Genomic DNA, 238733 nt, shown 5'->3' on the forward strand with positions numbered 1-238733 from the left:
AAAAACACTGAACATACAATTCCGTCTTCTGTCCTGTTGTGGAATTTGTTTGAATGAATGATATATGCTTAGTCTATCAAATTTTTGTTTCTCCTTCAAAGACATTCTGTAGAAAAAAGAGGATAAAGTAAATAATCCACCTGGATCCTTTTATCACTTTAATCAGACCCTAGGTTGTATTTCATGTGCACCTTCTTAATCACGCTGAGGATGGTCTCAATCACACTGATGACAGCATGGCCTGAAAATATCAGGTCAAATCGGGATCAAATCTATTGGGCATTTCAATCTGTGTAAACACCTGACATGACTGTCACTGATAGGCTGCATGAATCTGCAGCCTGGGCTAGAAAGACCTCAGCCTCTTCCTTAAACTTTCATACTATTCTGTGTGGTATTTACTGTGTGGACCATTTGTGATGGTGTTGCACTTGGCTCCTCAAAGATCCAAAAAATAATGTGCTTGAACAGCAAATAATAAAAACAAAACCATATATTGATGTGTTTTTAATGTCTATTTTCACTGAACAGTACAATACTGCAACTATTTTATATACATTTTCAGAAATTGAATTTCTGAACAGCAAATTAAATAACTGTAGATTCATACTTGTCATGTACATGGTTAATTCATTAGCCCTATACATCCTGTATCTTTGCTGTTTCCCCCCCCCCATGAAATTTTTGAACCAGATGTAAATTTTGTAAAGATTTTTATACATTTTTTACCATCACATGGGTTTCCTCCAGATGCTCTAGTTTCATCCCACTGTCAAAAAACATGCAGGTTGGCTGATTGGCTATACTAAATTGCCCCAGGTGAAAATGATTGTGTGAAAATGTATAGCACATATAGGATAGGACCAGCGTTCCATCCAGGGTGAATTTTTCCCACCTTGCTCCCAGTGGACTCCAGATGCACCGCAACCCTGACCAGGATAAAGTGGTTATAACAATTTTTAGGGGGAAATCAAAATTCCATAAAATATTCTATATGAGAATCATTCATATATTAATACACACATAAATATACACAAACTGTACTTGTATATATGTTTTTTACTTATACCCCTAGACCTTTCCAAACAATGTTCTGCACTTGTTCCATTTCAATCACTTGACTGACCAGTTGTTGTAATGTGTGACTGAACCTTTGGAGAAAAACATGGTTCTATTCCATTTATGATCAATAAAGGGCAGGAAATCCCATCTCACATTCAGTGCAGCTATGGCAGAAATGGCTAAGGCAGAAATCCTCAAGAGTCATCAATATTTTTATAATGGGTCACTCTTATTTTTTCTCAGAGTTTACAACAGTTGTTTACAATCTGTCATAACATTTGGAAGATTTTACTTTAGCCCATATGACACATTCTGACAAAGTACTGGTCATGCAAATGTACACATTGCAAATAGACCCATTTATGAATTCATTTGTATAGTTTTTTCCCTATTGGATATAACTAACCAGGAATGTATGTATGTAGAGCCTCAGAATGCCAGCTATATAGATGCAGAGGGAAAAGGTAAAAATCAAGAGATTGGTGGAGGGTTAAGGAAAGGGAGACAGAAGGTAAATTTATGTCTGCAAGGTAAAAGCTGCTGCAATTCGTTCCTCCACTCCCCATTTTCCATCTTCCCTCTACTCTAAATTGGCTCATTAGCCTGTTTAAATGTTTGAACATTCCTGAGATGACAGGAAGAGAAAGAGACAACTTTCATTACACAGAGTAAAGGGGCAGCAAACCCTCTTGTGGTGCTGGCTTCGTTAACCTATATTTGCTTAACGAGCCACTGCTGTTTTCAGTCTGGCAATTAGTGAGCCCTCCCTGACCTGTTAGATCCTCGCCCAGCCTGGTCGAACCTGCCCTTGGTTAATATGCGTGAGACAGAACAGCCTTCTGCCACTCATTGTCTCCACAGGGGCATCAGTATCCTCAGCGTCCCCCTCTGCTCTGTGGCTTTGCAGCACTGACAGGTGGGCTCACCATCGCTTCAGGCTCGCCACAGGCAGTCTTTCCACAGTGACTGTGCAAGAAAATGAATTTCACACTGGCCCACATTCAAAGTCTTTAAAAATGCTACAGTGTAAGGATGGAACCCAAAGACAAATCTGACAAGCTTATTAGGTGACATGCACAGACATGAAGTGCTGAAGCATTTCTTTGGATATTGCACTATAGAAGGATCAGTGTCGCATTATTTTATTTTTGGTGGGGTCAGTGATTAAGCCAGAACTCTTTTTTTTTTTTTGGGGGGGGGGGGTAATATTTGGTAAAGCTCCCCTCACGTTAGAGCAGATGCCAATAAAATATCTGTTCATAGTAAACTTAAAAAAAATATATGTTAGCCATTTTCACTCTTAATCCTTTTTCTCTTAGACTAGCATTCAGGGGTTTTCGCCTAGAAAACATAACATGTGCATGTTTCAGAAACACTGAAGGAAGGTGCTGTATTTCATTGGACTTCACTTTCAAAACTGCTTAACTTCTACCAATTATGCCATTAACTGGTGCAGACTACAGTAAACAGATACAGTCGCAGTTAGAGTGGTGTTAAATACAAGGGATGTCTTCCAGTCTAGACTAGGAATAATTAACCAATGTGTTCAATGAAGACAAGAAAAAGACACACAACAAACTTTGTGTGTGTTATTAGTTTAGACAGAAGGTGTCCGTTGTTGTGATTTGGATGAACACCATATTTAAAGCTGGTAAAAGTTAACCATGTGTGTAGGATTTTTTTTTTTTTGTTAAAGAGACAATATTTTGTCAAGGGACACAAATCCTGTCATAGAAATTCAGTCAGTGCTGAGTTGAAGTGTTAAGTCAGATATTGGTGGGAAATCTGTATGAATACATCATATGAAAGCTTGTACAAGTCAAATGTCATCATGCCCCAGCTTTAGGCATGAAAGAAGTCAGACTACATGATGACTGGCAGGAAATAAGGTAAGAAAAAGAATACGAGAGTGATAGTGAAAACAAGTAAACAAAGCTGTGAGATTTATATATTTATTTTTAAATCTGATATTACAATATAAAAGTAAAAAAGATGCAAGACTGATGGAGGTTTAGCATTTTTCTTGCTGAAGTTTTCTCGAATTTGATGGGACGCTAGTGAATAATAGTCGAGAGGCAGATGATTTATCCTTACTATCCAACTGAGACGGGGGTTTGCTATATAACTAATTATTGCTGGTATAGGATAGCAGGAGGTGGTTTTCCACTTTATTTTTATAAACGTGATTATATAATTATGTTAACAATGAAATATTATTTTGATAACAGTGACTTGTGTGGATTGTCTACTTGCCCTCTGTGTGCAAGCTGTATTTTGTTCTGTGTATTGGCTAGTGTGCTAACACACGGGTTCATTCATTAATTCATTAACAATGTTAACATAAATTAATTAATGAATTTAAATTGATGTTCCCAATGAATTCAAATCCATTAATGTTTGACAATCAGGAGAACCAAATATACAGATTATATCAATAAGATACACTGAGTATCTTATTGATAGTTATTATTATTATCACAGTTTGGATAATAATAATACACAGGAAGTGACCAGAGGTGATAGCCTTGTTCTGTATACCGTACTTTAGCTAGCTATCTTAATAGTCTATTGGCCTTGTAAGTCTTTGCTCTTTTTCCTGGTCCTCATATCCACAACAATCACACCGATATGCACAATAAAGTTATTTATTCTTATAATGCTTCTGTCATACAGCAGCAGCATTTAATTATATCTTCTGAGGTGCAAACATTTGGGTCACACTTCAAACCGCATACTATGTTACCAAATAGTTTGTCACGAAACCTCTTAATGCATAGTGGGCAGTTTGAAACACAACCATGAATTCTCTCTGAATTACACGCAAACCCATGGGATCAATCTGTCCCATGGAAAACAACGCCGGATAACCCATATTTGTTCTTCTGCAAGAAGCTTGTAATAGCACTACTCTACCAGACAGACACCAACCCCCCCCCCCCACTAAAAACAACCTTACATTCCGATGAGTACTTAATACAGAAATCCAAATACTTCTAAATGGTTCATAAAGATTTTCCTAAATCAGAAGCCTCTTGAAGACCCAGAGTGAACATGATCTATTCCCTTATGTCCGAGCACCTGTACAGTATGAACTGATTGAAACATCACTGGCAGAGGCTTGAGACTGATCTTCCAAAAGGCCACTGTAATAAAGGTTTAGTCCAACACTCTTCCACAAGGGCCACAGGGACAGTCTGTCCACCTAGAGACTGACATTTACTTTGTGTAGTATGCTGTCTAGTATGCCTTACAGCCCTTCCATGCGCGCACACACACACACACACACACACACACACACACAGAGTTTTTTCTATTTCCTCTTCTTAAGTTGTTTTGTTGTTCCCTATCTCTGTCCCTCTCATTCCTCCCCTCTCCTCCCTTCCTTGACCTCACTTGAACAGTCCTTGAAAAGTTGCCTGCCTATAGCTCTCTAATTCCACTATCGTAGCACCTCAGCCTGCTTTTCGCTTTGAGGTCATTTCTTCAAGGCTGTGTGCATGTAATGGTTTCAAAATGTGGTAAAGAAAGAAACATATTGAACACTAATAAGTATTTAAAGATTCTAAGCTAACCAGCTTTTACAGTATAAAAGCTTCCTGAGCTAATCATGCTTTAAAAAAAATAATAAAAAAATGCTTCTGTCTTGCACGCTAAAGTGTTCATCCATTTGTCCCATTGAGGAACTCCAGCGGACCCTTCAAAAAAGTTCCATGAAAAAATTTCTACATTTTTAGAAATTTAAAATGATTACAATGAGAGCTAAAATAATTGACCTTTCAAAATCCCCCTGAGGAACTGTTTTGAATGAGGCTTGTGAAGACGAATCTGTCAAAAGACACATCTTGACTTTAATATTATAGTTCATTTAGTCAGTTCTTTGGCAGAACAAGCATCATTCCCATGAACTGTAGAACAGACAGATATTGCTGTGCTCTCTCAAAACCTGTCCTAAAACCAATCAAGAATCTCTCGTTCTGGCTACTGACCAAAGCACTCAGTTCATTGTGGCTGTTTGGTCCAACCTGGGATTCAGCTTCCTCAGCACACTGCAAGTGTCGATGTGTATTTCTCTTTGAAATGCTGGACTCCTTTCCACATCTTGCCACACATTCGTTATTTCAGGAACCATCTGATTCATTCAGCTTTGAATGATATTCTTCTGAGTATAACACTGGCAACACCACACACTAATTCACTTTATTAGGCACACAAAACTTCTGTCTGAACCTGGGGAATTTAAATGAATATGAATACATTATTCAGAATAAACAGATAATGTGTTAAAAACAGATCCAAATACAGACCTGAATAGGAGAGGCACTATTCTTCTCTTCTTTCCTCTTTTTTTCTATTCTGTTTTGTTGTTGTTGTTGTTGTTGTTGTTGTTGTTGTTGTTGTTGTTTTAGAAAGATTACCGGCGTGTTACTAGTGTTGTGCATCAGGACTGGGATCCTGCAGGATGCATCAAAAAAGTTACGTGAGTGGGAGGTTTTTACTTTTATGCCAGTGAGTGATATATGATATGATATGATATGAAGCTTGCAGGACAAAGAAAGACTGTGCTCATTAACATGAATGTACATCACTCATTCATCCTTAGAGCCTGCCTGGTCAGGGTTGACTATATTTTGGAAATAGAACTGTTTCTAACTAAATTTTTATTTAAAAAAAAAAAAGGTACAAACAAAAATAATAACTGCATGAGCGGGATTAAAAGAACAACAGTCAAGATTTGAGGCCAGTTATGAACTTGAGTGACGTAGTTAAGTCTGAGGAACTGTCCGAGCCAGATTTCACACACCATGCTAACAGTATTGCCATTTCTACATCTAGGATTTTTTTTCAGTCTTTTCCAGTGTTTTTGGATGGATAGCGATTGAGTTCAGATTGAATTTAAAAAATCCAGTTTAAGCCACACCCACTTTGGGTTTAAATCTAGATACAGCTATAGGTGCACTTTAAACAATTGTTCCTACAACGATCAGTATGCAAAATGATGCCATAAAAATGCTGATGTGACTTTTAATCAAAAACGTGTGGTAAATTACAATGCCACTGAGAGCAAGCTGAAACTTTCTTGACAAGCATAAAAGCATTGTAATTAAATTAAAGTTGTAAGAGCAGGTACATTCAAATAATCCAATAAAAAAAACAAAAAAACATTTCTTTCCATTACCATGTGTGTACCAGGATTCTCTTTACACTTTAAAATCACTATAGGAATCCTGGATTTAGCTTGATAGTTACTGAATCCCAGGTGGACAAGATGGTTTAAGGCTGATGAAAAGCAAAGAAGCTTGGCATATTTGCCTGTGTGACTCACATGTTGTCAGACCTCATCAGATGAAGCTGGTGTCTGCGGCCTCTGTGTGTGTGTGACTGTGTGTGTCAAATAGGAACAAGCCAATTGGACTGCTGAGTGGATTGGCGGATGAAGAGCCAAGACTGAAGGACAGTCTGCACCTAACCTAGCAGCAGCTGATTACTGTGGGAAGACACAGATGCCTCACTATGTGGAGGAGATCTCAGGGCAGCATGGCCTTCAGAGAGCATTTGTTGGTGCACAGATGACATGTTAAATAAATTGCATTATTTCAACTTTTTTGCACGTACTATTTTCTCTGGCAGGTGTGATAAATATTCATAATATAGTAAAAATTATAAAAAAAAAATTAAAAAAAAAGTGGGTGGTGGAGGAGAGCTATATTAAGAACGCATATAAACACCACTTAATGACATATAATTGCATGTACGATAATAGATGCAACTACATCAGATCAATTAAAAAAAAAGATTTTAAACGGATTCAGAAGTCTTTTGAAATGCATCGATCTTGTGCATGCATTTTCTTAATTCTCAAGTGCCTCTCATGATTGATGACGTGATAAATCAGAATACGGCAAGTGATAAATCAGAACGCGACCAAGAGTTTGTAAATAATCAATGCAGTCTAAAAGTAATAAAAAAAGAAAGAAAGAAAGAAAGAAAGAAAGAAATTCGAACAAATCGATACACCTATGGGTTCATCATGTGCCCTCCCCCCTGATTTGAGAAGCACGAGCTGAGATGATGTCGCTGGATGGCGCAGCTTTAGGAGCCGGTGGCTGCAGCAGCGCGGCGCACGGGAGAAGGAACGCTCAGCTTTCGGACTGCTCTCCGCGCCTTCTGTGCATTATTACCCATCACTACAACCACTCAGGTTTTTTATTGCTTGAAGAGGAGAATTAGGGTTCTTTATGAAATACTCCATGACAAAACCTTAAACACTTTTTCTCCCCCGTCTATTTAAAAACGCGCTTTGCGCATTTGCGGCTCCTCCGCGCCTGTTAGTGCGCACCGGCACGCGGGACAGATACGGAGAGACAACACCGGCATGGAGGAAGACTCTTATTCCTGAAAAGAGGACGAGGTGAGCGGCTGGACACTGGAAAAAAAAAACATTAAGGTGAGTCCTCTTAACTGAAATTATTAATAATAACTGCGCGCTCACGCACTGGCATTTTGGACTGCTTTGGGAAGGTGCGAAAAGTTTGAAAACTGACCAATAAGGACTCTTGGTAAATGTAGAGGTAAATATTCAACTACTCAGGTGCAGTGATGATGCTTCACTGAGCCATTTCAAATGTATCACCCATGACTGGACTAGAGCAGAGATCCCAATGTCCCAGCCCTCATCAGTGATTTAGTTTAAAGCCTAATATGTTATATCTGATCTAATTCCTAATCTCTGATTCTCTTTAGCTTGTAAAGCTTGATCGGTGTGTTAAATGGGGGTTAGTTTTTATGACTAGAGTCTGTGAGAAAGTGGGCTAGAGTGATCTAGATAGATATAGCCCAATGCCTAATTCTGCGCTTATTTGATTGCTCAGGCAATTTAACTTTTAGTTGAGTTTTAGTCAAATTCTAGACAGCATGTTAAATGAACATACATTGTTCAGGTATTTCCCAGTTTTGTCAATGGAAATAAACTTTATTCTGACCGGCTGATAAAATATACACTCTCTCTCTCTCTCTCTCTCTCTGTCTATCTTTCTCTCTATGCACTGAGGTTATATCCAATAAGACATGGTCAGCACTTTTTTTTTTCTCTAAAATTCATTGTTTGACCAAATTGATTTGTTATTGATTTTTGCTGAAGTGTGCTTGAATAATGCTTGTACTTCAGGGATCCTCTGCGAAAAGCGCTTAGAGTTGGTCCCAAGGGGGTAGCTTCTCCATTCCTTGAATGTAAATGTAATTTGACAGTTCTGGCCTGATCACTCTGCTAATGTAACTGCATTCATGAACTTCTTTTTGAACCATTGCGACTCTGTTTCTCATCATCTCAGGCTGATTTCCATGAGAACCCCTCATGCTGATATGCATAATTTTTAAACTATGTATTGGAGAATAGGGCTCACAGGGTCAACTCGCTACAGAGCTTAGCATTGCTTTAGTCGCAGTTCAACGAGTTATTAACTAGGTTATAATTTGGCATTTTGCGTCACAACATATTTGCATTAAAAGCAATTGGACTGTTTTCTGCCCAGTTGGTAAATTTATAATCACACTGGTCTGGGCAAGCCCAAGTCTATATACAAGCCCAATGGCCTTGGGCTTGTATATAGACTACGGTTTAATTTGTGCTGCCTTTGAGGAGTATTCTTTATTTCTATAGTTCTATCATAAATAAATGGTGTAATTTGGCAAAATTGCTATTTGAGGCCTGTCTATAGTTAACTAGAAGCCTTGACAGGGTGGGAAACAATTTACCCAATCTGGCAAACTGTCAAACTGCAGAACTGTCATTTAGCCAGAATACTTACTACTTACACAAAATAATAACACTCACCCATCATGATAACATACCACAATTTTCCAATCAGAATGAGGTTTTATGGCTGAATTAGTGCATGACAGAAGCAAGTGACTGGTTATCGAGAGGCAACATAAAGACTGTTGAGCTGCATCTCAAATCACATATTATGACCTAATATATATTTCCTTTTATATACTATGTACTAATATATATGTGGCCTCTGAATTTTGACTACATCACTCTGATAGCCATGGGCAGGATAAAAAATGTTTTTAAAAAGCAAATTATCAAAGACATGCCCACTTTTCATAAGTCAATCATATTCTGATGGAAAAAAAAAAAAATCCTGTTCACCCAAATATACTGTTTTACTCTGAAATAAGACAAATGCTGTAGCAAAATGTGTTAGTATTTCCATTTCAGTTTGTCTTCAATCTGAATTTGCACTGTTCAGACTGCATGAGTAAGCAAATCAGATTTGTTTGTTCAAACAGCCGCCGTGTTTGCTCATATATCCACGTTGGTTGTCATAGAAATGAAACAGGGATGTGCACACTGACTTATGCAGAGCAGGTGAAACTTCACTTGCTACCAACATGGAAGTTCTGCAGTGGATTTTGTTTTACAAAAGAGTAATATCTGGTTAGTGCTCACACCTGTGCCAGAACTGAAAATGGTATCGTACACCATGTTTCTTGCTTTTGTCACCATTCCAACTGTCTGACCGTAACGTTGGATTTAAATAGCATTAAACTTCCATAATGCCAGATTGTATTCGGTGCAACATTGACTTTAACCTAGGTAACTTAACCAACACTGTTTGCTGTAGGCCTGCTAGATGTGTTTTTCATTAAATGTACAGTTCTTTTAAAACAATGTAGTGGATCTACAGGGCAATGGCTTCTTTCTTTAAAAAATAACCTTCCAGTGTGAATCTTAATAGGCTCAACTTTTCTGTTGTTTTGTAGAAATTATATTTGTATCACTTTGTCCTGAGAGTAATAAGGTGAATTTAGTCCAAATATGACTTTATAAAGTGACCTTAGTCCCTGTCACATTTCCTTCATCTCTACTGGGCACACACTTTTGCATACACCTCCAAGCTGGACAATATTCCAGAATATAAAGGCGTATTTTCTGAAATATTGTTTATATTGTGATAGACTTTGCTTAGGAAAAAGGAACAATTCTTCTGTGAACACTAATACCAGTGCCATTAATACCATTTAATAATTACCAGCTATTAATTCAGAAGCCAAATTAAACTTATTATCACACTATTAGGATGTATTAAACCTGTCACATAATTCTATATTATACAGATTATACAAATGGCAGTCATTTATGTTACAGATGCATGTACTGCTTATTTTTTTTCTTTGCTTGGTCTTGTGTGACCAAATCTGCTGAATAAAACTCGGTAAAAGAAGCCATTGGTCACTATGGCAGGTACTTCATTAATATTCCTCAGAGCCCTTTACTTCCTCTAGACTTTAATTCTCTGTGATAAGAGGATGTGGTTTTTCCTTTCTCCACACTGTTAATTCTGTCTCTGTGCCCCTACAAGCCTTCACAGTTGGATATTGAGCAGCACTTCCTACATCCTCTTTTTATCACACCACAAAACCTCTTAGTGGCCTGATTTATCTAGTGACAAGTGAAATTGCTTTTCAGAGTAAACACGGCTATAGGTCTCACCCTTAAAGCTATATAAGTTATTTCCCAGTATGTCATTTCCTTTGTTTCCAAGCAGTTGTTTGATAAATGGAAAAACATATATTGAATGCATATACTCACTAGTCACTTTATTAGGAACACCTCTACACCTGCTCAGTCATGTAATTTATCCAAGTGACCAGGTGTTTTTACAATCTTCAATTGTCCTGATTTGGCAAGCTTGTGTCCATTATAGTCTCAGATTCTGCTCCCGGTTGATAAGAGTTGAACCCGATATGGTCTTCTGCTGTTGTAGCCCATCCACTTCAAGGTTTGAGGTGTCTAGCATTCTGAGATGCTTTTCTGCTCACCATGGTTTTAAAGTGTGCTTATTGGAGTTAGGAACAGTTTGACAATTCTCCTCTAACCTCGCACATTAACAACATGGCTGTTTCTGCACACAGAACTGCAGCTCAGTGACTTCTATATAAACTCTGGATACTGTTGTGAGTAAACATTCTGAATATCCCAGGAAATTCAGCCCAGCAGTTTCTAAAATACCAAACTAGCCTCTATGACACCAACAACCACTGTCACAACAAACAGCTGAAATCCCATTATTTCCCCCATTGTGATGTCTGATGTGAACTTTAACTAAAGCCAAGGACACTGCAACAGTCATCTGAACACGTAGATACACTAGAAACAATTTTCCTCAATGTGAATAGAGAATTGCATTGAATTTCAATAATGTGCGAGTATGCATTATTGATGGCACTATAATACAATTTGTTGTTGCTTGTAGAGGCGAGGCTATACTCTGTAATGATTGCAGGAGAAACCTTTGACAGGGTATGAAAGTGTTTCCTCAGACCGGTCATTTAATTACAGTATTGACTGACATGGGTTATAGTGATGTGTCACCTCTTTCATGCATATTTCACCACACATGTGCATCTTTGTTGCTTCTGATTATCTGTCTTAAATATGGGCTGTCATGTAAAATATCTAATGCCAGCACTTGTAAGAATATATTAATAGAAAGGATAGAATAGAAGGAAGGAAGTAACTAATTGCTAAGCGTGTTTGAAAATAATAATTCAATTCTTCCAATTGTATGCGTTACTTGAAATGCTGTTTGATATGTGTCTCATTTTCAGTTTGCGCAAGACAGAGCCGGCATTACTAGCTGGCCAATTAGAGCAGAGCTCAGAGAGAGTGGTGAAAGGGGTAAAGAAAGATATTTATAGACTATTAAATATTTTTTATTTAAAATACTTTATTTTTATTTATTGAAACCATATCAGTGAAAGCAACACAGTGTGGAAAAATATGTGTTTGAGTTAGCAAGTATATATGTGTGTTTTTGCTCCTTTGGTTCCTCTGCTATATTTTAAGCAGCTGTGAGATATTTCCCAAGAGAGACGCATCTGTTTCAGACCCTCTGTTCCCGTCTGTGAGATTTGCTTCATAGTGTTTCTCCTTCTTTATTGAATTTTGCACATTCTCACCAGCAAAATGATCCCATATGATGAAAGCACTACCTGTGTATTCCAACTGGAGTGGTCGGCTTTGGTGCTGAGGTAAATATGATATATAAATGTATGAAGGCCGTATATTATATTTAAAAACAAAAAAAAGGTCTTTTTTTCAGTCAAATTTAGTTTGAAAGATAAAGAGCTGTCAGAATCAGGGTAGAAATGCACAACATGTTTTGGACAGATTGCTGGGTTTAACACAAATACTGAAACACTGGCACAGGCTCCATTTTACTCATCTATTGTTACAAGATGACATTCTGTCTGTCTTTGTGCTTGCAGGCGGGTAGGACTAAAATGGATGTTGCTTGATCTCTGGAATTGTTCGTAATCAACATTGTGGTTTCCCAGTCAATATCACGCCTCTTCCAGGTGTTTGTCTCTTATAATTTATCACCGGGTTTGTACACATGTTCCAAGCGATGGATGTTCTGTGTAATGACCTGTATCCAATAGATGGACTCTGGTCACCTTTATGGCCGAAAGGAATAAGTTGCAATTCATGGCCCCAAAAATCTCAGTCCGTCTTTAGGCAATCGATGCCAGCAGACATCCATCGTGGAGATCCCACCTTATCACTGTCATAGCCATTCTTGTAATGTCAGCCACTTGGTGAGTCGTTTTGCCCTTAATGTCTTGTAATGACAGCTGCACTTTTTATCCCCCCCCTTGTTGATTGAGTGTCTTTTTATTGAATTTCCATTGAAGTGATCGTTTCTTCACACACTGACCCACCGTGTTTAATTTCACACCAGATAGACACTTTCTGCATTGCTGGTCATGGGTCCAGTGACGGATAAAATTTCACTTGGGCTGAGTTCAGACAGAGATGATCGCACCACAACCCAAATATGCAGATTACAGAGGACACCCTAGTCAGCATGTTAAATATATTTAAATTCATTTATTCATTTTCGGTAACCACTTTATCTTGATCAGGGTTGCAGTGGATCCCGAGTCTAACCCAGTAACACTGTCTGAAGTGGGAATACACCCTGGACGTGACGCCAGTCCTTCACTGTGTACCATGCACACACTTAGGGGCAATTTAGCATAGCCAATTCACCAAGCAGCCTGTTTTTGGGATGAGGGAGGAAACTGGAAAACCCAAAGGAAAGCCATATAGGAACCATACCTGGGAACCTGGAGCTGTGAGGTGGCAACTCTACTTGCTGTGCCACCATCTTTGGTCTAGACATCTTGTTATTGATAACTTAATGAAGTCTTGGATCATTTTCTGATTTTTTTAATTCCTGATTTGAAACTGCTGTGCTAAATTATTGCATGTAACATTAATTGTCACAGTGGACAGTATGCAGTTATACTGCACATATCTACACAAGGATTGAGTCCCCATAGTGAATTCTGATGTCACATGGTATTGTGCACATTTGGCCACAATAGAGTTGGAGGTCAAAGATCATCAGTGTGCACTATGAGCCAGACATCATTAGTTAGCCTAGCAAGCAGAGGCCAATTCTCCCTCAGCTCTCGACCTGTATATGGTTGTCCATCATGCTCTCCAGCAGGCTCCTGTGCTTCCTCCATCTCTCTGATAGTTCTCATAACTGCTGTCATGCTCTATCAGTTCCTCTAATATCGCTGGAGCGTCTGTGGTCCATGGCACCATCTATCTCCCCAACTGTCACAGGCGGTTAAATGCTATTATTCACTGGTGGAAGTTGCTGTACTGTCTGTAAGACTAAACAGAGTGTCTTTCACAGGTTTATGGTCTTACCAAGTAAGGTGATTTTTTTGCTGTTGTTTTATTTACCAATCCATCAAAGTTCCTAATATAAATAGATGAAAGTCTAATCACCATATATGTGAAAAATCTTCTCAAGCCATTTTTAAGTCGGTTCACTAACTGAAACTGCTCTCTTTGTTAGTTTATGGTGGGGCAGATTCCATTATGTTATTCCTGTGATTCTTCTTTAAAACAGACTTCTCTGGATAGCTAAACAGAGCAGAATGTCTTTGAAAGGCTTAGACTGGACCGTTAGTGTTTCTCATTATGGAACCCGAAATAGTGGATAATATTGAGGAGTACTTTAAAAATAAAAAAATAAAAATAAATTCTGTCTATTGTTCAGCTTTTAGTTTATTGAGTCAAATTATTTTTCAAGTGTTGGCCAGAGAGAAAAGTTAAAATGATATTTGAGTAGAACAGATTTAAAATCTCTTCTTAAAAAATAAATGTAAACACTCCATAAAATATATTCTTAACATTAGTATTAGTATAATGGTACTGGATTAAAACTTACTCGCAAACAATTTAATGTGAACACAAAAAAAAATTAACTGAGTATTTAGTAGTACTTTTATACTGTATAGACCATTAGGGAGCATGGTTTATTGTGGATGGTAGGTTATTGCAAATAGAGACCCTGGATTTACTGCAGGACTCAATATACTATATTGTAGTCAAATGGGAATGTGCCCTCCATATCGGCTAATACAGTGCCCTCCAATAATATTGGTAAATATGAGCAAAAAAAAAAAAATCAAGGTCCTACCATGGCCATCCCAGTCCCCTGCCTTGAACCCATAGAAAACCTGGGGGTGAACAGAAGAGGAGAGTCCACCAGCATGGACCTTGAAATTTGAATGATCTGGAGAGATTCTGTATGGAGGAATTGTCTCAGATCCCTTGCCATGTATTCTCAAACTTCATCAGGCATTATAGGAGAAAACTCAGAGCTGTTATCTTAGCAAAGGGAGATAGCAGAAAGTCTTGACTAAAAGGGTGCCAATAATTGTTGCACACCTATATTTAACAAATATATTTCTTTTTTGGATAAACCTGTGTTTTGTTTGCAATTGTTTGTTATCCATGGGAGCAGAGTATTTTTGTATTTTTATTGTATAACAAAAGATCAAAAGGTTGAACAATAAAGACAATATTTCACTGCCTTCTTTACTCATATTTACCAAGGATGCCAATATTAGTGGAGGGCACTGTGTGCATGTGTGTATGTATGTGTATATATATATATATATATATATATATATATATATATATATATATATATATATATATATATATATATATTTCTGAGAGAGATAGAGAGAGGGGGCGAGCAAGAGAGAGAGAGAGAGATGTGTGTTGGACTTTTTTTTTTATCCCACTTGTGCAGATATTATTTTTGTTTGTACCATGCTCATAAGTTGTAGAAAATATAGTTGGGTCTATTTCTGAAGTATCAGCTTAAACAAAGTAGTATTCTAATTTAAACCACCATGACAATGTCTCACTTTGTCCTGCAAACTTCATATAAGAATGCTTACTGGCACCCAAAGCTTCATGTTTGATAGCTCACCTGTATGAACGTAAAAGCTAATTTCATGTTGAGTTCAAGGCAAAGGTAAATATAGCTCTCTCTCCACCAGTGACCAAGCTGTTCTTTTCTCCATTTCTGTTTCTACCATGCTTTGCCTTGCTTGTACGGATGGATGACCTCTCTTGTTTGTCCTTCCACAAGCCCAGTGGTCTCTCCCATTATTATCCTACATGCTGGTCGAAGCTTATCGCGTTCATGTCTGGGGGGGTCAGTGGGTGGAGCACAGGGTCAGGTCATGTGACTGCATGTAGTAAACATGTGGCTCCTGGGGGACCACAGACTTGATTTCGGATGCAGCACAGCACTCATGCTCAAAATCAATGACGTGCCCTCTGCTTCTCATATCATTTTGATGCCAGGTTAAAGACACAACACATTTTTCAACAAGATTTTTTTAACAAGTTGTTTTACATGCAAACCAACTGCTTATTCCGACAGGAATTTGACTTCACCATGATGGTTTTTTTTTTTTTTTTTTCTCATTCTGCGTAGCACTGTCTATATGCTTCACTGTAAGTGAACCATCATGACTCATGACTGTTATGACCATTAAGACATACATCCACCAATGTGTGTCTGTCTCTCTTCAAAAGCCTTCCGTAATTCAGTATTTTTTGTGACCCCTTCTACTCCACCCGTCTTCTTTTGGAACCTGGATGTAGTGGTCGTGAGGAGCTTCAGTAATGTAGGCATGTATCCCTCAAGACATCACGCTATGCTTTCTGATTTATTTCCACATCTCAACATGGTATTAGCAGTGCACACATCTCATTTAAATACTCAGCTGTCCATAATAAGCCATTTCACACTGATTTAACTCTGAAGCACCAGGAGACAGTTAATGCTGTCAATCAGCAGACCATTATGGCAAATGTAAACATGATTGATTTTTGCCCTGATTACAGAGGTTAATGATTACTTTTTGCTGACAGGCCCCTTGTTAAGAAACTGAGCAAGTGTAATGTGTGCGTTTGAAGTGTTTTTTTTTTTTTTTTTTCGGGGGGGGTATGGGTTATTAGGTGCAAATGAGAGGCCGTTTTGTCCAGTGGGGTCGTTTAAGTAAGAATTTTGTATCTGTGCCGGAAATAAATAAAAAAAATATATATAATAAAATACTGTGTATCTTTGCCTAAATTGGAAAGTTAGCATATTGCTTGAGAGAAGATGAACTAATGGGTGATGAGAGGCAATTTATTTGAATAAATAATTCCAGTATTTGGCTGGTGCTCTTTCTTGTTTCTTAGCTGGCACATTTTCTTTTGCCAACATTTAAAAAAAAAAAACAATCATTACAATTTGCACAAAATTTTGATGGAAGCATGCCTACTATTGAGTCTGACTGGTTCTAGACACCACACAGAATCTTATTTGATTTAATTTATCTGCTACTACATTTTAACTAACTTGATTCTGCAGACACCTGCACACCGTTTGACACGCAAATGAAGAATATGGTATATCAAATATTTAAATATTGCCTGCCTATGTGTTTACCCAATGTAAGGAATGAGAACAGAATGTGAAATTCTTATGTCAATTTCAAATATTCATATGGAATATTGGTAGAAAATAGAAAAGTTTGTCAGTTTATTATAATGGCAATCTACCTAACCACAACTTAAGCATTATTATATTCTATGTCGAACCATACAATAGAGGCTTCCAAGAAGAACCTTTTTAGAAAGCTACGAACACTTAAGAGTTCTTGAAACTTTAAAAGTTTATAAGTAAAAAGTAAAAGTAATATACAAAATTATCTTTTGGACGAAGTGAGTCATATAAAGACTTTTTTTTGGAACTGGATATCTTACCTTCTTTTCATTTTACTGTTTTTTTTACCACAAGGATTAGGTGAATGTAGAGTGTATCTTTGGACCAAGCATGCCGGGGCATTTAGAGGCTAAACCAAAACGCCATGGACAATGAGTGACACTCCAGAGTCTGTGCCTCCTGTTTACCAAACAGCTCTTCATGCTGAGAGCCACTGATCACAGTCAGCATAATGACTGGGGATTGTTCAGAGGATAATGGCTGTCACTGTGGTGCTGCAGGGCCCAGTGATCATGCCAAACTCTCTTTCTATCACTTACTTTTCCTTCTCTTTTATACACTGCCAATACAGAAGTGTTGTTAAATCGCAGAGAGAAAAATTGGGGAGGAGAGAGGGAGAGAGAGAGAGAGAGAGAGAGAGAGTGAGAAAGGAAGTAAAGAAGAGAAAAGGTAATGAAGTGTGTTCTAAACATCTTCCATTGTACATATCTGCCCTCTCATATTGACATATCTGTTAAAGAGGGAAAAGAGTTGACAGGGTTTCTTCCTGTCAGAAGACGACCTGAGAGGCAATCAGCTACACTTTTTACTACCTATGTAGACTCTTCATTATTGAATGGCATGTCTTACATTTGTAAAAGAGAATAGGAGATCATTTGAGTGTGTGTGTCTTTGTGCATCATTCAACATCCTGTTTATTTCTTTCTTTTTACCCACACTTAAGGAGCATTTAACTAAGGCCGTTGCACTGTAATGCCAGTTGTTTCGGCAAATTTGGATAGCTACAGTGCCATCCACTAATATTGGCACCCTTGTTAAATATGAGCAAAGCAGGCTGTGAAAAATTGTTTTAAAAAAAGTCACAGAAATACTCTGCTTTCATGGAAATCAAACAATTGCTAGCATAATATTTATAATAATTAAAAAATTATATCTTTGTTAAATATAGGTGTGTAACAATTATTGGCACCCCAATGAATTCATATGAGAAAAATATATTATATTCCCAATTATAATATATTCCCACTGATATTTTCTCTTTTTTTATTACACTGTGACTAGGAACAGGAAATTGTTCAACTATGACTTCCCGTTTCATATGAGGTAACACACAGGCCAGATTCCCTTAGTTGTTCATAGCAAAGGGTTAGACCAAGGAATATACACTGTAAAATAAGTTCATTTAACTCAAAAATTTTTTGATCAATTTCTTTAAGCCAAATACACTTAAATATAACAAAATTCATTTTAAATTACAAAGTTTGAGTTAAATTTTTGTTATATTTAAGTGTATTCGGCTTAAAGAAATTGATTTATCAACTTAAAAATTTTGAGGTAATTAGTTTCCTCAAATTTTTTGAGTTAAATGAACTTATCCAGTTTTACAGTGTAGCTGTGATGTGCGGCAAAAGGTTGTTGAGCTTCACAAAATGGCTAGAAGTGGCTATAAAAAAATAGCACAAGCATTGAAAATACCCATTTCAGAACAATAATTAAGAAGTTCCAGTCAACTGGAAATGTTATGAATCAACCTGGAATTGGACGTATTTCTATGTTGTCTCAACGCACTGTGAAGAGGATGGTTCGAGTGGCAAAAAAATCTCCAAGGATCACAGCTAGAGAATTGCAGAAGTCAGTTGTATCTTGCGGTCAGAAAGTCTAAAACTACAATCCAAAGTCACCTACATCACCACAAGTTCTTTGGAAGCGTTTCAAGAAAAAAGCCTCTACTCTCATCCAAAAACAAACTCAAGCATCTTCAGTTTGCCAGACACTACCGCAACTTCAAATGGGGTCGGGTTCTGTGGTCAGATGAAACCAAAATAGAACTTTTTGATGATAAACATCAGAGGTGGTTTTGGCGTACAGAGAGGTAGCCATATGGAAAAGTACCTCATGCCTACGGTTAAATATGGTGGTGGCTCTTTAATGTTTTGGGGCTGTTTTTCTGCCAGAGGACCTGGACATTTTGTTAGGATACATGGCATCGTGGACTCTATCAAATATCAACAAATATTAAATGAAAACCTGACTGCCTCTGCCAGAAAGCTTAAAATGGGCCATGGTTGGATCTTCCAGCAGGACAATGATCCAAAACATACATCAAAATCAACACAAAAATGGTTTATTGACCACAAAATCAAGGTCCTGCCATGGCCATCCCAGGGCCCTGACTTGAAACCCACAGAAAACCTGTGGGGTGAACTGAAGAAGAGAGCACCAGTGAGGACCTCGAAATTTGAAAGATCCAGAGAGATTCTGTATGGAGGAACGGTCTCAGATCCCTTACAATGTATTCTCCAACCTCAGGCATTATAGGAGAAGACTCAGAGCTTGGCAAAGGGAGGCAGCACAAAGTATTGACTAAAAGGATGCCAACAATTGTTGCACACCTATATTTAACAAAGATATTTTTTGGATAAACCTATGTTTTCTTTGCAATTGTATGATATCCATGAGAGCAGAGTATTTGTGTGAATTTTTTTTAACAAATGATCAAAGATTAAACAATAAAGACACAATTTTTCAAAGTCTTCTTTGCTCATATTTAACAAGGGTGCCGATATTAGTGGAGGACACTATATGTATTGTGCCCTGTGATGGGTTGGCACACCATCCAGGGTGTCTCCCATCTTGTGCCCCAAGTTCCCTGGGATAGGCTCCAGCTCCCCATGAGTAGGATAAGCGGTATTGAAAATGTGTGGATGGATAAATGGTTAGCTATGTTTGTGGATTCTATATGAAATAAATGGCATCTCTAGTCAGGTGGCTCCTTTCATTCAAATGAATGAGACACTAAATGCAATATATTCAATATAAAATATTTAATGTAATTATGCCCTGTGATGGACTGGAGTTCCATCCGAGGTGTATTCCTGCTTTGGATAGACTCTGGGTCCACCTCGAACCTAACAAGTTGCTGAAGATGAATGAATCAATGCAAGTCAGTTGAAGTATGTCTGAATCAGTATTCACACATTATAGAAGCATGTCATGCCTCTGGCCAATTCTCTTTACATACGTCTCAGAGAAGTGTATTATTTTGCTGCCCTACCCTCTATTCCCTAGAAACTGCAGAATCCATCATAGGAACTCCCCTATGGGTAAATCATCGAAACACCATCTCACTTCAGTGTGGCATGCACTGATAATCTACATTTACATGATTCATAAAATGGAAACTAAAACTCCCTAACTAGTCCACTAAATAATGAATGGTTACTGGATATGCAGGTCTTCTTTAGGTCTCAGCATCTCCAGCCTACTAACTACTAGCTCCTTGCGTTTTCCTGCATTACTCACTTGACCTGTGTCTCATTATAGATTTGTTAAATGATAAATGGTCTGCACTTATATAGCGCTTTTTTAACATTAGCAGTTCTACAAAGCGTTTGACACTGGTTCTCATTCACCCATTCACACACATCAATGGTAGCAGTGCTGCCATACAAGGTGCTAGCTTGCCATCGGGAACAACCTGGGGTTCAGTGTCTTACCCAAGGACACTTCGGCTTGTGGAGTCATGTGGGCCGGGAATCGAACTGCCAACCCTACGATTATTGGACCCGCTCTACCACCTGAGCCACGACCACCCAAATGCAGCTTCCACTGGGCCTAGAACTCAGGGAAAAAGACAATCCCTGAGTAGGAAATGCGCACTGGAATGGTTACTTAAGTGGAATTCCCACTCAGAAGCTTTGTTGAGATCTGCCTTCAAGTTCACCTAGAAAGTGGGACTTTCAGAACTCATCCATTACATTTATACTTGGCATACCTATCATGATACATACTACATAGCAATTAAGTTTATTTATAAAGCACATTTTAAAATCAATGTGCTGTACATTCAGTTGCAAGAAGCATAAAACAAGAACATAAAACAAACACTATATACATAGGCATCCACTTTAAATAATAAAAAAAAAAAATCAATGCTCTTTTGAGACTTGATTTAAAAAACTGTAACAGTAGGGGCAAACCTCATGTTCCACAGCTTCCACAGCTGGAGGTGTTGTGATGTATAAACCTTGATTGAATTTTTTTTTTCATGAAGGCCAATCACAAGGCCAATCTTCATAGGACAGGCACTTCAAGGAATTTGAGACTGGACTGCTGATTATTTTAAGCACATTTTTGACCATATGATATGGTCATGGTTTCAGGCCATTAATTAAAGTCAGAATTTTTAACATTCACAGTGCTGCTAGAATGCTGTGTCCTCTATCTAATTTTTAAATTACTACAGCACTTCATCAGACTTCATCAGTCAAACTTGTGGCTTTTATAGCTATTGTCAGTTTAATGACTGGTTCATAAGAACTTGAAAATATTTTCTCTTAATCAGGCTCAACCCTGACTCTGTTCTCAGAACATTGTATTTCCTTACTGTCTCCATGACAATCTGCAGCACTATAACTGCTCACTCATTCTCACCATATGCTTTTATTCTCTCTACTGCCACGTTCTGGGTCAACAAACACACTGAGATAATATCGCTTATATATTTAGCATGCATATGTATGTGTTTGTGCGTCAGTGTGTCGGTGTAGCAGCTGCACGGAAAAGACTTCATTTATAGTCGTCAGTGGTGTGTGATGGAGGGTTAATCCCATTTTTTGTAAAGAGATAGTCTGGGTAATGTTGAGTGCGCCCTCTTCATTGGAGGTTGAAAAAAAGAGATACAACCATGCATTATTTATAAATAGCTTTTGTCATCTATTATGGTTTTACTATAAAAGGCTTCGTGATTAATTTGAACAGAGGCCCAAAATTTCCTCAACCCATCCATTTGTTCAATTTGTGTAAAGGAAAAGGAAATGGATGATACAAATTCAGTCCTTTTCAGTGTTTATGCTTGAGTGTCAGCTTAATCATGGGCTTTCATTCACTGCATTACATTATACACTTACCGGCCACTTTAACAAGGACACCTGTACACTGTTTATTCATGCAATTATTCAGTATCAGCCAATCATGTAGCAGTAGTACAATGCATAAAACCATGCAGCTACAGCACACCAAAACTGGACAATTGAAGAAAAATAAAAGAAAAAAAAGGTGAGTCATTATTCCGGTTTTTTGCTGACAGGAGTGGAACCTGATGTGGTCTTTTGCTGTTGTAGCTAATCCACATCAAGGTTCAGTGTGTTGTGTGTTTGGAGATGCTTTTCTTCTCACTGCAGTTGTAAACAGTGGTCATTTAAGTTACCATAGCCCTCCTGTCAGCTCGAACCAGTCTGACCATTCAGTTTGACCTCTCTCATCAATACAGCATTTTTGTCCACAAAACCGCCATTCATTACATTTTTTTTTACACCGTTTTGTGTAAACCCTAGAGACTATTGTGAATTCAGCAGTTTTTTTTTTTAAATACTCAAACCAGCCCAGTCTGGCACCAACAACCACAGCACAGACAAAGACACTGAGATCACGTTTATCCCCATTTTGATGTTTGATGTGAACATTAACTGCGATGGACTGGCACCCTGTCCAGGGTGTACCCTGCCTTGTGCCAGATGCTTCCAGGGAGAGGCTCGAGGTACCCCCGCGACCCTGAAAAGGAGTAAGCGGTTAAAGATGGATGGATGGATGTGAACATTAACTGAAGATCTTGACTTGTATCTGCATGCTTTTATGCACTGCGCTGTTGCGATGTGATTGGCTGATTGGATAATCTCATGAGTTCAATGCAGTAGTGTACACTGTGTTGTACTGTAGAAAAGTTGAGGGAAAAACTGATACTGTTTCATATTACATTGAGGCCAGAGCTTCTTCACAGGTTGTGTGGATCACAACACAAGTAGGTTACATGAATCTGCTGAGAGAGACTATTTCTGTTACAACTATATCCCTCAGGTTAGTAAACTATTGTAGCAAACTGTAAAGTGTTCCTTACCTTTCCTTCTATCTTTTTTGAGAACATGGGCCAGTCTTCTGAGATACTAAAGGAGTAAGGGACATAGAAACGGAATGTAGAAGAAAAAAAAAACAAAGCAGAGAAAACTAAGCTGAAAATAATGCACTTTTTTTAGAGAGAGAGAGAGAGAGAGAGAGAGAGAGAGAGAGAGAGAGAGAGAGAGAGAATGCTGAGTGATTTAGCTCAGCTCATCAAAGCGTGCTTGGGTCCAGGCAGGTGTTTACTCTGGTAGGAAATAAGCAAAAAAGGGTCCTACTGTTTCAACACAGAGGGAAACACTGGATAAATCAAAGTGAGGGAAGGATTAAGGGACGAAAGAGAGCTACACTTTGAGAATGTAGCTCTGAGTCCTAATCAAAGCCCTGCACCACAAGCAGGTGCTGCATAGTGCTAATTACGCTCAGTTACTGTGCATTCATAATGCTGACGAGAACACAAAGTTTCTTCCATATTTATGGGCTGAATTCCCAGACACAGAAGGATACTTGGTTCTCTCCAGTAAATAAATAAATAAATAAATAAATAAATAACTGAAAAACACTTTTGAATTTATATTCAACTCCAAGGCTTAGTTTAATCTGGTTCATAAAAGCTTTGCTTTTTATCCATGCTACATTCATATATCAGTTTTTCACCTTTATGATGACCAATTCATTTTTTTATTAACTATGCCGTACTTTTTTCTATCACACCATAAGTCTAGGACTAAAGTGTTGGCATAAATTACACTACAAGTGGGGATTTTCTACTGGAAACTGCTTTAATTAAGTGTGTATGTGTGTCCAGAAAATCATCTATAAATATTCTTTACCATACAGTATTTGAGGTGCTTGCATTTTAATACATGGCACCTATAAAGCAGAATGAAGACAGGCCTTAAAGCAATTGAAAGTCATTTATTCCTCTCAGTTATGTCTCTTTGGAGACATAAAATAAAATGAAGGCCAGAAGCATATTTTCTGTTTATAGACATTTTAAGCCTCCAGTTCACAAGAATTATATTTTCGATCATTGGACGTACATGGAACATAATTCCAAGTTGAAATCCACTCTGTTCTCATATTCATTGTGAATTATGTATCATTTACATGGGTTTCTGTGTTATATCATATTATATGATTCTATGTCCATGAGACATGGACAACTATTAAAGGTGTAGTGTGTGATTTTTAAAAGTGTTTTTATACTTGTAATAAGCATATGATTTGAAAGGTATCTTAAAACAAACAATGATTTGCAATATTGCTGTGTAATGGATCTGCCAACTTTATTCATTTTAGGTTTTCTTTTTACATTTTTCTGGCCTGGAAATTCATCCCACCTCTAGCCAGAAAAAAGCAGCATGTCTCTTTTACCTAAAAAGCAACCAACCAGGCAACCTTAGTTCAAACAAGGGGAGAAAAAGGAAATGTTTGTCACTGTTTCATTGCAATTGCAAGTTTCTTCACAGACAGCAGTAAAACCCCTTTAAAGAAAGCTCCTTTAAACACTAACAATAACTGACAATACAGAGATGCAATAGTACAAAAGATACAGTATGTGAAGTTATATATACTGAGATATACTGTTACATTAAAGCACTGAATAGTAAAAAGTTGAATGTTTCAGTATTAAGAAAAAAAAATAACGTGCATATTTGAAAAGTAAAACTTTATATTATTTTATCTGCCCATTTGACCAGGTAGTGTGACATGGCACAGCTGACACACACCACACCAAAAGTATGCTCTACAAATGCTAATGCAACCAATTTTATAACAGTACTTTCATGACAAAATATTCCTTCCATACTGGTGGTGTTTACACTGTTTTAAAAAGTTTTTTTTTTTCCATAATAATACTAACACTAATATACAGATAGCAAATGTCAGCTGAGCCACATTATGTGAGAAAAAACCATGTGTATTATTGTATATGTATTAAAACTACGATACCAATCCTAATGAACAAAACTTTGGGCAATTTGCAGTCAAAGTCAGGTGTTACTTAGCACTACATGTTTTGCTTGGAATAGTTTTTGTGCATAAGATTATATACATAGATATTTATGAGAAAAAGGTATTATAATATGGGACTATTTTAGAACCTGTGAAAGAATTATTCAGGCAAACCACTTGTCATTTGGGCTGCTTTTGTCCTGCAGATCTGTAAGCCTGCTTAAAGTCACTAATGATTACTGCCATCTATTACTGTGCCCTGTAATAATACATCTACAATGGTAATTTATCCATTGTCTACTATGTAGACTCTACTGTTCTGTGCTTAATGGTTGCATAGTCTATTGTCTGACTGTTTGCACTCTTGTCTGTTACTATTTCATGTTAAATGTAGCACTGTGTACTGGAGAAACTATATTTCGTCACTCAAGAAGAAATGACAATAAAGATGACTTTGATACAATATCAATGCCACCATAGTTAACAAATAAATTCAACACACTAAATCATACTTTATGCAGTTTTCACAGTTTACATGGTATGATGTGAGTAAGTTAAGTTAATGACTCAATGACCAGGTCAGTGTTACTGCAGTGAATACAAAGTGCTCCCCAGGAATGCACTTTGACAATCAGAGTCTTTTCACATTCGTGCTTTCAGATATCTCCAGAGGGAGTAGCTTTACCACCTCACAGCCCCAGCATCCCTGGTTCGATCCTGAGTTTGGGGTACTGTCTGTTTGGAGTATCACATGTTCTAACCCGTGTTTGTGTGTGTGAGTTTCCTGTAGGTTCTCTGGTTTCTTTCCACCTCCCAAAAACATATAACAAGTTGATAGTACAAGTAGATTGGCTATGCTAAATTTCCCTTAAGTGTAAATTTGTGTGTGCATGGTGCCCTGTGATTGACAAACATCCCATTCAAGATGTGTCCCTGAATGAAAAAACAACACTAAAGCGCCATGTTGTAGTTTCCCCTGTATCTTTTAGGTCAACATCACTATATTAGTTTGGACATAAGGCCAAAATGGAGAGAAAATCATGCATTTTTAAAGCATTTGCATTAATATTACTGAAGCAAGGACATAGTGACGTGTAGTTTTCTGTCTTGGTGAGCATCCTGGACTTTGTATGCTGTAAAGAACTTTCTTAAGCACATTCATTATGTGGAAAACTTTAAAGAAGTGCATATTTTTCAATAAGATCCTACCACTTTTGATGCCATCAAATAAGACAGTGGTAGAAACATAGTCTCTCAAATACTCATTACTGTATAGACAGTCAAAAGCTCTGAAAGCAAAGTGTTGCTATAAATTTATTAAGCAGTACAGGTTTGAAATATTTCTTTTCTTTCTCTGGATTAAATGCCACCTGCTGTTATGCTTCATATTTTATGACCTATTTACTATATTTTGTTTATTAACTGAAGAAAGATGAAAGAAAAGTTTTGCTTATAACAAAAAAAAAAAACTATTGTGAGGTTTTCATCCCAATTTAAGATGTAGAACTACTTCTTTATCACCCTTTAATGAACCCTTCACAGTTGAGTCTTGGGGAATTAGTGCCCATCTTGCTGCCCACCAAAGAAGCACGCAGAGGGTGGAAGCTCCTACAGTGTAATATTGGGATGGGGGAGATCTGGCTAGTGATAGTAAAGGCTGCTGAAATGAGCAGACAGTTTGCTTCACAGATGGCTGATCAGTAAAACCAACTGGAGATCCTCTAGTCTGCAGGGAGCATTCTGGGGGCTCGCTGAAACTGGGAAAGTGGTGTGACCACACATTTCAGCCAAATGATCCTCACTAATTAATTTACCAAACTGGGGAATGGGCTGTGACATAGAAAGGCTACATGCTGTGGGTGATATTTATGTGTGTAGGCGTCTGCTTATATGGAATTCACATTAGTTACAGTGTAGCAGAGTGAACCTCTTCTTTACGCTTACACTTACTCTTTCTCACACATACACGGTGAACACACACGCCTTTCTCTTCTTGTCCAGATCAAATCAGATAAGAGGTAAATTGTCAGGCTGAGGTTACACTGATGGGTGGGCTTCTCTTTTCATGCTTCATCCATCTTCTTGCCTCTGCTGTCTATTACAACTCAGATCTGCTCAGTGTCTGTTTCTCTGCCTGGGATCGCTGTGACTAACCACTTATTCACATCCACTCTCCGCACTAAAAATGCGTTCGGATCGTTTTAGCAGAATTAAGTTATCATTCATCTCCACAGGTTTTTTCAAAATACTGTGGAAAAAGCATTACGGAGCATAGCAGTAGGGGAATGATGAGTGGAATGAGATGCAGGCTATCATTACTTTGCAATATATCTCTGTCAGAAAGGATACGCTTATAGATAATTACTGACCAGAGCCTGGTTTGCCACAGGCATTTTAGTGAATTATTCATCATGACATGATGTAGACAGAGTGTTTGCACTGATTATTGCTCTCAAGATAACTGCTGTGTTGTAGCGGTCTTAGAAAACCAGGCCTTAATCTTCAAGATCTTTCTAATTTGTACAACTGTGGGTCGTGAGTACCGAGAGTCGGTCAAGGGTTTGCTCCACTTCTCAATCAAAAAGTCAAACTTTTTATTTGTTATAGGTCTACAAACCTTTTTAAATGTGTGATTTCCAACGTTAAAAAAATCTTTATTTTATGGTACTAGAATGGTAATATGTTCAAATTTGTTCAAATATGTTTAAAAAAAAAAACTACTCTTTACAACTGTGGTTAGCAGAAAAACCTCAGAATGCACACCAAGTTCAATCTTGAGGTATAGCAATATACCACATCAGTGGCCATTCTTATCAGCCAAAAACAGGAATCTGAGGCTACAGTGGGCACAGATTCACAAAAGGCTCATTGAAGATTAGAAAAAAAGGCCAGGGAATATTTTTCCAATGTTTAACTGTCCACTTTTGGTTTGAACAAGGTCTGCTGTTAAATATACTATATTATTGCAGTTTTACACCCCAATTACACCTGTTTGTTTCATGCATCTATAGGATAACAGTATATCTGCATAGGGATTATCCATATACAAATGCAGGTGGGAAGGATTCAAGATGCATTTAAATCAGAGACATATAGCCAACTGTTATATGCGTCAGTCTCTCCAAGCCATACTTGAGAAGAACATTTTCTTTCGTGTGTGGTACGTTACAATCCATGTGGTTGGTGCATAAAATGTTTCTTGCAGCAAGCTAGAGGCGACAGTGGCTAAAGGAAAACTCGCTGAAATGACTTGAACAAGAAATTTTGAGAGAAACCAGACACTAAAAAGGAAACCATTCTCTTCTGGGGGCATTCCGATACTGGATTATAAATGATTAGACATTCAAATAGAGAAACGTGTATGTAATGCAGTCCCTGTAGGTGACTTTGTGATTTTGCGATTGCAGAAATGATTGCAAAATCAAGGAAACTACACATTGTTCGGAGGAGCTTGCAATTTTTAAAAATTGCTGCAGATTTGGGGCGAGACATGCCATGTGACATCATCACAACATTCAGCCAAAGCCACCTTCGATTCACGTGCGTCAAACATGAGTACAGCTAAAAAGTCTCATTTACCAACAAACATCACTGCAAAAGACATTTTTGTGCAACTGCAATTTGACTTATTCAGGTAGTTCAGGTAGGATGTGTTTTTGATTCATTGTAATTTGTGGTGTCGGATAATAATATCAGAGGATGGTAAAAGCTACAATACTTCCGCCAATATTAGCATTAGCTGTAGAGAACTTAGCATGTATAATTAGTCGAGCCTGTTTCTTTCTTTCTGTAGGTGAAAGCAGGGAGGCTGTGTGAAGGGTGATGCTGTGACAGTGAGCAACATGCCAGTCGCAATGCCAGGTGCTGTTCTCCTCATCATTGCTGCTTTACTGGGATCGGCTGGCTCTGAGAAACCAGAAGACTCCAAAACAGGTAACATTACCCTTAAAAAAAAAATCATTAATGGGAGTGTTGATCATGGAAAGAGCTGGGGTGATTAATATGGAAGCTCTTGAAACAGTCTTGAAAAAGCTTAAGATCACTATCTGCAATGCCAAGCATCAGCTGGAGTGGTGTAGAGCACACCACCACTGGACTCTGGAGCAGTGGAAATCTGGCGGTCTGGTGGATGCCAGGAGAATGTTAAGTTTGGTAGAGGAGGGATAATGGTCTGCGGCTTGTCCCCTTAGGCTTGTCCCCTTAGTTCCAATGAAGGGTAATGTTAATGCCACAGAATTCAAAGACATTTTACACAATTGTATGCTTCCAACTTTGCAGCAACAGTTTGTGGAAGGCCCCTTTTCTGTTCAAGCATGCCACATGCTGGAACAAAGACATGGTTTGCTAAGGTTAATCCAATCCAACTTAACACCTTTGGGATGAATTGGGATGTTGATTGTGAGCCAGGCCTTCTATCCAACATATGTGTCTGACCTCACATATGCTGTTTTGAATGAATGGGCACAAATTCCCACAAAAGCACCCCAGGGGCAATTCCATATTAATGTCCATAGTTTTCAAATGGGATGTCCAACAAGCTTATATCTGTGTGACGGTCAGGTGTCTACATACTTTTGACCAAATAGGGTATGTATCTGTTTTATTTAAACCAAAAGAGGTTTTTGTTTTTTGTTATCCATTCACTGACAACATATACACAACATATTTACTGTCTACTTTATTAGGAACACCTATACAATTGCACTTTCATGCTGTTATCTAATCATCCAATCATGTGGCAGCAGCACAATGAAAAAAAAAGAAAAAAAAAATCATGCAGATACAGGTCAAGAGCTTGTACATGCACATCAAATTCCATTTAATGTCTATATTTGGGTTGCAGCCATATTTCTGAATATGAAGTTTATATGTGTACAGGCATCGGAATATTCCTGTATACATAAATGCATCATTTAGCCTGAGCCGCCATTCCTAAATACCTAGCTACCAGCTAAGCATCTGTTAGCACCCACAATTCCTTGTGGACTGACTATACACATATATCTCCTTACAGTGGATTTTCTGTATAAGCTGTTTACATGTCACAAACTTCCGATTAAGACAGGCATATTCTAATACTAATGAGAATATTGGCAAATTCTGATTAATATCAGAGTATTGATGTGCATGTAAACGTAGTCAGCGTTCTCATCAAACATCAGAATGAAGAAAAAGTGTGATCTCAGTGACTTGATTGTGGCATGCATGTTAATTGAAGCTCTTGACCTGTATCTGCATGATTTTTTGAATTGCAATGCTGCCAAATGATTGGCTGCTTACATAACAGCATGAACATGCGGTTGTACAGGTGTTCCCAATAAAATGGGCGGTAAATATAATATATAAATATAATATAATCACATCCCTTGTTTGTTATTGCACACATCGTCTTAACTCAATGCCCTGGGAACCTGTCTTTCTTAAAAAAAATAGTGCAGCTCTTGTTCATATATTCACACACACACACACACACACACACACACACACACACACACACACACACACACACACAAATATATATATATATATATATATATATATATATATATATATATATATATATATATATATATATATATATATACTGTGTTTATATATATTTGTATCCAAATAGAACCCATTATTTGTTCACTCTGAATAACGTATATGTAATTGGATACATAGTAATGATAACTGCAGACTCAGCTGAGTGTGAAGTTGTTCACATCATCACATATTCAGATATCATTCACATATAATCATTCACATATTCAGAAACCTACAGACACCATATACTGTACTGTATGTGAAAGGATAAACAGAAATGTACTGAGCCAGGACTCAGATGCTTGATTGAAGAAGCTTATTACATTCACACCTCACTCACATCACTGATACACAACAATATCTGCTTCCATCTGTTCTTGTTTCCTGAGCCATGGCTGCTAGAAAGTCTATAACTCCCAAGTCTCATGTTCTATCTGTTGCAATATCCACATCAATCTGGAAATATTATTCACTCCTCCGCTTTCTCCCACTCTCATCTTATATGTGTTGCAGTGAATTTGCTGGTAACATCTTGAGCTAGGATGAGTTGAAGTGATAGCAGATCTTTCTGATCTACTCAGACTGTTGGCACTCTGTGACTATTTGCCGTTCTGGCAGGTTCAGCGATGAGATTTGTTTCCCATGTGTGTGTGATTACTCTGTCTGAGGGAAGGACACACTGTAGCTAACTACTCCATTCAGCTCCGTGGACTGGCTAATGAAATCTGAAATTATGGCAAGCGGCTAATTAAAATCACACGCAGGTGTGAACACGCACACAAACATGCAATCCTTCCTTCCCTCGCTTCATCAGCCACTGGGCACTGATACAGAGAAACAGAGAAGTGGGCAGAATATCACATAGTAAACACACACACACGCATGCTCACTCATCTCTATGATGAAGGTAATTACCGCAGCCGCCACAGGGAGAGTGTGAACAGGCTTTTATCTCCGGCACACATGGAGGTCAGTCTTTGCTCAGAGACAGAAAGTAGTCTACATACTCCAAGCCTTTGAGGCTCAGGTCATTTCAGCCATACTAAAAAGCTCACCGCTGCGCTCATTAATTGTCATCGTGCTGCTTTAAGAGAGTCAGATTCCAATACGGTCTATTTAAAGAGTCCAACAATAGTTTCCTTATTCACTGGTGTGGTGAACAGATCATATCTACCTGATTTGGTCATTTCTCTTAACTTCTCTTAATGACATAATGGCCCATGAGGAAATTTGATGGATTCTGATTCAACCCCCCATGTGCAAATTAAATAGAATAGAAATCTAAGTGAAATAATTGGTATTCCTATGGTCCATCTGTAACAGAATTAGGGATTTGAATGGAGAACCTGCCTTTCAGGTTCTGTCAAGGGTGGAGAAAATCATCATTTACAATACATTTATCTAGGGAGTGTGCAAGTGCAAGATTGTGCTGTCAAGTTAGTTATGGCTGGTGCATAAAAAAAGGAGACAGTAGCCATGATTCAGCCATCCACATAATTAATGACTCCGTATCCACAATGAAGAAAAACTTCCTCATAATGAACTCTCGCACAAAATTGTCATTATTAATGCTCAACAGGGCTTTGCAGTATGTACAGACATTTGCCCTACCCGTGAATCACAAGCAATAATTAGCAATAATGAGTTGAGCTTCGAGTGATCGTCATAGAAGAGATTAAATAAAAGGCCAGCGTTTTGTATTACAAAGTCGCATTGAGTTGACATGTTGGCTTGTTACAGTGAAAGGGGAAAAAAACACATAAAGAGCATCCCGTCTTGTGCCTACTGCGGTGTGAATCAACACTCATTATATCAGTAGAGATTATGACATGAGGGCACAGAACTGCTCAAATAAATATGACCAAATTTGGAATGAACAGAATATACATTTGCCTTATTAACAGTACACACCCTCATGTTTCCACGTTTTTATTGCAGTATCGCTATGTATCTGTAACACTGCCTTTAATTCGTGTTATATTTGAGACATAATTACAAGCGTCACAAGTTTCATGTTTACTTTCCGAGAGATGTCTTTGAGATCAGAAATGCATAGTGGTCTGGGAAAACCCTTTGACACCTCTACTTGGGGTTTGTTCTGTTGTGCCACTCTAAAGGACTGTTCATACTGGGATGTTTTTCACAGCGTGATAAACGGTATGTTTAACGCCCCAATGGCTGTCAACGGGAGTGTTCACTCTCATGCGTAAAATGCGTGGCGTCAAAGTGTCCAATTTTTTAGCGTCAAGGGGTTAGTTTAGTTTTTTTTTTACACACCTGGCCGACCAATAAGATTCACAATTTTGTTCTCGTGCCTGGAGCCTCTGAAGTTACATAAAAGTATGACTTGATGGTGCTCAAGTACAAAACTGTCTTGCAGATGAAAAAGAAGCCAGAGAAGAAGATGAAAGCAAGTAGCAAGATGAATGTTGAGCTGCTGGTGTCTTTGGTGTCTGAACGCCAAGAGCTTTATGATAAACGCCACAGCGACTACAAGAATGCTGATAAGAAGGAGTTGTTGTGGCAAGGAATATTAAGGATCTGGTGATCCTACACTAGACTACATTTTCTACACTATGTAGCATTGTTTGTTTCTTTGTTTCTTCCTTGCAATATGCAAATGCTAATCTGCTGATTGATAGTCCATTGTATTGATTTTGCACCTGGCATATATATGCATATAAATATTCTTGACCACTTATTCAAATAGCTAGGTGCTCCGTTATTGAGCCGTTGTATTATCATCTTTACCATAAAAAAGACTATTCATAGTGAACACTTCATCAATTTGCAGGAACATTTTTGGGCACAACCATAGTTAGCCTAATACCCAACCCCTCCCCCCAAAAATCTGGTTCTTCCCATAAATAGGCTATGTGAATGCTATTGCGGTGTCCTTGAATTAATTCAAATCATTACTTATTTAAAAAGAGTATATTGGGAGCACATGGGGAGGACATGCAAGCTTCACACACACAGAGTGGAGGCAGGGTTCGAATCCCGAACCTTGGAGGTGCGAGGCAAACATGCTAACCATTAAGCCGGCGTACCCTCTTACAACAACAACAACACAAATATCCATTTTCAGTAACCACTTTATCCTGGTCAGGGTTACAGTGGATCTGGAGCCTGTCCCAGGAACACTGGGTGGGAATACACCCTGGAAGGGATGTCAATCCATCGCAGGGCACCATGTGCACAAGCACAAGCACACACACACACACACACACACACACACACACACACACACACACACACACACACACACACACACACACACACACACACACACACACACACACCTAGGGTCAATTTAGACTAGCTAATTTGCCTACCAGCAGGTTTTTCAGAGGTGTGAGGAAATAGGAAACCTACATGGCCATGGGCAGAACATGCACAGAAACTAAACACAGACAGTAACTCAAGCCCAGGATCAAAACCCTGGTACTGTGCTACCCACTGTGCTGCTGTCTGATAACATCAATACATTTTAATAACAATATGGAAATGTTTTACGTACGTTACTTTCTAACCTTGCTCTGCTGTCTGTCTACAGAAATCATGTCAGATTAACATACATGAAGGTAAATGCTGTCAGTTGGCCTAAAAATGTCTAAATCCTTGCTAGCTGAATGATTTTCTCATGCAATAAATGTCACATCTTGATTAGGTTTTTGGATAGTTAAATGTCATAGCAAAATGTAATCAATTCAGTTTATAGTCAGATCGCATCTGTCAAATATATCTGTGATGCTCCTGCACCATCACTTCATCATCATCAAAACACAGAAGAACGCTTACACACTCTGTGACAAAGTTTTAAAATGTTTATTAATCCAATGTAAATACATTTCGTCAACAGAACAGACTGAATTATTCAGTGATTGTTTCCACACCAATGTACCAAACAGTGATCGGTGAACATTGGAGTAAAGAGACGACGATACGGTTTGTGTTTAAATGTGTCATATATAAAAATATACCTTATTTAGATAATCATATATATGTTATATTGTCTGCTCTAATTTTGTCCCCAATGACAAAATAAATACTTATAGAAATACTTTTGCTTAATACTTTCGAACATGTTTAAAGCTTTAAAGTGATAGAGGATCCATGTTAGGTAACTAAAGAAGTATCAAAAGTAAACAAAACAAAGGAAAAGAAGAAAAAAACATCACTGCTTTGAGCTATAGGTCTAAGCACCTTCTGCTGTGAAGAAAGGCTCCTGCATGTCTTGGCAAGCTTCCCGGTGATGGAACAGGGATCGCTCAGGACTGACGAGAAGACTTGCGTTTTGAGATGAGGCCTCGGGCTGTAAGGGAAATGAATTGAAATTCTCTGTAGGTCCAAATGTCAGATTTGTTGCAATTGATTTCGCTGGGGTATATCATGGCATTTTCAACTAATTTAGTGTTTGCTGGAATCCTGAGCTCTCTTAACCTTCAGAGTTATACATGTATAATGAATGCGAACATCGCAATTGTGTTTATGCTAAATTATGCTAAACTACCATAATTAATTAGTGACCGCATACACTTCTGAATGAAGCCGAGAGGAAATTATGGACGGAGAACAAAGATGATATAATTACTAAACCTTGTGTGCATACTTAGAATCTTAATGCTATACACACCATCTATTTTTACTGAAGAAAATTTTTTGCTAGTTTTCCACATTCTAGAAAAAAAAATTGTATACAAGTACTTCTGGTTCTATTGTTTGCATAAGTATTTAATCGAATTATTGTAGTCTTTATTATAATTTTATACTACCACAGTGTGGAGGAATTCTCAAATCTAATTGGTTAGAAAGTGTGCATTATTTTTGAATAGCAGAATGGCTTGGACAGTTGTTCTGATTATAACATTAACAATAGCTTTATATTAACGCACTTGTTTAACATGTTATTGTTTCTATAGTATCAGGTCATGTACAGGGACTTATATGGCAGATGTACCACATAATCTAAGACGAAGGAAAAACAGGGGGAAAAACATGCAAAATTGTTAACATGGTGATATTTTTTATTTTTGAATTATTTCAGATTTAGGAAAGGAGTATCTGGTGTCAGCACTTTGTAACAGTAACAGTGCTTTTAAAGTTTCGCAGCACAGGAAAGTCTGAAGACGTTCTATTTTCTCTGTAATATATCAAGCTATTTTGAGAGTGAGGGAAAAACTGTTCATAGCAGCTATAGCATTAGTGGTAACTTGTCTTGCGGACATTTCGCAACTTTAAATGTACCTATAAACTGTTAAAAAGTGCAAAGCACTGTTCATTAATAAATGAAGTATTGTAATCATTAATGTATTAATATTGATGTGGTATAAGTGGCATAACACACTTTGGATCAAGACAGTGTATTGCTCAGAAAATAATACACTTGGAGTCACACGTTAAGACAATACTTAACAGCAAATACTCTGACATGGATACCTACTGTAAAATGAAAGCTTATACTGAAGTGTTTTTATCTAGGGGGTTTGCCCTTCCTAAAAAAAGAATAATAATAATAAAATAAAGATAAAAATCTAGGCCCCCTAGATGCTCATCATATTTCTATGCATATGAAACTAATAGAAAAGGGAGTTTAATTAGTTAAATTTCTGATTGTCCATATATAATGATACGTTCCATATACAGTAGGAGTATATAACACATTTGTTATAGTTTGCAGTACTATATATAGGCTGAAGCAGGTAAATCTGCAATGTGTTGGTCAAGTAAAGATTACTTTGTTCTAATTAGAGAGACTAATGAAGGGAGTGTGTGTCAGCACAGTTGTCTTAAATTAGCCACTTTAGCATCAATACAGTGTGTGTGTGTGTGTTTGTGTGTGTGTGTGTGTGTGTTGTGTAGGAGTTGCTGTCATGGTTACCTGCACACAGCATCGATTTACGTATATTGGTATATCACGACTCCCTTTCCCACATGCAGTAACTGCGTCTGTTAACTATTTTGCACTTGTGCATATATTTGCTTGTCTTTGTGTACTTTGTATCAGTGGCGTTCCCCCGAGAAAAAAAACAACAAAAAAACAACTCCATTTATTTGTCGCTAATTTTGAGTTCTAGTCTTGCATGGAGTTTTATTTTGAACTTCCTGCCTTCCGAGAGCTAAATTTGTTCAGCTGGTTTTCATAAACGGCTGCAGGAAATGCAAGTGCAGCCGGACTAGGAGCTACACTTCATGAAATCTTGCTGTGTGCCAGCGTTATGAATGAGTGTGAGAGTGATATGTCCCTTATCTGATCAAAGCCATGCACAGGACAGACTTCATTTCCCATGGTGCCTCCGGCTCTGGCTGTCTAATCTGGAACATCTTCATATTTACCCCAGGGTGAGGAGGTTCCTAGATAATATTGTTGTTGCAAATACATGACACTGCAAGTATGGTTGACTGCTATTACTTGAACTTCTGACTTCGGTCATGCCTCTTTCCTTCCTCTTACTGTGTTGAGGCAATGATGATCTTTGATAACCATGAAGAGCCAGAAGGCATTTATCACCAACAGAGCTTTGTCTGTGTGTGTGTGTGTGTGTGTGTGTGTGTGTGTGTGTGTGTGTGTGTGTGTGTGTGTGTGCATATGTAAAATGACGTTGAAACAAATATTTAGGATAAGCATTTTTTGGATTAATCTCTGTGATGAACAGGAAGGAGAAGCCAGGCTGTGAAGCTGCACACCTGGCACTGATTTGGCTAATAAGAGGGAGAGAGAGCGATAAAGGAGCGGCTAGAAGCGCCAGAAAGGAATAGAGAGACGCACATGCACTTTGCGTTCCGTTTGTATGTTTTATGTTCTGTTTCAATTCTGTTTATTATTAAACTTTATGTTCGTGTTCAGCCGGTTCCTGTCTCCTCCTTGTCCGACTTTTACGTTTGTTACAATCTCATATTATCTTACTAGTTAAATAATTCAGGCCACAAAGAACAGTTTATCTTATTATGTATCTGAATCATTCACCTGTTCCACTGTTTCAGTGCCACGATTACTGTCCCAGAAGACTGTGAATGTCTGTGTACGAGGTTAGAGGTTGAAATGAGCCTGGTCTTGTCCAAGATAAATTCCAGTGTCTTATTCTGTAGTTTGTAGTTTTTTAAACATATTATTCATTAACTACAGTGACGCTAACAGGAAAGAGATGCAGTTACAATAGTGAGATGCACAAGTCTGGACTTGCCAACGGATCGTGGGAAGGGTTAAATACCCTGATGGAATAATTGGGCCAACATCAGTTGCAGCTTTGCAAAGCAGTAGAATGCATTTCTAATAGTTATTGATTCTCAGGATTCCAGTATAGAAAAGATTCAAGCTACGTTGGGCAGTAAAGATCTGGGATTTTTTTTGTAACTGACTGGAGTACAGTAGCAGCAGCTCCCAACAGATGGATGCATGAGTGTAGGCGGAAGAGTGGGTTGATGGTGAAGCCTTCTGAATGTGTGTGTGTGTGTGTGTGTGTGTGTATGTGTAACTGTAAATGATTGATGACAAAGACAGTTGGAAATATCTTACTGTCTAATATAATTATTATCACTCATTATTCAATTTAGAAAATGCAAGATCTGTACTTTCTTTCACGGAGAGTGTTCTCCTGGAGTATTGTTAGTACACTATGAGGTTAACTACTATTGTACAAAGTTAGCACAAAATCAAGAAACAGTACAAGAAGCAAGACTGCAGTTTATGTTTGAATTTCATTTGTTTGTGTGACCAGAGGATCCTTAATGAAGGTCAATATCTCCCCCACTGCTAAATATTAACATTTCAACTAATTAGATTTCAGCTTGGCCACTCACAATATGGATCACACTTGTCTTACATGATCATGACTGATTTTCTTTGCTTTGCATAGAACTTCTCTCAATTTTCGGATAATTAACAACAGTAATACTATCAACCAAGATGTGTTCATCAATTGCGTCTTTAGTTTTTCACTACAGATGCAAGATTGGTTATATCTGTATTGATTGGTACATCATATCTAACTTCAGGCTTTCAGATTTCAATTCTAGCTTAAAACTCTGGCAATATAGTTCTCTTTAAATATAAACCACTCTATTAGTACAACTGAAATAAAATAAAAATGAAATAAAATAAAATGTGGATACAGAAGAGCAGAGTCAAAATGGTATGAGAGGTGCTTTCACTATTGATCACAGCTTCGATTAATGTCAGAAAGGCTCTTGGCAAGGATAAGTGTGTACGATGTAAGCCCTTAAATTGAAACAGACTATTACAGTCTAGCACAGATTGGGAAGGAGTATATCCTAGCACCTGTACCTCCTTTGGGAACTCCATACACCAATAAATCTCCCAGTCATCCTTAATTATAAAGGGGAGCTGGGACATTCATTTGATAAATTAGGGAATATATATGCAAAATCACTCCCAGACCAGAAGGTTTGATAGCCACAATGGAATCCACAAGTATGCATGATGCCTATAATGGAAATACATTAATGAGTATGACTCTGCACACAGTGCCTAAATTGAAGGCAGATATCTGATGTTTTTATCCAAATAGAATTCTTGTAGCTTGTTCAAATGACAGGAAAATATCACCTTGTATGCCTATACTCTTCTAAATGACACTTATATGAAGACTCATTGTACAAGGCTAGGAAGAATGGTTTGAAGAGACTTCTTTGACGATTGGGTTTTGGCATTGAGGTGGTTACATTGAAGACAGAGCTGTAGGACCAAATCTTTTGGATTAGTATAATCAGTTCCCCCGTTCAATTAACATTGTTTTTAACATTATCAATGTTTCATTCTTTCATTTTCAGTAGCTACTTTACTAAAAAGTGGCTGGTCAGGGTCATGGTGGATCCACAGCCTATCCCAGTAACACTGGAAAGGCGGGAATACACCCTGGATGGGATGCCAGAGCAACATTGCCAGATGTAAGCATGCATATATGTTAATGGTGTGGATTTTAAAACATACACACCTACAAATATAAAGCTGAAAGTCTGGCACTATACCACTGTCTATCTTGGACTAGTATTTAGTTGCCATCACAGGAACCGCACTTTCCAGACAGAACATCTGTATATTTTATTATGGGAACATTTGCTTACAACCACAACATGGCTGAGTGCTACTCTGAAAGTTTCCCACAGCTTTAACTCATAAATGTGGCTTCCTAGGAGCCTTTCTAACATTTTACCATCGTGCCAAGTCTGCACAGGCAATTTGTGAGACAACTGCATCAATTACGACCTTTTATAATCTCTCAAGGGTAGTTTCATGATCAAGATACAAATTCTACCCAATATCAGTGAGGTAAAGTAGCTGCAAGTAGAGATATCTGGGACACATGTGGTCAGCATCTGCCACTTATCTACAATCCAGACCCAGTGGTTACTTTGGGTCCCTTTTCAGACCCAGATATCAGTCAAGTCTGAGCCAAATATGGCTGAGCTTTGGCACATATGGAAAAATGTATTCTGTGACACAAATAATGGCACACATTTAAGGTTTTCATGGCATTTGGAAATTAATCCAAAATGGCCTAAATGCAGTCAACCATATCTGATGCCTGTATGGCATTTCAATTTTGGGCCAGCAATGTCCCTACTGTAAGTTCTGCTCCATATCATGGCTGAGATAGAGTCTTATGAAGGTTGAGTAGGGGCTGTGTTCTAGCAGCCTGATTCGGATGAGTTCATTGGTGTCATTCCATGCCAATATGTGGGCTAGATGAAAGTGGTAAGCGTGGGCCGGCACTGAGCCATCACACATTTGCAATCTGGGGAAATTGCTGTCTCGTCAAACAATACATGCCAAGTAAACCAGGCAAATATGGCATAAAATCTGGGCAACATGCAAAGCTGGGACCAACTACACCTGGAACATGTAGGTGTACATCTGCAACCCTGTTGGTAGGGCGCCAGGAAAGAACCAGGGTGTGTGTGGTGTGTGTGTGTGTGATGACAGCTGGTCTCAAAAGACACAACGCCACATGCCACAACTTTTTTACTTCATATGTTCTCAGCAAAAAAGGCTAGCAAGAACCAAGTCTGAGCTTCTCAAAGCTTGTCATTATTTTAACACTCTGTCCTGTGTAACTTTAACCAAATATCACAAACATGTACTGTCCTGTCAGTAAGTACAGATTATAGCACATGCATGCTACTGTAAGGTTTAAGGAAACCAATACAGTCCTGAGGTTAAATAGATCATACAAAAGACTGAAAAAATCTGAATAGTAAATACAATACTTTTGTAGGACATGTACTATCATTATACTTAAAGGTAAAGTTTATTATTACTGCAAGCAGTTTGTATACATACCTGTGCATATACTGCAAGTCACACATAAAATACATGCTGTATTACAACTTTGTCCTGGGACATTGACACCATATTATTTCATACAACATATGGCAACAACAATAATTACAATATACAGCAATGAATATAATATACAATATATAATATATAAATAATATACAGCTTGTATGCACTTGCCAAAAATGACCTCTGATGTCTAACTGTCTTGCTACAGTAGTAGCAACACTAATGTCTCTTTTGTTATGGAGTCCATAATTAGACTGAGTGACAGTCAGAAATTCATGCAACGGACTGGTTGGGTTTTGCAGGTGTCATTTAAACTCTCTGAATTTTGCTTCATCTCTTCTCTCCTAAGAGGTCTGAAAAAGTGTAGATAGAAGTCCAACAATTTGGCAACATTTTCTCTGTACACTGTCTAATTAATGAGTTGTTTCGGTAGACTGGCCCAGACACTAATGAAAAACACATATCTGAGCCAGAACTTCTACAGGGAGCTCTGCACACCTTGCCATGCTCAGATAGTAAATCCTAGGTTGCACTTTCTTCAGCATGTACTTATCATCTTCATTCCAAGATAAATCAGATGAACCCCTAGAAGACCTCTAGTATACGCGGGCCAAGTCTGTCTTCCTCTACCCTGAAACTGATGATCATATCGTTGGTGTTTTTTGCTGTTTGCAACCATAGAGTAATCTTGCCCCAACTACTGAATCAATGGCAGATCGTGTGCAACCAGGCAATTGGCCCATCAGGGCTTTTTGTTAAGGTCAAGTCGTCAGCATACTGTATTTCACAAGGCACACAGCTCTGGGTAGTCTGTCATCCAGAGTGATAAAACAGAGCACAAATGACAATGGAGCCAAGAGACCACCTTGAGGCACTCCGGAGAGCACTGGCTGTGGTTGAGACCAGCAGTGTCCCCTATTAAGTATGTGCCAAAGTGAGTGTGCAATACTGTAGTCTGTGATAGTAATCAGGAGCCAGCAATAATCAACAGTTTCAAATGCACGTGAAAAGTCAATGAAGGTAGCAGGAATGTCACTTTTTGTTATTTCATTTACAGCATTAAGCCATGCTGTGACAATTTTATAGAATGACTGACTGACTTGAGAGCCAAGAATGTCCCAAAGTAGACCTTCTTTATTTGGAAAATAAAGTGTCATGTCAGTTTTTGACTAGGAACTAAACAATTGTAAAAATGATTAAATTCTTTCAAAATAACTATTGTGGATAAACATTGTGAAATGTTCTTTGCTGTGTTGAAAAATACAAAAATACATACATTGTGTTTGTTTGACCAGTCCCTCCAGGATTTAGAAATTTAGCGATCATAGAAATTAACACAAAATCAAGCAAACTCCACAATATTCTGAAGGAGCTTGCGATTTTTCAGACTTTCTGCAGATTTGGGCCATGCTGCATCATGTGACATCATCGCAATGTAAATTCAATAAAAGCCTTGTTCGATTCACGTGAGTCGAATATGAGTACAGCTAAACCGTCTCATTTACCACAAACATCACTGTGAAAGACCGTGCAAAACTATTTTGAGCAATTGCGATTTCATAAATTCAAGAAATCTTTGGCAAAAAAAGCACTAAAAACTCAACAATTTGCATCGTCAATTTTTAAACAAGGTGCAGCAAAAGCTTTTTTGGCCTTAACAAAGCACAAAAAAAAAGCTCTACGAAATCCTGTATGGACTTATTGACTGAAAAGCAAGTTTTTGTACATTATGTGTATTAACTAGGAGCAAACTTGGTTTAAAGTGTCTTCAAAAAAAAATAAATTAAAAGGTATAACATGGCATGTCTAAGATTCGCAACTTTTTACGGTTTCTACCTGTTTAGCTCCTGTTATTCACAGCAGGTCAGAACCATAAAAGATATAGAGTCTTATACTGTATCTTATGACTTAAAGGTTCACCTAGTTATTTTGTCATTAATAATAATAAAATAAGACAAAGAAGAAGAAGAAGAAGAAGGAAATCAGATTAAAAAAGAAAAAGATCAACATAGATTCTTTATATTGTGCTATATATACCTGGAAATGCTAACATTATGGTACTGCACTTTTTTCCCACTTGATGTTAGTGTCAATTTCTGGTACACCAGTTAGACCTCATAGTGTTTGGGACAGTGCTTCAGACAGGTGTCGTGGGGGAACAGTATTCTCTGACACAAGGAACGGACAGAGTGATTCCAAAACTTCAGATCTGTTTCCAGTCAGGTGAGCTGGTGTACTAACAATGTAACACTGCAATAGTGAATTATGCAAACTGGCTGACAGACAGACGGCTTCACCGACCAGCGCTGACACTCTTTGATGGAGCTCTATCTCTCAGAGAACACAACCATTCTGATCTAATCCAAACGCATGATAATTAATCCAGATAGTATCGCTGTGTTTCTATGCTCTGAAATAGATCACAGGTTTAAGAAACACTTTGAAACAATGAAGCAGTGAAAAACAAAGGGAAGCTGATATTCTATGTAAATCTCACCTGTGTTGTTCTGTCTCACTCTGAGTTTGTCTCCTTCTGTCTTATGACTTCTTTGTACACTTCCTGTCAGACAAACATCCAGAAGTGAATCATGAGGTTAAAGTGAATCAACGAATGAACATGGTTAGCACGTTGCTAACCCTTGCACCTCCAGAGCTGTGGTTTGATTTCCGCCTCCGCCCTGTGTGCGTGGTGTTTGCATGTTCTCCCTGTGCTTCAGGGGTTTCCTCCGGGTACTCCAGTTTCTACCCGCAGTCCAAAGATATGCATTGTAGGCTGATTGACATCTCCAAATTGTATTTAGTGTGTTAATGGGTGTGTGAGTGTGTGCTAATGTACCCTGCAATGGGTTGGCACCCTGTCCAAGGTGTCCCCCGCCTTGTGCTCCGAGTCCCCTGGGATAGGCTCCAGACTCCCCGCGACACTGTGTAGGATATTGGCTGGACACTGAGCTGCTGGATGGATATCGGATCTGATTTGGCATACCTTCCTGTATGAACCAGTGACATATTATAAGCTGTGAATGCATGTGACACAGACACTGATGTGACACAGATCTTTGTCACCGTAGAATATGAATTGTTTTAATACATGGCGCATGTGACATCTCACATAAATCTCTTATTGGAATCGATATTAAGAATAAAAAAAGAGATTTGTGCATCCTTAGTTTGCTGTGAAGTTGATGGATTGGTTGAGCACACACATGAAGGCTGTGAGGATGAATAGTGTGCGTCTGTGTGTCTTTTCTCTGCAGTGCTTTTCTTTCTGACTGAACTCCTCAATATATGCTGATTACTGTTGGTTCAGCTTGGAAAGACATTTGAAATCCTGCTGTTCCGTCAGCATGAGTGTGTTTTGTCGGATGGGATTTGTATGTGTGTATATTGTGTGTGAGTATGCAATTTTCCTGACAGGATGACAGAAATAGGATAGGTTTGGTGACGGTGCTGACAGAAGACTAAGACAAAGCACAGACGCACACTTATGTCCTGTTGAGATGGCTCAGTGACTGAGGGGTCATTATCCAACATGTCCGACATGCAGAGGGATGTTTTCTCTCGTCTCTATCTCTCTCTCTCCCTCTCTCTCTCTCTCTCTCTCTCTCTCTCTCTCTCTCTCTCTCTCTCTCTCTGTGTGAGAGCTGTTATTTCTTTATGTCTACATTTTCTATCTCCTGATTTATATGCAATATTCAACAAACATTATAGTTGACACACAGGCACATACAATCATGCACATTTCCCAACCTAAAACAGCTACACCAGTGTCAACACACATTATACTTTCTCTGCATGAAGCTCTGTGTTTGATGCGGAATATATTACTGCAGTGTATTCTCATGCTGCACACAATCTCTCTCTCTCTCTCTCTCTCTCTCTCTCTCTCTCTCTCTCTCTCGTGCAATGTGGCTAGCGGTGAAAAGAAAAGAAGTTATGGAGCACGGGGTTCGACTCAGGACTGGAGCATTGATTGGCCACATGAATCAGACACACACGCTGAGGTTTTTCGATCTCTCATGGATTTGTGGGTGGGTGGCGGGGGACCTTTGTGGCTTTTCAAAGGCACTAGATTCCCAATCGCACCAAGTTAGGCCATTAATCTCTCAGTAAATGACATGTCATTCCTCGAAAGCTGCAGCCTCTATTATCCCTGCTAACACACCTTCAACTGTTCACTAACATGTTACCATATGGAGTATATATATATATATATATATATATATATATATATATATATATATATATATATATATAGCACACACACACAGGAAAATCCATTTCTTTTGACACTTCTGAAGTAAAGCAATTTTGCCATACGGGAATGTGTAGGCTTTTGTAGAGTGTGTGCACATTGTATAGTGTCACACAGCCAAAGGCGTACTTAATTAACTATCAGCAAATAGGGAACCAGGTTTCATTCAGGCAGACAGGATGCTGAAAAATGAGAAATTTGTTTATCTAGTTAACAACAGGCTTTTCAGATAGTCTTTTGTGTTATCTTGAATTGGCAAGGGCAAGTGTTCATTGGAGAAAGCATTAGTCTCTGTCTCATCTGTTTTCACCTATGACTTTACTTTTTCTCTCTCTCTTGCACACACAGTGAGCTGATCCACATGTTTGCATGGGTATCCGGGTGCAGCTTAGTGTGCTCAGCATCGATTAGCCATCACTCTTTCTAGTCCTGGCTTTGTATTGGCCTTGGCTGAAAGCCATTCACACCGCAAATAAAGAAGCAGAATTGATAAAGCCTAAGATCAATGCTCAGCCTTTGCCCTGTGGGATGCCTCCTCATCAGCATCTCAGAATCTTCTCCTACATATTGCTCCCATGTTGTAAATGCAGGAGTATGTGTACTCTCTAGTTCTTCTTAAATACCAATATCAAGCGCCTCTACTGTAATCACTGATTTTTAATCCAATTAAGGAAGGAATAAAAAGATTCCCACACACGGTGTCTCTTGTTTCATTATTCCCCTCTACTATACTTTTAATTCTCCTGTTTTCATGTCCATTTTCATTTTCAAGCATAATACGCTTATCTACATTTTAATGATATCCTAAACTAGTGAAAAAGCACAGACTCTGCTCAGACTCACGTGTTCTCTAATTATCCGTTTTAATCCGAGCAACGTGCCAGGATTGCAATAAGAGTGTGGAGCACTTGTACAGAGCCTCAAGCAGTAGAGCAACTATAGTGACCTGCGTGTTTTAATGAATTTTCTATTTGGCCCGGCTTAGTTTCATACTGCATAAATAAGTCATCCAGGAAGGAAGAAAAAAAACTTGCCGAGAGGTATGGGAGACGAAGCATTAAACTCACCAGGAGTTTTCCTGGAAACAACCTGAGACCATTGATGTGTCTGAAACAGCCCTTGATACCTTGCTGTCAATGAGATTAGCTAGCTTTCCTCGCACCTCCGGGGTTGGGGGTTCCAAACCCGCCTCCACCCTATGTGCACAGAGCATGTTCTTCCCATGTTCTTCGGGGGTTTCGTCCGGGAACTCTGGTTTCCTCCCCCATTCCAAAGACATGTGATGTAGGTTGATTGGCATTTCCAAAGTGTGTGAATGTGTGTGCGATTGTGCCCTGCAATGGGTTGGCACCCCATCCAGGGTGTCCCCCTCTTCTGCGACCCTGTGCAGTATAAGTGGTATGGAGAATGGATGGATGGCAAACCATGTCTTAGAAAGCAACTTTGATATGTACACAGGAATTTGTAAGGAAATGGTTTAAGACATGATTCTTAGGCAGACTGCTATGCCATTATGAAAATGTTTTTCTCTCTCTGAATACAGCATGAGTTTGGGATTTGAACTCTCACATTCACACATTCCACATTATCAGACTAGCTTTTTGGTCTGCACCCAAGAATAAGGAAGTAAACACATAAGGATTCAGTATAAACAGAGTAAATAATGCACATATCAAAGGTCCCAAGCTTAGACTTCTATATTGTTGATGATATGTGGAAAACAGTGTTTTTACTTTGTATATATTCCCTTGAGTTGTTATAATTTTTTAGTAGCCAAGAATTGCACTTGTTGCAGCTTTCATAACTTGTAACTCGGCTTAAAATTATGAATATTGTTTTTTTGCCTTAAATTCATACCAAATGTTTTATGCAAATAGGATAATTTTTCCGAATAGGACTATTATTACTTTAGATAACATGACTCAAACTATGCCACTACAATTACTCACCACTCATCTTAGGCAAGAAACTATTGGCTTTTGGGCTAAGTGACATAACAACAGTGTTAATCATTTATCTTTATCGTGATATTTCACAACATTCAACTTTGACATTCATAATCAATGTGGCAGATCTGAAACTGTATGAATGTGCTTTAAAGCTTTTGGAATAATACATTAAAATACTAGCTAGGTATATTAATCAGTCAATTATTAACTCTATAAAAAGAAGAAAATATGTTCCCCTTTAATAGTTATGAGTGGTGTAGTGCCAAATGGAAAGAGAATTTCCAGTGAGAAAAGTCACGCATCACTACTGGTAGAGTGGAAATGAAGTTGGATACTTGGCGGCTTTGACAGAACACGCTGACTGGAATGTTGTAAGTGTCTCCTGGTAGCCCATTAATGAGCTGACGCAAGATATATGGCGGCATGACCCCTGTAGCAGTGAGGAAGAGGGAAAGACAGAAGGAAAGACAGCAGAAGAGATATATGTATGCATCTATGAGAGAGAGGGTTAGAGAGACAGGAAGAGAGGGTGAGAGTGTGTGAAAGACAGCATGTAATGGTATGAGAGTGAGGGGTCATGCCCTTGAGAAGAGAAGGGAATGAATAGGAGTAGGTCAGACAGGTACCACGAATTGAAGCAAGTGTCTAGAAGGGCGAAATGAAGTGTGAGAATAACCTGCGTGCACAGAACACCAATGTGGTGAGGATCAGAATAAATAGAGTACCACTGTAGGACACACTTACCTGGAACAGCATCTGTCAGAACTTTCACAGGTCAGTGATTGGTTTTCATTTGCTGTCCTATCAAAATCCAGTCCTCATATTATGTTTTAGGTTATTAATATTAATATCATTAATATCAGAGTTAAGTTACACATGTGTAGTGAGAAGTTAATACCAAGATCGCCATTCAGACCTCAGATGTGTGGTCTCAGACATGATTGCATCACATAATTGCTGTAGATTTGTCTGCTGAATATTGCTGCTGCAAATCTATTCTACAACATAAAAAAAGGTGCTTTATTGGATAAGATCAAGTGACTTGGGAAGCCACTGATGTACGATGAATTAGGCTTGTCATGTTCATGGAACCAGTTTGAGATGAATTATGCTTTGTGACACGACACTATCAAACTTGATGTAGTCATTATAATATGGCTAAATTGATGCCATAAAGATATGCACATGATCAGCAACAATGCTCAGATTACTCAGGCTACAGGTATTAAGCAGCCCAATATGTGTCAAGATAACATTTCTCACACCATTACACCACCACTATCGGCCTGAACTGCTGAAACAAGTTAGGTTGGGTCAATGGATTCATACTATTGACATAAATTTCTGACCCTACCATGTACATGTCGCAGCAGAAATCAAGATTGAGACCAAAACAACATTTTTCCAATCTTTAGTTGTCCAGTTTTGGTGAACATGTTCCCACTATACGTTCAGATTCCTGTTCTTGGTTGACAAAAGTGGAACCTCGATGTGGTCTTCTGCTGTTGTAGCCTTTCCACCTTAAGGTTTGACATGTTATGTATTCTGACATGCTTTTCTGCTCACCATGGTTGTTAAGAGTAGTTATTTAAGTTACTATAGCCTTCCTGACACCTCAAACCTGTCTGGCCATTCTCCTCTGACCTGTCATCAACAAGCTATTTTCACCCAGAGAACTGATGCTCACTGGAAAAATTTTATTCATCACACCATTCTATGTAATTGCTATTTTATAGGCTGCTGGATAATAAAAGGTGGAAACCATGTTATTAAATTGTGAAAAATTATGATAAATCATGACTAGGACAATCCATGCACCAAGATACCCTATTGTGGTAAACTGCCATTGGATTGAAATCAATGATGAGCCTTCCCCTTCCTCCAATTGAACCCACCCTTACACCTGAAGCTTAACTTGTCTCAAAATGTGTGAAGCCTGAAATGAAGAAACTGAACAATTGCCATTCCATGGCAATATTGCAAGTTACATTTTTTCTGAGGTCTCTTTGAAATAATACCATTAATGGTCATAAACAAACTGCACCTTTGGGTGGATTATCAGAAGATCACAAGTTTGATTTCTGACAATGTCACAGTCATCTTGCCTGTCAATCAGAGTGACACTAGCCAACTGGGGGTGTCTGTGAGATGTCTCATAAATGCAGAAGAGGCCAGTTAACACTTTCCTTTGCATGTGCTACGCTGCCCTGTGATGTAGCATGAGCAGCTACATGTGTCTCAGAGGGATTGTGTGCTAGCCTTCACCCTACTCAGTTAGCTGTCATGTGATAGCGCAAGGGTGAGAATTGGCAAATGACCAAATTGGGTGAAAATTAGGTTTAAAAAGATAGCTACTGTATATGTTTAGGCTTTTCATTTTTAGCAACAAGTACTGTCATATTTTGTCTTTAATCAAGGCCAACATGCTATTTCTCTTTCAGTCCTCTGTAGTCCAAAGCTCCATTAAAAGCAAGATAATTAAGAATTACATTAAAGTAGGGCTGGAATGCTGTGACAGTAGAGAACAGGAGGACATCATGCAATCTTTTAAATGTGTTATTTATTACATCATCACTAATTTACATCAAGTTGAAGAAAAATACGGTATCTCAGATTGACTGGCACTGATGCTGTCTCCAACTCTGATTTGAGCACCAACAAATGAAATCAATGGTTATCTGTCACATTGTCACTTGTTAGTTTGGATATAGTGCTAGGTTTAGTTGTAGGTAGTATAGGCATAGCAGGACTCACTTCCAATGTTTTAGTTATTCTCCATCGCATGTGCAAATACCCCACCATATTTCATGTTTCAGAAAGCTAAATGTTGGCAGAGTGTGTGAAGGTAGAGCAGGCTGAGATAACACATCCTCTAATCACAAACTTGCTTAAGGCTCAAGGGCACCTGTGCTGTCTTCCATGCTCAAAAGATCGATACTTATCTTTATCGCTCTCGCTTCACTCCAAATGTACATCAGATTAGACTCGCCACTGATTGCTATCTCATTTATCAACAGCCACACATTGCATTTCAGTGAACTATTGCATGGCAGTTAAGGGGTTATGTCCAAATTCGTATGCCTATCAAGCGGCAGTCTAGTTATTCGGAAATACAAATTCACATGAACACCTTTCACTAGGGATTCTTTGCTCCAATACTGAAGATCTGCTACCAACAGCTTTCTATTTTCTTTCCCTTCGCATGTCTGATTTACCTCATGTGGAGTTTGGTAATTAACTGATGAGTTGAATTAGGTTTGCTGGAGCAGGAAAAACACAGGATTGAACAGAGCAGAGGGTCTCTAGAAATGGAATCAGGCATCCTTCTAGTTCTGAAAACTTGCATGGAATAATAAAGACCTGCATTAATTTACTCTCATTTTATGCTGTTTGGCGGCAGGTTGATGGCAGGCCACTTTTCCACGTTTGTGTTGTTTGAAGTCTCCACTCATTTCCTGTCAGGGTTCGGTATTTTTGTTTACCATCACAGTAGGACAACAGTGGCAATGTGACAAACATGCCTGCAGGCGGTTACCTTCAAATCCGTGTGTGATTGATGGGTTTGCTATATGGCAGGAAATTTGAACCGTTATGGCTATTAATGAGTAGACATCATTTCACTACCAGGAGATGTTGTTTATCTGCTGATAGATTCAGATGATGTAGATGTACATTTTTGTATGCTGCAAACATTCCATCGAAAGAACAATCACAAACAATGGTAAAGACATTTATAAAGCAATGTCATGAGCACCTGGCTAGATGTGAGAGGATGGGAGGTTGGCAAGGACACAGCGAGACAGTATACACTGTCCATGGTCCTGAAGAAAAACAATCAAGTCAACGCTTGCTGAAAAATAAGCCCTGCTACTGTTCTTTTTCTGACTATTGCACATCACTGACAACTGTGTGTGTACTGCTTTGAGAGGGTGTGCTGCCACATCCCAAATGACATTTGGCCAGCAATCAGTAACGGTTGTTGTGGCAACTGGTCAGGTGCTCCTGGTGGTTCGGGCGAATATCAGCAGATTGAGAGTTGGACTCTGCAGTCATTCAATAACCCCAACAGAAAATCACACAGTGTGCACAAAGCACACAAAAAGATGAGCACAGGAGATAAAATCAGCTGTAAAATACAGCATGTTTATCAATATGCCTGCATTTAGAATACACTTTCCTTTAAAATCTTCCCAGGAGACTTCACACAGTGTGGGTGATTAGCAGTTTGGACTCCTAGTTTAAAGTGCTAAAAATGGCCTCTACAGCTAATTAGTCAAACACTGTATTTTCTAAAGAACTAAACTCTGCATAAGTTCAGAATGCTGTAAAATACACACAAAGTGCTAGACTGCAGATTTCTTGCTACAGTGATTCCCCAGGAACATTGCAGAAAAGATCTGCAACACATTATGAAAGATATGGCTTATTTGCAATACAAAGTCAGCTGTTGAATAGACTGAGAAGAGTGTTTGGCTTAAATCTGGTCTATCACTGACAACTGATCTGAAGGGAAAAGGTTATACTGGGTAAAGAACAAAGCGTTTTGATGTGAAGTAGACAGGCTGGGAGATTCAATGTTAAATGCTGATTCATCTCAAATAATGATCTGAAATGCTTTCAACGACAGGGTGAATTGTAGCAATCAACAGCTGTGAGACTACAAGAACATCCTGGCTATTAAATATCTTGCTTCAAATAACACTGAATTCTAAGAAACCCAATAAATTAAATGTAAACCTGTCTCGCAATTCAGACTTCTATGTAGTATACACTAGAAAGTCTGGTACTTTTCAACAATAAACATGACCCGGAACTGCCTACTCTCACACACAGGCAGTTTAACTGACATGACAGTCAACAAACGCATGTGATTCTTATGTTTACTCACCTTAAACTGCTTCAGAGAAAACTCTAATAACTTTAAAAGATTTCATTAACTTCTGTTCTATTCTTCTATTCTGGTGACTATATCTTGCTCTGAAAAGCTCATTGTACAAAGTGTGCTAAGTTTATTTTCCCACTGGAAACCAGCACATGGAAACACATGTGCATGTATACACAAGGAGCCAATCAGGTTGCAGTCATCAAGATTCTGAGATTAGTGGGCAGGGAAGTGTACAAAAAATAGCAGATACAAGGTCTAAAACGAATTGTAAACAGTAGATTTGCATGAATAATACTACAAATACATGATGTGCATGACATTAGTTTGTCAGCACAGCACTGAAATTCTCTAAACAAATATATTCTTAGATGCAGTTTATGCTTAAGTGTTTAGGAAAGATGGAATTCATGTATAATTGAAACACTTTCAATTTAATTTTGACCGAAAGTGAAACTATGATGAAAACATGAGGAAATGTGGATCCAAGGGCAAATTTCATTTCCATCAGAAAGGATGGAGGCAGCTGGTAGACTGGACTGTCAAACATACTGGGACTGGCCCGGTTAGGGTTCTAGTCTGGTCCAAATTAATTTCATATCCATGTTCTAAAATTTAACTGCACTAAGGGGCAATACACTCAGGGCCATAAACTCAGCTGGTGAGAAAATGTACTAATTAAATTAGTTTGTAGTAGTTTACAGACGATAACATTAATTTATAGTAGTTTACAGTTGATTGATGGTAGTTTACAGTAATGTATAGTTCAGTAGTGCATAGTAGTTTACGGTAGCTTAGAATAATATTGTAGTTTATAGCTTACAGTGGTTTCTAGTAGTTAATGGAAGTTAACAGTGGTTTGCAGTAGTTTACAGTAGTTGTATAGTAGTTACTGGTAGTTTACAGTAGTTTAGAATAATTTTGTATAATTATTGAATAAGTTTATAGTTTACAGTAGTTTATAGTACAATAGGTTATAGTAGTTAATGATCGTTTACAATAATGTATAGTAGTTAAAGGTAGTTTACACTAGTTTACAATAAATTTCTAGCTTATAGTTTATAGTGGTTTATAGGACTTAATGGTAAGTTCACAGTGATTTACAATAGTTTATAGTATTGTAGGTTATAGTAGTTAATGGCATTTTATAGTAGCTTGTTACAGTTTGTAGCAGTTTACAGCAGTTTATAGTAGATTACAGCTGGGGAGTAAGCTGCTGTTCATAATGGTGTTGATGTTTGGTTGTATTTGTGCATTGCTGACCAAGTAAGGTAGACTGAATAGATTTGTGTGGGAACCAGTTAGTATTTGGCTAACAGGACTGTCCGTGTGATTGTTTCTCATGTGGGGATGTGATAGAAACAACAGTTAAATGGACTTTTACAGCATGAAACTATGCATTTGGTTCAGTTGCTCATTGGGAAAAAATGATGTGGACAATGTATCATTCTTTAAAAAAATATGTTAAGTGATATTTTGCAAATCGCCTTGGTATAAGAGGATTAAACCACTTTGGGATGTGTTGTTGTAGAAAATAATCCACTTAGTTGTGGTAACAGCATCACACCACCTACCTGTTCTCCTATAACAAAGAAATAATTAAAATGATTGCCTGGATCAATGAGAAATTCATTGCTAGTAAAGAAAACATGTGGGTTAAGTGGTTTTCACCTAGCGGGACAAGTGAAAGCTCTTCTTTATCACCTTTGAATGATGCCCCATGTATTGAAATAACATATTAAAAGGTTATTTTCACCCTAACTGATAGAGAGGCAGTGTATCCCCATGCATGTTAATCCTGTGTGAATACAGGTGTGTGGTTATACTGCTGGTGGTTAATGCATGATTAAATGTATGACTAAAGCAGGTGATTAACTGCTTGGTGGGCTAATCATTGGCAGACTTGCAGTGTGAGTATCAAGGTTTTGGAAGGCTATGTTCTGCCCCTCAGTTCTGGACAAGAGTCAGGTTTGGCCCTGGGATTGACACATTAAGTGTTTTCACTTCCCTGTGCTCTAGTTCCTCACATTCACAGGGCACCATGAGAGCGAACAGCCATCTGTGCAGCTTGCTGTTTCGTACTGGCTCCTGACGGTGAGGTGACATGCCCGGTCCCCCAGCAACCCCCACAAACACGCACGCACACACACACACACACACACACACACACACACAAACATGTATACTTTAATGAAAGCCATCAGTCTATTGGGCACATCACTATCTGTCTACACACACACACAATTACTGTTGAAGACCCTCCGAGTGTTACAACCCCCAGTGAAAAAAAAACTGCTCTAAAAATGTGCAGAAACGCAATAACATGCTTCATTTATGTGTGTCTACCAGCTGCCTCCATCCTCTTGTCACTGATGAAAGGAGCTGTATGATTTGGATTTGGCTGTGAATACACAAGCCTCATTTAATAAAGTGTGTGTGTGCGTGTGTGTGTGTGTGTGTGTGTGTGTGTGTGTGTGTGTGTGTGTGTGTGTGTGTGTGTGTGAAAAGTTTCATTATGATACCATACACTATATACAAAACCTCATATAAAAACCATAATGAACTTTCTTTTACTTTCACACTATCCGTTGTTACCCAGATGAGGATGGGGTCCCTTCTGAGTCCGGTTCCTCTCAAGGTTTCTTCCTCATATCATCTCGGGGAGTTTTTCCTTGCCACAGTCGCCACCGGCTTGCTCAATAGGGATAAATTCACACTCTTAAAATCTGTATCCTGTGTTTATATATTTTTGTAAAGCGGCTTTGAGACAATGTCCATTGTTAAAAGCGCTATACAAATAAAATGGTATAGAATTGAATTGAATTGAATTCAATACATATTATGCAGAAGTGATTTTGCCATAAATCTACTCATTAGAGAGACCTAGGCAGTCTAAAACAGTGGACTATTGAAGCCTCCATTCCAGCCATCCTGGACTTGAATTCTTTAAATGAAATGCAACTATTATTCAACATGTCTTGATTTTTGTCAGCAAAATTACACACTTGAAATGGCATTTATTTCAATAGAAATTGCCACAATCAATGGTTTTGTGTCATGGACATTAAATTTCCATGTGCGGTGCAGCTGTGGCTCAGGTGTTAGAGCAAGGTGTCTATTAATCATAGCGTTGGAGGTTTGATTCCCAGCCCATGTGACTCCACATACCAAATTATCCTTGGGCAAGACACTGAACCCCAAGTTGCTCCTGATGGCAAGTTAGCACCTTGCATGGCAGCTCTACTACCATTGGTGTGTGTGTGAATGGGTGAATGAGACACAGTGCAAAGCACTTTGGATAAAAGCGCTATATAAGAGCAGACCATTTAAATTTAGTATCAAAAGTTCACAACAAGTTAACTTTGACACAGGCAGCACTCATTTTAGCAGCATGCATGAGTTTTATATATAATACTTCCTGACTGAAAACTATCAATTATTTAATTTAATTTAGTTATTTAAAAATCAGAAGACATGGTACACAGTTAGTCAGAAGGTTGAATTACATGGTAAAGATGGTACAACAAATTCTACAGGTACAATACTTTCTGTATATGTGGGCCTACAGTATTAAGATTATTCTTCTCAGATGTGTCCTTATGCTCTCTAAAATATTGGAAAGAATGGATACAGTAACATTTGATTATTATCAACAGTTGTTTGCGTAATTTGAGCCTGCATTGTATGTCTGTTTAAAGACACAGGAACCTAAGGTTCTCAAGATTTGTCATTACTATGTGTTTTATCATTTTTATGCAGCCAAACATAAACAAAGATACGAAATTCCTCTAATCCCATATAAATTAGACATTTCCTTCTGCTGCAAGCTGCCTCTTAACACAGTCTTCGGACTGGTCCAGAGCCACATGTGCAGAGACTTGCCAACTTAATCATTATACTGTAAGATTTGTTGACTTTTATACCCATTTAGTGACTTCTTTTCAAAAAAGCACCCAGTGACAAATCTAGCACTTTTTAGCAAACATTAGCAACTGTCCTGCTCTCCAGATCATCTCACCACTGCTGGTTAAATGAGTTGAGAAAGTGGGTTTGGTTGACTCACCATATGTGTAAAACCTGACTACATTTACAGTGACCAGTCACTGAACATCACTGTTCACAACTACCAATCACTGAACACCACTGTTCCCAACGACCAACCACTGAACACCATTGTTCCCAACAAACAATCACTGATCACCATGGTTCCCATAGAACAATCACTGAACACCATTGTTCCCAATGACCAATAACTGAACACCATTGTTCCCAACAACCAATCACTGAACACCATTGTTCCCAATGACCAATCACTGAACACCATTGTTCCCAACGACCAATCACTGAACACCAGTGTTCCCAATGACCAATTACTGAACACCATTGTTCCCAATGACCAACCACCGAACACCATTGTTCCCAATGACCAACCACTGAACACCATTGTTCCCAACAAACAATCACTGATCACCATGGTTCCCAATGAACAATCACTGAACACCATTGTTCCCAACAAAAAATCACTGATCACCATTGTTCCCAATGAACAATCACTGAACACCGTTGTTCCCAATGACCAACCACTGAACACCATTGTTCACAACAAACAATCACTGATCACCATGGTTCCCAATGAACAATCACTGAACACCATTGTTCCCAACAAACAATCACTGATCACCATGGTTCCCAATGACAATCACTGAACACCATTGTTCTCAATGACCAATCACTGAACACCATTGTTCCCAACGAACAATCACTGAACACCATTGTTCCCAATGAACAATTACTGAACACCATTGTTCCCAACGACCAATCACTGAACACCATTGTTCCCAACAACCAATCACTGAACACCATTGTTCCCAATGACCAATCACTGAACACCGTTGTTCCCAACAACCAATCACTGAACACCAGTGTTCCCAATGACCAATCACTGAACACCATTGTTCCCAACAACCAATCACTGATGATGACCTTCATGACTATTTGCCTACTACTTGTTACTACTTAATTTGGTCTGCAGGCTTGATAGCATTTTGTAAATATGTAAATCTTTGGTTTGACTCCATTTTCTAAACACACAAGTAGTTAGTGGTGTCAAGAACAAATTTGCCTTCTTTATTAAGTTGTAATCTAGTATTTTCAATTCTGATCACCTTTATTCTATTTTATTCTCCCGAAGCTCTATGGCAGTCCATGACATCATCTTTTACATGGACACTCACACATAACATCTGTTGCAGTGGTAAAATTTGGTATTTGTGCAGGAAACCAGGAAATTTGTGTAGCACACCAATGTACTTTTGTTTATAGCTGCATTTATTTGGAATACGCAGAGTATGACTTATAATTTGTTTATCTGCTTGCAGAGACTCACTTCCCAGTGAGAATCATCCCCATCATCACTGACCAGTGGCTCTTCTTGCTCTGTCCTACATAAATGAACATTGTTATATGATGCCACACATTTGTGCGGTGGACACACACTTTGCGGAGGTTGAACAGGATGTAATATGGAACTCTCCTGCCCTCTTGTGGTGTACTTGAAATATGACAGGTTCTTAGAATTCAGTTTTTAGAAGATATCAAAGTGCTTATGCATATGAAAGGAGTAATACTCTATGTAAATATTTCCCACCATTTTACTATGAATATTCCTATGGTTTAGTCCAGACCTTGCTAAATATATATTGCCAAAAATAAAGATGTTTCTGTTGGTTGGATCTGTCATTCTTTTCCATATGTGTTGATATCACAGTGCAAATGGTGCTCATGGTTTAACAGGTGGAGTCTGACTAATTTGAGATTAATCTGAGGGATTTCTAATAGAGTTTGGTGCTCCTACAGTATTCAGGTAGTCTCAGATACTGAATTTATGATAATAGACCATGGTTTAATAATGGTTCATTGGAGCAAATCAATGTCTGTAATATTCCTACCTAGAATGCTTCTCCACTGCCTGCAAGGACACAAGAAAACACTTGTATATTGTATAGAATTCATGCTTATTTAGGTAGAACTGTCGAATATCCTGATACAACCGAAGCAATACTAAAGCAAAAATACGTGAATTCTGGGGGAAATATTGGAAACCATTTTTAAGCATTTAATGTTCACTACTTGAATATGGTAAAAACGGGTTTGTAAAAATGTTGGGAAGAATTTTGGATGTAGGAAACGGGGAGAAATCGAAGCTGAAAGCTTTAAAGGCCAAAGCAATTAAATTAAATAACCAGAGTGGATAAATTTTTTGGGGCTGAAGAAACTTAATATGACAGGCAGCTTAACTGATGACAGCTGAAGTTAGCTGAAAAGTATCAGCTAAGTGGTGTGTAGAAAGAAATCTAGAGTGTGACTGTGTGTGTGTGTGTGTGTGTGTGTGTGTGTGTGTGTGTGTGTGTGTGTGTGTGTGTCTGGGAATATTCCTCTCATAGACCAGAAACCCACAGAGGATGTGGCATGTCTGAGGTTAAAGCAGTATGCGGAAAATGTGGCCTGTGAGGAAAAGAGTTTACTATAAACTGTGGATCCTAAATCAACATATATATATATATATATATATATATATATATATATATATATATATATATATATATATAACATTTCTAGTCATTTCATCTCAAAATTGATTATGGAGTGCAAAGCCAGAACACAGGAAATTATTTTCTTAAACTGTTGAAAAAAAAATTTAATTATACCCACAGCAGGTGCAGATTTCTGTAAATTATGTTTTCCTGCGAGTTCACACCAAACATAACTACTCTTTATCCGTTTATATACTGCTTCTTGAAGAACCTGCCAACAAAAACGGTTTTCTCAGCAATAAAATGGGAAGTATTGTTGTCGAAATGCTGTCTAATTACATGAGTGCTGAAAAGACTTTCGTAACATTTATTCCTTCCACTTTACCTTTGTACAGCACATCACACTCTTATACAAAACCTCCTCTCTGTCTACTACTCTGTATCTTTTCTCTCTGTCTTATACACATCCTTTCGTGTGTGTCAGCTGGAGACAGCAAGTCTGTGGTTTTGCATGATGCGAAACAGATGAAGTGTGATCGGGAATTTTACAGGAGCAAATGCCAGGCTGTCTCTCTGTTCCGTTCACCAATTTTAAGCAGAACATTCCACTGGTCAGCTTACAGACTGTGATAAAACCTGATAAATCCTTTCACTTTTACAAGTTAGAATGGCTGATGGGTTTGTTGCACTGTAGATCTGGATACCAGTTGCCTCACTCTGCAAATAAGTTAATGAAAATGTCCTTACACAGTGGTTATAATGGCCACGTCATCTGCAAAGCAGGGTGAGAAAAAGCACAGTGCAAATTTATCATTTGAGTAATACGGTTATACTGTACTTTCAAAGTGACCCTGCCAGTCAATATCACAATATCTATGAAAATAAAATAAAATGAAAGTTTTTCCATAGGGGCATAGGGGCATGGTGGCTTAGTGTTTAGCAGGTTTTTCCTTGCATCTCTGGAGTTGGGGGTTCGAATCCCACTATGTTCTCCCTGTGCTTCGAGGTTTCCTCTGGTTACTCCAGTTTCCTCCCCAGTCCAAAGTCATGCATTGTAGGATGATTGGCATTTCCATATTGTCCATAGTGTGTGAATGGGTGTGCAATTGTGCATCACAGTTCCCCCGAGTTCCCTGGGATAGGCTCCCTGTGACCCTGTGAAGGATAAGAGGTATGGAAAATTGATGGTTGGATGCAAGTTTTTCCCTGATCTTCAGGCAATTCAGATGACGCAACTTCATGTTGAACATGTGACTTGTGGAATATTCCAAATATTTTCTAGAGGTGTGTTCAGCTAAGAAGGTTGAGTGAATGCTGTGCAATGATTTTCATAACCTAGAATGGGTGACTCATGAAAAAACATGTTTCAAGCATGTTAAAGGGATTCACATTTTAATGCAAAAAAGCATGATTTTAATATATTTTAATTATAATATTACAGGCTAAATTTATACTGTAGATTTATAGTTAAAATATACGGTAGATTTTAGTTATATTAAACTGAGAATTTAGATAACAACTAAATGCTGTTATCTAAATGCTGCAGTGAGGTAGGCTATTATTACATGCACATAGCTTGCTCTTAATTTTAGTTTAAATGTCTTTTCCCTTTACTTTATTTACATATTTGTGAATGTCATATCAGTATGGAAACAAATGGCACCCCAGTGGTGGAATCATCCAATAAATAATTCAAAAGAGTGAAGACATGAATGTGCATTTGGTTCGGAAGGTATATGATGACCTTTCCATACTTTCTTTGAATGCTGTTGGCATGCATCAGAGTAACAGATATATATGAAAATATCCTCCAGTAATAGCCCTTGTCTTAAAGACATCTAAAAAAAAATTTTTTTTTAAATGTTCGACTGGACTGGTGTCATTTTCTGATTAAAAACATGCAGTGTTCAGCTAAGTGGAAAGCTTCAAAGCGTCTCCCTGAGCCTCTGACAGACACAATTTTGATAAGAACTGACGGCATGACAATATGAGAGTCCTCCACTGGAGTACCAGATACGTTCACACCATGACACATGATTTATTTTGATTTATAGCATCCCACTTCAGCACACAACAGTTTCCTATGTGTTAAGCATTTATCACAGGGCAGGTGGGTTCAGGTGAGTTATGATCGTTGATGGTCTGACCTGCTCCCTGTTCTTTTGAAACCAGTGATTACCGTATTTCACAAGTCCAGACACATTGTGGCCTTTGGAAATAGAGTGTTTTAGCATTGTTGTGTCTATCTGTCGATATTCATAAAAAGGATACAACAAATTGTATTTGTCTCTAGAGCTTTGAAAAGGTTACAGGCATCAGATTCTTACATTGTCTTATTGCGTTATTCTGACAAGTGGGTTATCAATCATCTGCCATTCAGAAAATCAACAGGTGCTGTCAGTCAAATGTCATGCTTGTTTCAGATTTGCCAGAATCAGTCAGTTTGCAGTCCAATCTGTTGTGGCGCGAGATGTTATCCATGCCATGTGCTACTGTAGATCTCCTGCTGGTGGAAATACTGTAGTATGGTCAACTAGCTAATCAATCCATGTATTTTTGGTTAGAAACGGAAACGTTTTCTTTTTTTCAGATCTCACACTGAATTGCCAGAAAGGTAAAACTGAAACTTGACACACGTCCTACATTTGTACAGAAATCCGAGATATATTGAATTGAAATGAATGGAAATAGTTTGTTGTGAGTAATGGTCAAAATCCTTCTCACTGTTGAGTAAATCTTATCAGCAGCTACAGGAAACACTGGGTGGACGTTATCATGGCTAAAAAACGTGCTACCAGTTTTTACCACTTTTTTCCCAGTCAGGACTGTTAATTAATAATTACTGTGTTCAATAACAGAAAAAAGTACAACTAACTGGTGTGTTATTAGTTTGTGCTTGTCTATTATTATAACTTGAATGAAGAACATCAGGCAAGAGTTTATGAATAATTCATGCAGAAATCCAGGTGATTTCAAAGGATTTAAAATTGATAGGTGTAGGCTAACTGCTAGAGTGACACTGTGTCATGTCTATACTGGAATTGGCACCAAACTCCATTCCCTAGAGTGCACCATGGCCTACAAACATGACAGCCACAGACTACGAATTCCAACAGACACACTCCTTGTTGCATTCACACTAGTATGATTATTCCTTATGCACACGTGATTTTATTCACCCACACACCCTGCATATACAGACTCTGGACAGTCCTTCATTCATTGGAAAGCATCACTCAGTTGTGAATTCATTTGATGTTGTCACGGTCTCTCCTTTAGGCAGCGCACTTGGGGAGCCGGAGGGTGCGCTTGTGCATGAGCAAGGTGCTCCAGCGCTCTCCGAATGTGGACAACCGTGACATTGTTTACTATGGACGCGTGCGTTTGTTTTGTTTCTGTTCTGTCTCCTCCCTGTTCTGTTATTGATTATTGTTCAGGGGTGTGTCCTTATTGTTTTCAGCTGCCAGCGCTTAGCGCTGATTATGTTTGGGATATATACCACTCGCTTAATGTAGTTAATGTAGTTAGATTGATTGATTGATTGATTGATTGATTGATTGATTGATTGATTTAGTATAACGTTAGATTAGTTTACCTAGACCACGCTGATGTTTTCCTCTCCCAGTCTTAGTTTCACATTCCATGTTCCATGTGTATGACCTTGTTTCTCGTTTCCTCATTGTGATTTCTGCTTAGTTCAGTTTATGCCTGTTTGCCGATCACCTGACCCTTTGTCTGTCTTGACTACGCTTTTTGGATTACGATTTGGATTTGTCTGCCTGCCCTTAAATAAATACGTCTTTACCTGCACCTGCTTCCGTATTCCATTCCGCCTCCGTTTCCGAAACGTGACAGATGTACTAAACCTTTGTTTACCGTGTATGCCAATTTCGTGTGTGTGCAAATTGCCTGACCTCTTGCATGTATCAACGACGATTTTTGTCTCATATTCTGGATTTATTTGCCTGTCCTGTTTTTGTAAATAAAAACAGATTTGCAACTGCAACCATCTCTGCAACCTGACACACTGAACAACACTATATAGGCAAAATTTGTGGTCCTCTCTTTTAATTCATGATACAATGACACAGTGGGGGAAATAAGTACTTTATTTCACATAACTTAATTTATGCACTTTAATGTTGTGAATTCTTTATATTTCCAGATTTTTGAGTTAATACGTATGTCTGGTGAATTTTTCATGTGAATCGCCTCATTGGAAATATATTTATCGGAAAAAATGTTGACGCGTCCAATACTTCTTTCCCCCACTGTATATTAAAGAAGCAAGGAAAATGTGTGAACATATCATTCAAATATTACAGGAGTTAAAGTTAAGAGCAATATATGAAACTATACTGTTTTCATAAAAGACACACTGAGAGAAATATATTGCATGACTGTATAAATGCATATATAGTCCACAAGAGAAGAGAAGGGGTGATATATACAATACTGTGAAAGACAAGGGCAATGTATTAAACACACTATTTCAGATGAAGCACAATTCATTAAAATACATCTAGACAATAAATATGCTTAGGACTAAAGGACTGTATAAAAATACACAATATGGACTAACTGTACAGAACAGTAGGATAGTGTTATAGTTGGTTAGACAGCATGAGTATGCAACAAAACAAAAAGAAACCTTTCAAATATGAGAAGCATTCAGAGAAATATTGCAAATACATCATTAATAATTCCAGGTGTAGCATTCTCTTAATTATCCTGAACTAATTGCTTTTGCATTTTTGTGTCAAAATTCTCACTTAATAATGACCCAAGGCTGAACTGACTTGGCTCTGGGAGTAAGAAAGACAGGTAAGAGCAATGCAAAGAGAAGATAAGGAGATTATAGTTGTTTTGATAGCAGAATTTATTGTTGTGTTAAGTGTTAAACGGGTTATTAACCCGAAGCGTTTTGCTTCAACTCAAGACCTTGAACATTTTTAAACTCAATAAATGTCTAATGGCTTTTTTTGAGGCAACAGATTATCAGTGATGTATTCACTCAGTCATATTTGCAGCATCAATTGTTCTCTGTCTTATTCTCCCGCCTCTAACACTTCTAACATGCTTATATTGTATCATCTTTTTTTTTCATCAGGTACAGAAGTCATTTCAACCAACCCCTGGGTATTAGTGATTTGCTACTATTACATTTTGAATGATCTGTCCATTTGTTTAATTTTAAGCCATTATGAGAGCAGTGCTAGAGCAGTAGGACTGTATATGAATTGATGAGACTCCATGTTGTTTGAGCAGACAGCATACGAGTTGATAACAGTAGTGGCTTGACCCCAGCTACCTGACATGCTGGGGTATGCGAAGAAAAGCTGTTCACTGTGCATATGTATATGTGACCAATAACGACTCATTGTCATTATAAGATACCAAACAGGTTGGTGAGATAGCATGCAGGTTGATCAGACAGCATATGAATTAATCAGACAGCATACAAGTTGATCAAGCAGTATATAGGTCGAACGGACAGCAACCCAGTTAATCAGGAGACATGCAATTTGATCAGACAGCACGCAGTTTGATCAAACAGCATCCAGGTTGATCAATTCAATTCAATTTTATTTATATGGACAATAGACATTGTCACAATGTAGCTTTACAGAAATCTGGATATAGATTTAAAATGGAAATCTAATGAGCAAGCCAGAGGCAACGATGGTAAGGAAAAACTCAGGCAACATACAAGTTAATCCGACAGCATATGAGTTGATCAGATAGCATATGAATTATTCAGACGCCATATGATTTGATCAGACAGTTTACAAATTGATCTAAGAGCATACAGGTTGATCAGACAGCATACAACTTGCTTGATCAAACAGCATACAAGTTGATCAGACAACATACAATTCGTTCAGGAGATCAGACAGCATATGGGTTTATCAGAGATCATAAGAGTTGATGAGACAGCATACATGTTGATCTAAGAGCATATAAGATGAGCAGACAGCATGCAGGTTGATCAGCCAATATACGAGCTGACCAACCAGCATATTTACTTATCAGATGGCATATGAGTTGATCAGACAGCATATGGTTTGATCAGACAGCATATGGGTTGATGAGGCAGCCTACAAAAATTACCTAAATGAAGATTCTACACTACATGGTCAAAAACTTGTGGGAACCTGACCATTACACCCATATGTGCTGTTGAACATCCCATTCCAGATTTAGTCCCCCTTTGCTGTTATAATAATCTCCACTCCACTCCTCTAGATTTTGGAGCATGATTGTGTGGATTTGTGGTCATTCAGCCACAAGAACATTAGTGAGGTCAGGCTGATGCTGGGTGAGGAGACCTGGGGTGCAGTTGGTGTTCCACTTCATCCCAAAGGTGTTCAGTGGGGTTGAGATCAGAGCTCTGTGCAGCACACTTGAGTTGTTCCACACCAACCTAGGCAAAACAATATCTTCATGGCCCTCGTTTTGTGCACAGGGGCATTGTCATGTTGGAACATGTTTGGTGAAGATGACTCTTAATGCTACAGCACACAAAGACATCCTATACAGTTGTGTGCTTCCAACTTTGTGGCAACAGTTTGGGGAAGACCCACATATGGGTGTGATGGTCAGGTGTGCACAAACCTTTGGCCATATAGTGTAGGTTTATCTACAGACAAAAACAATAATATCTGATATGAGCAGAAAATATTTTATTTAGTTTAAATGACAAAAAAAAACACATGCAATCTGATTAAAATACCTTTTTCTGGACATGCGGCTATTGGTTAGCCAGTCAAATCATCTTTCATGTCGAGTTTTTTTTGTTGTTGTTTTTTTTTCAGGATTCAAAAATGTATGACAAGAACCAAATGGATGAAAAAGAGCATGTCAAGGCAGGACGCGATGCTTGCTTGATCACATGTTCCCAGCAGTCATTGCTCCTCTCCTAGCAACTCCCTTAGTGAACAGTATGGACAAAGGCAATAAACATATCTCTGATGAATGTTCAGAACTGTGACTGGACATTGCCCTTGTGTAAAACATAATCCATGGAAAAATCTATAGATGTGTGAAGAACCTGTTACAATGTGGGGGCATTTTATTAACATTCCTTACATGGAAGAGTCACTGTAAATCAATACAAAGTTCTTCTGACTGATCATCTTTATCTTATCATGAAACATTTCTGACATAATGGGAGTAGGCACTTCCACAATGCCTCAGCCTGCATCCACAGGGCATGAGGGCTCACTAAAGGGTCTACTGATTATAAAATCATATAAATCATATGCTATGGTCTTTACAAACACCAGATATCCACTCAGCTGGCAACTCTATTGGCAGATTGCGTAGCAACATATTAGAGAGTGCTCTCCACCACCATCATCAAAGCACCAACTGAGGGAATCTTTTGGAGAAATGGTGTTTATCTTTCCAGTACAGTATTGGAACTTGTAGAATCCAAGCTAGAGTGCATTAAAGGTGTTCTTGAGGCTCATAGTGACAGAACACCTTAGCAAAACATAGTATGTTGGTTTGATGCAAGCAAATTGAATTTTGTTACTTGTAGTCGCAATGCAAACACTTACAAGTTGAAAAATCGGACTTACCTTGCTGCGTGAAAAAAAAAAACCTCCTCTCCTGTTGCCCCCAGCTAGCACTGCAAAGAAACCTTTAAGATCTGAGAAGCATTCTTTGTGTATGTACCAATATGATGTCCAGGTGCACCATTCCTTTAAGCATCCTATACTAATTGCTCTTTCATTTACAGGTGCAAAGTTCTGATTTATTAATGCTCAAAGCTGAGCTGGCTTGACTCAGAGAGAGAGAGAGAGAGAGAGAGAGAGAGAGAGAGAGAGAGGTGAGGGTGAGTCAGAGGGGAACTAAAGAGACAGGTGACAGGTGGGGAGGATTACACACTGGAGCTAAACCATCTGTCTGTCAGCACAACTTCATTTAACACTGCAAGATATTTCCCCCTCTCACTGTGATATTAAATGACACAGAAGAATGGATCTGCTGACTCCCTTTGGTTGTCTTTGGGTGCGGTACAGGCTGCCAGTGACAGTGCTTACAGTAGCCAAATGTACAGTTTTTAGCTAGAAGCTTGACCACAGTTCAATCTGGAATCGTTGCCTCTTTACCACAGAACTAACTAATTGGCATAAAGAGAACTGTAGAACAGACGTCTACAGTTCTCTCACGCGCAGACACAATTTTGAGGTTGCAGTAGCATATTTCATCATCTGAGTTAATCTATTTTGAACTGAAACACACTGCAATACAGTAAGCGTCAACAGTTTTCCTTTATTAACCTCAGAAGAACTGATATCCAGAAAAGTTTGTTTTGAGTTTGCGGTTTCAAATTCTTGAAGAGCAACTGTCAAAACATAACTTGTTTATGAATCAGCACTATGGATACATACAGCATGCTCATGATTGCTGTCTTGACTTGTCTTTATAGCACACAATAAATCAGAACGAATTTAATCAAAGACAGAAGCCTCAAACCCTATAATTTTCTGCATATTGCTGTCCATATTCAGACCAAAATGTTATATTAATGTTTTCCCAAGCCCTGTAAGGCAACAGAATATTGTTGTACTGAGTCATGCATAAAATGGCAGTGGATACAGCTTTTCATACCTGTGATGCCTAAATAAATAGCAATGGAAAAAAACAAGAACCCCTAAATCAAAGGCATAAACCAAGTGTAACCCACATGGTCATCGCAAACCACAAATAATGACTGATAGTTGGGTTTACAAGTAATAGTAACACTGATTATAGTTATTATAATGGCAGAATATGTTGGCAGGATCTGAGTGTTGACCATGTTGGCAAGTCTTCTTTGCTTGTGTTTCAAAGCCTTGAATAATGTATGTTCAAACTCAGTAAATGTCTAACAACTCTCTCTATCACAAATCACTTCATCTTCTGTCCCTGTTTATATGGTTTTATATTTTTTAATAATTAATCTCATTTTTAATCAGTTCATTTAAAGATACTTACGCCCTGATTTACAAACATCCAAAATAACAGACGCTATTTCGTGCGTGCAGTAAGGTCAATTTGGCATAGTATGGGCATGTTATGGAAAAATTTGAAAAGAATTAATGTCACGTACAACTTAGGAGGAGGGAAAATATAAATGAGGGTTTTTTTGGGGGGTGCTCTAAATGTTCCTGGCATCTACAATGCACTCAGATATCAATGAGACTGAACTTGAAATTCAAATAAAATGACTACTAAAGGCAGTGAGATGCATCCAGAAAAATGTATCAAAATGTGAATGAATGGACAGAATAGTGTAGATATGAGTGTGCATAACGTATATGTGAAGGAAAAGCTTTTACCCCTGTGCACAAAGCAATCTCCATGAAGACATGGTTTGCCAAACTTTTCATAGATGAACTTGAGTGGGCCTGCACAGAGCCCTAACCTCAACCTCAATGAACACCTTTGGGATTAACTGAAACACCAACTATGTGCCAGGCCTGACCTTACTAATGCTTTTGTGGCTGAATGGGCAAATCGCCACAGCCACGCTCCAAAATCTAGTGGAAAGCCTTCCCAGAGTTAAGGTTATTTTAACAGCAAAGGGGGGACTAAATCGTAAATTGGATGTTCAGCAAGCATATAGGTTTGATTGGTCAGGCATCCACATGTGGAAAGTGAAACACAGAAACTTCAATTGAATTAGACTATTGTTGCCATAGAAACCTAAGATAATATAATACTGATATGACTATTCATACTTGGACTGACACATTGCTGAATAATAGTGGAATGACTGGTCAACACCATGATGTAGATACTGTCCCACATCACTGTAAGGGAATTATCAAAGTAAAGACATTTTTGCCGGTTTGCGTCATGTAATTGACTAGAGACAACATATTATGGCATTCTGACAGCATACAGTATTAAGTCATGGGCTCCAGTTTCACAATTAGTGGCCACAGCGTTGGTATTTCACATTCACAATATAATAATTCATGATCACAAAGTAGTTTGTGTCCTCAAAATATTAACTCAAGGGCTCAATGTATTAATTTGTAGCCTCAATTTATAAATTTCTGGCCTTGCCTTACTAAAAAAAAGCCACAGTTGTCACCTCAGAGGCTATGTACATTTTTACAATGCAATATGAATAGAAATATTAGGTTTGCTAATAAAGTATCATTAAAGGAGTAGCAACAAAAAACGCAGGAAACAATCTAATTTAGCAATTTTCTTTATTTATTATTGCTAATTATTTGTAATTTGACAAGTAGGAAAAATATAATTATAGCTACAAAACCTAAATTAACCTCCAATCAGCTGTAGATATGCATAATTCTTTAAAGAAAGCATCTTACAATATGTATTGGCATATTATCTTATTGCCCATCTGTTGTACTTGAAGCACTGTGTACAGGCGGGAAAGCAGAATGGAGCCTTCCCGTGCATACCGTATGATGCCACACAGTTCAACTATTGCAACTTATTAAAAAAATGACATGCACCCTTTATTTTCCTCTCTGACAGATATCAGTGCACAGAATGGGCTACATGAACCAACCACATCTGCTCCACCTTCTGACCATGATGAGGACAACTCACCTGGTTACACTGGTAATGCAATCTTCTCCTTATTATTATTATTATTATTGTTATCATTTCAGTACTGTTTATCTGCTTGGACCATCTGTACAGTATCATTGTGTGATGTGCAAAATAAAAACTTTAAAAACTCTTATGATCTGCTATATCACAGTGAATCTGTAGCGGTGGATTCATTTTCTATAACTGCGGCTCTGACAGTAGTTGTGTCTTTAATACAAATGATAAGTTGTTTCTATAGTAATAGCTCATTCACAGAGATTGTATGATGCTTCAGATGCTTCAGATAATCTAAACCTAATAATAAAACATGTTATATGATTTAAAACATGTTAAAACATATTATTCAACAAAGAAAAAACATACAATCACTCATATGTAAAAGCTTTTTATATAGGGAAGGTAGAGCTCCAGGAACAGGGTTGGTGACCACTGATATAGATGGTATAAATGTGCACTCTTAAAATGGTTTCTACGTGGGTTCTTTGGATAGTTACTGATTCTCTGAGGGTAAATCTACATCTTTTGCTATATTCTTTTACGTTTTCTATGTAGGCCTTGTTCAAAATTGTTTCCTTTAAAAATTAGGAGCCATTTTGAACGCTGAAACCATTGATTCTCCAAAGAATCCTTGAGAAACCATTGTTTCAAAGAGTATATGCTACATGAAAGATGTTGTTTTTTTTTTATCTATATTGGAATATGTAATATATATCACACTTCTCTTCATTCTGAGTGGTATTAAGAAACTCTGGTGTACATTTTACATGGTGATTTATTTTAATTAAAAAACACAGCATGTAGGTGTAGAATTTGACAAACTTGTTTTGATGTATATGGGAACAAAGGAATAGGTTTTGAAACGGAAACAGAGCTAATCAGCTCTAATGCCTCACTAGTGAGGCAAACACTGAGTTCACCAAGGGGAAGACCTTCCTTCCAGAGGCTGTGTTTGTGTTTGCCTCTCTAAGCTACGGGGAGCTGGATCACACGTCCAAAAAAAACGTAACGCAACCAGCTGAAAAATGTTTTCCTTGGAGCCCTATGACCTAGAGAGCCAGCATATCAGAGTAGAGAAGCTAATTGATTAAGACTCTCCTCTCACTCCCAGGCTGGACTCATTTGTAGCTCTGAAAGCGAAACGCTCAGTGAAAACATGAGAGTGGATTTGCTCTCTATCCAATTATTTCTTAACATTTCAGAGAGACCCTCAAGCATTCTGAGTAATGTTGGCTTTTGGTCTTGAAGTACCAAATTGTTTTCAAGATTGCCTCTAGTTTTTATAGGCAAAGAACTATTAAAACATTAAGTTGCAATGCACTATGATATTTAATGCGAAGATTTGAAAACTTTATGTCTACTCTGTGGGAGAAATTTAAAGTAACACAACTCACTGGTGACAGACATCCAAATTAATAGCAGCATCAAAAAGACACCTGGTTTGTCTGAGAGAGGGAAGAGATGAGGGAGCAGTACATCAGCATGTAGATATACTCCTGGAATAGAAAGCTTTCAAACTGTCTGTCATATTTCACGAGCTCATTTTACGGCTGAACCTGGGTGACAGTGAAACACGCTGCTACCCTGCTGCCCAACGTCAGGAGCAATGTAGAGAAAAGGGTGGAACAGGGACTTGATTGAATAGTGGCATGATGTGGAAAATGAGACCATGAGAGAATCAGAGCGCTGACAGTTAGGAAAAGTGGCAAATTGGAGAGAAGAGAACAGAGGGAGGGGGAAGAAAGAAGGAGAAAGTGACAGATCTTATGTGACAGGAACTCAAGTGGAATGAGTCAGTCAGTAATGGAAAGTGTGTGGAAATGAAACTAGGCACGTAAACAGCACAATTCTCTTTGAAATAGCAGAAAAGGATGGCTGCAGCTTTCCTCAGCAGAAGGGTATCATTAGTGTCTGTCTACCTTTGACCTGAAACCCATCTGACTTTTTCATCCACATGGACAGCCAATGACTCTCTGTTCGATATGAACTCTTTCCACTTGAACCTAAACGGCTGCCTGTGGCTCTGCGTGGGTGAATGAGAGGACATGCTAGCGCTTCCTTCCATTATCTGGAGCTGAGCATGGCGCCTGTGTCATTGCACTAATGGCATTTGGAGGAATGGAGTGAGATCGGTTTGACTGGCACGTTCACTTCATTGCCAGAACTCTGCAGGAACTTGGAGAGACATTTTTGCAGTCTCTCCAACACAATTTGCAGCTTGAGGAACAGATGCAAGGACCAAGGGCCAGATATGGACTAATCTGCAGCTGGTCAGAAGAACTGCTTCATAACACTGGCCTTTCAACACAACTGTGAGAATTTTGCAAACTACACATTAGGGATGTAACCGAATACGAATGCATTATTCAGAATGAACAGAAAAATGTGTTCTAAACAGATACAAATGAAGATATGAATTGGAGATGCACTATTTGTTTTTCTTTTCTATTTTTAAGGCTTGCCTGGTTTGAGAATGGGGGGCATGGTGGCTTAGTGGTTAGCACAGTTGCCTCACACCACCAGGGTGGGGGTTCGATTCCTACTTCCACCCTTTGTGCCTGGAGTTTGCATGTTCTCTTCATGCTTCGAGGGTTTCCTCCAGGTACTCCGGTTTCCTCCCCGAGTCCAAAGACATGCGTTGTAGGCTGATTGTCTGTAGTGTGTGTGATGGATTGACACCCTGTCCAGAGTGTCCCCTGCCTCATGCCCTGAGTTCCCTAGGATAGGCACCAGGCTCCCCATGGGCCGGTGTAGGATAAGCATCACAGCAATGGTTGGATGGTTGCATCATGTTGGAGGTTTTTTACTTTCATGTGGGCAAGACTTTAGATTCGAAAAAAGAGCTATGTGTATGAAAAAAGAGCTCTGCATATGAAAAAAGAGCTAAGAGCAATAATATTTTTATGGCTGAGGTGAATAGTATTATAGTTCTATTTGCACTATTTTGCATAATCATTAGTCATTTCCCCTTATTTTTGTCTCTCTTTCTATGATCTCTGAGAGTGAGCAGACTAAAGCATACTAGCAAACCTGGCTACTGGTTTTAATATCACATTGTGCTGGCCTAACATTAACTAGCTTCCTAGCGAAGTTAAATAATTCTTTTAATAACACAAGTTAGCCAAATATGCTAGTTATGCTAATGTTAGCTAGCTTGCTAGTAAACAAGAAGAATGATTGAATAACACAAATATAGTTGGCCTAATTTTAGTTAGCTTGGTTTTAATTCCATATATACTTCAACTAATATTAGCTAGCTTATTAGCCACTATACACTTAAGTGGCTCAGATCCTTACGCTTGCCCATTTTTCCTGCTTCCATCACATCAACTCTGAGAACTGACTGTTCACTTACTGCCTAATATATCCCACCTCTTGACAGGTGCTACTGTAATGAGATAATCATTACAACATTATGGCTGATCAGTGTATTGTAAGATAATATTAGCTAGTATTTCTAATTGGATATCTTAAGCTCACAGCTGTGTTTTTAGATTAGCCAATGTTGCTAAATCAGGACAGCCCATTCTCTTAAACAGGAATAATGAGTAACAAAGAATTCAAAATTAAATACGATGTTAAAAATAATCCAACAGCCAACTTTTTAACTGCACTTTAGGAAGTGCATTGTACTTCCGCAATTTTAAAATGAAGTTTTCCCTTAATATGTCCTTTTATTACCTGGATTTATGGTTTGCACTTATGTCACTTTTGGCGTCCAGCTGTTGTTATGCTGCCCTGAGAGGTATTTAATACTTGTATGAGTGTCTGTTTATATGTTTGTGCATATGGACATAAGGTCAAACTTAGCTGAGTGAAGCTGAGCTGAATGTCTATCGCACCTGCATGTGTGTGTGAGGTCAGACAGCTTGGGAGGCCAGCGATCATATTTATCACATTAGCCACGCGGGTCTGACTGTGTTTTGGCAGCTGAGTGCGGACCTCTCTGTGTGTTTGGATAGTCCATCCTAAATCCTGAGCCCCAGCTGAAGAATTCTCTGTGTGCCGTTGTGAATTGCCCTGATTGATTAGCATGCCTTTTTTAGATCCTACAGAGTCTTCATTTTGGACTGGAAAACTTTCTGAAGTGCTTCTTCCAAATGTTATTAAATGTATAAACAGTATTGATGCTTTGGTACATTATAAAAGAATTTCACACCTTGTCCAGCTTAGTCCACATACTGTATGTGTAGTACCTTATGTAAAGGTTGAGGGGTGGACTAAAAGTTAGGATTGGCCTTTTAAAGCTCTCAAACTATTTAATATAGATATAGATCATTTTCACGTAATGTTTTTTTTTTCTCTCCAATTTTCCAATATATTAAGTTTTTCTTATGTGCTCATTTTACAAGTAGATGAAAGTTCTCATTAGCTGCTTGCCTGGATGGTGCCAAAAATATGCCTAGACTTGTAGCAGGAAAAACCCTCATGAACATGTTATAGAAGTTTACTGGATAACAGCCAGTCTGCTAATTTATTATAACATGTTGGTTTGACAGAAAACACATCTGCAACTTGATTTGATGTTTATACAGTATGTGGAATTAAAATATGAATATTAAACATCTCACGTGATATCATGTAACATAACTTCAGCAGGGGTTTGAAAAGGGGATGGAGGTTTTACAAGATTTTTTTCTTAACTCAAGAGCTGACTAAAAGCTTCCACTGTTTGTCAGGAAGAAGTAAGTTTGTCTAAAGAAACATACTAATTCAGAGTCTGGGGAATCCTGCTTGCCTCCTCAGTTGTCTGTCTTTCTGCGTTATGCCAGACAGTGTTGTCAGAGGGATGGATGTAAGTACTCTTACAAGCGACCATTAAGAGAGAGAGAGAGAGAGAGAGAGAGAGAGAGAGAGAGAGAGAGAGAGAGAGAGAGAGAGAGAAGAGGGAACAGAGACAAAGAAAGAAAATTACATAGATCTCAAATATGCATTGCCACCCAAGAACTACTTCTAATACTATATACAATTCTTGCACACGTAATCATATCCAGTTTAGTTTTGGTTCCTTGAATATGAAGATTTCTATGAAGAGCAACTATTCAGCAATTGCAATGATGCTATTCTATGACCGGTTACTTTGCACCAAGGAAGAGATTAGTGATTCTGTGGCTAATTTGTTGGGAGTTGCTCGAATTTTCCTTAGCAGTTGTGTGCTGTGCAGACACAGATGACATTGCTAGTACAATGGTGTTTAATAAAGAAAAACATTCAATGATCTCAAACAATCTCTGTGAGCTCCTAAAATCAAAACAAAGGGAAAAAAGATTCTTTTCTCACTCACCATTTTTCAGGAAATGTTGGACTCAGAGGTTTAGAATGCGATGCAACTTTGAAGCGTTGGACCTGAGCAGAGTGTACAGATGAGGAGTGTCCAGAGTGTACAGGTGAGGAGTGTACAGATGAGGAGTGTACAGAGTGTACAGATGAGGAGTGTACAGAGTGTACAGGTGAGGAGTGTACAGAGTGTACAGATGAGGAGTGTACAGGTGAGGAGTGTACAGAGTGTACAGGTGAGGAGTGTACAGATGAGGAGTGTACAGATGAGGAGTGTACAGAGTGTACAGGTGAGGAGTGTACAGAGTGTACAGATGAGGAGTGTACAGAGTGTACAGATGAGGAATGTACAGGTGAGGAGTGTACAGAGTGTACAGATGAGGAGTGTACAGATAAGGAGGTGAGAGTGCTGGACAGACTAAAGACCTAAAGTCCTACTGCATGACTTTCTTTATGTAGAGATGAAGTATTAGCTGTTAGCAGGTAGCCGAATGGCATTATGGGTAATGTTAGAAATTTTTAACCACAGTGAAAATAGACCAACATGTTGACGAAAGAGGTTTAAAGTATAAACAAAAGTCATTACAAAATAAATCATGGACACTACTGAGGATCTTTAATTCTAAAGATATATTAATGCAAGTCAGTCAGGTTCAGGTGGATTCTTCCTTTTAGGTTAACTCAGACCTCAACACTAATATTGCTCTGCTCTAGGATACTACATTATGTCAAGTCCAATTTTATTTATGAAGCACATTTAAAGACAACAGTAGTTGTCCATCTGACATGCTATACGTAACATCATGTAGCATATTCATGCATTATAATAGTCCTGCTCTCAATTTAAGTTGCAATTTTGATACAAACAAAAAGCTGCATTTCTGAGAGTTGCATGAACTAGCCAGAGGAGTGTTGAATGTGCTGATGAGTGGTTTTTGAGTGCTCATGTTTTTGCTGTTTGTGTATAGGTCACTGTGAGCTATGCTTCTTATAGCACTAGTAACATTCCAGCTATAAGCATTCAGCTGGGAGGCCAGTCGTACAAAGTGGCCAACTAAAGGATTTGTAGCAGGAGTGCATAGTGCAGTTAATGCACTCATGTTCTTTTCCTCTCAGCAGGAGAACATTAGTCAGTACCAGAATGAGGAGAGGCCTGTGGAGTTGGCATCAGTTGGCAGTGGGCAGAATTACATGCTGCTTCTTTGTGAAGAGCTCTGAAAACAGCATCATTGCTTTTCTTCAGTAAAAGAGCCATGCTCCTTGGCTTTCAGAGTGCAGGATATTGCATGGCACGCTAAGAGAGTTCAGCATCAGTAAAATCCTGTACTCGGCAGCACACACCAGCAGCCACCTATAAACATGAGCTTTAAAAAAGATTTTCCCTGCACTATAAGGCTTTTGCAGAGAGATATAAAGAGCAGATTAAATGGTTATAAGTAATCTTTGACTTGAACTGGGAATGGTTTCACTGTATTTTTACTGCCTACACAAGATAATAAAAGTTAAAAAGGTTATGGTGTGCATATTTGCGCGTGTATGTGTGTGTATGTATGTGTGTATGTATATATATATATATATATATATATATATATATATATATATATATATATATATATATATATATATATATATCTTACGCATGTAAGGGTGGATTAAGTATACATTAGAGCACACATTTAAACCAGTACTACTGTGCATGAGGTATTTAACACCACATAAAATCAGACAGTGCAGAATATTTCATGTAGCAGTGTTTTCCAGGCCTGGTCCTGGAGTCTTCTGACTTTTTCTTATGCTCCAGAACGCTTCATCAGCTAATTTAAAAGCTCTTTGGGAGGTTAAAATAGATGTGTTAAAGCAGGAAATACACTTAAAAGTGTAGTGCAGGAGGACTACAGAAGATGCATTGGAAAACCCTGGGCAATCAGTGTCAGGCTTGTTATTCATTTCCCTCGGTAGAGAAAAACGAGTCAGTAATATTTTATGACTTCCAGCAGAGGGCGCGCGTGCTCGCGACTGTAGTGCACGCGCGTCCTGAAACCTGCTTCACTGCACGAGACTTAAAGCAAACCCGAGCTATGTCCCAAATCGCATACTATTATAATTATAATGGGTTTCAGGACCAAAAAGGACTTTTGGTGTAAAATGTACAAACGATTCATGAATGCATTTAAGTAAATTAGTTTAGTGGGCACTTCAGTTTTCTTTCTCTGTGCATGTCTTAAATTGAATTCATAAATCAGTGTCCTCTATTGTGATTTTGACCCAGATAGCCTAGTCTACAGTCTCTAAATGTGGCAGAAGTTATGTAAATATAACTATAGTAATCCAAATGCTCAAGAAAATATCATGCGGAATCCTTATATGGTTTTCAGCACTGTGTTGTTAATAAATTACATATATATGACAGAATTTTTATTACAGGCCAATTTATGTGCCTTGTTAGTAATAGCTAATATATTCAAGTGAATTTGGAATTAAAGAGCAATGGACTCGAGAAAACCATATAAACTGCAGATCAATTCTTCTATATGTGTGTGTATGTCTTCCATATTTCCTCCCTTCCTTCTTTCATTTTTTTCCCCCCTTCCTTCCTCAAATTTCCTCTTGGGCTCAATTAACTACATCTATCTATCCATCTATCTATCTGTCTGTCTGTCTGTCTGTCGGTTCGTTCGTCCCTCCCTCCCTCCCTCCCTTCCTTCAATCCCCAAATTTCACAATGGGGATCAATAAAGCACATCTATCTATCTATCTATCTATCTATCTATCTATCTATCTGTCTGTCTTTTTCTTCCTTCCTTCCTTCATCCTATGTACCAATAACCTGATTGCATTTGAGCATTAAAGAGCAGTAACATATATTCTGCAGATCAGTCATAGTTTCTTTCTGTTTATATGCCTGCGTTCTTTCTTTCCTTCCTTTCTTCCATCCTCCTATGTACCCCTTACCTGATTGCATTGTCTGAAAGAGCAGTAACATATCTACTGCATATCAATAACAATTTCCTTTCTTTCTTTCCTTCTTTCTTTCTGTTCATGTGCCTGCTTTCCTTCTTTCTTACCTTCCTTTCTTCCATCCTCCTATGTAGCCCTTATCTGATGCACTGAGAGCTTACTGTGTGAATGAGAAACAGTGTAAAGCGCTTTGTAGAAAAGCTAAGGTTAAAAAAAAGAAAGAAAGAAAGAAAGAAAGAAAGCGCCGTATAAGTGCAGACCATTCTCTTTAAACCGCCTGTACGACCCAAACACGGTCACGCGCACCCGCCTCTGTGAACGCGCATAGCAAGGAATCACTAACTGGTCCGAAAGCACAGAATTCAGAAGCGCGAGATCGCGCGTGAGCTTTTGAACGGAGTGATAAATGATAAATAAAATAATAATAATTTAAATTAAAAAAAAAAAAAAACGTGAGAAAGTCGATATTTGACCGATTCCTACAAATTGCGTCCAACAGTTACCCAGTGGTTATTACAGGGGACTCTATTTGTTGGGCTTCTGTTCCTTGGGTAAGTTGCACAGAGAGACATTCCGCATGGAATCGTGATACCATTTGGTCCAGGACGCTCAGGAGATCCGCGCACAGATCCTGGAGTTGGCCCGGGCGGAGTTTTCCGGAGCGCTTTTCCCACCACCGCCTCCTCCACCAGGGAGAAACTCCAGCCAGGGCTGAGCGACTCCACAGAGCCGGAGTACAGCAGGACATGTCGCTGTCGAGCCGCACTTTCCTGCACATAACCACAAAGTTTCTATCAGGACGCAACGGGAAGACGCGCGCGGCTTGCAAACCCTGGTGATTTTTATTATTCATGAACAGTCCATATTTTTCCATTTCATACACTTTTCCAATCCATCGGACATCATGAGATCGGATTGTTCAACCCCAACAGGAAGAGCACTAATAAATTAAAAGAAGAAGAAGAAGAAGAGAAAGATACAAGGACTGAAGTTGGGACGATGAGATTATGCCACATGTGCAGCAGGAGTGTATACAATTTAAGGAATTCTGAAATAAATTCCCAAAGGAAACCTGGACCGATGGCATACTATATAGGAATTTACATCTTTCTGGGATTACTGCAGCTCTGCGCAGGTAAACTCAACTTTTGAATGTTCTACCACAAACTAAATCACCAGTGCAGAATGATTCAATTAACTAAGAGGTGGAATGAGATGCATTTTGATCCTGGTGGATTTTTACAGAAACGTGGATGTTCATTCAACAGATTGGGCTGATATGAATAATAATGTGATGTACAAACTGACCCTTGTGAGCCTGATAAATGGCTAAGCAAGCACTCATTTAAGCTTGTTTTTTAATCAAATGATGTGCATTAATCTGATTTTACCTATGAATTCATTTTTCAGAATGTTGAAGAAAAAAAAACACACCCATGCAGAAACTTCATTATTCTAGGTCTTATCATAAGCTGACATGATAATAATTCCATAGTCCAATTTCCAAGTCAAATTATATGCAAAAAGTCCAATATTGCTCCTAAACTGGACTTTAAAAAAAACACACAGATAACACTATAATTAATGCAGCTTTGTTAACACACACATGTGACCTGGGATAGTTTAATGTAAGTAATGTATTGTAGATATCCATGATTTAGCTATATGGTCTGGTATACGGTGCTCTGCATGTCATTAGTCTCACTTGCAGCTCCACGAAGTCACACCTTAGTGTCTTTATGAGTCACACCTTTGTGTCGTTGTGAACTGGAGGGTGTTACAGCGAGCGGAAGATGAACAATGGAGACTCTGTTTTTATTTCGAACTTCTTGCGACTCAAGTGCGATCAATTCTGTACTGCTTGTATAAACTTTGCTTTTAATTGCTTCCGGGTTCCTGCTCATTCAGTTGCACTAAGAGCGCAGACAAAGAGCTTGAAGGAAAAAAAGCACTGCCTGATTTGAATAGGTATCTCGGAGAAGGATTTGTTTTGCTCCAGGTTATCAACAGGCTGGGATGCTGCAATACTAGCAATGAATTGCGGTGTACAGTAGGGCAACACTAGAATGTAATTACATGCAGACATACACACGCACACACATATGCCTCAGGGGAGGCTGTGTCCCACTCTGGTCTCATTCTCTGTGTGAAACGGCTTAATGAGGTGCTGTAGTGCAGGGAAGCATTGTCTAATATCAGCAGGCCGGATGTTGCTACATTAACGTGTTGAGGGAACACTCAACATGCATTAAGGGCACCTGCAGAGACTGATATGGCTCTGGAGCTGTGCTGTAGGATGAACTTTGTGTGTACTATAAGTATGCGTGCGCACATACTTCAGCTTCTTATCTGCCGTCCTGATTACAGAGACGAGCTTGGCGAATAGTCTTGTAATGATTTGATGCCCCGCATACCTTCCTTTCTAAAAAGCCAGCTGTTGACCAAACGGATTGTTTTCAGGTGGACGACTTTAAAGCTGTTTTTTGGTCCTCCTCGGTTGTTTTACTCCTTTATTGTAGGGGAATTCAAAGCATGCCACGCTGTAACTCCTTCATCTCTTGGACAGCAGCACAATAGCGGGACACAGATGTGCCTCAGGTATCTCTGTGCTGGTTGATGCAGGTGTGGTGCTTTCTGGAAAAGCTCCAGCAAGTAAAACCCATTTGTGTTAACGACCATCTGAAAAGAAAAAAAAAAAAAAAAAAAACTCCTCGAACAAAAGAAAAGGCTTGAAGTCATCTATAATTCCAACTTGCTGAGTTTGGAGAAAAGTGGTTCTTCCACAGATTGCTATTATTCGTACCATCTGTAGGAATCAATAGCGAATCCACAGCTCTTCTTGAGGTACTAATTAACATACTATTTTGACCAGCACTGCTCTCTGTGCCAGAGATGTGCACTTCATTTTCTGAAGGAATAAACTGAGAAAATAACTTCTCTCATGCTGGAGATTCAAGAAAAACCCGCACCGCTGGTCGTTAGAGGTTCACACTGGGTTTTTTTGGGGGGGAATAAAAACGACATGCGTTCAGAAGGATACATGGCGTTTTGGAGACAGAGATCCTCAGCCAGTACATTAGCGGGGATGATGTGGCCCACTGGGAGTGCTGAATAAGCTCTGGTGGCTTGGAGCACATGTTCTGGCCGACCAAGGGACTCCGCAGACCTGGCATAGGTGCACGTTGCTAATACATACTTACCTCAAGTCTTTCTGAAATATAATCTTAATTCCGTACTACTGGTCTGATCAGTCAGTTATACACTGACTCAGATTCAGGACAGATTTTTTTTGCCCACCCAGAGGTACCCGTGAGTGTTGTGCCATGTTATTTTTGGTGCCAGTGGAAAGCCAGCATGTCTATTAGATTTAAGGCTTGACTTTCTGTTCTGATGTGAGCACTGCAGTTCTGTGGACAGACTGGATGTCTCTTTCGCTCTCTCTCATGGTTTCTTCTTGGAAGAACTGTACATTCAAAGCTGAAAACACTTCTCTTTTTCAGAGCAAGAAGGAAGGAAAAAGGAGTGAACATTTCTAGTCACCTCATTTACTGCCTCTATAACCTCTGTGGCTGAAGCTGTTTCTCAGTAATTGTGTCTTATTAAAGTTTTTGCACTTCTGTTTAAAGGTAAAATGCACGTCGTTCAGAGGTGTTGGTCTCCATTACTGAAGAGTTTAGCATTCAATCATGTTTAAAACACTTTCTTCACACCATCAGCTAATTACTGAGGTATTTATGGGATAAATCTGGTGTGTTTGTACACACGAAAAAGAAAAACCTGAATCTCTAACACTTTAATATACTTTAACTAGAATTAAAGTTAAATGTAGCACTGGGTCATTCATGTCTATAATTTTCTAACTGTCGCAGGATATTTTGTCCAGTTCAGACTAGGCACAGTGTAATGGTTTTTAGTTCATTTGTAATGTTACTGCTAGCGTGATCATTGGTGTCTTTGTGATGGCATACACTGTGTTTCACTGAGGTTCACTGTGAACCTTTCATGATGGTTTGGAAAGGCAACATTCTTGCTGTTGGAAAAAAAACAAAACAACCTAATAATCATTTGTCATTTTAGCACAAGCTGTCACACACATCTTTCTTGTTTGGCTCAGATGATGACATGTTTAGTCAAGGCTTTGTAAAGCTGCCTATATTCTTTGGGTTTACCCGACGCATTGATAAACGACTGTTACGACATGCGCAAAAGTTTCTAGCTGACTTGTACTCGTTTTAACTTCCTTGATTTAATTAAATATGGAAATCCAGATGTTGATTTGGATCCCTAATGAGCTGGAGGAGACATGGGGAACTCTTGAGAGGAACCAGGCTTAAAGGGACCGATACTCTTCTGGGTGACACAGAATTGTTCTATAATTATGAAATGTCCCTCTTCTAAAACTGTATACTATAATGTCAAAGTGGGTTGGAAGGATGTTCAGTCTGAGAAGATTGTAAATGAGTCCTGGGATGAGCACCAGACAGTCTTTATGGTTACAGAAGCAGTTTTTAGTTACAAATCTACAGTATCCAGGTGAGATTATCCACTGAAGCATGACTGAGGTTTGAGTTTTTGAGAAGTAAACATTTTTAGGGAATCCATGTGGGACAATCGACTTCTGAACCCTAATTTATGGTATGGAATATGGAAATACTTCGTATTCGAGGCAGATGACAACGAACATATAGTTGATTCTCTGAAGCCGGTGTGTAACCGATGCCATCGTTCATTTCAAACAAAGCCAGGAAACACCTGGAATTTGGCGAAGCACCTGAAAGACGGTCCTATATTATATTTGTTTGAGGCAGCTGGCACTGTAGCCGTGAAACCAGCTAACGTTATGCTCCATGTAATGCTTGCGATAGCCAGTTATTTGTTAACGACGCTAACGCATTGCAATGTTATAAACTACCTCCTAATGGGCCACCATGCATCGCCATTCAGCCCGTGTCCTGTCAGCTAAATGTAGCCTGATGTCACTAATAATTATTCACATGTTCATGCTTTTAATAAATCTTTTTTGCCTGCCATCATATCAGTGAATTTAAACTAATGCTTGCATTCAGAGTATAAGATGTGTGTGTGTGTGTGTGCAAGCGTGCGTGTGCGTTTAGGAGTGCACCACCACAGTAGCCTCCACTCATTGTCAGACAGTGTTTTATATCTAAAATACCCCCCTCTCTGTCTCTCTCTCTTTCTCTCTCTTTTTGCCAGTATCAGCCAGTGGATGATGTCCTCCAGGAGAGTTTTTAATTCATTATTTTTTATTTTATTTTTATACCGCACCGTGGTATCGCCTTTGGTATGGAGTATTGTGTACTTTTGGTGGTATCGGTACCGACTACTAGATTTTTGGTTTTATGACATGCCTATGCCTTACACAATTAATTGACCATTATCATACATTTGTTTGTGCTTTCTAAACTCTTAAAGTTTTATCTTACAGCGGTTTAACAGGTGTGGTTTCTTAGTGTTAAGTATGATATGGTGTATTTAACATGCAGTACATTTGCTTATACATAAGACAATAGCTCATGTTACTGTAATACTAAATCTAGGGCTGCAACTAATGATTATTTTCATAATCGATTAGTTGGCCGATTATTTTTTCGATTAATTGGGGATTTTCAGTACCAGTTTTTCGTTTATTTAAAATGAAATCCACAAATTGTGTGTTACAAATATAAACTTCAGACAACAACTTTACACAACTGCTTGTCCAATTATATAAGACTGAAAAGAACCCGATACACAGGAGTTCATCCGTCGATTTCGACGAAGACCGAAGTTTCCATTTCTGCCTCCATCATGGAGAACACAAACTGGAACTCGACTTGCGCGTGAATTGAATTATAGTGAGGAAGACTTGCACAGCATCGTCCTCACTCTCACTTCCCGGTCGGTGACCATCACGATCCACTGGCAAGACTGAGTCAAGACGACTGAAGATGGCCCCCGGGCACAGTGATTCATACACCCATCCATACATCCATTCATACACTTCGGACACTTTCGAAATGCCAATCCATGCATGTCTTTTGGACTGGGGGAGGAAACCGGAGTACCTGGAGGAAACCCCCGCAGCACGGGGAGAACATGAGAACATGCAAACTCCACACACACAGGGCCACGGTGGGAATCGAACCCCCAACCCTGGAGGTGTGAGGCGAACGTGCTAACCTAAGCCACCGTGCGCCCACCCGATACACACACACACACACACACACACACACACACACACACACACACACACACACACACACACACACACACACACACACACACACACACACACACACACACACACACACACACACACACACACACACACACACACACACACACACACACACACACACACACACCAGAACATCTATTATTCATTTAGGACTGTGGTTTAATTCAGTGCATTTTGTGCATCCATAAAAATAATGCATATATACTTATATATAAACTAAGTATATAACCAAGTATATAAACAGTGAACTGAAGAAAGTCATTGTCGGTGACTCTGGGTTTTAGGCTAAAGCTAGCGGCGTAACATTATGTGCGTATGATGTCATGCACTGTCGCCTAGGAAGCGGCTTATACTTCCGGTTAGTAAAAAAAAATGCTAGTGTTATATCTGAGATGATATTACCTTTCTAAAATTCATACACTAGACTGTAGAGTACATAATACATAGTGTAAGTGTATAGTACTTCATTTGGGACACAACTTTAGTATTTACTCTCCGAAGCGTGTTTTCAGAACAGAAGTAACGTAATGAGTAAACGCACCCTGTGCCGTGTGCAGACCAAATATTCGATAATGAGATTCGTTGACAACGATTTTCATAATCGATTATTATCGATTTTATTGATTAGTTGTTGCAGCTCTAACTAAATCAGAATTGATTTATTTCCTTGTGTATTTCTAATTGCAAAAAATTGATACACAGATGGCCTGTGTTGCTGTTTTGCTGCATTGTTTGCTGTAGGTGGGAACTGAACCGTTGTGACATGCGTAAAGGACTTTATGTGTGTGCATGTGTGTGTATTTGCATATATTTTCAAAACTGTATAGAAGGTTTCCGGATGGGTTTCCTTGTTTATATCTGGCTTTCCTGTGGTGTTTAGTCATCTTTGGAATCCTGGCCAAAGCCCCTCAGGCAGAGGAAGTCATGTAGCACATTACCACGTGCTCCATCTCTCTTGGGTCGTCACACCTCCACCCAAAACACTGCACTTCTATAAGTGTTTGTCCTCCAGTGAGCCTCCTCATAGCCCTGGAGATGTTTATTGCGATTGTGAAAGGTCGGATTTGAATCATGCCTGTGGCAGATAGTCACATTGAGTAATGGAACCACTGAATCATCAAATGTGTTGTAGGCCTAAGGCTAACAGCTGCCATGGCTAAGCTGGTCACTTTGTGTACCACTGAGCATGGTTCTTGCTCATCTAGTCATAGAGTTGTGAATGAATCTGTATTTCTGTGTATTAGTTTTTATCCTAAAGCCTCCACCCATTCTTGGTGTTAACTCCCTCATAGAGGTCAAATACTTACCACAAGTATTTTGACACTTCATTGATACAGATTTAAGGAACTGCAATCTTTGTGACAGACTGGACTGATATTATAAATGTCCTCGTATTAGAGGCATTTTTAGCTTTCTCACTTTTCCAAAAGTTAGAGGCCTAGCTGCTAGTCAAGAAGATATTAGGAAGAAGATTAGAGGACATTCATAAGGAATACCTATGGAGGGATTAGAGGATTCCATAACATATAGTCTACTTCATATATTGGCATGCTGCCCAATACATTAGCTAATGCATCTTTAGCTTTGGCTTAGCTCGTATTCATGAGCGAGACAAATATTTAATGATTAGTGGTGGAACAAAATATCCATTAAATCCAGAATTCAGAATCCAGAACATTTAAAAGGAGGTAGCTAGCTCTATAGCTATCAAACCTAATTGCAGGGTGGTCATTAGAAAGCTTCCTACTGGCATATAAGACTTCGATTAACCTCTGGTTTGATGATCGCTGCTACCATAGAAACAGTGAAGAAGGTTAGTGTTTTCAGACCTTTGATCCTCCCCATTTGCCTCCAGTGTTTTGGAAATCCATGGATGTGTTGTAGCTGTAACAACCTGTAAATGAGTTTTGTTGTTGTTTCATGGGCAGTTTTTTTTTTGTTATTTTCATAGCCAGTTTGTATATCTCTAATGATTGGGGGATTGATTTTACCATTTCAAATACATCAATATGGCTATCCTGTTTCCTGTTTTTTGGGTATCTCACTATTCAACTCGTGTCTGACCGTAAATAACTGCCCCAGACCAACTTGCCTGTAACAATTTTACAGGAACCAAACTGGTTTATTCTTGCTAGGAGCTGTTTGTTTGGTTATTTCTTAAGTGCTAGTGCTTGAGTTCAGCTATGTCTCACAGCTGGTATAGAGAGAGAGAGAGAGAGAGAGAGAGAGAGAGAAAGAGAGAGAAATAGTTTGTTCATTCAGCAAGGAGGTCATTCCCTTTAGGATGACTGGTTCTCTAAATAAACATTTATTTCTGGAGGAGTTTGTCTGTGGTTTAAAAGTTGAAAGGTCCCAAATGCTTTGTAGTGTCTGTTTATTCTGAGCTTGCAGCCTGTCTAAGTCTAAGTCCAGTTTGTTCAGTTTTGGATGAGTTTTTTCATGTTTCTGCTTCTGTATGTGTATATATACACATGTATGTGTGCATGTGCAGGAAACAACAGATGCGTTCACCTGGAGGAATTTAGCCAAATGGAAATGAGTGTTGTCAGTCAGCTTGTGCTAAGTTGTAATATTCATTGCTGACCATGTTAGTTCATCTGGTTGCATTATGCCTATAAAAATGCATATGTGTGAATGTTGTGAATGACAGGCTGTCGTTTAATGGCAATGTCTTGGCAGGGACACAATAAGCATTTTTGTATGTTGGCCAACTCCAGCATTTAGCTGTGCTTTGAAAATGAGGGAGCTGGTAAAACCATTTTACATCAGATCATTACTATGTACCATTTTTCAAAGCAGCATAAAGGCAGATCTCTCTAGAGAACATTTAAGAAGATGGAGTCTGACAACCGAGCACCTGAGATTGCCTCCCAGATGAAGTTTCAAACTAGTGAGAAACTTGGCCTGTGTGAAGTATCTCTTGGGATTGTGCCAGTGGTCAGAAGCAGCATAGTTCTCACATGAGCATTATGATCCTATAATCCCTTTTCTCTCTGCCTGGCCTCTACCTGCCAGACACATGGATCTGCAGTGGGAGAAACTCACAGCAACTGGTTTATCTTTTAAGCTGCCCTCGTCTAAAAGCTAGCCTGGATTTGCTCGTGAGTAAGAGTGAACGCAGACCATGAAAGTGGATGACACAAATGGCCCTTCCCAGGACTGATCTCATTCCGTTAATGCATTTTGCAGTTGCTTACCAAAGTTCCACAGATTGAACTGAGATCAAACTTTGTTAGAGTTAGTATATCGATATGTAGAGGTGCAGCGATACCAATATCGGTATTGGGTACCCATACAATGACTATGTTTACATACACATCAATATTCTGAAATTAATCGGAATTTGGCAATATTCGAATTAGTATTGAGTCATGTATATGCCGCAATCCGAATGCCCTATTCAGATTAATTCAATATTCTGATTCCGCAAATTCTGATTCCCACCCCTGGAATATGCCTGTTTGAATTGGAATTTTGTTGCATGTAAACACCTTATTCAGAAAATCCACTGAAAGGAGATATATGGACATACTCAGTCCACAAAGAATTGTGGGTAATAATGATAGCATCTTGAATCTCCTGGGAAATAACAGCAGGCAAGGAAAAGGGCATGTGTAGACTGGTGTACTTACAACAACCAAGTATACAGGAACACACCTGTACGCATATAAACAACACATAAACTTATTTGGAATATGGCTGCAACCCGAATATAGACCTTAAACGGAATTTATTGCGTATGTAAACTTAGTCAAAACCAAACTCATTTACAAATTCTCCAATACCAACATCTGATACCTTGTGATTTAAGTCAAGTGTATGTTTTCGTAACCAACGCTGCAACAAATGCTAGCTAGGAAAGGAAAAATGTGTTAGCAGTGTCAAAATGACAACTCTTAAACGGTAGGTTGTTCTTGATGAGCCACTTTTGGTCATTGATAATGAGGAATTCACATGCAATAAAGACAATGAAACACACGTTACTTACAAGCACTTACAAATTAACTAGCAAATATTATGAAGAATGAGCCTAGTAGCCTAATTGCAGTACATGTATGCACATTTTGTGGCTTCTATTTAAATGGTAGAAGCATAAACAAGACTAAATAAAGTCATTTCTGTATTGGTATCCATATTTTATTTTTGTACTCGTGCTTATTCTGAAAAAAAATTATATTGAGGTATATCTATCACTATGTATCAGTATTTAACCAGGTAATTTCTAGGTCGTCATGATTTATAATATCATTAATTAGAACTTACAGTCACATGTACACATATGCCAACATGCCACCAGTCCCTTGGCTCACCACGAGCAGGTGGGAGTAGCTAAAAACAAATTTTGACAGATTGCTCCGTAACTGCTCATAATTAATTTTACAGCCCACTTGGCCCCTCCCTTCAGTCCTGGGAGGCTCCTGACAGCCGGCGTGACACGGCACAGCAGGCTCCACAGGGCCAATTAATGTCCAGGCTTCTCTCAGCACCACCCCCACAACGCTAATCCAGCTTCAGTGGGGATGGATAGCTGCAGCAAGCACGCCACACCACTGAGAGGGATTTGTTTTTAAGGTGAATCTGTTTATGTGGCTCGTGAAGCTGAGCGATGTCAGCTCAAAGGTCAAGCCTAAAATGTCAGAATCCAGAGGGATCAAAGGTCACAGATATCCATTTAGCTCCATGTAAACTTTTGTGCTAGTGTCAAGGTGCATATTGATTGATGAGGTGAAACGGCGATCGATCACTTGCAGGTAGGAAAACACACTAGCATGTGTGTGCGCTCGTTTGGTCAAACATTCACCAGAATTCGTAGAATTACTTAAGTAGACGCGTGTGGAATTTGGGCCTACACCCTCTCATGTAGTCTCAGGCTTACACGCACATACACACACACACATTATTCAAAGTCTTTAATTAAAGAAGAGATTAAGTCAGATAAGGATGTGTGAAGTCTTAAAATGTGTTAAAGAGAGGATCCACATCCCAAGTGGAGGCTCTATTTAAACACCGATCCCCCCCACCACCCCCACTCCACCCGCCATTCACTCAGTCATTAGTGACTGATCAGATAAACAATTGAAGGCTTCAAGAGAAGGCTGAACCCTAATGAACAGCTTTCCCATGAGCGACCATCTCGAAAAAGAGGCTGAAATGAAGTTAATTTGCCTTAATATGCTGAACTATTATTAGGTGATAGCTGCTAGGCTCTGGGCTGGGATCCAGTGATAAGTGTGTGCAGTGAGGAAATCTGAAGGCTCCACTGGATCAGATAATTGCGTGGAATGGAAGCTGCTCACCCTGTCCCTCTATTTTGACTTTAAACCCCTAAAGAATGTGATGTACCTTTGAAAGCACAGTCAAGAGAGATGAGATTTTTTTTTTTCCCCATGTGGAAATCAAATTAAGGTGCACTTTGGTGTTTGACCATACACTCTGCAAGATGCCGCTCAGTATGGGGAAGGAAACATGCCATGTTTAAGAGGTTATTCAATTTATGAACATAATTCATTCATAATGATAATTTCTCATTTATAGTAAGCCAAACAGCTGATATCAGCACACTGAGCATCTGTGCATTAATAGAAATCCAACTTCCTGTTTCATATTCATGCAAATCGGACTAGAGTCTCGCCGAGTTTCAAAGGAGTGCGCAGAAGACTGAGTAATCATCCTAATTAAATGCACGTTTAGAGACTTAGAGGGGGGAAAAAAGGTTATTTGCCTTTTCTCTATTTTCTACTTTTCTTGCTTGCCGTTGCTATGACTTCCTAATTGGGATTATTAGGAGGATTATAAATAATTTCCTGCCTAAATTTCAGCCTTTGTGTGCACCAGGAAATCATTTGTTTGTATCATTTGGCTCGGGCGCATGAAGAAGATGAGTCGAGCGGGGGCAAATGTTTCAGTGTCAGGACTGGATGGTCTAATGAGCCTCTGGATAATGTGCTGTCTCATTACCAGACTCGTGCATGATCCTTCGGTCAGCTCAGAAAAACATCAGAGGGGACAGACATCCAGCTGTGCGGAACGCACACCTGTTCTGCCTCAATCACTCCCTCAATAAGATCAGGTTTACAGTGTCAGATGCCTGACTGAATGAGTGTTGTTGAGTCGATGGAGCTCCGTCAGTGCCTGTCTTTAAACCTTGGCCCTGGGCTAACCTTGTTACTGTGCCAGACTTCCCCAAGTGCTCCTCCACTTAATTAACCAGCAGTTGACCTTGTAATGGAGCTTGTCTTATCAGCGTAAGCACTCGATGCCTACCCGAACGTACTATCTCCACATGTCTAATGAGCGAGCAAGAGAGAGAGAGAGCAGGAGAGAGGTGTATTATCAAGAAAGAGTTCATGCTTTTTGGCTTTGGTGCCAAAGTTATGATGAGCAGATGTGTTTGCCGGCTTAGTTCAGTGTCTCTGAAAGAATCCAAAATTGTCCAGATTACCTCTTCAACCCCCACCCCCGCAGTGGCGTATGCATCAGAGTGTTATCTGAGACACTCTGTTCCTATTCATTGCATGGCTGATGGATGATCTGCTGAGGATTAGATGTGCACATGATCATCATCACCATCGTCCTCACCAAGAGAAACGTATCCCCAGAGCCTGAGATGTGGCCAAGTTTCAGTCCAACTCTGTCTTCCTTCAAAGAAGCGAAGCCAGATCTGTGTAATGAGCCAAGCACGTGGCTCGGCGCCAGACCTTTTCTACCGTGCATGGCCTCAAACTTGCTACTTTAGGCTGAATCTGATGCCTTTGTGACTGTCTGAAATTGAAACCTTACCTCATCGGTGGAAATTGCTTGGGGAGGAGAGGGAGCGGAGGGGAAGCTAGAAGCTGGCGACTGAGCAGTCCGACCACTGCCACCACCTCTGACATTTCTCCTCTCAAGAGAAAGAGCGCAGAGAAATAATGAACTCATATGAGATCCTGGCGAAGGATCAACAGATAATGTGTACAAACCCCATGTGGATCCAGGCAGAGATCCTTTTGTCATTATTCTTCCTGACATTTTGTGCTGGCAAGCCAAGCATCAGCTCACCTTCATTTTACTGGCTTGATTCCACAGTGCAAGTGTGCTCCAACAAGAAAAATCTGTGATGAGAGCTGTAGGGGGCAAGGCTAGTGGACTGCCGCTTGGATTATTATTGCTCTGATGGGCTGAAACATCACAGAGAACCAGCGTTCAGCTGGGAGACTGCGTGCAAACCTTTGTGCATTCTGCGCATGTTGAAGGCTAAATAGTGGAAATTGAGATGGATAAAGCATTGAAGAATGGAAGAGGAACTGTGTCAGGAAATGTCATACTGTCATGGGAAAGAATCCTGTGTAGGTGATTGATATTAGCTCAGTGTCCTTAGAAAGTGATAAGGTAATTATGCAAGCCCAGGACAAAAAAAAAAAAGATTCTTCACCCAAATGAACAAATAGCCATTGCAGTTCCTGGTGAAGTTTATCACCCGGTGAGCCTTAATTCTTCACACTCTCTTTCAACTCTCTTTGCTTTGGTATAAAAGAGCTAAAAAGGAGAAATTGTTTTGCAGATGTGTAGCTCAGGGGGGATTCTTTGTGGCTTTGAACAATAGGAGGAGGAGGAGACATTCATGAGGATGAGGCGAGGGTCTTTACGACCTTCCCCTCTTGAGAAAGACCAAAGGGATTAGAAAATAATCCCTGCCAGCTAAACTGACTTGCAGAGAGGCATAATCTGATCCAGTGCACTATCATGCTAAAAATCGCTTTCAAGCATTGAGCATTTAAATTCAGTGCTAAAATGGACCAGATCGGGGCTTGCTTTTATTTAGGTTTCACAATATGATTTCTCATGATCTGTCATGTCCTGGTCAACTTCAAGCATTTCAAAGAGAGATCACTTAATTTTAGTCATATGTGCAATGGGAAAGTTGGACATATGTCTTAGATATAGTCATAAAGGTATAGCTTTAGGACCATTTAGCGTAAGTCTTGATGGACATATTTTTGCGCTAATGTTACAGATAAAGCTGAAATATTTAATGAAATTACAGGAAGTGAAATTAAAGGTCGAGTCTGTGATTATGTTTTTGATATTTGGACATTCATATATAACCTCCGAGGAGAAGAGGTCTCTCTATGTAATGAATCCCAGTTTTAGACAAGTCAGGGTATAACTAAGAGCTAAGGCCATGTCAGTCTAACCAAAAAAGGTAGGAAATGTCTTTTTTAATGGGATAATGAATGCACCTCTGCAGATGTCTCCAGAAAAGGAAGCCTTTGGCAGCATTTGTCTGGCTCTTAATTTCCCCCTCCAAATATTTATATTGTCTTGTAAAATCTGCTCTAGGCCTCCGTTCTACCTCTCCAATGTTCCATTTATTCCTCTTAGTCGTTTCAGTGTTTCTGCCGCTCGTCTGCCGTCCATGTCTTGAAATAGGCTCTCTCTCGGAATCGCCCAGCCTCCATAAATTTATGATCCCATTTAATTCCCATTCGGGCCAATACCATCCTGGAGTCTGGCCATTTATCCTGATTCTACCCAGTGTCTTTATGGAGATGGCCTGGGTGGCATGCTGTAAAGCACAGGAGGAACAGGAACAGGAACAGGGAAAGTGGTTAGGGGGGTTAATGTATAAATAGGATTTCTGCTCATGCTGTTCTCTAAATAGGGTTCATGTGCAGTGTCCATGCCCTGTTCTGTTTTACACAATCCTTCCAGAGAGGGAAACAACAGGGAGATGATATGAGAGAAGAGTTCATTTGTTGCTACCAACTCAGCAATTAAGGCAAGGGGTTTGAAATAAAAGTCGTTCAGCACCACACGCACACTCGTAAAGCAACATCTGTAATCACATAGACAGGCCCACATTGAGACTTAGCCCAATTTACCAAGCAAATAAGGTTTTTTTTCTGACCATGACATTTGAAAACGTGTCCCCTAATAAGCTGAGAGTGGCCGAGTCTTGTTGAATAGTTTATAATTTACTGCACCCATTCTGGGAACCGCTTGCAGCTACAACCGAGTTTTATATATAGGTATATACAAAAGCGGAAGAGACAGAAAAAGAGACAATCAGCTGTACATTGGACAAAACAAGAAGAGGCTGAGCAGTTTGTTTTATCGAACACCTTTATCTCATCAGAATGAAGTATTTCTCCTTACTAGCAGTGAGACCCTGCAATAGCATTAAAGACATTGTCAGTTTGCATTTCTAGTTGTTATACTCTAGGAGCAATGAAAGCCCCAGAAATATCTAGCTTGCCCAGCTGATGAAGGACTTTTGTCCAAAAGCGTCCTGTCACTCTAGAAGCTTTGTATATTTCACAAACTCTTTTTCTCCCTTTTTCTCCCCAATTTGGTCATCTGTCAGTTCCTGCCCCTAGCTAGCTCTCCCCTATCGAGTGACAGCTACCAGCCGTTGAGGGTGAAGACTAGCACATGCTTCTTTCTACACACATCATCTTTTGGAAATGCTCCTCATGCTACATCACAGGGTAGCATAACACATTCAGAGGAAATCGCTAACCACCCTCTTTCATATACATGAGCTCACAGACGGCCATTGATTGACAGGCAAGAGAGTGATGGCACCCAGGGAGCATGGGCTCCCATCCTCGGATGTCTACGGCATTGTTGGAATTCAAACTTCGAATCTCAAAACCTTTGGGCGAATGATTTTCTGTTGTGCTACTCAGACATTTTTACTTTAGTACTTTCTGTTTGCTATCTGCGATATTAAGTAGTTAGGTACCTTACACAGCCCACACACAGTTATCTGGCCTCGTTCCATCCTCATACCTGTGGGAATGACAGGCTTTAGCTTCATAGCTAGCTGTAGAATTTATTGTCTCCAAAGCAATGCAAGGAATTCTCCCAGCCCGGTTTCCACTGTACAAACCTAATGCTCTTGACCCTGGGTGTAAAATAAAGCATTTTTATTTGATCTCATTAGATGGGACTACTAACATTCTCTGGCACATGACCATGGACATTAGCAAGGTGAGTATTTCACTTCAGGAGAGATACACAGCAGTTCCTGATGACCATGAATATTGCAGCATTCAAGATCAATCAGTGATTGAAAGGACTTTGATGTTTTTTGGGGGTTTTTTTTGCTGAGGCTTCACACATCAGAAGTCATTAAAAGACTTGGCAGAGAACAAGGTGGAGAGTAGGAGAGAGATAAAAAAAGCAAGGCTAGTTCACTCCTCCGCTTTCCATCCTCTTGACTTTTAACAGCTCTCCTCTATAATGGCCGTCATAGATCTAGTGCTGAGGGTGCTCATTTGGAGGTGGGTCTCTCACTGTTCGTGCTGACTGAGCCGTTGAAATCTTTCCCTTAGTTACCAGTGTGCTTTTTTTCCAATCCACATTCCCATTTGAGCATGCTTCCTGGAAACACTCTCCAGGGAATGAGCTCATGTGCTTTAAGTGCAGGGTGCCTGAGTCTCCGCGAGACTTTCTTAATGTTAAGGCTAGTTCACACTACACGATTTTCAACGTCGGCAGATCGCTATTCTGCTCATACTACACGACTTGCTGTCTTGTAATCGGGAGTCTTGAAGTCGTTGTGGTGTTGAGTAATTCACACATAACGATCGATTTGCCTCAGATCACAGGGTTTTGTCGGCAAGCTGAGCGACTTGCAGATCTTAAAATCGTGTAGTGTGAACTAGGCTTCCGTCGTTCCAAAGATTTGCAGCATTCCCTCTATATGACGCAAAGCCAGTAGGCATAATCAATTAGTGGTGATTGCATCATGAGGCACTGCAGATGTAGCAGAGCTTGGTTGATTTGTCTGTGTTTACATCTCCTTGATGCCGAGGACTAACTGAAATGCTCTCTAAGTGCCTTGAGCTTTTAGACTAAAGCCAAATTATTTATGGGAAAGTAAGGTGGGATTTTTTAATCACCATTTTCTAAGTCTACCCATTAGCATATTCCCTAGGAGCGAGAACACTACCATGGGCTTCCCCCAGAATATAAAGCCAGCCTCTTTATTCCATATATATGAACTAACAGATGCTTATAATTGGCTATTGTCCATCAGATTGAAATTAATGGCATCTATTCCCCCCAGAAAGCAGGGTTAATTGTGCTCTCTCGGATTCCCAGTCACAGATAGTTATTGTATCGTCAATGTTAAATTCATAACCTTCATAAACTTCTACCCTACACCAAAGATATAGCCATTAGTCAGTAGTGTGAATGGGTTGTCATTTTTTCCTCAAATTTTCTCAGTTCTCAGTCTTTATCACTGCAGTGGCACTCCATAGACATGTGATGTTATTAAAAAGCACAGCAGCAACAACAATAACAACACAAAGCCAGTTTGATCTTTTTCAGGTCATTAAAACTGAGTGTTCTAATCCAGGCTGATTTTTTTTTTTTTTTTTTTTTACAGACAAATGGGATTGTTTTTAACAAGCATGTCAGTGTAGTATGGGCTTTTATTTGTCCATATCTGTCAGAAGAACTTTAAGCTGTCTGGTGTTGGGAATGCAGTAATTGTGTCAGATGGTGTTAACTAAAGGTGCTGCTTGTGTAGAAGCATGATGGAGAAATCATCTTGGTGAGCATATGTATGTTAGCCAATGCCAAATATAGAAATGAGCCTTGGGATTTATTGCTACTAGCCTTAAGAATGTTCTCACTTACAGTCAGGAGAATTTGTGTTTGCACACATACTTGTGTAAATGTGTGTGTAGGTGGGGTTGAAGGTAGGAGTGGAGAGAATGGATAGATTACACTCTTTTCTCCTCTGAGGCAGTATCAGCACTGTGGACACTGAGAACACAGGTAATCCCCTTGTCACCCCAGTCTGACATTGTTCTTAATCATCGACGGCTGCTCTGATTGGCTGAGCCCAGCAGCAGGATAGTGTTAAGGCACGCTCCCTTCATCATGGCCAGTGCCTCAAGGTGAGATGCGGGTCAGAACATTCCCATCATAGAGGAAGACGAGCCGACACAGTTGTGTGCATTGTTTCAAGAGTGCTTTTAAAGTGGGCTGTGAACCTCAGCCAAAACCATGTAACATTATGCGCAGGTTTGTCAGTGAATGGAACTCTTTAGCATCAGATCAGCTTTCGCATCTCATTGTGTGCATGCGTGTGAGCTTATTTACCTGTTGGGGTTCTTTTACACAAAGAAGCTGCAGTGTGAGTAAGCCCAACTGCTGTGGTTTTCATTTTTAGTGGTTGATACTTCATCCCGTGTAATGTTTACACACCCCGTCCAAACGCCAAAGCAAATTGTTGGGAGAACCGAAACCTCCTCCTCGGGATGGTTGGCGAAGCGGATTGTAGACCACCAACCTTGATCCACAGACACTCGTGCTCTCAGACCATGCAGTGTGGAGTCAAATACATGGCTTTCATGTGGGACAGACACACACTCACAGGAGTGTAATGGATAAACCTGTTTATATTGAAAACCAGTAGGAGCGAGGGTAGATGCACTCATGTGGTCCTAAGAGGGGCTGATAAAATACTCAGTCACTCGTCTTTGGTCCTGAACACGGCCACTGCTTCCTGCATCCTGTTCCACCTACAGCATCCTACTCACGCTTTGAACACTGAGTGTCTATAAAGTGCCGTGTAAAAGATTACAAATGATACACATATTTCCGTACATTACACTTTCTACAATTTGAAATAAGTTGTCCATAGCAATTTTAGAGACCATTAAAAAAGCCATTCATAAAATTTTGAATGTGCATGCGCATGGTGCCCATTCAGAGTATATTCCCCACCTCATATCCAGTGCTCCTGGTATAGGCTCCAAAAGCAATAGCTGATGAAAGATTATTTACATTTGCATATGTTGCCTGGATAAATATTCACACTAAATGCACTGATGGTCACAGAGACATCATTAAACTATTCAGGGTAAATATTGTCTGGGAGTTAATACTTTCCTTATTTGTCTTGCATAATAAAAAAGAACAAGCATCAATTTAGTAGCAGAAGCAAATTCTCTAACACTATGTTCCTTTATTTTGCTTCATCCGTTCTTCTTTAAGCAGCTCCACAGCATGATCCTACCACCACCATACTTCACTGCATGGTCTGTGCTAGGTTTTTGCCACACATAATGTTTTGAATTCTGGCCTAGAAAGTTAATCTTGATCTCATCCGACAGAATAACATTTTCCCACATCCTAACTGGGTCACTCTCAGGCTTTCTGGCAAAATCCAGACATACTTTCATATGGTTCTGTTTGAGTAATGGCTTCTTTCTTGCCACCCTTTAATACACCCTGGTGCTACAGGGAAAACCTATGATAATGTGGACAGGAGCATCTTTACTCTAATTTTAGCCCCTGAAATCTGTAGATACGTCGAAGCAATGGTTGGTCTGGATGGTGCAATAGATGAGATAAGCAACAAATGAGATCTGATATTATATTGAGATCTGATATTAAATTTTTTGATTTGTATGCCTTTCAACCCTGCATTGCACATTCCTTACACCGTCCCTTCATATTCACAACCTGACCAATGATTCTAAGAATACTACTTCAAACAATTATGATTAACATAACATATTCTAAGAACTTTTGCCTCAGAAGATGTTCAATCGATCAAGTTATCTCACTGTTCCTAGAACTTTTCAGCATTCCATTTTTAAATGTTCCTGCAATGTTCCTGTATCATTTTGGTTGCAGGAGCATTAGGATTACTCAAACATTTCTAGAAGACCTGGAAGAACATTCCATTTCCATTACATTACAAGTTAAACATCTTAGAACCTGTTAAATACATCACTGAATATTTTAATAATATTCTCTGTTATCTGGGTTACAGTAACAGTCTTTCTAGAAAGTGTGACAGTTACATTAATGATGCACAGTTAGAAAGCAGTTACATCTAATTATGTCTAATTAAGAGGCAATTGCAGCCTTGTTAGGGAATTGATTTTCATCTGTGTAAACTTGGAGCTTGCAGAGGAGGTTTAAATCATTTTTATTTCCTGTGAAATATCTGCAGATGAATTGTTAATGCTGCCTTAGAAAATTCACAGTTAAAATAAGCATTTGGATATATATATATATATATATATATATATATATATATATATATATATATATATATATATATATATACATTTATGTGTGTTTGTGTGCGTGGTAGTGGTGAAATTTGGACGGTGGGACAAATTAAATGGATCTTAATGCCCACCTGTTTGTACACAATTACATGAACGTGCTTATTTAGCCATTTCTTAATCTTTGTGTGTGTGCTTGTAAGCATGTGTTCCTGAATGCGCATGTGTCTGAAGCGTCTTGCTTCTGAGCGTGTGTATGTGCGCCTGCATGCAGGCATGTGTGTGTAAACTGCTGGCTCTTTGGAGATAAGCCGTGCGCTCATTCTCTGGGCAGACGGGCACAGAGGGCCTCACCTGTAGCCGAGAGATACCATCCCTCTGCATGTGCACACGTTCCCCCCAGGCACGGACCCAACACAATTAAAACAAGGAAGAAAACAAGCCCAGTGCTGAGCCAGGTCCCTCCTCCTCTCCCACAAGCTGGCCACACATTATCTCCTCTCCCCACCTTAATCACAATTTAAATGAAATATGAGGGTTTTTTTTTCTTCTATGTGGTGGCTAGGAGTTGCATTGCTGCCATTTTGTCTTTGTCACAAACTTGACACTTGCTGCTATTTGAAACTTGTTTAATGTTGTTTTTGGAACTAAAAGCACACAATTGATATGATGGTCTCATGAGTCCCCAAATGACCCTTTTGACCTTGTAGGGACATTTGGCTGGTCCCCATGAGGATAAGTTTTTTTTTTTTTTTTTTTTTTTTTTTTTTGGGGGGGGGGGGGGGGGGGGGTTCAAAAACTGCAGCTTTTATTTAGGAAAAAAAACCTAAAAGTTAAGGTTAGTCTTAGTTGCATTAATAATGATTAGGTCTTCACACGGATAGTAAGGCAAACTACCCAGACTGTATGAGTAAGTGTGTATTCATGTATGAGCCAGTTGGAAGATTACACTGACTGGGAACATCTGTCTATTGATCTGTTCCTCCTGCCACTGAGCTGTTCCCATCACCCCAGACTTCACATAGCCTTTACACTCAAACAGATTTCACAAATTAACACACTACAGTCTTTAATGATTTTTTAAACTGTCACATGAAAGCACTAGCACTAGCACAGTTTGGCCTTTCCCTTTTACCAAGTGCTAATTTGGCCAGGATTTGCATGTGCGTGTGTGTGTGTGTGTGTGTGTGTGTGTGTGTGTGTATGTGTGTCTGTGTGTCTGTGTGTCTGTGTGTTTCTCTGAAAGGAAGCATTGATAAATGCCAGTAATGGAATAACAGCAGGACTCGGGTCATGTCTCTGATGATGTCATGCACATCCATGCACATATGAGTTCCAGGTTCTAAGAGGGAGGTCTCTTTTCAGGATTACCCCCTATCTCATATAAGTTCTTGAAGTCAAACTTCTTTAGTTGGCAGATATTGACCACTTCCTCAGTCGTGGTCAGTTAGTTTCCTCTGCACAGCCACATTAAAGCCCCAAGCGTTGTGGCTTCCTGCCCCCAGCGCAGTTAAAGCAGGTAAAAGAAGGCAAATGGGAGCAATTACCTAGCAGCGGTAATCTTTCCCCCTCTTTTCCTCACTCTTCCAAGATCATCTGGATCCTGTCTTTTATTCAGAGATTCCTTTCACACTGCATAAAGTTTTCGTCCCAGTGTGGGTTCTTCTTCTACCACCACACACAAACACACACACACACTTAAAACCAATGGTTTGAAGTGTATTTGTCCAGCTGTTAAGAGTACCTACAACCTCAAAAGACGTGTACGGTAACAGCAGTAAAACAGATGGGCTGAGGATGAAGGGAGGTTCTGCCTCAGAGAAACTGCATTTGGGTGGGGTGGGGTGGAGGGGGTGGGGGGGTTACCTTCTACATATGGGAGGTTTTGGCAAGGTTTATGTGAAACAAAACACTTGTTTTGTGAGGGTTCCAGAAGACAGTTTTGTTTGAATGCTAATATAATTACTTTGCATGACCGTTACTTTCTTGCACGCCCTCATTCCATTTACACAAAAATCTAAACACGATGTTCCAACACACGTTAATCGCTGCCTAGGCTCAGTTCCAGTGGTCATGAATTCTGCTATAAAGTCTGGATCGAATAGTTTTACTGTTTAATTAAAAGGATTTATAGTCTGAGTACCACCAGGGGTATTCGAGGTTTTTTTTTTTTTTTTTTTAAGCAAAAATTACCTACAAATAAATAACAGAAATAAAATAAGAAGCAACAACTAAATGGAAACGAGATTTTTTTTTTTTTCCTTTTCTGAATTCTTGTTTAATGTGGAAAATATTCCTGGAACTACCATTACTGAAGCTAAAACTAAAATCCAATGCAATTTAAGAAAACATGCCTAAAACATTATCACCTATTATAACTAACAAGAAATACAAATAAACAACAACACTAAAACAATCTAGAGGTGGCATGATACCACATTTTTTTATTCCATCTTTCCATACTGCTTATCCTGCACAGAGTAGTGGGGGAACCTGGAGCCGATACCAGGGAAGTCAGGGGATACCCTGGATGGGGTGCGAACCCATCGCAGGACACAATCACACACTATGGACAATTTGGAAATGCCAGTCAGCATACAACAGCATACAATGTCTTTGGACTGGGAGAGGAAACCGGAGGAAACCCCCGAGGCACAGAGAGAACACACAGAGCACACAGAGCAGAACCGGGATTCGAACCCCAACCCTGGAAGTGCAAGGCAAACATGCTGAACACTAAGCCACTGTGCACGCCACTCTTTTCTGTTCCAATACTTATGAGATTTCAGTGAACACTTGTTCTTGTTTAGTTTTTTTCTCCTCTCCTGTTAGCTTATTGGTTTTCAGTCTGTTCAAACTTCAATCTGTTGTGTGTCTCCTGTGTCTTATTCTCAGTTAATCATGCAATTTACTTCATATACACTATTTCTACGTTGTGTTTAAAGTGATTGCGTGTTCTTTCTCATTTCCTGTTTCTTCATTCTGTTTTTTTTTGTTTCTCGCTGTTGTGTTTTTTTTTCACAAGCATTATCGATGTGTTGATTTTTGTGTTATTTTACGTTCGTACATGAAAACCCTTTATGCGTTTGTAATACTTTTTTCAGTACTTCCATGTTTCGAGTCAAAACAATGGCTTACACAAAAACCACAGCTCAAAAAAGTCTGCACATTGCATCGCAAATTTTGGGGGGAAAAGCAGCAGTAAAATGAAACATTTTTGGCCACAACGATCACAAAAAAATCTGAATTGTTTTTACCTACTTTACATTGCACTACAAGCAATTCTGACATATTTCAGGCTAAATTTATTATCACACTGGATCGGATTCATTCTCTTTTTCCTCCGATACCCAATCCAGCATTTTCTGCTGATATCACCCTGATAACATCAGGTACCACACATGGGTTAAAAATACACCTGATCCAGATACGATTTTTAATGTAATGTGATGTCTTTGAAAGAAATAACATTCTTCCTTTTGAAATGTGTCCTAGAAAAGCTGGCTAATTCTCACATAGCAAATCCATACACTATATCAAGGCCAAGAACTGGCACACATAGAGTGACCTGATTATGGATGTAGCTACAGCCTACTATGCATACGCATACTTGAAAGATAGTAATGGATTACAACACACACCAGCCTCGGGCGGAGGGACTGGGCAGCAGAGTCGGCAGTTGCCTGGATGGTGATGGATGATGCGCAGGGTTGGGATCCAGAAGCTGGCTGCGTGGAGCCTGGTCCACGTGGGCCGCCGTAGCCGCTACTACTCCAGCGTCATAATTAATCTTCAGAGATGAACCCAGTACTGCTTCTCATTGGGAGAAGAAAAAAAGTGCAACCATCTGCAGCTTTTCTGCAGAATTTATACTGTATGTGCAACACTTGAAAGAAAAACCCTGTGTCCTTCTGCTTGATCGGGATTTTTGAAAAAGGAAATAATCTGGCAGCAAATGGCACATCAGGTGGCACTTTAATAAAACATATATATTATATATGATGGGCTTTTCTTCTGTGTGTTCTGTCACTTTGGTGGAAATTTAGTCCTATTTCCTGAAAGTCAGACAGAAGAAGCTACTTGCAGAATTTCAGGATAAAAGGCTCTTCTCAAACAGCGCTTGATTAACATGGCTGAGGTGCCATCATTCCTCGTCTGGATAAAGCAGCCTCGTTAAGTCCCGACTGCGGAAAAATACAAAGCCTGCTCAAGCGCACGGAAGAAAAACTAGTCTCACATCCCCTCTGTGCTGGCTTTGCTAAACTGTGATTGCAGGAAAAGATTTCCTTTGGCACCGAGAGTAGCCTTTCTATCCCAACGTTCGTGCTAAAAGTACACGGAATCCGATACCATGAATGTAACCTCATGCTGAAGTGAACAAGAGATTTTTGTTTTTGTCTTGAATGATTGGCGTAAGACAAAAGAAAGATCCTCTTATACTATAAATCTCCACTCACTGCCGTTTTAGCCATTCTCTTTACATTGTTATTACCTCTCAAAGAAGCCTCGAGGGCCTTTCTGGCATCTGCGTGTTCGAATTTCATATTCATAAGCGAACTTAATTAAGATGTTTAACATGATTGTGGGCGATAAAAGAAAAATATATCCATGTAACCACGACTAATACATCTAATTAAATGGAAAGGGATGAGCTATGCACATTTTTGCAGTCCGCTTTACCAGCTTATCACACTCTTCAGTGGAACGTGGGTGGTATTAAAGAGTGACTGTTGGTATGTGCAGGATACTGTGTAAGTGTGTGTGTGTGTGTGTGTGTGTGTGTGTGTGAAAGACAGACATAACTTAATTAATCTAATCGTAAAATGCGAGGAGGCGACGAGTTCGAGTTGACATGATTAATTTGGTATCTCCTCTAGGCACCTCTGGGTGCGAGTCTGTGTTAGAAACTCTCTCCCTCAGCATTCGGGGGAGGGAATCCCTGTGCTAGTGGGAGGCTGCGTAAATAAGATTTTTGCGATGTGCTTCCAATTAAGACCGCCTTTGTGATAATGCTGGTCGTACTGACTGAGCAGTGAATGACAGCAGAGATGCTCTTATTGTCTTTTATTTAAATGTAGTCTGAATTGGCATGTATGTATCACATATAATATTAGTGTGTAATATGTATGGTTGTGGGCATGGTGGCTTAGTGGTTAGCACATTTACCTCCCACCTCTCGAATCTTGTCTCCGCCATGTGCATGCAGAGTTTGCATGTGCTTCAGGGTTTCCTCTGATTACTTTGGTTTCCTCCTACAGTCCAAAGACATGCGTTGGAGGTTGATTGGCATTTCCAAATTGTTCGTAGTGTGTGAATATGTGTGCAATTGTGCCCTTTGATGGGTTGACACAGCCTTGTGCCCCGAGTTCCCTGAGATAGAGCTCCAGGCTCACCTGCGACCCTGTGTAGGATAAGTGGCATGGAAAATGGATGGATGTACGATTGTAATTATACAGTGAACGAATACTTGTTGATGAATTATATATTGTGGCGCGTAAAAGAGCACATTAAGACGCCAAAAAAAATACATGAAAACGCAACATCAAAATCAAAACACTACAACAAATTCAGAAACACATCAATATTAAGTCAAAGCACAAAGCATAGGTCTTTATTGAACATCACATGCTCACTGCTGATTGGACATAAATTATTACGGGGGGGGGGACGACAACAAATTTTCAGTCAGTTATCCAGTGATCTGAGTGAAAATGATTTAATATAACATTAGGAGTCATTCTTTAAGACGCCAAAAAAAATACATGAAAACGCAACATCAAAATCAAAACACTACAACAAATTCAGAAACACATCAATATTAAGTCAAAGCACAAAGCATAGGTGTTTATTGAACATCACATGCTCACTGCTGATTGGACATAAATTATTACGGGGGGGGGGACGACAACAAATTTTCAGTCAGTTATCCAGTGATCTGAGTGAAAATGATTTAATATAACATTAGGAGTCATTCTTTCTCCTGAATAACCTGTACACAGGTTTTCAGCGTTCATATGCGCATATTAATGTCATGCAAAGTTGACAGGATATCTAAAATAAGATCATATGAATGCCCTTGAGAAACTAAGCATGAATAAAAGTATCCATAGATTCATTTAGGCAACAAATAAGTGATGTTCAGTAAGGACCTAGCTTTTCCATGTTGAACGAATTTGTTGGTCTGTGTTTAGCTTTTTCTTTAACTGCAAACACACAAGCGAATCTGACTGGACTAGCTCTGCCATTGCACTATTTCGTTATTTGTTTAATGGGACACATGTTAATGTGGTCAGCGAAGTTGTTGACTTAGCTTGTGTATTATTTGCGTAACTCAAGGCTAGCTAATGGTAATGGTGTTTTATTATTGTTATTAAATATTTTTGTTTTGTTTTTCAAGCAATGAACTTGAACTACCTGCTCACAGGTAGTCATTGCAAATTCTCACCTTGTAGCTAAGCCACCAGTTTGGGAGTGTGACAGCTAATACTTGAATTATAACAGATTTACAGCTTGTTAGCAAACATCACTAGTTACTAAAGTCTATTAGCTATTGTTGCTACTAAGCTAACTACTTAGGTGGCAGCATTAGAGCAGAGATGTGTTTAGGTAGCCAGCTTTGCTTAGCTAATGTTGCTAAACATTAGCTAAGCAAAGGACATGACAGTTCTCCTAAGAATACAGTGTGGACAATAGAGATCGACCGATAATCGATTTTCCCGATATTTAAGCATTTTTCCATAATTGGACATCGGTTTTGTAATATCGGATCCACCGATAAATGGCGCCATCTTGCGTTTTGAGAATTGTAACACTGCATCTGTTTTATTAGATTTGTTAGAATTATTTTTATGTGCTTTATTTGTTTTACCTCATCGAAGCTTTTATAAAAAATAAAATAAAAAAGACACTTTAGTAACAGTGCACTTTATTATTTTTTTTTTTTTTTTTGCACTCTTAAGACCCCTCTAGTTACTGGTGTATAAATAAGAGTAGTCTTGTTTTGTATGCAAGGAGGAAGTGAAATTGACAAAATTGTTGTAAATAAAATCGTTTGTTCAGTTCATTGTGTCAAAAACAGAAGTAAAACAATAAATAAATATCGGTTCTGCATATCGGTTATCAGGCACATAAACAGCAAATAATTAGTATCGGTATCGGTTATAAAAAATCAATATCAGTCAATTTCTAGTGGACAATGCTATTTTCACCCTGGTGCAAATAGATATGTCCAATAAAAACGAACTCAAATTTACAGACTTTTAGTATTCAGAAATCGTTGAATGCTGTGAAGACTCCCAGGGTTCCTCTCTGGTGTTGTAATATGTTTAAATACAAGCATATATCAGACAGTGCGTCATCAATGTGTATAATACTGCATACCGACTTCACTAATTCCTTCATTCCTTGCATTTCCCAGGTTCTCGTCTCCGTCAGGAGGACTACCCCCCGCGGATTGTGGAGCACCCATCAGACCTGATCGTGTCGAAGGGTGAGCCGGCCACGCTGAACTGTAAGGCCGAGGGCCGTCCAGCACCCACTGTCGAGTGGTATAAAGATGGTGAGCGTGTGGAGACAGACAGGGACAACCCACGTTCGCACCGTATGCTCCTTCCCAGCGGCTCACTCTTCTTCCTGCGCATCGTGCACGGTCGCCGCAGCAAACCTGACGACGGCAGCTACGTGTGTGTGGCCAGGAACTATCTGGGGGAGGCGGTCAGCCACAACGCTTCACTGGAAGTAGCCAGTAAGTGTGGCTCTTGTGTTTTTGCTTTTTCTTTTCTCTCATGTACTGATTTTCCAGGATTTCTCACATCTAATTACGGGGAGGTTGCATACTGCGTTTATGAATATGTCAGAGAGTCTGGTTTTGTAAAAAAAAAAAAAAAAGGCTACAGTAAATGTGCAGTGCCCATGTAAATAGCTTGATTTGTGCCTACTGAAGGGAGACATAAATTAGCATAGCTGTAGCCTCTTCCCAGTCTAGCCAGATCTATAACAAGATACAAAGATGTAAGACACAATGCCTGAAGGAATACTGGAGCATTTTTCAAGATGATGACCCAAGGACAATAATAATGGAATTATCAGTAGAGTTACTATATATAACATAAATTGCAAATCTTTTCAAAGACTTTGGACGAGACAGACATAGACGGAGAATGTCTATATTCACGTTTATTCTATTACTAGTCTCTTAAATCACTCCAGGTCGCCAAATTGCCATTCATATTAATCATGGAAAATCCATTTGTTACACTCACGTGGTCTAAACTCCATTACTGACATCTTACCAAAAAACAATTGTAAAATAGCACTCGTTTAGGTGTCTAGCAGTTCGGGGTCAGCTTGATTCCTGTGTCTATTAGCTTACACTTTAAAGACCTGTGATTAAGCCTTGGTTCAACAAGCGGCGGTTACATTACTGCGCTAGTGGAGAGAAGCGGAAGGTATTAAAGAGCTTATCCGTTACTACAAAAGCGATCTACTCAAAACTTCTCCGCTTGCTATGTGACCCTCTGCTACAGATGATCCTGTAATGTCCCTTTTTTAAACGCTAATGTTTCGCTTAATCCTCAGAGGCTGATTTATGACTTTCTGCTGTTTCATTCCTTTCCTAGCAGCTGTGCATCTGAAGGGCAAGCAGGAGGATACAAGAATAGGAACCCTAGAATAGAAAAAGAATACCACACTAAATTTTCCAAGGCTTTTTTTTTTTTTTTTTGCTTTGTTTTGGCATTTTTTTATTTTTAATTTGAACGACATGCAAGTCCTTACGTTACTAGCCTGTACGTAAATGGAATATTTGTAAGCGTTCTGCTGTCTCTTAGCCTACTCCTGTGCCGAATGTGGATTTCTAGGATGTCAGGCTTTGAACCTTGCAACTAATTTTTACATGGAGCTGAAAAAAACACTATAAAAAAAAAGACTATAACTCGTCCCCAGGCATGCAATGACAAACAAGAGCCATGAAGCTTTTCTGCCTTGGGGGTAGCTGATAATGCTCCTGTTTTTCCTCTTACACACTTTATTAAAAGGAAAAATTCTGACTTCATGCTCTTTCTATGCTGCCACACACACTCTCACTGCAGAAATGTGGTGTTATTCAAGCCCGTGGTTGAGGTCAGTCTTCACTTAATAATCTGCTATAGAACATTCCCCCCCCCCGATGTATTTATAAAGAGGTCATTTAAGCTGGCTCTTCTATCCATCATCTAACGTTTCTTTTCAGGTGCCACTTGGATTCTATTGAACAATTGAACATGTTCATACCTCGTTGAAATGCATTCCAGTTTCTGTACTGGACTTGTGAGATGTCTTTACAGACATATATAATGCTTATTTTTATAACTCAGAGTTTTCCCAAACACTCAGCCAATACACAAGGTTTGCTGGCTACGCTATTTGGCTTTCATTAACTTTATTACATGAGCTGCCCTGTCTCTAATATATTCACTGCTCGCTGTGTGGTCTCCTGCTTAGACTCATAGGAAAAGTAATGGCTCTCTATAGAGCTTTGTTTTTTCTCACTGTAGCTGTCCATGCCTCCCTTCCTCTGCTTCTCTTCTTTTCCCTTCTCCCACTTTCTGTACATTATTAATTGTGTGCTCGATTAAATATATGGAAATTGAGTAGGAGGTTAACATAGCAGCCTGCTCAGAGCACTGGCTGAAGACCATTGGCTCAGAGCCAAAATGGTTTGTTTACTGTTAGGCCTGAGTGATTATGAGTGAGGAAAAAGAAAATCATACCTGAAGACATTTCTGTGGTAAATGTTATGATATGTTATGATATTTACAGTAGGCCTGCTGACGGTTCCCAAAAAATGGTAGGGAGAAAAAGATAAAAAGATTTATAATGATTGCAATTCATAAAACATACATGCATGAAAAGAATGACTATAATGTATACATCAAAGTAACACAGGAAAGGCGGGAAAATGAGAAATTTAATAACAAAATGTACAATTTTTACTTCTTACTGTATGTTATATAGCTCTGAGGATATCTGCAATATCTTAGAAAAGTCTATTCAACACAATATCGATTTTAATATCGTTATATCACCCAGCTTTATTTCCTCTCACCATGTCTTTGAGCTAGTTTTAGTGTATTTCTAGCTTGCTTGGTACAGTACATGGAATGCGACAGCTGAATAGGTTATGATATTGTGTGTGCATGTGAAGGTGTTAAAGTGTGTGTGTGTTGTGGTTGTCCACCTTTAGCTGTTACCCATTTGCAGGTTTGAAAAGGTGTTACTATGCCACTAACAGGTGCATTTCTTTTCTGCTGACATTGTGTTCAGTGAAAGGTTAGGGCAGCCGTGCTGCCTGGTCAACACACTTTCCCCTGCATGACCAGAGACAGGAATGTAGCCAGTGATCTAAGAATAAACCACATGCCGGCTGTGCAGGCAGGTGCGAGCAGGTAATAACTGAAACCCATGGGTCAGGGGTTGGGTAGAAGTGGACACAAGGCACTTTTTCTGTCCTGTGTAAAGTCCCTGGACTGCTCGTCAGTGAGGCCAAACCAGTGGCAGCTGCAAGAGAGAACAAGTGAAGAGGGAAATGTTTCAGACATCACAAACGTGCCTCGTGCTCAGTGGCTTTAGGGTTGAATGCTAAGTCAGCCGACAGACTGATTGATGGATTGTTCGGTTATGTAGTAAAGCCACGAGGTGCTGTCCTGCGTTCATGAGGTCAAGCCAGCACTCCTGAAACAAACCCCTTCTCTGTCTCTGATTGCAAGCGCTCACACATTCTGTTGTGTTTTTGACCTGATTGGGGCGGTGATGATTTAATGGTCATCATCTGTTGCACAACCTGTATTAGCTTTTATCCTACTCTCGTCTGGGTCGGTTTTCAAAAAGCATAGAGGAGATCGGTGTGCTTGATACCGAGCACTGCCCTTTGACCTCAACAGTTTTAACTGCTGATCGTTTTTACACCAACACAGGAAATCCTGTATCCTGCATGGCTCTGTGTTGCTCCGAGAATGTGCACATTGTTCAACTGGCTTCATCCTGACCACAATTTATTTCATGAACATGGTGATGGTTCAGAGAACCAGTAAGAACTACACCTTAAGAACCGGCCAACAATTTGCCAGTTTGCTTAAACATTGCATAATAAAAAAAAGAAATAAGAAGCAGAATTTCCTAATACTCAGCACAAAAACAATAAGTGCGTCCCAAATTGAATACTTATGTACTATTGTATGCCATTTTGTAGTATAAATAGTGTGAGTAGTGTGCTCACGTTGAAAATTCCAACAAGAAGACGTGCACTTCAAGTACCCGTATGTTGCACTTATTTAACCGAAAAGAAAAACAAAAACAAAAAGTGTGGATTGTTGGATAATTCATGCACTCAATAGTCGCAGATTTGCTTATGTAGTGGAAAGGGGGAGGGGCTACCAGCCGCTGATGCCGGGTCAAGTTTTCTCAGAATCAAAAAAGCTCATGTTGGGCATAAATCATACCCTAATTTCTCCGTCTGGGGATTAATAAAGTGTTATCCTATCTTAAAAGGTAACATTGACTTAAACAGTAAAATGAAAAAAAAATAAATAAATTTTGTTGACTCTGGGTATTCTGCTAAAGGTAGCAGCGTTGCATTACATGTGTTTGACATCATGTGCCATCGACTGGGAAACAGCTTATATTTCTGGTTAGTAAAAAATGCTAATGTTCCATTTTAGATGATATATCCTTCTAAATTGCATACACTAGATGGTTGAATTCATAATGCATAGTGTGATTACATAGTGTACAGTACAGTGATTATGTAGTGTACAGTACAGTACAGATACAGCTAATAACTTTCAAAAAAAACTTTTACAAGTAATTTTTTTTAGCATCTAAAGTCATCTCATTCAATATATCTATACACAGCAGAAAGACATCATCATGGACTATGTTTATATGATTACATGATCACATGATTATATGACTACAATTTTTTTTTATTATTATTATTGCTTTCAGCTGATTATTCTGAGTGTTCGTGGGAGGTTTTCCTAGCATTGATATTACCGAGAAAGTTTAGGAATGAGTAATTAGGACTAATTACTTTGGCAAGACCTTTAGACTTCGCTCTAGGGTTAGGAAATGCAGAAAGCCTATTAGATTGCAACCTTTCATATTCTGAAGCTTGTGGCCAGAAATGTGCACAAAAGATGTCACATGCTCAGCTCCAGGCTGAAATAACTAGCTGCAAAAAAAACAAAAAAACAACAGTTTGTACTAATTAACATTAACAACGGGATTTACATGTGGTCAGAGGACATTTTTTTTTAACGTCATAGTTAGCGATAGAATTTGAATTAGGAATTAACAATACTTTTAGAACATACTGTATTTCGCTATCCTAATTCTTCAGTGTCTCTACACAGTACAAGGACATGGTCATATGTAATGATGTACAAATGTTTAAGACAAAAGATAAATATTGTTATTTTAGCTGTTTATTATGTCTAGCTTTTTTGAGTGAAGTTCCGTTAGCATTAGACGTAGCAATGTATCTTTTATTCAGTTCACTGCCATTGGCAAGAGAACAGTTGTTCCTTCCTCAGATCACTGGTTCACAGCTACAATTATCTTCAAAACCCCTGGCACTGTTCATGTCTTATTTTAATGAATCTCATGAAAATAACTTGTTGCCATGGCGATGAAATGATGTGATGCCCGGTCCAATCCCCAGTTCTTTGTTCCAGCTCATGGTACTATAACAGAAATGAATGTGTGGCTCTTTTATTGTTGGAAAGCACATGATAGTTTGAGATTAGGCTCTGGCTCTGGAACCAGCACCTCTTCCTTGTCGATGGGGGGGAAAAAAGGCTAATTGGTGTTTATTCATCTTTCTGTTTAAAATCTCTCCTTGAACTACCCTCATAAAGTCCACACACATGCAGGTGACCTTACGAGAAGGGCTGCTTTATCCATTGTGAATTGACTTGCCTGCATTTTAACCCCTTCCCAATATTAGCCGGAGCTTTAGAGCGTTAGAGAACACCGAGCTTCAGGAGTGTTCCTTAAGAGCACTCATTCGTAAAGTAGTGGCTCCATGTAGATAATCCCTCTCTGATTGCACAGGCCCGTGCTGCCTGTCTGCATTGGTTTCCTGTGTTTTCTAAGGACCGCAGCTGTGTAATAAATCTAGGGATAAACCAAGCTCAGCGGCTGAATCAGGCTCCACTTGGACACAGGCTCAGAGACAGGCCAGGGGGCTCAAAGATTAAGACTGCTTGGACACACAAGATAGAGGAAGAGTATCTGGAAGAGCTACCAGCAAAAAAGTTCGAGTCGATAAGCAGTCGCTCTCTGCAGCTCTTCTCCATAATGGCTGTCGTTTTGTTTTATCAGTACGAAAAAGCTTTGAGAATGTCCGACGAGTCCTTGAAAATGAAATCAAGCACGGGCCAGCACCATCTAGATTCATTAAGATTCCACTCCAGTCTCCCGCCAGATAAAAAAAAAGCCCCCCATCACCTGATTTTTGTAGTGATTCCTAAGAGGGAGTTAAAAGAGAAACGTTTTCAGTGGAGAGATGGACTCAAAACCATCTCCTAATCAAACTTCCTGATGGCATCTTAAGCAAGCATTTGGTGGGGGATGGTTCCTGTGTGTGTGTGTGTGTGTGTGTGTGTGTGTGTGTGTGTGTGTGTGTGTGTGTGTGCATCCATCTGTGTGCTTTAAGCTCTCAGGGGGATTCCATACCTTCTGCGCTGTCCTTGGAAACAGCACCGCATCCTAGGAATGAAATACTCCTACTACAACGATGCAGCGATTGGGATGGGCTAAGTTACATTGATATGTATTTATGCAGGAAAGACATAGGAACGTGTCACAGAATAGATATAGAAACGAGATAGATTATGGAGTCGAAGGACAGAGCTGAAAAGCTAGGGAGACTGATGTTGATGAAGCAGAGTGCAAAGAAAAGAGAATAAGAGGAGGTGAGGGAGGAAAAAGAGAAGTGTCTCTCGGGATGATTGGTCTCGAAAGCAGCTACGGCGACGGGAAGAAAACAGAGAACCGTAACTAGGTTCTCATCCAATAAATGTCAGGCAGGACAGTCAGCGCTTTGAGTGGCCTCCATGCCCAGGCAAATACTCGGAAATGAACACGTGTCTATTGACCTCCTCGAGTTGATTCAATCATCTGGCTTTTTATTGAGGTGAGGGAAAAGTCACAAGCAGACTGTGCTAAAGGTTATTGGCCAGCGAAGTCTTTCCGAGGCATGCCGGATCAGCCAAACAAATGAGTATGTTCATTAAACGGGGTGCACTCTAAAGTTAGCGAGGCTAGTGTTTCAGATTTAAGTTCAACAAGAAGTCATTGTGTCACGCCGTGCTGAACAAGTCATGAGTCAGGCACTCAGGCTCACACACGATTCGAAAAAATGGCACACAAAAATAGCCAAATGCAAAATGATGCTTTGTGTGCTTGTCTTTGTCTGGGTGAAATACTTTTTGTTTGCACTGTGTGGACAGTATGAGACATGACTAAACCTGATGAGCTTATGCAACACCAGGTTTGCTATGAGAGACTGAGGAAAGCTTGTGTTGGAGCGAGGAGTGTGTACACTGGACCGATCTGCTCTTTGTCCCCTTTGCTCTTTTTGTTCAGTGTGGGTGTGGTATTGAAAGCAGGGCTTCGTGGAGAACTGGCTAGCCTATGATAGCTCCTGGGCAGTTTTTCAAAGTTTTGATATAAAAAAATATATACAAAAGGTAGAATATAGTAAGTGTCTGCCAGGGATGAGAATCTCTGTGTATGAAGAGGTGGGAATCTTTAGGCCCTTCATCATGAGTTCCATGATGCGATTAGATAATGTTCTTTAGCATCTTGGGTTTTTTTTTTTTAAACCTATGGCATAAAAACTATGTTATGGGGCAGTGGTGGCTTAGTGGTTAAGGCTCTGGGTTACTGATCGGAAGGTCGGGGATTCAAGCCCTGGTGCTGCCAAGCTGCCACAGTTGGACCCTTGAGAAAGGCCCTTAACCTTCTCTGCTCCCATCATGGCTGACCCTGTACTCTGACCCCAGCTTCCTGGCATGCTGGGGTATGTGAAGTAATAATTTCTCTGTGCTATCATTTATATGTGACCAATAAAGAATCATCATTATTGTTATGATCTGTCATGAAAAATGCCATGACACATTCTATGTATGTATTTCTATTGAGGCTGCCAGAATCAATTACTCTGTTTAAATACTATTTGCTCTTTTTAAAATGATTTTAATATTTACACATTTGAGTTCAAACACATTCGAAGCGTTAGGATTTCATGTTCTACATTGTGTTGCTTAATGTTATTGAAATACACAATTGTACTTTTGGCTAATTGATCCGTGTTATTTGGTATAGGAAATTAGCTCTGAATAAATGCCGGATATGTTTACATATTCACATACATAATTATGTATCAATATCCATTTAAATATTGATATTCACATGCGGTGGGGGGTGGGGGGTATTCTTACTGGTTAGAATTGTTTCCCACACCACCGGGGTTGGGGGCTCGAATCCTGACTCCGCCCTGTGTGCGCAGAGTTTGCATGTTCTCCCCGTGCGCCAGGAGTTTCCTCCAGATATACCTGTTTCCTCCCCCAGTCGAAAGACATTCGCTGTAGGCTGACTGACATTCCCAAATTGTCCATAGTGTGTGAATGGATGTGCATTTGTCCCCTGCGATGGGTTGGCACCCCGTCCAGGCTGTCCCCTGCCTTGTGTCCCGAATGGGACGAATTAGAGTCAGTATTTTTTTCTGTGGCTGAATATCAAATTGTATTATAGTGGGCATACAGTAGTGCACTACATTATAATGGCGTTATATTATACCCTATGTTGTCATGATTTCCCCTTGAGCTAAGTGTTGTTGCACACAGTGTGCTCGGAACACCAAGCTTCAAGCTCGATGCTTGAAGCGCATGCGCACGCTTCTGGGTTTTCAGTGACACTGACTTTGTTTACTGTCTACACGTGCATTTGTTATGGTTTATGTCCTGTCTCCGCCCCTGTATCTTCATTGGTTGTTTCCCGAATGTGCCATCATTGTTCTCAGCTGTCTTGTGTTTCACCCCTGATTACGTTTGTTATTTAAACCCCTCGTGTATCTTGTACGTCAAGTAGTATTGAGTGTTATCACCGTACCAAGTGTTTGTACCCTGTTCCTTGTTTTGTGGCATAGTCTTCGATCTTGTTTCTTGTTTCTCGTTTCTCGTTATGTGCTTTTGCCTTGCCTAGTTTGCCAATCACCTGACCCATTGCCTGTTTTTGACCACGCTTGTCTCATGATTTGGATTTGTCTGCCTGCCTCTCTTTAATAAACCTCTTATCTGCATTTGCATCCGTCCTAACCTCCATTACGCTCCAATACGTGACATATATAGTGAGCATATATACCTAGTCAATCATAAGCCAGTTTTCCCTGTGGTCAAATCGCCCCAACAAATGAATATTCCTCTTAGGGAAAAAGGGTTCTTCAAAATCTCTTTGGATAGTTAAGAGCTCTTATCTTTCCTAAAGGGAAACCCATTTTATAGAGAAATACTCTGTTGTAGAGTTCGACATAGAATCCTTAAGGGTCCCTCTGAGGGCCAACTGAAGAACACTTAAGGATTATAGTTTCAACTTAATGCTTTAATATCTTTCAGTCTTGTCTGAACACCATCATCCACACAGAAATAATACAGGCTCCTTTTTTTATAATGAAATGAATCTGTCCGGCACAGCTGTCTTCACTCGTCAGATACTATGCTTGTGTATACTGTCTGTGATTTTCCTGATCTCAGACAGCAAATGTCATTTTAGAAGTGCACTCACTTTCTAAGTATGTTTTTAATTTTTTTTACTGCTGCTTTACATGCCCTTACAAGAGAATAAAGTTTCCGGAACACCTTCCTCATTGGATTCTCTCATAGTCATATCACAACAAAGCGGGTGGAAATTTTTAATTAACAGCAGGTGCTGCTTTACATTGTGTGTGTGTGTGTGTGTGAGTGTGTGTGTGGCTGAGTATAGCTATGAGAGTGAGATTGCAAGGGTGGGATCAGGAATTTAATAATTTCAATAATGCTAGGTAAATAAATGTACCCACTTTCCAGAGTTTCCACGGCTGATATTTTATCATTGTTTGCTCAGACAGACAGACAGACAGACACACACACACACACAGAAAGAGAGGAGAGAGAGAGAGAACAGGTAGAAGATGAGTCACACAGTGAGAAAGATAGAGATGGTGAGAGACAGCGGGAGAGAGAGAGAGAAAGAGATTCAGACAGTGTCAGAGAAGGATAGAGCGACACACACATTTCTTTTTCCACTAACAAGATGCCAGTGCTGGTTCTGTATCCTAATCTCGAAGTGCTTCTCATTTTCCAGTCTTTGCACTGCAAAAACAACAAAACCAACAACAACAAATTGATTTTGCATTAAAAAAAAAAAAAACAGAAAACTGGTGATGTGAGGAACTTGAATGTGACATTATATTGTTACCATGGCAACGCAAATAACATCAGTTATTTTCATCCATCCATCCATCCATCCATTTTCTGCACCGCTTATCCTACACAGGCTCACGGAGAATCCTAGAACCTATCCCAGGGAACTCGGGGCACAAACTAGGGGACGCCCTGAATGGGGGGGGGCAACCCATCGCACACAGTTTCACACACTACAGACAATTTAGAAAATACCAATCAGCCTACAATGCAGGTCTTTGGACTAGGGAGGAACACGAAGCACAGATAGAGCATGCAAACTCCTAGCAGACAGGGCGGAGGCGGGATCCAAACCCTCATCCCCAGAGGAGCGAGGCAAACGTGTAAACCTCAAAGCCACCATTCCTCCCACATCAGCTATTTAAAGTTTAAATAATTCCATTTTCTGTGGAAGAAAAAAAGCAAACAGTATCTAACAGCACTAATAACACGCGCCTGTAGTTTTGTGATCATTATCTGTAATGACGTCTTTATGCGCAGGAAGAAAATTCCACCATTATATTATGCTGTACTTTTCCCCGATTATCCAGAGGTACATACAAAACGGTGAAGGTACAATGATACAAAGTACTCTGCGAATCAGAAATAACTTCAGAAATCATATGCATGCCACAAAGAAGAATCGACCCAGAGGTAAGTGCAGAGATACAAAGTGATCTCATAAATACTGTATGAAAATGTAGATCTCTAAGACTTTTGTAGAAGGAATATTACAAATTCGTTGTATGCTGTTTATTTGTAAACTTGCAAAATATAATTTTGTAAGAGTTAATCTCATAGGAACATGGCTGGTTCTTAAACAGGTTCAGTGTTCAGTGGAAAAGAAGTGATGGAAAAAGTGGTCTGATGGGTCTGATGCTGGCCGATTGCTACCCTGATGATGGCAATTCAAGTTTTTTTTTTTTTTTTTTTTGGCTCGTTTGGATAAAATTAGACTCTCTGCCTGCTGAGAAAAACATACTTGCTTGCTCAGTTGCAAAGGAAAAGCCACAATGCTAGACAGAGGGGAGGCTTTTTGCTGGAGGAAATGCAGTAGTGCTGTGTGTGTGTGTGTGTGTGTGTGTGTTTGTGTGTGTCTGTCTGTCTGGGGTGGGGGAATCTCTCTGCCTTCACCTCGTTCCTTTCTCTTTTGTTTTGCCCCATTGTGTCTTTCTCAGTATCAAGACATTAACCATCCACGCTTTCAGATTCTGCCTCAATATTTATCAACCCCTCCGTTTTCCATGCACAAATATACACAAAGGCACACAACTACCTGTGGAGAGGCAACTCATTAACGATCCAGGAGAGCCGTGGATTCTGCCATCGTTTTCCGTGTCTGTGTTGCTCGGAGAATCTTTCACTAGACAGACGACTGAAACATTAGCTTATTATCTTTATATAACTCAGCAATGGGCTCAACTGGAACTCTGCCTAATGAAAGCAGTGTATCACACAGTTGGGCTTCGCTCAGGATGGTGCCTTTGACTGACTATGTGTGTTGGCATGTTTGCGTTGTTCTGCATTTCCTCTTCATTTATTTGCTCACACTTGGCTAGTGTTGTTGAGGTTTTAATATGAGGAGCCGATAAAGTCATTCGTAGCTAAAGAACTGGATGGAACGGAAGTGTGTGTGTGTGTGTATGAGTTTGTGAGATCAGCATTAGCCGGTATCAGAGAGCAGGGGTTGTGTTATCAGCCCCAGAGCACAAAAGAAGGGAGGGATGGCGTAATGAGCGCTGGAGCTTTCACTATTCACGCACCTCTCCCCTCCTCCCCAAATAGCTTGTGAAGATGAATGCGGTGCCATTGTGAATAGTGAGTTATCAGCAACGCGGGAGTTCCTCCGTATTAGCCGTATTATAGAATGTAATTTAATGTATGTGACAATATGCCCTCTCTATGTCTCTTTCCTCCTTTTTTCCTTTCTTTTTACTTTTCTTTTCAGGAAGAGGTCCCTATCTTTGGAGCGTAAATTGCTGACAGGCAGAGAATTGTGAGGCACTGGGGAATGGCTAGTGGTTGTCGGAGAAGAAAGGCTCATGCCTTGCCAATTAAAATTTGATGGGGTAGCGGTTGGTGGAATAGGGAACGAGAAACCATAGGATTAAGACAAGCTGAAAAGAAGCTTGCTTTGATTCGACGTTCCTGTTCGGTGGAGCAAAGTCGAGCGATGCCGATATTTGTCCAGCGAGCTTCTCGTGTGCGCCGAATAGCTCAATCTCCTTCTATCTCATAACCCAATGAAGCCAAGAAGGACACCGTCCAGCATGCATTATTGAATTTCCAGCAAAGGGCTATTTACTCCCTGTGTGCTCCCAAACCCCAGTAGAGTTCCTGAGCAAACGTAATGAGAGTGAGGGCGAAAAATCCCCAATGTGGGCCAAGGCTCCAGGTCTGTGATCCATCACCAGCAGCCACGTATGCAGCTCTAATTGTTGTGTGTGAGCCTCTCTTAATCCTGCACTGCCTGCGCTGTCACCAGACTTTATTTATACGTTCATACCTGCCTCTTTTTTTTCCCTGACTCTCTTTTACCGGTGTTTCGTCTTCCACCTCCGTCTCTGTGGGAAGAATGCATGCCAGACACCGTCGCTTGGAGATATCATGACAGAGTGGAAGACAGACAGATATAAAGAGGAGGAGGAGGAGGAAGAAAACGAGGCAACAATTATGACATTGGAGAGTGTGTATTTGACAGAGTCCTCTGTCAGTTTTATCAGGTCAGACAGAAACCTGGAGCCTCCTCCTGATCTTGGCCGGTAATTCCATTGTGGGAAACATTCAGTACACAAAGAGGTCCTGTAATACAGTCTGATATCCACACTAGCATGTTCCTCTCCTCCCTCTACTGTACTACACCGCTGTGGAGATTAGTGCGCAGGGGACAGAGTGGACTCTTTTGTTTGTAATCAGCTCTGATTGAGTCCTCTCTCTCTCTCGCTATCTCTCTCTCTCTCTCGCTCTCAGGCAGTGAAAGGGCAGCTTTTTCTCTGACCACGGAGCTCTGGAGGTTTTTTTTTTACAGGAATTTCTTATTCTGTTATCAAACTCTCCCAGTCTTGCCATCAAACAGCCAGCAGTCAGTTCATACGGTCCTGTCTGGAAAGATGTTTGACAGCCCTGCTGTAGACTAAGCAGAGGGTGCATTGTGTGCATTGCTGTGCTCATGTGGCATGTTTTGAGTGTTTTGGTGCATTTTTGGCGGTTAAATTGGGTGGGAGTGAAAGGGCAAAGAAGGAAGACTGGAGTTATAGTTATTGATTTGCGGTAGGTGCTTTTATCCAAGGATAAAATCAAATAAAGAACAAACGATAAACTGCCAATAGTTGAGGGTTTTCTTAAATGCGTACTATAGCTTTCGAACTCTTCTGATTGCTGATATAGAATCTTAACTTAGGACACTAAAGAGACCTTTCTGCTGACTCTGAAAAGCACCAGAAGAAGGATGTCTAGGGTTTCTGCTCACCTGCATGAACATTCCATAGGCCTGCTGCAGGGAGACATGAGGACTACAGATGTGGCCAGAACAATAAACTGCAAGGTCTGTAATGTAAGACGGCGAAGACAGTGCTACAGGGAGACAGGAAGGACAGCTGATCGTCTTTGAAATGGAAAATTACATGTGACCATGTGTCCCCCCAAACGTGATTGAAAACTCGCAGATACCTCGGTGGAAGGGTGGAGTAACATCTCACAGCAAGAACTGACAAATCTGCTGCAGTCCATGAGTATGAGATGCTCTGTAGTACTTAAAGCAGCTAATACTGACTGTTTCTTTTAATATTGACCACCCCCTATATATACTATAAAGTAGATGTACTGCTTGTACTGTATGTGAAAAAAGGTCACCAGATGAAAACTCAGTCTGAACAAATGCGGTTTTAGAGTGTCACATCATGACAGTGTTTAAAAGGAGTTGCAAGGCTAGTGATTCTAAGGATCATCATCACATACCATCATAATTCCAGGTAAATGGTCTAAATATGGAAGATAATATTACAAAGATTTAGGAGGGGATTACGATGTGAATAATGGTCGCACCAGGTGATGACAAAACGTCATATTACAGACACTGCACATCAGAAATGTGTGCACACCATGGTGCCCTTGTTTCCCATACAGACAAAGAAACATACAAGACATACTGTATGTGTCTCCCATTCAGTTCCAGGTCTTATTGGGTGATTTTTGAGAGTTTTTGCTGAATCCTGACAACCCTCTTCATGATGTACTTTCAGTAGCGGTTAAAGTTGTTCGAGATGAGTTAGTCTCAAGGAAAGCTCTGTGAATTTGTAAATCACGGACTTACAAGCTAATAGAAAACTAGAAGATGTCTCTTCTTTAAAAAAAATTGAATTGGAAGAACTACTAATTAGATTGTGGTCACACTAGAGTTTGGTTTTGCCTGCAAAAAGAAAAACAAACTAGCTAGCTAGCTAGCTAGCTAATGTTGCCACTATATTCCCTCCAAAATCACATCACATCACAGCATGCGTGCCCATAATGGCATAATGGCAATGTCCTGGTGTTGAAAATGAGGTAAAAGTGGTCAAATTATCATGCATTGACACTTCCATGTCCCTTGCACTGTACACAATATATGAGATGATATTTCAATTTGCTAACCAAGTCACAAACAACCTGCATAACACAAAACAGGGGGCCAATCATCGAGTTTTTATTTACTGTGAGTAACGGTGGAGTCAGTCTGTGTTATAAATATATATATATATATATATATATATATATATATATATATATATATTATACAGTTGCCGTCAAAACTATTCAACCCCCATTGCAAATCAATATGCCTTCTCGACACCTGTTTCGCAAGTTTTGTGCTGTTGTGAGGGATTCTATTTAGGGAGTTGAATAAGTTTGAAACTGGAGAAATCATTATAAGTTGCATTTTTCAGTTGAATTTGGGGAAACCACTTGAAGCGTTCGTTGTGTTGAAATATTTCAGTTGCTTTTGTTTGATTTGTTCATTTCAAACAGCTGAAGAAGTCTGTCAATTTTGAAAATAAACCTGATTTGCAATAGGGGTTGAATACTGTAATTTTGATTGCGGTTGTAGCCCTAACAGAAGCACAAAGGGAATAATAAAGGAGGGGAAGGGTTGAACAGTAATGAAAAAAACAACTAATAAAACATTGTCGACCATTGTTGAGGTAGTTATTTCCCATCTTTTGGAACAGAAATGTATGGAGTTGGGGACTGAAGATTTGTCCATCAAGACAGGGCTCTGAGCAGGTGTTTACGTTTGTGGCTGATGAATGTGTTAGGAGGTGAGAGAATGCCCTATATGTCACTGCTGCCTAATTCCTTCAGCAAGCCTGCAGTGACGGCTGTGTGTTTGCCGAAGGGTTAGGTTTATCCATGCGGTATCTGTCACTGCTTTCTGTCTTCTTTTTCCCGCTCTGCTTGTCTTTCGCTGCCACTCTTTCTTTCTCTCAGTAATAACCAGCTCCCCGGACTCGCTAGGGTCACACCTTATCAGCCGCGCGAGGTTAAAGGTCATCAGCGCTCGCCTCAGTCACGGGTGTCTCCTGTGAAACATAAAGCGCAGGTGGTCTGTTGTCAGACGGGGCTCTTCTTGTTGACTTTGCTTTCATCTCTGAGCCAACAGAGCAGACTTTGAGGATGATGGCGTCCAAATTTGCTCATGGGATTGATATGGAACGCACCGCCATGCTGGTGCTTTTGTTCTCCAACAAAGAAGAGTGCATACAGACATGCAGAAACGCACACACACACACACACACGTGTAAACCCCCTGTAGAGATATTGTCGTAGGAAAACTGCATTTACTGACAGGATTGGGCGTTCAGGTCGTACAGCCTGTCATTAACATTATCAAATGTGCTTCTGTGATCAAGCAGACAGCCAATTAAATACTTACCATGCCATAGAAAGTGCTTTTCAGCACCCTCAATGGATGCAACCCAGACGCTTAAATTACAGAGGGATGCAAACCAAGTGTTTTAGCATTTGTGGCTCGAGGTAAAAAAAAAAAAAAAAGAAAGAAATTAGTGAGTGCTTCCCTTCTCAACTTGACATTCATTTATGTGTGCATTGTTAACATTGGAAATTGGATCGCAGGCTCTCGACAGACTCCAAAACAGGCGTATTATGACACTTGAGCAGCGGATGGGCAGGGCTCGGAGCCGGTTTGGCTTGGTTTTAACTGGCATAATGAGTGCAGAAGAGCTTTTTTTAGACAATACACCTCACACTTTTAGTTTGATTCGAAGCTGCTGTAGCACTGTTTAACATGCGTACTGACCTTTAGGCCATCTTCCAAAGGATGAAGGAACCAGTGATCATGCAATGCTGTGTTGGCAAACATGAAGGCCTTGGATGAAAGGAGCTGTCACAGTAGAATCAACACATTAGCGGAGGTGGGGGATTATTGAGGAATGCAGTGATACAAGGAAGTATAGCTCACCTGTTAGGTGTGAAGTGTGGACATGTTCGTCTGCTTTTTCCCCCCCATGTTTTCTTACTTCCACTGCTCTTTATTAGTTTTAGTTTTTAATCTTTTGCACTTACATCAAGCTCCGAGCTTAAATTGGGATCGAGAGATGATTAAAAACTCGCAGCCCTTCCACGAATACACAGCGAGCACCTGAACAATAAAGAAAGAGCAGGCAAAGATGTGGGGAAAAAAAGAGTTAGCTATCCAGGGCGTTATTGGAATCGTTTACTCTTTCACTCGGAAGCTACAGATATTGAGTTTGCTTCGCACTTTGCCCCTCTTGGCAGGCTTCTTGTGATCCCGTACAGAGCTGCCTTCTTTTAAATGCAGCTGTGTTTCTTTCTTGACTCTTCTGTCTTTTCAAAAAAGTTGAAATACAGTTCTGTTTCCGAGATGCTGGAAAGGCATGTCAGAGTGTGTGCCTTCTGAATGCAGAAGAAGGAAGCCGGGTAATAGCAGGTGTGACTGCATGTCTGCAGACCGTATTTTGCAGCTTAAGGGATTCAAAAGTTCTCAGTCTGTTATTTAAGCTCAGCATGTATCTAAGCCAAGACTGATACATATCGAGTGTCAAGAGAAGCTAAAGGGGTTGAAGCTGAAATGTGTGTGCGTATGGTGGTGACTTGAGAAAGAGGTCATCTTGCACCTCAGTAGTCACACACTGATACACACCAGGGTGGCTGAATGGGATTTTGACAGCTCTCTGAGTGACAGCAGCTATATCAGCTTAGTGCAGGGTTTCAGTGGCTTGAGGGAGAGCACGTATTATACATACATATCAGTTCCCAGCTGAATCTATGTGTTAGGTATGCGCTAATAATTGGCTATACAATACACAGTCTTATCACAGATACATTAAAATAGCATTAACGCTGTCAAGGGAAGATTTCGGGTCCTCTTTCGATCTGAAATGCAAACTCAAGGGTCCCATTAATTTACCAGTCAGTTCCCATCGCTATGATGTCCGTATGAGTCAACAGGCAGCTGCCTGGGGATTCTGAATTTCTAGGCAGCATGTGCACACTACTGAAATAAAATCTGTACCATTTGGAAGGCGACATAAGACATGGCTTGTAGGTGCTATTATTTCGGAACATTATAAGAATGAACACTGAAAAGGAACATTCGTAGACATAGTGGTTGTTGGTGCTAGACAGGCTGGTTTGAGTGCGTCAGAAACAGTTGATCTCTGTAGAGTTTACACAGAATGGTGTGAAAAACAAAACCAGTGAGCAGCAGTTCTGCTGGTGGAAATGCCTTGATGATCAGAGAGCTCAGAGGAGAATGGCTAGCATGTTTTGAGCTGACTGAAAATAAGCACTCCGTACAACCATGGTGAGCAGAAAAGCATCCAAACATCAACATTTGAGGTGGATGGGCTACAACAGCAGAAGACCACATCAGGTTCCACTAATGTCAGCCAAGAACAGACATCAAAATATTAGAAATCAGTATTCATATGGTGTTTTTATTAATCAGAGGCTACACAGGACAGTATTAATATGGTGTTTTTATTAATCAGAGTCTACACAGGACAGTATTAATATGGTGTTTTTATTAATCAGAGGCTACACAGGACAGTATTAATATGGTGTTCCTATTAATCAGAGGCTACACAGGACAGTATTAATATGGTGTTTTTATTAATCAGAGTCTACACAGGACAGTATTAATATGGTGTTTTTATTAATCAGAGGCTACACAGGACAGTATTAATATGGTGTTCCTATTAATCAGAAATTTACACAGGACAGTATTAATATGGTGTTCCTATTAATCAGAGTCTACACAGGACAGTATTAATATGGTGTTCCTATTAATCAGAGTCTACACAGGACAGTATTAATATGGTGTTCCTATTAATCAGAAATTTACACAGGACAGTATTAATATGGTGTTCCTATTAATCAGAAATTTACACAGGACAGTATTAATATGGTGTTCCTATTAATCAGAGTCTACACAGGACAGTATTAATATGGTGTTCCTATTAATCAGAGTCTACACAGGACAGTATTAATATGGTGTTCCTATTAATCAGAGTCTACACAGGATAGTATTAATATGGTGTTCCTATTAATCAGAAATTTACACAGGACAGTATTAATATGGTGTTTCTATTAATCAGAGTCTACACAGGACAGTATTAGAATGGTGTTTTTATTAAACAGAGGCTACACAGGACAGTATTAATATGGCTTTCCTATTAAAGGAACTGTGAATGTAACCAATATTAACCAATATAACCAGTATAAAGCTCACTGTACCAGTATTAGCTGTACATGTCTGAGTCTTTGTGTGAAAAACAGCTTGTGGTTTGCTGCTGATTAGCGCTGGTTGTTTTGAACACTTCTGATATTTCTGTCAGTGAAATTCAGCATGTACGGTGTTCATCATACTGATGAGACCAGGAGATACAGAAGCCTGTGGATATAGACTCTGAAACCCCCTAATGCAAAGAGAGAGGGCCAAACTGGTGTGTGTGTGTGTGTGTGTGTGTGTGTGTGATTATTGGCTGTGTAGGCATTGGTAATTCATATTCAGTCTTTTTTTTTTGTTTTGTTTGCCCAGCAGCTTTACTGCTTTCCTCTTGCACAGGGGTTGACAAGCCCCCTCCCCAACACACACACACACACACACACACACTCCTCCTCCTGAATCTACTCCTGCATGGACAATAGCACTGAATGGAATATCTACTAATTAGCATAACCTTAAGGTTCTGATTTTCCGATTGTGCGGGTGTGTATATGTGAATATGTGGGTGTGGGGATAAAGGAGGGGGTGTTTGTGTGTGCTGATGTGTATATGAGTGTGTTTGATTATAAGAATGCGTGTGCTAGTCACCGAGGAAAGTGGCTGAATGCAATAGTGAATAGGGGAGATGCACAGTGAAGGGTTTGGGGTTGAATTGGAGAGTGCCATTAGAGTAATTTGCAGTAATCTCTGTCTGTCGCTCTAATCTGCGAAAATGTACACCTCTCAAACTGTAACCGAACAAACTAACTCGATTTATTTCCAGGAGAATTGTTTCCTGATGTTGAAATATGTTTGGGTTTTGTTTTTTTTTTCCAACAAATCGTCCGTTAAACACAACAAAAACGCATCATTTGTGAGAAACAACCCATGTCAAATTGGCACCGTGTATAATCAGACCACGATTGAAACCATTTCAATCCGCTTGTGTTGTTTTTGAGTAATAAAACTTTACATTTATCGTCATTCAGCACACCGTCAAAGTCCACGTTTCTTTAAAACACGCTTTTGTCCGAAATTGTTCCAGGAGAGCAGAATTCCCACCTAGTTCTTGACGACATTTAAAAAACCCTCCACGGTGAATATTTTTTACCTGCATGTCTTCAAATAACATAGATTTATGCACCTCACGTAAAGCCCTTTGCACAGATCAGAATATATTCCCTGTGTTCACTGATTCCCGCAGTCCGTAATGACTTTCTTTACATTGCTATTGATTTCAGCTTTCCATCAGAGCGGTTCTCATATTAATGCCTGCCAAATGCTTCATTGCATTATGAACACAGGATCAATAACTTGATAATTTGATGCACGGAGAAGAGTATTAGCACTCCAGCTTATAAAGAACTCCTTTATTTGCTGTTCTACAGCTCTTTCTTTATTTCTTTACTTCTTTTTCTTTTCCATCCTACCCCTCCATGCTAGTTGCTCCCATGGTTATTGTACACTGCTCGTGGTCAAGAGTCCGATTCACTGATTTAGGTCCGCTGGCATTCCAGAAGAATCCTACATCTCTTTAACAGGCTTCCTGGGGGCTCTGTCTCCTACGCTGTCTGCCTGATCGGTTTGAACACCGCACCAAGACAGTATGAGTTCAAAGGAGTAAACAAAGAAAGTGAAAATAGCTGTGCGTAGAGAACAGCCGGGGCTAACTTTGCCACGACAAGAATGCAAGATAATGCGCTCATCTGAGAACATCTCAGGATGTTTACCTAGACATGATGAATAAAATCCGCCTTGTCTGGGAGATAAACCTTGATTCCTTTGGATCCACACTGCTGGTTTTACTTCCCCGTATCAGCCACAAGAATGCGAGGTTCGTGCGCTCTCTGTGTTTGTGTTGTACAGGTTTCTTTACAGTGCAGGGGGAGTCATTAGCATGGGAATGGCAGTGTGGCCTGTTTGCGTAGGGATTGTTAGATATGAGGATATGAGGACTGGGTTGATGACCTTTACTGTGAAACGCTAGTAATTATCAGTCCCTGAACCCTCCCATGCTTTCCACCAAGCACCTCTGTTTTCCCTGATGTTTTAATCCAGGCTTTTTATTAAGCAATTTGTGCCTGCAGTAGCCTTGAGAGAGCTGCAGAAATTCAGGAAGATAAAGAGAATTTTCCAAAGGAGGGAGGGGAGTGTACCTGTGTCTCTGTGTGACTGCAGGCAACCATGATGTTTTCTCAAAACAATAAGCCTCGACTATTATTCTGCTTCTCGGAGCCTGTTTCCTTAAATAGGTTGTTTTTACAGAAGAGAAAGAATGGATAGAATTGGCCCATTTTGACCTATATTATCTGCCAGAGGTCTATGCTTATTTTTGCCTGTTTTTATATACCTAGCTTTATCAATTAATAAATAAAAATGCCACCAAATAGATATTATATAGATATGTTACATTTTGCTGAGTGACCAGAAATACCATTGGTTTAGTGATTGAATGACAAAATATTTGACTAGTCAAAAGTTCTTGTTGGAAAGATGTGGGACGGTGAAGTTTAGCCAGGAAGAAATGAAAATACAAAACTTTTGATGAGTGCTGGATTAGTGGTTAGCTTGTTTGCTTTCGCAGCTCCGGGTTTGGGGGTTCAAATCCCACCATGTTCTCCCTTGAGTTTGCATGTTCTCCCTGTGCTTCAGGGGTTTCCTCCCCCAGTCCAAAGACCTGTGTTGTAGGCTGATTGGCATTTCCAAATTGTCCATAGTGTGTGAATGTGTGTGTGTGTGTGTGTGTGTGTGATTGTGCTGTGCTATGGGTCGGCACCCTGTCCCCCTGTCCCGGGTGTCCCCCGCCTTGTGCGCTTCATTCCCTGGGATAAGCTCCAGGCTCCCCATGACCCTGTGTAGGATAAGCAGGATGGAAAATAGATGGATGGTTTATGATCCAAAGAAAATAACAACAGCAAAAAAACAAAAAAAAAGCTAGGAAGTGTATTTGCAATAATATTTTTTCCTGTTAAGCCACAAATCTCTGCAATAAGTCTCTAGTATGTCTTTACACCTAAGAATTCCTAATTTATTGTAAGAGCTTTTAAGAGCCATGAAAATTGCCTTGAAACAACGTTATCATGAAATCTAACCATATTACCCTGTATGACACTTATTCATTGTGAAACACCCAGCAGAACCAATGAAACCTTCGTAGTGCATTTAACCTTTTGAATGAGACACTCTGATTGGCACAACCAAACTATTCAAAACATGTTTAAAGATACATACTTAGTTTATATACATATGTACCCATTTTTACACAGGTTTACCAGTCCTTTCTGCCAAATTGAGCCTTAACAGCATGCATTACTACAACATGATTGGCTGATTGGATAATTGCACCAATGAGCAGGTGTTCTTTCAGCTCAGTTTTTTTTTCTTCCATGCACATTATAACGAGGATTAAGTTTTATTAGTGTGCACTGAAGCTCCTTACTGCTCATTTTCAGTAGCAGACTGCGAAAGCGCAGAGTCGTTCCTACACTAGTGCTACCTGGCACTAATCGTGCCACCTTTAATCTTAGTAGATACACACCACCCCTTGCAACTGTCTCGAGACACTGCATGTTGCTGTCAGACACCTCTATGCTGGCAGCACAGCAATGTTTAGTCAGAGTTGATGTGTAGCTTTCACACTGCTATGGCTCTGTGACTCTTATCTTGACATTGTTCTGTGAAATATCAGCTGTTTGGTCACACAAGGCAAAGCCCATCGATCACATGTGGGTATGTGAAATGGAATGAGAACGTAAGAGAAAGACGGCACAGTGGTCTAGAAAAGCCAAGTTTTCTTATTTCCTGGTGAGACAAAACTCTTTTGCGACCAGCAGGTGCGCGTTCACTATTGCAAGAGGGGGAAAAAAGAAAGCGGGGTGGTAGAAACTACATCATTACACACCAATTTAAATCCAATTTATATTTTTGTGTTGCTGCTCACCACCGTTTACTCCCCACCTCCATCCCCCTATTGTAGGTATGGGGGTTTTTTTGCCTCTCTTTGTGCACTTGATGTTTTCCAGGTAAATATTTCTGACCTTTCATTACACAACGATTGCAGACACACACTAAGACTGTCAAGGTCCTTTAAAATGCATTAAAATTGTAATTACTTAAAGATTCCACATTTGTGTGTGTGTGTGTTTCTTTTTATTAAGAAATGCAAATCATACTTGAGCAATATTATGTTTCAGTTTCTATTTTATGGATTTACCCACAGTAATACTGTCTTACTACTAATATTTTGGGAGATTTCACACTAATTAGGCATCCCAGGATTCCAAAAAAATCTTCATGTAGGAGTCATTTCTACAATTTAAGCCCAAATGGCATCTTATTTACTACGCTCATCACATACTGTAGGGTGTAACATAATGGTGTCTTAAAACCTAGGGCTGGGCGATATATCGATATAATATCGATATCGTGATAAATGATTTCACAATACACTTTTCTGAGATCATTGGTGTGGTGATTTTTATTAAACGTTTTTATTTATTACAAATTAAATGGTACTGAATGGATGCAGTCGGTTTGCCGTGATTTTTTTAAAAAACTTAATCTTCTTGGTTTTTGTAGGCATTAAAGAAAAGTATCGGCAAACTCAGTTTAACCTTTTTTGGTTTTGTTTTGTTTATTTTACTACTGTTTTGTGGACAGGTTGTTAGCTAAATTATATCGTGACTCACATCGTGTATCGTAGAAATGTCCTCAAGTATCATGATTTTTTTTTTTTTGTCAAATCGCCCAGCCCTATTCAAACCTATATAGTTCAGTATGTGGACAGTGGAACAGCATTTGAGAATCATCTGCATACTTACGTTTGCCATAAATTAATATATTCATTCTTTGCTACATTAAATTTATTTCATTTATTTATCCACCTATTATGGGTTTGTAATGTGCCTAATTTTGTTTTAAAGGTCTCATACAATAGATTTACATGCATCCGAGGTCAAAAAAACACTTTCATGTGCTCATAATTTAAATTGCAGCATTGCCTTTTTTCCCCACCAGTGCCACAAACGACTCATTCAATGATCTGTTCTAAAGGATTCGCTCTAAACTCCTCCTTTCAGAGAGCATACTCTGCTCTGATTGGTCCCAGTCTGTTGTGACTGGTCTACCGCTGTCAACGAGCAGCCAATGAAGACCAGAGGCGGGGTTTTTTTGTTACAAACCTACGTAGGTTAGTACAGGAAGTAAAGTCTGGAAATACTAACGACTCGTTCCAGCTGTTCAGAACCGGTTCCTTCTTTTGGGAGTCAATAACTCAGTTTGTCATGTGCGTTGATTTTTGAAACTTTGCAGATCTTTTTACATTCACAAACAGCTCTATAACACACTCCATGAAAGGTAATATTTGAAAAACCATAATAGGTGCACTGTAAGCTACATAGATCATTTGGATTAAAATACAAGAACTTTGCAATTCATGGTGTTTCAAAATATTCAAATTTGCTATTTGACATACATAAATATTATGAAAATTCAGTATCAGTCCTATTAATCCGTTTAGCATACTCATCCCCAAGCCCCGTGATCAGTGGAAGCAGCACTACATTCCCCACTGCCTCAATTAGACCCCTGCTGACCGTCCGATGCTAATTAGAGGAGGTGTAATTAAACAGTGAGGCTGCTCCGGTCAGATCGCTTAAATACTCCTGGCCCCTGTGTGGCTGCGTATTAATCAATTTTCTTGGATTTTAATTGTATACGGGTGTGGGTGCGGCTCTGTTTATGCTGCCGGTGTTTACACATTAATCTTCATTGTTGGCACCACAAGTTTTCCTCTATTGGCAGGAATCTAGACACACTTCCCTGGTGGATGATCTCCCCATGGATCGCTATATCATTTACTCTTTCCTTTTCGATTTCTTTTATATGGTAGGAGTCAAAACTGTCTGTTCCGTGTGTCTGAGGATGATATTAGTACGCGGTAGAATCTTCTATGGTTTAAATGCGCTCCATTCAGAGTCTTGGACGTGTGAGTTTGTGTGAAAGTTGGGGATCAAAGTTGGGAGTGGCTAAGGCGCAAGAGAAATTTTCTTTAAAATCTATTTTTGCAACAACAAAAAAATTTCCTTTTTTTCCTTCGTAATTATTTCAGTGGTGGTGCAGTTGGGAGCACCTCCCAGCTCCAGGGTTCCCTGTTCCATCCTGAGCTTGTGTTACCGGCCAGGTGGAGTTTCTGTGCATGTTCTATGTTCATGGAAGGTGGACTGACTACACTAAATTGTCTGGCAATGCACTGGCATCCCACCCAGAATGTATTCCTGCCTCACGTCCAGTTTTCCTGGAATCGGCACTGAACCGAACTGCAGCCCAGACAAGGATACGGTGCTTAATGAAGATGAATGAAGTAATGAAGTAATTATGGGGCCAAGCACCGAAGGTGTGTAGGCACCCTATTGTTATTCTACCTTTTCTTATTATTCTTCATTAAAATGGTATTTTTACTTGTTCAAGTTTATTTTTGAAGAGAAGGTGTTTAGTAGCCACAGAAAACTTCTTGAAAGTCTTCCTCAAGACCTAAGTCGTTAAGGTTTCTGACTTGGAAAAAGCTGTTTCTGCAGCTACTACGTGTACATGTGTAATTCTTCAAAATAAAGTTCAATTACACTGTACATTGTGTAACTTACAAATGAAAAGTAATATAATAAACCAAAAAGAAAAACCTCGATAGCTTCATATTGTACGATTTAGGCTATACGATTTTGTCGTTGGTATACATTTGATGCAAAGTGTAAATACTGTCCAATTGAATCATACTAAATCTTTTTTTTTTCATTGAATTTGTCAACACAACTAATAAAAATGTTTATATTCCAGTTTTGTCTAGCGTTACATCGACTAGCTAAAACAAGTAAATAACTAGCTCATGCTCAGCGTCCATATTTCCCAGTTGCCTCACAACAGTGTAGTGTTCTCTTAGCTTAGGCTTGAACAGCGTGTGTATCCTGTGTTTGCCTTTTGAGTTCACAAACATGACGTGAAATTCCTGAGATCCATTTGAATGCACCAAGTGTTTCTATTTTGTGTGTGTGTGTGTGTGTGTGTGCGCGCGCCTGCTGTTTCAGGGCTAGTGAGGTGCCCTTGCCGGGGCGCCCCATAATCGTGGGTTAATTGTGTTAATTGCGGGTGAGTGGAGAGAGCAGTCCAGGGCTTGATTCACACACTAAACGAATCCACTTCTTACTTTGTGAACACACACTGAAGGAATTTACTGAGCAGTGTGTGTGTGTGTGTGTGTGTGTGCGTGTGTAATGCCTGGCATGCCTGTCACCACTTCCTGAGCGCTATCATCACCCAGTGCTCCACTGGCCTATTTTTCTGTCACCAGCACAATCAACAGCGCTTTTGTCTGACAGGCCATAATGCAGCTGGATTAAAGTAACTGAGAATTTCAGAGGAGGGAGAAATGATTTCTGTGAGTCTCTCTCTGTGTCTCTTTCTCTGACTCCGTCTCTCTGTGTCTCTCTCTCCCTTTCTTTTTCTGTGTGTGTGTGTGTGTGTGCCGCCTATCTCAGGCATAGGTGCAGATAAATTGACTAAGGACCATATCTGTCATCTCTCTACTCTCTTCTCCTCTGCTATGTTTGTATTGTGGTCATTTTTGAGCCGGGCTCATCTCCGGGCCTCTGCAGAGGACAGAACAATGAAAGCATGATTGTGTTTTTTTTGGCTTGGGCTGATCTTTGAGTGTCTCTGAGGCTTTACCTTTGCTTTGTAGATCATTTCTTATCTAGAAGTGGCTCTTTGAACAGGGGCTCAGTGAATATGGAGACACCAGTATGATATGGGAATTGTGATAAATCACAGTCCATGTCTCAGAGAGGAACTACACTGACCAACTACACAAGTAGCTGATTATGCCGGTGGTTTCATTTTCCCACTTTTTCCCCTTGATAAAAAGCACAAATTGTTGTTTTTATGATGCAGCGATGTTTTGCTAGTTCTCTGATAGTAAATCTAAATATGATGCTGCATATCGCATATTGTAAAAAGTCAGTCGCTTCAGAATTTTGCGATTCGCAGAAATGAACGCAAAATCAAGCGAAGCGCAATATTCGGTGGAGCTTGCGATTTTTCCAAACTTCCCAAGATTTTCCACAGATTTGGGCCAAGACGCGTCATGTGACGTCATCACAACGCACATTCAGCCAAAGCCCTCTTCGATTAACGCGTGTCGAACATGAGTACAGATAAACGGTCTCATTTACCAACAAACATCACTGTGAAAGACCGTGTAAAACTATTTCGTGCAATTCAAGTACTTTCCCACAAAAAAAGCACAACAATTTTGAAAAAACATGCAGCAAAATCAGGAATTTTCGGCCGCAACAATCACAAAATTCAAGTATCATGATGCGTTTTTTTTTTTTTTTTTTTTTACGTATCATCCAATCCTATAAGAATTTTGGTTTTTTTTCTTTCATTTTTCCTCACATGTTTTGAAAACCTCTTTACAAAGGAGTAAAACTACAAAAAGCAAGGCGCACATATAGTTGCTGTTGCTGAGTCTTTAAAGATTCTGGGAATTGATTGATGGTCTAAAAGAAAAAGCCCTTGCACATGCTAAGCTAAAGGGTACTTGCTTGGGCTTGTATCTAGATCATTTGATTGTAAAAGAACACACACAAAAACACCTGTAACTGAACATATGGATTTAACATGAACATTTAGTCCGAGTGAGTTGCGTTTTGTTTCTAAACAAATAATATATTTAGTAATTAATTCATTTTTGCTTTGAACACAAATTCATGCGGTTTGTATATAAACCCACTGCTGTTCAAGTCGACACACGCAGCGTATGTTTATACACCAGAGGCTCTGATTAGAACATTAATTTTCCGACAAACAACCTGTTTCCTGCTGGAAATCCATTTAGAGTTAAAGCTCAGTTACAGACTTCCAACTATCTGATTGCAGTGAACGAGTCTTAATTAGATTTTGCTCCTTATGTGTTCTTTCTCAAGCCCAACAGGTAGAACGCGTGTGACTCGGCAGTCTTGCCGAGTCCTGAATATTCCTGCACCTCAGCAACCAGGCTGCATTTTTCCATATAAAAGAAAGACTGAAAGGGATGGGGGGTGGAGGGGAGAGGGAGGGTCGGGGGGTGGGGGGTGGGGTGGTTCTCTGTGCGCCTGGCTGTCAGAGGGGGTCCGAGGAGGGAGAGAAACAGCAGTGCGGGGGTTGTCCCTGAGCTCCACGCCCGTACAGTAATCCCCTCATTAACTCACATAAGCCTGAACCCTGCACACAAACCGAATTATAAATACATCCTGCTTTGTGTGAGCGTGTGTGCATGTGCACGTGTGCGTGTGTGTGTGTGTGTGTGTGTTTACATGCTGTGTGCATGCCTGTACATGTTTGGTTGTTTGTGTGCCTTTTTTATATGCGTGCTTCTGTTCATAATGATCGAGTTGTGTTGCCAGGGTGAACGCGGTTCTCATGTGGCCTCGCCACACTGCTCTAGCCATATGGCAGGTGAATGATTTCTATTTAGTGCAAATATGCAAGACGTGGTCAGGCTTCTTGCTCACCGACGGGACAGCCTTGTCCCATGACATACACAGAAAAAAAAAATTGCACTGTACGTTTTCTTAGCTTGATATGTTCTCATTTACATTACATTACATTTATGGCATTTGGAAGACGCCTACATCTAGAGAGACTTACGTTTATAGTGGAGGTCATAAGTTTAAATACTCCTTGAAGAATCTGCAAAAAGTTAATAATGAAAAATAAATACTTGGGGTCATAAAAATTGCATTTTGTATTTTATTTAGTTCTGCCCTGAATAACCAATTTCACATAAGAGATATTTACATATTCTCCACAAGACACAATAATAATATCTGAATTTACACAAATGAACCAGTTTAAACGTTTACATACGCTTCATTCTTAATATTATGTGTTGTTATGTGGATGATCAACGACAGGGATGATTTTATGTTTTGTGAGTTTATGAGTCCCTTGTTTGTCCTGAGTAGTAAAAGTGCCCACTGTTCTTCAGAAAAATCCTCCAGGTCCTGTACAGGGCGGCTGTACAGGGCCTAGAGCGGGTTGGTAGAGTGGTGGTAGAGCGGGTTGTCTACTAATCATAGGGGTGGTGGTTCGATTCCCAGTCCACGTGACTCCACATGCCGAAGTGTCCTTGGGCAAGACACTGAACCCCAAGTTGCTCCCTATGGCAAACTAGCACCTTTTATCAATAAAAGCTCCCGATGGCAAACTAGCACTCTATATATATATATATATATATATATATATATATATATATATAATTTATTTTAATTTAGCTTAAAGAAATTAATTTATCAACTTAAAAATTTTGAGGTAATTAGTTTCCTCAGATTTTTGGAGTTAAATGAACTTATCCGGTTTTACAGTGTAACTAATCTTCTGGCTTTGTACATACAGCAGGTCACACATAACTCTATCAGGACAGAAAGGAATCGTTTTTAATTCTATCAAACACCTTTTTATTTGTAATTGTCCTTCAGCAATTGTAACTGTTTTATAGTTGATATTTATTAGTTAAGAAATCCTTTGAGTCCATACCACTTTTTGCATAAGAACGCATGGTTGTGTGTGTGTGTGCGCATGTGTGTAGAATGTCACACATGTCTGTAGCAGGACAGAGAGGCATCTTTTGTGCCAGTAACATGAACCTGGCGTCAGGGATAGTGTGTCTGTCCCCCGTGGGGTGCGCTTCGCCTCACTTCCTGTTGACAGCAGCACACTGAGACGCCGTGCACGGGATTTAAAGCGCTGCCTCAGCTTCCTGCTCTCAGCTCCTCCGTTTGCACCTTTTGTGTCTGTGTGTGGGTATGAGCGCTACAGTGTGAGGTCAGAGATTACACATACACGGCCGAATCTCCTTTGTCGGAGTCTTACCGTGCGAGGTTTCCTAAACCCTTGTTACATGAGGATGAGTTCTGTCCTATGAGTCCACTCAAATGCCTTAATCCTTTTTTCTTGGAGCTCTGTGCTTACCAGCATGAAAATCAAAATGCTTTTGTCAGGAGCTTGTACCTCCCCTGCTTATTCCTTTGTCTAACTCCATCTTTCAGTCTCTCAGTGGCTCTCTCCGCCCCTGGAGCTGTGTGTTTCTTTCCTGCTTCTTGCACTGTTTTTTATTGATTGTTCAAGGCAGAACTCCTTGCTGCGTCTTCCCCCACCAAGAACCTTTCCTTTGCAAGATACCAGACACCAGCGAAACACTATCTGTTTGATTAGGCCTCCAGCTCTGCAGTCTGCCCCACCGACAAAAATAGGCTTTACCGCACAATTTGCTTCTTCTGAAATTTGTGTTTAAATTGCAAAATGCTCTTTTCCAAGCTCTGTATCTTGGGACTCAGGCCTAAAACAAGCATCAGCACTTTCAATGAATATTCCACCATGCTTAAGAAGTGTGGGTTTTTAGCATATTCCATAGCTAAGGGTGACATGCTTAATGAATAAAAGAAAAGGAGAAATGAAACGCTGATCGCACAGAGCAGTCCCATCAAAGCTGTGGATAAATAATTGGCTTCGCTAGACACCCTTCCTTTCAACCAGAGCCTCAATCTAGGATCTGAGCCCTACCACGGACACCCTTTTATTCTTCTTTAATTACACTAGGCAGCTGATATAGTGAAAATAATCATGGGGAATGTCAGTATGGAAGTGTAAAATGGAAAGATGTTCATTGGGGAATCTTTTGAACCACATGCTGTCCAGACTTTCCAACTCTTGTACCTTTTTTTGACCTTTAAGCACGCTGAGCTGAAGAAATGAAGATCCCATGTTGCGGATTGTACAAATATTAGCAACAGAGGCAATGATTAAAGCAATAGTCTTAAAATATTCCAGCCTAATCTCTACACACTACATCTGTACCATTTGTATATTTACTAAGGTCAAGAATTTCAACACGTTTCCCTGTACTGAGAAAAACACCAAAAACCTGTTGTATAATGGAAGTCTAAAGGTAGTCGTTAAGTACTGTCAATAAGCACTTAAAATATGATTATATACCAAGTACATTAAAAGCAACAATCATTACACTGTAAAATTAATTGTCTTTACATAACCTTTTTCTACAGTCATATAGTATTGTACAGGGTGTCTCAAAAGTCTCTATATAGGGGAAATTAACTCTTTTTAGTAAAATGTCTTCCAAATTTGGTCATACTTAGTTTATATAAACATGAGCATACTCATGGCTGGACTGGGAAGCTGTTGCAAGTTTAACAGGAAACACGGCAAGCACATCACACATGACACTGTTGCCAAACTTACTAACAAATTCAAAAATACTGGAAGTGGATAACCGAGAAGTGGACGTCCATGAATATCCACTGACGAAGGCACAACTGACGTGATGCTGGAAAACGTAGACCGATATGTATGAAGACTTTTGGGACACCCTGTATATCAGGCTAAAATTGATGTGACGTTGTGTTTTTGAATATATTATTAAGGGACAAATAAATTGTCCTCTGAAGGGACAAATTCTACAGCATGAAGAGCTTAAATTGCTTTAACGATACGGTTCATGAAAGCATTTTTATACAAAAATATGTTTTATATAAACATTTATTTATTGCCCTGACAACTGCCCTTAGGCTTCCCTGCTAAAAAAAAAAAAAAATAGAAACCAGGACAGAAATTCTAATGGTTTTCACTACAAATACCATCACAAACCATTAGCTAATCATTAAAACCATTACTATTACCCTTATTGGTTCTTAATGGTAACCAGTAGACATAGCATGCAACTTACCAGTAGAGACACACAGCAACTATTACAGTTTCCATTAAAACCAAGACAGTTGAACCCCACCGTATCTGGTCATCTTTTATTTATTTTCTACAAACCTGATTTCTGGAAGGAGGGCTTCTTTTACTGATAATGTTCCTTTTTTTTTACTTTCTTGCCTTGCTTCTACTGTATGTTCTTTTTCTGTCTATGGGTCCATCATTTGTGTATGTGCACACACACACATGCATACATACACACAAAAATACATCGATACTTATTCATTTATACAAGTTGTTTATTGATATCATGATGTTCGTTGCTGCCCATGCATTTTCGATGTTGGTGTTGGTGCTGGTGTTGAGGGGGGTCTGGTGTGGTGGGGGCGCAGGCGGGCGCATCCATTTGGAGGGGGTTTTGAGGGGTTTCCTGTCGCCGGTGGGTGATTTCCTTGGATGATGGACTCTCCGTCTGTGGGGATTGCCCCTGGGCGTGCTCGATCGGGGCCTGCAGAGGGTCTTTCTCCAGTTCCTTCCTGTTCTCCTCCTGTCCAGCGAGTGCATTCAAGTCGATTGAAAGAGACAAGTGTCCCAAGCAGCAGTAATGCATTAGTAGAACAAGCTTGTTGTTATGAGGCTTTTACTGAGTGCACAGAAACCACTGATGATGATGATTATGTAATGCAGATAGTTGAAGAGCTACACCTGGCCCGCTCTATCAGACAACTGCACGTAAAGGTGGAGAAGGATGGGGGACTTTGTGGGTGAGGGGGTCTGTCGTCTTGGTGGAGCACTTGCTGGTGGTGGGGGACTTTTTGGCATTGTGGGTCTGCTTGCTGTAATAAAATACATAATAATAAAAAAAAAAATAATAATAATAAACAAGACAATTCCCATTATAACAATTAAAACACCATGAAGCATTCTGTTGGGGGTTTTTTCAGCAGGGTTCCATTATTAGAGAGTTTTGACCAAATGTTGTTTTCTCCCTGCATTAAAAAAAATATATATATATATATATATATATAGCTAAAAATACAGCTAACGTTGAAAACCCCTCGAGTATTCCTTTTAAGAGCTGCATAAAGCTGAAAACTACTATATGCTGGCAAATTACAGATCCAGTATCTCTCTCTCTCTGCCTTCACTTTTCTATGCTTCCTCATTTACAGTGCACTGAACCCCTGTCCTTACACAAGTACCTGTTCTATCTGTAGCAAAGAGAACAGCTCATGTTTTCCAGCTGGCTAAGCACTCAGCAAGCTGCAGACACGTGCAGGAGTTTTAGATCACACAGAGATCTATTGTCCGTGCCAATCGTCCTGCCACTCTGCCACATGATCCTTAGCCACTGCTTATCGAAGCTATGGATCCATGACCACATGTCAGACACACTCCACTGCTTCTGAGGCCTGTGACTATTTCCATACACACTCACTGCATCAGTGACCTGCCTAGTAGCTGCTCATAATGCAGACATTATCAGTCATGCTTCAGCTGATTCCTTTTAGTGTGCTTAACCCTCTTACACAGTGTGCTTTAGTCACTGATACATACACCTGATACAGTGATTTCTGCGAGTGCTAGGTACTGGCAAGCTAGTACCGACTGAAGAGTAGGGATTTACGTAGCTACTAGATGCAGTGATAGTCTTATTTTTGTGCAACAATAATTTATATAATAAAAGTTTTATTTTAATACCTGCTTTTATGGTGTAGAATGAGGGGAGGTGACTTGGACGCTAGCAAGCTATTTAGCTATGTATGTTTAGCTACTCTAAATAAAAGCTAATTGGTAAAATAAATACTAGCTAACTAGCCATATTTATTTCCCTGTTTTACGGTGCTAGTTATCTATTTATGTTCAATTCAATGACAGCACTCTGTTGTGATTCTAGCTAACACTAGTTAGGTAAATATAGCAAACAGTTTTCCATTTTTACTGCTTAAAAATCTGGCACCAAAGTGACTGACACTGAGAAAGTGTATTTCTTCCCTGCTAAATTCTAATGGTTTCCACTACAAATATCATTACAAACCATCAGCTAACCATTAAAACCATTACCATTATTGGTCTTAATGGTATCCACTACACATAACATACCACTAATAGAAGGTAACAAATTACTAGTAGAAACCCAGCAGGGACCATTACAGTTTCCATTAAAACCAATACAATTGCCATTATAACCATTATAAATTCTATGATGATTTCTATTGTGGGTTTTTTTTTCCAGCATGGTTAGCTGTTCTAAAGCAGAAAACTAATCATGCTTTCTCTAGATGACATTTTGCTAAATGGCTCTTTTTTGGGGTGTGGGGTGTCGGACTAATCTTTGGTTGAAGGAGGTTTGGAGGTTTTCTCTACCCATAGAAATCGACTCTTTATCAGACTACCTGCTAATTTTCCCCATAATAGTCGCCAGAGCAATCACCCTTTTCTTTTACAGTCCAGCAATAGGTTATTTGACTCGATTGCAAATAAACTGCACTTTAATTAACTGTGTTCGCGTCTTGTTTTTGTATTTTTCTTCCAAGAAGTGAGCTATTTCAATCATTCTATGTTGAGGTTTCTTCTGTTATAACAGCAGGAGTTTTTTCACCCAATCAGCAGAAATTATATGCAATGGGGCACATGCTCAATGTGCTACTCAGCACCAATCAGAGAATAGTCTGCATGAAAAAAAAAATCACTGATTAATATAAACTTAGTTAAATTATTCACACTGGTTATTCATAGGTTCTCTGGTCTTACAATTTTTACGATCATGTGCAGTATTTATGTAGATATAAACACTGTAAATATAAACACTGCAATTGCTTCTACTACCCCCCACTTGTCTTCTCCACATCCCTCTTTACTGTCCCTGTCAGCAAATCAGAGGGCTGAACTCATATATGCTACCTATACATCATTTACATAGGCTTGCGCTGTTATTTTACAGGCTTAGCCTAACTCCCTCACAGCACTTACAAGGCTTATATTGTTATACATTATTTAACATTTCTACAGCTGGTAATGAGATGGAGCGATTGGGGTTAAGGGACCTGTATTTGTGCAATAGCTGCATTTACAGGTTAGTGTGAAAAAAAAATTGGCACTCCCTGCTTCACTGTGGGATTGATACCAGTAACAGTATGCAGTCAATTGTGCCATGCATTGTCGTAAGGGTTGCCATGGTTATAACATCATGCTTGCACCTAGCTAACATTGTGTTTGATGATACAATGATATATTATCGATATCATGATGTATTATTAGCATTATGATGCACATTTTGTCAGATGTCAGCGCTTTTAAAGTACCATTGTTTTACTCAGTTATTTGTCACAAAAATATTTTTTCACATACAGCTGTTTCTTTACCTTTCATGTTCTTCGTTAAATACTTAAATGGTTAAATGGTTTTGTTAGAGCTTTGTTAGTAAAACCTCAGCAAAACAAGTAAATCGTGATACATTTGAGAGCTAATTGTGATACAGGGCTAACTAACAAAGTTATCTAATGTTAGTAGGTTGGAAATTGTTTACACTAAAGGAGGAGAAAAGAAAAAAATGCAGACTGCAATGTATGTAAAAGCAGTCATTGTATGTTGACAGCTATGTATTTCATGTAAGGTTGTAAAGTCTTAAGTAAAGTGTTAAAACACTTAATTAATGAATTGATATTTGATTGGTATCGATGACACTCAAATTTTGGTATCAACATCAACAATAAAGCAGCCTTTATTTTGTCACGTATACAGTACACCACAGTGAAATTCTTTTTTCACATATCCCAGCTTATTAGGAAGTTAGGGTCTGAACACTGGGACAGCCATTATATGGCACCCCTGGCCCAGATAGAGTTAAGGGCCTTGCTCAGTAGCCCAACAGTGGCAGCCTGGAAATGCTGGGGCTTGAACGCCCAACCTTCTGATTAGTAATCCAGAGCTTTAAGTTTCCAGTATGTTATCATTTTTGCTAAGAGTTGATGTCAATGCTTCTTTAAAAAAAAAAAAAAAAAAAAACACACACACACACGCACACAAAAAAAATATCATATTTGCTATCTTCATCCATCATCATAATGTAAATGCAGCTTTTTTGATGGGTTATGCTAGGCAGATCAGCTCCCATTGGACAAGCCACTGGGTGAAAGAGAGGTGAGAGATGCACTGTGTAGTCAGGACTGCAAAGGTAGATGTTTCAGAGGTCTTAGCTCTAGATTGCTGAGTGCAATCCAACTTCCTCTCTCCTCCTGTGGCTCTTGCTCAGGTCTCCTCTAATGATGATGAACGATAGGCCCATTTGGTGGAAATGGCTTTCTGACAAGTCCTCATTTTTGGGGAAAGAGGGTCGATGGGCCAGGAGAGGAGAGCACCAGATCACTGCTCACTTTCAATCTGTAGGGCTATTGATCACAGAGTCTGCCAACCTGAATGTGTGTGGGTGTGGGTGTGTGGGTGTGTGTGTGTTGGTGGGGGGGATCCCCAACAGCTGGTATGTACCTCTAAACAGCACCCAGCCAAGCATGCCTTTTCATTCCACCTGCTTCCAAAAGCCAATTATGGAGCAGTAAAGACAATCACATGACTGGTCGAGATCAGAAAGCAGGAGAACGTCAACTGGGCTTAGCGAGAGTCTATCGTTGGCCCCCTGTGTGGTCCTGCACCCAGTGTGTGATCACAGGCACGTCGGACATTGGTCTATTCTGAGACGCTGCAGGAGCACATTTGCTATTTGCATATGCATCAGCTCTGGGCCAATTAAAAAGGCATTCTGTTTTATCCCACTGATTGTCTGGCAATGTGTCAGAGACCTGCTCTGTATGTGTGTAGTTGGCGGGGGGAGAATTGGGTAATCTGTTTTGCTGCACTTTAACTGAAGAAATTCAACCACATGATGAATAAACATTGGTTTCCTATGAGTATTATAAAGTTTCGTCTATAGCTATTTAATCCCATCACACTGTTTATGTGATCCTTTACAAAGAAATAAGATATAATATTACAGTTTTAACACATTAACATGTCTCAAGAAATATTCTTAATATTTTCATTCATTAGCTAGCTAAATTGACTAGACTATAAGTGGTAGCTAATGTAATTTAACAACATATGCGAAGCTAGCTGGTTTTGTGCATTAATTAAAGACTCAGAAAAACAAATGCATGTATGATTATTTTCTTTTAACATAGTTTTGAATGTAGTACAAGATTATGTTATTTTTAAAGTCCGTTGTCTTTATTTTCTCCTGATATGTTTAACCTGAGGTGACTATGTGTAGTAAGCAGTAGAGTTATATAACGGTTGTGTTACAGTGAAGCGCATTAAGTTTAAACACAGCTATTACATGCCAAATGAAAAGGTTTGTTTTGCAAAAGTCAATAAGGAGTTGTTTTTATTTCTGGTTGTTATCCCTTTCTCACAGTAAACCTGCACTCCATTCCACCGACGGATAAACAAAATTAATTCATTAACAAATTAATTCTTTTATCGCCTCAAGTCTGTTATAAGATTAGTGAGGACACTGTTGGGTTTCTGTGTGTAGAGTATCGTGACGTTTTTTTTAAACGCATAACTTTTGCTACGGTTACGTCTGTCGTCTACACTACTTCGGCGTTTTCGAGGAGACTTTCGGAAACGCCGACGACCCTGTTTTAATTTGAAAACTCCAGGCTCGCGTTTCAGTGTAAACAGAACAAAATGAAGACTTTTGAAAACGAAGGCTTGGCTTCGTCCACATTCGCCCCCCTGAGTGGGTCTTCTGGATCAATGCGTATCCTTCCCTGATTCGTCAAGCCTCTACATATGACCATGACGCTACCTCGAGCTTATACACAACAACACGGAGACTGAACTGCAAGCTTTGCTGGCTTTGTTGTCATTGTTAGCAGCCATCGTGCAGTTAAATTCTGTATGTTATAATACTGCAGCTGCCCACATGCGCAAGAGGCGAGCTATGATTAGAGCAATCGCCAACAAATCTCATTTCAAGCAGCGTAAGTCCTACATGGAACGCCGGATTGTTGTGCCTGCTGGTGACTAGCAACCAACTTCCTGTTTACCCTTGTATGCGCATGCCCAATGTGCATGAATGGTCATGTGACATGCATATTCCGTAGTGTAGTGTGGACAGAGAACGTTTCTGAAACACAGCAGAAACACCAGTGTGGACGGGGATCGTTTTCATTTTAAAAATGCCATTTTAAATCAAAAACTCACTAGTGTAAACAAGGCCTCGGTGTTTAGCTGCTGGTAAGCAGGGCGAGGGTGTGAGCCCCCTTCCGGGCAAACAATTCACACCTCTCCACATAAGCACGACTTATAAACACAATAAAAATATGATTTGACTACCCCTGTACTTGAACGAATACATTATGAAGGGGTGTGGTTAGGTGACATCCAATCAGATCAGCTCATCTCATACCACTTAAAAACCAAGTGTAGGCCCATGGCTCAGTGCTGTGCATTTTCAGAGTTATATACAGTTAAAATTGAGTGATTTCACACTGATTTTAGAGTTAGGAATAATAACATACAATATATGTGTTGTCTGTCTTCATGTGCACTTTTGTAGCTGTTCGCTCGCTTGTGTGTGGACTCAAGGTCATAGCAATAAATTTGGCGAGTCTGGTATTTAATTACATTGGCTAGACATTTTATTGATTCTATTAAACATATGATGTTCTGTGCTTTTATTTCCAGCTTATATCCTGCGCCAGCTGTCGGATTTCGCATGTAGTAGCCACAGCTGAATTATTTTTCTTGTGACTGATAGAATAATTAAATCTGTAGTATTGAGTTAGTACTTGGGTAATGTTGATAGATCATTTATGTTAAAGTGTGGCAAGTAGTGTAGATTCACGAAGAGGGCAGCAACGTGAGAGCAATTCTGAAAAAATGGGAACTTGAAAACATACCACCTCACCGTCAGATTTCAAATGCCACACCCCTTGTTGTGCTGCTCCACCCATGTAGGCCCAGGTGTTTATTTATCTGGGAAAGAACAGGAAAAACGTGTCTTTTCCCCCCAACTGAATTAGTAATTATTTGTTCCACAGAAAAGAGGAGTTAAGCTTAGTCAGCGATGGATGACTTCACGTGATCGAGAGATAAAGAGAACTGAAAGGAGGAAGAAAGAGGGGTTTTCGTCCTCTTCCTCCAAGGTCTTTTTCCAAGTCCTCACCAGCCTGTCTGGAAAATAAGTGTGTGTTCCACCCCCTATTCCACCTCCTGACCCCGGCGCTATCTGCTACGCACTCTCGCGCGGACTTTTTCCGACATAAAGTTCTATCGTGAATATCTTATTAGTTCGGCTATATCCTGTGCTTCTCATTTTTCCTGCTCGGTATGTTTATTCATGCAAAGAAATGTGCCTAAGGTGGATTTTGGGAATGTGTGTGAGTGTGTGTAACAATGTATGTCTTTCTATGGGTGAAGCAGATGAAGATGAATGGCCATTTGCTTGTGTTTCCATGAGTGTGTGAGCTAGAGGTGAGATGGATCTTATATACTTGTTTATGAGCAGTGTGGTTTAACTGGATGAAGATTTATTCCCGTGTAGCTAGGGATTTTTCAGCAGACAGATAAATAAATGGAAATTGGGAGCGTTTGTCACCACCGGGGCCAAGTTGCTGTGTGTAGGAGCAGGGGGATCATGCAGAGACCTTTAGGTCAGCACAGCCTGCCTGCGCATCATCTACACATATGTGTGTGTGTGTGTGTGTGTGTGTGTGTGTGTGTGTGTGTGTGTGTGTGTGTGTGTGTGTGTGTGTGCAAACATTGGTTTAGCATATGCATGGCTGATTTTTACCCACAAAGATGTTCAGCTTTCTGAATACTTGAGCTTAATGATGCTGTTCTTACTCAAGCACGAGCGATGCATGTTAATACACTTCTGGGCAATGCTCTCAAGGTTAAAGAGCTGTTTTTTCCCCACAATTTAATTGCCTCTAGAATGGTTGTGTTTGTGCGTGTGTGTGTGTGTGTGTGTGTGTGTGTGTGTGTGTGTGTGTGATCCGAATGCTTTCTCAGATCCCTCAGGAGATTCCGTGCACCTATCAATTCAATCCTAAATTACTGGCAGCGGTGATAAAAGGCTTGCCTCACGTCCTTTAACTATCCGTAAAGCATCACAGCGCTTCAAAGTGAGCGCAATATCTAATAGATGTTTTATTTGGAAGAGGTAGGAATTTTCCCCTAACCACAGACAGAGGAGGGCATTTGATAAGGACTGTGTGTCATACTTAAGCTGCAGCAGTGTTAGTGTTTCACAGCGTCTAAGGAAAACTGCGCCCTGTACTTAAGCCTTCCATTGAAAACTTTAACGCCTACGCAGATATACAGAAACACTCAAAAACCTCGGAGCTGAATGCAGAGAGCAGAGACGGTGCGCACATGCAGTCAGAGGAGTTTAAGCATAGCTGAATCATTCTCAATTTCCTGCCTTCATGTGAAAGTGAATGTATATGGGTCTTTTTTTTTTATTCAATCAGATGATTCTGCAGATCTGCTTAAAATGAACAGCCACATTACTACTACTTCTCCTGTTCATTCTTCCCTATATGAATGGTTAATAACAGACCTGTATAATATGTTGTTAATCGTTAATGACTTTTGCTATATTAATACAGAAGAAACCAGTAATATTAAAATATAAAAAATCCATGCTTGAAATTTACCGTCAAAAAAACGTTGACTTAAAGGATGACTTAACCATCTAGAACTGAAAAAAGACAGGACAAGAAACATTTGCACCATTTCAGATAGGGCTGGGCGATATCACAAAAACATCATATCACGATACTTGAGGACATTTCGACATGCACATCACGATATATAATTTAACAAATATGTAATTTGATAGATGGATAGATAGACAGACAGACAGACAGACAGATAGATAAATGGAAAAAAAATTTAAACTGTCTTTGATGGTACTTTTTTAATGCCTACGAATGCAAAGAAATTTAATAAATAAAATTTTAATTTTAAAGAAATATTTTTTTTCTAATTACATCAAATCAACAGCATCCATTCAGTAACATTTAATTTGTAATTATTAAAAATGTAAAAAAAAAAAAAAAAAAAAAATACATCAACATACCAACGATATTTCAGAAAAGTGTATTGTGTAATCATTTGTCACAATATTGATATTTTATCGATATCTCGCCCAGCCCTAATTTCAGTTTTAAGAAGAATTAATAATAATAATAATAATAATAATAATAATAATAATAATAATAATAGGTGCAGTCTGGAATTGCTTGCTGGCAGTGGCAATCGTGAAAACTCAGCTGGATGTAAAAAAAATTAATAAATACAACACAATACATTTTCACATGTCTGAGACAGTTATCATGGTCCTTATCATTACCATTAAAATGTGTTGATTTTAAACTTTATGCTTATTTAATAATTTTAGGTCTCTTTCAAATTAAATTGCTGGTGCTATCCTTGATAAATACAGTTAACTGGTGTTAATGTCACGTAATGGAGGCTGAGATGGAAGCAAGTGCAGGTTAAGGCAGTTTAATGAGAGGACAAATCCACAGGGTTGGGCAGAAATCAAAAACCATAGACAGGCATGGGTCAAACGATCATGCAAACAATCCAAACTAGGCAAGGCAGAGAATCAAAGATGAGGGAATAACAAAATAATATAAAAACCAACGCAACAACACGAGATAAAGCCTTGGTAACCTCCAGCGTCAAGTCAACTGAGCATAATACTTCGCAATGGCTATGTGTGAGAGTCTCTTAAATAGTGTGGTGTGATTGAGAACAGGTGTGCATGATTAGTCCTCAGGAGAAGGTGACGTGTCTGTGTGTCTCATTGGGAGTTGTGGTTCGTGGTGCATTCTGGGAAATGAAGTTGCTGGTTTGCCGTGACATGACAGTTAATTGTATACTTTTCTAATGTTAGCTATGTAAAACATACACTGCTAGATTTTATTTCCTATTAATGATGTCAGGCAATATCAGTTAATATCGCAGAGTTCAACACACCTGTGCAAATCATTCCAGATTCAAATGTTGATTGGCTCATCTTCTGTTTTATTGGGGACTGCATTTTTGGTGAATTTTTGAGTGCTAACTCATACTAGCATCCTCCGATGTTAAATCGCAGAGCTGCAATTAGTTCACTTCCTTAACTAGAAATCCTACAGAGTATTGAAGCTTGGCGTTATGAAGTGACGCCTGAACTTGTGAAGAAACCACACACTTTTTCTTTTAAGATCTTTATCTCACTTTCATATGTGTTTCATTTGATCAATAAAATGCGTGATCGATATGCCAAGCCACCCGCCAGTCTCTTTCCTTGGATTTGGGCGGACTGAGTTTCTCTTACAGTTCATACTATTGGCTTTTCTGTCCATTTATAATTGCTACTTTCAAAATGTCCTCTCCATAAACTGGGGGATTTTGTGCAATCGTTGTTCAGGCTATTCCTTGAAACCACATTTGTATAAACATTATAAGCTGTTGGCCTGATTTATATATATAGCGAGCGCCATCTGTCTGGCTGCATTAATTTGTCGTTAACTGAAAATGACCTAAAAGTGCCATGCCGTGGGGCAGGAGAGCAGGATGCAGTGAGAGGGAAAAGACAGAAGAGAAGTCATCAAGCTCACATGAAGCAGCTGTGTGGTTTGCACAGGAATCCAGAGGATGGCGGAAAGTGGGAGAGCGAGAGAGAGACAGAGAGAGAGATTACAGAAACAGAGAAAAAGGGAAGGGGAGCTGGAATGAAGCGTCAGGAGGAAATGAGGAGAGAGAGAAAAAAGCGAAAGAAATAAGGAGGAATGAAGAGAGACACATTTAAGTCGAGAAAAGTTGTGGGACTTATTGAAGTTAAGGAGAGCTTAAAGACGCCAGAGCTTCAGACACAGAAAACCACAGTGATGTGTATGTGTGTGAGAGAATGCGAGGTGCAATAAATCAAGTGAAAATCGTTAAATGTTGGTGAAGATTTAGAACAGCGCAGATTGGCAGCATCTGTCTAGACACACACAAAACACACACACACACACACAGAGTGACACACTCACCCACACCTGCAGCAGCTGCCTGACACCCTGAAATCATGTGTGTTCTCACACTGACTCAATTACAGCCTATGAGACTATAGTGCATTATTAAGTGGCTTTATATGAGCGAGTAAACAGCCTCCTTTTGCAGCATTTAAACATGACTGTACGCATGAACACACAACCCTGCAGCATGAATACTATTCTGATGAACTTCAGTCCAACCAGAGAGTAAATCAAATCTACTATATATTCTGTTTTACACTAGGAGTTGAGAGTGTGTACATTTGAGGTGTGTACTGGCAGAGTAAAATTAGATTTGTGCGGTTACAATGTGTGTTCACTGGACATTGCTATCACTGCTTAGCGTATTTTGGAGTAGGTCGAGAATTGACTTGTGGTATAGAAGAAGACATTTCAGAAGTCAAACAAAGATTCCCAAGTTCTGGATGGAAAATTCCACATGTTTAAGCTATCATGAAATACATTAGGATTGCTATGGGCATTGTTAGGACCATCTGATTCAGCAAGAGATTCGATAGAGGATTCGTCTCCTATCTTCAGTCTCACGTGTTAGATCGTGCATGTCATAATGTTACGATTTTCGATAATAACCAAAACAGGAAGGCAGAACAATAATTAAAAACCATTAAACAGTCAAAGGTCACATGGTGAGTTTACATGAATACATTCCATTGATTGTCACTTGTGTAATTAGAAGTCAGGTCTGGTAATGAGAGTCTGGTGACTGATGATGTGAAGGAGTGGAATCGTTCTAGGAGCTTGTATTTTAGTAATGGTATTAGCAAGAAAAAAGACAGTTAATCCAGTGTATACAAAATTACTTACAAGTACAAGATAGTGTAGTGATAAGGCAAAGATGTTAGGGTGGGTTTTGTTGGTAGAGCACAAAACTGACGTATAAGGAAGGGTAATGTGGTTTGGTTCTCTCTTTTTCTTTTTCTTGTTTATTTTGACAAAGGACCATCCTCCAGAAAGATCCTGTTGAATATGCATGCTGTATTCATTATGGTTTGATTACAGTACACAAAAAGCATGTTAGCATATAGCCAGTGAACACCAACATCATGAATGCTAATATCGAAAGACAGCTAATTTAATGTTAAGTTAGTAGGGATGAAATGGAACATGGCACTTTTATTTCTAAAGTGAAGTTCTTAGTAAGAACGCCAAAGAACTAGCTCCTGCCATGAATTTGCAGGTTATTTGCTAACGGATTTATAATACTGGTATAACCTGTTTGCTTTATTTGACTGAGAAGGCACATTCTTAGAAATAAGAACAAAGATTGAAACATTACATGTCGTGTCTTGAAGTTGTAAATACATCTAGGCTTTTTCATTGATTACCTGAGAAAAGGTTGAGCAATGTATGGACATGAACACAATGTAGAGGCAAACTTCATATGAATGGGTTGCTTAGGTTTTTGAATTCTCAGGCTTTGTTAACAAAATATTTCTTGATACTTTCCGCTGGCTTGGGGTACGACGTCAGGTTTATTGAGTCTTCAGAGAAAAGCAATTTCCAGTAGATCACTATCTTCTGTTTGATAAAACAACATTTTCGTCTAAACTATTGTACGAGCTGTGTGTGTGTGTGTGTGTGTGTCTGTGTGTGTGTGTTTGGTTTTTGTTATTATGATTCCATTTCTGAGTAAAAAGCCACTTGAGTAGCACATTTTAATTAGAATTCTAGTCTACAGACACAAACACAAGCGCACCCCCATGTTAGCGCAGTAGATTATAAAGCTCAACTTGGCTTTTGTTCTGGGTCTACGAAGGCTTTCCAGTGATCGCAAATCTCAGAATGCATGCAGCGTTCTATCCAATCCTACAGGCCTTTTGACCGCAACTTCAAAGAGCATACTGTATCAGAGAACACGCAGGACCAACATCTATTATCAATTTTTCATGATTTGGTTTCTTTCTGCTTTTTTCCTGCGTTTCATGCCGAGAATATGCATCCCGGCACCCCCTTTACTGCCCGAAACTCCATTTGGAGCCCAACATGTAAAAGAAACTGTACGATAATCAATTTGAAGGAGAGAGGTGTGAAATTATTCATCGCAGTGAAGAAAGGAGGAAAGAGTATGAGAAGGAGGAGCTCTTGTGAAGAGAAAAGTTGCCACTTGAGTGAACATCAGAGTTTTGAGGGCTACAAAAGTATCAATCAATATATTTGGAGCACATTCTCGTTCTCAGAGCCCTCCGTCCTGACCCCAGGGGTACAAAAATGTCATGTTTGACCTTGCCTTGCATTGACGTGACTTGACTGTGTGTATGTTACTTGTAATTGATGAGGGGCAAATAGGGCATGTGAATACACATCAATCCCAATCCACTTTCTAGGTTTATTTCAGAATCGCCTCACACTTTGGTGGCCCAGATATCACCGACTGCTTCAATCAAGCTGAAATGGTTCTCAAGCGACTGAATCCTCTTTGGTCTGGATGATAGATGTAGGAGAAGTTTCCCGAGATGCTTAAACCAAAAGCCGAACAACAGGAGCCGCACCCAGCAACGATGGGAGAACATCTCCAAAATTAGAGCAGCAGGACACACCAACTAATATGAACCATGTGTTTGCTGGCACTAAATGTACAGCTTCTCTGCACTCTTATTTAGGGGAAAGTGTACAAAGAGAAAGAAAGAAAATGGTGGAATGTTACAAAAAGTATAGAAAAAAGTGCCTTTTTGTGTCATAAAAAAGTTCTCGACCTGAAAGGGATGACGAACTATAGAATGGACTGATTTCCTTCTACCTGTTCTTTCTCCACTTCTAAATAACATTTGCTTCACTCAGCTGGATAAAGTTTTTTTTTTCTTTTTTTATCTGAGAGCTTCTTGGTAAGAAGTCACATCACTCCAAGCTCGAAACTGACTTTTCACTGTTTCTCTGAAAAGCAGATGGTTTTAGGCACTCAGCCATGTACCACTGGTGTCCTCGCTGAACCCTGTCAGTGGATTTGTGTGGGACGCCTCAGTGCCACTGCTGTGCATGTTCTGATATCTCTGACGCTGCCAGCTTTTCATGCTGCCTGTTATTTGGCTGTCCCTGAGATGTTCAGTCATAGCAGACATATGAGTTATGTACTTAATGGGCAGTTGTGTGTGGACAGATCTTGGCAGAAGCCGCTTTTGTAGATGATCACGAGGCTGTCTTTAGAGTGTCTTGTGATTTGGATTGAAGTGAAACAGGCAAAGAGGGGAGGAAAAGAGAATAAGGGCTGCTAACTTTCTCCCACTTTAATAAGATGTGATTTTGACAGCTCTAAAATATGCCACCTAGTCCAAGCATCCTTTCGCTGACTCCCAGTCTGTTGGCGTGGGCTTTCTCAATGTTGATACTCGATATGGAACACGCTGCAGTTATGGATGAGTGTTTTAGCTCTGGAGCGTAAAAAGCCATTTCACATTCCCCATTTACGCCCAGATTTCCAGCGCTGATGATGACTGGTTTAAAAGCTGAGGGAATAACCCATTTCATGCAGCTCACCCTGATACGATTGCATTGTCTCAGGAAGGAAACCCACTAGTGCAGTCATCCAGAGAGGATAATGCATTTGCCAGACAAAAAAAAAAAATATGCGTAGACAGGCACATTCCAGAAATAAACAGCTTCGCACACCATTGCGCACACCCATGTACACATACCCAGCATACACACCACATATCCATACATTTTACATAAGTGGAACACATGGTGCATTACTGTTTGACATTTGCTTGCGTGACCTTTCCACGTCTCCACCGAGGATGCAGCAGGTCCTCCTGGTGTGTAGAGCAGCTAAGATAATAGCTTTGCTCTCGTTTCTGTTTTAAATGCTAAAGGCCTGGGCACATGGATCACTGAGTGAAAGCACGTGACAGGCTGAGATGCAGCTGATTTGGGAAGCTGGGTTACATGCCGGGTCCCTGTGTTTGGTTCCTGTCACTGATGGGCTGATCAAAACACAATGGGAATTAACCAACGCATGCTTGACCTTATCAAATAATGCCCTTCACTGGCCCTGATTCTCCCAACTTCATGGATTCTCTTGTGAGCAATTATATCTTCACTGAAGGTGGCATTTCATTCTCTAATGTAGGCATATTTAAAGTACCAATGACCAGCTCTTGGCTTTCTGGACCTACATACTGAAAAAAATAGCTATTCATAAAGAAATTAGTTACTTCTTGGAAAACTGTATATATATATAAAAAAAAAACGCTGAGTCATCTTGCACTCCGTACTAAATATGTATCAAATTAGGCGAGGGTTATACTTGATATGTGATTATATGTATATTCTGATGCAGCAACCATGCAAACAGCATTGTTTACCTGTTCACCTGCATACTTTTTGTACATCTGAATGATTAAAAACTATCTACTAAGGGCAGGTCAAAGCTAAATCATCCCTCACCTTTTCCAGAATACCTTCTTTGACCACTTCCTCTGATTTTGCACAACCGTGATCAATTTGACAAAGCAATGATAAGGTATATAAAGAGAAAAAGGTAGAAATAGTACACCAATAGAAACATAGGTGTTATATCAGGCCATTAAACTAATTATGCCAAAAAATTGACGACAAAAGGCACCATCACATACAGTAGCTTCACATACTGCCCCCACTGTTGGTACTATGGTATTGCACCACGTATATGAGGTGGCAAGATGGCCTTAAATATTCTCTTTGCAGCAAACCTCTTTACATACCCTACGTAATGTCCTGTTTTAAATGGAAATATGCCAACCTACAGAATCAAGTGAAGACCCTCAAGCCATTTCATGGGAATTTTAATTAAGAATCGTTTCCATTTTGTTACCGTTTTAGGTGTTCTTTCTACATTTTGTGTTACCTTATATTTTCTAAATTCTTTCCATATTCAAAATCATTCGATGATTTTGCAAGACTTCCTTTACAAAAGAATTTTAAATATTCACACAACACACACAAATATTCGCTAAAGGTTGCGTGGAGCAGTGCAAATAACACCGTTCGGAGTAGGATGTGAAATCAGATCGGGGGTGTTAGTTGGGCAGGGTGGAGAGACGAGAGGAGATCCTGTACCGCAGGATCCGTTTAACATTCAGGAGCTCATATGCTGAATATTCTGTCCATAGGGAAGCCAGGCATTTTAAAATTGTAAATTGTTGTCCAATTTGTAAATATAAGCGAATTGTAAATTCAGGTGATTTTCCAGATATTATTCAGGTTTACAATTTTGTGCACCTTTACCTAATCCATCTCAGATTTTTTTATTTTTTTAAAAAAATATATCCAATTACAGCCTCAAACAGGGCTAGTGTAATGGAGTACGGGCAGCCCATTCAAATGGTAATGTAGCTGTCTCCGAGAGGTCCTCACTTATTCATAAGGCTAGAAGTGGATTTATTCATCACTATTTACTGCCCTTATAGTGGATTATTCTAATGAGGGATGCATTGTAAGTGCATGGTGGTCTGTCCATGCCAGAGTACAGTTGGATCAGTAGAAATGGCCTTTTACAGACATGGAAGGTTTGGTCGCATTCAAGCTGAGAGATCTAAGAGTGACAAATGGTTAGGAAGGTTTTGTGTTGAAAGGCCGTTTTGCAGTGTGCTGGAACGTTTTGAGACAGAGATGAAAAGAGAGACAGCGAGTCCATCCGAGAACAATGTGCTAAGATCAGCATCAGGTTTCCTGGGCTTCACAGCACACGCTTTGAAGTGGAATCTATAAAACTGACCATGCTTCCTAACCACAAAAGTCTCTTTTCTGTTTTTACAGTTTGGCCTTTTTAGCCTAAACATTTTTTCACACCCAAAACCCAAGACATTAGACTCTCTAACATATTCAACTTTTATGTCATTCAGCCTGTCTATATATTTTATATATATATATATATATATATATATATATATATATATATATATATATATATATATAAATGCTACAATTCAAGCACATAGGGATGTAACCCGAATACAAATGCATTCTTCGGAATGAACTGATAATGTGTTTTAAACATAACACAATATAGATACGGCTAGGAGGTGCACAATTTTTTGTTTTGTTGTTTGTTTGTTTGTTTGTTTTTTGTTGTTGTTTTTTTTTTTTTTTTTTTTTTTAAAAAAAGCTTGTCTGGTTTAGACTAGTGGTGTGCATCAGGACTGCGATTCCAAAGGATCCATCAAAAAAAGTCAAGCAGGTGGGAGGTTTTTACTTTCATGAAGCTCACAGGGCAAAAAAAAAACACATTCGGTAACATTAACAGCTTGTGCTGTACTGTGCTGTGCCATGCATTTACATCATCCTTCATGTCTGATCAGGGTTGTCATGGTATTTTTGGAATACAGTACAGTAGGCAGAACAAGCAAAAATAATAACTGCATGAGCAGGAAAACAGTCCTCTGCACACATGTCTATTTGAGATCTATTATGAATTGGAGTGGTCCATACATCTATTTTCCATACTCCTTATCCTACACAGGACCGTGGGGGAGCCTGGAGCCTATACCAGGGAACTCGGGGCACCAGGCGGGGGACACCCTGGATGAGGTGCCAACCCATTGCAGGGCACAATTGCACACACATTCACACACTACACACAGTTTGGAAATGCCAATCAGCCTACAAAGCATGTCTTTGGACTGTTGGAGGAAACCAGAGTACCCAGAGGAAACCCCTGAAACACGGAAAGAACATGTGAGCTCGGCACATGCAGGGCAGAGGTGAGATTCGATCACCACCCCAGACGTGCAAGGCAAACATGCTAACCACTAAGCCACTGTTCCACCCCCTGGAGTGGTGTCATATTTTATTTTTTAAAAATGTAGTAAACAGATAATGGCATTGCATTACACTCCTAAAACTTAAAGTATGTTGCGTTTTTAGAGTGTTTTCTAAAAATGCGTTCACACTTAATCTCTTTCTGATGAATTATTGCTGAATTCCTGTGTCAAATATGTGTGTAAAAAGGGTTTAAGAGAGAAATAGCATCTCTAGTTCAAGAGAAAACTCTTACTCGAGTTCTTTTAGATAACATTCGGCAATGCCTGTTGCGTTACACCGCTTGTATTAAATTAAGAAATTTGCTGTTAGCACATTAGCGTGTTAGATATAGTTTTGGCACTCGCTTCGGAACAACGGCTGGCACAGCTACAAGGGGCATGGAGAACGCTGCCAGATTCTTATCTGCGACAGTATCTTTAAGTCTGTACTGTATGTAGGTCAAATCTCTCTCTCTCTCTCTCTCTCTCTCTCTCTCGATCTCGTTCTCTCTCTGGGCCTAACAGTCTTATCAGTGCTGTGACCTGGCTGTAACTGTCAAGTGATTCATCTCAGCTCATGTTCTCTTTGTCTCTCTTGCGTGCTGCGGTGTCTTTGATAGTCACACAAGGCACCGACTAACAAGCCATTGAGCTGCACTTTGCACTCGAATCGATGCTCTCTGTGTCCACACTCATACTGAGTCACACACCTAATCACAGGCCTCCAGCCTGCTGTTATCGCTCCAGCTCAGCACCACACACACACACACACACACAGACATGAGTTGCTGTGTTTGACCAGGGCGGGTGATTATGGACATGTCCGGGCTTGTCTGCTCAACTGCTGCAACGATAATGTAGGGTAGTGTAGGGATTTGGCCTGGCAGACTTTAGAATGCTGCCACATGCAGGGTTGCCAGGGTCACGTTTTGTTTGTTTTTTTCACACCAAATATGGATACTTTTTTTACTTTTTGGGTTTAATTTAAACGATTTTGTTTTAATGCAAATAAAGGGAACATGCAGATAGTGCATCTATGATGCACAGAACCATCTTTATTTTAAGACATATTATTGGGACTATGGAGTGGATAATTGCTGTGTTAGACAATGATTAAATAAAAAGGCACACTGCAGCTACCACAAATCAGAAATTTCTGTGTTTTACAGTGAAAATGTTTCTCAAGTTGAAAAAATGACAAAAAAGACAAAAAAATGTATCACTTTTCCAGTGTCCAAACTATTTTGGATACTTTCTTCAGTATTTTTTTGTGGTTTTTTAGATTTCGTTTGACCGGAAGTGTTTGCGGGGATCTGGCAACCTTGGCCATTCTGTTGTCCGTGCTACACATTTGACTGTGTGTGTGTGTGTGTGTGTGTGTGTGTGTGTATGAATATGCATTTGACTATGTGTGTGTGTAATGGAACTTTTGGCCCTCAGAAACAGGAACTATGCTTTTTCCATGGGCCATTGGTACAGCAGTAAATGTTTTAGTCATGTGGTTTTGGGGTACCAAAAGAAATGAATGGTAATAATGGTGGTGTTATGCACCAAAACGATGATGTGGTACTTTTACTGTCAACACAGAGACCATATCATTGAAGTCGTCTTTCATTCATTCATACATTCATTCGTTCATCTTCAGCAACAGCTTTATCCTGGTTAGGGTTGTGGTGAATCCGGAGCTTGTCCCAGGACCAAAGAGCTTGAGGCAGGAATGTCAGACATCCTGGACAAGACTCCAGAGAGGGTGTTTCTGCACACTCACATTCATACGTTTATTCACACGTATGGGCAATTTAACAGAGCCAGTCTGCGTACCAGCACGTTTTCCGAGGTGGGAGGAAACCGGAGAATCCAAAGGAAACCCACTTTGACATGGGGAGAACATCCATGGGGAAACTCCACAGAGACAGTAATCTGAGCTCAGGATTATGGAAAATAAATTAGAACTCGAGTGCCAGGAGAACTGCTTCTTCTTTGGGCCAGGTTTGTTTTTGAATGGTAGAAAACCTGCTCAATATGTATTTGATTCATTCCGTAGAGCAAACAGACAGGAAGTGTGACAGGAAGTGTGACTTTCTGAAGTGAACTGAAAGAGCTCTGGTGTACTATTTATTTGCATGTATGGTCATGTGTGTGTTGACAACCTGGAGGGGAAGCAAACAGGTCATAAAACCTGCCTGGAACAGAAAGCACTTCCGTTCACCATTTTTGAGGCTTGCTAGAGGACAGAACGTGTCAAGGGAAGAAAAAACAAAACAAATGTGACATTGTGCATTTGCCATGCAGGTTCAGCTCTGCCAGAATCGTTAGTGTGACTGCTGCTATGCCTGGGTAAAAGTGGATCTGGGCCCAGATAACAAGCTCGCTGTCTGCCGCGTGGCCGGCCATGAAACCCCTCGTTGCCTGTTTTAACTTTTATTTCTTCCTTTAGTCAGAAAAAAGAGCATTTCTCCGTGGACAAGGCTGAGAGGGATGTAGTGAGACATGCAAGCCAGGGATTGCGTGGTGAATTTGAGCCAGACAGGGTCAGTGGTTAGAGACTAAAGCAGACCACCACCACTTAGCAGACCGCTGTGTGCTGTAGAGCTGGACTGTAGAGCAGACTTAGACACGGAAGCCCCTTTCATAAACAGAGCTCTCTGTGTCTCTGGCTTTCCCATTACCTGTCAAGGCCACTCTGGCTCTGTATATTTTTTTTTGCGCACACACTTTCCGCACGCTGGTTTCTATGTTTACGCTCTTGTCAATAGCGATTCGATGTTTATACATCCACTGTTGGAGAGTAAAGATGGGAATTATGTTAACTGATAAGATGTTGTTATGGCATTTTGTGTAGCTAAGGGTAAAGCTGGAAAACATACAACACACCAAAATGACACAAGTGCCATATTTATTTATTTGTTTGTTTGTTTGTCTATTTGTAGGGGGCTTAGTGGTTAATACGTTTGCCTCACATCACCGGGATTGGGGGTTCTCCCTATACCGTTGGCATGTTCTCCTCATGCCTTGGAGGTTTCCTCCAGGTATCCGGTTTCCTCCCCCAGTCCAAAGACATGTATTGTAGGCTGAGTCCCATTTCCAGATTGTCCATAGTGTGTGAACGTGTGTGTGATTGTGCCCTGCAATGGGCTGGCCCCTTGTCCAGGGTGTCCCTCGCCTTGTGGCCCGAGTTCCCTGGGATAGGCTCCAGGCTCCCCGTGATCCTATGTAGGATAAGCAGTATGGAATATGGATGGATGGATGTTTATTTGTTGGTCGGATGGGTTTCTTTGTTTGTGTTCATCTTTCAGTGGTTGCTGGACTATAATACTTTTTTGTTCTTTTTTTAAAAAAAGTAAGTCATTATCAGATTTTCTTTACATTGTGACTTTAAAAAAAAAAATATATATATATATATATATATATATATATATATATATATATATATATATATATATATATATATGTATAGTTTTACAGTTAGTTACATTTAATAAAGTCAAGACACCCACAACACATGACTCATAATTCCTTGTGGCAATTTCATATCATCATATCACCCGTCATTATTGAATAATTACTAACATTTATAGACCCATTTTTTTTCATCACTTTTTAATGCACACTCCCTGCTGTCCTCTCTCCATCTCCGTCTCATGTGACCGATCTCATATTGACATTGGATGATCATTAGCTATTTTTGCTGCCTGCTCCAGAAGAGCCGACTCAGGGAGTCTGATCGTCCCCGGTTTCCATTACCAGCTCTTTTGTCTGTGAGTGATGGTGACACTCTTTTTTTTATTATTATTGTGGCCAGCTTTGATATAAGCAAAATTGATAGCTTTGAGATCGACAGTCACCTCAAAAGGCCGTACGGTAGACCTTTATTTCATGGCTGTTACGGGCAGTGCGGTCTGCAGCGTTCCGTTTAGAAGGTCTGGGGCTGAAACCGGAGGCGTAAATGTAGGTCTCGTGTGGTGGGTGATGTGAGTGACGATGATGAGAGGCGGCCAGGCGTGACTGTAGTGTCTTCACCACAAACCGCTGGCTGAAACCACAGCCTCACTGCGGGGGGAGATGGCTGAGATAGAAGTCCATGGTCCTGTTTGCTTAGTCACCTGGCTGAGCTCTGAGATGCATGAGAGAGAAGCATTATTGTTTGTGTGTGTGTGTGTGTGTGTGCGCTTGCATACATGCAGGTGCATAGGCCCTAAAGGCCTAACCAGGGCTCTTGACTTAAAAGGGCCTTTCTAAAGCGAAATCCTCGCAGGTGGCTCTGTTACGAGAGACGGGGGGGTTTAAATTTTTGAAAAAGAAGAAGAATGGAGATTCTATTTCATCTAGCCTGAGAATACGGAAACACTAGCCGTGAGGCAAAGAAAAGCGCTGCTGTTTACTCTTCTGCTGCGATTCATGGGTGTCTGTGTGACATCTGTGCTTGAAGGACACACACACACACATTAGTGTGTAGCTGTGGCTGTTTTGAACGTCTGCTCTGGGAAAGAGGGACAGAGTCAGGGCGATGATGTCGCGTTCAGGGCTCTAGTCTCTCTCCAGGCTTTGCTGTTTACACCACACTAATCAAAACACGAGAACTTGGCGGCCTCGGGCCCGGCCCCTCCAACTCCCAGCGCCGTGTTTTGCTTTGATTTTTCTCTCTGTCTCTTTCCCCCTGTCTTTGTGTATCCACGTCTTTGCATTCCAGGCTTGATTACCCTCCTCTAGAGTACAATATAACTCTATTCATGAGATCTTTTTTTTTTTGGTCGCATTTCTAAACAACAACACGATGCCGAAAGCATAGTGGAGCTAGCATTTGTCTCTTTTCATTACGTTTGCATTGTATTGCTTGTCGTCGCTGACAGGGACGGAAAAAAAATTGAACAAAGAACACTTGAGTCATGAACTGTATGTGTGCTATGGTTTTGTTTTTGTTTTGTTTTTTTCTAAATTGTTTTACACAATTGTTGAGTGTCTGATGTCCTTTGTACTTTTTTTTTCTGTCCATGAGATTCTGAATCTTCAAAGCTGCAATCTTACTGGCTTACTAGTATTTTTCGAAGAACACAATATGTTTTTTTCGAGTCACTGGGCAAAAAAAAAAAAAAAGTTCACGGAATCCAAAGTTATTTATTTATTTATTTCATTATTGGTGAGTAAACGTGATCGTCTTGTGTTTGTCGACGGGTTATGAGAAAATGTCGTGGTTATTATTCAAAGGGCCTCTTTCTGCGAATGCAAACATATTCTTGGCCATGTTTGTTGATGAGATGTGCCAGACTTTCTAGGAAATGCTAGATCTTTTGTGAAACTAGGACTACCTTTACTGAATATATCAATATTCGTAAAATGATACGCTGTCATTTATAAGAACAGCACAATCCATTCTTTTAAACCTGCTTCCCTCGCTGACGGCGTAATAAATCGGCAGTGTAATGTGTGCAGTATGAACATAAAATGCATCACTTTGTTTGTCGATAAATAAATGCCTCGTTTCGTCACACACGTGTGCTGTTCATCGTTCTCAACTGCTACCATTAGGAGTAATGAATAGCATGTGTTTCTAGATTCTGGGTGTAGAAATGCTAAGGCATACATCTTGCTTATGAGGTGTATTGAAAAACTCTATTGCCTATACTGAAAAATTGTATAGGATATTTTTGTGTGTTTAGGCAATGGTGGTTTTTGTTTGTTTGTTCTGGGATGTATTTCACTAGTCCATAAATATTTTGACAAAAAAAAAAAAAAAACAGCGTTATTTACTTACTTAAACCAATGATACTCGACACAGAGGTCTTTCCCTGTCGATAACGATCAGATGTGATTCTTTCCAGCAGCATATCTAATGTACAGAGTGCGTGTAGGGAGTGTTGGAGAGCCCTGGCGGGGTGATGGATGGGCGAGGTATTTTAGGCTCTCAACACTGGCCCCCTCCACGTTCCCAAAGGAAATCATTATGAATCATGGGTGAGAATGTTTTTACAGTAAACAGTAGCGGAGGAGCGGTGCAGCTCATAAAACACGGGGAGAAAAACTGCATAAGTGTGTACTGTATATGCGCATGTAGCCTCAGTCAAGGTCTCTCTCGCTTCCCCCTATACACTAGTAGAATTTTTATGATGCATGTACTACTGTGTGTCGGATTTTCTGCCTGTCAATCAGAAGACGTTTTATAGGATCCATCTCGCTTGGTTTATGCAAAATATAGTTCTCAAACTCACAGGGTCCTCACACACTGTCCACTTCTTTACATCTTTATCCAGAACAATATGAAATAAAATCAATGAGCAGCTCTTTCTGTCTTTTCCTTGGAGGAAATGTGAATTCGTTGGCCTGTTTTCATCTCTTCTCGAATACACACACACACACACACACACACACACACACTCCTCTCTTCACCTCCCCTGCTGTGTGGTAAGAAGGTGTGACAGCAGGGAGAGGGACCTGCTGTAGCCTGATCCTCTCAGGCTTTCACCAGGATTAAAGTGAGTGGTCTCTGTGATGAGCTTGGTTACACACTCTATCTCTCTCTCTCTCTCACACACACACACACACACACACACACACACACACACACTGAAATCTGAACATATAGGTGCATAGGTGCAACTATAATGCTGCACAGACACACTATACACACTAGGGATCTTCAAAGTATATAAGACCTCATTAAAAGAAATTCTGGCTTGAAGATGAGTTAAAGATAAATGATGCTTATGTGGAACCCTGGTCACGTAAGGGTTTCAAAATAAAATATATAATATAATATATAAAATATATAAAGATATAATAATTATTTGCCTAAAGAAAGCGGCATAGCTGTCACCTTCCGTGATTGATGACATTCAAATGCACAGTACAGTAGAAATGTGGGCAATATGTGAAAAATATATATATATTATGCCAAGATTCCCAAAGATATTTTCCTGAAGCCTGATATTTGATATGTTATTATAAATGGGGTTAAGATACAGTATGTTATGATCATGTTAAAAATCCATTTTCCAATTCCAAAGATTTAACCCTGATTTAAACATATATTTCAACACTCGTTCACTTCCTTATCAAAACACTGATGATCATTTCCATGCTCTCAGAATAGTCTTTTGTGAAGGATGCATTTTAGAACCCAGCCCTGGTATTAGCACTTGCTACAATTTGTCCAAATACTAAATCTATCCATCCATTTTCCATACTGCTTATCCTACACAGGCTCACAGTGGAGCCTGGAGTCTACCCCAGGGGACTCGGGGGAACAAGGCGGGGGACACCCTGGACAGGGTGCCAACCCATGACAGGACACAATCACACACACACATTCACACACTACGGACAGGTTGGAAATGATATTCAGCCTGTAACGCATGTCTTTGGACTGGTGGAGGAAACTGGAGTACCCAGAGGAAGTCCCCGAAGCATGGAGAGAACTTGCAAGCTCCATGCACAGAGGGCAGAGGCAGGATTTGAACCCCTGGCCCCAGAGATACGAGGCAAACGTGCTAACTCTAAGCCACTGTGCTCCCCAATACTAAATCTTCCAAGTAATTCAAGTAAAATACACACATGTGTATGGAGTGTGTTTAAATCCACTGTCTTTTCCAACAGCTCTCTGCTTCTCCTGCAGCTCAGAGCTGGTATGCAGCAACCAGTCAACTGCATAAAGGATAAGACATGACACACTAACAAAACGAAATCTTGCGTAGCACTGGCAAACTTTCACAGCGTGCGTATGTGTGTGTGTGTGTTTTGTGTGTGAGTAGGAGAAGAACTGTGCATTATCAGTATCGTGCTGGTTTATCAGGAGCAGAGCTGCGTATGCGCACCCCGAGTGCTTTTCTGTGTAGATGAAAATAGAAATGGTATAGAGCCGAGTAAGAGTACAGGAGCTCTATAGGTCTAAAAAGAAAAGAAGAAAAAAAGATTATCTAAGATAAAGTGTTTATGTGTGTGTGTGATATTTTTGGTGGATATTATTCACAGCGCCCGTATTCCAGGACTCAAATGTGGTGTTCGGATTGTTCCATGTGAAGCTGTTGAATGCTTCCCGATTCCATGTGTGTGTGTGTGTGTGTGTGTGTGTGTGTGTGTGTGTGTGTGTGTAGGGGCTGCATATTAGAGTGGGGAGCAGCTGCATTTCCTGAAGCAGCCCCCCCAGCTTCATATATTGAAGGAGTTGGACTCGGAGAGGGGGAGGAGGCCAGAACGGCAGTGGGAGGGATTGCGGGAAGGAGGGGAGAAGAAATTGGATATGGTTTATGGGCATTTTGGGTTTTTTTTAATGTAAATATGAGTGGGGGGGGGGTGGTAGAGGTCCCAGGAAGCCTGTTTCCTGTTCAGGCTTAGCCCACAAGGTCAGCATGAGCGGAGGCAACAAACACACTTGTGGTGTGAAAAGCCCTGGAGCCACAGAGGCCCGCAGCTGGCTGGGGAATTAGCAAGGCCGACTGGTACATCTCTCTCTCTCTCTCCATCTTTCTCTCGTGCTCTTTTCCTCTCTCCACGGAAAAGGCTTTGTGGTGGAGGCAGGATTGAGAGCAGGGCGCCGATGCTGTGTATGCAGTCTCTCCATTCATCAGTGCACCACATCTGCCAAGCAACCAAAACCTCATTGGAGCCATCACAGTCCACCCAAAGCAGCCCCGGGCGTCTGCCTCAGGGAGCCCACACACTCGCTCACACAATTTTGCGCTTCTGGAGTCATTTGCTGACCCAGGCCATTTTTATTCATGCCTAATAAATAAACCATAAGGAAAAAAAAAGAACTTCATAACAAACCAGTCCATGTATGTTAATGCCTGGATAACAGTCTTGCCCATAGTGCATTTAATGCCCCCCGTAACAACACTGTAGGCTTTGTTTATAAATTGTCAGTCAGCACACGCTGAAAAGTCGTACATTTTCTTGCCAGGTCCATGTAGGAGTAACGTAGTGGTTGAAACATGCCACGTTTTTTATTCTTCTACCTTCTACCTTTTTCCTTTCTTGGCTAGTATGCAGTATATACTCTGTCAGATGGGAATGGAAAACGTATGCTATTTATTTCTATGAATTCACCTGCGGATATGATCTACTGTATGTAGGTGTATGTTGCAGAGTTCCAGGCCTAATGAAGTGGTAAAAAAGCAGGCATTTGTTTGACCCCAGTTTGAAGTTTTCTTGTATTTAATGTGCCCTGTCTGTCGAAATCAGGTCTGACTGGCAGGACCATAAGCCTCAATAAGGAGTGTGTGGGTGTACATATGTGCATGCACACTCTTTTTAGCTCTCCACCTCAATACTACATCTAACCCCCACACCGTTCAGTTTGCTGGTTCTCTTTAAGCTCAGCCTCCCTTTCTGCTGCGACTCAATCAAACATGCTGTGTTTATTTAAACTGGGAGGTGCCAAGTGCTGTCAGGGAAGTTCATGAAGTGAGTGACTGCGGAGAGGCCGAGCCGTGGCCCTGTTGCCCTCGGAGCCGAAGAGTAGAACGTTGTCTGATAAAATAAACACAGCTTGACAATACCCTCTCTGTGTGAAATAAAAGGTCCAAGAGTGTGCAGGAGACAGATAGCACCCTTGTTCGGCCAGAAGTACAGGAATGAAGATAGAACGAAAAAGAAAAGTGGCACGGAGAAGGATGTTGAGTGGCCTGTGGTGCTTTTAAGAGGTTGTTCATTGGGTGCCGCTGATTCTGGGCTCTCCTCCAGGCAGTGGGAGAAGAAAAGTGCACCCTTTATGCCCAGCACATGCACCACACCCTCCTCTAAGCACTAAATGGCATGTGACCGGTGGCACAGTGCCAGTGCCAACTGGGGTGGCATGGTTCTGAGTGGAAATGCCATCTGCTCAGGGGACTGTGGGTACGGCGTACAGCAACGAGCATGTTTATCATGCAGCAGGAGCAGCGTCTGATACGCGCTCGCTGACGACCGACTCGTTTTTTCCTTGAAAGCTGCTTTTCTACAAGAAGCCATTAGCTCACTGTTTAATCTTTGCCATTAAGAGGTTTATGAATTCACTAATTAATGCGATTCAAGAGGGAATCACGCCTATTGTGAGCCATTTCATTTATGACCAGAGATTTAATAGAAAGGCTAATGTACACTGAATTACAAATTTGTCGTGTAGATGATAACTCCCTATACAGGTCATAAAGTGCTGCTTTATTTAGAGAGTGAGCATTAGTTAGGTGTGTGTGTTGGGGGGGGCTTCTACTCTTTAGTGTCATTCTGACTGCATGCTTTCTAGGATTGTGGTTCTCTACTTGCGCGTTTGCTTAAAGGACCAGTTGGTAATATTTAGAGCCGGTGAGCAAATAGCAGTTGCAATTAAAGTGCACCTATTATGGTTTTTCAAATATTACCTTTCATGGAGTGTGTTATAGAGCTGTTTGTGAATGTAAAAACGTCTGCAAAGTTTCAATAATCAAAGTGCACGACAAACGGAGTTATTGACTCCCAAAAGAAGGAATCGATTCTGAACAGCTGAAACGAGTCGTTAGTGATTCCAGACTTTACTTCCTGTACGAACCTACATAAGCTTGTAACTAAAAGCCCCGCCTCTGGTCTTCATTGGCTGCTCACAAACAGACAGAGCTGAAACTGGTTATGGTAGTGAGTGTTTCCTTTTCGACACACGCTGACAGCGGTAGACCAATCTCAACAGACTGGGACATCTGACCAATCAGAGCAGAGTGTGCTCTCCGAAAGGAGGAGTTAAGACTGAATCCTTTAGAACGGATCATCGAACGAGTCGTTTGTGAGACTGGGGGGGTGGGAAAGGTAATGCTGCGATTTGAATTATGAGCACGTTAAAGTGTTTTTTTGACCTCGGACGCATGTAAATCTATTGTATGAGACCTTTAAAACAAAATTAGGCACGTTTCAAAACCATAACAGCTGCGCTTTAAACCACTGACAACCCCTTCAACCAGAGCTCTGCTTGAAATCTTATGAATTGCCTTTTAAGGTAAAAATAGACAAAATTAATAAATAAATAAATACAAAGCTTAGAAGCTGGGTTTTAAATGACTGGAAGATTTGAGATAAAAACCTGTTCATAATTAGTCAGATCCATTATGAATAACAGTTTTATCATGTATAATGTATAAAATATAATGTATAAAGTTATTTGATTGGTACAGGTCGAGAAGCACGTTTAAATATTATAAACTTTAACTTTATTGCTAAGACAATACCTATCTATAACTAAGATAATTACTTCTAATGTACATCACTGTATCAAGAGATGGCCCACTACTGATGGTCAGAAGTGTGTGTGTGTGTGTGTGTGTGTGTGTGTGTATGTGTGTGTGTGTGTGTGTCCTGGGAGCTGACTGAATGGGTTAGACCAAGCTATGCCTCTTTGCTCAGTGGGCCGAAGGTGGACTCTCCAGTCTGAGAGCCTTCTCTGTCTCTCTGTGTTGGGGGATTAGTGCTGATTCTGTGAGGTTAAGGCATCTTCGCTGGAATGCTCGTGCTTTGAAGCAGTCTATGAGATGGCTTGCCGGAGGGAAAGATCAGATGTGAAGAGAATGGAGGAGAGAAGGCAGAAAGCTTAAGATGAAGCATGTCTGTAGGCTACCTATAGAGTTTCAGTATGTGAGCTCTTGGAGCAAGTTACAGTGCCCTTCACTAATATCGGCACCCTTGGTAAATATGAGCAAAGAAGGCTGCGAATAGTTGTCTTTCTTGTTTAACCATTTGATATTTTGTTGAAAAAAATTCACAAATCATGGATATCAAACAATTGCAAACACAACACAGGTTTATCAAGAAAAAATATCTTTGTTAAATATAGGTGTGCAACAATTACAGGCACCCCTATGAATTCATATGAGAAAAATATATTTGAATCATATTCCCATTAATATTTTACATATTTTAGTACACTTGGGTGACTAGGAACAGGAAATTGTTCAACCATGACTTCTAGTTTCACAGGGGTATAAATGTGAGATAACACATAGGCCAAATTCCCTTAGTCATTAATAACAATGGGTAAGACCAAGGAATATAGCTGTGATGTGCGGCAAAAGGTTGTTGAGCTTCACAAAATGGGGAGTGGCTATAAGAAAATAGCACACGCACTGAAAATGCCCTTTTCCACCATCAGGACAATAATTAAGAAGTTCCATTCAACTAGAAATATTATGAATCAACCTGGAATTGGACGTGTGTCTGTATTGTCTCAACTCACTGTTCGAGTGGCCAAAAAATCTCCAAGGATCACAGCTGGAGATTGCAGATCCACAGCTGGAGAATTGCAGACTACACTCCAGTCACCTACATCACCACAAGTTGTTTGGAAGGGTTTCAATAAAAGTTGAGTTTGCCAGACACTACTGCAACTTCAAATGGGATCAGGTTTTGTGGTCAGATGAAACCAAAACAGAGCTTTTTGACAATAAACACCAGAGGTGGTTTTGGTGCACACAGAGAGCCCACGGTTAAATATGGTGGTGGCTCTTTAATGTTTTGGGGCTGTTTTTCTGCCAGAGGACCTGGACATTTTGTTAGGATACATGGCATCATGGACTCTATCAAAAATCAACAGTTGTTAAATGAAAACCTGACTGCCTCTGCCAGAAAGCTTCAAATGGGCCGTGGTTGGATCTTCCAGCAGGACAATGATCCAAAACATACATGAAAATCAACACAAAATTGTTTACTGACCACAAAATCAAGGTCCTGCCATGGCCATCCCAGTCCCCTGACTTGAAACATTTACATTTACATTTATTCATTTAACAGACACTTTTATCAAAAGCGACTTACAAATGAAGACATACAAGCAAAATTGAAAACCCCTAGAAAACCTGTTGGGTGATCTGAAGAGGAGAGTCCACCAGCGTGGACCTCGAAATGTGACATCAAAAGGTTTAAACAATAAAGACAATTTTTCACAGCCTTCTTTGCTCATATTTACCAAGGGTGCCAATATTATTGGAGGGCACTCTAGCAACTTGGTAAAAAAATCATTTTTGCCACTCTTTCTTTCTTTCACCTTTAAGTGGTCAATATATCAATGTTAATGCACAGGGAGTATGGAGGATAATGGTAAGAGATCAGCCCGGAGGGAGAGAAGGAGATGTCTTTCTCTCACTCCATTCTCCTTCCTCCCTCATGCATTAAGGAACTGATATATTGACCAAACAGTTTAGGAGGATTTGGGAGCAGACACAGTGTGATGAAGAACACACTTTGGATTGGATTTCATCAGAGACAAGAAGAGTAGGCCACTGGGAGGTGGATAGAATGTATAGTGAATTTGGTAATGTGCAAAAACTAAGTTCTAGGATTTTTGGCCACGTCCCAAACTGCTTTAAACAGACATGGAATTGTTGCACACCATTTATTACAGTAGTATGCAACTTTTGACACAAGGTGTTCCTGTTTTTTTTCTTCCTTTTGTTTTACTATTTTAACAATACTACAGTAACGCTACGTAAGGGCATTTTTCTTAGGGCTACATAACACTACATAAGCCATTTATGACAAGTATCATAAATCTATGTATAAAGGCTAGCAGGTGTCAACTGCCTATCTAGGGTTTTTTTTTTCCTTCTAATGTTGATGTCCTTAAGTAAAGTTATATAACAGTCGTTGACATTTGATGCCTGTTAGAATAAGCCATTATACATGCCATAGGTTTATGCCAGTTATCACAAATTTCATGGATGTAATGTAGCCCTGTGAACAATGTAAAGTGTTACCCAGATTACTGCAACCAACTGGTATGGAGGTGCAAAATATTGTATATTATTGGCATCAGTTGGAGTCTAAAGAGACTCTAAGGAGTTTAAGGACTACATAGCATACATTAAATTAGATAAGCCATATAGAACAACTGACATAAACCTTTATTAGCATTTATGAAGACTTATTCCAACAGACGTCACCCGCCCTGAAGATGGCATTGGCTTTTGATGTAGGTTTTTATGATTTGTTATAAAGTGCTATGTAGGTGTAATGTAGCCATGTGAACCCCACCCTTAAGAAAAGTGATGCTATAGTCTTTATGAAAATATTATAAATGATTATATATGTTTATGTCAGAAGACAAAGGGTTTATGTAAATGTAATGTAGCACTATGACCATTGTAAAGTGTCATTGTAGTATGTTTGAGCGTAATCTTTCAGGGATGGCATCTGAGTTAATGCTCACTCAGTCTCAGAGAGAACAAGAGAGCTTTCGAATTGGACAAAAAACTGAATATTATGACAGCATGCTATAGGATAACAAAGCGGCTGATTATCGAAGAAGTAATTGGAACCATTTTTGATGATCTTTTAGGAAACGAAGCAGGAGGTTGTAGGGTTTTTTTTTTTTTTCTTCTTTTTTTGTGGGGGTGGGGGGTGGGGTGGGGGGGTGATGCTAGACAGCTGTTTCCTATTAGCCGCTAGTCACATGCTGCCAAACTGACAAGGAGACTGTCCCGCTCCTACTTTCATTATTTCTGCCCCCCTCTCCATCCTACACGGTGCATTTACAGACCTCAACAAGAGAGGAAAGAAATGCATCCAATTACAGGGTCATCCCAATTTGTCCGCTCATTTCAACGCAGCTCATCGGGATGCGCCCCACCCCTAGGCCTCTTTCCATCGTCCTCTTTTTCTCTCTGCCTCTCTTTCTCCAGAGTACGTAAACGTCCTGACGCTGGAACATGTGGGAGTGATTACAGCTGCTGGATTTTCTCATTGTTTGAGTGTGTTCTGTTTCGCTCCACTGTGCACTAGAGTGGCCGTGCTCTGTCTCTCGCCTGGCCTCTAATCCCTGCTGTATTTATGAATAGTAATGTTTGGCAGCCATTTTTGGCACACGGGCTGCCAAATTAGTGCAATTTGTGCACTTATTCAAGATCAGGACGACGCACAGCACTGCAAAAGTCTCTCTCTTGTGCTTTCTCTGCCTCACTCTGTTTTACTCTCACACACATCATGTCTTACTTCCTGTCTTTCCGTTCCCTTGTGCAGCCATGTAGGACAGTTCAGTCCATCCAACTGACACTGGGCAAGATGTGTCTTCAGTGTGGAGCTGCTAATCACATATCTTCGCTTCTCTTCATGACGCCTGCCTCACCTGCCTAAAGCAGCAGGAAAAGACTATATGACACAGAATCTCCTCGGTGGTCCCTCACCTCTGACCAGAAACACCACAGCTGTCTGTCACTCGTCCCTGTAGAGGACAACTCATATGAGTGCTTTCTTTGTAGCTAGTTAGCTGATTTCTGGAGTTGGCCATTCCAAAAATGTCTGGCGGTGTGTTTTCTTATGCTGTGGTGTTACTTTTCCAGAGAAAATCCCTCTCTCTCTCTCTCTCTCTCTCTCTCTCTCTCTCTCTCACTCTCTCTCTCATTCTTTTCTTCCCTCCATCTCTCATTCTTTCCCTCTCCTTTTCACCTCTCAAGCTGCAGGGTGGTAGAGTCTCTGCTCCTCATTAATGTCAGAGGCATTAGGGCTAGACTGGGATATGGGTCTAATTTGACATTTTCGGCATCTGTCTCCAATATCCCATCGCCGAGGAGAAATCCGTGGAGAGGTAAAACAAAGGGGGGGCTCAACTAGATGGAGAAGTTGCACAGGCGGCCTACGACACCTCTCATTTAATGCCAATCTCCTAGAACAAATCTCTGACAGTCAGGGGCTGGGTCTAAAATATATACACACACACACACATAATGCAGAGTGAAGCTATAGTAAAGACAAAGTCCTCTAGAATAGTAAAATTGCTTATAAAAAAGTAAACTTAGTATATAATCTGTTTAAATGTAGGGCTTAATATAAGAACCGCTGCCTAAAACAATGTCCACAATATCCATGTCACGCAAATTTTGGACTACAGGAAAAAACATTTCCTATTATTCTGACAGGAAAGCAGCCTTTGCACATTTATACACACATTTGCATTCGTGTTTACAAGATCAAAGTGACATCTGTAGGGGGGTTTTTCCTAGTATTAGCAACCATTAGCATGTAACCATGATTATGTTAAACAATGAAACATTTGGTGCAGTTTATCAATTGAAATTCCTTATAAACTAAAAATAAACGGTTCTTAAGGGGTTATTTTCTTAAAAACATGGCTTGTAGTAAATTCCCTCACTTTCAGGTTTGAGAAATCAAAGAAATCATGGCAAACCCTTGCAAGATATTTGTGCCTATGGCTGTTTGTACTACATATGATTGTAATATATTCTGAAAAAATATCAATAAAGTTTTTATTAAAAAGCATTTTAAAAAAAGAAATTCTGACATTTAAAAAAAAAGACTATTCTGACATTTATTTTACTATAGTAAATAATAAGTAAATAAAAAAATTAAAAAGTACCTAAATAACCTAGTTGGAACAGTTCTATCGGTTGTATTTTTCTCCTTCCAACCCAGAGTTTCTTCCTGTAACATGCGTGTATTGAAATTTCACCTACACTAGATGGGTTGGTTGGTGTATTGCAGTAGAAATTCAGCTCCGCCTCTGCAGTGAAGCTGAAATACCCCGTGTTTAAAGCTGCCCAGTTTGTACTACTTTACAGCCTGGTGTGAGAGAAGCTAGCATGGCACATCTGAGTGTTTATCCAGCTGTGCAAATGAAGTGTCTAGAGAGCTGAAATGTATACGCCATTATCGTCACATAAGACGTTTTTGTGAAAGATAGGAGGAAAAAAAATTGGTGGTATAATGGTCTTCATATGGGTTGCTTGTTATTTCTCCCAACTCTGTCTGTTCTTTTCTTTCCCTCCGTTTTTTTTTTTCCTTCCTTGCTGGACTGGTGTTAACATAACTACAATTACACAAATGGCAAAGCCAAAGCATTTCTATAAAAAGTTACTACAAAGACAAAAGCTAGTCTATTTAACCTATTGACAGGGCTTGTCAGGGTACGATATGCATACAGAAAATTGTGCTCATTCATTCAGTCATTCATTCATTTAAATTTTATTTTATTTATCACAGCCTGAGTTTTTGTCTGGCCTTTGTCCTTGACATTTCAGTGCGTGAAGCCCGTTGGCTGAGAATCAAAATACGACGTCTGAGCAGCCATGGACTAAACCGCACATTTTGCTGTCATATGTGTCAGGAGGATATGGATGTGGTCTGGGGTGCAAATACTTTAAAAATTTATCAATATCATAATATATTCAATATCAGTTTCCGGTTTGTGACTTTCTTTGCCGATATTGGATGTTACATTTTATTACTTGATATCACATCTTATTCTTTGGTAAATATCTTATTTTTAGAAACACCACACCCTACACCCTATCCCATATGACCAGTAAAGTGCATTATGGGTCTTCTGGGTACATCGTTCGGACTCAAATGTATTGCAGTGCGATACTGGATACAAAACTGTGGATGGCAAGACTCTCAAAATAGAGCACTTCATAGAGAATAGGGTACAGTTTCAAACAGACATACTAGGCTTCTTCAAACAATGACCGTGACGCTTTGGTGTTTTTAGGAAAGAGAAATTCACATTTACACAAGATGTGAATTTTTAATGCATTCTAATGCAAAGATGTTTTTGTGCAGAGGAAGCAGACTTTCCAAGGCAAACATACACACACATACATACACACACACACACACCACACGCGTTGTTGAGGAATGCCTTGGTGTGTAATGCATGTATAATGTAGTATGATGTAGTGCAGCCTTCAGTGTAATCCTATGCTGTGTAATGGGATCTGTTTCACGATTCCTGGAGGAAAGCAGCGGGCGACGGTACTGACTCAGAGGAGGAAAGGGCGGGGGGGGTTTACAGCACAGACGAGGAGCACGGGTCATGACAGCACCATCTCCCGAGATCAGACTACACATTCCCGCTATCGGGAGTATGATTATTGACTCCTCAGCTTAGTGATTTAATGAAAACGGCTGAAATTAAATTACCTTTTTCATCACGGTTACGCTGGGCTCCTCCGGTGCCGTTTCAGACGTGGCCTAATAAAGCGATGCATAATTCAACAAATGATATGCTGCAGATACGTGAAGACGTCAGCATTATGTACTATTCGTGTTGGAATAGACTTTTCAGTGAGGCGCACCGAGTCGGGATGTGTTTTGATGCCGTTTGGCCGTATCAAAATGACAAAATGACATGCTTGCTATCTAATTGGCAGTGTTTTTGAATTAGTTCAAAAGCTTGCTATAGCATCTGGCTGTCACTTATCTGCCTCACTGAGTCTTTGTTGCCCAAACAGAAAGGTGGAAATAAAACATAGAAAATTGCTCAGTCGTGGTGTTTTCGCTGCGTCTGACTGATTAGCAGCTCTTGCCGTCATTATTGTACTGTGATCATATTGACTTGTTTCGGCTAATGGGCAGTAAAGCTTTTGGAGATGTGTCAGAGCGTTGTGGTAATTGCCGTTGCGAGGTATCAGCCCATCTCTAGGCTCGACTGTTTGACGCGCAATCAACAAGCTCTAACTAATAAGCGCCGTGATTGTCTCGGCAGGCTTCAAACAGAGTGCTAGCAGGAATCAGATGTTATTGTTATGTAAATATTTACCTGGAAAAGACTATCAAGGAGCGCTCGGATGGAGGAAACAAAGCCGGCGCCAAAGAGTAGCTGGAAGAAGAGTTAAATCAGAGAGAAGGAAGCGAAGAGATGGCTACGTGGCTTTTAGTTCCCAGACCTCACTCCACTCCACTCAACACCTCCCCATGTTCCCCAGGGGCTCTTCTGATTCAATCTCATCTCCTCACTCCTCAACTGATGTGATTGACCTCTCACAGCCACTTAGTTTGGTTGCGGGTGACGAGTCCAGTGGCGTCTCTCGTGCTCTTTCCGTGATGAAAGTGTAGTCAAGTGCGACAGAAAAACGTCAGTTCCCTCAGAGTGATTGTCTGTGATCCCTGCTTTTTTTTTTGTTCCACATCACCTTTGGACTAGGAGGCAAGCTACAATTCTTGAAGAGTGTGTGTGCGCATGTGTATGTCCCCACAAGGATACCAATTGAGCCTTTTCACAAAAACTGCAGCTTTTATTTAAATAATAAAGAAAGAAAGAAATAAAAGAGCCTTGTTTGTTACAGAGGTTAAGGTTAGGGTTTAGATTTTAAGTGTAGGTATGGCATTAAATAGCTGCATTAATAATGACATCAATGGATGGTCCTCACAAGGATAGTAAGGCAAACGTGTGTGTGGGTGTGTTGAAATAAACTCTGTCAGTTCACTCAGATGATACCAAATTACCATAATCTTTTCCTCTTCTTCTCTGTGTGCAGTCCTGCGTGATGATTTCAGACAGAACCCTGCTGATGTGATGGTGGCCGAGGGGGAACCGGCTGTGTTGGAATGCCAGCCCCCTCGTGGCCACCCAGAGCCCACCATCTCCTGGAGGAAGGATGGAGCCAACATAAACGACCGAGACGAGCGCATAACGGTGAGCTGGAACAAGCCCATACCATTAGTTCCGTTTCAGAGTGCTAATCTGCATTTTGCTTATTTATGCTGGATTTTTTTCCCCTTAAATTTCATTTACTACAGCTGTTCTTAGAGCTCCACTGAGCCCACGTCTGAACAATAAATTGGCGTTTTGGCTACAGCAGGAATGTCTAATCTTATCTGCAAAGAGCCAATGTGGATGCAGTGCAGGGTTTTTTTCCCAACCCAACTCAGCGGTACCACATCTGACTCCAGTTGTTCAATCGATTGGTCTTGATTTTCAAGCGACTGCTGAGTTGTATCTGGTGTGTTCCTGCTTAGTTGGAATTAAAACCCGCAGCCGTCCCAGCCCTTTGATGATAAGATTGGATGTCTCTGGACTACAGCAATCATTTTCTTGTACTTTTTGGGGTTTTGGTCCAAATGGTTGTTTTTTTGTTTTTTTTTTGTTACAGTTAAATTACTGGAAAAATGTTCTTAAAAGATTCTGCAATGGTTCTTTGGATAGGTTAAGGTTCTTATCATTGTAAAAGAAGTCTCTGATAAAGAAACAATATTGTAAGGTTCGATATACTGTAGCTTAGTGAGCTCAGTATTTTTTGCAGCGAAGGACCCCTATAACTATAAACTAAGTTCATGGACCCCTCGTTTATTAACATAATCAAATCATTCCAGTTACAATGTACATAATTAAAATGTATACGTTAAAATTTTGGTATCTGTGTATTGAAGCCATGTAGCTTTTTATTCCTTTCTTTGTCTTGTTTTTGTTTCTTTGTTTTTGAGTTACTGTGGTTTGAATTAAGCCCATTCAATTCAAGTGATTAGTCAAATAGGCTAATAACTATAAGAACTACAACCCCAATTTCGAAAAAGTTTGACAGTATGGAAAATATAAACAACAAACAAAAAGAGTCATTTGAAAATTCAGTTTACTCTGTACTATATTGAAAACAGATTATTAACACATTATTTGATGTTTTACTTTGTGAATTTCATTTCTTTTTGAAAATATACACTCATTTAAAATCTGATGACTGCAACACGCTCCAAAAATGTTGGGACAGTCGATCGTTTACCACTGTGTAACGTCATCTTTTCTTTTAATAACACTTATTAAGTGTTTGGAAGCTGAGTGAAGACACCTGTTGGTTAAGTTTAGGAAGCGGAATTTTCCCCCATTCATCCATTATGCATTTCTTCAGCTGCGTAACTGTACAGGGCCTTCGTTGTCTTAGTTTGCACTTCATAATGTGCCACACATTCTCAATCGGAGACAGGTCAGGACTGCAGGCAGGCCAGGCTAGCACCTGCACGCTCTGCTTACGCAACCATGCGCTTGTAATCCGGGCAGAACGTAGTTTGGTGTTGTCCTGCAGCATATGTTGCTCCAAAATGTGTACATATCTTTCTGCATTAACAGTGCCCTCACAGATGTGCAAGTTACCCATGCCATGGGAACTGACACACTGGCATTCCATGACAGACGCTGACTTTTGGACCTGACGCTGATAACAGCTTGGATGGTCCTTTTCCTCTTTGGCCCGGAGAACACGACAATAGTTTTGTCCAAAAACTATTTGAAATGTTGACTCATCAGACCACAAAACACTATTCCACTGTGCTACTGTCCATATCAGATGAGACCGAGCCCAGAGAAGTCAGCGGCGCTTCTGGACAGTGTTGATGTATGGCTTCTGCTTTGCATAGTAAAGCCTTAACTTGCATCTGTGGATGCAGCGGCGAATGGTGTTGACTTACAAAGATTTACCAAAGTATTCCCGAGCCCATGTCAGGAAATCCATTACAGACTCATGACGGTTTTTAAGACAGTGGCGTCTGAGGGATCGGAGATGTGTGTGTGTACATACAGACACACACACACTCACACACAGTGCCTTACACCAACATTGGAATCCTTGGTAAATATGAGGAAAGAAGGCTGTAAAAAATTGTCTTTATTGTTAATTTTATTGTTAATTTTTTGATCTTTTGTTCAAAAAGTCACAAAAAGACTCTGCTCTCATGGATAACAAACAATTACAAACAAAACACAGGTTTATCAAAAATAAAAATGTATATAATTTAATTAAATATAGGTGTGCAACAATTATTGGCACCCTTTTAACCAATACTTTGTGATACCTCACTTTGCCAAGATAACAGCTCTGAGTCTTCTCCTATAATGCCTGATGAGGTTGGAGAATACGTGGCAAGGGATCTGAGACCGTTCCTCCGTACAGAATCTCTACAGATCATTCAAATTTCAAGGTCCACGCTGGTGGACTCTCCTCTTCAGTTCACCCCACAGGTTTTCTATGAGTTTCAAGTCAGGAGACTGGGATGACCATGGCAGGACCTTGATTTTGTGGTCAGTAATCCATTTTTGTGTTGATTTTGTTTTCCTTTTTGGATCATTGTCCTGCTGGAAGATCCAACCACGGCCCATTTTAAGCTTTCTGGCAGAGGCCAGAAACCACCTCTTGTGATTATTGCCAAAAAGCTATATTTTGGTTTCATCTGACCACAGAACCCGATCCCATTTGAAGTTCCAGTAGTGTCTGGCACACTGAATATGCTTGTTTGTTTTTGGATGAGAGGAGAGGCTTTTTTCTTGAAACCCTTCCAAGCAACTTGTGGTGATGTAGGTGACTTCGGATTGTAGTTTGAGACTTTCTGACCCCAAGACGCAATTAACTTCTGCAGTTCTCCAGCTGTGATCCTTGGAGATTTTTTGGCCACTCGAACCTTCCTCTTCACATAGACACGCGTCCAATTCCAGGTTAATTCATAACATTTCCAGTTGACTGGAACTTCTTAATTATTGCCCTGATGGGGGAAATGGGCATTTTAAATGCTTATTTTCTCATAGCCACTTCCCATTTTGTGAAGTTCAAAAACTTTTTGCCGGATATCACAGCTATATTCCTTGGTCTTACCCATTGTTATGAATGACTAAGGGAATTGGCCTATATCTTATGTCATATTTATACCCCTGTGAAACAGGAAGTCATGATTGAACAATTTCCTGTTCCTAGTCACCCAGGTATACTAAAAAATGCAAAATATCAATGGGAATATACTTCAAATATATTTTCATATTCTCATATGAATGTTTTCCACACATGCTTGTTTTCCTGTGACATGGTAGCAGCAAAGGACGAAGAACTACACTACCTATCATCCCCAGCACATCACATGTCCCAATCACTCTCACCTGTGTCGCATTCTATCTTCTTAGAACCACTATTTAAGTTCTAGTTTTTTACTGACTCACCGGCAAGCTTTTATTATTGTTGTAGTTATCATGTGTGCCACGGTATCACATATAATCTGTATGTTCTTTGCCTCACATTCACAGTTTTATGTTTTTGGTTGCTTGCTTGCTTGCTTATTTAATAAATTGTCTGCTCTTCCATCTGCCTTTGCAGATTGGGTTCAAATCTAATTGCGTTAATAGTATTTCAAACGAACCAAGGGACCGTTTCAGTGCGTTAAGATTTTAAAGAGATCCTCCAGTGACGCCATATAGCTAGTTATTCCTCGTGTAGTGTGTTATCTATGCCGATGTGTTTGTGTTTGCGTATTACGTGCTGATACAGGGGCCATTAAGGCTGACATGCTTTCTCCATAAAGCCCCAGCAGTGGGTTAAGATGAAGCTGCATGTGCAGATAGACCTGCCACGTGTTGATTTAGGATGCAGACCTGTAAGACATAAAACAGTGCAGGATTGAGATTGCTGCTCAGCCGGTAGTTTATCGAGCACAGCCAAGCCTCACTTGCCAATTAGTCACTTTTAATTAAGCATGTGTGCTGGATTGAGGGAGGATTCAATCACACCTGGACGCTTGTTAGGGAGTTCTGACCTCAGAAGACAGTGGAGCAGCTCTTAATGAGGACCAACGCTTCTTTCATGTCTTTATTATGAAGATGCTTCACACACGAAGCAAACTCCACAGGGGACTGTGAAAGCTCTCTGAAAGTGCGTGCGTGTGTGTGTGTGTGTGTCATGTATTTGCCACTTAATGTTTTTAACAGAAGCTTGTAAAAAGGACTTCTTTATATATCATTTCATGGATTCTATGGAAAGTCAAGAAAAGGAGCATTAAGAGCTGAGGAAATCAGTGCTTTCATCACTTCATCATTAAAATAAGCAAGTATCCCAGTTTGTTGCAAATAATAATCAATATGTCAACACCAGAGCCTCTTCCCATAGATGTAAAACATTTCCTTGTTTGCCAAGTGGTTCTCTTGTCTGTTTACCATACAAAATGCATGTAAATAAATGTTTGCTCAATGAAAATACTGACTAATAGTTTGTTATTGGAAAATTATGAACTTCACACCAGGCTGCATCACAGCACTCCATCACTGGTTATTTTTCTATAACACTATACCCTGTCATGTTTCATTCCTCTTATACCATAGCAGTTTGTCAAAATATGCACTTTTACACAACATAAATTGTGTTGTTTTACACAGCACGATATTCTTTTAACCATTTTAACATTTATACTTAGGTTGAATGTGGTGGACTGTTGAGGTGTGATATAAAGGCTAGTAGAATTTCTCAATTATGTATTTATCCCGTATCAGTGATCTGAGGAGTATTAAGTTATTTGTAATGTTCTCTAACAATAATAATTGTAATAGTCATTAAAATGTGTTATAGCACTGCTCCATGTCTTAAATTCTACACATCTACATTTTAATCTTCAGGATATACAGTATGGGAACCATGACTTTCCTGTTTCAAGTCCATATTTACAAATATACATTTTAATATCAATATGGTTAGCACGTTTGCCTCACACCTCCGGGGTTGGGTGTTCGATCCCCGCCTCCACTCTGTGTGCGCAGAGTTTGCATGTTCTCTCCATGCTTCGGGGGTTTCCTCCAGGTACTCCGGTTTCCTCTCTATCCAAAGACATGCGCTGTAGGCTGACTGGCATTTCTAAATGTCCCATAGTGTGTGAATATGTGTGTGGTGGGTTGGCACCTCGTCCAGGGTTTTGTGCTAGCATTGCTGAAGAGTAAAATTATTTACACATAATATCCTGTTGTCTTACTGTAAATCTTTGCTTCATTATGAATTGTGGTGTATTGCAGATATTCCAAAGTATGCAAAGGTGGAAAAATTGAGATGTTGTTGAATCATCCTTTTATATTAAAAACTAAATGTATTTGTAATTACCCATGAAAGGCAAGGGATTAACAGCACTTGGTTGGGGGTGACACATTTACATGAGGCAGCTAAAAGCATCATGTGGAGTGTTTATGTGTGTGTGTGTGTGTGTGTGTGTGTGTGTGTGTGTGTGTGTGTGTGTGTTGGGACCACACTCCCAACTACTAGCCTTTTTCTTGCCAGATCAAAGACAGTGATTTTGTAGACTCTTACCACAATTAACAGTAGCTAGTGCACAGTGCAATCTTTAAATAAACGAGTGGAATTGGTTTGCATTGTGCGCAGGATCCTATACAGTAAAGCAATAGACAGTCTCATTGTAAAAGAATATGTCTTAGGAACATTTCCTTGACGGGTCCTCTTGTCCTCAGGGAAAGACTGATGGACACTCAGTGTGTGACATGAAAAATGAGGTGTTTGGGATAGGATCTGGTGTTTGCATTGAAACAAAGGAAATTTCCATTTCGTTTGTTCTCTTCACTTTTTTGTGTTCATTCATGGATATCAGTGTATAGACTTCTCTCTCTCTCTCTCTCTCTCTCTCTCTCTCTCTCTCGCTCTCTCTCTCTCTCTCTCCTTTGGACTAGCCTGGACTCTTTTATCTGTTCTTGCTTTTATCCCAGTAGACGTCTGATTTCTTTTGGTGCCCCATGCTCTTGGGATTCATTCTCATGATGAGGACTGGGGTTTCCATTCCATTTTGATGATTTCCCTGTAGTCACTCTGCACTGACCACTGATTCCCCCTGTGTGTGGGTGTGCAGGAAATTGCCGGCCTTATCCTTGTCTGATACATCCTCTAAGAAATGCATCGTATGTTAAAGTCAAATGGAAGCAAAAGGGTTATGTTAGTGGCTGTCCCATTCCTTCCATCTCTTACACACACACACACACACACCTGCCATCAGGAGGATCCTCAAGCATGTGAATGGCTTTTTGGGGGCTGACATGTTTTCTCAGCATTGATTTTATTGGTCATCCTGCAGATGAAGAAATTGAGATAATGACCTGATGTAACTGGACACAACCATGCTAAGTAGTGAACAGAACATAAAGGTTAATATAGTTGCATATCTTTACACATTCGTAACAGTTCATTCAATGTTGTTGTAAGAGTTCATGGTGAAAGAGGAGAAAATGTACAATGTGTCATATCACAGCAAACCAGTGACTACGTTTCCCATTCTGCTCTGCGGCCTACAAACATGGCCGCCATGGACTGCAATTCCCTGAAACACTCACATTCATTCTAATCACGCACACCTGCATCAAATTCACAGCACTCATAACCACAGTATAAAGAGAATGTTTGAAAACAATGACTTTGTGAAGTATTGAGTGTTATCACCATACCAAGCGTTTGTACCCTGTTCCTCATTTTGTTTCATGTTCTTTGAGCTTGTTTCTTGTTTCTCGTTCTCGATTCTTACCTTGCCTAGTTTATACCTGTTTGCTGATCGCCTGACCCATTGCCTGTTTTTGACCATGCTATTGTCTAATGATTTGGATTTGTCTGCCTGCTTCTCTTTATTAAAAGCTCTTATCTACACTTGCATCCATCCTAACCTTCATTATGTTAATCACATGACACAAGGGGAAAAAAGAGAAGGAGAATTAGCAAGCCCAGCTTTTTCTCTCTCAGAGAAAAATAGCCCTTCTAGCTAAACATAACTTTCTCTAAAAACTAGCAAACAGTTTATAAGGGCCTTTGGTACAATGGTATATATATAAAAGAGAGGAAGTAGACTGGGAAAGAGAAAAAGAGGAAGAGACAGAGAAATACATAGCTAGCTAATTTTCTCTGAGAGATAATCAGCTAGTTAGCGAAGCTTTTTTTTTTCATCAAACAATGCAGCTTTTCACTTTGAGAGGTTTGAGAGCTTCCAGAATTTTCCAACAATATTGATACAGCGCAAAAGCTGAAACCAATAAAAATCACAACCTGTTGTTTTTGACCTGAAATCTGGTTTCTACACAAAAGGATCATTGCAAATAATTGAACATATTCTGGAAATATATTAAACGCATCATATATCACATGGAGGCTGATGAATGTGCAGAAAATATGAATTAGCTATAATGAAATATTCTCTCCACAGCAATATTAAAGAATTCCCAATGCTTAAGTCTCCTATTCCGACATGACAGCATGTACTGTTATTAGAGATATCAGAGATTGACTGTAGGACCTGTGACCAGTGTAGGTCTCTAAAAGCTGTTGAGATATTTAAGTTTACTCTACTCTTATCGCTCATTTTATTTATATTCATGTAATTAGAAGAATTTTCAAAGGAGATGTGAAATGTCAGGTCTCTGTATGAAAACGGACACATTTAGTATTATGAAAGATGGTAATATGACCTTAATATGTTCCACAGAGCCAACACAGAGCATGTTCAACTTATCCCATTCCCAAGATGACATTAGCATGCTCACGGTCTCTTTCCCATGTGCTGAATTTGAATATACGGTTGGACAGCAAAGAGACAGGAAGGAGGGTGAGGAGGTGAAGGAGTGATTGATTTTGTCCTGTACATTCTCTTGTGGTCTGATGTGTCCCGGAATGTGACAGCATCAGACGATTATTCTTCAAAGGGTTTGTGCTTTGTTCCCTGCTTCCAGATGTTCTCCTTAATGTCTCATCTGGACCATTGTCCTCTTTTAGTCAGGGCTTTCTGGGTGTAATCTTAATGAAGTATCAATGAAGTATTTTTAAAGAATGTATAATGACAATTCATGCATTGATGTATATTAATCTATTTTTGTGTATGTTATACATAGTACCACCAGGTGACTTTTGATGTACCCCTATAAATCTCACAATCTGTTTCCTTGAAACACCATCACACCCCTATATAACCTGAGAGCTGTCTTTCTCGATTCAGTAACGCTGAGGCCCCAGCCCTTGCCAAATGAGCGGTAACGCGATGACACTTCAAACCCTTCTCTCCCAGTAGGGCTGAGCCTGGCTCTCACTAAAGAACTGAGCGTCTTTGAAACTCTCTCCTCCTCTAGGGCACCTTTGTGGCCTCCACTAAAGCACACAAGTGCCTTTTATGAGTTTGAGGAATGTGTCAGTTCGTGGAGTATAGAGGTCAGGCCTCAGGCATCCTCCGACTCTGGCCTGAGGGGCAGTCAGGCGAGCTGCTATAAATCTGCCCACCAGGCGATTAGCTCTGTCTGAGACCCCTCCCAGACATTCACACTCATAACACTCATAAGGTCTCCACTTGTTTGTGGACATGCTCGAGTGATCATCAAAACCTCCCCAGCTTTCTAGCACTCCTGTTTTTACTGCTTTTAATTATGGCTCAACAAATGCATAAAACTTTAAATTCACTGATGTGTATCGACATTCTCTTGGAATTGTGTGCTTTAGGACAATAAAACTGGTAGAAATTATGTTCAATTTGGTCATTTACATTGAGGGATGGTTTTAGTTAAGTCTTTTTACTGAGGAAAAATATCTAACTGTGTCAGTTACAACAGCTGCTAAAGCTTCGATTGCCTTAAACATTTAAAGTAGTGCTTGAAATTTGCCAGACTCCATAGTATACTGCAGTTATTCCCCACAAACTGATCCTTGGGGAGCCCAGATGGTCCACAATTCTGCAGTGTCCCAGCTCCCAACACATCTAAACAAAGCATTTAAGGAAACTGAATACCAGGTACCAGTGTGTTGGGAGCTGGGAGAAAGCAAAAATATGGAGTCCCTGGAGCCCAATTTGTTTAAATCCTGGTTTACTGTAAATGTAGAGTGCTTTTGTTAAGTGAACAGTCACTGGTTATATGGCCTCAGACATCCGATACTTTCCTCAATTTCTCTCTGCAGTGAAGTTCATTAGACTTTGGTCAGTTTGTTATTTTGGCTCTGTTTCCTTGTACTTTGAATGTAAATTAAATAATGGTTGTGAAGTTCATTTCAGGGGATCATTTCAGGGAAACAAAAGTAATTGGACACTTGGCTGCTCCGTTGTCTCTTGGCAGGCTGTGTACTTGCATCACTACTTCTTACAAACAAATTTTTGATGTTTTAAACATTGCATTCAGCTGTTACCTCTCAATGTGAAAACCAAAGACACATAGGTATGTTGAAATCAGCTCTTTGATATATTGTTTATAAGCAATAATAATGCTGGAACATTACAGCAGTTCAGTCAGGGACATTTTGTAAAACTAATTAAAACTTAGTGGTTGAACCGTATGGGTTTTATAAGTGCTGATACTGAGTGCAATGAACAGTGAGGCCAATAAACAACAATGCAGATTAAAATAATTTTTCAAATACAAAAGTAAAAAAACAGCAACAATACTAAAATCACATAACTTTACTTATCTTTATTAATCATACATCACCAAAAGAAGTGTATATATATATTTTTAAAAAATTAAATGCCATCTCTGGACCAAGCCTTAATTTCGCTGTATGTACTCTATCCTTTTCTTACTAAAAATGAAAGACTTTTAATTAAATTTAGATTAGAATTCAAATGAAACAAAATCCTCTCAGTCAGACAGTCCCACACACTTTTTTTATCTTTTAAATTCATTTTAAGACTCAGGCATTTCAATTACCTAACCTTTAATTTGATTCTTTCTTGTTCTTGTTTCCTTCTTGTCAATTACCTTGATGTCAACAATGTTGTCTCTTAACCTTTTTTCAAATAATTTGCATTGTAATTAGATTTGCTGTTTTAAAAAGTAAAAAATATATGTATTATTATTATTATTATTATTATTATTATTATTATTATTATTATTAGGGGGCCAAGCATGGAACCTACTTGTTTTTTTAAAAAAATTATTATTATTATTATTATTAATAGTAGTAGTAGTGGTAGTAGTAGAAATAGTAGTAGTATTTAAAATGAAAGGGACCTTGTATAGCAAGAGCATGCCTTAATCTATTTTGCTCATGCACAACTACCAAGAAATCAACAAACACTTCCAACATTTTGCAATAGAAAATTAATGCCTCTCTATCTTGTTTTTCAGATCCGAGGTGGAAAGCTGATGATTACTAATGCAAGGAAGAGTGATGCTGGGAAATACATCTGTGTGGGAACCAACATGGTGGGAGAGCGGGAGAGTGAGATTGCTGAACTGACTGTTTTAGGTAAACACACCTGTATTCTGGCTTCAGGCATTCTTTATCTTGTGTTTTGACCTTCCTGAACTGTGGCTGTAGCATGGGACAGTCCCACCATCTTTCTAATTGGAGAAGTGGATGTGCTTCCTCTCATTTGCTTGGCAAATTGAAAGGGTTTAGCTACGTAATAACGGACCTGCTTGTGCAGCTGTTCCTCGGTTCCCTCTCTCTTCACTCAGCCTTTTGATCCCTGAGTTGTGCCCTATTTGCCTGCCCAGGTCCCGACCAGCTGTGCTCTCTTGATCTGGCCCAGACTGTTGACCCTCACGCCCCCCAAGTCTCCTCCCCTTCATTTCTCATTTTATCCATCTCCACAAACTGAAAACACTTCCTGTCTGCCTAGACACCTTATCACGTGATCAGCTGGGCCCGGAGCCAGCATGCACACATTTAGAAAAGCAAATAAAAACATTTAGCGCTAATAGAATAATGCTGTTGATTGAAGCAACAGATCAGAGGCTCGCAGAAGTGCCTGGAAATACATGGGCAGGAAAACCCTAAAAGGATTAATATATCCTTACTTATATATTTAAGAATATATGAATATATACTTATATATTCATACTTTACTTTCCTTTTGATGAAAATTGCTGGATTACATGAACACTTCAGTGTGTTCTCACATTAATCACCACTCAGGGCACATGGCAAGTACTGTACTGACAAAAAAAACTTTGAAAGTGGTTACTTAATGCTCACTTACATTGTTTAAGGGCACTTGATGATTTCTGTCAATAAACATTTAAGATACCTGACTTTATAACACCAATTTAAAACTACAATACTGTGCAAAAGTCAGAGATGACCCTTTAATTTTTTTTTTTTAATTATTATTATTCTGTACATATACTGTAATTTTATTCTTTCCTGGCAACCAATAGTAATAGGAAAATGTACAGTACATTAATTCCATTTTCAGACAACAATTTAACTCAAACAATTTGAGGAAACTAATTACCTAAAAAAATTTAAGTTGATAAATCAAATTCTTTAAGCCAAATACACTTAAATATAACAAGATTGAGTTAAATTTTTGTTATATTTAAGTGAATTTGGCTTAAAGAAATTGATTCATCAACTTAAAAAATTTTGAGGTCATTATTTTCCTCAAATTTTTTGAGTTAAATGAACTTATCTGGTTTTACAGTATATGCAGTGCTTAGTTATGCAGGTCAATAAAGTTTAATATTACAAATAAAATAGATTTTTTTACTGTTGAAGACCTTTGTGTAAGTTATTAAGAATGACAATAATGAATGGAAAATGCATTTAATGTAAAACATACAAACGTCTTCAACCATGGCAAAACCATGCCAGCAGAAAATAAATAAATGCCCTCTACAGCATACCAGAGCCACCATTTTATCCTTTTTATTTGTAAGTTTGACTGAAGAATTCATGAAAACTTTCTACCAAATCACATTTTGCATAAACTAACACAACACCACCCCTTAGTCTTCCATTATAAGTGAGTTTTGCATAAATTGATCGTTTTCTTTTCTCAGTACAGGAAAATATGTTGAGATTCTCGCCAGTAGTAATTACACATAAACTAAGGGTTTGGTATATAGGTATTAGGCTGAAACAGTGCTGGAGTATTCCTTTAACATTGACGTTTTCTGATGACCATATATTTAGAAATTGTGAAAATGTGTTTTTTAACAGTATTTCTACCCATTCATCATGTTCAGGATAATCATTGCCATTTTAAAACTACAAAACTCAACAACTGTATGGTCCTGTAGGTTCGTTCTGTACAATATCAAGAAAATCAGACCCTATCTCACCGAACAGACTATACAGCTACTAGTCCAGGCTCTTGTCATATCAAAACTGGACTACTGCAACGCACTACTCTCGGGCCTCCCAGCCAGCTCCATCAAACCCCTTCAGATGATTCAGAATGCAGCAGCACGCCTCGTCTTCAACCAGCCCAGAAGAACCCATGTCACACCCCTCTTCATCTCCCACCATTGGCTTCCTGTATACGCCCGTATCAAATTCAAGGCCTTGATGCTCACATACAAGACCTTGTCTGGAACAGCACCGCCCTACCTCAACAGTCTCCTGAAGGCTTACGTTCCCTCACGCAATCTGCGATTGATTAATGATCGACGCTTAGTAGTGCCTACTCAGCGTGGCTCGAGGTCCCTTTCCAGAACCTTCACACTAACTGTCCCTCAGTGGTGGAATTTACTTCCAACCTCAATCCGGACCACAGAATCTCTCACTATCTTCAAAAAACAGCTAAAGTCCCACCTCTTCCGTGAACACCTAACCAACCTTTACAACGCCAACCCCACATTATCTTAAAATAAATAAATTAATCAAATTAATAAAAAAACAAAACTTACTCTTACACCTCTTGTCTGCATATTTTGCTTCTCTAGAACTCAATTAAAAGATCTGGTATGGTAGCACTACTTGTATTGTTCTCCGCTTGATATATCGCTTTGCTTGTATTTCCTCATTTTCAATCGCTTTGGATAAAAGCATCTTCTAAATGAATAAATATGAATGTAATGTAAATGTAAAACTGGTATGCCTGTGTTTTCCAGAGAGACCCAGCTTCACGAGGAGGCCCACCAGTGTGGTGGTGCTGGCTGATGAGAGTGTGGAGTTTCGCTGTGAGGCCCGTGGAGATCCTTTTCCCACCGTCCGCTGGAGGAAAGAGGACGGAGAATTACCCAAGGGGAGGTAAGGCTTCATTCCCTTGGGCAGTCTGTATCTCCCGATCCTGTCATCTGCTCTTGAAGGCAGTTCAGAATGTGAAAGAGTGCTAATGCTCTTGCTCTGCATGGTTTAACATTTTTTTTTTAATGCTTGAGCACGCCTGATTATCTTTAATGGATCATTATCCTAAGCCTTTTGTGAATTGAATCGGTAACAAAAGTTGAAAAACCACACAGCGTAGTGACACTAGAGGGGTGTTGACCAACTTACTGTACAGTCTCCTCCGAAACTATTGGAACGGCAAGGACAATTCATTTGTTTTTGCTGTAGACTGAAGACATTTGGGTTTGAGATGAAAAGATGAATATGAAATGATAGTTTAGAATCTCATTTTTTAAATTTATTTATACCAGGATATTTATATGTGGATGTTATAAACGATATGGAACATTTTGCATATTTTGTTTTAAACCACCCAATCAATAGGCAAGCAAAAATATTGGAACCGGTTTTTCTTTCTACCTAGGTTTGTCCTGCTAAATTGATTTGTTTAAGTAATAAATAGCTCTGAAAATCTACTCTTGGTTGTTAAAGTTGAATGTTTTAGACTGGCCAAGGCAGTCACCAGACCTTAACCCAATTGAGCAGGGTTTCACCTCACAAAGAGAAGACTGAAGGGAGAAACCATTAAGGCCAACAAATTAACTGGCCTTCTTGTTCCAGTAGTTTCAGAGGGGACTGAGTGTACTTGACGGAAATGTGATCTAGCTATTGAAAAGATTTGTGTTTATGTACATCATTTAGATTTGTTTCACCACACTTTGCCTTCTCTCTGCAGGTACGAGATCCTTGAAGACCACACACTGAGCTTGCGACGCGTAACTCCGGCTGACGTGGGCTCCTACAGCTGCCTAGCTGAAAACATGGTGGGCAAGGCTGAGGCTTCCGCTACGCTGACTGTGCATGGTGAGAATCCACACACACACACACACATACATGGCACTCAACCCCTAGCACACCTGCATGGGCAGGAAAAAGAAACCAAATCTCAGGGTTATGTCTCTGACATAACATTGCCACTGCACGACTTCATGTCCTCACAGCACCATTTCATGGTAATTGGTACAGTCTTTATAAATACACTATGAAATCAGATTAGAAATTGGATTACAAATTGGGACCGTGTTTGAGTGCACTGGTTTTGTCTTTGTGCTGAGCTAGCAGGCTTTTAGTGCAGGGGTTCAGGACCTCTCAGCACAGCCCACAACATTTTGGACAGAGCAGTGTGTAGGCGGCAGAGGGGAGGAAAGACAAGCCAGGGTCTGCATTATGGAGTGGCATTCACCGGCTATTTTTAAATAAAACAAAGTTTTATTCAAAGTTTTAAATTTTAAATTCGAGTTTTCTTGAAGTACTGGTGGATCTTTTAACCAACATTTGGATTTCACATTTGGTGGAACAAGGCTGGATTATTGTTTATGTGTGATGCTGTCACTCGTAGTTCAAATCTAGAACCCTTAAGGGTTCTACAGCCTAACCCTCTGAGGAAACCCCTACAAATGTTTCTCTATCATGAAGGAGTACCGAGTAGAACCCAAGTAGGGGTCCATCAACCAGTGAGGAAATCTTTACTGTTAGCTTCAATAGTTGTCTGTCATCTGTAGACGATGTCACAATTATTGGCACCTGTCATTAAAATGAGCAAAAAAATCATAAAGGCATTCCATAGAGTTTTATTCGAACAATATTTTTACACCATACATTTTCTAAGTAGTGCATTTTTTTCGGGTTTCAAAATGATTTGTACCCATACAATAACATAAAGGGATGCCACAAAAAGGATGCACGGAAGCTCTTCCTGTAATGTCTAACAACGTTGTCCTCCATGCAGATATTTTTCATCTGCGTTATTATAACCATGACTAGACTCAAGATGGTTCATTCTGATTTGCTGGCATGGATTGTAGTACTGGTGGAGCACTGATTAAAAAAAGAGAGCGAACATATCTGGAGCCCTTTTGTGTGTGTGTGTTGTTCCAGAACACTTCATAAATGATTTTACTTCACTGATTCATTTGTTAAAGAGCAGTCACAGCCTGGTGACTGGTAGCTTGTGTATCCTCAGAAAGCCCACAATAGTTTTTGAACCCATAGCTGCAGTACGCCGTGTCAGTAGAGGTCACGGGAAGTGGGTTTTAGTGCCAAAGACCATTGCAGCATGCCTGTGATCCTCTGGGAGAGCGTGGGTAGGAGAAGGATACGTTAGCAGAGCCCTCGTCTCCTCTTTGAAGAGAGGAAATGAGCTGGAGAGCGAAGCTGCCTTTCTATCACCCCCACCCTCCTCCTTTTTTTTTTTTCCTTCTTCCTCCACCTCCTCCAAACCTCTGCCCCAATGACACCCAGCCAAAGACACATGGAGGGAGGATGGCCTAATTAAAGACAAGCCCCAGTCCCATGCTGGGGAAATAGCATGTTTCCAATTACACAGTCTAATTCCAGACCTGGGATGCAGCAAAGTGGCGAGAGCGAAGGCAATGGAGAGAAAGAAGAGAAGGAGAGATGGATAATGAGTCTGATTGTATCAGCTGGAAAGTCACCCAAGCACACTGGCTTTATTTTCTGTGCATTTTTCCCCTGCTTCTCTAAGATACTTGGTAACAGAGGAATGAGACAGTAAGATGAGGGCGAGGGTAGAGAGAAGAACGTCTAGCCTGAAGGAAACAGACATAACAACGCTGCTGTCTGACAAACAGCAATGATTATCTCATTTGGAATGATACATGCAGCTAGAGATGATGAAGATTACAGTGCCTTTGTGTTTGTGTGTGTGTGTGTGTGTGTGTGTTTGTTTAGAGAGAGAGAGAGAGAGAACTCAAAGCTCCTGTGACTGCAAATTTCATTTTATAGTCCTCGTATAATTAAATATAGGGTGCATGAAATCGTCTGTAATTCATTGCAAAGTTGATAATGAAAGACTACCATTTGTTTAGCACCCTTCATATTAAGTTTACTTTCTGTATGAAATATAAAGGCTGGTACAGTGTAATGCAGTTAGAATAATTGTCTTTGCATGTACTTTGATTCGATTCTGTAGCTCTTCTTCATACTGAAGCAACCCCACCATTTATACATTGGTAGATTCGTTTCCGTTCAAAAATAAACACCCACGAGCCTTCGTTCAGCCTGATTGGAGCAGGAAGACGTCGAAAGAGGGCTTTCCTCCACTACCTCAGTCACGGTTGCCGGCAATCAGCGGTGGAAATCCGAACCAGCCATGTCATCCACCGCTGTGGAGCACAGAACTGGTGCAGATGTTTTTCTTCCAAATATCCCTGCGTTCCTCTTTGCTTTCTGGTTTTCCATCACCTCACTCACTGTGGTGTGAAGAAAAAAAAAAAACTTCTCAGGTCTTTTATGGCTGCCATAATTATTCTTCAGGCACCATTCTGATTAAAGTACTCCAGTCTGCTAGGCTGAGATTTTTGTGACCCGGGTGAGAGTGCAACATTGTCAATCTTGGTCCATTAAAACAACATTAGTGACAGTTTCATGTTCTAAGACTAGTTTAGGCCAGTTACTGTGTGTATATTTGAGTAAGAGAGAGAGGGAATGTGTTTTAGTCCAACTGGAAAAGAATCTTTAAAGGAAATGAACTAGCCAACAGGAAGGGAATTTACGCACATATACTCACACGCAGCCCTTCTGCCTGTGCCTTTACGTCCTCACTTGGGTGTCATAACTCTGCCCAAACACATCCCAGAGGTGAGACAGGGTCGTAACTCGAGCCTGCTCACAGCCAAAGCTTTTCACACCTTCCAATGCAACACAGGTCCAGTTGGTCTCATAGGGGGCTGAACAACCTGCGCCTTGTTTTGCGGTTTCCCTCTAACACCCACCCTCTGACAAAAAGCCGTTATCCTCCGTGCCACCTTCACCCTGTGTGCGCCAGAGGAGACAAACGCTAGTCTGTCCTCCCAGCACCCCCTCCGGATCACTCTATAAAGCTGCCAGAGAAATTCATGCCCCAGGCCTCACTTATATTCAATAAACATACTTTACACATCACGGATCACATGCTGCAGTTCCAGCGTGAACAATATAAACAGGGGAGTACCACTGAAGGACTGCTTGCTTATTGTGCCATTTTAACGCTTTTTCTTTTGTAAATGTATGATTTCTTTGTCGTGTCCGAGTTTACCGTCTTATTAAAGATGTCCCATATGTTGTCTTATAGTCCCACAGAATAACCGAATCAACACATCTGACCTCAGCCATTCATTTCTTTTGCTTTAAGTAGAAACATAGTATATACTGCATATCTTAACCATACGTTGTACCAGAACAAGGGACTGGCTCTGACAGTAGTCTGGCCTACGACACGCTCTTGACTAATTGCAGAACTAATAAGGCTCGGAGCAAGTAATGGAATGTCCGCTTTCCTGCTGCACTGCACTCTGGGAGCACGGCACTGACTTGTTTGATGTCTGCTGTTCACATATTAATCAAATGGTTCACTTTAAAAACATGTCTACATAAGGAGGGCTGGGTCAACGGCCTCGTTTCAGGCCAACAACAACAAAGATCTCCCTCGTGATCCGTCCCCCCATAAGCAAGGGACATCACCAGTGCTGTTTGGGCAGTTGGGATGTCGAGGTTTGACACGTAGTACTTGCATCAACATTCCATATTTGCAGGATAATAGAAAAGACATTGCCCATGAAGGGAATTAGAAGCAGTAGCACAAATCATTGTCTGTTCAGATGGTTGAATGTGATGTCAACATGCTTGGTGTCATTTATGGAGAGAGATTCTGAATGTCTAAACACTGAAATAAAACTGCTTTGAATTTCAAAGAGGTTAACTCAAAACTAATTAGTACAGATGCGTTTTTTTTTTTTTTTTTAAGTGATACAGTATATTTCATTAATTCATAATACAGTATGTACTGTATATGCTGGTTAGCATTATGGCACAATGTGTAGCATTGGTGCATCACAGGTCCAGGGTTCCTGGTCTTCCTGTGTCCACTTGGGTTGCCTTTGGGCTTCTCCAGTTTCCTCTAACTTCCCAAAACATGCCAGTAGGTGCATTGGCTACACTAAATTGTGAATGAGCGTGTGTGTGTGTGGTGCATTTCAGTGGCCTCCTGTCCCATCCAGGGACACGTGTTCCCACCTTACGCCTAGCATTCCCAGTATAAGCTCCACATCCACCACAACCCTGACCAGGATAAAAAAGTTAGTAAAGATAAATGAATAAAAGCATGCTATATACGATTATATGAATATTATGTGCTCTGAATTCAATGGTGTTTCACTTCCATTATTAAGTTCGATGGATTTTACAATTCAGATCTTTGTGTCTATTTTGTTTCCATACCTTGGAGCTGTTATTAAGGTTACACCAATAGCACATATGTATAAATGCGTGTCTGTTTTACACCAAACAGTATACAAACATTGCTATTCATTATTAATTTCCTTTACGTGCCTCCTAATTCATAATGTGTGATGGTTTTGGTGTGTTTTTTTTCTTCTTCTCTCTTTTAGTTTTGTCTGGTAAGTTACCATCCTCCACTCATCTACTCTAGAGCTAGTGCCAGGAACTGGACAGTTCCCATCATAATCCCATCATCATCCTTCATCTTTCATAATATGTCTGACACTGAGCTGCTCTGAGCATAAACAGCTCTGATCACACTAATGGGTAAATCAAGTATGGGTAAATGGAAAAAGGTAAAAGTGATTTTCCTCCTTATTTGTGATATGATGTTATACTTTCGTTGTGATTATATCTTACATATTATCCTAGCGTCTTTTAAATCTTTATTCATTTTGTTATTAACGTCACATTGTGTTGTCTTGTGTTGTGTAGTGCCCCCTACGTTTGTCATTCGGCCCCGCAACCAAGTGGTGGGCGTGGGCCGAACGGTCACGTTTCAGTGTGAGGCGATGGGAAACCCACAGCCGGCCATATTTTGGCAGAGAGAGGGTAGCCAGGTACGAGGTTTTTTACCCATCACCATGCAAATCTTACTTATCTTAACTTATCTTTCATCCATTGATCAATTGATTACAATATTGAAGGATTTCCAATTCGAGAGTATTTGTAGAGTATCCCGAATTCATTTCATTCATGTATCAAGAAATGTGTTCAAGTTAAGTACTTTGGAATGGTAATGACGCAAATGACTCAAATCTAATCTGGGTCACTCTTGTTTGTCTTTATACTAACACTGTCTAATATCAACTGTAAAACAAATATAGATTTCTCATTAACATCTGAGAGTGGATAATGAATAAATCCTTAAATACACAGATTTAGGCATTTGATAGAACACTTTGTTTTTATTTAACTGCTAATAGTGCATAAATATTAATAAAATGCTTAAAAATACCTTGATTTATTATTTTTAAAAAATCTAAAATCGAATACAAAATTTAAGTCACGTGACTTATAATACAAAAAGACTTTATTTAATCCATCTTGAATTATTTTGATAAGATCTGAAGACCCTGTTTGCACACTATTTATTATATTATTATATTATTTGCTACTATTGATTGCATTGTGTATTTTATTTAATTTTGCTTAATTGTTTTAATGACTAAACCCAAATATTGAATTAATGTTAATTGAATGAATATGGTCCTTTTACTTAGAAAAAGGCACAGAAGTGCCTAAACATTTATGTGCATGGGAAAAAAAAAATCCAGATTCTCTAAATATGCTCATTTGAAAAATACCCCACCTTCTTCCACTTGTAACGTGGTGCTGGATGGATGCATTTGCATATTGGAATCTGATAGACGTTTATATTTTATGACACAACAATATTTCTCGCGTGTTCAGATATTCCAAAGATTTCCAAAAATGTGGCATTAAATGAATTCTGATGAAATGGTTTAATCATAACGTATATATAAACATGTTTATAAAGGTAAGTTAGTTTCATAAAGTGACATTAAGTTTTAAACATGTTTCTGTTTTCTGTCTTCTCTCATCCCCCCTGTTCTTGCACTGGCAGAACCTTCTGTTCTCCTACCAGCCCCCGCAGCCCTCCAGCCGTTTTTCTGTCTCTCAGACTGGCGATCTCACCATCACAGACGTACAGCGTGCTGATGGAGGACACTACAGCTGTCAGGCACTCAACATCGCCGGCAGCGTCATCACCAAGGCCCTGCTGGAGGTTACAGACGGTGAGGGAGAACACACACACACACACACTGCAGTAACAGCTGATAAGAAATGTAATTAAGACAATGGGGCCTGAAATGGTGGCTTTTTCCTCAGCAGTGAGGAGTGCGTGTGTGTGTGTGTGTGTGTGTGTGTGTGTGCGTGTGTGTGTGTTTGTGGATTGCAGTTTGCAATTTGGAATCCTGGTGGCAGAAATAAAAGTTTCTATATCCGTGACATAGGAAATTATTTGATTATCCATTCAGCGCTATGGGAATGGTTGGGTCTTTGCCACTGCTCGAGTACAGAATGCTCTGTGGGTTTTATACATACTGGCTTTTTGGGCTGTATGCTGGTCGCGCAGCAATTCCCTTGCCTTCTAATGGTTTTTGGCTTAAACGAGACATCCCTGGGGCGCAGGCCTACTGGTTTATAAATACTCTGTTTCCATAGCAACTGCGTACACAAAGACTGTCAGTGTCCCACTGTCCTTGTCTTTGATTTCCTCTTACCAATTTACTCTTTCTTATAAAGACAGACGCAAAACAAATGGCCGTGATCATTTTAGGTATGAAGCCAGATATCCAACTGACCCCATCTTTCCTGGATGGCGACAGATATCACAACACTTATTTAAAAAGCTCAATTAAAAACCCTTCAAGGTCTGTAAAAGGAATTACACCTGCATAACCAGCATCAAAACAGACTGGATGTGTGAATGTGTCCAGGCGATGTACATACATTAGTTTAATGAACATAATTGCCCAGGGTGGTACCAGGCAGAGCTTGTCTAGGTGGCGGAAGAAGCGCCCGATTGCGCATGCTTTTTGGACTGCGTGTAATGATATGGTAATTTTAATGCTCTCTTGTTTTCCGCGCAGACATAGGCAAGCACGAAATGGAACTACTATACTCGGTGTACACTCAATTACACTTAATGGAAATGAAACAAGGATGGAGCGTGTTTGATTGAATCTAGCCAAGCACTCAGCACTGTGTGCTTCCTCCTCCCTTCCCCCCATGCTTTTTCTTCTCTGAGTCTATGTTAATAATCACCAGTCTCTGCCTCGGGCTATTTTTCAGGTGTGCCCCCACCTTCCCCAATATACCACCACCTTTGAGTCATAATGTGTTTTTTTTTTCTATTTCCTCACTGATGTATGGAAAGTAAAAGCCTGGTGTCTAAATGAGTTTTTTTTTTATTAGTTGATCTGACGTTATTTGGTGAAGGCCAGATACTGCAGCCAAAAGATTAGCCATATGCTGGAGGGTTTTTAGAAATCTAATTTTGCCTTTTTCCTCAGCTCATCTTATTTACCTCTCCCCATTTCTTCTCCAGATGTTTTTTTCCCCCGTCCACGTTATCTTCATGCTTTTCTCGTTCTTATTTTGCACAATAGTGGTTTCGGATCGGCCGCCTCCAGTGATTCGACAAGGTCCAGAGAACCAGACTATAGTTGTAGATGGGACGGTGTTGCTGAACTGCATAACAACCGGATCTCCTGTACCAACGGTGCTCTGGAAGAAAGACGGGGTGCTTGTGTCCACCCACGACTCGCGCATCTCCCAGCTGGACACCGGAGCTCTGCAGATCCGCTATGCCAAGGTAGGAAGATACACTTTAATGTCACTTCACACACTTCTCCACAGCCACCCAATACGCTAATACCACAACACATGATGCACTTTTAGATGGCATTCCATTAACTAAGACCTTTTATGAACTCAATTTAACAACTACTTCTCCTTCACAGCAATCTGCAAAATTGCCTCTAATAGCCAAGCTGACACAACCTCTTTTCCTCTGCAATTACTATTGTCTCTTCACTCTGCTGAAGTGGATTTGTGTGTAAAATCCTCGTCTGTGCAGAAGTACTTCATTTCCACAGTGTTATTTTGTGTGTGTGTGTGTGTGTGTGTGTGTTTGTGACTCACAGCTCAGTGATACAGGAGTGTACACTTGCGTGTCCACCAGTCCCAGCGGGGAGGCGTCATGGAAAGCATACCTGGCTGTAGAAGGTAATCTTTCTCTCTTAATAGTGTACTTACTGAGCTGATATGAAGCGTTTGTTTAGTTTTTTTGATATTAGAGTTCACTCATACAGGAATTTCTCTACAGGAAAGTAGCCAGTGATCTCCCAGGAAAAAGCAGTAATCAGTGGCCTGATTTTGAGTGCGTTTGAATTTGAGATGTGTGTGATTTGGCTTTTTCAGAGTTTGGAATGGCGGTCCAGCCTATCAGACCCACAGACCCAAACCTGATCCCTAGTGCACCCTCCAAGCCCGAGGTGACCGATGTTACTCGCACCTCTGTCACATTGACATGGAAGGCCAATACAAACGGAGCCACACCCACATCTTACGTCATTGAGGCCTTTAGGTGAATAGAATATGTGTTCTGGTCATGTTTGGGGGCTTTTTTTTTCCACTTGAATGATGGCACAAATGTCTGAGATTCACCAAGCATCTGCTTATAATTTGAAATAGCTTGTTCTGCAGGGTTTACAGTCAAATTATTTTTAAACAGTAATGTATAGATATGTATATGTAACTGTATTGTATTTATTGTATTATGCTGAATTTGTAATTCTTTTAAAATGGCATTGTGTAGCAGGCAGTATGGGGTCAGTATGGGGTCTTATTGCTTGTGGGTTTGCAGTGTCCTGCTTTGGTTCAATTTGAGTATAAAATTGTACTAGCCAAAAATATATACAGTTTATTGTGTGTATTTGCGTATTTACTGGAGCCAGTCATTTGCATTGCCTGATTTATCTGGTGATAACTGCTTTGCACAAAATTGATAAAATATCAGGTCTGATGTCAATGGTTGCTTGCTGCTGTTGCTGGAATGGGAAATGAAGTGTGATGTAGATCCGTGATAATATCTTGCATGCTGCACCATGGCCTTAGAAACACTGTGCCCACTGTGTACATGTTTTCTGATGGGAAGTCAGTCAAAATTGAAATTTCCTCTACTACACTGTAATTATAGCCATTCATCTGGGAGTAGTTGGGTGACTCTTGCTGACCATGTGAAGACGGAATCGTTCATGCTGAAGGGTCTAAAGCCTAGTGCAGTGTATCTTTTCCTGGTAAGAGCAGCCAATGCTTACGGCCTGAGCGACCCCAGTCCTATAACAGATGCCATACGGACACAAGGTGATTCTCTAGCATTGTCATCTTTCCTCTCTTCTGGTACTGTAAGAGCTGAGATGAGAACCAGCTCAATGCAGTTAGACTTTTTTCTTGACTGTTCTGTAAACACACATACATTTATTCATTGATATTTGATAAGTTCAAAAATATGTTTGTTTTCGGTCACTGCAATTTTGTTATTTCTGCAGACACGCCTCCCACCATACAGGGAGTGGACCACCGTCAGATCCAGAAGGAACTGGGGGATGTTGTGGTTCACCTGCTCAATCCCACTATCCTCTCATCCTCCTCAGTCAGAGTGCAGTGGACGGTGAGAGATGCTACTAACCTTGCTTCCTGTCTGTAGTGTATGAGTGTGTGTGTAATTGTGCCCTGCAATGGGTTGGCACCTGTCCAGCATGTCCTCCACCTTGTGCCCCAATTTCCCTGGGATAGGCTCCAGGCTCCCCATGACCCTGTGTAGGATAAGTGGTATGGAAAGTGGATGGATGAAGTTTAACACTGTATACATGAGCTAACATGTCCTCAATTGGCTAGTCTCTCTGATCAATATAGGACAGGATCACGGGTCATCCTTTCTACCCAGACAGATTTTCCGGCCTCGGGTGGCTGTGGCATTGTCAGGATTCAAGCTCTTGAGATACCAATATAGGACAAAGGCTTCAAATATTGTGCCATACGTGAGGCCCTGCTTGGCTCTGTTTCTCTTCTCTGTCATTTCTCTTCTTATACATGTAAACATCCCTATTAGCTCAAAAGCCTTTCAGCAGCACCCTGGGCTTTGTTACTGTAGACCATGTTAGTCATGTCCACTGTGTTCAGCGGTGTTTTCAGCAGTATTAGGGTAATGGCCCGTGCTTTAAAGCCAGCCCAGTGCAGGTCCTCTTAAAGCAGACACACTTGTGGCCTGGTTGGGACCACCTGTACTGACAAAATGAGTTTTTATCAGTGCAACCGGGAGAGTTTGTTTAAACATTCTCAAGCGCCCTCCGCTTCGCGGCCTGTCAGCCTTTCCATGGCCCATGGACACGAGTTCATCATGATGAATGAGCTGACATAAACATACGTCAGAGCGGCTGTTCCAAATGCAGACACAGAATGTAAATAGTTTAGCAGTTCCAGAGTGGGGGAGTGGCCAACCCCTTGTGAAATCTTTCTGGGCCTTTTTTTTTTTTTGGATGTTTGAAAGGAAAGGAAGCTTCCCTTCTCATTAGTCGGTTGTGTGTTCTGTTGATAATATATGGCCATGGTTTTGTTCCAAAGCGCCACAGAAGGGAGTGCGGGCTTCTTCAAACGGTTTCATATGGCACAAAACAGGATCGACTGCTTTAGCATTCTTTATACCCCTGTTGAGCTAAAACAGCTGGGTACAGATGAGAACTAATAACCACATACCACCTTGCAACTCCCTGAATGGAAGTGTGTCATGCTGCTTGCCCTATCCTCCTTGAATGTGCTGGGATTGTTGAACATGTGCTGTGGCGGTATGCTAACCAGTCGCAGTGTGAGAGGAATCAGGAGCTGTTGGTGATAGTGATCTCATGCTGTGGTTTTGCATTGAGGAGGGGCAATGGGACTCTGTCTGAGCTCTTCCACATGCATGTACCCTCGTAGACTACAGGATAATCCTGTCTTAGCAAGCCGCCAGCCCACAGCGGCTCAAGGCCATGTTATTTATCAGGGCTGAGATTGCTGTTTGCATGCACATGCGGTTTATAATTATGCCCTTCTGGACAGGATCCTAGCATAGGTCTGTGAGAACGGGCTTCAGACCAGCGGTTGCAACAAATTAATCATAAATAGAAGGTTTTTAATAAGGGTTTATTTCAATCACTGAAGATTTTTACCACCTCATGTCTTATTTTAATCATTAGGACATAAGTCAGCGACTTAAGTCCAAAAGTTATATCAATATTTATGTATAAAAAGTTAAGTCGTGTTACGCAGGTGTATTTAATGTATTGAACTTCTTTTTTCTTCTTCTTCTTCTTCTTTTTTTTTGCTGAGCATAGCCCAAAACATACATTTTAATGTGATATTGAGCAACGACACTAGATTAAATACTGCTCCTCGCTCAAGCCGATATCAAGTGCATATTAAAAAAAATGCATTTAAATGCAAGGTCAAACAAAATGCAATACTTTTGTTTTCGGCAAAGTCCAACCGGCACGTGCAAATCCTGTGCAATTGTCCGAATAGCGCTTAAATCTGTAGTCACATCTGCGGTACGAAATCCTCACATAACCGATCTTTGAATATTCCCGTATTTTGTAAAACCTGCCACTAAAGGGAAGAGTAAAATCAGTGTTTTTATGTTATTTTAATCACATTTTATTAGCCTTTGACTCTGAGTGTCGTTCTCTTCTCGTTCTCTAGGTGGAGCAGCAGTCTCAATACATTCAGGGCTACAAGGTCATGTATCGGCCATCATCGGAGTCCGGTGAGCCCCGCAGTCAGTGGGGAGTGTTTGAAGTGCGCACTCCTGGCGAGGACGGTGCTGTTGTACCTCAACTCAAAAAGGGTGTCACTTATGAGTTTAAAGTGCGTCCATTCTTTGACGAGTTCCAGGGAGCTGACAGTGAGGTGAAGGTGGTCAGAACGTTGGAGGAGGGTGAGTGCACTGATGAGCAAACAACTCCTTTGTTAAGGAACGCTGCAAAGTCAATCTTCTCGCAACTCACAATCGTTCTCACTCATCAGGCGTTTGCGTTTGTTATTTACACGCCACTAACCGGCTAGATTAGACTGCTCATCATTATTCCAGCTCACGTGTTATCGGCAGCAGCCGAGATGCCTTGTGTAATAAACTAGAAACGCAGATGATGCATTTTGTGATGAAATCACTAATGAGGCTAGCGCAGAGGTCATTGAAGGACCAAATGAGGCGGTTTTGTGCAATACATTTGCGCGTGCATGTTCTAATAAACCATAGTTGTTTTGAAATCCTTATGAGGAGTATAATAATCATCACATTGTGCCATGGATATCAGCTGTCCAAAGTACAAATTGTCTAACTGTTTTGCGAGTTCTTCCAGCTAGGCCTAGCCTTGTCCCGCTGGCATTCCTGCGGTCTGAGTTATATTTAAGAACAAAGTGATGAAGCTTCTCAGCCTGAAGGCAAACTGACTAATTCTAATTACACTCATCAGCTTCATGCCCTGCAACTTTCTAATTAATTCTTTAATTCTCGAATTCTCCAGAAGAATAAGCGGCAAATTGAGCTCCTCCAGACATTTTCTGATGTCAAAGATACATATTTGCACTTCACCTCATCATTTGCAGATTTATATGACCCTTAAGGCCTAGAATGTCTGCCGTAAAGTGTAGAAACTGTGCGAGTGCAATTTTCAAGGCTGTTATTTTCACACGAATCACACACACACAGTCTAGCAAAAATTAAGTCTTAACTACAGCAATCAAAAACTCTGCAAGGAGACTTAAAGCAATTTCACTGCGGGGTGGAGGAGAGCAGAGGCTCATTACTTAAAAGAAACTCACCCCATGGAAAAAGTGTGCTCTGAAAGTTTTGGTCACACCTCTACAGGCATGACAATACTCGTTAGGTAAAAAAAAAATGACAGACTTATATCTTAAGGCATGGTGGTCCATCTGATGCAATAGCCTGGAAACTAGGGCCAAATGGAATAAGAAAAATAAGTTGGTGAACATTAGTTTCAACCAGATATTTCCCTCCTCATCATCGCAGCTCCTAGTGGCGCCCCACGTGGAGTTACCATCACCAAGAGCGACACCAACGGGACAGCCATCCTGGTCGCCTGGCAACCTCCTCCAGAGGAGGAGCAGAACGGAGTGGTCCAGGAGTACAAGGTAACACGAGGACATCACTGCTGTCAGACCACAGAGGGTGCTATATAGTGTAGTGTATGTAGTGGAAGTATAGGAAGCCATCAAATATACAGCGATATACAGACCCCTAGTGGCAGAACTGATCAAGTGGTGCTTTAAAAGTAAATGAGTGGCTTGCCTACTAATAATAGGTTTATTAAGGGTGAAGTGTTTTACACTTATTAGAGGACTAATGGCTGATGATCATGGCTGAATATGATATATTTTGATCCCGCTGTAGATTTGGTGCCTGGGAAATGAGAGTCGATACCATGTCAACCGTACCGTGGACGGCTCCACTTTTTCCGTCGTCATCCCCAGTCTGTCGCCTGGCATTCGCTACAGCGTGGAGGTTGCTGCCAGCAATGGAGCTGGACCAGGGGTCAAGAGTGACGTCACCTTCTTTCAGCTGGGTTAGATAACATGTTATTCATAAAGTCTCTGATTCTTAACTGCAAATTGTAGCAAGATTCTGTACCAGTTATTTATTTGAGAAAGCTTGGGAATCATGCATTGAGCCACTGGTTTATTAGCTACTATTTGTCTCACGGTTTTGTAATACAGTTATTAAATGTAGCACAACTACAGGATCACAACTGTTTGTGCCACAAACACACACACACACACACACACACACACACACACACACACTAACTTGTAATTACCATATCAGTGTGAGTACTGTGGTGAGAATAGCCCACTTTCCAAATATTATCTGCTCAGCAGTTGTCTTGTGGTGATCCCATTCCACTGATTTACAGTGTTTTGCATAAGTATTAACCCCCCTTTCCAGATTTTCTTGTGTTACAACTTGGAGTTGAAATGGAATTCATTTGGATCTACACAAAATCTACATAAAACAGCACATAACGTTGAAATTGCACCCCAAAAACGTCTTTTCTTGACCAATGGTGGTAAATATGTACGCAACTAGCAAAGATTATGTCTTATGGACTACATAACATTTTATATCATGCAAATTAAAAGATCAAAATCTAAGTTAAGTCGATTTCGGTTCCAGTTTGTAAGAATACACAATGTGGAAAAGTTCGAGAGGGTATGAATATTTATGCATGGCACTGTAGCAGGTAAAGGGAGTGTCTATGTAGTGTGGATACACTGCCCGTGCAGTTTTTATAATGTACAGTTTCAGCAGGTTTGAACTGTTGCTGTTTGCAGTTCTTATAAAAAAAAACTAGCCTGGCTTGTACACCACTTCCTGCAATTTTAATCAAGTCTCAAATAATTCTAGCCTTTCTTATCAGTTTATTTTAAAGGTTATGCAACTAATCCAATGCGTGGGTGTGCGCGCGCGCGCACACACACACACACACACACACACACACACAGCTTGTAAACTAGAACACTTTAGTGCTGTAGTACACAATTGAGTGTTGTTACCTCGAAGCACTTATCATTGAGGTGCCATTATGTATTTATCCACTCTTTTATCTGGTATGTTTAATCAAGCCCACTTGTGTTTTCGAGGCTGTGAGTGGAAACACTTTGTGTTCTACATTTCCATCTGATATAAAGATTCATAAAGGTTCTCATTGGTGTTTATTATCAACATGCCATTTCGCAGACTCGTCTGGCCAGGTGTGGGACAGTTTCGATGACCAGGACACTTTTTCCAACATCTCTGATGTGGTGAAGCAGCCTGCTTTCATCGCAGGCATCGGCGCCACCTGCTGGGTGGTGCTCATGGTCTTCAGCGTGTGGCTGTATAGACACCGGAAGAAGAGGAGCGGCCTCAGCAGCAGCTATGCCGGCATTCGTAAAGGTGTGTGGCTTGTGAACTTATTGCTGTAATGATTTAAAGTAGGGTTGCTACTGGTGCAGAGTATATCAGAAATGTAATAAACGTTAAAAATAATACCATCAAATAGTTCTTTGATTTGAAATATAACTGGAAATTATGTTTATAACTGTGTATCAAAGCAAAGGACATGGGGTTTTTGACTTCAAATATGATACTTTTAGTGTTTTCGTGTACTTCAACCAAGTGGAAGTGCACCCTATTCCTCCGGTTTAATCGACTGGTCTTAACTTCTACATGGTTGGAATGAAAATATTTAGCTACACTGGCTCTTTAAGGATCTCATTGGACAGCACTTTACTTTTTCAGTCTATTCCCTGAATCCTAAAACAGGAGTATTATTGTCTTATTGTCATTACACACTCTGACAAGCAGTACTCTTGACCAGTATTCCTATCCAGCACCCACTAATCAAAATATATTCTCCCAGATATCGATGCTTATAGCCGATTCGATTCTATAGATTTTATTCCACTGTAGAGCTGAAGGGTTCTGCGTACAGAAGACACAGTTTAGCATGGAACATTTACAAACCACACCCAGTACACTCTACCTGAGTTGACTGGCCTACTGTGACAGCTCACCTGAAGGCTTTATATTCTTACAGTTCATACAGTCTCCAAACAAGACATGAAACTCATTATTGTACCGAACATGTTAATCAATACATTGGAATCAGAATCAATTCCAAAAAAGTTGGGACGCTGTTTAAAATGTAGAGTTTACTATATTCTGTACTGTAGACGATGATATTCATAGTCTTTGCAATTTTACGTTGAGAGACACTATGATGAATTTAACCTCCAGCTGTTTCTTTTTAGTAACACTTACTTTTCCAGCCTTTTGTTGACCCCGTCCCAACTTTTCTGAGACGTGTTGCGGCCATCAAATTGAAAATGACCTTATTTTTTTCCTTACGACGGTACATTACCTCCGTTTAAACATTCGATATGTTTTCTCGGTTCTATTGTGAATAACATATGGTTTTATGAGATTTGCAAATCATTGCATTCTGTTTTTATGTACAGTGTCCTAACTTTTTTGGAATTGGGGTTGTAAAACAGAATCAGAATCTTTTATTCACCGAGTACAACTCTGCAAGGAATTTGTTTTGATGCTGAAGTCAACAACAGACAATACAATTCACACAATATGCAATATACTATACTTATACACAATATACGCGACATCAAACAATTTTACAGCAGACAGTGATTTCTAGTCAACATCCAATCACTGACAGTGAAAATCAGCTTTTACATATAATTACAGGGCAATATAATGATTGTTTATTGCATATGCTGTACATCATCACTGTGTCACTTCCTGTTATCACTTCTAAAGCCTGATTTAGCAACGCACCAGATGGAGAAAGTAATTGTAACTGTAACTGTTCACACACGTCCATGGAATGGCATGAGTGCATCAGCAGTGACTGTTCATCCCACTGTGCAAAAGAGACAGAAAAATATGACTAGCAAAGAGGCTTTTGTTTTGTTTTGTTTTGTTTTTTCAAACTGCAGAAAATCTAGAAACATCAAATGGCTACACACTTAGAAAAATGTGTACATCCCTGTCTGAAAGGCAGCTCACGCTACATTTGGTCTCACCATAGTAATTTCGTTTCTTCCATTCGATCACGGTTTGCGTTTTCCTGCTTCGCTGGTACTATCTGGCATGACTGCTGTCATCTGCTTTCATCCTGGAATCAAAAAAGCGTCTAGACAGATAACATGGTGATTTTTTTTTTTTTTTTAAATGTTAGGGTAATCTTTCCAGCAGAGCTCAAAAAAAGCCTGACGATCAGAGGAGTAGCACGTCAGAGATGGCGCTGACATTCACAAGCTGACATTTGGGAGGTGTGTGTGTGTGTGTGAGAGAGAGAGAAAGAGAGAAAGAAAAAGAGAGAGTGTGTTGTTGTTTCTCTGCTTTTGTATTAGAAGATTGAGGATGAAGAGAGCGGTAGAGTTAGAGAGATATCGGTGTAATAGTAATGCATTAGACAGGCTGTTTGTAATCACATTTGTTAGGAGCCAAAGTGTTGGTCTCATTTCCTTTAAATGTAGCATACATTTTTACACAGGTACCAACATCTGTGCAGCTTTTTTGACCCCTTGCTATTGCAATATCGGAGACGCCTGAAAAGTACACTTTTCTGCTTGTTCAGCTAAAGCTGAAATGCCAATTCACTACAGGGGAAAGATGGGGCTACGTTCGCTTCACTCCAGCTTTTTTGACCTCTGACCTTCTCAAATCTTGTTCTTAGGTCAGTTTAAAAAAAGAAGAAAAAAGGAAAATGGACAAGGCAGTGATTGTTATTATTAAGTAGTAATTTTGGGATTCCCAATCAAAGCCGGTTTGAAGTCACTTTTTGTATTTGGGGTCATAAGAGAAACTTACTCGCTTTATTTTACAAATTAATTTTATGAATATTACTCTATGACGTGACAGTGGTAGCTCAGTGGTTAAGACATTGGACTTCTGATTGGAAGGTTATGAGTTCAAATCCCAGCACTGTCAAGCTACCACTATTGGACCCTTGAGCAAGGTCCTTAACTCCTTCTGGATAAGGGTGTCTGCCATAAATGAAGTATACATGCTATTTTCATTTTTACTAATATATTTCATAACAGCTATATAAAAGTGTATAAAAGTGGGCAAACGTGAAAATATGGGAAAAGTACTGATTGAATATGGATTTTCAAGCATGACAAAAATGGCAAGTAAATTCACAATGTCCATTTGGGCTTGTTTAGCCAAGAAGTTTGTGAACCCTTGTAGTAATGATTAAGTCATGATTAAGTCACACCGGACTTTTTGCCTTACTGTTCTTATTGTTCTTACAGTTTAGAAGAAAAAAAAAAAAATCCAATAAACCAACAAATACGCAAGGCTTGTTGTGGTAGAATTCTGTTTCTTTTTCATTCGTGCCAGAATCCCACGTTGAAAACTTCTTGGTTTGCCCTGCAACCAGCTGCCGGAACGCAGGTCGAGCTGGTCAAACTGAGAAACCCTCTTTGCCAGCTGGTAAATGCTGGAAGAAAGGAAACATTTTCTGAATGACCATTACTAATCCTCCAGAACAGACAAGAAGATAGCACAACAGTAAGGCAATTAGAAAATCTGAAACATTTATTGTTTAATGTTGTCAAGAAGTGAGAAAGCTGGAAAAGAACTTTTTATGGAAAAGATGCTCTACCAGTTTGACCAGCTTGGCCTGTGTTTTGGCAGCTTTTCAGACCAAGCTAGAATTCTTCTTTTTCTTTTTTTTTTTAGCAATGTGTTACACTGTTGGCAACCTTTTTTTTTTTGGTTCTTCCCCATGAATAATTCATTGCTTACAGTATGTGATATTAGATGCAGTTATGCATTATCAAATATATTTTTGACAAATTTTATGTTTATAATGTAAATCTCTCTCTGTATCTCTCTCTCTTTCTGTTTTTTTTCCCGCAGTTCCATCATTCACTTTCACTCCAACAGGTATGCAGACTTATTCACATTTGCCACTTTCATATTGTGTTTCACATTTGTAACATAAATGGGAGTAAAGAGGAAATGTGATGAAATATTGAGCAACACTTTCATTTAACTGTTGCTGATGCTTTCAAACACTCGTGCCCTATCTAGTCCATAGACATGCCAGAAATGTTTGTGGTGGTTAAAATAATGCATAGAAGCTAGTTTTTGTTTTCTCCCCAAAACCTCTTTGACAAATCCTTGCATGCCTGTAGCTTGCCCTTAACCACAAACCCAAGCTGTCCCTGGTCTCAACCTTAACTTCACTGCCCCCAGGGGACAATCTCTTAGTGTGTGGTTCCAGTGAGTAATCCCTTCTCGATTAGGACGTGTTTGAACTTTAATTCCCATCATCAAGTGTATCAGCCTGGGGATCTGATCTGAATGTGTTGCCTTCCCTTGCATGTTTGTTTTCTCCCAGGTGGAGATTATGGATATTTGTACCTGTAGATGGATGACATGAGTCATAAGATAGATGCGAAATGGCGTATTCTGTTTGGATTAGTGAAAGGAAGAGGGGGATTGAGCGTGAGATAACACGTCCTTGCAACAAGAAGTGGTTTGTGCCTTGCGTCTTTTATGCTGCGTGATTCATGAGCGTTCTCTTTTCTGTCCTAGTGGCATATCAGAGAGGAGGAGAAGCTGTTTGCAGTGCCGGACGGTAAGTAGGGTTATGATGGGTGTTTATGTCTGTTGAAGGGACAGAGAATGCATGTGTGGATCCTGAGGGAAGACAAAAAAATGAGACTTTACAGAGATTATCCAACAGGGGGAGATGTTGAGCCAAGACACAATATCCATATCACCTCCACCCATACAATCACGATATGATCTAAATAATAGCACTAGCTATTAGAGTAATAACATTTTATATCTCCGCATAAGCACAAACATGCCCCAGATTTGTAATTTTTTGCCGTTTTAGCTTCTCTAATACCTTCCTGCATGAGCGTCGGAATTTGCATACTTGCCTGCAAACCTGTAATTAAATCTCGGGCTTGACTGTGCAATGGAACAAACGCAAATCACATTATCCTTTAAAGCAAAAAAAATAAAATAAAATATTAGCACCCCCAAAGCTAATCTGTGCTAAAACGCTCTGCATCTGAACCTAGTGAAACAGAAAACATAGAGGTTTAGTGAACCCAAGAGTATAAGCTAGAGTGGGTGAGAGTTTTTCATCAGACTATACTCGCACACACACACTCACACTCTCTCTGTTACTGTTCTTCTACCAGTTCAAAGATTTCTGCTTCTCAACGGGGAGTCTGGAAAAATACGTTTTGAAATGACATTGGGTTTGATGCTTGTTTTGCGCCTGGAGCAATGGTTATGAAGTCACCTCGAAGAAGTCATACAGTCATGCAGAGAGAAATTATTTATTGATTTCGTAGCTCTGCATTATGAATCTCGTCCTTTAAATACTGTATTTAGTGTGATATAATGTCATTCCTGATTTATTTCTACAGGGGTGATGGGAGATGTTACCACACATTTCCCACAATATAAATGATATAATATGCAATTGATATGTCATATATGAGCAGGATGTCTACGTGGGTGATACCTTTTTTTTGTTTTTGCTTTGTCTTATATGGTTAATGTCTATGGCTCAAAGATGAGATCAGACTGTTCGTTTTAAAGAAAATTACTAATATGCACAAATTATTCTTAATATCTCTTGACAGTGCATGCTGGAAAAATATAAACATATGAAGGGAGAAATAAGGTTCTAAAGTGCATTATGTATGCACATAGTGGATTATGTATAGTATTATTATGTATAGTAAAGTGCATTATTATAGTGTATGTACATAGTGGTCCAAATAATTCAGAATAAAAGGAAACGTTTATCTCTGTGTCATATTTTAAGATTATTACCTTTTTATCTGCATATTTGTACATTTGATCCTTTCTTCTTTTATCATTACATTTAATTATCATTTAATCTTTACACCTAAATCTATGTGTATTTTGCAGACCTGGCCTATTAAACATGGGAGATTCAGCCAACCAGCCATGGCTAGCTGACTCATGGCCCAACGCCTGTGCCAACCACAAAGACTGCAGCATCAACTGCTGTAATGGTGGCAATGGAACCAGCGACAGCAACCTGACCACCTACAGCCGTCCAGGTACAAGCATACATCATGATTAAAATACCCTTCTGCTCAAGCGCTCCTTTTATGGCTGAAAAAAATCAGATCGGCTTTCGGCTAAGAGAATCTGTGCAGGACAGAGCTTTTGTGCTGCCATGAGCACTTTTTTTTCTTGCCCTTAAGATTTGCACATACCGAAAGGTGTGCAAGAAAATGAGAGTGCCTAACTGAGAAATAAAAAAGGTGAGAGAACGCAGGTGTGAAACAAACACAATTGAGACTCACATGTTGAAAGTTGGAAGAAGAAGAAAGGAAGAGGCAAGACATCGACATGAATTGGGAAGACAATGCTGCATATCAAGAGCAAGGGTTTCATTAATTAGGAAGGAAATTGTTTTTAACAAATTGTTTTCCTTAATGACTACCTTGTGGGGTGGCTCCCTTTGGCACTATGACACTAGGTCTTGAATGCTATTCTGTAAAGCAGATGTATTGAATTGTACTAATGATTTGTTGCAGAAAAACAAGGGTTAAAACCAAGGGAAAACATATCACACTAAACCAAAAAATTCATCTCATTATCTGATTTGAAGCTGGTTTAATACTGGTTTGAATTGTTTTGCAGTGTTTTTAAGTGTAATCTGCTGTATTCTTGGCCAGGTCTTTTTTGGTGTGTGTAACTACTAGTATTACTCAAATAAAGGTTAAATAAAAAGTAGTTATTATAAGAAACTACATGGTGCTACTCTATAATACACTCTTTAAAGATGGTTCCTCATGGGTTCTTTGAAAAGTTAATAGTTCTTGGCTTCCTAATGGGGTTTAACTTGGAACATTCTCAGAAAGGGAGACACCCTGGTGTACAGTTTTGCATAGAACCTTTATGAGTTGCGCCGCAGGGACAAATGTTTACAGTTTTTCTAAAAGTATAGGACAATGTTTTCCAAACTGGTGCTCAGACGGGTCATGTTTTTGCTCTCTGAGAACTTGGAATGTGTCTAAACCAATTAATGAGGAACACTGATTGTCTGGTAGACATATGTTTTGAGCTGTGAGAGAATGAAACATGTCCTTGATTGCTTGGATTAGATGTTTTGGGAGCTGGGAACAGAGCAGATATGTGCTAGTCTGGAGGTTCTCTGTAGAAAAGTGTAGGGAAACCACTGAATTAGTGACCATATGGATTAGAATTGCAGGAAAGGCACATAAAACATGTAAGAAAAATGTACTTAAATAAGGCAAGTACTCCTCGATGCAGAACAGAATGTCCATGATGTTGGACCTGATCCAGCTCCTCCTACCTGGGCAGAGTTCAGCTGAAAGTCCAGGGGATGGAGACAACTTGGTGTGTTTCAGGTTAGATAAGTGTGTTTAATGTGTTGTTTTGTGTTTTAAAGCATTGGGTGGTTAGGGTTAGAGTCAGGGGTTAAGCGTATACGAGGAGTTGGATCAGATCCAGCTCCACCCACAAGACTTTTGGTTCTGCAATAAAGACCGTGGCTGCATCCGAAATCTTGTACTGTGACAGTACCTACTGCATTCGATTCAGTACCTATGGTTTGGCAGTTGATACAGTATATACTGATCAGTATATGTGTGTAGTATGAATACAATCTTGATATACTGCATCTGCCATATTGGTATTGTCACGTGAGCTACAACTTAATAAGAGGCCATGTGCTGTCTTCCGACATTTTTTATTCTGACAGCGCTTCCTCACCAGTCCCGTTGCCTTATGGGGTAGTGCAGTGTCCATTGCTTCCATACTGCAGAATCTCGGTGGAAGCAGTAGGTCATCCGGGTATTTCTCACTTACTGTTTTATGAATACTGACAGTTCAGACATACTACTCCTTTGGCGTACTGCTTTTCACCTACTGTATAGTAGGGTAGTAGGGATATTCAGATGCAGCCTATCTCTAATAAAGAGTTGAGAAACAAACGACAGGTGAAAATGACCAGAAAGAGTGAATGTTAACAAAACAGGAAGCTATGACCAAATAGGGAAAGCAGGCAGTCTATACAGAGTTTGGAAAGCCATAGAGATGTGAGACAGGATGGACATGACAGAAACAATTTCAGTTCTCATGAGACTAAGCAGCATGACGGCTATTTGTATGAACAGAACTCATACATCACCTGCTGCTGCTGCCATCCCTGCCATACCGCTTACACACGAGCCAACACACTTGAAAACCTGTTGAAGTGATGCTTTAAGCCAATGCACTGTTCATCACAAATGTTGCACATTTATCATGAAATATATCACGCTCTCAGTTCCCTTAACTTACTGACCATGACCCAGTTTATCAGCTCTATTGGGAGCTGCCAGACTTAGGTGTTGTTTTAGAGAACTCATGACGGTGGACGCCACATTACTCCAGATTTATTCTAAGCAGAGTATAGGTCCATATCAGGAGTCAAATATTCTCTGGTTTAAGTCAGGAGCCTGCAGGACTACAGCACCTAATTGATCAGGGAGTCTGAGCAACATTCACTATGATTAAATAAAAGACAATGTAATATATATTATACATTACATAATTGTGTACATCTGGATTATTGGAAGAGTACCCTCTTCTGAAGCAATTAGTCTGCCATAGAAAGATGCTGAGGAGGACACAAAGCCAACATCAGTCTAATTGGCTTCCTGCAATAAAGCAGGCTTCATTTTATGAGGGCTCCACTTGTTTGTTTTAGCTACTCAGATCTATTGGTCCACTCAGGTAGGAAACCAAAATCGATCCATGGTTGTGTACTTTGTGGGAGGGAAAAAAAAAAACTTGTCCTTGATTTTGGCCTGCTTTATCCTACCCATCTGTGCTCACTTGGAATCATAAAAGTTTTACTATGACAGTCTTCCTCCTCTGCTGCTGGAGATAACATCAAGTAATTGTATCAAGATAGTGTTTCATTGATACGTGCTCTCCTGCTCAACAGTAGGACTTACATGAGCCAGTGAAGGTTGTGATGCTAAATATAGATATACTGGAGACAGACTAGAGTACTAAGACGCACTATGGTCATTGAACTTTAAGATTACAAATAAGTCCAGAGTAAGATTGCAAATGATAAAAGATTGCAAAGTCGAAAAGTCTAAAATAAGATATAGTGAGATTCTAGATGTCATGCATAATATGGAAGTATGGGAACGTCTGTAATGTATAGTAGATGTGAATGTTTAGTCAGTTTACATATGAACAGGGAAGACTATAGAGTGTTAAAAGACGAAATAATCACAGAACCAACCAACACCTGTAACTATTTCCCAATAAGACACTATGGTGTGATTCTCACAGAATCGAAATTGTCACTCATTATTTCACAGATAAAGATAGTGAAGGAAAAAGTGTCTATAAACAAAAAACTAAAAAGCAAGCAATGAACCAAACAGCAGAACAACTTCCATTTTCCTGCATATACATGCTCCACATTGACAAACTAAAGCTTGTTAATTAGTCCATTCATCCCTCGCATTCAAGGACGTGAAAAACAGTGATGCTCTAAATAAGATATTGAATTTTGTCGCACTGTATTAACATGCATTATACCATGGAGCGGTTGAATTCTCGATTCTGATTCATCAGAAGGTGTTTGCACTGTATTAATATGCTTGCTTTAATACGTCCAATAATTTTTTTTTTAAATAATAACTACTTACACAGGAACGATGGTGGATGCTCCACATTAAAAGATAAGAAACTGTTGACAGGAAGCTTTCTGTGTGGAGACATTTTTTTAGCAGTTTTGAAAGGAGTCTCTAGTGTCAGAGAGAAAGGGATAACTTTTCAAACACAGGAAAGTCTTCAGGGCTTTGAAAAGGACTTTGCAGTTTCACAGTTACATGACAGCTGCTTTTTTTTATTATGACCTTCAAAAGAGAGAAAAAGAGAGGCAGGTGAACTGTTTATAGCTGCTGTAATGTTAGTGATAACAGGAACCAACTTGTTTTGCAGACATAAATGTAACTGTAAATATATATATATATATATATATATATATATATATACACACACACGCACATATATACACGCACACACAGATATATATGTTTTTTTTTCTTTTTTCTTTTAAGTATGCTATGTTGTTCTTTTAGTAATAAAAAATGCTGATTTTGCAAATTGCTGTGGGAAAACACTTCGTGGCCTGGTGTTATAGGAAAAATAATCAACTTCATATTTTCCGTATCATGTCAAGCCGTACCCCGTCATTGATTATTTTGCTATAGCAGCACACCCTGTCATCTATTATTCCTTACATATTGTTTTGTTTTAAAAAACAGCCACATTTAAGTACAGTATCAACAATCATACTATCCATACAATGGGCTTCATTTATTTTCTTTCTTCTTTTTTTCTTCAGCTGATTGCATTGCTAACTACAACAGCCAACTGGACAATAAGCAAGGAGTGCTGATAGGCTCCGACTCAGCTGTGTACAGTGATGTAGACCTTTCTAACAAACTTAATGAGATGAAGACCTTCAACAACCCCAGCATGTGCTACATGGGACCCGGAGGCAGCCCGCCTACACCATATGAGCCCACACCTTATGCAACCACCCAGCTCATCCAATCAAACATCATGAGCAAGAACAGTGGTGCAGGGCCTGGTGACAAGCGCTGGAAGCCCCAGCAACCAAAACCCCCGGAACTACCATCACAGTTACAGTTTAATGTTATGGAGCAAAATAGGCTGAACAAGGGTGAGTGTTTAAAACAATACATCATAAGCTATACTCTTGTAGTCCCGTTTTGTTTATTTTTCAAGTATATTTGTTGAAATCTATTGCTCCTGCATCCTCAGATCATTACAGAGGTGGTGAAGTTTGTCTGCCTGCCACCATTCCCTATAACCAGGCAAATGAGCACAGCTCTGCAGGGTCCTACCACAGCTCCGACAGAGCCAGCAACAGCACTTCGGGTATGATGCAAGCGCACACACAATCACAGCAACCATGTGGACGGTCATGGTTGACATTAAAATAAAAAAACCTACTGTGAATAGTAGGAATTTGCTTGGGTTCTTATGTATATTATTTGCTAACGCAATTATCATACTGTAGTTTAAATGGTGCTTAAAAAGAAATGAACTTGGAATACTTTTATCATTGGATATAAACGCTTTAATTCCATTGAATGCTTCTTATATTAATAATGAATCACTGTTCAACCATCTACAGGGAAAAACAAATACACAGCGTTCTTGTTTGTATTAAAGGTTATTATTTATGTCCTTCTATGGTAAAGCAATTACTGTACTGTAGTTTCACAGAAGGTAAAATGTAAAAGAAAAAAACTACACATTCAGTATTGGGTAAGACTGAAAAAAAGGGCAAATGTGATAAATATGCATAACTGTTTAGCCATGGATGGGAAGTTGGGGGGAGGGGGTGTTCACAGCATTTTGCATATTAAGAGCTCTTTGTATGATGGTAACTCAGTTATTTTGCTGGAGAATAAATAAAGTTCAAGACCATCAGCCTCAAGGGGAGAGTAATAAGAAGGCAACGACTTTTACGCTAAGCCTTAATTACTGAGGATTTAATTTCTGCAATGCTTCTGATATTAAAAATGAAAAATGATTTAACCATGCACAGGGGGGAAAGTGTAAACTTAGGTATGTGTTTGAAGATCTTTTTTTTTCCCTCCTCAGGGAGTCAAAATCATAAAAAAGGAACTCGCACCCCTAAACTGTCTAAACAGGGTGGAGTGAACTGGGCGGAGCCGCTGCCCCCACCTCCTATCAACCCCCCTACCAGCCGCAGCTCTGAAGACTACCTACAGCCCATGGATAAAAGGTATACACACATGCACACACACAGTTAAGCAATTCCTATATTCTAAAGGCAAGTGATCATGCATTGGTGTTGGCTTTCCTGCAGTTTTGATCCAGACCCACAGAAGCTTCAGAGCCGCATGTACCTGCACCAAGGGGAGACAGAAGAAGAGGAAGAGCAGGAGAATTTGGTTAGGTGCCCCACTCCACCTGTTAGAGGGGCAGCCTCCTCACCTGTAGGAATATCCTACAGCCACCAGTCCACAGTCACACTTACTCCCTCCCCTCAGGGAGAGCTACACAACAACCAGGAAGATCGCAGGTACTGCACTAATAACACCTGATCATATGCAGTCTGCCTGCTGTACACGAATCACAAACTGTAAAGGAACATTCCAGCATTTTTTTCAACCTAGTGTCTACCTAGTCGAAATGAGCTGTAAGTTTTATTGAGCATGTTGCAGAACCAGTCACGGTTCTTCTGGAGACTTTGATTGTCGCACGTGCTTCTTATTTTTGCAGCAAAACCCAGCAGCCTTCATTGTGTTTTTTTGTCTGAAAAGTGGTCCCTTACATAATATGCTGCTTTCTTTACTGACATACAAACATTTTTCTGTAACATTTAATTTTGTGCTAGAAAACTAATGTTTAGGAATCTAAAACGTTTTTGTACTGACTCGAAAATGTAGATGTGATAAAACAAAAAAAATCTATAACAAAGTTTGTACTAAGAAAATAGGGTGCCTAAAACTTTTGCACAGTACTGTATATCTTAAAAAATGCTTAGACGGTATGAGAGAACCCTGGAGCAACACTGTAAAAAAAAAAAAAAAAAAAAGAAATTCTGCTTCCATCCATGACAAGGCACTTGAATACACTGGCAAAATACAAATACATTTGACTGAATAATTCATTAATAATTAATGATTTAATGAATAATTCATTCTTTTTTTTTGTATCATTAGTATGGAGAAAGAAAGGTTTTCCTTTTATAAGGTACTTTTTTTCCAAAGGTACTGTGGTGCTTGAATGTTTGTAAACAATTAAAAGTTCCAATAAAAATGTTGTGGAAGGACCTGAAGCAAGCTGTTAATGTGAGGAAACCCACCAACATCCCAGAGTTAAAGCGGTTCTGTAATGGGGAATGGGCTAAAATTCCTCCAAGCCAATGTGCAGGACTGATCAATAGTTACCGCAAACTTTTACTTGCATTTATTGATGCACAAGGGGATCACACCAGATACTGAAAGCAAAGGTTCACATACTTTTGCCACTCACAGATATGTAACATTGGAACATTTTCCTCAGTACATAAATTGCCAAGTATAATATTTTCGTCTATTTTTTTTAACCAGGTTCTCTTTATCTACTTTTAAGACTTGTGTGAATATCTGCTGTTTTAGGTCATATTTATGCAGAAATATATACAATTCTAAAGGGTTCACAAACTTTCAAGCAGCACTGTAATTACTTGTATGCTACAGATTGAAAAACAATGGATTACTTTTAAACAAGATGTAGTTTCCAGAAAGCAGATTTTCTGAAACATGCAAGCATACAGACGCCATCAACTGGCGATTAGATCTGGTTTGCAAACTGTAATCGAATTCCTCCTAAAAGTTCATTTAATGCTTGTGGTCACAGCTTTTTGCGGGCCAATCAAATCCTTCCATCCGGCACTATGCGGATCATTTGTATAAGGACACTGCTTTGCCCTTCTCCAAATTGCTGCCCCAAAGTAGGAAGTGTAAAATTGGCCACAACGTCTTTGTATACTGTAGCATTATGTGTTGACATCACAGAACCGAGGGGCCGAGCAGGAGCTGTAAAAATAAATAAATAAAATCCCAGACTATTATTTCTCATCCATCACACTTTACAATGGGTGTTACACTTTAAGCCAAGTCACATTGTCCAGATTTCTGCCAAATCCAGACTCATCTGCCAGACTGCCAGACAGTGAAGCATGATTCATCACTCCAGAATTACAAAAACACTTCACAATGTTATTTATAATTGAACAGAGCAGCTGTAGTGCTGCATAAATTTGATGAAAAGTCATATTGGAAAGAAGGTATTCTAGAGTGGTGTCATGTGGAGGCGTTCACGGGGCTGTTTTTTTATTTATTTTTTATTTTTTTAAATCCCACTCCTCAAGTAATTATTTTCATTTGTACCTGCCTATGAAATTTTTAATGAACTTGCTTCTGTTTGCAAAATATAAACACATTTGTAAATTAAACTGCAGCAACCCTCACCAGAATAAATCATTTACGGAATATGAATAAACGAACATACAACTCAGTGCATCCAATACACTGTTATGTTAATGAATGTGGGTTTTCTTTGCCTGGCAAGATTCATATTTGTCCACCCATTTCCCGCCCATGTGTAAAAACCACCCAAGCTCCAAATTTTCACACCTCTATTGCCATAATACAAACCACTGAACACCCCAATCGTCTGTTATACTTCCAGTCTCCTACTGCCTACCTTAATGAGTAGGGGTGGCTAAAGACATCTAGTGTATCATATTAAACCATAGAATGAGTGCTGATGAAACTTGTTCCTCTTCTCAGACGACACATAACAAGCCCCCCTCCACCAAACCAGGCCCTCTCGCCCTCGCACACCTACGCCTATACTGATGGCGATGATGACGAGTGTGATTACACAGATGGTGAGTCAGGCCAGAGGCAGTACCAGCAAAACCCAGGATCCCACTACCAGCCTCAGCAGCAGATCCAGCAGCAGCAGGTCCATCTCCCACGCCGGCTGCATCTGCACAGGGGCCTGGAGCAGACTCCAGCCTCGAGCACGGGGGACCTGGAGAGCTCCGTCACTGGGTCAATGATCAACGGCTGGGGCTCGGCATCTGAAGAGGACAACGGCTCATCGGGCCGCTCCAGTGCCATCAGCTCCTCCGATGGCTCTTTTTTCACTGATGCTGATTTTGCCCAGGCTGTTGCCACGGCAGCTGAGTATGCTGGCCTACGAGTGGCCCATTATCCAGGGGCAGGGCCTGAAGACATTGGAAGAGGTGGTGAGTCACAGGAATGAGAGCCGGATTTGAAGTAATACTTGACATATGACTATTGCTTGCCTTTTCAGTTCCACGTCTAGGTGTTTAGGCATGGGGTAGCAAAGCAGGGACAAAAATACTTGCCTAATTATGTATAGGACAAAGTAGCATCACAAAATATGGTGCAAAATGAAAACTGTTCCGGCTCGATAGTTGCTCTAAAGTGTTGTTTTTTTTATTTTACATCCTGATACAATTTTATACGCATACATTAACTCTGCCTTCTGATTGGCCAGATTGATATTCATGTGTGATATTCAAAGTAGCATTTGACAACCAACTGCTGCATCAAAAATCGTGTCCTGGCATGCCATTTTTAATTCCCCTAAACAACTTTGCTAGTCAGTATTTCAAAGACAATGTCTGTTTAGACTGTTCAATACAGCAATGACCACATGCCACTACATTCCACAGATAAATTTAGTGCACTGTGCTGCACTGGCTGGCCAGTTTTCGAATACATCATGCCCCATTTAATTACATACACAAAAGTTTATGAGCTGTTATAGGAAGGAGAGGGAGCCACTTGAGAAAAGCAGTACCACTTCAGAAGTCCATCGCTCTGGTTTTGTGGCCTTGTGTTATGATGTAATGTATTGGGAGGAGTTTTTGTGGTCAAGTGTTGCATGTAGTGACTGATCTATTTAACATTGAACTAATCAGACCTCCTGAAGAGATTCAAAAAACCAGGTTTAAATCTGTTTCAAATGCACCTATGGTGCATAATTTGAGTAATCAAGACACCAGACCAGGTGTAAACAATGTCAATGAAGTAAAAATTGGCCTGGCTTGGCTTGGGCTCTTTAAACCTGCAGGAATAGACTGACATGTTTTTCTCTCCCTTGAAGGTCAAAGATACCACATTGGCCACCGTCCCAGTAGCCCAGTGTCCACAGACAGCAACATGAGCACTGCAGTGATGCAGAGGAAACCACACAAAAGGCACAAGCAGCATGTGGCTGGTCACCAGAGCCAACAGCAGCAGCCGCAGCAGCAGCAACATCAACAACAACCAGATGAATTTACAGATGGTATAATACTCAAATGTGTCATGAGTGCCAATATATCAAGTACCATAGAGTCAATATGAAAAAGACATGGCGTCACTTTTTCTGTTCCTTAACCAGACCCATCAATGCCCCTGAGCCCCTCCTCAGTTGGAATGAAGACCACCAATCATGGTTCCAGGTGTGGATATGAGGAGAGGGGTGCAACGCTGCCCAGGATGGGATGTGGAGAGTCCAGAGACAGGCGGGGAAGTGCAGGGGGCTACCGGACAAGAGAGGCCTCAGCTGAGCGACGAGGGGAGCACGATAAACACCGGAACACACCTGGAGGAAAAGGTGCTGGCAAAACACGCCAACATGCAGGTAAATATGGCATGCTATAACTTGGATTACATTGTGAGATTAGGGCTTCAGTGCCTTTTACTGGCTCATGTCCTCACTGGTCCCTGTTCTCTCTGTTTGTGCAGTTGCAGAGGACATTCCACCGTACAACAGGCCATCGTTCCCCACAGCACAGGGTCAGAGAGATGCTCCCAGCTCCTCCAGTTCGATTTCGTCCCGGGGCTCTGGGGGCCGCCGGCGAGGGGAGGTAGGATCAGGAGGCCGTAAAAACCCCAGTGATACAGGACTCCCAAGTTTGGGGGTCTTATCCCACCAGGAAGAAGAGTTAGAGGTACGATACTGAAGATTGCCTCACCCTTAAACATGTTAATTATAAAATATGGCGTGACAGTAAACCAGTATGATTATATAACATAAGGACATCTTGGCTATAGTGAGGCATGGTAGCCTAGTGGTTAGCATGTTTGCCTCGCACCTCCAGGGTTGAGAGTTCAATTCTTGCCTCTGCCCTGCATGCCCAGAGTTTGTATGTTCTCCCTGTGCTTTGGGGGTTTTCTCCAGGTACTCTGGTTTCCTCCCCCAGTCCAAAGACATGCTGATTGGCATTTCCAAATGGTTTGTAGTGTGTGAATGGGTGTGTGTGTGTGATTATGCCCTGTGATGGGTTGGCACGCCATCCAGGGTGTCCCCCACGACCCTGTGTAGGATAAGTGGTACAGAAAATGGATGGATGGAAGACTGAAATGGTTATAGCATTAGCGTTATGCTATATTGGAATCCTGCAACTAGAATTATGGTGTATGATATTTATTTTAAAAAATGTGCTTTTTTGTCTTTTATTTATTCATTTATTAAAATGTATGAATCAGTTTCCCTACTTTTTCCAGTACCAAGAGAGCATTGGCTCTCTGTGTCGAAGGGATGGCATACACTCTCCCCTGTCAATCACAGCGGAACTATCTAATCATCCCTGAGCTCATGTATGTGAAAGGGGGCAAAAAGCGTGATCTTCTGAGTGTGTTATGCTGCCCTGTGATGTATCCTGTGCAGCAGTTTGGAAAGATGCTTTGGACTGTCCTCATGTGTCTCGGAGGAAGCCTCCCTGGCTGGTAACTGATGTATGATAGTAGAGAGCTGTCGTATGGGTGGGAATTGATAGGTGATCAAACTAGGGAGAAAATAGTGGCAGTGGATTTTTTTTTTTTTAATGCCACAGTTTGTCATCGTTTTGGGGGAAAAAAAGTGAAGTTCTAATTAACTTGTAATCACACTGAAAGCTGTATTATTGGCTTGTGTCTTAATCAGATCATGATTTTTTCATTCTGTTTCACCCATAATTCTAAGTGCTATTGCCTGAATAGGCAAATAAAAGTACAAATAGTGCCCCACCTCGACTATTTGATATTGATTTTGAGAAAAGGCTCAAGGGCACCTTGTAGGCGGACTGTATTTCTGGGTTTAATAATCCCGAACTTGATTTCCCAAACATGTCGTAGTACAGCAATAATTAGTCTTAACACCATCTCTAATCAACAAATGAAATTCCCAGATCACCGTCTGAAATTTTCTACTTGGCTTTGGCAACATTTCCGCCATAAATTAGATAATTAGAAAAGGATTTACATCAAATTCAAATTAGCGTAAATTACTGTGGTTCATTATGCTGTTGGATTGGAGAGGAGTCCAGTACCACTAAAGGGGTTATTTACTGTTTGTTTACGGAGTCGAATTGTATTTGGTGTTTCCAGAGCCGGGGCACGGTGCCTTAGTGGTTAGCACGTTTTCCTCGCACCTCTTGGGTCGGGGGTTCGATTCCTGCCTCTGCCCTGTGTGCATGGAGTTTGCATTTTCTCACCATGCTTTCTCCGGGTACTCCAGGCTAAAGACGTTCTATAGGTGGATTGGCATTTCCAAATTGTCTGTAGTGTGTTTGCGATTGTGCCCTGTGATCGGTGTGCCTTGAGTCCCCTGGATTAGGCTCCAGGCTCCCCGTGACTCTGTGTAGGATAAGCAGTAAAGAAAATGGATATTTTATCTCAATATCTTTTTTGTAATGAATTGACACCCTTGTCCTGCTTTATTTTATCCACAGCTGCTGGAGAGTTGAGGATCCAGTCAGGATGAGAATAAAAGGATCTCCTAGTGGAGAACCGTCTTCGAACTGTGCACCATACATGATTCAGACCATCTACAGTCCATTCACAATTATGTAAATGATCTGTTCTGTCCTTATAGGCAAAAAATGACCAATGGTTAATGTTTTTGTTTGTTTGTTTTTTTTTTCAATCTGCTTCGATGCAATATTTAATCTTTTCAGTGTGAGCAAGAGGGGAAAACTGAACACTCTCAAGTTTCTTTTTAAGTAGGTGATTCTTTCTGCTTTAAAGCCCCATTGACTGGTGTAAGTTTGTGAAAAGGAGTGATGTTCCCACACCGGAGCATCATCTTTATAATCTGCTGGTGTGAGTGTAATAGAAGCTGCGAGTGGGAGTGGTGGACCATCGTCAATGAGTACAATGAGAGGTCTCTTCACTCATACTGTGATACAGTACTTCAGTATGGTCTTCCCTCTAACTGCTCTCCAAACGTATTTTCTCATAATGAAAACTCGGGGTATGAGGGTTGCGATTGTAAATTTACCAAATCATTGAAAGAAGTGCTGCCATTAGAGTTTTTTTTTTTTTTTTTTTTTTTTTTTACAATGCACTGTTGTCATTTTGTTATTTGATGTTGTTATTGTTAATGTATGTTCTATTTTTTTTTTGTCTTTGGTTTCAAAAGCACAATCATTAAACATTTATTTTTAAATCATTCTTAGCTATGAAATGCTCCACATTATATGAGGAGCGGCATAAGTGGCGTCTCATTGAGCATTGTGTTTGAGATCGGATGAGAAGATGGGCTTACTTGCTTCATTTTATTTGCGCAAATGAACAGGATGGAAAACGGGATGACTCTCTCCACTTTGGGTCTCATGCGAGTGTGTGTAATCGTTATATACCTGAATAGAGATACACCATGGAGTGGCAATCCGTCATCTCGTCACCAATGATGACATGTTACATTTGATGAGACAAATGCACTTAAATGAGGGTGAAGCATGAAAATGTGCAATGGGCAATATCTTTTTCGATCTAGAAGGCTTGGATTAGGAGTGTTCTTTCCATTTTGTGTTGAGAAGTGATGATCCCAGAACAAGGTGTGCACTGTAATAATAATAAGAATGTCTGCCACAACCAAACAGCAAGCCTTCCGGGGCTTCATCTGTCCTCTGCGGGCTCAACTCTGTCTATACTGTATAGAAGTGATGTGGACTTCGTTGTGGGATGGGGAGGGTGGAAAACCTGATCTAGGGATTCCTGTGGTAGGGCAAAGCACCGCTGGGCTCACCTAGTACACAGCTGCTTCGGTTTGGTTTGAATCCATGCTATTGCAGTACCTTTTTTTTTAATTGATGAACAATGTGTGTGAGAATATGTTCTCTGGAAAGAAAAAAAAAAATTGTGCCGTCCATCATTGTTTGGTGTTTACTATGTTAAGGAAAAAAGTACAACTGCTTTAAATGATCAGCCATAACTTTTCATGACTGATAATCTCATATTTAGAATGAAATAAACTGTGTCATTTCCCACCTTATTTATTATTAAATCATTTTTCAAATGCCATGTTTTGTGTGGTTTCTTACTACCGATGTGACATCGTGAAAGACGTTGGAAAGGCAAGCCGAATCCTCGGTGCCACATGCATCATTTCTCAATAAAAGGAGTGACCGAACTCCACACGTCCCCTTTCTGACCTTAGTCTCCTGAGAGAGCAGTGCAGCCAGAACATTGGTTTACCTCCTGCTGGGGCAAAAACACTGCAGGAAGGACCTTTGTGCATATGGCACAACTCTGCAATTTACAGCTCCAATCAATCATGCTGAAAGTTAGCATCATGGAGTTTTTGGTGTGCATCCATCTAACCTTGCTTATTAGGTTAAATAGCATTTTTTTTTAAACAAATACCTTTGCAATAATTGCTATAATGTGGCAGAGTTATTGGGATCGTCTAATATAGACACTCTGTAAACAGTCCACAAACCATCTATAGATTATCCACAACGTCAGGCGACTCAACCAATCAGCCTATCGACTACTACGGAACATTAAACCAAAACTATTAGCATATAGTTTAGTATTTGATCAATAGACTGTCAACTCATCCAATTTGAGTTCACTTTATTTATATGGTCCAGTTTTTACTCTTGAGGTTTAGCAGATCTAGTACATCTATAAACTATCGGTTTGTCTCTAATCCTATCACTATTTTCTCCTTCAGTTCATTATTGATACATTTTAAACATTGAGAATCATTTGATAGCAGTGATGGCTTGGGACAAGATTGAATGGAAGGTCTAAAGAATTCTGCTACCCATCTGTACTATTATAAAACCATTTGAGTTGAGTCTTATAGCACAGATCTTGTCATAGGAATAAAACTATTATGTATATACATAGGAACAGACTCATTGAAAGAGAGATAGGCAACATAATTCGTGATTGCTATTTCTTTCGTCAAAATGTTTCAAATCTGTATTCAAGTCATGCCGTGACTCTTCCTACTAGCATGAATGGTAAACAGGAAATCTGCCCTTATCATTAGCCAGCTCTTTCAGTCAACCCACCTTTGTGTGATTTGTATTTTGATTGGACTGTGTTCGCTTTGTCTATTTACTACTCCATAGGCAATTGATTAATTGATTAATTAAAATTAATTAATTCACCTTGTTAATGCTATTATACCTGCTGTTATAGCACACATGTTAGCAACACAGGTTGTCACTGTCAAGAATAGGTTGTGTGAATCTACAGTCTGGGCTAGAAAGAAATCAGCCCAAGCCTTCTTCATATCACTTGGTGTATTTTTACTTATGACTATTGATGGTCCATCGATGTTCTTGTTTTTATAAAAGTCAAAAAGTCCACTTTAATACATTTATTAACCAAAAAAAACAACAACAACAACAAAAACCACAATATAGCTGCCAAAAACAAGCCTTATGGTTATGTATGACAAGGTTTAGCCTTGCTATCCCATTTTTAGCAGCCTGCTCTGCTTCATAGATTACTTCATGACAGTGTACAGATGGTTGTAAAGTGTCTACATCAGACCAACAATTTTGTCACTTATATTAGTTTATTGCAACAGTGGCAAAATCCAACACCGTGGAATTGTTTACAGTCTTTTCACCTACTTATTTATATATATATATATAAATCAAGACTTTGTCTCAAATTGAATTGTCAGAGCAAAGAGTAAGACCTATTTTTTTAACAGACAACTACAAAAGCTAGTCTTTTTTGACAGACAGCCGAATTATCGCCTCTGATCAAACTCGCAACGGGTGCGCTTAATGTTTTCATGTTTATCACCTTTCTGAACACATGTCTTGGAAGAGGGAATGTGCTCTCAGCTGTTGCAGGTTCTTCACTAACTGTCATCATATACAAGCTGAAAGAAACCAACCTCCAACCTTTGCTTCAAATGCAGTGATCACAAAGTAAATGTTAAAGTCAAATGGCTGAAGCTGCGCTAGAGTTAGCTGTGTGTTTCTCTAATAGAGTGTGACCATGCTGCATTTTTAATAGGCATGGTCATATGGTGTTGGTTCTGTAGGCTACAACCTGCAGCACTTCCTAAATTGGAGTATAATTCCCACAAAATTGGGGGATTTCAAGCCATATATTATATTACAGCTGCCACTGAGTTCACTCAAATTCTGCTAGAAAATCTCTCTCTCTCTCTCTCACTCTCAACCTGTTATGATGGAAACAAATCTGCCAGGCATCTAGGCCATATGCAAAGCAGCTATTGATGGTAGACACCCATTTGTAGGTTGATGTCAAGTTACTTCCTGGCATCTGAACAACCAGAAACTAAGGTTGGTGAAGATATTAAAAGGAAGGACTAAACTCTAATATCTATCAGTACCTCTACAATGAAACTATTCAGTTTGAGCAATGCATTATATCACAAGGTCTCATCAATGGCACAAATGGCAGCGTGATATGAGACAAAGTCTATAATGTTCGTAATGCATTACAGAATTCATGCCAGCTTTCCTCCAAATACCAAACAGAAATGTGGTTGCTAATGTCGTCATGTTTAGTAGTTTAGTTCATTGTTCAGCTCACAGCTCCAATAAAACAGATAAAGCAAAACCACTAGACAGGTGCATATCGCTTTATTCACAGGAAATCACGATTAGTTTAGTGACACATTACGGAATAATTGCAATTATTATGTTGATTTTTATTTAATGTAACTTCTTTTAATTACTTGACAGAAACCACTTTCTTTCGATATTGGGAAACAGAATGAGACTTGCAGTTTAATTAACCTCACTCATGAACCTTCATGGTTAATCAGAATACAGTAGCTATACGCTGTCAGAGAGAGAGAAAGAGGTATTTGTCCAGTAATAAAGCATGTGCATAGTATTGTGTGTGTGTGTGTGGGGGGGGGGGGGGGGGGGGGTCTAGGGTACAGCTCTAAACATGAAAATGTTATTTAGTGTGTGCTATTACTATTTATGCCACAGCATGGTCAAATTCTTGAATCTGATTGGTCAGAAGGTGTTGATAACAGCATAGCTCAGTAATAGTTCCTCCTGTAAGGCAAATCACATGATAATAACTTATCATTTCCATAATAACAGCTCATTCATAGAGACTTGTATGGAGGATGTTCTGCGCAATCTAAGACTAATAATAAATGGATTCAAAAACCTATTTTTTAAATTTTATATACGTATTTCCCATGTACATATCCTTTTCAAATTTACACGCATAATGTCTTGACTTTATAAGTGTCTTTGTACATGTATATATGAACAAAATGTATGCATTTAAAGCACAAATAAAGATTTAATAATGTTTTTAACTATATTGAGAAAGATAAATACAGTCTGTGCCAAAAGTACACATTTGAAATGAACACCTTTTAGCAAAATGTCTTCCAAAATTTTTCATATACATAGTATAAATGTTTCTCAGATAGCCTTTAAGAACACCTTTGACAAAAGAAGAACGCATTGAAATCATTCTCATGGCTGGATCGGGAAGCTGTCAAATGGACAGATTAACAAATTCTAAACTTATTAACAAATTCAAAAAAACAGAAAGTGTTGCGGACCAACCGAGAAGTGGACGTCCGCGAACATCCACTGACCAAGGAAAAACCAATGTGGTGTTGGCAGACATAGTACACAACGTATGGAGACTTTTGGGACACCCTGTATTTAGACAGGCCTTATTGAGTTAGTTTGGCTGTTTTATTTTTTCAACGTCCATCTTCACCTCAGATTAAGTTTCTTCACCAGTGAGATTATATTCTCTTCTAATATGTCCTGGTGCATCGCTCCATTCATGTTTCCTTTGATTATGTGTAATGCCCCAGTACTATTTGCAGAGAGGCAGCACCATATAATGCTCCCACCTCCGTACTTCACTGTGGGTATGGCCTTCCTTGGATTATACTTATAAACTTTCTTTCTCCAAAGATATGTTCCACAAGAGCTCTGATTTGTCAAAATGTTTATAAATTTCAAACCAGCAGCTCTGTACTTCTTTTTTAATAGAGGAGTTTTGCATGAGGTGCAGGAACAGAGATGATTGTGGTGCAGTTAATTGCTTACAGTTCTCTGTGTAATTGTTGTTCCTGCTGCTTTCAGGTTGTCCTGCAACTCTTTTCACATTATTGCTAAGTCCTCTGACTTATTATTAGTCTGACATGGTTCACCTGTCCAGGGATGATTAGTTGTGGTTCCATGAACTTTCCACCTGCATATTATCAAAACAAAAGAAAATAAGAAAAACCAAAATGTTTGAATAGTTATTTCCTACATGAATGTCTCCACGATAGAGGACCATGCACTTTCTGGTTTCTCAGTAACGTGACAAGCTGTTCTTTTCCCTTATTAACTTCAAGAGACAGAAAAAAAAGATAACACAAACTAACTAGCTTTGTAGACGTTTCACGATATTAAATGTAACAAAAAACTGATAAAAAGTGCAGTATGTATGTCATTCAATAATTAATAACAAAAAGTAATCATTGGCAAATTGCTGATGTATAAGAGGAATAAAACACAAATAAAACAGATCTGCTGTCATAGAAAAATAATCAACTTTATTTTCTATAACAGCATGCCCCATCATGTGTCATTCCAACAGTGGTGCTTGAAAGTTTGTGAACCCTTTAGAATTTTCTGTATTTCTGCATAAATATGATCTAAAACATCATCAGATTTTCACACAAGCAAAAGTAGACAAAGAGATCCCAGTTAAACAAATGAGACAAAAATATTCGACTTGGTCATTTACTTATTGACGAAAATGATCCAACATTACATATCTGTGAGTGGCAAAAGTATGTGATCCTTTGCTTTAAGTATCTGGTGTGACCCCCTTGTGCAGCAATAACTGCAACTAAATGTTTCCGGTGACTGTTGATCAGTCCTGCATCTCGGCTTGTAGGAATTTTAGCTCATTCCTCAGTACAGAACCGCTTCAACTCTGGGATATTGGTGGGTTTCCTCACATTAACAGCTTGCTTCACTTCCTTCCATAACATTTCTTTTGGATTAAGGTCAGGACAAACATTAACTTTATTTTTCTTTGGTAGAATGACTTGTGTGTTTAGGGTCGTTGTCTTGCTGCATAACCCACTTTCTCTTGAGATTCAGTTCATGGACAGATGTCCTGACATTTTCCTTTAGAATTGGCTGGTATCATTCAGAATTCATTGTTCCATCAACGATGGCAAATCGTCCTTGCCCGGATGCATCAAAACAGGACCAATTCTTGATACTACCACCATCATATTTTGCAGATGGGATATGGATATTATGCTGGAATGCAGTGTTTTCTTTTCTCCAAGCATCACACTTCTCTTTTAAACCAAACAGTTCTATATTGGCTTCATCCATCCACAAAACATTTTTTCCAATAGCCTTCTGGCTTGTCCACATGATCTTTAGCAAACTGCAGATGGACAGCAATGTTCTTTTCCCTTACAACCTTGCCATGTAAACCATTGTTGTTAAGTGTTCTCCTGCTGGTGGACTCATGAACATTAACATTAGCCAGTCTGAGAGAACTTTTTATTGCTTAGAACTTACCCTGGAGTCCTTTGTGACCTCACATACTATTACACATCTTGCTCTTGGAGTGATCTTTGTTGGTCAGCCACTCCTGGGGAGGGTAACAATGGCCTTAAATGTCCTCCATTTGTAGACAATTTGTCTGACTGTGGTTTGGTGGCGTCCAAACTCTTTAGAGATGCTTTTGTAAACTTTTCCATCAACAACTCTTTTTCTGAGGTCTCAGAAATCTTCTTTGTTCATACCATGATACACTCCAACAAACATTTGTTGTGAAGATCATGAAGCTCTAAAACAGGTCGATCACTCACACCTGATTGTCATTCCAATGATTGAAAAAACATCTGACTCTAATTTCACCTTCAAATTAAACTGCTAATCCTAGAAGTTCACATAGTTTTTCCACTCACAAACATGTAATATTGTATAATGTTCTTCAATAAATAAATGACCAATGTCTCCTTTGTTTAATTGGATTCTCTTTGTCTACTTTTAGGACTTGTTTGAAAAGGTGATGATGTTTTAGGTCATATTTATGCAGATATATAGACAATTCTAACGGGTTCACACAATTTCAAACGCCAATATTTATTTTCTAGGAAACTGAGAACTTGCCAAGCTATATCCAATGGACAACCAAAACTCCTCAATATCTAGAAGTAATTTACAGTGGAACAGAGGTACTCATAAAGCTGTAACGTCTTGAACATCTGATCTCTCAACAATAAACTTTTTGTGCTGCTCTGAGCTACGTTGAGCCTTATAGTAATCCCCACTGACATGCTGTATGATATCCCCATTTCTAGTGTTATTGTTTCACTCTGCTGACAAGAAGAAACAGATACTTGGCGGGCTTGGAGTGCTTCAAAGGACCATATCCATTACTGTAAGAGCACTTTGCTTTGTTAAGTTCTGAAGCATATAGAGGTCATCCATTATTATTTAGTTCCTTCTCATTATAACCAAAGGGTGACATTTTAATTGGGATAGTTCTTAAAATCAAACATGCATCTTTAGCTCCACTGTGTTTCATACATGTAAGTCTAATGCCTTACTTCACAACTAAGCAAATACAAGTAGAAATTAGTAAAACGATTATATTTAAACAATTATGGTTTATCAATTTGTATTTATGTCTTCATATGACCATTGTGCATATTCAAGCCTCATCATTCAGTTCTTAGTTTTGATTAAAAAAAACATTTTTATCATCTGAAGAATAGTAATTATGGTCAGTCTCAATGTTTGTTCCTTTGCTTCCCTGAGAAAGAAACCTAATCAACAGCTTAACAAAACAATATAATCATCACGTCCGAACCCATTAATGATCCAATAACCACTAAATCACCACCGAATCCAGAATCCAGTCTGGACATTACATCCTTCCCACTGACGGGATTACTGACTTCACCTGCTTCCTGTTAAACCTCATTCAGTTCAGGGTATTTGTACCAGCTTATTTACTGATGTTCTTTAATAGGTTTTGTTGGTTTCTGTGTGCTCTTTGAGCACTGGTTTCTCTCTTTGTGATGTGAACACAGAAAAAGTACTGAGAAATTATACTTGAACGTGACTGTTTAGATAACTAGATATTTAGTCATCTAGATATATAGATAATATGTCAAAAGCTTATTCAATTAAAAGCCAAAGTTAAAAATCAAATGAAAATAAAAGTCAATGTTTTTAACTGATGGAATGAAGTAATGCCATCTTTTCATAAGAAAACTAACTTTTAGTACTTTTTAGTATCTAAAACTGTTATAAGCAGCTATGCTATTTTGGTGGAAACATTCAATCTTGGGTCATGCATGAATAATGATACGCACAGTAGTTTGCTTATAAATGAACCAAAAGTAACATATCATGTAAAAAATCAATACCGTTTACAATCACCTAGACTTTGGCTTGCTGACTAGCCAATTGACTAGCCAATATGTCTGCTGAATCAGTGTCTAATCTGGCATTAGCAAAGAAAACAGGCTAACTTAGCTCAAATCTAGCCAGTTCTTAGCAAAGTACCAAAACCTGTCACCATGCTTTTTGAAATTAGATGTAGATTTAATGCTACAGCATACAAAGACATCCTATATAATTATGTTTCCAACTTTATGGAAACAGAAGATCCACTTTTTGGCCATATAGTGTATTTTCTGTCCCTGCCCCTACCTAATCACTGCTTATGCATTTGTCTGCTGATTTACATGATCAATAAAAAGTTTGTACTTTTGTGCTACTGCCTCTATTTCACATAAAAAATGTTTGTTATTACAATTTTAGTAGGCCATTAAATATATGGATATTTGCATGCTAACTGATTTACAATGTCACTCATAGCTAAAACTTCTCATGATTACTCAGAGTCTGGCTTTAAGACCTATTAAGCAGTGTGCTACAGTATGTCGATGGACCTCAGAGAAAAGACTTGACAGCTAAAGGAAAAAACAGCTAATCAACATAAGATCCGTATCTATCTCAATCCCAGGACAGTTATTATTCCAGCATAAATCATTACGTTATCTAATAATTTCTGTCTTTTTTTTTACATTAAAAAAAAAATCGGAAAATTGATCATTGGAAGCAAACTCACTATTGCTGTCTATGCTGCTTGGTCTTAAGAGCCAATTTAGTGATATTGTTATAATATATTATATTATAACCTCTCCACAGTGGCCTATATGACTCTCTGAGTGTCCCAACTCACTCCCCACAGTGACTCACAGACCTTTTTTTTATTCTGGGGAAACATGGGGGTGGTGCGGCTGTTCTAAATGTCCATCTCTCCCCACATGACAAGATCACTGTAATTGATATTTACAGAATGTGTGCTAGTTCATTTTCCAGTTAATTTGGTGGTGTTTGTGAAATAAATGAGAGAGGAAGCATTAACATATGGGCACTGTGTGTGTGTGCGTGTGTGTGTGTGTGTGTGTGTGTGTGTGTGTGTGTGTGTGTGTGTGTGTGTGTGTGTGTGTGTGCGTGCGTGTGTTCATATGGGATCGGGTAATGTGCAGTTTTTGATGCTGGATCACCCGAAAACTGAGACAAGCCTTTCTAGACTGCATCAGCAATAAAGGCAAGAACATCCATCTTCATTAAAGCCTGGGGGGACAGAACAGGAAGGTGCCTTACACACAGTGTTTAGAGCCTCTTAGTAGAGTTTACCTTCTGCCAAAAATATTAAAACACCAAATTACATAAAATATGCAATATTTCATGTAGGCTACGCAACTAGCTATAATAAAATCAGCATAATTTCTAAAAGATATTTGGCCCCTTTTTAATAGACATTGGAGTCATCTAATTCTGATTCCATTCTTTTTTCCTTTCTTTGTAAAATTTGCTATTCGTTTAAAAAAAAGAAACAATATTAAATGTGAATGTTGTTTTTTTTTTTCTTTTTTAATGAATAGCCAACTGTAATATGTAGTCATGTATTTTAAAACGATGATTTGATTCTTATTCTTACTTGATTATCAAAGACCATTTTAATATTTAGATTTTTTCCTTAAAGACTTTGGAACCTGTAATTTGATTTTGAAAAAAAAAAGAAAAAAAAAAGGCAAACAAAAACCATAATCTAGTCATTTCTAGTCCGATAATCTGAACTGATGAAGTCTCCAGTTCAAAAATCTCCTGTATTTATTCCATCAGGCTTCCTGCTTGCTATGTTAGACATGCTGCATAGCCAGACAACAGTATTTTTTGATCAATAAAGCAAAAAACACTTTATCCTCAATATTACAGACTCTTTACTAGATTAATGCTGTTTTATTTATTCAGTTGAGCTCCCCAGACATGAGCGCACCAACTAACAACGTTCACCCCTACACCCCCTGACAATCCCAATGGAAACCTTTTCAGACAAACCAAATTTAGGCTACACATTGATTTTTTACATGCCTACATAAAAATAAAAAAAAAATCTTCAGAATGCAGAAACTACTATCTCCTGGGAATGGAAATTCTCCCAACTGTTAAGGATATAACAATGGAAAACATGGTGGTGAGGAAGCAGTGCAGATGGGCTTTAAAAAAAATGCTATGGTTTTATCCTGCAAGCCTTCAGAAAGGCTGTGAATCTGAAGGCCAGAGATAGAGTCCTCGGTGAGAGAGACGGTAAATCCCTCTTTCTGCAACTGCTGCTTTCCTTCCTACGCAATGAAACACAGCAGAGGATTAAACTCTCCCCTGCCAATTGCTCCTCAATGCCCAGACTTAATTGAGACTTACAGAGGCCGATAGTGTCCCTTCAACCTGATACTAATCAAATCTCAGGAACTGGAAATGGTGCTAATCACAGAATAACGTTTCTGCCTACGGTTTTGGAAACTGAAACCTCAGTTTATGTTGCTATGGTGCATTAAACTTGCCAAACAAAACCCTGCTGTTTGACTATTTTGTCTCAGGCAAATATTCTGGTAGTGTTGTTTTAGTGGGAGATGAATGGCATTGAATGCATTCGGTTTAACAATACAGCACACTACACTCTGAATGACTTCAAACCAAGTGTGTGCAATTGTTTGTGTCATAATAGCCAAAAGTGTAAACTCATTACAATTTAAATTTAGCCTTGGCGGTGGGAAACGGACTGAAATGGACATCCTTAGTGTCTGACCGTGAGGGTTGTAGTGGTTAAAATTAGGCTGCTAATTTGTTTATATTGTGAGAAATAGAACCAAATAAATGCGTTAGAAAATGTCACAGGCAGGTACAAACAAAATTATTAATTACTATTTAAAAAATAAAACTAAACCCAAAAACATTCCAGTTTAGGCCACACCCATTTTGGGTTTAAATCTGAATACAAATACAGATGCAAATATTGCAACACTAAACAGAGATAGTGTCATTGTATTACACTCCTAATATAAACACAAGCCAAAGTCCTCAGATTCCTTACACCATTAGAGAATACATTATCAAAAGGAAATAATACTATATCATGGATAATACGTATGCAAAGTAAGAAGATTGTGGATAACATATATTTCGTCGAAGCTGCTGTTAATTGAAAATAGATCATTGCTGATAATAGTGATTAGGGAAATCAAAGAGATGTGTTTTCGGATTGCAATTACATATGCTACACATTGCAGATGTGCTTCTTTTCTTTTTCTTTTTTTACTGGATACAAACATGCATATTAATTCTTCTATAATACACTAAAGCAAATATTTGTGTGGTTGTTAATCTCCCTCTGACACACAAACTGCAGTTAAGGGAAGCAATGGGATTAAACCTGCATTAATTACCAGCTCCATTATTCCATTCTTATATGCTTAGGATTCAGTCCTGGTCCTAATGAACTCTTGGCTGCACACTGATTAAAATGCAATGAAATTTAAAATTGTAGTATTGTGCCTTTTAACGGCAGCTCCAATGAATTTCTGAAGCTTATAGCAGTCTATGTGATTGAACTGCACAATTCAGGAACCCAGGGGAAATGAATGCTAGCAATAAGCCAAATGAGAGGACATGGCCTGATTGGGTAGAAACTACCTTTTGTCTTGCTGATTTCTCTTCAGTCTGGTTACAGGTCAGATAATCATTTAGGCCACAACATCCGGCTAAACAATGGCACAATCTTTTTCACCTGCAGCACATTTGAATCAGTTTGCTGAACGAGCATGCAAACAAAATGGAAGTTTTCTAGACGTGTTAACCATTTGCTTGGATTGAGCTGTTTGTCTCTGTTTGTGTACATGTATATGAATACTCATATGTTACAGTTTACCTGTTAGCTAAGAAATGACTGATGCTGGTTGCTTTCCTGTCACTTATCATTGGATTAAGAAAGAGGTGGAGCAGCTGCTCTCCAATGGAAGCACTTAGCACGGCCATGTGTTATGCATTCTGAACAGCCACTAAATAAGTGGTGGAAATAAGTAACTAAGCTTCTGTAAAGCTATTTAGTAGTTAGCTATTTAGTAGTTAGTAGTACTTAGTAGTTACTCAGTAGTCCAAAGATGTGGGGCCCCAGGCTGGACAAATGAAGGCCCTGCTTGAAGAAAGACTAACAGATTAAAACAAACAAGTGAACAATGAATTAACATTATTTACAGCTCATTAACTGTATTTATACCACAGCGCTGTTGAATTCTCTATTCGGTTTGCTCTGAAGATGTTTCCATAACAACTCTGACTACTGAGTTGCTAGGCAACTCCCAGGTTTATACTAACATGCTCATATTAATACACTAGTGTTTATATTTGTTACAAGTCATTCACAGGTGCTTGTATGATGGACACTCCAAATAAACAGATTAAAAAAACCCTGTAATTATTTATATGGTTTATTTGGTACTTCTATAAGGAGTCTCCAGTGTCAGGAGTCTCCAGTGCTTTCTAATAATCCGTGGGAAAGCTTTAACTTTACGTCCGTCCTTCAGGACGGACAGCCTTGTAGATTCTCAACAACATTACAAGCTGTGGCTTAACTATAAGAGAGGCTGAAGAGTAAACATCTGTTTATAGCAGCTGTAGCATAAGTGTTGATAATAGGAACTACTGTAACTTGGTTCAGACTTTAATTGTAACTATAAATGGATAAAAGCAATTGCTGTGGTATACGTGGAATGAAACACTTTGGGGCATGCTGTTGTATGAAGATTATCATCTTTCACTGTTTATATTCCTGTAACAGCATCTAGCACTGGGTTTTAGTTCTTACTCATCAATGCGTGCGTTAAATATTCATTATTGTAGTTCCGCAAAAATTTAGCTGTTATGTAACATGAAGGAAAGAAAAAGCCCCTCAGTTCTCACTAATTAGCAGATATTTATAATTTAGCATGCAAAGTGACCAGAAAATATCTTTCAAAGTGCTTTAAAACAAGAGACGACTCAAGATGAAAGGAGCTGAGGTTCTGTCGAACTTATTGTGCTTCAAATTCAAGGACGAATAATTTCATTACTGCTTTTATTGAACATGCCATGCTTTTACCCACTGGAGTTAGGGGTTTTGAGGTTGGTACGTGTGTGTAGAGAGAGGGAGAGCTATGGAGAGAGAGGCTTTACCTGCGGGTTCAACTACAATTGGTCTTAATAGACAAAAATTGACCTTGAACATATCATTCTTACAAACGTGGTCTATACCGTATACCAAACAACACACTAAAAACCTAGAATGATGTAAGGAAGCTGATGAGGATCAAATCAGAACACTGTCACTGTCACTCAGCGGTCGTTCCATCAGGGATGTGTGTTATTGAGGAAAGCTATGTTGGCTGGACTTTCACACTGCCATGCAGTATAATCTCAGCTCTGTGGTAATTAACTTCTCCATTTAGCCTGCAGCTAGAGAACAGAGAGCCTTCCCTTAACAAAGTCAACGCCACACAGGTGTGCCGTGTTCCACTGCTGCTCAGCTATGGGAAATCATAGACGAAATGTTTGATTTACTAGTCACCAAAAAGAATCACTCAGGCCAAGTTTGAGACAATATGCCAGAGCGCTCTGTTACAGAGCCAAGAAGAGTGAAGACTAGTTTATGAAACACTATATATTATATTACCTTTGGCATGAGAGTGCATCTTAACTAAATCTGGAGGTGGATCATATTTTAGCTGTTCGTCATTCTGGACCAGTGTCATGTTTGTAAATGAGCACTTGTGCCTACGCTGCCAAAATTGCATTTGCTCAAATTATTAAGAAATACAAGAAGCGTAAATTACAGCGGCAAGCAATTTGGTTACTGTGGGGGAATTTCAGTATTCAAAAGGGACGGCCCACAATTAAATCTGTCCAGTGGACACAATCGAAATACATTTTCATCATTTCTGCCATTTATTAGCATGACTATCCAGTCCAGGTGTGAATAGAAGAAATGTTAAGACTTTATGTGCTCAAACATTGAAGTAGGAATTAAAGACTTCTTGGAAAATGATCCACAACACAGAGCTACAGTATTTGAATGAGCCACAAAAAAAAAAAAAAAAAAAAAACAGCATTCACATACAGATTTTATTTTCATTTCATTGTTTGATTCAGAAATCGTCACACTTTGCAAGTGCATGTGGCTTCCTGAGGGTAGAACGAATCTGGCAGGTTAGATATTATGTACATGTGGAGTAAATGCACATCACAAAATAAATAAATAAATAAAAAAAATGCTTTTTAAAAAGAATAGTCAGAGAAATGCCATACACATGAGAAACTTGTCTCTTGGGCTCAGCTTTTCTCAGCACTGGAAGCTCATAAACTGAGCATACCGTACATTTTCCATTTTTGAACCACCGACGTTTACTGAAAATGGTTTCATTTACAGAGTAGCACTCTAGCTTAAACATATGTGACAAACGATTGATTTCTTCCTTTTTTTTCTTTCTTTCTTTTTTTTTTTTTCTTTTTTTTTTTTTTTTTACAATGGCTTTCCGAACGGCATAATATTAAATAACCATGCTAATTGAGGACAGACCTGGGAATGCTGCCAAAATAAGGGGAACGATTTCAAGGGCAGTGTTCCCTTTCTGTTAGTATTTTTCCCCTCATCAAAATTTCAGCCCACCTGTTTTAACCCACTTCCATTTGCGCAGGTTAAACACACCTGCTAAGGGTCGAGCACAAGCAGCTGTCAACTGCTACCTTCATTATGGTTTCACTCATGTGGAAGATGATCCGGTGTGATATTATCATTTTTAGGATCCGGCTTCAATCCCCCCCCCCCCCCCCCGCCCCCCCCCCAAAAAAAATAAATAAACAGAGAAAGGTCACATATTGTCACTTGGTAATATATACTGTATGGAGATATACTGTATATGTATGTATATATGTATGTGTGTGTGTGTGTGTGTGTGTGTGTGTGTGTGTGTGTGTGTGTGTGTGTGTGTGTGTGTATATATACAGTATCTCACAAAAGTGAGTACGCCCCTCTCATTTTTGTAAATATTTGATTATATCTTTTCATGTGACAACACTGAAGAAATGACACTTTGTTACAATGTAAAGTAGTGAGTGTACAGCTTGTGTAACAGTGTAAATTTGCTGTCCTCTCAAAATAACTCAACACACAGCCATTAATGTCTAAACCGCTGGCAACAAAAGTGAGTACATCCCTAAGTGAAAATGTCCAGATTGGGCCCAATTAGCCATTTTCCCTCCCCGATGTCATGTGACTTGTTTGTGTTACAAGGTCTCAGGTGTAAATGGGGAGCAGGTGTGTTAAATTTGGTGTCATCGCTCTCACACTCCCTCATACTGGTCACTGGAAGTTCAACATGGCACCTCATGGCAAAGAACTCTCTGAGGATCTGAAAAAAAGAATTGTTGCTCTACATAAAAGATGGCCTAGGCTATAAGAAGATTGCCAAGACCCTGACACGGAGCTGCAGCACGGTGGCCAAGACCATACAGCGGTTTAACAGGACAGGTACCACTCAGAACAGGCTTCGCCATGGTCGACCAAAGAAGTTGAGTGCACGTGCTCAGCGTCATATCCAGAGGTTGTCTTTGGGAAATAGACGTATGAGTCCTGCCAACATTGCTGCAGAGATTGAAAGGGTGGGGGGTCAGCCTGTGAGTGCTCAGACCATACGCTGCACACTGCATCAAATTGGTCTGCATGGCTGTCGTCCCAGAAGGAAGCTTCTTCTAAACATGATGCACAAGAAAGCCTGCAAACAGTTTGCTCAAGACTAGGAGACTAAAGACATGGATTACTGGAACCATGTCCTGTGGTCTGATGAGACCAAGATGGTGTCAAGCATGTGTGGTGGCAACCAGGTGAGGAGTACAAAGACAAGTGTGTCTCGACTACAGTCAAGCATGGTGGTGGGAGTGTCAAGGTCTGGAGCTGCATGAGTGCTGCCGGCACTGGGGAACTACAATTTATTGAGGGAACCATGAATGCCAATATGTATTGTGACATACTGAAGCAGAGCATGATCAGTATGCAGTATTCCAGCATGATAAAGACCACTGCCTTGCTAAAGAAGCTGAGGGTGAAGGTGATGGACTGGCCTAGCATGTCTCCAGACCTAAACCCTATTGAGCATCTGTGAGGCATCCTCAAATGGAAGGTGGAGGAGCACAAGGTCTCTAACATACACCAGCTCCGTGATGTCATCATAGAGGAGTGGAAGAGGACCCCCGTGGCAACCTGTGAAGCGCTGGTGAACTCCATGCCCAAGAGGGTTAAGGCAGTGCTGGAAAATAATGGTGGCCACACAAAATATTGACACTTCGGGCCCAATTTGGACATTTTCACTTAGGGGTGTACTCACTTTTGTTGCCAGCGGTTTAGACATTAATGGCTCTGTGTTGAGTTATTTTGAGGGGACAGCAAATTTACACTGTTACACAAGCTGTACACTCACTACTTTACATTGTAGCAAAGTGTCATTTCTTCAGTGTTGTCACATGAAAAGATATAATCAAATATTTACAAAAATGTGAGGGGCGTACTCACTTTTGTGAGATACTGTACATATGTGTATGTATCTATCTATATAGATAGATAGATAGATACACATATATATGTATATGTATATATATATGTATGTGTGTATATATATATATATATATATATATATATATATATATATATATATATATATATATATATATATATATATATATATATACACACACATACACATATACATATATACATACATATATATATATATATACACATATATATACACATATATACACATATATATACACATATATATACACACACACACGTGTATAACATCTTGCAGTGAGCTGGACGCATGAGTGTCTGTAAATAGTCAAGATATGTAGATGGAAAAAAAAACCATTCACAAAAGACTGCAATAGAGCATTCTGTCCACTCAACATCTGACACAAATAACTAAGGGCAGGCAATTGCATTAGGCCTGCTCAGCTGGCATTTATGAGTCCTGTATGCTTGACTATGATTCTCTCCCTTCATTTGAGCATAAATCCCCTCGCAACAATTCAGTAATAATACATCTTTATCTGTGGACGCTTCCGTCCTAAATCTCTATTTCAGCCTGCTGTGCAGACTCGTACAAATATACTCGCTAGCGTATCTGTAGCGTTTATCTTTCTCTCTCCATGTCAGCAGGTGCTGAAGATTTTTGTGCTTATCACCAAAGAATGTGCAAATCAAACAATTATCTATAAGAATTTAGAAATCAGTCGGTTCATTTA

At 39.7% G+C, this 238733-nt stretch overlaps 1 protein-coding gene across 2 annotated transcripts; it reads left to right on the top strand.

Moving 5' to 3' along the window:
- Positions 1 to 28858: 28858 nt before the first annotated feature.
- LOC108277159 (roundabout homolog 1) lies at positions 28859 to 222114 on the top strand. 2 transcript variants are annotated; one of them, XM_047160800.2, is made up of 30 exons: positions 28859 to 28952; positions 68971 to 69057; positions 104957 to 105283; positions 173461 to 173618; positions 183801 to 183921; positions 186513 to 186651; positions 187466 to 187593; positions 192502 to 192626; positions 193655 to 193826; positions 195204 to 195409; positions 195741 to 195822; positions 196018 to 196183; positions 196796 to 196962; positions 197148 to 197269; positions 199336 to 199570; positions 200666 to 200787; positions 201047 to 201218; positions 202391 to 202588; positions 206081 to 206107; positions 206762 to 206804; positions 208124 to 208278; positions 212604 to 212945; positions 213047 to 213163; positions 213896 to 214040; positions 214125 to 214340; positions 216598 to 217061; positions 217949 to 218131; positions 218228 to 218470; positions 218575 to 218780; positions 220542 to 222114. In XM_047160800.2, the coding sequence occupies exons 1-30, from the start codon at positions 28862 to 28864 to the stop codon at positions 220554 to 220556; spliced, it is 4974 nt and encodes a 1657-aa protein (XP_047016756.1). In that variant the 5' UTR covers positions 28859 to 28861; the 3' UTR covers positions 220557 to 222114. The 2 variants fall into 2 exon arrangements, with proteins under 2 accessions (XP_047016756.1, XP_053542625.1); XM_053686650.1 differs by lacking the exons at positions 28859 to 28952; positions 68971 to 69057 and adding an exon at positions 77576 to 78415.
- The last annotated feature ends 16619 nt before the right edge of the window (positions 222115 to 238733 follow it).

Source organism: Ictalurus punctatus, chromosome 16 (assembly GCF_001660625.3).
Source record: "Ictalurus punctatus breed USDA103 chromosome 16, Coco_2.0, whole genome shotgun sequence".
NCBI lineage: Eukaryota > Metazoa > Chordata > Actinopteri > Siluriformes > Ictaluridae > Ictalurus > Ictalurus punctatus.

Coding starts and splice junctions, on each gene's coding strand:
- LOC108277159 (XM_047160800.2), top strand. CDS start 28,862: ATGCCAGTCGCAATGCCAGGTGCTGTTCTCCTCATCATTGCTGCTTTA. Junction 69,058..104,956: donor CAACTCACCTGGTTACACTG/GTAATGCAATCT, acceptor TGCATTTCCCAG/GTTCTCGTCTCCGTCAGGAG. Junction 192,627..193,654: donor GGCAGAGAGAGGGTAGCCAG/GTACGAGGTTTT, acceptor TTGCACTGGCAG/AACCTTCTGTTCTCCTACCA.